The 254,883-nt window shown below is 43.0% G+C and overlaps 5 protein-coding genes and 1 non-coding gene across 19 annotated transcripts; 2 read left to right on the forward strand and 4 right to left on the reverse strand.

Moving 5' to 3' along the window:
• Positions 1 to 771: 771 nt before the first annotated feature.
• Positions 772 to 83,162, reverse strand: FBLN5 (fibulin 5). The gene is made up of 11 exons (XM_007660520.4): positions 82,708 to 83,162; positions 79,229 to 79,283; positions 75,371 to 75,422; positions 73,372 to 73,614; positions 33,655 to 33,777; positions 23,514 to 23,630; positions 20,073 to 20,192; positions 16,031 to 16,153; positions 14,415 to 14,541; positions 10,122 to 10,317; positions 772 to 6,108 (listed from the first exon to the last, which is right to left on the reverse strand). The coding sequence occupies exons 1-11, from the start codon at positions 82,722 to 82,724 to the stop codon at positions 5,947 to 5,949; spliced, it is 1,335 nt and encodes a 444-aa protein (XP_007658710.1). The 5' UTR covers positions 82,725 to 83,162; the 3' UTR covers positions 772 to 5,946.
• A 5,438-nt stretch (positions 83,163 to 88,600) lies between these two features.
• On the reverse strand, positions 88,601 to 159,249 carry TRIP11 (thyroid hormone receptor interactor 11). The gene is made up of 21 exons (XM_007660521.3): positions 158,933 to 159,249; positions 146,342 to 146,418; positions 142,929 to 143,039; positions 141,051 to 141,326; positions 136,709 to 136,777; positions 135,291 to 135,456; positions 134,512 to 134,874; positions 132,249 to 132,289; positions 131,411 to 131,488; positions 130,209 to 130,418; positions 123,468 to 126,491; positions 122,456 to 122,596; positions 121,652 to 121,845; positions 117,929 to 118,092; positions 117,652 to 117,755; positions 116,786 to 116,885; positions 101,160 to 101,241; positions 98,791 to 98,905; positions 98,086 to 98,208; positions 95,943 to 96,087; positions 88,601 to 92,678 (listed from the first exon to the last, which is right to left on the reverse strand). The coding sequence occupies exons 1-21, from the start codon at positions 159,069 to 159,071 to the stop codon at positions 92,458 to 92,460; spliced, it is 5,943 nt and encodes a 1,980-aa protein (XP_007658711.2). The 5' UTR covers positions 159,072 to 159,249; the 3' UTR covers positions 88,601 to 92,457.
• On the forward strand, positions 148,793 to 148,930 carry LOC114817414. Its single transcript, XR_003765272.1, has one exon. It is a non-coding gene; the product is annotated as a small nucleolar RNA SNORA7 (small nucleolar RNA).
• An 11,004-nt stretch (positions 159,250 to 170,253) lies between the features above and the next one.
• Positions 170,254 to 204,017, reverse strand: ATXN3 (ataxin 3). Of its 11 annotated transcripts, XR_485073.2 has the most exons (12): positions 200,253 to 200,317; positions 189,739 to 189,903; positions 189,429 to 189,473; positions 187,893 to 187,978; positions 187,399 to 187,465; positions 181,256 to 181,343; positions 180,743 to 180,875; positions 179,761 to 179,936; positions 178,630 to 178,738; positions 174,746 to 174,925; positions 172,925 to 173,013; positions 171,826 to 171,908 (listed from the first exon to the last, which is right to left on the reverse strand). XR_485073.2 is itself a non-coding variant. In XM_007660523.3 (11 exons), exons 1-11 carry the CDS (start codon positions 203,941 to 203,943, stop codon positions 171,814 to 171,816), a joined length of 1,074 nt encoding a protein of 357 aa, XP_007658713.1. In that variant the 5' UTR covers positions 203,944 to 204,017; the 3' UTR covers positions 170,254 to 171,813. The 11 variants fall into 11 exon arrangements, 10 of the variants coding, with proteins under 10 accessions (XP_007658713.1, XP_007658712.1, XP_007658714.1 ...); XM_007660523.3 differs by lacking the exons at positions 174,746 to 174,925; positions 200,253 to 200,317 and adding an exon at positions 203,923 to 204,017 and having other exon boundaries at positions 170,254 to 171,908; XM_007660522.2 differs by lacking the exon at positions 174,746 to 174,925 and having other exon boundaries at positions 170,254 to 171,908.
• A 22-nt stretch (positions 204,018 to 204,039) lies between these two features.
• NDUFB1 (NADH:ubiquinone oxidoreductase subunit B1) lies at positions 204,040 to 209,571 on the reverse strand. The gene is made up of 3 exons (XM_007660529.3): positions 209,463 to 209,571; positions 205,327 to 205,471; positions 204,040 to 204,129 (listed from the first exon to the last, which is right to left on the reverse strand). The coding sequence occupies exons 1-3, from the start codon at positions 209,542 to 209,544 to the stop codon at positions 204,096 to 204,098; spliced, it is 261 nt and encodes an 86-aa protein (XP_007658719.1). The 5' UTR covers positions 209,545 to 209,571; the 3' UTR covers positions 204,040 to 204,095.
• Positions 209,572 to 209,766: 195 nt separating this feature from the next.
• Positions 209,767 to 233,662, forward strand: CPSF2 (cleavage and polyadenylation specific factor 2). Of its 4 annotated transcripts, XM_007660531.4 has the most exons (17): positions 209,767 to 209,933; positions 216,139 to 216,200; positions 216,277 to 216,327; positions 216,421 to 216,599; positions 218,651 to 218,810; positions 218,898 to 219,003; positions 220,175 to 220,304; positions 220,879 to 220,994; positions 221,420 to 221,607; positions 222,362 to 222,652; positions 224,429 to 224,529; positions 225,107 to 225,307; positions 226,631 to 226,783; positions 229,075 to 229,300; positions 229,850 to 230,149; positions 232,712 to 232,846; positions 233,000 to 233,662. In XM_007660531.4, exons 4-17 carry the CDS (start codon positions 216,451 to 216,453, stop codon positions 233,090 to 233,092), a joined length of 2,349 nt encoding a protein of 782 aa, XP_007658721.1. In that variant the 5' UTR covers positions 209,767 to 209,933; positions 216,139 to 216,200; positions 216,277 to 216,327; positions 216,421 to 216,450; the 3' UTR covers positions 233,093 to 233,662. The 4 variants fall into 4 exon arrangements, with proteins under 4 accessions (XP_007658721.1, XP_007658722.1, XP_001507374.1 ...); XM_007660532.4 differs by lacking the exon at positions 216,277 to 216,327; XM_001507324.6 differs by lacking the exons at positions 216,139 to 216,200; positions 216,277 to 216,327.
• Positions 233,663 to 254,883: the final 21,221 nt, after the last annotated feature.

The raw sequence follows: 254,883 nt of genomic DNA on the forward strand, positions 1-254,883 counted from the left end.
ATCAAAATTTGTCTCTGGTATCAAAATACCTGGTTATTTCAGGCTAATAACCTATCATTCAACATGTCCAGGTAGCAGAAGTCCAGAAGCTCTGCTGTTGACCTGGCCCAACTATTTTATATTCATGAACCGTGTCTACCAACTCTGTTACATTGTACTTGCCCAAGCACTTCGTACAGTGCTCTGCACACGGTAAGTACTTAGTGAATACAGTTGATTGATTGATTTGAGTCCCAAGAGCATTGTGGGTGTTATAGGGATATTAACTAATTAACTAGCAATCCACCCTGGTCTGTAAGCATCTCTGAGTTTGTCACCCAGCTGGCTCCGATGGGGCTGATGTTTTTAGGTCACCCCTCTATGGAATGTAGGAAGGACTGTGGGATTGAAGTCAATAGCAGGGAGCTAATTTCCCTGAAAATGCAAGAAGTTTAAAGAGCCAGTCTAGATCAGAAAGGTAACGAATGCAACCAGTGTCTGCCTCTCCTTGCATATACAGACACTCCTTAGCTGAGCAGGTGGTTTTCTAAAAACAATCCTTTTACAGAAGGGAGGAGGCTGGGTTTAAACAAGACTTCAGTACATGAAGCGAAGTTTGTATTGTTCCATAATGCTCGAAAGATTTTTCATGTTGCTTCGGAGCATCATCTTAATGGGGTTTCTTAAAATGCATAGAAGAATACATCAATTAGTTTGAATGCAGTTAAAGGAACAGCAGATAACCCATCAATAACTTTCATTTTCACATTTGTAACAATGACCACAGCTTAATTTCATTGACTTATAGTTTTATTGGAAATGTACTTTAATTCTTTTACGTTTTAAAAACATAGTTCCAAAATGGCATGTTGAAGACAAACTCTTCAAGAACTGTTAAGCGATTAAAACTCCTTTTTAGATACAAATTAAGAAAGGATTTGTAGGTTAAGAGTCAGAAAATCTCAAGCCAGCCCCCTACTAATTGAAATTACAGTATCCTTCTGATTGAAACCATGACCACAAAATTTGATGCATGTTTAGTAGCAAATAAGGATTAGGGAAAGGACTGAGCTTAAAATCAGAGTCTGGGGACCATGGAATTTAGCTAACAAGTGACTTTCTGACCCTAAAGCTATTCTAGTAGCTTGCCAAACCTTTGGTATATTTCAATGCTTCTAGGCACTCCAATTGCATAGTTTGACCTCTCTTGGGTGGGAGTGAATGTACAAGGAAAGATTTCTCCACAGTCAGTAGAACCTTGGGGTTGCTGTTTTTATGTGACTCACCCGTGACTTTACTTTGTGTTACTACTTAAGGACACGCCCATCTGTTGCTATCTCTCACTGTTATCATGTTCTTCAATTACATGTGGATAGAGAATATTTCCATAGAAAGTAAGACTACTGTACCCACCCTCTACGATTTCCTAACACCACCATTACATGATGCACCAACTGGTCATTAGTGGCAGGAATGTGTGAATGCTCACCTCCAAGCCTCTCTTTCTAACAAAGAGTGACACTAGGCACCGCAGAGAGTCTGGTTGATTACGCTGAGAATACTTGGTGCTCTAAGGAGATTCACTTGAGGCACTATACCCAGCTGGTGAGAAAGGCAAAGGTCTTATGAAATATTTCCTTCCGAACAATTCTATGGTTAAATAGCTCTGAAGTCTCAGGACCAAGGCTCATCACTGTTCCAACTGGAGAGTCCATCAATTAAGTGGCAAGGGGCAATACAATAGAAATCTTGTCTTCAGATATGGACAAATGCATTCACATTTGATTTTCCAGTGAGCTCACACTCTAAGGATTTTAGATATTAACAGAAAAAAAAATGGTTCCTCTTGGTGCCATTCATCCCGCCACTTAAAATTACTGCCTTTTACACAGATAAGTCCTCGTCCTCATTAACACTGGTCAGCTCTCTATTATAATGCCAGTTCTCCCGTTGGCCACTCTTAGGGTATAGAATGGAATGGCATCTTCAAAGCCAAGCTGTTAGTTTTTGGACCATAAGAGTACATTTGTACCATTGATGTGAGGAAATCAAACCTTTCAATCAAACATTTCCCCCATCTACAGAAATAATTTCCTAAAGACCAAGAATTTTACCCAATGAAGTAACCAAGAGAACTATCCAAGTATGTAAGACATCAGGTATGTGACTTTCACGCTGATTTTAGTGTATTCAAACCATGAAACTCTGAAACTGTCCAATGGTGGAAACTGTGGCTGTCATCCCAAATGTAGATTTCATTTCTTCCCCTTTTTCTAAAGTCAGATTCCGTTAATAGGGTTCCTGGCTCATCAGCTCTGGCAGGACTTGACATCTGTCACTGATGAAACCTTGGATGGGGCTGGCAGCATAAGCATAGAGATCTATGATGGGTGTATGAATCCTGGGGCAGATGTCTGGCTAGGAATAGGGCCAGATAAGGCCAGACTACGAGCAAGAGGAGCATAGCATTTAACAAAAAGAGGTTCCTTGATTTTAGTCTCTTAGTTGGCTCTGAGCTAAATCTGGGTCCTCTAATTGACTCAGAATTTGGCATTTGGACAGGTGAGAGAGTAGCGACACAGTAGAAGCAGAACAACTTCCATGAGCTGCTTGGGCCAACATTCCCCACACCTGAAGCCCACCAAAAGCCCCTGGAAGGAAGGCTTCCAGAGTCATTGTTCCAATACAACAAGGTTAATCTGGTCCAGCTAGTGGCAGAGGCTCACAATGATGACCAGACAAAATGCAGGTGAGGGAAACCCTATCTAAGATTAGAAGGTATCGTGAGAGAGATGGGAAAAAGCCCAATCCTGGGAGTGGGTCTAAGTGGTCTCTGAAGTCTTGGCCCAATCTCTAAAGTCTTGGCCCAAAGACTGCTTTTGCCCCTTCCTTCTTGATGGCAGCATCATATTTGCATCGAGGACGTAGCTGAAGGAATATAAAGTGTACTCATGAATTCCCTGGAAATGCCTACCTAGCACCTTGGAGCATGGGACTGAAACTCAAACTAACCCCCAATGAGATGATGAAGTCAGAAATTAACAGAACAAAATCCACTAGAGAAAGGGCAGAGTAGTGTGCTTGGAGGAGGGAAAGCAAACCACACAGTTAACTAAAAAGGAATGGTTGTTTAGGAGCAAGTGTGGTAGAAAACCATCTAGGGGTCCATAATGGAGAAAAAGCATATCAGGAATCCGCAATGAGTGCTGTGAATTTAAAATGCGAGTACAATATTGAGATTTATTCATGGAAATACTACATTTATGTGTCAAAGATGTTATTAAAAAATCCGGGATTGGTCACCTGGCTCTACAACTTCAGAAATATATGGAGAAGTTGGGAGCTACATGTCTGGTTTAATGGAGGCCCACAAAACATCATTTAGGTTGGAAAATAATTTTGATGAGCTAAGGAATATTGAATCCAGAGAAGGGAAGTTTGAAAGGCGATTTAATAATGACCACCAAGTTATCAATTAGTGACCAGGGATCGGATGTTTCCCATATATACATTTTCTCTCTTGTACACCTGCACATAAACATGAATATGTATGTCCATATATAATCTAGGATAGATCTATAGGCACACTCTCTAAATATATCCACAGACATATCTGACTCGGGGAAATACGAACTCCAAAATTTTTCATTTTTTTCCTGAAATATAGAGAGAACACACTTGACCCGAGGCCCATTTGGCAATCATATACATTTGTTCATGAAAACACAAAAAAATTAAAAAAGGGAATACTCACAGTTACTGAAAAAGGAATTAGAAAAATAAAAATTTCTCCAGCTCCAGTTAGAATCTGTAATTAAGACAACCTGCCCGTTCGAGGGAGTGATACAACAGCTACCCCCCACACTCCCAACTGACTTTGTGCCTCTCAGGTTCTGACTATTTCCAAACTTGTGAAAATAATAACATCCTGCTTTTCCCCAGGGGTGGGAGAAGCAAGCAGCGCTTTGGATGCATTGAGCATATTGAGCTGTTTCCCAAATGTTTGGGGTTTGGCAATGCACATTTTGCCCCAAGTACTTTTTCCTTTAATTTTTAAACCCAAGTGTATTTTAAGGAAAATGTAATCCACATGTTTCTGATTCATTTACACTTAACTCATCACAGGGCTGTTTTGAAAGAACTATCCGATATCCAAGAAGGCTTCTGAGCTTGTTTTTATGAGTCTCTCTGAGCCTTTTTACTTAGAAGCAGGAAGTCACATTTTGCAATTAAGAAACAAAATGTGAACCCCAAAGGTTGGAGCTTGACCCAAAACTTGGGACCTCTGAAGCTGTAGGTCCCCAAATGGGCAAGACATCCTCTCCTCTTCCTCATTTCCATGTTTATAGGACTTTCTCCATGAACCTGTGCTTGACTATGTTGCAGATGCTAAAGGGATCATGACATAAGCCTGAATCTCCTGTTGTGTATAAAGTCATGTATATTTGGCTCAGAAGGGGTTGCGTGAGATGAAATAGTCATAAATCCATTCCATCTGTCACTCTGTGCCAGTTTATGACACCTCTGTCACACAACCCTAAGTGGCCAACCCTCATTGGGGGCAGGGAACGTGTCTGTTATATTGTTGTTTGTACTCTCCCAAGTGCTCAGTACAGAGCCCTGCATCCAGAAGCACTCAATAAATACGATTGATTGATTGATTGATTTACACAGTGAAGGAATCAAGCCCCATACTGTTGACTGGCTTGGGGCCTGAAGTACAGTACTAAATATCAGAATAGGCTATGGACGGATTTTTGATCTAACTACAGTTTAACATCAACAAACCACCGGGACTGTGACATTAAATGATGTGAAAAGAGAATCTGCACATTTTCACAGTTTGCAAAACCATGAGTTTATGAGCAGGATTTTACCACTCACATTTGAGGAGCACAAAGTGAAATTGAAATTATGTGGGCTAGGTGTGGGTGCCTATTTTTAGCCAAAAAAACAACAGCTTGCAAGGCTGCTTGTTGCCCAGGGGGAAGAAAAGTGGGAGGGAGGAGAGGAGATGAGGCCTCAGAAAATTTTTGTTGCTGCTAATTCTGAGGAGGCAGACAAAAGTGTCTGCTAAGTGTGAACCAAGAAGACAGAGAGAGCTTGCTTCTTCACTGTTTCTCTGCCGTCTGACAATCTAATTCAAATAGTTCTTCCACATCTAGAATGTCAAAATGAATGAAGTTCTGCATTTTTTGAATATTTAAATGTCTTCTCTCAATGTAGTGTGAAAATTCCAGAGACAGGACAAATAAGGGATCCTCAGAGGATCCCTATTAAAATGAAAAAGATCACTTTTGAAAGGCAGACCATATAATGTTTTTTGGAAAGAAATGTTAACCACTGCCCTTCCAAACCATCTGAGATGGTCAAGTCGGGATAAAACTATAAAGCAGTTTGAAAGACAACTGAAACTTCTTCTATAGCTGACAACCCCAAACAGGGTTTAGAAACAGAAAGTATAAAAATCTTGGATCCTGCTGCGTGTTTGTTTTGACTAGCCATCTTAGTAAAATGTAATAAGCAAACAAACTACACCCGGGGTTTTCCTTGGTTCATTGGTACCTTTGCAGAGTAACTCAGCAATTGCAGATCAAGAGTGGTTGTAGGGAGAGGGAGAGCAGGGAGTGGGGAAAGGGTAGTTCACAGGCTCCTGAGCCTCTAATCATACTTCAGCAAACAAAATTGGAGAAAAACCAAAGAAAACAACCAAAGGTTTGAAAGACCAGGTAATCACCTGTCAACTAGCATGGGAGTTGGCAAGACACTCTGAGGTCTGTGGCATTGGAAACACTGTAGAGAGACTTCACCTCATACCCCTGGCGGCGTGGCTGATGTGTCTGCCGAAATTCTGCTGTGGGAGCCGGTCCAGCTGGAGCTGACCCCTGAGGGAAGGGGGTACTGTCTTTTCGGGGGCTGGGGGTGTTGTTTTTTGCTTCTTGTTTGGGAGAGTGGATTTGAGTGGGCTCAGAACGGATGCTGTGACACGTATATCCTCAGCCGGATGACGGAACTGCCCCTGAAGTTGATGACAGTGTTAACCGTGATCATTTCTAAGTCCAGCTGGATGTCGCGAGGCCCTTTGATGGGGCGGGTCATCACCAGGGTGGCGCTGATGGGCCCCGTTTGCTGCAAATAAAACCAGAAGAATCGCCGGTCAGAGCGGGGAGGATGGCGTCCTAAATTTCTGCTCCACTGGGTGTGAAGGGGCCTGAGACACCCAACGTTCAAGGGATCATCTCACCACCAGAGACACCCAGAAAGGCATGGCTGCTAACCCTGAAACCCAGACTCTGCATCTAAACTCTCCAGAAGAACAAACCATCAGCTCAAAGTCTCCTTCGTGGGGGATGAGGGACCTCGGAGTGATTCTATTTATCTTGATGACATTGTCTTGTTTTTGTTTTGTTCTGTTTTGCTTTGTTGTCTGTCTCCCCCATTTAGACTGTGAGCCCGTCATTGGGCAGGGATTGTCTCTATCTGTTGCCAAACTGTACATTCCAAGCACCTAGTGCAGTGCTCTGCACATAGTAAGCGCTCAATAAAGACTATTGAATGAATGAATACGATGGGTGCAGTCGATAAACATGTCGTTCACAAATCCCTTTCACCAAAGTTTCTAACATGGAGAAATACTGTTTGATTTAAGTTTCACATCCTCCACCTGTGTCAAAATGGCCAAATTGCAGGCAGAAGCAGGAGTCCCACCCTGACAGTCCATAGATTGGATAACTAATACAAACAACTTTTCTGAGACCCGGCTGGGAAGGGGCCACTGGTCACCCAACACACGTGACTGGTGTTTAAGTGAAGCCACTGCCCAGTGTTTGCGCTGTCCTGGTAGCAGACAGATGGCCCAGATTGGGGCCAGAGAGGGGTGGGGGGGAATGAAGGACATGAGCAGGTCATCTGCTGGGCACACCGCTCACCATACATATTGCACGAAGGAGGATGCGCCCTCCGCTTTTATCAGCAGCCCTACAGGAAGATAAGTAGGTCGATTGCACTACTGCTTTCCGGTATCGGAGTCTCATTGAGGCCACCTCACTGGCTACGTGAACTTGTGTTAGCTCTATGCGGCCGTTCAAAAAAATCCACAAAATCTAATTTACTCTGGTGAGACACAAGGGCTCAAGTCTCTAAGGTCCCTGGTTGTGCCCTACATAGGCCCATTTTACCTCAAAATGCCTGCATTTGTGGGCCAACCATCTAGGCCAGATCATGGTGACAGTGAAACTACAGGGTTAAGGTCCCAGTAGCTGAATGAGCTTCTTGGAGGAGGTTCTCCTGGGGGTTTAGGAGGCTTTGTGAAGCTACCAAATAATTTTCAAGTTGTTCCTCTGAGTTTTCCTGCTAAATATCCCCGAACATGAAAACCTGTTGCTGATGTTCTTGGAGTATTTTTTGAAAGACATTTCCTTTGTCTAAAATTGTTCTACATAAGTACTGAGAAAATGGCCACATCCCAAATCCCCCATCTGGCTTTTAGTGCAAGGATAGAGACACTAATGAAATAAATGATGATGAGTAATCCCAGGGTTGCATTTAAGGTTGCCTGGATAAAGCATTGTTTTGGGGAGACCCAGGTTCCAGTTTTCAGGGACTGGGAAAAATCCAAGACTTCCGGCCTTTCGGTTTCTCTGCTTGTCAAGGGACTACACCAAATTCTTATTTTGACAAACATTTCATTTTCAAGAACATTTTTTATTTTGTGTGCGTATGCGTATGTCTCTGTGTGTGTCGTTGAGCCAGTTTAAGTAAAACAAACTTTCAGATGAACACATGCTTCACATTGAACAAGAAGTTTCTATCCTACTCAAAGCAGAAAAGCCAATCACAATAATAAAGCAGGAACCCCATGGATGGTCTTGGTGGATACAAGGACCAGGGCTGGATACCAAATGCAGGGAAGCAGCATGGCATAATGGATAGAGCATGGGCCTTGAAGTCAGAAGGTCATGGGTTCTAACTCTGACTCCACCACTTGTCTGCTATGTGGCCTTGGGCAAGTCACTTAATTTCTCTATGCCTCAGTTACCTCATCTGTTAAAATGGAGATTAAGACTCTGAGCCCCAGGCAGAACAAGGACGGTATCCAACCCGATTTACTTGTAGCCACCCCAGTACTTAGTACAGTGCCTGTACTGTAAGCACAGTAAGCACTTAAAAAACACCACAATTATTATTTTAAACCCTAGAACTGGATGGCAATTGGAGAGGTCATTTGGTTCAGTTTTTTACCTTCGACCGGGTGAATAGCTAAGCCACTCAGGACTGATAATCTATAGATAGATAGATGTTAATAGATCTCTAGATAGATACACATACATATGCTGAGAAGCAGTGTGGCTCGGTGGAAAGAGCCCGGGCTTGGGAGTCGGAGGTTGTGGGTTCTAATCCCGGCTCCTCCATTTGTCAGCTGTGTGACCTTGGGCAAGACACTGCACTTCTTTGTGCCTCAGTTCCCTCATCTGTAAAATGGGGCTGAAGATTGTGAGCCCCACTTGGGACAACCCGATTACCTTGTATCTACCTCAGCGCTTAGAACAGAGCTTGGCACATAGTAAGCGCTTAACAAACGCCAACATATATACATATATACACTCAATATATACACATACATTTATATACATAAATGGGCTTTCTCTATAAACATACATATGCTTACATAGATTCACTCTATTTACATATACATACATGCACACTCTCTACATGTACATATAATCATACCATACACAGACACATAAACGTACATATACATATATATTTAAAGGAACAACTAAAGCTGAAAATGTAAAAGAACAAAATACTAGTAATGGTATTTGTTAAGCGCTTACTATGTGTCAGGCACTGTACTAAGCACTGGGGTAGATACAACCAAATCAGGTTGGACACCATCCCTGTCCCATGTGGGGCTCATAGTCCTAATCCCCATTTTACAGATGAGGTAACTGAGGTCCAGAGAAGTGAAGTGACTTGCCCAAGGTCACACAGCAGACAAGTGGCAGAGCCGATATTAGAACCCATGGCCTTCTGACTCTCAGGCCCTGGCTCTAGCCACTACGCCATGCTGTTTCTACGAAACATATAAAAGAACAAAATAAATACAATTTGAGTTTGGAACCTATATTTCCTTCTTTGGATTGTGGGCCTGTCCCTGTTATGTAGGCTACTGGAAAACGCCAGTCACCCGTCAATGCCTGACATTTATTTTGTTTATGGCTCTTACATAGAGACCAGGTTTGCCCAAGCTCTCTTCAAAACAGAGTTTAGGGCTAAAAAGCCTTAGCTAAATGTGGGTGCCTTTAAGCCCTCCACAATAGTCAACACACACGGCCCTAACTGCTGTCTTCAGAGGGAGAATACCAATCAAAACACAAATATTAACTCCTTAAGTCCCTTAGGTACCTTCATGCCTAGATGAGCCATCAGTACATTAAAGACAGGCTGCCAGGATTCTGTTTTACCAGCTCTAACAAAATGGGTAGCTATTTCCCCTCTGCTCCCTGCACTGCCATCTTGGAGCGTAAACTCCCTTTTTCTACAATTAAGATGCACATCTAGCTAACTAAATCAGATGCCTTTGGCATGTTTCTGTCCTAAATGCTTTACCCGTGATATTTACCAGGCAAGCACCGAATGAAGTGACATGAACAGGTAACAGACTGGTCTGTTCAGACAAGAAAAAAATACCTGTGCCACAACTGGCAACAGTGTTGGACTGACGGAGGGCTGTGCTTAAAATACTGCTGTCTTTAGCATGGTTATGAAGTTACAGACTAAACTAAAATCGTTTGCCCTGGAGGTCTCATGAGTGTCTGGAGATACTTAAACAGGGCTGGAGCCCTGGCAATGGAACCTGCTTTTCATTTTGTTGACTTGGGAACTCTGAAAATCTGCTTCAAATGAAAAAGGAGCCTTGTGTCTCTCTCTTTCCCTAGGAGTTTTCGTGGACCTGAAGTGGCTTGTCAAAGTTTGGAAAAAAAAAAAATCTGTTTCACGATTCTCACCTCTGTTCCTCCCCAACTACCTCCCCATGCCCCCAGGCACATTGAAAACATCTGACTGTAAGAACGCAAAAATAACAATTCAAGATAGTTTGGAGCTTAATGATCAGAGAGCCTCTGTTCATCCACACTTACCCTCATGTAGAATTCTCGGCCCTCGTTCCCTGATTTAATCTGGAAGATGTAATAGGCACCGGGGTAGCGGGTGGTTGCTTGCATTTGGAAAATGTCAGTCGGAACAGATCGTCCGGACACAACATCCATATCTCTGTATAGAATGGTGAAGGGCTGGTCTCTGCAGCCAGGATTTTCTGCAGGACACATGCAACGGCTAACGAGGGCAAAAACAGCATTATTACTGATCGAATCCTTTCCAATTGGCCTGCGGAATTTTCTTCCTTTCTTACAATTCTCCAAGGCTAACCCTTTGATTAGTACATCCTGTTTAAAGAGCCTTTGTCCCAATCCCTGCTTTACACTTCAAAAATCCCCAATAGGTTACAATAAATTTTTTTAATGGTATTTGTTAAGGACTTACTATGTGCTAGGCACTGTACTAAGTGCTGGGGTAGATACAAGCTAATCACGTTGGACACAGTCCATGTCGCTACATGGGGCTCACTGTCTTAATCGCCATTTTGCAGAGGAGGTAACTGAGGTAACTAAGGCGGAGAGGAGTTAAATGACTTGCCCAAGGTCACACAGCAGTCAAGTCATGGCACTGGGATTAGAACCTAGGTCCTTCTGACTCCCCAGGCCCATGCTCTATCCACTAGACCATGCTGCTTCACCACGATTACTTCAGCGATGCTTCCAGTTAATGATAATTGATTTGCACATCGATTCAAGGCGCTCTGCGAAATTCCAGTTTACAGCTAGAGAAACTGCGATCCTGGAACATAAATCAATCAGTAGTTTCTTTTGAGTGCTTAATAAGGGAAGAGCACTATAGGAAGCATTAGGGAGAGTGCAATTGAATTAGTAGGCATGATCCCTGCCCTTCGAGATCATACAATTTATCTTACAAGCTAAATAACATGCAAGAAGTCAGTATTATTTTCTTAAAATGAGGTGATAAATCAATTCCAAATTTACTAGGACTTGATATTGTTAGGTTCTCCTCAGTGAGACTATTAGAGAGTTGGTTTTAGTGTATGTGTTACTTAAAGGTAGATTTCTAGTAGATAGGTATTTTGAAGCTTTTTTACCAATGGTAATCTTTAATGCAACTCTACTGTAAATTGTACATTTGGGTAAACTCAGTCTAGATCTAGGGTTATTTAAATAACTGAGATAAAAATGTATCAATAAGCTAAATTATATGATAATTGGCATGTGTAGATGCAGGCATGTTTTCCAGCACATTCCTTGCTATTAAAAAATTTCTATTAGAAAATAGGAAATTAATTTTGAAGTGCTTTAGGGCTAACTCCCTAAGGTTCCTAAAACAGCCTCACCTGCAGGAGTTTGCTTAACAAGAGACTGATGATGCAAGATTTGCAAAAAAGAGACAATTCTATTAAATTTTCAGGCACCATATATGTATCTGAAATCGCACATTCTCAGATGTGATAAAATGGATGAAGTAGGTGAAAGGTATTAAATGACCAATTTTTAGGGAAGCAGCCCCTTCTGAGATTCTCCTCAAGTCCAAATCCAGGCCCTTTTTTCTCCTGTAGGAATATACAGAAATAGTACTGGCTAATGGGGTACCTTAAGCACGTAAAAGCTACTCAGTTAATGGAGATCAGTAAGCAGGGGTCAAGGAAAAGCAGCATGGCCTAGCTCAGCCCCGAGAATCAGAAGGATCTGAATTCATATCCCAACACCACCACTTTTCTACTATGTGACCTTAGGAAAGTCACTTGATTGTGTGCTTTAGTTACCTTATCTGTATAATGAAGATTACGACTGTGAGCCCCACATCGGAGATGGACTGAGTCCAACCTGATTAGCTGCTGTGCTTAGTACAGTGCCGGGCACATAGTAAGCGCTTAACAAATACCATGAAAAAATTTAAGTGTTCTAGATAAAGGAAGGGTTTTAAGGGGGCAGAAAGCTAAGTTAAGAAAATAGAAGCGGAGGAGGTGGGAGATTTTTTTCCAGTCTTGACAGCCCCCAGCCACGCAACTGTTCCGAGACCCCCAGCTCTGGTGTGCAGGACCAATATTAACTTAACACCACTGCTTCTCCCTTTTTCTTGTTCCTCCCTTCTCTCTTGCTCCCCCATTGAGGCACGGAAAAGGAATTGACGATTCTGGGAGTGTTTTCTGTCCAAAAGAACTACTGACCACAAGCATGTGTAGGAAACAGTTAGGTCATTTGAGTATTTGCATATGAATACATGACAGCCAGAGGATTCTCAGGCCATTTCCAAGTTAAATTTGATGACTCCTCCCTTTCGGTTGTTCTTACTCGATTTCCCTTTCCTTTATATTCTCAATGGCCCAGTCTCATCAAGCCAGTTCCTCTTCCCAGGGCAGGCGCTGCCGAGATGGGGACACATGTGGATACCTGGCAAGGCTGAGGTGGGGGTAGTGCTGAGGGCGAATAACAACTGTCGTCAAGTCTCTAATAGCTCTCAGGCCCCAGCATAGAGAATGCAGTTTTAGGGCCAGGCTTCCAAAAGCTTTCTGATTAAAGAAATACCCGGGCCTTCTGTGAGATGGCCAGGCCTATCAGGAATTCTGAAAAACAGCAGGCTAACATGACTGGCAAAGACCACAGCGGTTCCCTAGGCGACGGCCCCTGGAATATAGCATGGCTCAGTGGAAAGAGCACGGGCTTTGGAGTCAGGGCTCATGAGTTCGAATCCCAGCTCTGCCGCTTGTCGGCTGTGTGACTGTGGGCAAGTCACTTAACTTCTCTGTGCCTCAGTTCCCTCATCTGTAAAATGGGGATTAAGACTGTGAGCCCCACGTGGGACAACCTGATTCCCCTATGTCTACCCCAGCGCTTAGAACAGTGCTCGGCACATAGTAAGCGCTTAACAAATACCAACATTATTAATATGGCACTACAGCACCACATCAGTAATATGCCTCAGTTATTTGACTGTAATGGGTCCTATGTCAATCAGTCAATCAGTATTATTTATTGAATGCTTATTCTATGCAGAACACTTTACTAAGTGCTTGGGAGAGTACAATACAACAGAGTTGTACTGTAAATAACGTGTAATAAGGATAATAAAAATAATGATGGTATTTGTTAAGTGCTTACTTTGTGCCAGACACTGTTCTAAGTGCTGGGGTGGATACCAGCAAACCTGGTTGGACACAGTTCCTGTCCCACATGGGGCTCACAGTCTCAAACCCTATTTTACAGATGAGGTAACTGAGGCACAGAGAAGTGAAGTGACTTGCCCAAGGTCACCCAAAAAAATCCTTGTAAAAAAAACCAACCTTGCAGCATTTTGCCAATTGCTGCAGCCCTGCCCTCTCAGTCCACTTGTTGCATTCAGTGTCCCACAGTGGGAGCTCAACTGGCTGGAAAAAAACAGCATTGATACTGCCCAAATAATCAGAATTGCAATCAATTCTTTCACACAGGTTCTCTGCCCTTTTGTCTCAGGACCAAGGCTTGATCATCAGTCTCGACCACAGTTCCATCACTCATCACTATTGCCATCAGTCAGACTGCTAACCCTGCCTCTCACCATCTATTAGTGAAGTCCAGAACTGATAATTATGAGCCTCAATCTTGGTGGCTCTAAGCTTAGGGCATTAAATGGTAGAATAGCAATTTATTGTGGGCAGGGAATGTGTCTGTTTTTTTGTTATATTGTACTCTCTCAAGCTCTTAGTACAGTGCACTGCACATGGTAAATGCTCAATGAATACAACTGAATGAATGAATGAATGAATTCCCTTAGACAATCCAGGTGAATAACCTTGAATCCAGGCCCTAGGGGAAATCAGGCAGCAAACTGGAAGAAAACTAAATGAACTCTGTTCATCCTCCAGTTGAGTGTTTGTGGAACACTGTAGAGGTCACTCAGAGGGTACCAGCAGGTGGAAACATATATTCTTTTGACCTCTTGATCCTGGGAACATTGGAAAAAGAGGGCTTGACCTGCTAGAGGAGGTTTTGCTGTTGGTAGTTATGGATGGGACTGGGATAGGTTCAGTGGGTGGGTGATTGAAAGCTCCTTGAGAGGAAGAAACATGTGTCTTACTTCTGTACCTCCCAAGGGCTTATTCTAGTGCTATGCACCCAGTAGGTGCTCAATAAATACCACTGACTGGATAGTTGATTGAGCTGGCTTAGCTGAACATTTTTGGAATCTAGTTATAACAGCACTATGAGCTATAAACCCATGCCTGGGTGTACACTTATTTATCATCTTTGTGTGATTAAAATCCTTTTATTTGTACCTCCCTGCTCATACAGTTTTCTTGTCATTGACCCTGGGCATCCATCACTTACTTGTCACTGAGGAGGATGTATGGCTCCTCACACCTGATTGGATTTATGCATTTGAAGCCCCCTTGCAAATTGAAGCAGGTTTGCTGCAGAACACAGGTGTGATTTCCATGCTCACATTCATTGATGTCTGAAACACAAAAATGGGTCAGACAATATGCAGTAGCTGGGAGCTGCCAAGACAGGGAGGACCAGTGAATAGAGGGGTTGGTCTGGTTTTGCAGATGGACAGGCTCGACCAGTTGTCTTGAGCACCTACTGTGTGCAGAGCATTGTACTTGAGGGAGTATGGTATAACAGAGCTGGTAGACATTCCTCCTGCCCACAGAGAGCTTACAGTTTAAAGGAGAAGAACCACAGGTCCTACCACAGGCCCATCTGGATCCCAGAGTGGAAATGAAGCCTCAGGAAGAAATATCTTTAGGGTAAATGCAGGGGTCTGCACACAGTAAGTGCTCAATAAATATGATTTATTAATTGATTAATTGGTTGGTTGGTTTGCCAGTGCAGAGTGAAGACCAGGAAACACGAAGACGGAGGCTGCTGACAGGTTGTTAGCTCCTGATTCTGCCATTGTTCTCTGTGGCATCAGGAGATGCAGATAGGGTCAGGGCCTGGATTTTGGAAGTTGAAGTCAGGAGTGGAGAATGCTCCCTTTGCAGGCCTGGTGGCTCTGGGGGCATAAGGTCTGTCCAGGTGCAAGACCTGGGCTTTCTTGAAACCTGAGAAGAAAGGGATCAAAGCCAACCTCTCACCCTAGGAGATGCTACTGAAACCAGTGGGAAGACCTTGGTATCCTTCCAACCAGAGAAAAAACAAATTGTCTGATCCCTCCAGGGTATCCTCCGGAAGGTGGAGATATTTGCCCTTTTCTGTTTACCTTACAAGCCACTTGAATCCCCCTCCAGAGGGACAGGAGACTCCCAGAGACCTGCAGTGAGAAGAAGAAGGATTCCCAGCAGCCAGGGACCATTTATGGAGTTCTAGGAACTATTTATGGAGCTCACTTATGTCAGGGATGACTACCGGAAAAAAAAAAGTCTCCAGAGTGTGGCTTCCCACCCCAACACTAAGGCAAACTCAATCTCATACAAGATAGTAAGCCTAGATTGGCCAATTTGCCAGCTCTTAATAAGCTAAATTCCAGGTCTAACCTATCCTCTCTGCCTGCAAGAAGGACACCTTTGGAAGCTGCCTGTTAGATCGGTAGACTACTATAAGTTGTAAGTTGCAGCCAGTGTGGTCAAGATTTAAACAACAGAATATGATCTAGACAAGAAAAAGGAGAAAGATGGTGGGGGGGTGTTATCAGCACCTCTATTCCCCACAACAAAACCCCACTCCCTCCTCTGAACGTTGGGTAAGTCCCGGCTCCAGCCCCGCATACGGGAATCGGTGGGAAGAGAGGGCGTGCAAAGTGGCCACATGCTCAGAGCAGGGTGTGAACTGTGAGGGTTCACAGGCCACTAAAGTCCACCTGGCAGTCCACACGAGGCCCATGACCTGCAATTTAATCAAGCTTCCCAGAAACTTGGCAGCTTCAAAAACAGCAGTTCAAGGTTTGACCCTGACGGGGGAGCCAGATGCCAAATTTTTCAGTGGGGCACAACTTTCCTTACCTTGACAACTCCTGTTATCATCCAACAGAATGTAGCCAGGAGGGCAGGAGCAGTAGTAAGTTCCAGGCTGATTCACACATTCGTGCTGGCACAGGAACTCAGAGAAACTGCATTCGTCCATATCTAGGGAGAGACAAGTCCAGATGCCACTTAATAGTGAAGCAGCGTGGGGTAGTGGCTACAGCATGGACCTGGGAGTCAGAAGGTCATGGTTTCTAATCCTGACTCCTCTACTTGTCTGCTGTGTGACCTTAGGCAAGTCACTTCACTTCTCTGGACCTCAGACCCCTCATCTATAAAATGGGGATTGAGATCGTGAGCTCCACGTGAGACAGGGACTGTGTCCACCCCAATCTGCTTGTATCCACCCCAGCACTCAGTACAGTGTCTGGCACTTAGTAAGCGGTTAACACATACCACAGTTATTGTTGTTATTATTAATATTAGTAAAACTGAAATTTCCTTTTCAGGGATCTGCAGGGCCAGGCAGCACTTTCTGCTCCATTCAGCCCCCTCCTGGGCATGTGAATAGAGAAGATCTAGGCTGCAGTTAAGTTCTAAATTGGACAAGTCCCCATAGTGAAGGCATACTGGTTCCATTCAGGCTTGGAGCTACTCTTGGTCTGGGGCTCCCTCTGAAGACCGGGGACTACATCCAGCCCTGTTTCTGTACTTCTTCTCTTTGTCCTCATCTTAACTAGATGGTGGTGCCGGGGCAGTGGGCGGAAGAAAATTCTTTGATCTAAAGGAAACAAAGAGGGAATTCTCCAGGGGGATACTGGTACTTATTTTAAAACTCCAACTAGTTTCACAAACTCCATGAGAGGGAAATGTTTGAAGGCCCTTTTATTTGGGATCTAAGTCTTCTTTGAGCTTGTCTTGTTTGGATCCTCCCCCTGAATTGGAATCAGCTGCCAAGGTGGTGGTTTGTGAATGATGCTTGGGTGGAGGCATTATCCAGGATTGGGACTCTGCAGTAAGTGTTCTTTGGACCTTTCTGTGGACGGGGAGGGTGGGGATGGAGAAGAGGAAAGCCATTGTACATGTTATTTTACAATTCCTCAATGTCAGCCCCGCCAGGGGATGCTTAAGTGTTCCAGATGAACTGAACTATTCATCACACAGAGTTTGGCAATGAAACTTTCTTCTGAGCAGCATTAAACATCCCCCCCAGAAAAACATGTTTTTATTTCATTTGTTTTCAGAAAGGTTGCTTTCACTAATTTCCCTTGTGACACATCCTCAGATCACTCCCAATTCACTGGCTGCTAGCAGCTAGCATTATTCTGGTAGGCCCTTTTGCAAGTGAGGGTTCTCTTTCCTGATCTGAAAATAGCAGGTGCCACAGACTTGAAGCCTCTTACCCCGAGATCAAAGAAGTAGACTTTCTACAATCACTTGGCACTTTTGTGGCGATGTGCAAATAAGTGCAGTTTTCTTCCCTCGAAAATTCCTAGCTTGAGATTCTGATTTCTAATTAATCAAATCTAGTCTCAAAAATCTGCTTCTCCATTCCTCCTAAAATAATGAGTGACATCAGTTCAAAATCATTAGGGGAGGGAGGCAGCAGGGAGGAGAGAGATTATAGATTGAAGCTATCAGAACAGGTTTGGACCCTCAGTAGAACCAGAGCTGAAGCTGAGAGGAGCAGAGCGAGGCTACCAGCAAAACCACCTTTCAGATTGCGGGCCTAGAAGGATCGCAGTGGTGGGGTGATGAGTCCATCCCAGTGTGGAGGAGAGGGAAGACTCCTGGGCTCACTGAATCTTGTTTTGCATGGTGGGGGCAGTCGGAGGAGGAGGTTCCTATTGCAGGTGTTGGGGAGATAAGTGTCATTTGGGTCTCCTCTGCCTCCACCTCCTTATAATCTGATGTCTTCTAAAGCATTGGTGCCTTGAGTAGATCCACTTGCTTACAACAGAAACAAAGCAATGTTCAAATGGTTTAAAATAAAAAAATAGCACTGGTAAGCTCCTACAAGTAGCTCATGTCCATCTACTCAATTGTATCCTCCCCAGTGCTTAGAATATTTCTCTGCTCATAATAAGCACTCCATAAATAACATTAATTGATTGAGGGAGTGATGGGGAGAAAAAAGGAGGGACAGAGAAACCAAGACATCATCTCGGCCTGAGATTTCAACCAATCCTAGACCCTGCTTGCTTTTCCCAGCCTGGAGCCAGAAGCAGTGTATCAAACCCAGCCCTACACTTCACTCTTTTAATGCTAACCTTCTCACTGTACCTCGATCTCAACTATCTCGCCATCGACCCCTTGCCCAAGTCCTCCCTCTCTCTGGCCTGGAACACCCTCCCTCCTCAAATCTGACAGAAATTACTCTCCTCCACCTTCAAAGGCTTATTGAAGGCACATCTCTCCCAAGAGGCTTTCCCTGACTAAGCTCCCCCTTTCTTCTTCTCCCACTCCCTTCTGTGTCACCCTGACATACTCCCTTTATTCATCCCCTCTCTGAGATTCACAGCAGTTATGTGCATATCTGTCACTGATTTATGTATATTAATGTCTGGCTCCCTCTCTATTTTGTAGCTTCTTGTGGGCAGGAAATATGTCTGTTTAATGTTATACTGTACTCTCCCAATGCTTAGTACAGTGCTCTGCACACAAGTGATCACTAAATACGTTTGGAAACATTGTTCCCTGCTCTTTCCCTTCCTGGAGCCCCAAAGGCTGTGGATTCTGGGGGAGGGGCAGAGGGAACCATCATCATCAATGGTATTTATTGGGTGCTTATTGTGTGCAGAGCAGGTACCTTTGAAGGAGAGAAAGACATTAATGTAGATTCATAATTTGTACCATAAATACATAATTTATAACCAGTGGTCTTTGCCTTAGAAAAGGGGCCCCGAGGGGCTTAAAATAGTTCTAGGAAGCCTCAGACCTTCAGGGACAGAAATAGTAATCGGCTGACTGACTGAACTATTCCCCACTCCTGATTCTCCACTGAGCAATTCCTATTGGAGGAGTCATGGCCCAGGCTTGTTGGCAAGCACCACATGAGAGAAGCAGCATGACCTAGTGGCAAGAGCACGGGCTTGGGAGTCAGAGGACGTGGATTCTAATCCCAGCTCCACCTCTTGTCTGCTGTGTGACCTTGGGAAAGTTACTGCAAATTGAGACTGTGAGCCCCACGTGGGACAGGGACTGTGTCTAACTCTAGTTGCCTGTATCCACCCCAGGGCTTAGGACAGTGCTCAGCACATAGTAAGCGTTTAACAAATACCATAATTAATATCTTTGTATCTACCTCACTGCTGAGTTTATAGAAAGCACTTAATAAATAGCACAAATATTATAAGTAGTAGTATATTGTCTGGGGCAACAGGGTAGATTGTAAAGAACTCCTTCAGTAGTCATATCAGGGATGTGAAGGAGGGCAACTATCACAGTGTTTTTCCAAGCACCTTTCAGTGCCTGCTGGAGACAGAAAAGTGGGCTGGATAGGTGGTTGGTCTGCCCTAAGACAACACTGCTTCTGTACTTACACTCTTAGGAGCTGAAAATGGAGAAAACTCAACATTAAGGGAAACATGTGGCAAGACAAGAAGTTCAAACAGTGTCTTCTCTGGATTGCTAGAACAGCTCTTTCAGGCTATGATGTGAAGCTTACCAAAGGACCTGAGCTCCCATACATAAATCTACTCTGATGAACAGAAAAATCCATCTCCTCTCCATACATTAGCTCTCTTTCGCTACATTAGTGGTTTTAGCCACAATCCACCTTAAAGAACGCAGGGTCCAGGGTAAGTACAAGTTCAGGCTGGGGACAGACACAGGGAGGACTCTCTGCTTAAACTTGATTTTTCTCCCCCGGTTACCAGTTTGCATCTGTTCTGTGTAAATGAGAAGAAACACTTTAGTTGGAAAGGCAGCCCGCCAGCTCTGAAGTAAGAAGGGTCTCAAAGAGGTGGGAGGGAACATCTGGGAAAAACAGGCACTTCCTGAGTGCCCCTTCTATCTCTGGCCGTCCAGTTCCCTCGGTCATTTAAACACAGTGAAAAAAAAAACCTCATTAGTCCATTACCACTGCAGTTAACGCCGTCATCTGCGAGTTCATATCCAGGGTCACAGCGGCAGAGGAAGGAGCCGTAGGTGTTGACACAGTTTTGCACACAGGGGTTTTCTGTCATACACTCGTTTACATCTGCGGGAAACCAATGCTCATCAATGACTTTTCTCAGTTCTAAATTGATCCCGTGGCACGCCATTCAGCAAACGTTCAGCACAAGAGCCAGACAATGAGGTTAATGCCCCCTTAGTAACTGCTTCAGTCTTATATCAATATGAGATATAGAGGTCTACACATTAGTCCTGGATTATTTAGACAGTTACTTCCTGGAGGCAGAGGAATAGAGCAGAAGGCCAGAAGGACTAGGGGAAGCAGCGTGGCCTAGTGGAAAAAGCACAGCCCCGAGAGTCAGAGGAACTGGGTTCTAATCCTGGCTTTGCCACTCTTTTTAATGGCATTTTTAAGCACTTAATATGTACCAGGCACTGTGCTAGCAGTGGAGTAGATACAAGCTGATCAGATTGGACACAGTCCTTGTACCATGTGGGGCTCATAGTTTTAATCCCCATTTTACAAAGAGGGAACTGAGACACAAAGAAGTTAAGTGACTTGCCTAAGGTCACATAGCAGACAAGTGGTAGAGCCAGGATTAGAACTGAGGTCCTCTGATTCCCAAGTCCATGCTTTTTCCATTAGGCCAGGCTGCTTCTCATGCCACTTGTCTGCTGTGTGACTGTGGACAAGTCACTTAATTTCTCTGTGCCTTAATTCCTTCATCTGCAAAATGGGGATTAAGACTGTGAGCACCACGTGGAACACAGACTTGTCCAACCTGATTAGCTTGTATCTACCCCAGTGCTTAGGACAGTGTCCAACACAAAGTAAGCACTTGACAAAAACCCATTTTTAAAAAAGATATTTTGAGCTCCCTTCCAGCTCCAGAGGATCTATGATTACCTTAACTTCCATCTACCCTAGGTGGAACTTTCCATAGAGATGCTTTGGTGGTCACAGAAACTATAAAATCTTCTTAGTGCTAAATAAATCTGTTCAGGGCAATTCATCAGAAAGCAAAGGATCATTCCTAGACCCCTCCTGGCCTCTGTTTCTGGGTGTGAATAGCTCTTTCTAGGCTACATTTTAGAAGGGAAAGAGTAAAAAGTCCCGGGCAAGGGAGGGAGATAAGCTTACCTCCTTCAGCTTCCGGCCTCTACAATTCTGTCATCACCCTGACCCTGCTGCTAACCACAGTGGACAGTCTGCTCTCTCCTTCCCTCCATCCTTCCCTCCCTCTCTCCCAAATCAAGATGCCAGTGCCATTTGACGCCAATTATGGGGTCGAACAGATCGTGGATATTGGGTTTGAGAGATGAGAATCAGACTTTTGGTCTGTGAGCTGTGAGGAGCCTAAAGTCCTGCTCTTCTAGACACAGGATCCTACCGCTTTTTCTTTTTCTTTCATGTAGTTCTCCTTGTCTTTTAGGTTGTTTTAGTATTTTATCATTGCATCTTCCCTTATGTGTCTGACACCCATCCCCTTGCCTCACTTTTATTCTCAAACCGTGAGTCCCTTGAGGGCCAGGGACTATGTCTACTTTCCACCTAGGGAGTCTTTCCCAGTGCCTAGTACAATGTTTGGCACAGAATAACTGCTTAATAAATACTTTCACTGTTACTACTACTAATATGATAATTTGTCCTTGCCTTACTTCTAATAATAATAAAAATAATAATAACAGTAATAATAATTGTGGTATTTGCTAAACTTTTACTATGTACTAGGCACTGTACTAAGTACTGGTGTAGATACAAGATAATCAGGTTGGGCCCAATCCCTGTCCCACAAGAGCTCATAGTCTTAATCGCCATTTTATAAATGAAGTAACTGTGGCTCAGAGAAGTGAAGTGACTTGCTCAAGGTCACACAGCTGACAGGTGGCAGAGCCGGGATTAGTATTCAGGTCCTCTGACTCCCAGGACCGTGTTCTTTCCACAAGGCCACACTGCTCACTAGCAGCAACCCCCATGGAGCAGGAAAATCTGGGCCGACCCACCCGTTTCAAGCCATGCAATGGAAACTGCCGATGACCTGCTGATCAGGAGATCCAGGGTCATTGAGTGGGCAGGTTTCCTAGGTTTCCTTCTTTGCATCGGCGGGATCCCATAGATCCCAGCCCTCTGTGCAGCAGGCCCACCATCCTGCTGCTTCCAGCAGAGGGGAGGCCACAGCACCTCGGCTCTCTGGATTCACTGGCTCCTAAACCACAAGCCCAGCCCCTGTCTTTTCATGGTATATCTCAGAAGACTAGAAAACAGCATGGCATAGTGGATAGAACATGGGCCTGGGAGTCAGAAGGCCATGGATTCTAAACCCGGCTTTACCACTTGTCTGCTGTGTAACCTTGAGCAAGTAATTTTACATCTCTGAGCCTCAGTTACCTCATCTGTAAAGTGGGGATTGAGACTGTGAGCCCCACGTGGTACATGGACAGTGTCCAACAGGACTGGCATGTATCTACCCCAGCACTTAATACAGTATCTGGCACATAGTAAGCGCTTAACCAATACCATAAAAAAACACAACTGAGACTTCTTGGAACGTTTTCTTGAACCACTTTGTAGTGGAGACGGGCAAGAACTCTGGCTCAGGCTACTAAGAACTGATGCCTTCCTGTTTACCTAGCTGTTTCGATAGGTTCCAAGTGATTTTGATAATCTCCACTGCATAGTGTGACCGGCCAAAAGCTGTAGGAGAAAATAAGTGACCCATGATGTCATTGAGGAAACTGTCCTTGTGAAAGCTGATGGGCTCCTGTGAAACAAAGACCTCATTTTGCATCTACGATACTGTAGCTGTCAGAGAGGAGGAGTCTGGTACTGTACTTGCCCTAATTCCTGGGATCTGAAGGCTACACGCGCTTCCTGAGTACAGAACTTTCAGCTGGGAACTCCGCTGTGCCAAGGCATTATTTGTTTTTCTTCCTTATCAGAGACTGAATTGATTTATAGGAAAATAAGAATATGTTTTTGTTTAGTTCTGTTTTTGTTGGGGGAGGGAAGGGGGTGAGGAGAGTGTGAGGAGAAGGGTGGAAAGGGCAATTATACACCAAAGTTCTCTTTGAATTCCAACCCAGCATCTCTCTAAGCCAGTGGAGGATTGTATACATATTTCTGAAGTTTGGAATTCTTTCTGAAGCAAGAAATAAGAGCGCTTTGGAATCTCGCTCCCAAACCATAGTCACACTTGAGCTGATGGAGCCCTTCGATGGCAATGGCAGATTTCCAAATGACCACGTTAGCCCTATCAGCCTACCAACCCAACGGGACTTATATGCATATTTATTCTATTTCAATTCCCCTACGTGGCTGGGACCCAGAATCCACTCTGTTAGAGCTTTCAGAAGAACTGTAGGGATCTGAAGCCCTCAGGATGAGCTCCCACCATTTTAGAGGTACCTTGGCATGATCGTCCATCCTCGTTCAAGGTAAAGCCGGGGTTGCACGTACAGGAATAGGAGCCAGGAACATTGGCGCACAGCTGTTGGCAGTAACCATAGCGACATTCATCTATGTCTGAAAATACAAAAACAGGGAAAAAAATGAATGGTTGCATCATTCTCCTTGCCTCAAGTGGGAATCGCTCTCTACTGAACACAGTCCACAGTAAGGCAAACCAGTGCAGAACTTCTATTCCTAAAAGGATGATAACTATGTGAATGCAATAAGAAAGCCCAAACTGACCTACTTATTAAGTATAAAACTCTGAGAGCCAATATTGGCCAGGGCACCAACTAATTAAAAGAGTACATACAGTACACCTCGAGTATTTGTGGGTTTGGTAATGCAGAAGGTGTGGCTGGCTCCCTGAGAAAAGGTTGGGGGTATAAAGGAAATAAAGAGAGAATCACTGCCTCACTTATCTTGGGATCTGTAACTGTGCTCCCCAAACTGAGCAGGATTAAAATTTCCTCAGGCGGCCAAAAGTTGTCCCTTTTTAAAATAATATTTGCTAAGTGCTTACTATGTGCCAGGCACTGCTGGGGTAAATACAAGCTAATCAAGTTGGACACAGTCCATGTCCCACATGGGGCTCATAGTCTCAATCCTCATTTTACAGATGAGGTAACTGAGGCACAGAGAAGTGAAGTGACTTGCCCAAGGTCACACAGCAGACAAGTGGCAGATCAGGATTTGCACCTAAGTCCTTCTAACTCCCAGGCCTGTGGTCTAGCCACCAGACCACTCTGTTTCTCTAATATGTAACACAATCCACCTGCTGACTCATCTGCACATAAACACACACAATCATGCACACACACTTAGGGAAGCAGCATGACCTAGTGACAAGAGCATGGGATTGGGAGTTAGAGGCCGTGGGTTCTAATCTTGGCTCCGTAACTTGTCTGCTGTGTGACCTTGGGTCAAGCACTTCACTTCCCTGTGCCTCAGTAAAATGGGGATTAAGTCTGTGAGCCCCATGTGGGGCAATCTGATTACCTTGTATCTACTCCAGCACTTAGAACAGTGCTTGGCACAGAGTGTCTAACAAATACAGTTGTTATTTTCATTATTATTATTAGTGCCATCACTTTCAGTCTTGACTCAGTAAATGAAGCAAATCCTTCTATGTCTGTTCTGCAAGAAAGTCATTGACAGGTTTGGCTGCATGAAGTGGAGCCAGAGAGCCAGTGAGAAGTAGCTCTTTAATGTAATATTAGTTCTTCAGCTCAGGCGTTCAGGAAATAATCAATTAATCATATTTACTGAGCACTTACTGTGAGCAGAGGACTGTACTAAGTACTTGGGACAGTTCAGTATAACAGAGATGGTAGAAATGTTCCATGCACACATGGAGCTTACAGTCTAGAAATACTTCTGCTAGATCTCTGACTGTTCCACCATCACATCACCATCCCTATATAATGATAAAGGGTTTGGAGGACAGAGAGGGCAGTAGAACATCATTGACTAAGCCCCCCTCTCTTTTTCTCCCACTCCCTTGTGTGACACCCTGACTTGTTCCCTTTATTCATCCCCCCTCTCAGCCCCACAGCACTTAAGCACATATTTATACATTAATGTCAGTCTCCCCCTCTAGACTGTAAGCTTGTTGTGGGCAGGGAATGTGTCTATTTGTTATATCATACTCTCCCAAGCGCTTAGTACAGTGCTTTGCACACAGTAAGTGCTCAATTATTATGATTGAATGAAAAAAATACGATCCACTAACTGACTGACTGACAATGAATGAATGAGTTTTCACCAAAGAGATTACAGGTTGTGGCCCTGTGAGTTGTGGGCATTTTAGAGGTTTCCTTTCCTCAATCATTGCTATTCGCTGGATAAATCTTTTTTTCTCCACTCTGCAAGGGCATGAGTTAGCCTAAATCATGAAAGGAATCCATAGCATAGCCGAAACAGTACTCGTCGTTGAAGTCATTAACAACCAATATATTCAGCTGTCAAAAACAAAAAGCAAATCTAGCCTCCAGAGAGCATAATGTAAGTTTACTATTTGAAGGCATGTGGTTTCAATAAACACCACGGAGGAAGTCAGAAACGGATTCAGTCCTTGCATCAGAGTCGAAATAAAACACTTGATAAAAATGTGCTTTTCTCCATGTGTTTAGGTCTCTTTCCTAAGGAAATATGACCATCCTCATCTATGGATTGTGATTTGTTTCTCTCACACTGTTCCATTACTCCAACCCAGACTTGGCCCCACTTGGCCTTCACTGAGTCCACGGCAGCAGCATCCCTGATTCAGACTAGAAATCCCTCTCCACTGCCATGTTAGTGAAACTCGCTCTCCCTATGGATTGAATTCCAGCATTTCAGATTAGACCTGGGAATGATGTCAATCCCGCCCCCAAGCCTCACCCCATCAGTCGTATACCAACCTGTCTGCTAGACCGTGAGGTCCTAGACTGCAGGATTGTGTCTGCTAATTCTATTGCACTCTCCCAAGTGCTCAGTACAATGCTCTCTATGGAGTAAGTGCTCAATAAATACAATTGATTGATAATCAACACATCCATCCCCCCATATAAGAATCCCTAGGATTTTCTACGAGCATTCTCTTTCCTCAGGATTCAAGAAATCTTCCTTCACACCAACTGTCTCATTTTACATAAACGTGCATGCACACAAGCACACAAAACCCCCTTCCTGGAGGAGAAATTTCTGCCAACATTTTCAAACAGGGCCTAGAAGGGTTCTTTGGTCTTTTGAAATGCATTTGGCTTTCCTTTGAGAACAGTGGGGAGACTTTGGTGGGGCAGGAGGTAAAATGCTCGACTAAAGCAGGCAGAGCCCAGGACCGGCCTAGCCTATGCTAGCGGGTCATGACAGTTTGGCTCCCACTGTCCCTCCTTCCAATCCCCTCTAGTCTATAAACTCGTTGTGGGCAGAGAACATGTGTACCAACTCTGATATACTGTACTCTCCAAAGCGCTTAGTGTGGTGCTCTGCACAGAGTTAAAACTCACTAAATACAATTGATTGCTTGAGCCCAGCCCTGGGCCCTTCCTGGGTCTGTTTTCATGCTCAGGTGGCATATGCAGTGCCAGAGGCTCTCCCTCTCTATCCCCTCATTTGTACTATTCCCTCAGGTCTGGAACTCCCCCTCTAGACTGTAAGCTCCTTGTGGGTGGGGGAATGTCTCTACCAAACTCTACTGGATTGTACTCTCCCAAGTTTAGTACAGTGATGACACACAGATCTACATTTCTGCCCCTGTCCTCTCCCCCTCCCTTCAGGCTCGCATCTCCTCCTGCCTCCAGGATGTCTCCACCTGGATGTCGGCCCGCCACCTAAAACTCAACGTGAGCAAGACTGAGCTCCTCATCTTCCCTCCCAAGCCCGGTCCTCTCCCAGACTTCCCTATCACCGTGGATGGCACCACCATCCTTCCCATCTCTCAGGCCCGCAATCTCGGTGTCATCTTTGACTCGTCTCTCTCATTCACCCCACACATCCTATCCGTTACCCAGAACTTCAGGTTTCACCTTTACAATATCGCCAAGATCCGCCCTTTCCTCTCCACCCAAATGGCTACCTTACTGCTACGGGCTCTTGTTATATCCCAGCTAGACTACTGTGTCAGCCTTCTCTCTGACCTCCCTTCCTCCTCTCTCGCCCTGCTCCAGTCTATTCTTCACTCCGCTGCCCGGCTCATCTTCCTGCAGAAACTATCTGGGCATGTCACTCCCCTTCTTAAACACCTCCAGTGGTTGCCTATCAACCTCCACTCCAAACAAAAACTCCTCACTCTAGGCTTCAAGGCTCTCCATCACCTTGCCCCTCCCTACCTCTCCTCCCTTCTCTCTTTCTACTGCCCACCCCGCACGCTCCGCTCCTCTGCCGCCCACCTCCTCACCGTCCCTCGGTCTCGCCTATCCTGCCGTCGACCCCTGGGCCACGTCCTCCTGCGGTCCTGGAATGCCCTCCCTCCTCACCTCCGCCAAACTCATTCACTTCCCCTCTTCAAAACCCTACTTAAAACTCACCTCCTCCAAGAGGCCTTCCCAGACCGAGCTCCCCTTCTCCCTCTACTCCCTCTACCACCCCCCCCTTCACCTCTCCGCAGCTTAACCCTCTTTTCCCCCCATTTCCCTCTGCTCCTCCCCCTCTCCCTTCCCATCCCCTCAACACTGTACTCATCCGCTCAACTGTATATATTTTCATTATCCTATTTATTTTGTTAATGAATTGTACATCGCCTTGATTCTATTTAGTTGCCATTGTTTTTACGAGATGTTCTTCCCCTTGACTCTATTTATTGCCATTTGTTCTTGTCTGTCTGTCTCTCTGGATTAGACTGTAAGCCCGTCAAACGGCAGGGACCGTCTCTATCTGTGGCCGACTTGTTCATTCCAAGCGCTTAGTACAGTGCTCTGCACATAATAAGTGCTCAATAAATACTATTGAATGAATGAATGTTCTGTTCATAGGGAGCACTCAATAAATACCATTAATTGATTGCCTCAAATCTGACAGACCACAGCCTCTCACTCCCATATCCAAATGCTTCCTGAAATTTCTGCTCCTCTAAGAAGCCTTCTTCTTCAAGTCATTTCCAGTAACCCAAGTCACATAAACCAACCAGCCATCTCTAGCATTTAGATGTTTTTCCAACCCATTTTCGCTTAGAAGAGTGCCTGCCTGGTACATAGTAAGCACTCAACAAAACATTATTATTATTAAACTTAGCATATTCTCTTAATTATGAGCCCTATGTGAAACAGGGACTGTGTCCAACCCTATTATCTCATATCTATACTAGTGTTTAGAACAGTGACTGGCACACGTAAGAACTTAACAAATACCACAGTTATTATTATTATTATTATTGTTAATCAACTGCATATTCAACACTTTATTTTGATTACTTTGTAAATACTTTTCTGTCTGCCTCCCTATTAGAGGGTAGTCTCCTGGTTTTTAGGGAATGGGTCACCTTATTTTGTACTTCCCAATCACTTAATACAATGATTTGCACCCAGAGCACCTCAAAAAATGCTACAACAACTGCTACAGATACTATAACCTCCCTCACCTGGAACGATTTTGTTACTCTGTTCTGATTTACAGTTACAGGTGAAGTGGGAACAGTTACTAACAGTATTCTTCCCAATTTGGGCTAGGCTTGAATTACATGGGACCAGTATGCTTTAAGCTCAAACAAATCACTCCTAAATTTTAGTTTAGGAATTTCAATCTACACATCACCATGTACATGAACTCAACTGCCCTTCAAAACATGGTGATTTCCAACCTCATTATTGGAATGCCAAATTATTTCATTTTTCACTTGAAGAAGTAGTTAGCAAGACGAGACCATGTTCTGCGATAACCTGTAGACAGTTTGTCATGCACTGAGGGATAGTGTAGGGGGATAGAAGATGGATGGAGTAGGCAGTGGGAAAGTGAAGAGGGGAGGGAAAATTAGGAGATAACTTTACAAAAACAGTGATGATGATGATGATAGTATTTGTTAAGTGCTTACTATGTGCCAGGCACTGTTCTAAGCCTTGGGGTAGATACAAAGTAATCAGGTTGTCCCACATGGGGCCCATAGTCTGAATTCTCATTTTACAGATGAGGGGCCTGAGGCTCAGGGAAGTAAAGCGGCTTGCCCAAGGTCACACAAAAGACAGTAATAATAATGTTGGTATTTGTTAAGCGCTTACTATGTGCCAAGCACTGTTCTAAGTGCTGGGGTAGATATAAGGTTATCAGGTTGTCCCATATGGGGCTCACAGTTGTAATTCCCCTTTTACAGATGAGGTAACTGAGGCAAAGAGAAGTTAAGTGAGTTGCCCAAGGTCACACAGCTGACAAGTGGCCGAGTCGGGATTAGAACCCCGGGCCTGGGCTCTACCCACTAGACCACACTGCTTGTGTGTGTGTGTGTGTTACCCCCACACACACATACTCTAAAATGGGAGACTGAGTCTCTGGAGTGCCAGGGGGACTTTTGGGTAAAAGGGCAGGGCTTGTGGTTACCTTGCACTATGATGTTATATGAGTCAAGTTAAGCTTTGAGCAGATACTGATAAAGGACACATGTCCGGTCTCCAGCACAACTGTGACATGGGAAGGGATATTGGGAAATGGAAGTGGAAACCTGCCAAGGATGAATGGGCAGGGAAATCCCGTTTTCTGTCCAGCCTTGGCAGTGTGCCAGGAAAGTGCGGCAATGGAGAAAGAGGGGCAAAGGGCCCATTCTCAAAAACAGAAAAAGTGCACATAAACAACTCTCTTCAAATAAAAAGCAAAAAGCCCCAAGTTTGAAAATTCATTGATTTCTTCACTGTTCTAGTTAGCAATGTTCTCTTCATTGTTAACTGAGACAATTCCTTGAGGCCGTAGATTGTTAGTTCATTGTGGTCAGGGAATATGTCTGCTAACTCTATTGTACTGTACTCGCCCAAACACTTAGTAAAGTGCTAAGTAAATATCATTGATTGAAGCAGCTAGGAAGTAGAAGTAGCTTTTGATGCCTAGGCTTTTGGAAGAAAATCTCCATACCCTGATATTTATCACATACCAGAACCGTTAAAGGCTACACTTATAAGGTGTTGTGCATCAGTATACATTGCAGAGGCCCTTCGAAAGAGAAAAACGAGAAATGATTTCTTGAAGGCAAAGTTTCTGATAGAGACAACAGATATGGCTGGTTTCCCAACCACAGACCCAGTTCTTTTGCTCCTTAGTATCACTGTCACCATTCCTGTTGCCGTTTCCCACAAAGTTTACTGATTTACTTTCCATGTTTCGGTGAAAACTATTCACAGTTGCATACTAGAATGAGAGGTGCCAGATCTCCAAGTTGGTGAACTGCACATGCGAATAATTGTAAGTGTGGATAGGTGTGCATACCCTCGAGAAGCAGCCCAAAGTAGGCCCCCACCATCAGACATTTCTGATACTTCTTTGCAACTATCTGAAGGGCCACAGTCCATGATTCTTCTGACAGCCAGGACTAAAGTATAGCTTTAACCACCAAGAGTCCCTTGAAAATAGAGTTCTTTCCCCCCATAAGTAGGTTTTGGATTTTAACCTCAGATCCTCTAAGATTTACTTTCTTCGGACTGAAGAAATAGAGTCTAAGAAAGCTCAAGCTGACAGAATTTTCCAGAAAAGTACACCACAGCAATCACCCCTGGAAGAGATTGAAGCAGCCTTTGGATAGTTCCGTGAATTCATTTTCTTGCCCAGAAGAGGAAGGAAAGAAAGAAAGAAAACCACAGCACTAACAAACAGAACTGCCATATTGTCCCTGCCAAGTTTTTCGCATGGTACAAAAGAGACCACCAGATCCTCAAAGACATTAGAAAGCTCATGCGCTACCCATGCGCTACCCCAGAGCATGTACATGTCTATATTTCCTGGGGCGAGGTTTACTGTCTACGGCAGTGAAATATTCATGAGATTTAAGTGATCCCCTGGGGCTCCCGATCTGCTTGTGTTTCCATGGCCCGGCCTCTTCATTGAATTACTGCAGGACCAGCCAAGCCACAACTCTTATGCCACGTGGGACTGCTGGAAGGTTTCTGTAGCTGGGTTGCCATGTCCCAGTCTGTGAGGAGTTACCGTCCACTCCAGCAGCCATTCAACGACATGGGGGATGCTTCTCTCCCTTCAATAAAGGGTACTTATTGAGTGCTTACTATGTACAGAGCACCACACTAAGTGCTTGGGAGAGTATGATAAAACAGAGTTAGCAGACACTTTCCCATTCCAAAATGCTGAGAAGCAGCGTGATCTAGTGGATAGAGCATGGGCCTGGGAGTCAGAAGGACCTGGGTTCTAATTCCGGCTCTGCCGCTTGTCCGCTATGGACCTCACTTCACTTCTCTGAGTCTCAGTTATCTCATCTGTAAAATGGGGGTGAAGACTGTGAGCCCCATGAGGAACAGGGACTGAAAGCCTTGTATCTACCCCACTGCTTAGTACAGTGCCTGGCACATAGTAAGCACTTAACAAATACCATTAAAGAAAAAAAAAAGAATAACGAGCCTAAGGTTTAGAGAGGGACTTCTACCTCAGACTCATAGCTAGGATCTCAGCCTCTTGGAGAAGCTCTGTGGTAGCTTCCGCCATTTCCAAACTGGCTCACCCACAGTAGCGACTACAGTCCTGCTGCCATATTTCCACAGTGGGGGCAGTGGATGATTTTTTCACACTCTAAGGTTTTGGGGTTCAGCTATGGGCCTGCCAGCTGCAGTTGATCCTTGGCTTTGTAGGGAAGCGGTGTGGCTCAGTGGAAAGAGGCCGGGCTTGGGAGTCAGAGGCCACAGGTTCGAATCCCGGCTCTGCCACTTATCAGCTTTGCGACTTTGGGCAAGTCACTTGACTTCTCGGTGCCTCAGTGACTTCATCTGGAAAATGGGGATGAAGACTGTGAGCCTCACGTGGGACAACCTGATCACCTTGTATCCCCCAGCGCTTAGATCAGTGTTCTGCACATAGTAAGCGCTTAACAAATACCAACATTATTATTTGCTCACTGTGGCCTACGATTCCTCTCTTGCAGCTTTCCCCAGATCCATCACCTGGCTCTGCGTTGCAGGCCTCAAGGCTGAAAATCCCCAGAGAGGCAGTTCTACAACCTCCAGAGGTGGCAAGATCTGAGATCTAGGATGGAACTGGGTTTCAGGGATGGGGTTGGCCACCAAAATGGAAAAACTCAAGCCAGGAAGGGAACTTGACCTTCTCACTCCAGAGGTAATCTAGATAGTTGGCCCCAACTCCAACTCCTGATGCTCAGTGGTACTTTGTGCTGAGTAAGTTCTCAATAAAAACAATCGAATGAATGAAGGAGTCAAGGGGGTCCAGAGGTTGGAATAGCCTAACCCAAGATGGGTGACTAAGCTGGGCTCTATACATTTTTCTGCCAAAGGGTGAGTCCGGGACTTTGAGCAAATCACTTCAGTTTCATTCATTCAGTCGTATTTATTGAGCGCTTACCAATAAATAAATCGTATTTATTGAGTGTGCAGAGTGCTTTACTAAGGTCTTGGGAGAGTATGATAAAACAGAGTTAGAAGACACTTTCCCTGCCCACAATGCTGAGAAGCAGCATGGTCTAGTGAATAGATCATGGGACTGGGAGTCAGAAGATCCTGGAAGTGGCTTAGTGGAAAAAGCACGGGCTTGGGAGTCAGAGGTCATAGGTTCTAATTCCTGCTCTCTCGCTTGTGAGCTGTGTGACCTTGGGCAAATCACTTAACTTCTCTATGCCTCAGTTACTTCATCTGTAAAATGGGGATGGAGACTGTGAGCGGCTATGTGGGACAACCTGATTCCCTTGTATCTACCCCAGTGCTTAGAACAGTGCTTGGCACACAGTAAGTGCTTAACAAATACCAACATTATTATTATTATTATTAATTCCGGCTCCTCCACTTGTCTGCTGTGTGACCTCAGTTTACTTCATCTGTAAAATGGGGATTAAGATTGTGAGCCCTATGTGGAACAGGGACTGTGCCTAACTTGATTCAGCTGTGTCTACGCCAGTGCTTAGAACAATGCTTGACACATAGTCAAGCGCTTCACAGATACCATCATTATTTTTAGGTCATAATAATACCGGCAGGAAAGGGAAAGAGGGCAAAGGTGGTGACTGCATCTCAGCGGCAGTAGCAGCTATCATTAAACTAGTTGAAGTGCAGGGTAGAAGTGAACTGGGAAAATAGAGCGGTTCACTGAATTTGGGGTGCAGAGTTGGGGGTGGGTGGCAGCAAAGCCTCTGGACACCGGGGCAGAGGTGAAGGCGGATTTACAATGCACAGTGTATTACAGTGTATCTGTTGTGCTCAGACAACTCACTGAAGCTGGTTTGGGAATGGAACCTATTGATTCCTTTCATTCAATCGTATTTACTGAGTGCTTACTGTGCTAAGAATTGTACTAAGTGCTTGGGAGAGTACGATATAACAACAAACAGACACATTCCTGCCCATGAATCTTACCAAGGCTGGCCCGCTTCAATGGCTAAAAAGAAAAGACAGAGAGGGAAAAAACAGTGAAAATAATCTCATTTTCATGTTGATTAATGGACAGCAGATGCCTCAGCGAGACAAAAACTTACCTAAGCACTGGCCTTCCAGAAGCCAGTACCCATCAGTGCAGGAACAGGTGTATCCTCCTTCAGTATTGATGCAGATCTGCGTGGGATTGCACTGATGGGAATCCGATGCGCACTCGTCAATATCTGCAACATAGACAGGTCCCAGTGAGCATGGCATAAATTGTGGATTTTGAAACCAGCGCAAGAGGCATTTTTATTGCATGGAATCGAAGCAACGTAGCCTAGGGGAAAGAGCATGGGCCTGGGAGTCAGAAGACCTGGGTTCTAATCCCATTCTGCCACGTGTCTTCTGTGTGAGGTTGGGCAAGTCACTTAACTTCTCTGTGCCTCAGTTTCCTCATTAGCAAAATAGGGATTCAATATTGTTCTTCCTCCTACTTAGACTGTGAGCCCCAGGTGGTACTGATTATCTTGTATCTACCCCAGCATGTAGTATAGTGCTTGGCACATAGTAACCACTTAACAAATGCCATAGTTATTATTATTATGTAACAAATGCCACAATTATTAATTATTATGTAATAAATGCCCATGCTTAGATGATAGTAACCACGGAAAATCCAGTGAGTTCAGAACACACACTGACATTGCAGATCTCCTTCTTAGGAACACCTAAGGGCTGATAGAACATGAATAGAAACTGAGTCCTTAGAAAATATTTCCTCTTTTCTTATTCAATATTCTAACAAAATAGTTACAAATTGAGGTATTTTGCTAAGGAAAGCCTCTAAACAATAACAGCAGCAGCCTCCTAAAGAACACCATCCACTTTACAGCTTTGAGAGTAGTCATCCTCTTCCCAGCCTTTTGATTTGGGGATGATGACTATTTCTAATTGTTTAATGCTTAGGTGGACATTTGTTCTTCTTGAGTTTATAGTAAAGTTCTATACTGGAGAAGAGATTGTAGACTAGACTGTCTAGACTTTCTGGACTGTAAGATCGTTATGGCAGGGAACATGTCTGCTAATTCTGTTGTAGTGTACTCTCCCAAGTGCTTAGTACAAAGCTCTGCACATAGTAAGTGCTCGATAAATAGCATTGAATGAATGATTGACTGGAGACAGGCACTCTATCCCCCCCTCCTTCTGCAATGGGGAAAGAAGCAGGAAAAAGCAGAAAAAAGCAGCACTGTCCACCCTAACCCCGGAGCGAAGCTCTCTCAAAGCTTCCCTGGCAAAACGATGGATGACAGCAAGGTACTTAAACTGCTGCTGAATGGTGACCTGAAAAAGGACAACTGAAAGCAAGTGGGCAGGGAAAGTGACTACTGACTGCTGTATTGTGCTCTCTCCAAGAGCTCAGTACAGTGCTCTGCACACAATAAGCACTCAATCATATTCACTAAGTGCTTTATTTGGGTGTGTGAAGAGCACTGTACTAAGTACTTGGGAGAGTCCAACATAAAAGAGAGGCTTTCCCAATAAATACCACTGACGATGATGATGATGAAGAGGGCCTGAGGAAATGGTTTAAAGGTGTAGTAAAGTTTAGCCTCAGTCAATGCTCCATCATAGCTAAGTCTGGGAGACAACTCTAGTGGACATTTTTTAGACTGTGAGCCCTGCGAAGGACAGAGACCACATCTAATTCCCACCGATGTATTCGCTCTTAGTGCTTAGCAGAGTGCTCTGCACAGGGTAAGCATTTAATAAGTACTACTGCTACTTCGACTACAACTACGGACAGGCAGACCAGAATAGAATCCCGGCAACGGGAAAGGTAAGAGTCTCCTCAAGCATAGCTTTGAGAAGACAGTAGACTCATAAGGCTAATATTGTCAGGGGCTGCAAACAACAAATACAGAAACAGAGCAAAGGACACACCGCATGGCGTGAATAGGGCCGTCATTCCTTCACCGGTCTCTTCGGCCACATTTTCTTTAATAGGGCTGAGTAGAATGGAAATTTGAAATGGTCCCTAACCAGAAGAGGACCCTCGGTTCTCTGTTAAAGATCTTTCCCTCTAGACAGTAAGCTCATCGTGGGCAGGGAACATATCTACCAACCCTGGTATACTGTACTCTCCCAAGCACTTAGTACAATGCTCTGCATACAATAAGCGCTCAATAAATACAATTGATTTGATTGATTGCTTTCCCCTTATTAATGAGCATAATCACAGAGGTCCAAGACCTTTCCAGAGAAAAAACGCCCTCTCTAGTCACCAGGTTGTAATCAGAGTCCTGCCCTGCTCAATAGGGTGCCCCCTTTGTGGCTTCAAAGGCATTTCCTTTGTACAGATTTGATTGTGAGAGCCCAGTTTGATTTTATTCTGCCTTACTCTCCCTTGCTCATACACCCCTCTGCCTTCCTTCCGTGGCTGGTTCTGCCCATGAAACATTAAGGAACTCAGGGGAAGAATATAAGAATGTTGGCAAGCGGCCTCATGGGCTCTATAGTTCAAATCGAATAATAAATAAAAGTGCTGTCTGCCAACACCTAGTTACATTATTCAGGCACCCAGAGTGATGGATGACAAATGTACCCTGGGAAAAATATCTTCCCAGGAATTTGCATTCATTTGCCTGCCCTTAAAGTAACAAGAAGCGAGGCAGGATGGTGGGGGGAGAGGGGAAATTGTGCAGCAGCTGCTCAAACCTTTTTCTAGCCGATTCCGTTTGCGTGAACGGTCCCCAGCGGCCTCCCGATGCCAGACATGGGCATGAGGACAGGGCAGAGCCTCCTCAGGCGGTGACGCCTCTTCCCCGGTACTAACTTGGCTTCTGCTTAGAGCCCAACTATACCCTTAGAGTGCTTCCCCAGGGCTGGTGGGGCCCATCTGAAGCTGAGGGTGGGGCAGGACTTACTGGGGATGAACACATCACCACTCCTTCCTGCTCCCGGTCCTCTGCAAAGGGCCCCTGCCCCCTCTAGAACAGGCCTGGAAAGGCTGGGTAAGAAGGCCCACAGGTAGCCAGGGGCAAGGACAAGCTCCAGGAAAGACAGGAAGATGGCATTCTGGGGTGCTCAATGCCCGGGACCCAACTGTGAGAGGGATAAGAGAGCCAAACCTGGGCCCGAGCCATTCATTCATTCATTCATTCAATCGGATTTATTGAGCAACAGAGCTCAATTCAGCAACAGAGACAATTCCTGCCCACAGTGGGCTCACAGTCTAGAAGGGGGAAGACAGACATCAAAACAAGTAAGCAGGCATCAGTAGCATCATTATAAATAAATAGAATTATAGATCTATACACATCATTAATAAAAAATAAATAGAATTCTAATTATAAATATATATATTTGTATATACACAAGTGCTGTGGGGCAGGGAGGGAGGTAGAGCAAAGGGAGAAGGTTGGGGTGATAGGAAGGGAAGGGTGAGCAGAGGAAAAGGGGGGCTTAGTCTGGGAAGGCCTCCTGGAGGAAGTGAGCTTTCAGTAGGGCTTTTGGGTGACTGGGATCCTGGCAAATCCCAGATGAGAAGCACTGTGACCTAGTGGATAGAGCAAAGGCCTGGGAGTCAGACCTGGGCTTTAACGCCGATTCTGCCATTCATTTACTTTCTGATCTGAAGCAAGTTACTTAAAACCTCTCTGTGTCTGTATTACCTCATCTGTAAAACAGGGATTAAGACTGTGAGATCCATGAGTCCAACCTGATTATTTTGTATCTAGCCCAGCATTTAAGACAGTGCATGGGACATAGTAAGTGCTTAACAAATACCACAATAAAAAAACCCCAAAATCCCGATAGCACTGTGCCTGCGTGGGAGGATCCGGCTGTGCTGGAAAGCCATGGGAGATGAGTTGCGGGGGATGGAGGTATCAGCAGCTGCATCCCTGAGAAATAGCCTGCCCTGATAGAAAGAGCACAGGACTGCGCAAAGTAAGAGCTCAATAAATACAACTGAATGAATGACTGGGAGTCAGGAGATCCGAGTTCCAATCCCAGCTCCACTGCTGGCTTGCTGTGTGCCCTCAGACAAGTCAGAATGTAGACTGTAAGCTCTTTGTTGGCAGAGAAGGTATCTGTTTACTATTTCATTGTACTCTCCCAAGCGCTTAGTACAGTGCTCTGGATGCAGTAAGTACTCAATAAATACAACTGAATGAATGAACTTAACTTCTCTGTTCCTCAGATTCCTCATCTATAAAATTGGGGTAAGATACCTGTTCTCACTCCCTCTCACTTAGACTATGAGTACCATGTGGGATAGGGCCTGTGTCTGATCTGGTTGACTTGGATCTACCTGAGTGCTTCGCACAAAGTAAGAGCCTTCGCACATAGTAAGAGCTCAACAAATAGCAATCAATCACTTGTATTCATTGAGCACTTACTGTGTGCAGAGCACTGTACTAAGCGCTTGGAAGAGTACAATGTAACAGAGTTGATAGACATATTCGCTGCCCACAACTACTCTTGTTATTCATCACTGTCCCAAGGAGTTGGGTACTAGCAGAAGCTCCTTAAACTCCTTTCCCTGCCCGCCCCCTACCCCGTTCCCCCAGCTCTCAAGGTTTCATGCCAAGATTTTCCAGCAAGTTTTTCAGAGTAATCTGGCTCTGCCTGGGCTTGCTGAATGGGTCAAACCCCAATTGTAACACATTCAACCCATGGATAGGTAACCTATAGTGAATACATTTGACTTAAATAACAGAAGGAAAATTACATCGACCCACTCCAAGGACATTCTTTGGCACTGTTGTCATAGTTGATTCAGTGGGAAAATATGAGTAAAGGCAACCTGACTTCAGCCATTATTGCTCTTGTGCAAATCACTTTGCCTTTTGGCTGCAGATCATCTGGGGATTGCTGCTCCCACCTGTAAGAACCAAGACCAACTGTGGACAATATCTTAGCCGTGGAGCAATGGGGATTATCCTGTAGCCCCTCACCCCCAATTCAGCAATCCGGAGGGTTACTTCAAGAGATAGAGTCCCTCGACTTGGCTCTGGACTGCCCTTTAAGTGTATAGGTTGGGCTGGGATTTCCCCCCTTTTTATGGTATTTGCTAATTGTGTGTCAGACATTGTCTAAACCCCAGGGTAGGTACAAGTTAATTAGGTTGGACACAGTCCCTGTCCCTCACTGGGCTCACAGTCTAAATAGAAGGGAGAACAGGTATTTGATTCCCATTTTACAGTTGAAGAATCTGCAGCACAGAGAAGTGAAGTGATTTGCCCAAGGTCACAGAGCAAGCAGTTGACAGAGCAGGGATTAGAACCCAGGTCCTCTGACTCCCAGGCCTTTGCTGGTTCCATTAGGCTGCTGGCCTGGAACGCTCTCACTCTTCATGTCTGACAGACAATGATTCTCCCTACCTTCAAAACCTTACTGAAGGCACATCTCCTCCAAGAGGCCTTCCCTGACCAAGCCCTCTTTTCTTTTTCTTCCACTGCCTTCTGTGTAGCCCTGACTTGCTTCCTTTAATAATAATAATAATAATAAAAATGGCATTTGTTAAGTGCTCACTATGTGCAAAGCACTGTTCTAAGCACTGGGGAGTATATAAAGTGATCAGCTTGTCTCATTTGGGGCTCACAGTCTTGATCCCCATTTTACAGATGAGGGAATTGAGGCACAGGAAAGTTAAGTGACTTGCCCAAAGTTACATAGCTGACAAGCGGTGGAGCCGGAATTCAAACCCATGACCTCTGACTCCCAAGCCCGGGCTTTTTATTCATCTCCTCTCCCAGCCCCACAGAACATATGTACATATCTGTAATTTTATTCATTTATATTAATGTCTATCTCCCCCTCTGGACTTTAAGCTCACTGTGGGTAGGGAATGTGTCTGTAACATTGTTATAGTGTACTCTCCCAAACGCTTAATACAGTGCTCTGCATACAGTAAGCACTCAATAAATACAATTGAGTGACTGACTGCAGAGCATTGTACTAAGCACTTGGGAGAGTGTGGTATAACAGAGTTGGTAGACACATTCCCTGCCCACAACAAGCTTAGACAGGGAGAAAGACATCAATATAGATAAATAAATTATGGTTATGTAAATAAGTGCTGTGGTGCTGAGGAAGGGTAAATAAAGGGAGCAAATCCAAGTGCAAGGGTGATTCAGAAGGGAGAAGGAGATGAGGAAATGAGGGCTTAGTCAGGGAAGGCCTCTTAGAGAAGATGTACCTGCAAATAAGGCTTTGAAGGTGGGGAGAGTAATAGTCTGGCAGATATGAAGAGGGAGAGCTTTTCAGGCCAGAGGTAGGACGTGGGTGAGAGGTCGGTGCCGAGATAGAGGAGATCCAGGTACAGTGAGTAGGTTGTCATTAGAAGAGTGAAGTGTGATTCCAAAATAAATGCCTCCATCTGTACGGCTCTCTCCACAAACAGCTTCAGAGGGAGCTTCAGGTCAAGCATGGCTATTTGCCTTGAATAGGCTGTTTCCCCAAATCCTGTCCAATGCAGATGTTGCCAGGCTACCTAGGTTAGGAGAAACTGTGTGGCTTAGTGGAAAGAGCATGGGCTTGGGAATCAGAGGATGTGGGTTCTAATCCTGCCTGAGCCACTTGTCAGATGTGTGACTTTGGGCAAGTCACTTAACTTCTCTGGGCCTCAGTTACCTCATCTGTAAAACTGGGATTAAGACTGTCCCACGTGGGACAACCTGATTATCCTATATCTACCCCTGCGTTTAGAACAGTGCTTGACACATAGTAAGTGGTTAACAAATACCACAATTGTTATTATTATTATTATCATTATTATTATTGTTATTATTATCTTAACCATCAGTGAGGAAAGGGGCAGGGCTGTAACCTCAAAAATGCACTGGTCAACCAACATATCCTGTACTCACCTCTGACTATCGGCAAATAATAGTAATAATAATATTGGTATTTTGTAAGTGGTTACTATGTGCGGAGCACTGTTCTAAGCGCTGGGGTAGATACAGGGTAATCAGGTTGTCCCACGTGAGTCTCATAGTCTTAATCCCCATTTTACAGACGAGGTAACTGAGGCACAGAGAAGTTAAGTAATGTTGGTATTTGTTAAGCGCTTACTATGTGCAGAGCACTGTTCTAAGCCCTGGGGTAGACACAGGGGAATCAGGTTGTCCCACGTGGGGCTCACAGTCTCAATCCCCTTTTCACAGATGAGGTAACTGAAGCACAGAGAAGTGAAGTGACTTGCCCACAGTCACACAGCTGACAAGTGGCAGAGCCGGGATACAAGTGGCAGAGCCGGGATGTGACTTGCCCACAGTCACACAGCTGACAAGTGGCAGAGCTGGGAAATATGTGGGGCAGCTTTCATTTCAACTTGTGATAATAGTAATGATAATAATAATGATGGTATTTCTTAAGTGCTTACTCTGTGTTTAGCACTGTACTACTGGGGTAGATAAGTGATAATGATGTTGGGCAGAGTCCCTGTCCCACATAGGGCTCACAATCTAACTAGGGGAGAGAACAGGAATTGACTCCCTATTTTACAGAAAAGGAAACCAAGTCACAGAGAAGTTAAATGACTTGCCCAAAGTCATGCAACTGGCAGCAGAGCTGGGATTAGAATCCAGGTCTTCCGACTCCCAGACCTAAGCTCTTTCCATTAGGCCATGCTGTTTCCAAGTAATAAAAGCCCTTTTTCACCTGCATATCTACTGAAATCAAGCAAGAAGAAACACTTATTTAGATATACATGCACCCTTGATTGTCTATCTTTGCTCCTTCATAAATCCATTTACCATCCAGGGGAAACATACTAGTTAGGTGATGTAGAGAGAAGCAGTGTAGCTCAGTGGAAAGAGCATGGTCTTGGGAGTCAGAGGACACGGGCTCTAATCCTGGCTCCACCATGTGTCAGCTGTGTGACTTTGGGCAAGTCATTTAACTTCTCTGGGCCTCAGTTACTTCCATCTCGTAAAATGGGGATTAAGACTGTGAGCACCACGTGGGACAATCTGATTACCTTGTATCCCCCAGTGCTTAGAACAGTGCTTGGCACATAGTAAGTGCTTAACAAATACAATCATTATTATTATTATTAGAGGTAGCATGTCCAAGGCTCTCTGGAAGGCAGCACTTTCTCAAATGCCTCCATCATTCCTTTTTCAGACACGGAGGAAATGGTTTCCTCAGTAGTAGATTTTTACTAAGTGAAATCACTTGTTTTCCCAGGAGGTTTTTTTTTCCCCTTCAAACTAATTGCACTTGATAAGAGAAGAGAAAATAACAATGGCACATTCCTAAAGCCCAAATCCAAGCCAACTTCAATGCTGCTGCTGTGCTGAGCTGATGTTATTTCTCAGAGATTCCAGCTGGCCAAGGTAGGAAAGCAAGCTGAGCTAACTGTCCAGTCACCTGTCTAGTCAGTAAGTCAGTCAGTTAATCATATTTATTGAGCGCTTACTTTGTACAGAACACTGTACTAAGCATTTGGGAGAGTACAATACAACATTAAACAGACACCTTCCCTGCCCAGATGTTCTTGCTTGCTAAGTTTCCAGGTTACCTGAACTCCATGCAAACTGTAGGTTACTGTCTAGGGGAAGTGCTTACCAAAGAACACTTTTATTATTTATTATTACTATTATTAGTACTAATAGTAATAATAGTAAGCCCGGCACTATACTAAGCATTGGGGTGGGTACAAGTAAATTGGGTTGGACACGGTCTCTGTTCCATATGGGGCTCACAGTCTCAATCCCCATTTTACAGATGATGTAATTGAGGCCCAGAGAAGTCAAATGACTTGCCCGAGGTCACACAGCAGACAAGTGGCAGACCTGAGAGTAGAACCCATGACCTTCTGCCTCCCAGGCACGTGCGCTATCCCCTATGCCATGCTGCTTCTCTAATAATTGTCGTCTTTGGTAAGAGCATACTATGTACCCGGCAAAATACTAAGCAGTGGGTTAGGTACAAGGTAATTGGATCGGACATAGCCTCTGCCCCACAAGAGGCTCACAGTGGAAGGGGAAGGAAGAATAGGTATTTTGTCCGTATTTTATAATTGAGAAAACTGAGGAACAGACAAGCTAAGTGATTTGCCCAAGGTCACACCAAAGGTGTGTGGTTGGGGCAGGATTACACAGCAACTAACAACTCTGTTATATTGTACTCTCCCAAGCACTTAGTACAGTGCTCTGCATTCAGTAAGCGCTCAATAAATATGATTGATTGACTGAGGTTTCCTGACTCCTGGTCCAGTCCATCAGGTCACAGAACAAATGATCATGTCCTTCCCTCACATTTGCCTCATCACCATATACAAGAGACTTGGAATTACATGCCTTTCATTGGTCACAAGAATATAGGTCAGCTATTTCTATTTTTTAATCTTCTATCAACAATAGATCAATCATATTTATTGAGCATATTTATTTGTGCAGAACACTGTACTAAGTGCTTGGGAGGGTATAATACAAGAGATTATATAGGCCCATTCCCTGCTCACAAGGAGCTTACAGTCTAGAGGGGAAGACAAACATTAAAATCAATTACAGAGGAGTACAGCTGTGGGGTTGAAGGTGGAGTGAATAAAGGGTACAAATCTACAAATCCAAGTGCAAGGACGATGCAGAAGGGAGAGGGAGTAGGGGAAATGAGGGCTTAGTTGGAGAATGCCTCTTGGAGGAGATTTGATTTTAATAAGGCTTTGAAGGTGGGGAGAGTAATGGTCTGTCAGATATGAAGCGGGAGGGAGTTCCAGGATAGAGATAATACGAGGGCAAGGGGTCGGCAATGAGATAGATGAGACTGAGGTACAGTGAGTAGGCTGTCATTAGAGGAACAGAGTAAGCTTGCTGGGTTGTAGTAGGAAATCTGTGAGGTAAGATAGTTGGGGCAAGGTGATTGAGTATTTTAAAGGTAATGGTAGGTGTTTCTGTTTGATGTGGAGGTGGATGGGCAACCATGGGAAGTTCTTGAGGAGTGGGGAGAACAGGGACTTAATCCTTTTATTAGAAAAATGATCCAGGCAACAGAGAGAAGTTTGGACCAGAGCGGGGAGAGACAGGAGGCAGGGAAGTCAGCAAGAAGGCTGATGCAGTAGTCAAGGCAGAATAAATAGGATTAATGCTTGGGTCAACATCATAGCAGTTCGGAGGATAATAATAGTAATAATAGTATTTATTAACCAATTACTATGTGTCAAGCAGTGTTCTATCTAAGCACTGGGTAGATAGCAGCTAATCAGGATGGACACAGCCCCATTCCCGCACGGGGCTCACAGTCTTAATCCCCATTTTACAGATGAGGGAACTGAGGCACAGAGTAGTTAATTGATTTGCCCAAGATCAGGCAGCAGACAAGTGGCGAGGCCAGAATTAGAACTCAGGTCTTTCTGACTCCCAGGCTCATGGTCTATCCACTAGGCCATGGTGGATTTTAGTGAGGTTATGAAGGTAGAGCTGACAGAATTTGGCGAGAGACTGAAACGTGCCTTTTCTCCTGCCTCTATGAAGAGGGGATTCTCGTCCAGCCATTTAAAGGGCTAAAATTCTTTTTTTCCTGGGACAAATGAAAATCAACAGGGTACATAATGAAAATTAGTTGTTTAACTCATGCAGTTATTTTCATTTTCAAAGTGCCTTATAAACATTGCCAATTCTGAGCTGTTCTTGAGCTCTCCGGTGAGTTAACTGAGCCCACTCAGCACTTATTGTTCCATAAATGGTAACTGGAAGAATCAACTCTTAGTTGCCCAGAGTAACCACAATAGTGAATATTTCTAAATGTCTGGAACAACCATTTGTCTATCAGAAGCCTGGAAAATGGCTTTCCATCTAATGCTATATGAACTAATGGCTTATTTGGAATGAGGAAGATGAAAAAATGCTGCCACAAATTTAACTTCCATTCTCTAAGAATCCTATTGTTGGTGAGCTTATATCCACCTTCAAGGAGAAAGAGATTGTCCACCTTTTTTAACTAGTCATAGTTCAAGCTTTCATTTCCTAGCAGTGTGGCTTAGTGAAAAGAGCACAGGCTTGGGAGTCAGAAGGACCTGGGTTCTAATCCCGGATCCACCACTTGTCAGCTGTGTGACTTTGGGCAAGTCACTAACTTCTCTGGGCCTCAGTTACCTCATCTGTAAAATGGGGATTAAGACTGTGAGGCCCACATGGGATAACCTGATTACCTTGTATCTACCACAGCACTTAGAACAGTGCTTGACACAGAGTAAGCACTTAACAAATACCATCATTATTATTATTATTATTATCTGAAGTTTAGCTAAGTCCCTAGAACTTTACTTACAAGTATAGTAACAGACTTATAGACCACAACCCATGCCACACTAGATAAGAACATCCAGTTCAGTATTTTGTCGCCAGCAGAGGCTTTTGTAGGACTAGTGTGATGGCTAGTTTCCTTGTCATCCACCTTCACGGTTATGGGGAGTGCCTTCTAGCATTCCTAGCCTTTCCTCTAGGCTGTATGCTCATTGTAATACTAATAATGTAACTATAACAATAATAATAATAATATTTGTTAAATGCCTCTTCTGTGACAAGCACTATATTAAGCACTGGGGTAGATGCAAGATAGTCAGGTCCCACACGGGACTCACAGTGTAAGTAGGAGAACAAGAACTGAATCCTCATCTTGCAGATGAGGTAACTGAGGCACAGAGAAGTTAAATGACTTGCCCAAGTTTACACGAAGTGGTGGAGAGATTAGAACCCAGGTCCTCTGACTCCCAGGCCTGTGCTCTTTCGACTAGACCACTCTGCAGACAGGGGACATGTCTTCTTACCCTGTTGTTCTCTCCTAAGCACTTAATACAGTTCCTTTCACACAGTAAGTGCTCAATATATACCACTGATTAATTTCCCTCTACTAACCCAAAAAAACTCTCTTCCCCATGAGTGAATCTAAAAGCTTTTTAAACCTTATATTTTCTGCCTTCACATCTTCCAGTAGTAACAAATCCCATTTGCTTACCATCTAGGAAAACAGAATTCCCTTACGTTGATCATACTTAAGAACTACAGGACCCTTTATTTGTTTCAGAAGGGTAACTCTTCGATGGGGTACGACAGCAGCTCACACTGCAATAGCACCACGTATGGAATTTTAACCTAATTGAATCTGGACAGAAGAAAGTTGTTCTAATTGGACTCTAATCATTAGAAAATTGGTTAATAAATGCACTGAGGCTATAGATACCATTTTTTATGGCATTTAAGTGAAATGTGTCAAACACTGTTCTAAACATTGGGGTAGGTACTACTTAATTAGGTCAGACACAGTCCCTGTCCCACACAGGCCTCACAGTCTAACTAGGAGGGAGAACAGATACCCACAATTTATAGTTAAGGAAATTGAGGCAAGGAGAGCCAAGGATACATAGCAAGCAATTGTTAGAGTTGGGATTAGAAACCAGGCCCATGATCCACTAGGCCACACTCCTTCTCTAACTAATGAATGTCAACCAATTTAAACATGTTTTGAGAGTGCTTGTCTGGGCCCTGGCTGCCATCTCTGCCGGGAGCCATACTAGAGAGTGCTTCGTTGTGTAGCAATGAAAATAAGAATGGGGCCTCTCTACCTTAACCTCCTGCTTTAGATGATTCAGAGTCAGGGTTCCGGAGACCAATTCCAGATTAACCAACCACTCACTTGCTTGGATCTATTCCTCGGCTCTGTGGGAAGAAAGCCATCAGGTGGGCTTCAGCTAATATCCTCTCTCTCTCTGGAACTACCCACGTCCAAGGATGTGGACCTTCTGGGTCACGGTGGAAAAAAGAAATCAGCTTTTCCCTTGGTATTCTGTCTGAATATGAAGAGACTGTTCAGTCTGGAACAATTTGGACTGGAATCAAAGCTCCAGGTCTGTGAGCTAAGCATTTAGAATTTGTAGGACTCACTAATATTTTCCATCTCCTTCAGAGTCCAGGGACCATCATTCTCCATAATGAGAGAATTTTTCTGAAAAGGGTGATGAGACAGTCAGTGATGGTTTCTGAGAATAAGAAGATTGTGAGGGTGATTTTGGTGATTGGAAAGAAAACATGTTTGCCCAAAAAGGGTAGAGAGGAAGACAAGATAGTGAGAGAGATTTCCCCATTCTTGCCTGAAAAAAAAATTCGCTGAGTATGTAGCATTTTATCCTTAAAAGTTGTCTATCTCCTGGCCAAAGTACTGGGATGAAGTATAAATTCTTCCTGGATCCCAACGTAAATTTAAAATCTTAACCAACCTACTCTGCAAGAATAAACATGAAAAAAAAATAAAAAATCTACGGTGTTCACAGAAGACATCTGTCTAAGGCTATAGCAATCAGTTTTGAAAATAACAATAGTCTAGTTCATACTTTATTATGTGTGGCTGTCAGTATTCACCTTGAGAACTTCAGAAAATAAATGATTATGCCAGTATTCCTTACTTTCCCCTCTCATCATTGCACCTGGAGAGTTTCCAGTATTCTGGCTGCTCATTTCAGTGCTGAGCACTCTGAACTTTAGCCTCCCTCTGACCTTGCAGGGTGTTGGACCCTGACTCCCCATCATCAGTGGGTTGCTTGGCCAAATGTCCCGACAGTCTAGGGACTTTCCATTCTGTCAATCAGTCAATCAGTCAGTGTATTTATTGAACACTTACTGTGTGCAGAGCACTGTACTAAGGGCTTGGGAGAATACATTATAACAATATAACAGACAGTCCCTGCCCACAAAGAGCTTACAGTCTAGAGTGGTAGAGAGAAGTTTATATAAATCAAATTACAAATATATACACATAAATTCTGTGGGATTGGGAGGGGGGATGAATATAGGGAGCAAGTCAGGGCAACGCAGAAGGGAGTGGGAGAAGAGGAAATGAAGGCTTACTCTGGGAAGGCCTCTTGGAGGAGAAGTGCCTTCAATAAGGTTTTGAAGGTGGGGAGAGTGATCATCTGTTGGATATGAAGAGGGAGGGCATTACGGGTCAGAGGCAGGATGTAGGTGAGAGGATTGGTGGCGAGATAGACAAGATTGAGGTACAGTGAGAACGTTGGCATTAGAGGAGCGAAGCGTGCAGGCTGGGTTGTAGTAGGAGAGTAGTAAGGTGAGGTAGGAGGGGGAAAGTGATTTAACCTGTCCCCTCCCACCCCATCCTGTCCCATCTCTGCCCTGTCAGGCTGTGCTTCCTCCTCTTTTTCATTGCCTCCAGACTCCACCCTCTTTGAATTGCTAAGAAAGTTTGGCTAAGGGGCTGCTAAATGATTCAGTCCAGGTATGCAACACAGCATTTTCTTGCAGTCATCAATCAGTGGTATTTACTGGGCACTTGTTGTGGGCAGAACACTATATTAAGTGCTTGGGAGAGTACAGTACAACCGAGTTGGTAGACATATTCACTGCCCACGTTAAGCTTTTGGTCATGCAGCCAGAGGGAATATGGTGGAGGAGGGAAGGGAGGCAGAGTGAGAAGAAGTGTAGGGATGGATGAGCTGTTAGCTGGTCAATAAAGAAACTTTAGCAAGCACAAGATTAGTCATGTGGGACTGAAACAATATCAAAGAAAGCGAAATACTTTGAAAACCAAAAGTGTATAACCACCACCACCACCAGGTTGCCCCCAAGGGCCAGAATACAGGTGCTGGGGACCAGACCAGGCTGGCTCGGGGGCCTCAGAGAGAGGAGGCTGGGCTCCGAGGTTGAGTAGAGGAGGTTCTTCGCCTTAGCCTTGCTCCCCTAGTTGACGCTGAGCCAAGGAGCCCCTCTTCCATTTGGTTCTGGTGGTTCATTAGCTTTGAGTCGAGCAGGGCGATGAAATAAAGGAACTCTGGGAGTTGCTCAACCTGGAACTCGGCCCTAGGGAGAGCACATCTAGGATCTCAAGCAACAGCCCTCCGGAGTCCCTCCAGGTTCTCCGGGAGACGCAAGTGTCCTGCTGCACCACGGTTAATCCAGCTCTGGACTCCATTGTAGATTGTGAGAGCTCCAATTGGAGGATCTGTGTTTGACTTCTGCCGTATATAGTCTCTAAGCAACTAGGACAGTGCTTTCAACTTAACGATAATATTTTGATAGCATTTGTTGAGTGCTATGTGCCAAGCACTGTTCTTAGTGCTGGGTTAAATATAAGCTACTCAGGTTGGACACAGTCACTGTCCCACAGGGGGCTCACAGTCTTGATCCACATTTTACAGATGAAGGAACTGAGGCACAGAGAAGTGAAGTGACTTGCCCAAGTTCACACAGCAGATAAGTGATGGAGCTGGGATTAGAACCCAGGTCCTTTTGACTCCCAGGTCCATGCTCTATCTACTAGGCTACGCTGCTTCTCAGTGAGTGGGCTAGTGATTGATTTTCATTCATTCAATTCAATCATATTTATTGAGTGCTTATTATGTGCAGAGCACTGTATTAAGCACTTGGAAAGTACAATACAGCAATAGAGACATCCCTGCCCATTAGTCATTTGTCCTAACTGCTCTATATATCTGGCTTCCCCTACTTAAGTTGGGAGCCTCATGTGGAACAGATACTGTCAGAACTGATTTACCCCAGCGTCTAGCATATATGTGCTTAATAAATACCCTTACTACTCCTATTTCTTTATACAACACATCACTGATTACAGAATATGACCTGTAAAGTCACTATGGACAGGGGACATGGCTAAATCTGCTGTACTGTACTCACCTAAATGCTTAGTACAGTGCTCTACACATATTAAGCACTCAATAAATATCACTGATTGATTGATTGAAATAACATTCCTCCATTGGCCCTTTCGAACCACTTTAAAGAGGTGTCTGATAGGCATTTTCAAAAACAAGTTTGCAAAGCACTTAAAATGATCCTAAAGTCATTTGTATCTCCTTCCCTTCCCATTCTCCTTCTATCCATCTTCAGTCTCCTCCTTATTCCACCTGAATGATTCAGTTATGGTAGATTTTAAAAAAAACCACAATGAAAAGCTATTTGTTCTACCTTCCAAGTCTTCATAACACTTTTAAGTTGTCATTTCATTAAAATTGCTCCACCACCTATGAATTTATTTGTACCCTCCTTAACCCTCACGTAAATATGCCGCGTCAATTTATTTATTTTGCACTCTCTCATATATATGTTTTATTTTTCTCTCCCCCATTAGAGAGAAACAGGGAAATAGCAGGGGCCTGGGAGTCAGAGCACCTGGGTTCTAATCCTGGCTCTGCCAATTGCTTGTCAATTGCTTCTGGTGTAAACTTGGGCAAATCACTTAACTTCTCTGTGCCTCAGTTTTCTCAATGGAAAAATGGGGATGCAATACCCGCTCTCCCTCCTACTTAAGAGTATGAGCCCCCATGAGGGGCAGGGACTCTGACCTAATTAACTTGTACCTACCCCAGCTCTTAACACAGTAAGTGACACAAAGTAAGTGTTAAACAAGTACCATAAAATAAACAGACCTTACTGTGTCCTTCCTAAGCACTTGGTACCACACCAAGTTGTTGCTAAATAAATGCTACTTCTACTAGGGCTATTCTGGCAGGTGTGTGCTTTTCCTTGTGGACAGATGTGAGTGAAAAGAACTATGTACTGTTGTAATTCAGGACTCTGATATTTAGTACTAAATGTCTAGACTATAAGCTCCTTGTGAGCAGGAAACATGTCTACCAATTCTCTTATATTTTACTCTCCAAAGCGCTTATTAGTACAGTGCTCTGCACACAGTAAGCACTCAATAAATACAGTTGATTGATTGAGTGATTGAAATGTCTCCCTGCAGATCTCTTCCCTCCCATTCCTTTGACTTTGCTGGCCCTCTCCACTCAATTATCCAATGAACATTCACATAAAGCTTTACCTAAAGATTTACAGGAGGAGCAGCGGGAACTAGGAGAAAGAGCATGGGCCTGGGAGTCAGAAGGCCTGGGTTCTAATCCCCTTCTGCCAGTTGCTTGCTGTTCAAATAGCTTGAACAGGCTATTTAATTTCTCTATGCCTCAGTTTCCTCATCTTTAAAATGAGTGTTCATTTTCTGTTCTCCCTCTTACTTGGATGTGTGCTCCATGTGGGACTCTACTGGGCTTGACCTGATTAACTCGTATCCTCCCCAGGGCTTAAAAAAGTGTTTGGCATATACTAAGCACTTAATATAATAACAATTATATTAAAAATAATAATAATTGCTAAAGGTGAGTAGAAAACCTGATATCCCTATTCTGTAGATGAGTATGGTGAGGTACAAAAGGGAGAATGACTTGTTTAAGTATTGTACTTTCCCAAATACTTGTATTCTCTCAAGTGCTTGTACAGTGCTCTGCACACAGTAAGTGCTCAGTATATACCCATGATTGATTGATTGAATGGGGAAGCTAGGCTATAATTCCTGAGTGCCACCCCTTGGCCCAGCATACCCTAGCTTTGTCCTTGTCTACTAGAACTATGGTGTCTTCCAGGAGTAAAAAAAATGCCCATTTCATTAACTTGCATGCTTGGTACTTCTTAGCAGGGAGAGTGGGCAGCAAAACATTTTTGAGAGGCTAGGAAATTATTTTCAAGGCTGCTTTCAGCCTTGTGGACACTAGTTTTCTGCTTGTCTGGTGGCCTTTTAGGAGTTGGGCTCATTGGCCACCTCTCCTGCTTGTGTCTGATGGTGTTCTAGCTGGGTTTTCTTTTTCATGGTTATTTTTATGTGCTTACTATGTGCCAGGCACTGTACTAAGTTCTGGGGTAGATACAAGATAATCAGGTTGGACACAGTCCATACCCCACATGGGTCACACTGTCTTAATCCCCACTTTACAGATGAGATAACTGAGGCACACAGAAATTAAGTGACTTGCCCAAGGTCACAGAGCAAACAGGTGGCAGAGCCGGGATTAGATCCCAGGTCTTTCTGATTCCCAAGGCCCATGCTCTATCTCCTAGGCCACACTGCTTCTAATTTTCCAGTGGTTGGCTTTGTAGCCCTTACATTTTCCCTGGACCTCGGCATGCCACCGGTGACTTATTGGGCTCTTATTCCAGGAATTCAATTTTTGGTTCAAAAGTTTAAATAGTTGTCCTGCTCTGTTTACGTCGCCTAAGGGACCTTTAAGAAAAGTTCTCTCATTAAGAATTCTTAGGGGTTTTGTAATAGCTCAGAAGAGCAGTTAACCAATCCACAGGATGGAAACTGGCTAATATGCTCCCAAGAAATGGCTTTGATTAAGAGGGAAAAGAGGTGGGTTCTTGCTACTCAAATGCCAGGAGATGTTAAGGGCATAGGACTGGATATGATCACAGGAGGAAGGGCTGTCTTCCAGAAGGAATGCTTTGAGGACAGACATGAAGAAATAAGTGAGGTTTTGGGAACCCAAATCCTCCTCCAGAGACAGAGGTTGGAGAATGAGCAGGGCTTGGCAAAGTCAACCACCAAATTGCCAAAATAGAAGCTTTCTAAAATTACAAACACCAAATATTTGGCTTCTTCATCTTGTCTGACAAATCATTATATAGAAGGATGTGGGGTACACATCGCAATGTGCCCACCTTCTTGTTCGCAGCAATCTGTGCCCCAGCAGGTACACAACTGGGAAGGGCAAGAGAGTGGGGATTGTGTAAGGCAGACCACAAGCTCCGGAATCAATTCCATCATGTTGGTTTTGAAGGATGAATTTCCTTTGTTCTCAGCTTCTATTGAGGACAAGATGGGAGGGGCTTTAACTGCACAAGAAGGATTTAGGCAAGTTCTTGGGAAAAACTTCCTGGCTGAAAGGTATGGGAGACTCTGGTGAGTGTTACCAAAGGATTTTTCTGGCAAGTTTTCAAAAAAAGAGGCAGACAGCCTTTTGGGGGTCTTGCTTGAAGGCAGAAGGATGGAATAAGTGACCCCCTCCCAATCCCTGTCAGCCTCAGGACCCTTTGATTATCACGCAGTGTCACCACAGTCAGAGGAGTCAGTCTCTTTAGGAGGATACCTGCTGGATTGGATCAACTTCTTCCTCATTTCAGGAATACGCTCATCCCCCATCCTGACTGTAAGCTCAGTGTGGGCAGGGAACACGTCTACCAACTCTGTTGTATTCTCCTGAGTGTTTAGTATCATGCTCTGCACACAGTAAGCGCTCAAAAAATACCACTCATGATGTCATCTCCTGCTAAATCACTGAATGGAAGCCATGCTTGGCATTTCATCCTATCAAAAACGATGCAGTCCAAACTCTCCTGGTAGCAAAAACAGGGGGTTTCTATCAATGTGGTGGCATGGGGAAACCACACAACAACTCATCCCTAACTGTTTCATGTAGCAAACTTGCTAGTGTGTGTGCTTTTGGAGGACTAGGAGATAGAGGCTTCTCCTGGCAGTTCCCTGAATTCCTCATCTTCCCACACACCATTCCATAGCAGTGTTCTTTAAAATTATTCTCATCATTTTAATATCTCTGCCAAAGAACAGCTGTTTCTGCAAAGTCAAGTTTATCAGGCGTGGGTCTCTGGATACATGTAGAGGACACCGGGTCTGGCGAGCCTAACCTCGGTTGTCTAGAGCAGAAAACAGAGCCCAGCCAATAAAGGAGACTGAGGAAGTTCACTTGGGGTGGGAGAACAGCTTGTCAGAAAGAACTCGAGTTATTTAAGAAATTAGTACAATGCCTCTGCAAGATGGGGCCAGAGTGCAATGGGCTTGGCAAAGCGAAACACTCGATTTCCAGATTCCACAGAGGACTTCTTCTGCTCAGTCGAGAATGACTGTGAGGGAGGACTTCCTTCTAAGTAGGGAGGTTAAGCATAACACAAACACAAATCTGCAAGCTCCCTGGAGGCTGGAAACTACTCCCTGGAGACTGTAAACTCCTTGGGGGCAGGGATCGTGTCTACTGACTCTGCTATATTGTACTTTCCTAAGTGATTAGCACAGTGCTCATCACACAGTGAGTATAAATACCACTGATGGACTGAGTGACCATTTCAGCCAGTTCATCCTTCCCACAAGCTCACTGACTTGCTGACCCTCTTCCTGCCCCAGAGATGGATTGGCCATTGACAAGCCCGCCCAAATTCCAGACAAGGATACATGTGGGTTGTCACATGCATCACAGTGAGAATATGGCCTAAAATGAAGACATCATGAGCACCATTTTGTGGAAGTATGTGGACTTCACACAATCCTAGAGTGTTTCTCCAGTGGGGATTCCTGGAGAAGCAGCGTGACCTAGTGGACAGGGCACTGGCCTGCAAGTCATAGGACCTGGGTTCTAGTCCTGGCTATACCAATTGGCTGCAATGTAACCTTGGAAAAGTCACTTCTCTTCTCTGTGCCTCAGTTGCCTCATATGTAAAGTGGGGATTAAGACAGTGAGCTTCATATGAGTCATGGACTCTGCCCAAAGTGATTAGCTCATATCTATCCCTGTGCCTAGTACAGTGCCTGGCACATAGTAAGCGCTCAACAAGTACCATTTAAAAAAAAAAACTACTTGCTCCACAACCTCTGTGTTCCCTACAACCTTCAGTGTAAGCCTTACCTATTGTCCAAACCCAGGACCTGGCAATAGAGATTCCAGAGGAGGGAGATTCGGGCTGAAACAAGGAAGAGGCAGGCAGAAAACCATCTGGCTCCACATCAGTACAGGTCAGGGGACCGGCCAGCTGAGAACCGGGCTGGCTGGTATAAAACTGGATGACTGGCCACGTTTCCCAGAGAGGATAGAGCCATGTTCCTGGATGCCCAGGCAATCAATGCCTGCCCTTTTTGGAGAGAATGGGAAAAGTGGAGAGGGCCAGGGCTGAGCCCCACATTAGAAATAGCCTCAGTGCCAGCAGAGACCAGGTTTTCTCTTTCCTTGGTAACTCCAGTAATGTGCTCTTGACACTACTCAATCACTACTGGGTGCTGTTGACTAATAATGATAATAATATTAATAATAATATTTATGGTATATGTTAAGTGCTTACTGTTTGCCAGGCACTGTACTAAGCTCTTGGGTGGATACAAACTAATCGGGTTGAATACAGTCCCTGTCCCACATGGGCTCACAGTCTTGATACCCACTTTACAGATGAGGTAACTGAGGTAAAGAGAAGTGAAATGACTTGCCCAAGGTCACACAGCAGACAAGTGGCAGAACCAGTGACCTTCTGACTCCCAGGCCCGTGCTCTGTCCACTAGGTCATGACTAAATGACTTCACTTTTGCCCCTCTCCAGCTTTAATGATGTCACACATGACACTTCAGTTCCTAGGAACTCTACCCCCAGAAGTCTCTTTCAGACATACTGCTTCCCAGAAGCAGCCCACAATGATCCTAGTATCGTAGGCCTGCCCACCACGAAAAGCCACCTCCAAGAGGTACCAATCACCTTGGACGGAGTCATACATTGAGCACACGGAGGCTGCTGGGAAATATTTATCGCCACCCACAAAATCTATATGAGCTGCTACGGCTGAGATAGCAAGTGGTTCTGCTCCAGCACAGCCAACCCATGGCACCCAAAGGGAAGAAATAATGGGAGGAATTTATACACCTCAGAATTATGAAGCAGTTCATTCAGGAACAGAAGGTTTCAGCGTACTTGTTGACTGGATTATATTAATGTCTCTGTGTGTATATGTGCTTGTTTCTGGAACGAGCCACTTCTCTGACTGTCAGTAAGTCAGGCTGGAATGTGGTCTTGGCACGTCGTCCATCTTTATGAGAATGACAAGCCAAGCTGCGCTATCTTCTCAGTCTTAACGACTTTCTATTTCATTAACCCATTAGTTACCCGCCTCATTTGCAAAACTCAGAAGTCATAACGGCCTCAAGCAGTAGCTTTGAATCCACACGGGTGACCAGTTGTATTTCTTTTTGGTGGTAGGGAGGCATTAGAGGCCTGTCTCCTGCCTGCGGTCTCCAGAGCAATAAAACTGCCAAGTGTAGCTCCCGCTTCTCCCTTCCGGAGACCCAAAATGGGCCCCCTCAGCCATGGGCTTGTTGCACCAGCAGAGTTCAGCCTCTGCTGTGTTTGCTCGGGGAGGGGAAGGAGCGTTGGGTGGGAGTGAGGAGGACTAGGTACCCCAAAACCATTTTTTTTCTGCCAGGAAATTGCTTTGCGGCCAACTACCCCTCTGAAGGAATTCCAGTTCTGGACCTCTGACTCGGATATTTAGTCCTATGTGCAACACACGCCACAGTTCCAGTAAAATCATACTCTATTTTATACCTACAACCGGAGTTTGGAATTTACCAACTCAGGCCCCCAAGCTCAGTTCTGGTAAACCAAAAACTTTCATTTTGGGTTATGACAGATGGTTGGGATTGGGCCCCATTTTATAAGTATCCGATTTATAGCCTCCATTGGACCCTGACTGCCCAGTCAGAAAGTTATGCCAGCTCCCTGGGCCTGTGAGTAGGGAGCGAGGATGAAGGGGGAGAAGAGTCTGCAATAGTAGGGAGAATAGATTGCGGGGAAGGGGGAGGGAGAGTTGGGGGCTCTGACCCTCCTCCTTCTCCCTCCCCTTCACTCCGAGGAGGGGTGATCTCCTGGCAACAAGGCTTTGCCGCAACAAAATGAAGTCCTATCCCACCGACACTGGACCCATGGTCCTCTCCACACAGCCAACTCTGGATTGTTCAGAGTGATGCCTCTCCCTTTTTGACCATAGGTCTCTAAAGGACAAGAGTCCAGATAAGGCAGACTATTATAGTTTCATGGGTATGCTGTGCAACTGTGTAACTGATTATCAGCATGACACTCACACACAAGGGTACAATCTCGCCAACAGCAGTGTCATCTCCAAACTGACAGACAACTCCACATCTAGTGAAGATTATCCAGGGGTCTTGATTCTCATCTTTTTGGTTGTCTAAATTTCATCCATTTCCCCCTCTCTGAAACCCAAATCACGTTATTCGACTCTTGTTGAAAATAAAAGGAGCAAAATGAATGATGGGTGTGGGACAGTTTGCATAATCCCAGGCACAAAGTAAGGGCTTAATAAACATCACCACCACCATCATCATCATCATCATCATGCCAGTGATCTGGGCTAATCAGTTTCCCTTTAGGTCCGATCATTGAGAGTCAAGGGTATCAACATACAGCACCGGGGGCTTATGAAAACGTTGCTGCTGTTATTTTTCCACAGAGTTCACGGGGTCCAGGTGGTCAGCCAAACCCTTGGGCTTTTGGAAACATCCATAAACCAGCTGGGATAGAGAAGAATTCTCCCCGCAAGGATGCTATTCCAGCTGATCTGAAGTCCATGCTGGAAGGCTATCTTGGGTGTGCCGGAATAGAAAACCACCAAGGGAGGCGTGGGAAGGTCTGGGGAAAATCCCCAGGTGACTGCTTTGGCTCTTCTCTTCCTAGGCTTATGAGATCAGCACACTGGGTCTCATGTGCTCCATGCAGGATGGGTTGCCAGGGGTTTGGTCACGTTTGCCCTTGTCCCACACTTCCAAGCCAACAATCCAGCCAGGGATGGGGCTGGAACCTCACTCTGGCTCAGGGTCAGAGCACTGAATTCTGACTGAAGACCACTCCCAGTCTCCCCAGCCTGGGGAAAGCACTCCCTGTCAGATGGTCCAAGCAAGTTGGAGGACGCAGGTTGGATGGAGCAGGTGGGGCTGGATGAACTACCTAGTACTAGAAGTGGTGCTTTCTGGGCATATCTCGCATCAGTCCTGTAGGGCTGGCATCCCCATCTCTCTCTGAAACTGTGACCTGCACAAAGAGGTCTGTGTAGGGCTCCAGCCTCAACACGTCCGGCCACCTGTGACAACAAGACAGGTGCCAACTCTCTCCCAGTGGGCCCTCTCTCTCTCACTGTTTGAAGGATGCTGAAAATACAAACTCACTTTGACCTGGATCCCACCCGCTCATGCTGGGACCACCCTCTGTCCAAGAGGACCACCTGAGCCACTCATCCCGACCTGCCAGAAAGGCACACAGGATCCACCAGTCAGTGAAGACTCTCATTCCCAGCTCTGGATCTGAGTCCCACACCAGGAAAGGGAGAGTTCGATCTATTTTGTTGGGGAGCCAGCATTTGGGTCAACTGCAAAAGGTCCCACAGAGGGGAGGGTGCTGCGGTCGTACTTGATGTGCTCGTTCGGCACCATGAATTCAACTCCTTACATGAAAAGAGTTACTGGACGTGCAGGCAGTTGTTTTTATTGACCTATTTGGCAGGCTGGACCTGAGATAGAGTCAACTGACTTTGTTCATCTGGATCCCATAAATGCCCCATCTGTAGCACTGAATTCAATCAGCTTAAAACAAATGGCTCCATTCCGGAACAACTGATTGTCCCACCAAGCCTTTTTTGTCAACACCCTGAATGTGACATTTCTGGTCTACCCCCTCCTTTGCTTCAGAACCACAAGGAGTCATCTTCAGATAATCCTCCTTTTCCTCCCCCTTCCTCCTTCACTCCCTCTTCCTCCTTCTCCTCCTCTTTGTCCTCCTCCTCCTCCCCACAAGTGGGAAGAGGACTCTTGTTTAAACCCCTAAAACGATGATGCGTCGTTTCCGGAGAGGTTTTGGAGAAGCCAATCTCACTATGATTCTGGATGCAAAGTATGTTGTCCCTGACCCTCCAAAAGCCGGGTGGAATTTTAAGGACCTGTGAAATATGTGGGGCCCGTTTATCAGCTCGCCACGTCTCCCACGGTTCCTCTGGGCTCTTTTTGGTTTAGAGGAGAGTCATTTGGCATTGACAGCCCCCAGAATGCACCCAGCCAAAAAGGAGAAAAGTGATATTTCTTTTCTGAAATGCTTCTTCCCCCGACCCTTGCCATTCCCGGAAGGTGAGTCAGCCCTGAAGCAGGGTTGGCACGTCGGCTGCCAGCTCAAGTGCCATCACAGCGTCTGGCCCATTCCCTGCCAACACTCTAGGCAGAAAAGTTTGTGTGTGGGAGTGGGAGGCTCTCCCTCCCATCTCCTCTCTCCCTCCCTTCCTTCCTTAACCCTCTCTCCCTCCCTTTGCTCCTTCCCCTCTCTCCCTCCCTTCTTCCTTCTCCTCCTCCCTCCTCCCTCTACCCCCTTTGGAGCTGCTCCAGTTTACCGGAACTGGCAGTGTTCACTGACACGCATTCTGTCCCCTTGGGTTTGAGGAGAGGAGGAATCTTATGAATGCCCATCCAGTTTCTGGAGTGAGAGAAGAGGGAAGCCCTCTGGGACAGAAGAATGGGCCATGTTCCATGAGGAAACCCAGCCCATCCAGAGGACCCAGGGATGGGAGGTAAGAGCTCTCCACCCTGTTTCCGAAAGAGAGGAGGGTTTCTGCTCTCGCGAGGCAGTCTGGAAAACCATGAGAAGCATTTTTTTTAAGGGAATAAACTGACATTTCCAGTGAAGAGGCTCCTGGCACATCTTTCCACCTGCTTCTCCATTTCCCAATCCCCTCTTCTCTGAGGTAGGATGTGTCTCTGCCCAACTCATTGTTGTGTAGTTTTTCATTTGAAGGAGAAGGTGACTGGGGTGGAGATGGGAATGAACAGTGACTGGGCTGGGCTGATTAATTCCCAGCACTCCAGGTCATATAAACTCACCAGCCATCTCTAGAATTTACAGACTTATTTATGCCCATCCTCAGCACTTGCATATATGTTAATTTGATTACATATTCAATTATTTCAATTACTCTGTAAATATTTTTTGATGTCTGTCACTTCTTGTAGTGTGTAAACTCTTTGAGGGCTGGCAATCTGTCACTTGCTGGTTTTGAAATTCCCAAGAGCTCAGTACAGTATTCTGTGCCCTGTGGGTGAAAAGTTCTTGATTGTTTCAGAGAAGCAGCATGGCCTAGTGGATAGAGCATGGGCCTGGGAGTCATGAGGATGTGAGATTTAATTCTGGCTCTGCCACTTGCCTGCTGAAGGCACTTCTCTGTGCCTCAATTACCTCATCTGTAAAATGGGGATTAAGACTGTGAGCCCCATATGGGACAAGGACTGTGTCCAATCCAATTTGCTTGTGTCCACCCCAGAGCGTAGCACAGTGCCTGGCACATAGTAAGTGCTTAAAAAATACCCCAATTATCATTATTATTTTTATTATCCCTCCTCTGAGCCCTGTCAGCCTACCTTGTAGGGTAACCATTTGTCCAGCTTTATCCCAGACAACCCAGTTTTCAGCTGGTTGGTCCCCCTGACTCTGGTATGAATTCAGCACCGGGCACCTTAGGCCTGATATTTTTATTTTCTGTGCCCAGCCTCCCTTTGCTTAAGCTCCTACCACTGACTTGCCCAAGCTCCTTGTGGGCAGGGATGATGTCTACCAATTTGCTTGTATGGTACTCTCCCAAGTGTATAGTACAGTGCTCTGCACGCAATAAGTGATCAATAAGTACTAGTGAGAGCAGGGCGGGTGGAGTCAGTCCTTAGTGGGATGGGAGCAGTCCTTTTCAATGCTATAAGAGGAAGAGAAAAAGAAAGGAAAGGGGAGAGACAGAGAGAATGAATGAAAGAAACCAAGAAGGAAAGACAGATAACGAGGAAGTGCTTAAAGCTTAGAGAATTAATTAATTATGGTACTTATTAAGTGCTTTCTATGGGTAAGAAATCTATTCCTTTCCCATATCCTTCCCCTAGCTTGGAACTCCCTACCCCTCTGAATATGACAAACCACCACTCTCCCCACCTTCAAAGCCTCATTAAGATCACATCTTCATCAAGAGGCCTACCCTGAAGAAGCCCTATTCCCCTCAACTCCCTCTCCCTCTGAGTCGACTCTACGCACTTGGCTCTGTGAACTTTGGCCATTTGATTTTAACCCCACCCTCGACCCCACAGTACCTCTGTACGTATTTATAAATTATATAGTATAAATTATTTGTTTACATTAATGTCTGTCTTCCCCTCTAGACTGTAAACTCATGTGGGCAGTGAACTACAAGCAAATTACAGATAGGCATGTAAGCGCTGAGGGAGGGGTATATAGAGGTTGCAAATCCAATGCAAGGGCGACATATCTACTGTTAAGTTAAAAGGGAGCTCAGTGATCATTCATCAGTCTTTTTAGTCATACATGCTTAGAGAGAATCCCACCTTCAAAAATTAAAGGAGAGTCGTCTCATGATTTCCTCTTGTGTCTGTCTGCATGGGTCTGTGTGTGTCTCTGCTTTAGAAATTCTCAGGATCTTTCAGGCTCTTTGTGTGCATAGGTATCAGTATATGCACACATATCTAGGTGCCTGTTACCTCATCTGTAAAATGTGGATTAACTGTGAGCCTCACATGGGACAACCTGATTACCCTATGTCTACCCCAGCGCTTAGAACAGTGCTCTGCACATAGTAAGCGCTTAACAAATACCAACATTATTATTATTACCATCTCTGTTGAACGGTACTCTTCCAAGTGCTTAGTAAGATGCTCTGCACACAGTAAGCTCTCAATAGATACCACTGATTGACTGATTACATTTCAAGCACTACTCTAAGCACTGAGGTTGATACAAGTTAATCAGATTGGGCTCAGTCCTTGCCCCACAAGGAGCTCACAACATAAGAAGGAGGGCAAACAGGGATTGAATCTCCATTTTACAGATGTGGAAGCTGAGGAACAGAGAAGTGAAGGGACTCGCCCATGATAACACATCACATAAGTGGTGGGGTCAGGATTAGAACCCAGATCCTCTGACTCTCAGGCCTGCACTCTTCCCACCAGGCCATGTTGTAGGGAGTGGGTGGGTGTAGCGGTCACTATACGTATGCTCACTGAAGAATAACTGAGCATTAGGAAGGAGCCTTGGGCAACTCCCCCAACCATCTAGACCATCTGGAAGAGATTCAGCTGATGTACTTTGTTCCAACAAGGTAGAAATGTCAAGAACAAACACCCTCATTGGTTATCGGCTTTCCTCTCAGTAGAGCTGGGGTCACACACTCTATAGATTCCCTGATCATAGTAAAGAAAAAACACATCTACCTCCCTTTCTGCCATTGGACCCATGACTCGGATTGGATGGACTGACTAGATAGAGAAGCAGTGTGCCTAATGGGTAGAGTATGGGCCTAGGAGTCAGAAGGAGCTGGGTTCTAATCCCATCCCTGCCAATGGTCTGCTGTGTGACCTCGGGCAGATCACTACACTTCTCTGGGCCTCAGTTACCTCATGTGTAAAAACAGGATTTGGGGACAGGGACTATGTCCAACCCAATTTGCTTGTATCCCCCCCAGCACTTAATACTTAGTAAGTGCTTAACAAATGCCACAGTTATTATCATGATTATACCTGGATGCCTAGCTATCTGCCTACACATCTGTCTGTCTTCGTACTCTTCCTCATTCTTAAGTATCCCAGTGACAGAGCGGGCCTGTGGCCAATGAAAGCTACAGGGTGAGTGCTGAAGTGTGCCCACAGCCTTGATGCTTTTGAATCTCCATGCAGCCGGGGCCCTCCTGCCCTCCTCCTCAAAGCCCGACTGGGTTATGATGGCTGCATACTCACTTTGGCCAAGATGGTCTGGCAAAGGAAAAGGCAAATGTGACCGATTCTGTTGTTACAAAAGGTCATATTTCATCCACATTTTGGCCCAAACTCTTGATCTTGGCCTAAAACAGACTCAGGTCAGTGAGACGCATAATGAAAAGAAAGGAGACTGAACCAAGAAACATAAGGTGGGAGCCAAAGAAAGCTTTTAGATCATTGAGAAAACTGCCATTCCTGGGCCCAGTGGACGCTGCCAGCATTCAGAGGCCTCAAAGGCCCAGTGCTGCCCACTTGCCCCTATGGTTTGTAGCAGAGATTGAGGGGAAGGCGAGTCAGGAGATGCGGCTGGATGCTCAGGTGGTTTCCACCGTGCATTACAGCAGGCCACAGAGGGAGGGGCAAGTCATTCATAAAACCACAAGGTTTGTAACCAGACAGAATCAGTGGGGCCTAGTAGTAAAAACACAGCACTGGAAATCTTTTCTTATGCTTAGCACATAGTAAGTTCTTTAACAAATACTAAAATTGCAATCATTGTTATTGCAAGTATTATTATTTTAAGTATTGGAAGAAAAGTAGTGTTGCCTAGTGGACAGATCGTGGACCTGGGAGTCAGAAGGAAGTGGGCTCTAATCCTGATCCCACCATATGTCTACTTTGTGACCTTGGGCAAGTCACTTAACTTCTCAGTGCCTCATTTATCTCATCTGTAAAATGGGGATTAAGACTGTGAATCCCATATGGGACATGGGCTGTGTCCAACCTGATTTGCTTGTATCTATCCCAGCCTGTAGTACAGTGTCTAGCACATAGGACGTGCTTAACAAATACCACTGAAAATTTATATTTAGAATTAGGATCAAAAACAGGAAATGCTAACTCACGATGAACAGACGGTACAAAGAAAGTTTAAGGAAATAAGGCTGGATTTGGAAAATCCACTGCTATTCCTACAGTTTCCTCTTCTTGGGTTTTTTAATAAAAGAGAAGGAAATTTCCCTTTCAGAAGCGGGCTAAATAAGTATGTCAGTGCTGCCAAGCCTGGGAGCAGGATGTCAACTAGATGATCTTTTGAGATGCCACCCTACCCCAATATTTTCTGATCAAACAATCCACCACTCCTTCCTGTGTTTATTGGGAAACAGTCCTCCTTAAAAGAAAGTCAAAGGGAAGGATGAGGTTTTGGTGAAAAAGGGAGATAATTTATTTCCAAATTGCACAGGAGGCTGACGCTCCGGCTGTTTGGCCTCGCAGACATAAGACTCCGGGATTGGGGAGAGTCAGGTTCTTGTCCCAGCTCTGCCACTGGCCTGAACTAGTGTCACTTAGTCTTTCTGGACCTTGGTTTCTCCATCTGTAAAACAGGGCTAAGATTTCTGCCCTACTTCTCTCTTAATCTGTGAGTTCTTTACCCACCCGAACACTTAGCACAGGGTTTAGCATTTAATAAAAGCCATGATTAATTTATCCAGAAATAAAATAAAATAAAAAGGTCCTGGAGTTAAGAGATTCTTAAGGAAAAAATGAGCTCTGATATGAGTCAGAAAAATGTATGGCAGAGGGGTAGATAATGGGAGAAGCTAGCTACTGATGTGACAAAATTGAAGAGAAGTGTCTCAGACTAGAGTACTCTGGTTTTTATCACAGACAGTCAAGCAATCCCATTTATTGAGTGCTTACTGTGTGCAGAGCACTGAACTAAGCACTCGGGAGAGTACAATATAACAGAGTTGCCCTCAACTCATAGTCTGGAGGAGGAGACACACTAATATAAACAAATTATGACTATGTACCTAAGGGATGTGGGGATGAGGGTTGAGTGCGTAAAGAGTGCAAATCCAAGTGCAAGGGTGACACAGAAGGGAGTGGAAAAAGAGGAAATGAGGGCTTAGTTGGGGAAGGTCTCTTGGAGGAGATACACTATTAATAAGGCTTTGAAGGTGGGAGAGGGATTAAGAGAGTTCCAGGCCAGAGAAATTACATGTTGCGAGAGATCAGTGATGAATAGATCAGATGGAGGTGCAGTAAATAGGTTGGCATTGGAGAAGCGAGTTTGCTGGATGGGTTGTAACAAGAAATCAGAGAAGTAAGGTAGGAGGGGGCAAGGTGATCGAGTGCTTTAAAGCCAATGGTAAGGAATTTCCAGTCTACATGGAGGTGGATGGGCAACCACTGAAAACATAAACACAGACTGAACATTTTTTGTAGAAAAATGATCTGGAAATCAGTGGGAAGTATGAATTAGAGTGGTAAGAGACAGGAGGCAGTGAGGTCAGCAAGGAGGCTGATGCAATATTCAAAGCGGGATAGGATAAATGTTTGGACCAACGTGATAGCTGTTTGGATCGTGAGAATTGGGCACAATTTATTGATGTTGTAAAGGTTGACCTGACAGGATTTGGTGACAAATTGAATATGTAGGTTGAATAAGAGAGATGAGTTGAGGATCATGCCAAGATTACAGGGTTGTGAGACAGGGAGTAGGGCGGAGCTGTCTACAAGAAAGTCAAGGGGAGACAGGGTCTGGGAGGGAAGCTAAGGAGTTCTGTTCTGGACATGTTAAGTTTGAGGTGCCAGTGGGACATCCTACTAGATGTCCCGAAGTCAGGAGGAAATATGAGACCAGAGAAGGAGAAAGATCTGGGCTGGAGATATAGATTTGGGAATCATCCGTGGAGAGATGGCAGTTGTAACCATGGGAGCTAATGAGTTCCCTAAGGGAGTGAATGTAAATGGTGACTATAAGGGGACCCAGAACCGAGCTCTGCGGGACTCCCACAGTTACGGGGTGGGCGGCAGAGGAGCCTGCGAAAGAGACTGAGAAGGTGAAACCAGAGAGATAGGAGGATTATTCACAATTTAGGCCAATCAGGGAATAACACATTAATAGCAAATCCCTCTACTGTTGGCTGGGTAGTCTTTTACCCAGGGTCACTTGCCTAGGCAGATTTCGTGCAGGTATTTAACTTTCTGTTATGTGTGTCCCAAGGAAATAGAACCACCATGTTTCTGCACAAAACTTCTCCCCAGAAGTGCAGAGCTATGCATAACAACATCCACATCAGCAAAGACTGCAAAAACGGAATTCAGAAAGCCGGCATATTCTACAGCAGGCAGAGCGACCTGCCGAAATGGCACACAACTCCAGTCCGAACCTATGGCTCGGAGAACCTCCTCGGTCTTCCTGAGTAGCTTTCACCATGATACCTATTAACCATTCTGCCTAGCCTACTAGCCCGAGCAGCGAGGTCAGCCTAGCACCATCAGACCATAGCCTAACCTGCCTCACTAGGAGGAAGAAGGAGGAGGAGAATGGAAGGCAGCAGAAACCCAGATAGACACACTGGATTGAGGTGGGGGGACATGTCTATCAACCCTGCTGTATTGTGCTCTCCCAAACATTTAGTACAGTGCTCTGCACCCAGTAAGCACTTGGTTAAATAGGATTGATTGATTAACTGATTGATGGTTAGTTGGAGAAGGAGGCAAGAAGGAAGGAGGGTAAAGGAAATGTTTTTGGGATTCATTGAAAAATAATCTCCAGTAGTGCAGCAGACTGAGGTCCAACTGCTGATGATGGGGACAAGAGTGACCAGCCTGTCTTGCAGCTTTAGAGCCGTGGAGTGGAGGGGGCATGTTTAGAGGAGAGTCTTCAGGCGGGTCATGACAGGAAGAGGCAGAATCAAAATCAGCATCATGTGCAGAAGGGGATCTCTATACTCGCAAGCTCAAAAGACACTGAAACATACTTCAGCCCTGAAACACACTTCCACTCCCAGACAAAACATTATCAACAGCCGTGTCATCTTTTGACAAACAATTCTTCTAAATATAAAACAACAAAATATGTATTTGTTTATCACCTAGTATGTGCCAAGCACTGTACTAAGCTCTGGAGTACATTTACAATAATCAGACTGGGAAAAGTCCCTGCCTTAGAAAAGTCTGAGGGGGAGGGAGAACAAATATTTAATCCCCATTTACAGATGAGGAAATGGAAACACAGAAAGGTTAAGCAACGTATCCAAGGTCACCCAGCAGACACGTGGAGGATCCAGGTTTAGAACTCAGGTCCTCTGGTTCTCAGGCCCATGTTCTTTCCTCCAGGCCATGATGATTTTCATACTTGCACTCTCAGCTATAGTTCACTTTATAACTTTATACCAATCCCAATATTTTATAACTCTTTAGTCACTTTTTCAAGATGGAGCATGGCTTGGAGGAAAGAGCACACGACTGGGAGTCAGGAAACCTGGGTTCTAATCCCAGCTCCATCACTTGCCTGCTATGTGACCTTGGGGAAGTCATTTAAGCTCTTTGTGCCTCAGTTTCTTCATATATAAAATCGGAAGAAAACACCCTCCACCTTAGGCTGTTGAGCCTCAGGTGGGAATGGGACCGTGTCCAGTCTGCAAAGCTCTGATGTAGATTATGGAGAATCACAGTACAGCACATAGAAAGGGTTTAAATACCACAATTACTGTTGTTTCATAATTTCAATCTGAGGCACATTTTGGACTCCCAAGAACATTCTTAATGAAACCTCAGGGTTAAATACTCTAAGCACCCAAACCGCAAGGCACAGGTCTCTGACTCGCACTCTGCTTTCAAGAGGCTCTAACGGTTTTAGGGAATCAGGTCTCAAACACATTTTCAAACTCAGTGGTAATCTTTCCATGCATCCTTGGCTGCCTCTTTTAGCACCTCCCTGAAATAGCTTGAGCGAAGGACCCAGGCCAGCCCAATCCATCTTTCTACAGCAGACATCTGTGACCTTCCATTCGGCTCAGGCAGCTCTGGTGGACCGAGATCCTTGCCAAAGAAAAATCAAATGCCTTGTACTTCCACAAACAACAGATTGAAAGTCCCCGGCCAACCGCCCATTTAACAGAGTGAATAAGCCATTTTTTCTTCCACTGCGTCAGAGCACTTCACCAACGCCCACACGGATGTGATTTCCATAAACCTTGGAAACTCACTTGTGGACCAAGACCTTTGGTCATTTTTGAGAACGGCTAGCTAAAAACCCAGGTGGAACTGGCTCAGACCCCACTGAGGGAGTTTGCCCTTTTGTGGGGCATGAGCTGTGCTGCCTTGAGATCACTGAACAAGATTGGCAGGCTCAGGTTAATGAACGGCTTGGTGAGAGCATCTCGACATTCGGCAGGATGCTGAACTGCAATATCATTTCATTCAATGGCATTTATTGAGCACTTCCTGTGTGCAGAGCACTGTACTAAGTGCCTGAAGAGAAGTTCTGCCCCTGGAGATGCAAATTCCCAATCCTATGAGGGCAGATCCTTTCATAGACTCAGAATCAATCAATCCATCATTGAGCGCTTACTGTATACAGAGCACTGTACTAAGTCGTTGGGAGGGTACAATATGACAGAGTTGGCAGAGGTGTTCCCTGCTCAGGAAGAGCTTAAAGTTTAGAATTACTTGGATCCCCTGGTTTGTTGAATTCAGAAGAGTTAGGACAACAGGGTTCTAGTCTTGGCTCTGCCACTTGCTTCCTGTGTAACCCTAGCGCAAGTCTATTAACTTCTCTGGGCCTCAATTTTCTCATCTGTTAAATGGGGATGAAATATCCTCCGTCTTAACTATGACCTTCATGAGAGAGAGGGATTGCATCCAACCTGACTACCTTGTCTCTATCCCAGCTTTTGGCACAGTGCTTGGAATATAGTAAGTGCTTAATAAACACTGGACTTGGAGTTGCTTTGGTTTCAGATGACCAAGGCTTAACCCACTTAGAAAAAGATTTTTAATACTGGGCTGATGGCTCCCTAAAAAGCCAACATACAGTTGTGGTATTTAATATTATTATCAATGTTATCAAGTGCTTACTATGTGCCAAGCACTATAAGAAGCACTGGGGCAGATGGAAGACCATCAGTTCAGGCAAAGTTTTTATCCCGCATGGGGTTTCACAGTCTAAGAAGGAGGGAGAACTGGTACTGAATCCCCATTTTACAGATGAGGAAACCGAGGCACAGATAAGTTAAGTGACTTGCCCAAGGTCACACAACAGGCTCTTTGATCTCCGGTTGCCCTCCCATCCCTCACCCCTTGATCTGCATAATGTCTTCTACCCCAGGAATGGTACCACTAATGACTTTTATACCAAAAGAAGACCAATTATGCAGAGGCATTAGATTTTTTATGAGAGTTGTTACTGGGATGCTACGGGTCTTTTAGAACCATATTCAGGATGACTCTGCTAGGGCCACTGACTGCCTAACAGCTGAAGAAGCTGCTGCTTTATAGCTGCTCTGAGCTTACTGGTTCAACGCAAGAACACTGTGAACAGTCTGTGAACAACACTGAGCTACTCAGTGAGCTACTGGCAGGAGAGCCAGGCTGGCAGTGGTATTGAAGCTGATCCAATAATATGGGAATGAAAAATTGACTAACGTGCCTGATTGAGGAATATCCCTCACCTGACCCCCTGAGACTGTCCACCCAACAGCATGGATGGGTCAAGTGGCAGCCGATTGGGGCATCTTAGAGTCAGGCCCAGACAAATCTTGGGAGACACAGGATGCCAGATTCTTTTAAACCTGGAGGGAGCCTCTTGCCTAGGACTGGCTCCCAGCCTTGCATTTGGGGGTTTCGTGGTGAGAGGTTTTGTGAGCAGCAAAGCTGTCAGGGGCACTGAAATGGAGTTTCCTGAAGTGGAGGATAGAGTCGGAAAGGGGAAGAAGTGGTTATTGCTCTCCAGTGAAGGCCAAACCTATACACAGGAAAGCACGTGACAAATGGCCAGATTGTGATGGGTAAATGTCATTATGCTTTTAAGCACTTACTAGGTGCCAAGCACTGATCTAAATGCTGGAGTAGACACATGATTATCAGACCAGATAGTGTCCCCGTGTCTGATACAGGATGCACAATCTAATGGGTTGGGAGAGCAGGTGTCATCACCATTTTGCTGATGGCACAACCGAGGCCTGAAGAGGTTAAATGCCTTTCCCAAGGTCACACAGCAGGCCAGTGGCACAGACCAGGGAGTAGGACAGGGGTCTTCTGACTCCCAGGCTCATGCTCCTTCCTCTAGGCTGCACTGTCTCCAGGTGCAACCACAGTGCCACAAATTCCTCACCAATTTGGACTGGTATTTGAACTAGAAGGACTCTTCTCTTGTCAAGCAGCATATGCCAGTAAGGCTGGTCACTGGGGCCTGGAGGCCCAGCGGAGGAGGCAACAGGATTGATTCCAGTCGGCTACAAAAGCCCACCATCTCCTGGGGAGTTACCCTGGTGGCCTTATGCCCAGGAACCAAGATGCCAAGACTCTCTTGGCTTCCACTTTATATTCCTTGGGTCCACATTCATCCTGTTGAGAAAGGAACACAAAGAATTTGGGTTTAAATTTAATGGCCGGCGGACTCGACATTGGCCCACGCCTGAGGAAGCAGGGTCCTCAAAGGTGGCATCTTTCCTTTGGAGCTGGGCAGAGGGAGGCTTTGCCAGAGGGGAAGCTTCACTGGGGGCGAAGGGAGGCTGGATGGGTTCTTTAGAAACTTTAATGAGACCCCCCAAAATAGAGCAAGTGAACCTTTCTGAAGGACAGGGAAGGAGTAAAGCAGTGGTAAAAAACGTTCAGAAGATCTGCCTCCTCGCTTATCTCTCTGCCTCCTATCTCTCCCTTCACCAGTCCGTACTTCACTCTGCTGCCGGGATCATTTTCCTACAAAAAGACATCTCCCCTCATCTCGATGACCTCTGGTGGTTGCCTAACCACCTCCGCATCAAATAGAAGCTCCTTACTATCAGCTTTAAAGCTCTGGTCTCTCCCTTCTCCTTCACCTTGCTAATTAACCAGCATACTTCACTCCTCTGACACCGACCTATTCCCTGTACCTCAATCCCATCTTTCTCGCCACCGGTCCCTTGCCCCCGTGTCCTGCCTGTGGCCTGGAACTCCCTGCCCCTCCATATTTAACAGACCACCACTCTCCCATCTATGAAGGTTTACTAAAATCACAGCTCCTCCTTCTCTGATTATGCTCTCATTTTCCCTATCCACCCTCCCTCCTATGTTGCCTATGGACTTGGGTCTGTGCCCTTTAAGCCTTTGCTATTACTTCCCCACCCAGTCCCACAGCACTTCTGTACCTATCCATCTGTAATTTATTTTAATATCTGTCTCCTTCTATAGACTGTAAGCTCCTCAAGGGCAGGGATCATATCTACCTATTCTGTTGTATTATATTCTCCCAAGCTCTGCAAGCAGGCACTTGACTGATTGAGCCAGTGATTCCCTCTCAGAATTACAGGCTTCCTGCTTCCTGTTTCACTCCAGAGACTTCATCCGGGACTGTCAGCAGAAGTCTGGCCTCTTTTTAGTAAATGCAACCCAACTGTCCACCCTCTATAAGCATCCAAGGGGTGAAGAGCAGTTTAGAGAGTAGAAAGGTGGGAGAAGGCACATTCCCTGTCTTCAAGGGCTCCCACCGGCCTGGATAGCTTTTCTGGTTTTCCGTGGGCCGGGGCAGCAGAAGTAACATGTCACCTGTGGGCAGGGGCCCCTGTAAGCCAAACGCTCCAGGGTGGGTCCCTGCCTCCCTCTTCCTGATGCTGAGGTCGGGGTGGGGAGGCATAAATTGGAGGAGGGATGGGGGTTCAGTCCCCGTTGCTGACAGCCTCTCCTCCCCTCCCCACACTGCGCAAGCGGCCCCCAGTTCCAGAGGTGCATGTCGGGGATGTAAAATGCTATTTGTTCAACTCATATTGTACTTTCCCAAGCGCTTCATACAGTGCTCTGCACACACTAAGACTTCATAAGCTCATTGTGGGCAGGGAATGTGTCTGCTTATTGTTACAGTGTACAAAGTATGGATAAATACAATTGATCGATTGCCCCCCTTCCCTGCTTGGAGCAAGGGCCAGTCAGGGCTAGACACAGAGCACTGAAAGATCTAAGCATGGCTATGCCAATAAATAGCTTTCAGTTTGTCCCAGCTTAGCCACCCTCTTTTCCTCCCTACTAAGTCCTCACCCTCTGCCCTCTTTCCTCTTCGGCACTTATGTATCTAAATAATCAATTGTTTCCCCTGTCTGTAATTGATTTTAATGTCTGTGTCCCCTGCTAGACTGTAAGATCTAACAGGGATTGTGTCCACTAACTCTTTTGTATCTCCCAAACACTCAGCACAGTGCACTACATAGAGTAAGCACTCAGTGAATACTGACTGGAACGTCTCTTGGGGACTGAAACAGCTGAATCAATCGTCAAAGGCTTCCTACAGTCACATGGTCCCAGACAGGAAATCCCTGGGAGATCCGGGAGGATTCTGCCCCCTTGCCTCCCAGATCAATAGGAAAACTGGGAACAAGTGTCTCCAAACTGCAGTGGGCTGTGGTTGGGAGGTGGGAGGGAAAGGTGGCTGGACATGGGAAGAGTACCATCAATGCTCTTCTTCTTCCCTAAGAGCTTTCTCTGTTCCTTCTTTATTTTATATTTCCCAAAGGGATTTCTCCTGAGGAACGACCTGCAAACTCTGCTACAGAAGGTGCTCCTGGGGCTGTTACTCTATGGTCTTGGTGAACAAGCCAGAAATAGAAACAATGACCTATCGTTCTAACTACACAGGGAAGGGACCTTTGTTTCAGCTGGTGTTTTCCCCTTTTCACTCACTCCATCTGCTGTTTCTCATCTGGCTGAGAGGCATCATGGCCTAGTGGAAAGAGCATGGGCCTGGGAGTCAGAAGATGTGGGTTCTAACCCCAGCTCTGCTCCTTGTGGGCAGGGAATGTTGTATGTTTATTGTTATAGTGTACTCTCCCAAGTGCTTAATACAGTGTTTGACACACAGTAAGTGCTCAATAAATAGGATTGAGTGAATGAATGAATGCATGCCTCATATCTGCTGTGTGACTTTGGGCAAATCACTTTATTTCTCTGGGCCTCAGTTACCGCATCTGTAAAATGGAGATTAAGACTGTGAGCCCCATGTGGGACAGGGACTGCGTCCAACCTGATTACCTTGTATCTATCCCCGTGCTGAGAACAGAGCTTGGCACATAGTAAGCACTTAACAGAACCACAATTATTATCATCATTAGTTTTCTACTTCCTCTTCTCTTGGCTTCCAGTCACTCCCTTCTTTTATCTCTCTTAAAGGGCTGGCCCCCTCCTCCCTGCACAGAACAAATTTCTGCCCTGGGAGGGACAAAACGGAAAAATGGCCACCCTTTTTGTCTTCTCCCGTGACGCTGCCTGCCGTGGGCCCAGAGACACTCTGTCGAAAGCCTGTTTGAAAAATTGCAGTAAATCAGGAAATGGCAGGGTGGGGTGATGGGAAATTGGAAGGAACAAGTGAATGTAGAATGCTGAACTTTTAGGAAACTCACGGGCCTGGTTCCAGACCTGCCCGAGGTTTCTCGGTTGTGTGCGTCCCACAAAAGGGTCATTATTATTTACAGTCCAGAGCTCTCCCGGGCGTCACGCTAATGGGACCGTAAATCACATGACTTTTCAAGGGCCAGGAGATGGAAAGGGGTTCCTACAGGGCTCGGGGGGCCTGTCTGGGGGTGCTTGCAAGGGAGCCCCAGGGCCCCAGAGCGTTTCCTGGCAGGGCTGCTCAGGAGGCAGCTGCTGCAGCAATCACACCATGGGCTCGCAGGCCACTCCCACAGATGTACAGTCCCTCGAAAGCCTGAGCACAAACTGCCCTTCTCTGCTCAAGGCTTTTGTCATCATCCTCCAAGTCACCTTCTAGATTCCAGCCGGGACCCTCACCTCGGGGCTTGACTCCATTTGCCCCATCCACCCACCGTCACCATCCTGGCCCTGGGACAGGGGTTTCTTTCAGACCGCTTTCAGGTAGTCATTTGAGGGAGGTCAATGATGGTACTTGCCGACTACTGAACCAGGAGAGCCCGTGACATCACAATGCATCGTGCCATGCCCAGGGCTGAAAGCCTCAACGTCGTACGTGTTATTTTGGGGAAAAAGCACCAGTTCCACCCGATCGTGGAATGTTTCTTTAAGAGGGGGTGGCAGCGGGAAGGGCTGGCTCCCTCTGCTTGCTCCAGAATATCTGCATTCCCTTCCCAGGTCCAGGAGAATTTGGCACTGCAGCTGAGCCTTGGAGGAGGGAGGCTGGGTGACTGAACATTTAAAACCAGACCTCCAAAATGGGCTCTCCAGCATAAAACTGGACAACTGGTCTCCTTATCACCCACATGACGAGGGTCTCATTTAGCCTCTAATGAGAAGGTAGAGGCTCGGATCCGAGGCTCGAGATTGTTTCTGGGCGATTTGTAGGCTCTGACTTGTGTCTTGTTTGAAAGTCAAGCCCAGTGATCGGGGCCCTGAAAGAGGAAGGAGTTGGGAGTGGTCTGGTAGTCATAAAGCCAACCTCTTAGGTTATTTCCCAAACCGAGGAAGTTCAGGAGACTTGGTGCAGCCTGGAAGGGAGGACCCAACCAACCAAAGCTCTCTCTCTCCTGCAAAACACATAAAGCGGCAGGCGCTGGTCTACTCACCGACACACTGGTTGCCTTCATCCATTTGGTAGCCAAAGCGGCAAATGAGGGGCCGCGACACAGTGGGGTAGTTAGGTGCGGGAAGAGGTGCAGCAGGAGGTGGGTAGGCGGCAGAATAAGGGTTCATGTAGGGCCCGCGATACACCGGGTTCGTCCGGGGGATGCATAAATATCCGCCGTTCTGGTTCACGCACATCATGTCACCCCGGCAGGCCTCGGCGATAGTCCGGCATTCGTCGATATCTGTGGGGTGGGAGGGGACACATGGACAGGGAGAGCGTGAGCACCTCCTCGTTCTTTTGGGGTCTCGAGAGAGTCGCAGGGAAGATCACGACACAATCCCCTCCCAACGCAACTGCCGCCCCCGGCTGAGGCACACCCTGAAATATCACTAGTTTCAGTAAGAGGAAAAGCAGAGGGAAGACAAGAACAAACGCAAGGTGGGGAAATTGGGAGGCAGCATGGATGAGTCGAAAAAGCGTCGGACGGGGTGGTGGTAGTTCTTGCTACCCAGGTTGTTGTTATTATTACTACCATTATTGTTACTGAATTTGTTCAGCACTTACTATGTGTCAAGCACTATTCTAAGAGCTGGGGTAGATACGAGTTAAGCTGGTTGGACACTGTCCCTGTCCCTCATAGGATTCAGGGTCCAAGAAGGAGGGAAACAGGTCTTGACTCCTCAATTTACAGCTGAGGAAACTGAGGCACAGAGAAGTGAAGTGGCATGCCCAAGATGACATAGCAGGCAAGTGGCAGAGCTGGGATTAGAATCCAAGTTGCTTGAATCCCAGGCCTATACACTTTCCACAAGGCTGTGGCTAGTACTAGAAGGAGGAGTACAAATAGCAGTGATAGCGTATATGGGTCTCGGTCATTGACCTGCTGCGTGACCTTAGGAAAGTCACTTAACCTCTCTGGGCCTTAATTTCTCAACTGGAAAGTGGGACTAAGATACCTGCTCCCCCTACCTCTTAGATACTAGCCACAAGCAGGATGGGTCTGATCTAATTACCTTGTGTCTCTCCCAGAATTTAGGGGAGTTCCTATCACATATTAAGCACTTAATAAATAGCATTATTATTATTATTATTCTAAAAGTGTGGAAGAGGCAGCATGGTTTAGTAGAAAGAGCAAGGGACTGGGAATCAGGAGAAATGGATTCTAGTCACCACTCTGCCACTGGTCTGATGTATGACCTTGGGCAAGTCACATAATCTCTCTTCCTCAGTTTCCTCATCGATAAAATGGAGCTATAATAAGTGGGAGCAATATAACCTGCCTCTCCCTACCTCCCAGAGATGTTGCGAGAATCAATTGAGGTAACTGCTGTAAAAGCACTCTGGTAAGTGCAAAAAGCCAAGCAAAAAATAACCTTCAAGCCCATGAGGAAATAAATGTCCCACAGAGCATGGTGGGCTGGCCTTGCTGAAAAATGAGATACCCGATTTCTTAGAAAAGCTTCTTGCCCCTGCTATGACGGGTTCTCATTATGGGCACAGCACGGGAAATCAGAGTAACTTTCCAACCTTATGGAAGAGTCAAGTCAGGCCCGGTCCTCCATCCCAAGGGAGCCAGGCTGCCCCCAGCTCTGGGCCCAAACACAGGATCCAGTGTGGGCATCCGACCCCACCCGAGGTCCCTTACACACACTCTCCCTTCATGCCAGCTTTCGGCTTGGCTAACCCAGGGTGGGGAATAGCCTTGAATCCTGAGAGGAGAGCACAATCCCCTGCTCTCCCCTTGCAGCCCTGCCATCCTTCATGCAGTGGAAATTCCAACCCTCACAATGCAAACGACCTAATCCGGAGCTCCGTGCCTGAAGCCGTTGGCCACCGGTAGTGCCAAATGAGAACGGAACCTCCGTGATCCCACCCGTCCGCCCCGCTCCCCACTCCTCCCTGCCTCTCCCCACAGCTTGGCAACCGGGTGCCAATACTAAAATAACTCTTTCTCGCAGCTCCCGGCACAGGCAAGAGGCGGTGGCGGGGTCACCTACCTAAGCACTGTCCGGATGGACGGTCCAGGTCGAAACCATTAGTGCACTGTTGCTGGAAAAGAGAAGATGAGATTGGTGGGCAGAGATGCAGGGAGGGATGCTGAGGCACAGTCAGGTTGGCGTCGTGGGTAAGAACAGGGAGCAGGATCAAGGATGGGCTGGCCTCTGGGGCCAGGCTGGGGCCTGTTTTGCAGGGGACTGATGCGGAAGGTGTGGGGGAGATGAGAAGGAGGAAGACTAGGGTTACAGAGACAGATCACCCGCTGTAGATGCCACCTCTAGCTCCCCCAGCGTGATTGTCAGTTCCCGGTATGCAGGCCCGACAGTCTGAAGGTTCCTGGGACCCCACATGCTAGGGCCCAAAAACTTCTTTCTCCTCCTCCTCTCAACTCCTAAGGTGCAGGGACTGGAGAATTTTGCTACCTGGAATTCCTGGAACTTCACTTAACAGGACAGGCCCTGGCTCTAGAATACTCACATCAATCAATCAATCAATCAATAATGCTTACTGAGTCCCTCTAGGGAACAACACTGCACTAATAATAATGATGATGATGATGAGGGTATTTGTTAAGCACTTATTATGTGCCAAGCACTGTTCTAAGCGCTGAGGTAGATACAGGGTAATCAGATTGTCCCACCTGGGGCTCACAGTCTAAATTCCCATTTTACACATGAGGTTACTGAAGCATAGAGAAGTTAAGTATCTTGCCCAAGGTGACACAGCAGACAAGTGGCAGAGCCGGGATTAGAACCCTTGTCCTCTGACTCCCCAGCCTGTGCTCTTTCCACTAAGCCATGCTGCTTCTCTTCTAAGTGCATGGGAGAGTATGATAGAATCAATAGGTACATTCGAGAAGCTATCAATCTAGTGGGGGAAGACAGTCACATAAAAAAAATTACTTCTGGGGGAGTGTTAGAGTACATAAGACATTTACAAGTTGGCTGTGTGGTCTGGGTTAAGTTAAGGGCTTAAGGGGCACAGAAGGGTAGAGGGAGCAGTGTGGCCTAATGGGTACAGCACGGGCTTGGGAGTCAGAAGTCCTTGGGTTCTAATCCCGGCTCTTCCACTTGTCTGCTGTGTGACCTCGGGAGTCTGTGCCTCAGTCACCTCACCTGTAAAATGGGGATTGAGACTGTGAGCCCCATGTGGGACATGGACTATGTCCAACCTGATTAACTTGTAACTCCAGTGCTCAGGACAGTACCACCCATGTAGTAAATGCTTAGTAAATACCATTAAAAAATAGTGGCAGTTTGGAGATGTAGGTTAGCAGTGAGGGAAGGCCACCTGGAGGAGGTGTGATCCAGAAGTTCTTTGAAGATGGGGACTGCGGTGGTCTGTTAGAGGTACAGAGGGAGGGTGTGAGGGGCGGGGGTGATTTCCAGCAGTGATGGAGGGCTGGCTCAGAGGTGGGGCAGGGAGGGGCTGGAATGGGCAAGATCCATGCAGCCTGCTGCCTCGGGGCTTTGGGAACACTGGGACCCTACGACAAGCCGCTGCCTGCCCTGGCAGCCAATAAAATGTAATAAAAAATCATGGACAAATGGGCTGGGGAGAACTCATACTTGAGACAAGAAATCTTTCGTGACTCCAGCTCCTTGGGGGAAGGGATCGTGTCTTTGAACATTTTTTTGTACTCTTCCAAAAGTTAAGACAGGGTTCTGCACAGAATAAGTGCTCAGCCAATACTACCAATGGATGTACAGGCCATCACTTGGCTAGAAGGAAACATGATCCAATCTGGAGGATGAATCCCTCAGAGACTGGTGGGTTTCACTTTTTCCCAGAGTTTCCTCTTTCTTAGGTAGCAGACACACTGGAGAGAGTGAAGCCTGAGCCAGAAGTCTCTCAAGATGGCTTATTAATAATATTATGATTATTATTATGATATTTGTTAAGTACTTACTCCCACTCCCTTCTCTGTCGCCCTTGCACTTTCAATCGTATTTATTGAGCACTTACTGTGTGCAGAGCACTGTACTAAGCACTTGAAATGAACTAAGTCCTTGGCTTTGCACCCTTTAATCACCCTCTCCCTCAGCCTCACCTCACTTATGTACATCTCCATAATTTATATATTTATATTAATGCCTGTCTCCTCCTTAGACAGTAAGCTCATTGAGGAAGGGAGTGTGTCTCCCAGTTCTGTCATATTGTATCTTCCAACTGCTTAGTACACAGCTCTGCACACAGAAAGCATTTGATACACTTGATTGATTACTATGTGCCAATCACTGTACTAAGCGTTGGGGTAGATACAAGATAATCAGGTGGGACACAGTATCCCACATGGAGCTCACAGTCTAAATAGGAGAGAGAAGAGATAATGAATCCCTATTTTACAGATGAGATAACTGAGACCCAAAGAAGTTAAGTGACTTAACTAAGGTCACAGAGCAGGCAAGTGGCAGAGGCAGGATTAAAACCCAGATCTTCTGACTCCCAAGCCACTGCTCTCTCCATAAGGCCAAACTGCTTCTCAAAACTTGTTTCCCCTAATGCTGCCCCAGGTCAGAACCACCATAGTCAGGCTCTTCTTACCCTGGATCCCTGCAGCAGAAGACAAATCCAACCGCTGATTTAATGTCCATGGGGTTCAGAGGCCTCTCAACTCTTCTGCTTCTGACCCACTGCTTACACTTATGGCTCCTTACCTGAAACACCCTCCTCCCTCAGCTTTATCAAACTATGTCTTTCCTCTTTCTAAGCCCTTCTAAAAAAAAAGAAAATAATCACCTTTTCCAGGAAGCATTCCCTGATTGATACCCCTACCTTCCCTGTCAGAGCATCACATCAGTTACCTTGTCATCCAAGTACTTATTAATTCTTTTATCTATACTTTGCTTTATTATAATAACCTTGTATTTACTGTATCTAATTTCTCATCTTTTTTGCTAGATCACAAATGCCTCTGGTAGAGTGAAAGATCCTTGAGGACAGAGAGTTGTGTGACCCTGGGCAATTTACTGAACTCTGTGTCTCTGTTTCTTCATCTGTAAAATGGAGACTAATTATCCATTCTTTCTGTCAATTAAAACTATGGGCCCCAAGCAGGGTAGGGACTGTCTGATCTGATTACCCTATATCTAACCCAGTGCTTAGTACATAGTAATTGCTTAACATATACCACAGTTATTATTATTGAACTCTCTCCAGTGCTTAGTAAAGTTCCCCATAAATACTGCTGATTGCTAATTATTTTACATTCAATTAATACCACCATCTCTATTTTTTGAGGACAGTGATAATGTCTTTTACATCTTCTAATTATGTCGAGGCTCTACGTGCTGTAGACAATCAGTATATCTAAAGGATAGTAGTACTGATTCTGTTGCACTACTGACACTCATGTTTTTTTCTGGTGTCTTTCTATGAATGACTAAACGATGTTCAAAGATGCCCAGTGAGGAGGGGAGAGCTGCGTTGTAAGTTCCCTGAGGGTAGGGATTGTGTCTACTAATTCTATTGAACACAGTACTGCTTAGTACAGTGTTCTCCACACAATAGGTGCTCAGTAAATATTACTAACTGACATTGTTCTTTGTAGCAGCCCAGGGTCCAAAGTTGAGGTTGGGGGGCGAAGTGGGGAGGCAGTGAGGAGGAGGATTTCTGTCAATTGTTTAACCAGGAATTTGAAGCTCTGATGTTTCATGTTTGCATCCTAAGCCTAAATGTCAAACACATTTCCTGCCACTCTGATATTCCTGAGTCTCTCATTAACTGGGTTCAAGATCCTACTGCCCTCCTCCCAGGTCTTTGTTCTTAGCCCCAGGCCACACTGCTTTCTCCTCATCCACTCCAAGTTGTAAAATACTTTGGGGAAAGGAATCAAGGCCCCAATTTCCCAGCCTCACCTGTGCATTTCCAGGGTGGGAAAGGCAAAGAGCCAGAATGGAAACAGTCAGTATCCTAGAAGGGGAAGGAAAGGCAAATTGTAAATGTCTGAGGCAGCTGGTCATCACATAACTGGATGGATCAATTACACATCTTTAACACCAATAATCCTACATCCTCCTACTCCCACCTCCTAGGGCAACACTGGACCTGGGAATTGACTTGTTGCAGCTGTGTGTTACTCCGTGACTTCGTGTGACACAGTGGTGACCAAGCCTGGCAAGTTTTCACTGTTAACATTTAGGGAGAGATTTGGGAGAGTAACACCTATGTCCAGAGATGCTGAGTGGCTGTGAGTAAGAATACATGAATAAAAGTGTTTAGCATAATGCCTGGCACATAGAAATCATTTAACAAATATGACTAAGACATATGAAGTGATCAATGGGATGTGTTTGAACTGCTCAGAAGATAGGTGCCTTATTAATTCCAGGTGATAAAACTCTTTTGATTTATCCACCAAGCAGGGATTGTGTATATAGAGTCTCACTGCAGCTGGGGCATACACCTGAATGGGCCTGACAATGCTCCACTCCAGTGGGTGCATGGCATAGTGGATGGAGCACAGGCCTGGGAGTCAGAAGGTCATGGGTTCTAATCCCCACTCTGCCACTTTGCTGTGTGACCTCGGGTAAGTCACTTCACTTCTCTGGGCCTCTGTTAACCCATCTGTAAATGGGGATTGTTGAGTGCTTACTGTGTGTAGAGTACTGTGCTGGGCGCTTGGGAGAGGACAATTTCACAGAGTTGGTTGATAAGTTCCCTGCCCACAACAAGCCCCTTTTTCTTTACAGTGTCATGTTCCATCTTCTCTAATACTCCTGATTTGAAATATATTTATTTGAAAAGGAGAAACTAGCTGAGAGATTTCCTTTAAGTGTATTTTCTCTCTATTCTCTAGACGTAAGCTCATCTCTAGATTGTAAACTCCTTGTACTCTCCCACGTGCTTAGTACAGTGATCTGCACAAAGCAAGCTCTCAATAAATATGATTGATTGAGACTGTGAGCCCCACGGGAGACAGAGATTGTGTCCAACCCCATTTGCTTGTATCCACCCCAGCACTTAGTACAGTGCCTACCATAAAGTGAATGCTTAACAAATACTATATTATTATTATTATTATCAATAAACTACCTGGTGGTGATGGTATCTTGAATCTGAACATATCCAACTTATTTTGATTTGGTCAACTGAGGCAGCATTAGGTGGCTGAGGAAAAAATGGCTTCAAGGACCCAAAGGATCCAGTTTGGTGATCCGTTAGCTTCTCTAGATAATGGCTGGGAGTTGGCACTCTTACATCCTAACCCAGCCTTGCCCTGGGGCTCAGCATCCTATCTTGAGCTTTCCCTTCCCAGTGCCTGAGTGGAGAGCCTCCCAGTAACTCCAGGCAATATGAGAAGCAGCAAGTTGTAATGAACGGAGCATGGGCCTGGGAGTCAGAAGGTCATGTGTTCTAATCCCGGCTCCTCCACTTGTCTGCTGTGTGACCTTGGGCAAGTCATTTCACTTCTCTGGGCCTCAGTTACCTCATCTGTAAAATGAGGATTGAGACTGGGAGCCCCATGTGGGACCAGGGACTGTGTCCAACCCAATCTGCTTGTATCCACCCCAGTGCTTAGTTCAGTGCCTGGCACTAGTAAATACTTAAATACCATAATTACTATTATTGACTGTAAAAGTTAATGGAGCCTATCCATGCGGCCACCTGAAAGGCAAAGTCCCAAGAAAAGATGATGACCAGGATCCAGAGCAAGGCTGGGATTGGGCTCAAGAGCACTAGCTCCCTCTGCCCAATCCCTAAACCAGCACCCTCTGCCCAATCCCTAAACCAGCACCTTCTTCCTATTAGGAAATACACAGAGAAGCCACCCATTGTTTCAGCACTTTAATGAACAAGTTGCCGTGAATCAGTCAGGATCCCTAACATCAGAAGCAGCTTTGGCCTTATAAATCACAGAGCCAAACCCGGTGTTTAGGGGATTCATGACAGCCAGATTCATATCTGGAAAGAGTGACCCAACGATGACCAATTTACTTTCCAGGTTATTATGAATTTCAATGGTTTCCTGTTTCCTCAAGTGCAGCTTGCTGAAAATAGGGTCTCATTATGAGACCCTATTATTCAGGAGGAGATATTCATTCATTCCGTTGTATTTATTAAGTGCTTTCTGTGTGCAAGGCACTGTACTAAGTGCTTTGGAGAGTACAATATAACACAGACAGACATATTCCTGCCCACAGTGAGCTCACAATCTAGAGAGAGCTCACAGTTTATAGGGAGCTCACAGACTAGAGGGATATGAAGAGAAGCCGGTGGTCAAGTCTCTCTAAATCCCACTTTTCCCCCAGACTACTCCCATCTCAGAACAGAGGCTGAGGGCTTGGCTATATAACCATGTTTCCCCCGGGGAGTCAGACCCTAGGAGGCCAGTAAACTTCTGCCAGAGTAACTGAGTTTACTGGCTAATGATGTAAGTGGCCCAGAGTGGAACTGTAAAACTTCTCACGCTCAACCCATCAGTGGCCCCGTTCCCGATGGCAACACAGTATACAGGATGTTGTGCAACCCAGACCCGAGGGAAAGAAACCCAGAAAGCCTGCAGGCTATTCCCCACACCCATTCAGATGGAGGACTTCTCTCCTTCGAAGGGACCCGGGGCATCTGCTCGAGGTGGAGAGGTATTTCTTTCCCTGCCCCAGGACTCGAGCCATTTGGAAGGACAGACAGACAGAACACCGTCCTTGCCGTCTATTGGATCATACTGAGACCACTTGGGCTCACAGCACAAAAACAGGATAACTGATTTCAAAAATCTCCGACATTTATAGGATTCACTACTTGAAAATCTGGTGCGTTATCCACCCAAAATCCTTACACATATAAAAAAAAATTCCTCTCGTTTGGCTTGGTTAGAGAATGACCAAACTGAGGCTTACACAGATTTTTGACTGCTCTCCCCACTTGTCATTGGCTCTATGCTTACAGGTCCCAACACACACACACACTCACTCACCAATCCAGCCCCAGTAAGTTAAGCAAGGCATGTTGACTTGTCCAGCCAACACACACACACACACACAATTAATTTCAGCAGGGACAGTTGATGAGCTTCAGCTTTGTTTCTCCAATTAATGGAGTCTGCAAAGATGCTGTGCCTTTTACAAAAGCCACACCTGGGCCTGAGCTCTGGGTTCCCCCACCCACGTTGGATGTGGTGGCTTCTACACTGTCTGATACTCAGAAAAGAACTTCAAGCTGGAAATGACTGGGCAGCAGCTTTTTATAATTAACAAGTTCCCTGCATCCCTAGTAAAGCCCTTTTCCCGTGAGCTGACCGAGACAGAATCCTAGCCCCAGACATTTTCCACACACAAGGGAGCTATACCGCGGATATCCAACTGGTAAAGAAAGACATTCCGTGAGGAGAACGTACCTCTTTAATCCTTGCATGTCCAAGACGTGTGAGGCGGGGAAAAAAAATAATAAAAAGCTGCGATTGCTGTATTATCCAAAGAAAGTTCCTGAACCTCAGCCTGCTGCTAGAGCTTCACGTCCCTCGATTATTTATATTCCAGATAATGAAATGGCCAGCGATAGAGAGGACAGTGAGAGTCTGATCCTCCTCAGGCACTGGAGAGAGTACAGAGAAAGCACCTGGTTTTGCTTAGTCCTCTTCAGTAATTCAGCATTAAACCAATTGGAGGAGGAATGTTAAAAATGAACACTTCATTTTCTAAGTATGTTAAACAATGCAAATCGGGGCCTCAGTCTGGAGACAGCTGGTTCAGATTACAGAACTCACCAACTGGCTAGACTCCTCACAACAATCTTGGGGAGCCTGCCAGGATGAACTGCTCTGGGGCTTCAAGGGAAAACCTCTGCCGCCGCCGCTGCACTCTGACAAGAAAATGCACTTCCCCGCAGACGGCATCCATGCCGGAGGTGATTGGCTACCAAGTGCACAGAGAGGGTGGGGTCGAGAGGGCCGCCTTGACCCTTTAGGTCCCTTCAGCGCTAGAAGGCACCAGAATCATTTGCCAGGCAGGGGCTGGGCTGGGGCGAAGGCAGGCCGAGAGACTGGAGTCCTGCGTTATTTCATGCTTTTGGCATACTGGTGAAAGTTATTAGCCTCTAGGAGATGAACGACTTGAATTCATGACAATTATAGTTCTGGACACTACAGAACAACTGATGTGTTGGAAACACAAACATGAATTAGTCAGAAGAGGAGGAGCAAGTGGATAGATCCAGGTTCTAACACTAGCCCCTGATCAGAGCAGTGTTGCCGGGGAGGAGGGGTTGGGAATTCATGGTGACCAACTCCTAACTAGAGCTTCTGCCTAGAAGTGGCAGAAACACCTGGCCTTCTCTCTTCTCCCCATCTCCTTCCCTTATACCATCCTGGCTTGGATTGTGGTGTTTTCTGGCAGTGTCACTGGTAATAGAGGGAGTTGCTATCGGTCAATCAAGTGCATACATCGAGCACTTACTGTGTGTAGAGCACTGTACTAAGCAGTTGGGAGAGTACACTCTAACAGAGTTAGTGGGTGTGTTCCCTTCCCACCACAAGCTCACAGTCTAGAGGGACTGGACTAGACTGGAAGCTCCTGGACGGCAGGATCGTGTCCACCAACTCCCTTGTACTGCCCTCTCCCAATCTCTCAGTACAGTGCTCTACACACAGTAAGTGCTCACTAAGTATTTTCGATTGATTCAATGAGGATGCTAATCAATCGATGGTATTTATAAAGTGCTTACTATGTGCAGACTACTGTACTAAGCACTTAGAGTACACTACCCCAGGATTAGCAGACATGTTCCCTTCCCATAACAAGTTTACAGTCTAGAGGCCAAGGTACGATGAGAAGAGAAAGGGCAGGAAACGTGGACATAGGAGAGTGGGGTGTTTAGTACGGAAATGGACAATGTGCAGTGCGGTCCCTGGGGAAGCCCTGCTTCCACAATCCCCTTCCATTGATTCAGGGCCTTTATTTGAAACACTCTAAGGGCTTCACGTATTTGTTGCTGAATTGTACTTTCCAAGCACTCAGTACAGTGGTCTGCACAGTAAGCACTCAATAAATGATTGAATGAATGAATGGGGGCCCCATCTCCTCCAGGTATGGCAGATGTTAATAGTAAATAATGATAATAATAATTGTGATATTTGTTAAGTACTTCCTATGTGCCAGGCACCATACTAACCGCTGGGGTGGATACGAGCAAATCAGGTTGGACATAGTCCCTGTTCCACATGGAGGTCACATCTTAATCTCCATTTTACCGATGAGGGAACTGAGGCACAGAGAAGAGAAGTAACTGACCCAAGGCCACACAGCAGACGAATGGCAGAATCGGGATTATTATTATTAATAATGGTAATAATAATAATAATGGTATTTGTTAAGCATTTACTATGTGCCACGCACTGTTCTAAGCGCTGGGGTAGATACAAGGTAAACAGGTTGTCCCATGTGGGGCTTACAGTCTTAATCCTCATTTTACAGATGAGGTAACTGAGACAAAAAGACGTTAAATGGCTTGTCCAAGGTCACACAGCAGACAAGTGGCAGAGCCGGGATTAGAACCCATGTCCTCTGACTCCTAAACCTGTGCTCTTTCCACTATGCCAGGCTGCTTCCCCAGATAAAGCATGAGTCACTGATTGTTCCAGGGCCCACAACTGGTCAAGAGCAGCACAAGGTTTGGATCCTACACATCAGCAGCACAACCCAACAGCACAGCCAAAAGAACTACTTTAGGCTGAGAGAAGGTTTTGTAAAAGCTACATTAAAAAAATTTCAATTTTTTTCACATTTAATGAACTGAGGATGTTCCTACAATAATAACAATAATTCTGGTATTTATGAAATGCTTATGTGCACCAGGCACTGTACTAAGCACTGGGGTGGATACAAGCCAACAGGTTGGACACAGTCTCTGTCCCATGTGCGGCTCACAGTTTCAATCCTCATTTTACAGATGAGGTAACAGGCCCACAGAAGTTAAGTGACTTGTCCAAGGCCACGCAGCAGACAAGTGGCAGAGCTGGGATTAGAACTCATGTGTTTCTATGTAAATACTTAGTGGGCAGAAACCAAGTCTTTGTGTGCCCCAGGGAATCTGTGTGGTTGATTAAAAATAAGGAACGTATCACAGATGAAAAGTAGTTATTTCTTCAATGGAAGAGAGAATGATGGCCTATCCAGGTCGAGCGATGGTTAAAAATCGTCTAGTCTTTTCTCCCTTCCTGAGCATTTTGCAATTGAAGACCCTTAAACAACAAAGCCACCCTCACGTTACATTTAGAACCATACACTAACGTGGAGACCAATGGTCTTAAAATGAGTGGAGGGTACACAGAATCTTTCTTCGTGACTTGTAGAGGGTTGCGAACTTTGTGGCTCTGAGTGATGTAGCCTCTGGAATATTCCTCAGGACTCTTCCCTGCAGACAGTAATTGAACTATTCATGGAACTGTTGTTTCTACTGATTCGTTGTTGCCTTGCTGAATTTGCCCCACAATTACTTTCCTGTATCTGTAGCCTTCCCCACACCCCCATGTTAAATAGACTGTGAGGCCCTCCTAAGCAAAAGGGGCTGGAGGAATCAATGTAATTCTTCCCCCAATTAATTCCATGCTTCACACATGACTACAACTACTAAAGGATTCAAAGAACTGTTTGTTATTTAAATTTCTCAAAAGCCTGAGGTCATAACTAACACTGTATGTGTCTTGGGAATGATTTGTACACACTCCATTAGTGTTTAGACAAGAAACATATTTTACCTTTGCTCTATATAAAATCCTGTAGAAATCTCTTCGCCAATGGGGATACTTCATGTTAACTGGTGATATATCAAATTTTTTTTAATAGAGCAACAACAAAAACCAAACCCCAAAAGGAATTCTTTTGCTTTTCTTTTTCATGCATCAGTTCAGCATACTGTCATAGAAAGATAGCATGTCTTTCCCTTTGGAAAATATTTTTAAATGTAACAGCATTTGCAAAAAGGTTAAAAAGAACTTGAAAATTCTCAGTGGTTATTCATGGAAGAGTGATGGTTAGAGAAGCAGTGTGGCTTAGTGGCTAGAGCCCGGGTTTAGAAGTAGGAGGTTGTGGGTTTTAATCCCGGGCACCACCACTTGTGACTTTGGGCAAGTCACTTCTCTGGGCCTCAGTTACCTCATCTGTAAAATGGGGATTAAGCCTGTGAGCCCCACGTGGGACAACCTGATAACTTGTATCCACCCCAGCGCTTAGAAAAGTGCTTGGCACATAGTAAGCGCTTAACAAACACCACAATTATTATTATTCCCTGTACATTCCAAATAAGTGCTTGGAATTTTATAGAAAAGACTGATAAATCTCCCATTTCTAACAAAAAGATCAAGTAGGATATCAAGGGGCTTAGAAACTGTCTTTAAAATATTTTTACTCCAAAACTTGCCAGGTAATAGCAGACATTTTTAAGACACTAAAAGACTATATTTTATGGTTAGAAACAATTCAATTCCTGATTTCAATCCAATTTGATTAATTTGTGTAAACAGCTCCAAAGTTTTCAAGTTGGGCAAGTCACTTGAATTCTCTGTGCTTCAGTACCGCATCTGTAAAATGGGGATTAAAACTGTGAGCCCCACATGGGACAACCCGATTACCCTGTATCTGCTCCACTGCTTAGAACAGTGCTTGGCACATAGTAAGCGCTTAACAAATCCCATTATAGAGAAGCAGCATGGCTCAGTGGAAAGAGCACGGGCTTGGGAGTCAGAGCTCATGGGTTCGAATCCCTGCTCTGCCATTTGTCAGCTGTGTGACTATGGGCAAGTCACTTCACTTCTCTGTGCCTCAGGTACCTCATCTGTCAAATGGGGATTAAGACTGTGAGCCTCATGTGGGACAACCTGATTACCCTGAATCTAACCCAGCGCTTAGAATAGTGCACTGCCCATAGTAAGCGCTTAATAAATACCATTATTATTATTACCATTGATTGATGGGGAGCAGGACTCCCAAGACTATTCCCTCCCAGCACTAATGTGCTGCTGCTTTTTTTCTTCCTGTTGCATTGAATTGTTTTCACTGTTTGCTCATTTCTTTCTTTCCCTGAATGCCTGTCCTCTCCCTATTCTTCAGGTGAAGGGTCCTTTGTGGATTAGAGATGGCGATTCAATATTCTTCTGCCTCCCCTCAGCCTTAACTCAGTGCGTCATATAAAGTGCTTAACAAATGTCAGAAATTATAAAAAGCACAACTTTTATGTTTGTTTCATTTCTGTCCTTCACAAAATAGGTTGAGAGCACAGCTCATCAGGGTAATTCCCAAACCTAGAGGAGGGGTGTGGAGAGAGAGTAAATGATTTGTCCAAGATCACTCAATAGCTCTGGAGCATAGCTGGGCTTATACCCCCAGGTCCTCTACCTCCCAGACACATGCACTTTCCACTACACCCTACAGGGCACTGTACTCCACAGGCACTCCAAAAACTCGCTCAGTTCTGCTACCGAATGCTTTCATTACGCAGTTTGGCTAGAAAGCAATGGTAGAATGAGGGAACATTCTTTCAACAACACGTGACTGTCTGGATACAGTGAAATACAATACTGAAATGTATATTTTTTTTTAACGATACTTGTTAAATTCTTACTGTGTGCCAGGGACTGAACTAAGAGCTGGGGTAGGTACAAGCTAAACAGGCTGGACAGTCCTTGTTCCACATGGGGCTCAAGGTCTTAATCACCATTTTACAGATGTGTTAACTGAGGCACAGAGAAGTTAAGTGACGTGTCCAAGGTCACCCAGCAGACAAGTGGTGGAGCAGGGATTAGAACCCACGTGCTCTGACTCCTAGGCCGGTACTCTTTCCACTAGGCTATGCTGCTTCCCCTAAGCGCTGTGGCTTACAACAGATCAGAGGTAATACAAACCCAAGTTTTCCTAAATGTCTGGCTCTGCAGGAATGCAACCCCCACATTATAGAACTGGGTGATGTATTTAAGAGCTTTTAAGGATTCTGTACTTCACTAGCATTAGGCAAATGTCGTAGAGCCACAGTTCCTAGAACCACCCTGTTCCCCATCACACTGAAAAAAAAACAAAAAACAAAAGCAGAAAACAGTCTCTTCCATTCATTCACTTGATCATATGTTGAACCAATACCAGAAAAATCCATGCTTATAAAATAATTCAACACAAGAAATTTGATGCTCAAATGTAAACTTGTGGGAGTTGGGTACAGTAGTCTCTCAATATTTTAATGTCTCTGTTCCTGTAAATAACATGTGCAAGTCATTTTCCCCCTTTAAAGAAAAAGCCAGCAGCTGTTCACTAATTTTTTATTGTGCATCAGGCACTGCCAAGTTACATGTATCACTTTATATGGAACGTTTTGGACTTGCAGTACTCCAGAGAAATTCTGAAATATTTAAGTTTGTGGCAATAACACAAAAAAATTATTTTATTTTGAGTTATTAATTTCCTGGTTCAGGATAAACACTTAATTCTCACAAAGCTAAAAAGAATTTTCCTGTATTAAAGCAAAACAATCATACCGTAAAGACTGACAGACGAGCTAAAATGCCGGAATATTAAAAGTATAGTTTATTTTCCCACAGGAATATATAGCTTAACTGCTAGCTTATTTGATATTTAAAAACTACCGCCCAAAGATTCAGCTGGGTGAAAGACCTCTTAAATACTAGTATAAGAAAGACCTCATTAACTACTCTTTGCTAAATACAATTCTTAAGTCTTAAGCTTGGCTCAAAAAAAGCATTTGCTAAATAATTCTAACAACTCCTCCCCACAATGCAGGCCTACTTCTTCAGCTGATTTGACAGTTATTTCTCCTCTTAGGCAAAATTCCCCTTTAAAAAGCTTTAAATTAGGAAATGTCAAATTATATTACGGCTTGTTACTGCTTAACCATTTCCCCACCTCACATATTAATAATGTGTCACAAGATGGAAATTAAAACTACAGTATATGATCCATGACTATATTTTTTAAAAATCTGGCCATGTGAAGAATCCTTTAGAACCCTGATAAATACAAACAAGTTGTGAAAAATTGTGAGAACGACAGAACTCAATCCCCAAATCCCAGTAAGTTTCCAAAATAGAGAAAGCAGATAAAACATCTAGGAGTTAAGCAGGATTAGGAATGGAGAACTGAATAATTACCCAATGATTTGCTCCGCAGAGACAGCACAAAGTAATTCAGGGACAAAGCAGAATTTTAAGACTGGAAGTATCAGCCTTCGGACTGGTCTTCCTGGAGCAAATCAACCATTCCTTCTTCCACCTGGGCTGTACAAGTCTCACCTTTGTCTACTAAGCCCACTTGTTGGAAGAATCCAACCTCTGACACCATTTTAAAACATCTGTACAACAATCTGTATCTGTGGTGTACCAAGATGGTGACGGCCAAACCGTTTGATACTAAGTGTATCAAACACTTACATGGAAGAAATAAACACTTAAATCCTGAGAGCTCCATTCTACCCCTGCTCTGAAAATGTTTCAATTTGATCCTGTAGGACAGCAGAGGGCAAAGATGAAACAAGCCTCAGATACTTCTAAGGTACATTTTCAAAAACAGTGTCCTTAGCCATCCCTATGAAACTGAACTTATATATCCTTTAAGATAAAGGAGAGTGGGGCCTGGAGACCAATTTGGACACACTGTAGCCCCTAGTGAGATGAGTAACGTGCATTGTCATGTAGTTAATTATGATCCTGTAAAACACACAATGAAGCAATGGGCTCAACACCAACTTACTGGGTATCTTCAGTTAAATAAAAATTAAAATAAACCCCTCAATTACTAAATGTGTTAGGTGCCTACCATGTGCTTTACCAAGTGTTAGAAGAGACACAAGATAACCAGGTTGGACACAGTCCCTGCCTTCCATGGGGGTCAAAACCTAAGCAGATGGGGAAAAACTTTCTGAAATGAAGGAATCTGTCAAAATGTTATCAGTCATTCTGCTCAAAAGACAACTCACACATACTCCTTTGTAATGGTAATGCACTTACAATGATTTATAGATTTAACAATGAAGTAACATTTTTGCATTTTCTCCATCTTCAAAATAAATGTGACATTTCGTTACTTGACACAAATGTCAACTACTTTTATTGCACAGATACCACAGAATGTAGTTTTAGGAAAAGCTATTTCAGCTGCTGCCCAGAAACGGCACTTCAATGAGTATATTAAACATTTTTAGCATTCTTAGCTATCTTCACCAGAAGCACTGAAAAGGACAAAGAAGAAGAAATGAAGAAACTGAGGAAATTAAAAATAAATTTTATAATGTTGCTTCTTTGGTATTTCATCAAAGATGTACAATGTACTTCTGAAAACCAAATTTCAAGACTGGAAGAACACATTCATTTTTACTCAAAACACAAGAGGCATTTTCATACCAGGAGAGAGACAACACTTAGTGACTGCAAAAAATACAACTAAACGAACACTAACTTCATTTTCAATTTCGCCGACCTATTTCGACCTCATAGAATCATAAATGCTCTGGTATGATAAAAACCCAAACTTTTCTCACAACAGATGAAGACATTTGTTCAAGAAATTTTGCCAGAAAAAAATTAAATCGAAGGATTCTGCCCTTTAATTTCAACAAATAAATAATCGAAACAGAGATTTGCTACATTTACTCTTTTGACAGGGTCCATAAACTCGTGCTTAGAGGATTCATTTTAAATAAATCCTGCAACTGTAAGACTTTTAAAGGGAAACACTAATGGACAAAAAGCTAGGAGGAAAGTTTGGCAGTTCTAATATAGAACTTGAATGACAACTTCCTTTAACACTGACTACTCTAGGAATGGGAATATAAACAAGTTAGATAACTAACATTTTAAGACGAAGCAGCATTGTCCCATATTAAGTCATTTTCCAGGAAGGCAACTTTTACTTATCAAATACTTCCAGCTGGCCTCATACATTATAAAGTGTTCAATTCACTTCGGCAAATTTACAAACAGTCAGCTTTGGCGCTGGGATTCGCCAGGTTTATTTACATATTTGGATTAAGTATTTTTCCTGTTTAATTTCTATACATATGCTTACTCTTTTGAACTATATTCAAATCTACAAAATTTTCCAAGAAAAGTCTTTTCAAATGTACATCTTAAACTACTTCACTACAAATATGAACATCCTGTTAATTATATTCCTGGTCACGATTATTTGACAATTTTATGAAGATTTTGTATAAAGTGAAAGAAACCTTGAAGCTTCATTTTCAAACTCCTTGGTGCTGGTAGTTTGATTATTTCACTGCCCAAAATGGCCATTACATTGGGAAAATTTAACTCAGATCACTGTGCCTCAAAATGGCCCTCTAAAGAGAAAGAGGCTGGAACCAAGTAACTTGAAACTAAAATATCCTCCCAATTCACTTTTACACAACTACTAAATTAGGTATTTGGAGTTGTTACCTTCAGGAATTGCAAAACAGACACCTAACTGCCTCAGTATTTTAAAAATGTGATCACAATGAGACAGCAAACACAATTCTAGATTTTTGATTGGAAAGGGCTTCCAAGAAGTCCCTGATTTGAAATGGTGGATCTGGACAGGCTCCAATGTCAATAATGGCTCTTGCCCTTGGGCAGGACAGCCCCTGCCATCTTGAAGTACAAATTTCTAGTTGTTCTGGAATCTGGAAAAGAAAAAAATCACTAACAGAGTTCTCTACTATAGGTGAATTCCCCCAAATGCTCCTGCAACCCGGTAGGGCTAATTTTTGTAAGAAGAAAGCATTTTCATCTTTGTTTGCCTTGCTTATATGAAGTCTTTAAAGCAAGTTAGAACATGCTTTGGATGGGTTTTTCTGAACTACCAAAGGGGAGACCAAAGATGGCCATTTAAGATTTCTGAACTCTGGCCTTGAGTACTTCTTTCAATGAAAGCAAGCCAAATCAAACTCCTCCAGGTTCGAAGAGCTTTCAAATTCATGGAGGGGCAAAGGACACATTTACGTGGAGTGTACCGACTCCTGTGATTTTTCAGAATTCAAATGACTGAAAACACGTGTACCGCTGACAATGAGTACATGACTTCTCTCAAAAGGCCTCTTTGTGGCAGGTAATATATAAATAGTGTTTATGTTTCCTTAAAGTGCTATATCTCGAATCTGGATCCAGCCTCATCTATTGCTTTAAGAGGTCTTTGAGCACAGCGCCAGCACTATTGTCAGGTAACACTGGCAGAGGTGTAAACGTTGGCAGAGCGTCCGAAATCGGTTTCATAAGCAGATGCCCAGATCCACCCGCTCCAAGCACAGCTGGAGTGATGAGAGGCACAGCTGCTGAACGGGGTGCCAAGAATGGATTCACATCTGGTCTTCTACTGGATCCGGGTCCTGTGGTGTCTGCGTTAGAGAATGTGGGTTTTATGATTAGAAAGAGTTAGATTTTTCTCAAAGTGTTTTACCACAAAATATCTTCTCTATCTCAATGCAACAAGACCGAACCATTAGACACATAATTTCAAATGCATTAAGATGACTCAATTTAATCTGCATAAATAAGGAGAAGGAGGAACTGGTCAGAAGACTGGAACGACCAAAACGTGCATTTACTCAGACATATTGTTTCAGCCTTTTAAAAAGGTGAGCAATTCAGATTTTCCCTTCAGGAAATATTGGGTTTGAGCTTTTAAGTTCAATGTTGCCAGCCTCAGCTTTAGCTGATGCAGAGCCAGGGGCCATTTTTGCTTTATGTTAACTGTTAAACTGTTGCTTTTTGTTAACAGAAGAGTGCTTGTTTCTTGACTTTCAAAGGAAAGCTGCACAGTTCCTTTAAACACTTAAAAAAAAAAAGCCTCACTTAAATCATGGCTAGACAGGGTTTAAACACACGATGGTGTAGGTCTACTGCATATTACAGTGTAGCCATGTACCCACAAGGCATGTGGGCCTCCTCACCACCACCCCTGCCCCCTTTTCTATGGTATTTGTTAAGCGTTTACTATGTTCCAGGAACTGTACTAATTAGGTACCAGCCAATCAGGTTGGACACAGTCCATGTCCCAGATAGGGTTTACGGTTTTAATCCCCATTTTATAGATGAGGTACCTGAAGCCCAGAGAAGTTAACTGACTTGCCCAAGGTCATACAGCAGATAAGTGGTGGAGCCAGGATTAAAACCCAGGTCCACATGACTCTCTGGCCTGTGCTCTATCCACTAGGCCACGCTGCTTCTCCGGAGGTTTAATACCCCCCTTTCAAGTCCCTTCAGTTCCCAATCCTGGCAGATTTTGGCAACCCTTTGAGTCCAGACCACTTTTAAACATGGCACCGCATGCTTGGGTGCTTGTAGGACTACACATTTTTGGAATCCAATTTTAAATGGGTTTGTGCACCTGCAGCAGGGAAGATACCCCAGAGTGTCTCCCTGCTGGCCAGAAATGATTTGGAAGTAGAAGGTCCACCCATCTCCAAGAAAAGAGTGGATCATTCCAAGAAAGTAAATATTCAACTAGTTGAGGCATGTGGAATGTTTTTTGCTTTACTTGGGGGGGCGGGGGGGAAGGAGGTGAGGGACGGCATTTAGACATCACTTTACATTGTGCACTGGCTCCACGCATCTTCACGCCTAGCTACTCCATTTCTCTCTGAGCTTTGAATTCTTTTTCTCCCCATATCTGGGATCAACAGTTACTGTGGGGCCACTTGACTTTCTGCCATCATCTTCTCTGTGCCCACTCATACCACATGGGTATTGTCTTCTGCCTGGTCATTTTTCTGGACTTGAAGGGAGAGGAAGCCGAATGCTTTTACTAGGGAGAAACTCAAAATGCATTCCTTACAAATATTAATCAGATTTTCCTTTGAAGAATATTTACTGTAGCTATGGACCGGGGGCTCTCAGTCCACATAACCACTAATCTAGCTAACTGTAACTAATACACAGTTTGGGGGTTAATATCTATTAGTTTACTGGGGTAACATTTTATTCATATTTTGCACTTTTATTTAAATGTAAATGACTTCTAGTGACGTAGAACTTCCATTAAAAATAATGAAGGGATTTAAAGGGAGCCACATTTACAAGTCCAATTTCTTCCTGAGAAGATAAAAAGCTTCAGAGCTGTGGAATTTCCAAATAAAAATTATAGGTTAATGCCAATTTAAACAGGAACCCTACCCAATTCCTTTGAAAAGCAATGAAACACCAATGAAAATCATTACCTTTAAGTTAAGAATTCTTTTATAATGGAATTCTACATTAAATTGAAATATGGAGTTAATTTTTGTACTACAAAAATCAATGGCTTTTTATACTTCTACTACCAAATACTTTACATTGAACATTACGACAGGCAACAACAACTGAGATGGTGAGCACTAATCAAGACCACCTAATTTACTATAAATACTAAATCACAGCCTTGAAGCAATAAGAACAAATGACTAAGTTCTGCTGGGAGCTTGCCCCTAAACCAAAATTTAAAATGTGGATTAAATTCCAAGGAAGCAGAGTGGGCTAATGGACAGAGAATGGGCATGGAAATCAGCAGACTTAGGTTCTAATCTCGGCTCCACCATTTGCCTGCTGTGTGACTTTGAGCAAGTCACTTTATTTTTCTGTGCTTTGATCATCCATAAAATGGAGATTAAATACTCCCCTCCATTTTTTGAATGGTATTTGTTAAGTGCGTATGTTCCAGGCACTGTACTAAATGCTGGAGCTCACACAAGTAAATCAGGTTGGACACACTCCATGTCCCACATGGTGCTCAAAGTCTTAATCCCCATTTTACAGATGAAGTACCCGAGGCACAGAGAAGTTAAGTGACTTGCCCAAGGTCACACAGCAGACAAATGGAGGAGCTGGGATAAAAACCCTGGTCCTTCTGAATCGCAGACCCATGCTCCATCCACTAAGCCATGCTGCTTCTCAGGCTGCTTGCTAAGTCTCGAGAGAAGGTGAAATACCTCTTCTTCTCCCTCTCTCATGACTTAGCCTCATGTGGGTCAGGGACTCTGATCTGGCTGAATTTAACTCCGCATTTAGCACGGTGCTTGGCATATGCTATACACTTAACAAATACCAAGATTATTATAAATAATAAGGAACTATCTCACAGACTACCTGGCTGGCTGGTTGGCCAAAGGCTCCAGGCAGGAGATAAATTTCATAAGTCTTCCTTTTTATAATAAGCACAGCCATTTTCACTTGCAGGCCAGTGAAGCCACCAAAATGCCATTTATTAAAAACCATGTGTGTAAATCCTTCTGCCTTTGTGCCAAGAATAAAGTACCTGCTATTCTTTGCCCTGAGCAACAGAAAACTACATCATTATACTGGGTCCTAACCTCTCAGTATGTATCTTTTCTGAGTCAAGAATAAGGTAAGACTGTCAGAAAAACAGAGTCCCTAAATTGCTGATTCCAATCTGGTGGAAGAGAATACCAATTGCTGCTGGTCCAGGAGAGTCTTATCCTTATCTTGTATTCAGGCAAATTTATACCTTTCTTTTATACAAGGCACTCAGAAACAAAGTGTTCTTCCTATAGCAGGCTGGCAAAAGGGTCATGACACAACAGACATACTTCCATTTCTTAAATGCTGAGAATCACTGTAAGAAGTCACAATGACAGATTCAAATGGCAGAAAGCCATCAGTTTCACCTGTAAAGTTACTGGATGTGGTGTTAGCTGTTTTTCCTCTTGCTGGGGAATCCAATGGTTTCATGTCATGAACGGAGAGCTTGGGTGGGGGAAGAGTGGGACGGGATTCAGTCTCTAGAAACTTCACAAAAAGTTCTGAAAAGGACTAAGAAAGAATATGCCTCGTTATAAAGTTTGAATGACATGTCAAATTTCACAGTAAGCTCATAGTGGGCAGGGAATGTGTCTGTTCATTGTTATACTGTACTGTCCTATGCGCTTAGTACAATGCTTTGCACACAGTAAGTGCTCAGTAAATACGATTGAATGAATGACAAAAGCAATGGTCGATTCCAAAAAGGTTAAGTCAGTGCATTACATCAAGACCAATTTACAGTCTAGTCCTCCTTTAACGCCAGTGTTATCTGATGTTCTCTCTAGACTGTAAGCTCCTTGTAGGCAGGAAACATGTCTACCAAGTTTGTTCAATCAATCAATCATATTTACTGAGCACTTACTATGTGTAGAGCACTGTACTAAGTGCTTGGGAAGGTACAAGTGAATTAGCAGACACATTCTCTACCCATTGTACTGTCCCAGATGCTTAGTACAGTGCTCTGCAACCCAGTAAGCCCTCAATAAATACTACTGACTGACGCTGTGACTACTCCAGCTCTTGGTACACGGCTTGGTGTGTGGGTAAGCACTTAAGCACCACCATTATTATTATTATTAATAATAATTACTGGGGTTGAGGGTTTGAAAAACCCTGCTTTAAGGAAAATTCTCACATGCAGGAGAATTTTCTGGCACACTGGATCACGGTCCCCTCATTCTATAACAGTGTTCTAGCGTGAATATGTACAGGAAATATGGGTGGGTTCTGGCAGCGCTGCCTACACTGTTTGTCCATTTGTCAGAATGTATGTTGGCGGAGGATAAGGGAGGGTAGACATGATTCACTGGGATTTCAGGAAGGCTATCAGGGAGATACAGAGACAAGAGCTTATGTTAAGCAATCACTAGCAAAAGCATCTAATCAATCGAGCGTAATTATTGAACACAATGAGTACAGAGCACTGTACCAAGCACTTGTGGGCGTACAAAGCAAGAGAGTAGGTAAACACATTCCTTGCCCACACAAGCTTACATACTAGAGGGGAAGCAGAATGTAAAATAAATTGCAGATGGTTATGTACAAAAGTGCAGTGAGGCTGTGGGGAGAGAAGAGTTTCAAAGGGCTTAAGGGGAACAGACGCAAGTGCATAAGCAACGCAGAAGGGATGGCTCAGACAGGGAAGTGAGGGCTGAGTCGGGGTAGGCGATGTAATTTAAATAGAGCTGTGACAATGGGGAGAGGTGGCCTCTCACTTAAGGGGAGGGATTTCTAAGGTGGTGGGCAAGAGGTTGGAGGTGGGGTAGACGAATGAGATTGAGGCCAGTACATATCTGTAATTTATATTAATGTCCGCCTCCGCCTTTATGCTGTAAATTCTTCATGGGCAGGGAATATATCTGTTTATTGCTATACTGTACCCTCCCAAGCAATTAGTCTTTCTTGGGGCTTTTTCTGACTCCTACTTCTGGCCCCTCAAGTACCCAGTTCAGGCTGGTTTATTATCCTCTTCTCGGCCATCCTCTCAGTTCTCCTCCCTCTGTCCTTCCCCTGCGGCATTCCCTGCTAGTACTTCCTCCTCCAGGGAAGATGCTACTTGCCACACCCTTTTCTGACGGATCACTCAATCGATGCTATTTACTCAGCAGCTTCCTATGTGCAGAGCATTATATTAAGTGGTTGGGAGAATACAACAGAGTTGGCAGACCCGATCCCTCCCCCAAGAAGTTGCTGAGCACTGTGTTTTATCCCGGTACAGGTGAAGTGTATCCTGAGAGAGCACTGGGTCTAATCATGATCTGGGTGGGTTTGGGAACTTTGGCGGATGCACTGCTTTTCAGGTAGGTCCTCTGGGCAAAGGGAAGGGCTCGGCTCATGGAGGGGAGAGGGGCTTGGCAGTCAAGGAGGGGCGGTGGGTAGGGGGTCACTCGGGGATGGGTGGCTTGGGGGGTCCAGATGTCACAAGAAGAAATTTGAGAACAATGGGAATACAGACAATTATCTAATTCCACCCTCGCTTCAGAGAAAGAATGGAAAACTGGTTCTCACATTATTGAAAACGGATTGCTGGGATGGTCTCATTGGTGTATTGGGGACACTTTTGGATCCAATTCCTCCACCAAACCAACCAGTCATCCATCTAGTGACACCACGCTGGTCTTCATTCAACAACTGAAAGTTGAAATAAAACACGATTAATCACTAAAAAGATATATGCATTGGATATGGATCAGGAAATACTCTTGATCAGTCTGATTTCTAATTGCTATAATGTATTCATTTTGATCTATCTCAGAACTTTGTTTCTTCAAAATTCAAGATAGGCATCTGAAGGTTAATCATGAATTAAACTAATTTCAAGTCAACACAACAAATCTTTTTCTTCATTGTACAAAAATCAGATCTAACTACATACTAAATCACATTAAGCAAACTGGCATCATTAAAAGATTAATAATGTCTGTCAGCGGGTTTGGTCCACACTCATTTACATGATAAAGGTACATTAATGTGAGTAATCGACAGAAACCACAACCCAACATTTTAGATGACATTTATAATGTCAATAATAACCATTTAATTGTCAATACAATGTTAAAAGCCACCATCACCCATTACAATATAAAAACTGATTGCATTTGTGGTTTAATTAGAGCAAATACTCATCAAAATACAAAACCTTCCACACACACATTAAGAAGAATATTTTAATTTTTATTTATACATTTAGTTCAACTTTCCTAAAGTAATTACCTGTTCCATTTCCTCTCGCTTGATCCCCAGGACACTTCCCATTAATCTCAAAACTTCGTGACGTTTATTTTTTGGTGTATGGAAATGGCCAATGAAAAGGTTTCTCATTAGAACCCTACAAGATGAAGGCAAATGAAATCAGGCTACCCAAATCAGTTATATTACATTGTAACAATCTTTATATTGCGCAACCATTTTCCAAATTAACCCAAAAAGAATGGTGATTGATTATCTGAAACTCCTGCACATGTGGCACTAATTTCTAAAGAATGAAAATCTGTGGTTCCAAGGGCTGTGGACAACTGGGGAGAGTCAGGGTCTCACTGAGGCTCCACCTGTGGGTGTGCCCTCCCTCCTTCCCTCCCTTCCCTCCACCCCCGTCATTTAGACTGTGATCTCCACGTGGGACAGGGACCACGTCTGACACGACTATCTTGAATCTACCCCAGCATTAAGTGCAGTGTTTAGCACATAGTAAAACACTGAACGGATACCACAAATATTATCTTCATCTGCTAGAGCAATTAGTATAGTACTCCCAGTGATGAGATGCAGGATGGACTAAGGAGAAAAGCATGGTACTGGGAGTCAGGAGGACCTGGGTTCTAATCCTGGCTCCACTACTTGTCTGCTGTGTGACCTTGGACAAGTCATTTCTCTGTGCCTCAGTTACTTCATCTGTAAAATGGGGATTAAGACTGAGTCCCAAGTGGGACATGGGCTGAGTCCAACCTGATTACCTTGCACCTTCCTCAACACTTAGTACAGTGCCTGGCACATAAGCGCTTAACAAATACCATTTTTTAAAAAAGGGTGGCTAGTTAGAGTGTGGGCAATTTGAAATGGTTGGTGATGAGCTAATGTGTAGCCATGGAAAACTGTGGTTACTCAAAATTGTAACCAGGGTAGCCAAAAAATATATACAGAATACAATATTCAACCCACAGTTAGAAAAACATGCAGTTTTTCTATAATGTGTGTTTTTATTATGCGTTTTGGATAGCACGGTGGTAGGGAGCTGAAGGATGTTCTTCTGACAGTGTGTGTCTGTCTGGACAGAACAAGATAAGATGGGGTTTGTAATGGAAAGCTATATAAATTTGGACTGGATGCAAAGAGATAAAAGAAACTTGGGAGCAATGTACTGAGAGCTGTACTGAGCCTTGGGTGAATTACAATAGAGTAAGCAGATGCAATCCCTGCCCTCAAAGAGCTTACAAACTAGCCAGGGACAAAGACACTGAAATAAATTACAAGAAGGGGAAATAGTGGAGTGGAAAGACATGCATCTAAGTGCTTGGAGGATAAAGATTCAGGTGCATAGGTGATACAGTAGAGAGGGAAATAGGGAAATGAAAAATTAGTCAGAGAAGGCCTGCTGGAGGAGATGTGCTTTTAGTAAGGCTTTGAATTCATTCAATGTATTTATTGAGCACTTACTTTGTGCAGAGCACTGTATTAAGCACTTGTTGTGGGGAGTAGCAGACTACTGGATATGAAGGGGAAGGAAGTTACAGGCAGGAAGGAGGATGTGAGCAAGAGGTCGTTGGCGAGAGATGACAGGGATGTAAAGTGAGACAGTGGTTGTTAAAGGAGCAAAGTGTGCAGGCTGGGTTGCACTGGGAGAGGAACAAGGATAAGTGGGTGAGAGAGAGAGCGTTTACTGCCTTCAAGTCAATGGTGAGTTGTCTCTCCTTGATGTGGAGAGAGAAGAGCAACCACTGGAGGTTTTTAAGGAGTTGGGGGGATGAACACAGAATGATATTTTAGAAAAATGATCTGGCAGCAGAGGGAAGTATGGACTAGAGAGGGGAGAGGATGGAGGCAGGGAAGTCAGCAAGGAGGCTGATGCAGATGTCCAGATGGGAAATGACAAGTGATTGGACCGGCACGGTGGTTGTCTAGATGGTAAAGAAGGGATGGATTCTGGAGATATCGTGAAGTTAGAACTAATAGGATTTGGTGACAGAATGAATATGCGGGTTGAAGGGGGAGCCAAGTCAAAGATAATACTAAGCTTGTGAGCATATTGTAAACAGCAATGGAAAAGTCAGGGCGAGGGAAGGGTTTGGAGGACAAGTAGAAGTTCAGTTTTGGATGTATAAATACCAAAAAAGGAGCAAAGACTGTACAATAAAAACATTTGAACAAATTATAAATCAACTTCAGGAGAAGCCTCTATATAATACATATGGTTTTTGGAGAAAACTCTAGCGCTACAGGAAACAAAGGCAGTATTTTTTAAAAACCCAGGTAATTACCACTGAAAGTGGCTATTACTGAATTAACAATAACAATAATAATATTGGCATACGTTTTATTCAGTAAGAAAACGATAATTACCAAAAAACTGAAAAACACAGACTTACTTGTCTACTTTTCCTTCTGTACTGTTTATTAAATTCAACAATCTGTTTTGTACATCATCTAGCATCTCTTGTCGGAGCTCACCTGTGGAAATGAAAATGTCAGTTACAAGCTGAAATAGCTAGGTTTATGACAGAGCAATCCTGATGGCTTTTTAAATCATTAATGAACAAATACAATGAAATTCACACTTTTTTCTAAGAACTTTCAGATCTGCTATTGACTGTGGTACTTAGAATGTAAAAAAGACATTCAGAGGTTACAATATAAATCCAACACATGATAAAAGAAGGATGAAAGGAACTGAAATAATTCAGTATACAACTGTGCAATAGAAAATTCTCAATTTAAGTTTTATTTTCCTCTGGAAAGTTCAGTTATTAAGGAGGGAGAGGTGGGGGGAGAAAGAGGGGAAGAAAAGGAGGGGAAAGAGCGGTAGAGAGGGAGGAGGGAGAAAGAGGGAGTGAGTGAGGGGGAGAAGAAGAGAAAAGGAGGGAGAGGAGTTGGGGGGCTGGGGGAGAGACTATTATGTCAGATTTGGAAGGTGCTGGGTATTTGCTTTCTTGCTTGACAAAGCCTGGTGAAACACTTGTGAGAGCCTGTTGGAAATATCAGTAGTATTTCGAGATCCATTCTGCAATGCTGGGAAATTGAAAGGTTTATTTATGTTTTCCTTCATCCCACTTTCCTGGCTGGAATTTGCTCCCAGTGCAGACTGGAAGCGTGTCTCTTGCGAATCTAAAAACACTGTCCAGGACGCAGCTAGTAAGGCAAAATGCTCCAGTCGAGAAGTGGCAAATTGAAGTTCAGGCTGTTTGGTTACAAGATATTATTTAGGTAACAACAGCTGGTAACTGGTAAAATAGACTTGGGGACTATGAATAAATCTGTAGCTTTTATGATGATATTCTGTTTTGGAATGAAGGGAAAGTGGTTCGATTTTAATACAATATTAGGAATGCCATGGTAAGAAAAGGCACTAAGCTTAGAACTATCCTTGCATAGGACATTTTTCATTAAAAAAATAAACCCAAATATGTTGCAATTGAATGTGGGGGTGAGAGAGGGAAGGGGATCTGGATACCATTCCCCAGGTGAAATCTGTTATAGCTGAAAATGTAGTTCCCAAAAGACAGAATCACTCAGTGGTATTTAACGGAGCACTTACTGTGTGCAGAACACTTTATTAGGCCCTTTGAAGAATATAATACGGTAGTATGATATGCCCTCAAGGAGGTTAAAGATGAATGGGGGAGATAAGCATTAAAACATAACACAGATAAGGGAAATGGGAGAATATAAGTATATGTACATAAGTGCTGTAGGCCTATGGGTGGGGTATAACAGTGCTTAATGGGTACAGGGAGGTGCACAGGAAACACAGAAGGAATTGGGAAATCACGGGGAAATAATAGAATATAACCTTTGTGGTTTTTATTAAGCACTTACTATGTGCTATTCAAATTGCTACTCTCCATCCAAACTGCTACTATGCTGATCTAAGCACTCATATTCCACCCTGACTACTGCATCAGTCTCCTTGTCGACCTCTCTTCCTCCTGTCTCTCCCTATTTCAGTCCATTCTTTACTCTGCTCCCCAGATCACTTTTCTAAATATTCAGTCCGTGTCTCCCCTCTCAAGAACCTCCTCCAACAGAAACCCCTTGTCATCGGTTTTAAAGCACTCAATTGGCTTCATCAATCGACTATATTTATTAAGTCCTTTCTGTGTACAAAGCCCTATACTAAGTGCTTAGGAGGGTACAGTATAACAGTTGGTAGAAAGGTTCTCTGCCCACAACAAGCTTAAAGTGTACAGGGGGAGACAGACATTAATGTGAATAAATTATGGATATGTACTTGAGTGTTGTGGCTGAGAAAGGGGTGAATAAAAGGTGCCAATCCAAGTGCAAGCTCACCCTCTACTATCTTACTTCACTGATTTCCTACTACAGCCCAGTCCACACACTTTGCTCCTCTAACGCCAATATTTTCACTTCACCTCGATCTCATCTAACTCCCCGCCAACCCACTGTCCTCCCTCTGACCTGGAACTCCCCCAATCTCCACAGATACGAGAGCCCATAACTCTTCCCACCTTAAAAGCCCTATTAAAATCACATTTCTTCCAAGAGGCCTTCCCTGACTAAGCTCTCATTTCCCCTACTCCCTCTCCCTTCTGTGCCACCTACACACTTGGTTCTTCACCCTTTAAGCACTTGATATTAACCCCACATTCAGCCCCCACAGCACTTACGTACATATCCGCAATTTATATAAATTAATGCCTGCCTCCCCCTCCGAACAGTACGCTCCTACTGTTGGACAGGGAATTTATATTCCAAAGGTGTAGTCTCCCAAGTGTTTAGTATAATGCTCTGCAGGCAGTAAGCACTTAATAAATTGCTCAGCACTGCACTAAGTGCTGCAACAGATGCAAGATAATCAGATCAGACACAATCCCTGTCCCATAAGGGTGCACAGTCTTAGTAGGAGGGATAACATTTATTCAATCCTCATTTTACAGATGAGGAAACAAAGGCACACAAGTTGGGAGACTTGCCCATGGTCACCCAGTAGGGAAGTGGCAGAGCCGAGAACAGAACCAAGGTCCTCTGATTCCCCGGTCTGTGGCCTTTCCCTGAGCCATGCTGCTTCTAAGGGAAGGCCTCTTAGAGCATAAATGATTATTGCAGGGCTCTGAAGATAGAGGAATTTTTTTTCGTAGTATTTTTAAGCACTTACTATGTGCCAGGCAAGGTACTAAGCACTGGGGTAGATACAACCTAGTCAAATTGGACACCGTTCCTGTTCTACATGGGGCTCACAGTCTTAGTGTCCATTTTAAAGAAGAGGTAAGAGGCACAGAGAAGTGAACTGACTTGCCCAAAGTCACAGCAGACAAGATGCAGGGCTGAGATTAGAACCCAAATCCTTCTGACACCCACCCAGGCCATACTCTATTCACTAGGCCATGCTGGATTTTAGTGATGTTGTGAGGGTAGAACAATCTCTTTGGTGAGAGAATGAAAGCTGCCTTTAGTTTTCTGGTGTGCAGCCAATTAAATAGCTGTAATTCTACTTTTTTTTCTGTGCTAATAACATAAAAAAACAAACCAACAAAACACAAGGGATACAAGTGGCGCTGTTAGAAAGAAATCACCAGATTGTATAGTTATAAAAGCAGCGATTACTTTCTATGAATAAAATTGCACACTTCAATCCAATGGATGTAGAATAATCAGGATGTTAAAAGTGATCATTGATTCTTATTTGGCCTGAGGTTTATTTGACTATTTAGTGGTGGGTGGGTTATCCAGTTGGAGCACAAACCAAGTTATTTGACTCTTCTCTCCTTTTTGGGCTGACTTTTGAACAGTAATCTTTGCTCATGAACATTTTAAGAAGAGGGAGACACACTAAAGATTTCCTCCTGTTTCAATAATCCAATGTTTTGACTTTCACAAAGTACTGTTTAATTTAGTTTATAAATCCAAATAGACACAGTGCAGCCTAATGAAAAGAGCACAAGCTTGAGAGTCAGGAGATCTGGGTTCTAATATGGCTTCACCATTTGCCTGCTGTGTGATCTGGGGAAAATCGCTTAACTTTAGGGCAGTTAGAGCACTGCCTAGCACATAGTAAGCACTTAACAAATACCATAAAAAAACCACAAAACCCTTTCTCTATGTCTCAGTCTCCTCATCTGTCAAATGGGAATAAAATACCTGTTCTCCCTTCCCCTTGTGAGGACTGTGAGCCCGATGAGAGACAGTGACTGTGCACAACCTGAGTGTCTTGTATCTACCCCAGTAATTGCTGCAGTATAGTGCTTAACAAATAACACAATTATTGTTATTGAAGCAGCCAAAACTGGTACCTAAATTGCATATTCTCTGAATTAACTGTGATTAATGCCCCAGTCTCCCCTTCATTAATCTTAATAATTGACCTTGGTTTTACCTAAACCAGCTCCACAGCGCTTATGTACATATCTATAATCTATTTATTTATTCATTTATATGAATGTCTGTCCCCAACCCCCCAGACTGTGATCTCATTGTGGGCAGGGAATGTATCTCTTTATTGTTATTCTGTGCTCTTTGTTATACTGTTATATGTTATATTGTTATATTTATTATTATATTGGGCCTAGCATAGTGCTTTGCACAAGATAAGTGCTCAATAAATACGACGGAATGAATGAACTTAAATATTTAATACCATCAAAATTAATGTCTCAAGGAAGTAAAAAAAAAATGCTTGAGAAATTTCTAGACTATTAAATTCCTGAGCCCCACTGATCAATCTGCAACACCCATGGTGGCCTTTAACTGTTTTTCACCTGGTCTGTGCCTGTCGGGCATCGATCGCCGTTGCGTCTGGTGTTTTTTCAGTGCCCAGCGTTCCTTCTTCGCCTTGGTTACTGCTGCTGAGTCCCGAAACTCAGAAGTGGCACCAATGCTCCCGGAAGGCTGGGAAGGGAACGATTACGGCTCTGGAGCAATGGACGGACTCAAGGGCTTCCCTCGTGACACGCTTAAGGTTCTGCAGATTTCCCCAGAGAAATCTGGGTCCCTGTCTTTGAGTCATCTTTCTATCACATAATACAGGCAATGTAACATACCTCTGTCACTTCTGGGGTGGGAAAGGGGCAGCTGGCATTCAACAATGCCGTCAGAGGCCACCCTTAGCAGGACTAGCATTCTGACTCCCCATTTAAGAAACAGGCAAACAGGCAGGGCTCAGTTCCATTTGTAGTCTGAGCAGATTTGGAGTACTTTGGTGTGAACAGTACTAGGCCTCTGGGGTGGCGGGAAGAAGACTGGAAAGGTTGAGGAGAGAGCTGGACATCCAAGCCTCCTACTCTCCCGTCCCGATTCCTTCCGAGTCCATCGGGGCCTACGAGTGGATTTTGGACAAACTGTCAGGACTCGTTCAAACCACAGCTTGGATGTGGAACCACACTCTCTGCAAATGTAGTTTACAAGCCAAACCCAACATCCCTGTGAAGCAACATGACATGCCAAAATGCTTCTTCTGAGGTAAAAAATTTCACCACTTGAAGTGCAGGATGAGATATTCCATAGCTAAGGCAAGACCTCTGAGAAGTGAACGCATTTAACAGGGCAGTGGCTTTGAATACATGGCACACTACTCTGAGATGTATAATACTTATTGAATTGCTTTCAAACACCTTTTGAAAATCCCACCACATATTTAATTTTTTTTAAATCCTAAAACCTCTTCCACATGCTCTGTGTCTGGTTCTTTGCTCCAGAGCCTTAACTAGGCTTAAAAAAGCATCCAAAAGTGAGGTGGCATCAAACCAACCCGTCAAGCAAGGTCTTCCACTTCATAAAAAAATAATTTTGCTATAGAAGGCCTCAAATTCTAAAGACATAAAATAGCCAAGGTTTCTAAATTCCTGGATATAGTGATCCCTTTCTCCTCCCCCAAACTTTTCAATCAGTTTTGATTTGCATCAAGGAGAGCCAGTCATTTGCAAACACAACTTAACAATACTTTAAGAAAAATCAGCTATAATACCCTTAAAATGAGTCTATTAACTATCACAAATCAATTCTCATGTAATATCAGACATGAACCTCCCAATGAGTCACCACCTCCTATTCATTGTTCTTGTGGCCCCACATCCACATTTTCCTGTTTCCCAGCCATCTCCCAAGGGGTCTTCCCCCTGCTTTTAAAATCTAATTTATTTTCCTGTGCCTTGGAACACAGTCTCTCCCACCCTTTAAAAATATTTGCTCCCACTCCCCTCTCTTTTACCATTATCTTCCATTTCTCACTTTCCTCTTTGGCTTCTTGTCCTCTGGCTTCAATAAAGCCCAATTTACCACAAAATGAAAAAGCCATTCCTTGACCCCACTGCACTCTCCTGGTATTGCCCCAGCTTCTAGCTATGGTTCTGATTCAAACGTTCTGAAGAGGTTTTACACCCATTACCTCTACTTCCTTTCCACCAACTGTCTACCTGACGTTCTGCTACCTGGATTTCACTCCCTTCACTGTAACGCAACTGTGTTCACCAGGTTCTCCAAAGGTCTCCTTCTGGCTACATCTACTGGCTGAAATCTTTCTCCATGTCTTGGCTGTGTCTCCCTCCAACTCTGGTTTACTGACAACAGGCTCCCTTTCCTATTTATCTGAGAATACCATTTTAGTGTCTTCTGCAGGCTCATCATCCTCCTCTCATCCTTTAACTTTCGGTGTTTGTCTATGAAATCTACATCTCCAGCCAAGTCCTCTCACCTACTTTACACTTTTCTATTTCCTCCTGCATTTGGGACATCATGAGCTGAATAATGATGATGATGATAACTGTGGTATTTGTTAAGCAATTACTATGCATCAACCACTGCACTAAGCAAGGGGTAGGTCTAAGCAAATATAAGCAAACTGGACAGAACCTATACCTTTAATTCTCTTACCCACTGAATGGTTTGAAGAATTTTCTCCATTTGTTTTTCCCATTAAATTATAAGTTCCTTGGGGGAAGGGACTGTGTCCTTAAGTTGGGATGTTTCTAATTAAGACAAATGACCCACTTCTAAATGTACACTTCAATATGTCAGTTTCAACATACAACACTCACCCCCTATATAGCTTTGGGAGTGTGAGTGTTGGGAGTAGGGGCAGGGGTGCATGGGAACTACAAGCAAATGTGGAAATATTTTTTTCAACCATGTGTGGAGGAAGAAAAAGAGGGAGGCATTTTCAAGAAGCTAGAGAAGCCCAGGGTGGTTGCTTAACTGTCAGGCTGACTCACTGGGGAGAGTCTTCACATTCATTTTACTTTTAATAAAATAAAACTCGGCTACATTTTTCTAAAACCTCTCTGACAATGTACGTTAATGAAACTGTTGCTCACCTATAAATGGGTCAAATAATTCTAGATATTTTGGTAAAAAAAAAAAAGGGTATCCAAGTTTGGTTCTGGAATGGGTTCTGACATGTTTCCACTAAAGTAGAAATTTTTCAGAAACCACTGGTGTCACATCTCTGAAAACTTCTAGTTCCGCTGTTTTATGTTCCCCAAAGCCTAATTCAGAACTTTGTACACGGTGGACATTCAACAAATGGAGTACTTTTAAAAGTTTTTTTCACTGTCACCCCTTTCAATACTACCTTCAAAATCTTATTTTTATGTATTTTCATTTTGGGGTTGATATATCTAGTACCTAATTTGACACTTTCAAGTGATTCCTTCGATCCATATCACATCCAGTACTTAAAGGTGCCCTTATTGTTGGATTTTAAAATGCACAGAGAATTCATAAATTTTCAATAATTCACCAAAAAGGAAGGTATTAATGGACTTTACTAAGCAAAACTCATCCAAAAAGTTCTAACACTGAAATCATAGGCCATGTGGTTTAGTATCAATCTTAAGTACAGCAACTTATTTCTTACTTTGGGTTTAAAATATAAAGTTCAGCATAATCAAAAGATACTGCGCTTTGACAATATGCTACGTAGCAGCATGGTGTAGTGGATAGAGCACAGGCCTGGGAGTCAGAAGGTCATGGGTTCTAATCCCGGCTCTGTCATTAGTCTTTGAGACCTAGGGTAAATCCCTTAACTCCATCTGTAAAATTGGGATTGAGACTATGAGCCCCATGTGGGACTGGGACTGTAACCAATCCGATGTGCTTTAATCCTCTACAGCACACATAGTACTTGGCACATTGTAAGTGCCTAACGAATACCATAATTATTATTATTATGCACCTGTACATGTTTAAGGCAAGTAAGGTCCCCACCCTCTATATTTTCAGGTAAAAACTGGGTCTTAAAATTTCTTAACAAAAGGAGTTATTTCCTCAGGATAAATATTATACTTCTGTTATATATAATGACTGAGTCTAAATTATGAAACCATCTGCAGCAATGTACATCAGAAATGTATTCTTTTCAATATTTTTTCTCTTCATTTACAATTGTTGAACAGACCAATTCAAATATGAATATACATGCATATGAATAATTATCAATTTCATGAAAAGTTCATGAAAAACGTTACAAGTTTTCAACAATGAAGGGAAATTTCATCATCTCCCCAACATCTTTCTATTCCAACAAATGCCCATTTTACTGAAATATAACTGTAAACTTGAAAAGGATTTAGTTATTTACTTTTGAATTATGAACATAGGGCAAAATAAAAAGACATGGCCGAATTTTGGCATGGGCAGCTTTAATCCAGACGCTTATAACAGTCTCCAACAATTTGTTAACCATCTATGGCAATTCAGAAAACTGCATCTGGTAAGTCATATTTTTCTGTTAATAACACCACTTCAGCCAAAACTATCCATAAAGAAATTCTTCAAAAGATTTGGCCAACAAAGCTGTGTCTGGGAATGTATTTGGACCTTTTTCAATAGGACATTATATGTTTTCTTGTGTAAATAATGTCTTGGAAAAAAAGTGCCTTTTATAAGGAGTGAAAAATCAACTAGCACCATGAAGGGATCTCCATGAATAACATTTTTTAAAGTTTTCTTTATGTATGTGGCTTTTATAAAGTATTCTCAGACTTCACATTACAGTGAAGGCCCGAGACCTACATTTAGGGCTACTTCTTAAACTTTAACCAAATGCTAAGAAGATTTTTCATTTGCCACTTTGCCAAGCACTGTTCTAAGCACTAGGGTAGACTCAAGTAATCAGGTTGGACACAGTCCCTGTCCCACATGGGGCTCACCATCTCAATCCCCATTTTACAGATGAGGTAACTGAAGCACAGGGAAGTGACTTGCCCAAGGTCACACAGTGGTCAAGTGGCGGGGCTGGGATTAGAATGGGTCCTTCTGACTCCCAGGCCCATGCTCTATCCACTAGACAATGCTGCTTCTTATTATCATTCAAAACTCGGCATTTTACCACCTCAGGACAGCACTGCCTTTAACTACAGTTTTAGCTATTTTCACATTCTGGATTTGGGTTGCTTCTACTTGCAATTTATTGTTGTTGAAAATTTATTCCTGTTGTTCTATGTGATTGTTTCACATAGGCTGTGACCCCCTTGTAGGACCACTGTATTTTCTGAAAAGCTCTCTTTCCCCCCTTTCCCATGAAAATCATACCTTTCAATCTTGCATCATTGGGATCTCTTTTGAAAGAAAGTTTTTTTTTTTTTTAACCTGCTCTAATTCCCCACATCACTTTGAGGTTGCATTTCAGAGTGACAAATATGATGACCTTGATATGAAAATATACTTTAGAAGCCTAGAAGTTACAATCAATACCATACAAAGAACTTAAAATTTTCAGGCACCTTCCTTCCAAATTTGCAGGGTAACTCCAAAGTCCAGATTACCTGCCTGGCTCTTCACAACGAATAATCACATTATCTCATAAAGTGTGAGGAGATACTTTACAGGACAGTGATACTTTACAGGAGAGATATGCCGGGAGTGGGTGTGGGGGAGAGAATGCAGGTCAGGAGGTTGTGATCAGAGAGTGGAATTTCAAAGTTGGTGGGTTGGAGACTTTACAGTGATTAGAGAACCAGATGGAACAATCTACTGTGGTGCCTATCTTTGGAGAATATGCTTAAGTTAATAAAGAAGTCATGCATTTTTACAGTTAATGCCTTTAAGGGGAATTTTTAGAGAGTAAAAATTTAAAGGCTAAGGAATAGAGTACAGAAGTCAGTTAACCTGAGTGTAATTTGTGAATTCATTTTCAGTGTTAAATGCATGCAAATGAGCCTCTAGAATAAAGGAATGAATACCTGAGTCTAAGTTTTTCATCATTATAATGGCAGCTAAATAATAGTCTCAATAAACTAAACAATATATTTTAGAGCAAAGAACCACTGAAGCATAAGCATTTCCAAACGGAAAGGTCAGCAATAATTGAACAAATAAAACATCCTTTACCTTTGGTTTTATGCCTTTCAAAACACCACATTTATCTGCACAATTGGGTCACTACTTTGCATAATTTTTGCAACTCCAAAACAGGAGAGTGGTATTATACAGGGTTTTATAAGAATTATGTCTAGCAATAAGGGGAGCAGGAAAATAATTTTATAAAAGGAGGGAAGGTGGGCAGACAGAAGAGAAAAATAAAGGAGCACTACCAATATATATCTTACGTCTATTACACTCTCCCAAGGACTGCAGACAGACCCTGGATGAAGAAACCCCCTCCTTCCTACCCCCAGGTTCCTACATCTCGGTGAAGAAATGCCATCCCAGGTTTAAGCCCATCATTGCTGTGTTTGGGTGTTCTCAGCCTTCTTTTTTTCCTAACCAGCTATGTGGGTGTGTGTTTCAAAGAAGAAACTCTGGTGTGAAACTGTATCTGTGGTGTTCATGTGCTCTAACCCTTCTCCCCCTCCTACCCGGGGAACCACAAGTTTCACAGGAGGATTCCCTGGTAAAAGCCTGCACGTGAAATGCACTGTCCATGGGCTTTAAACCTATCAGCTCATCCCCTCTTATCTTACCTTGCTGATTTCCTACTACAACCCAATCAACCTGTTTCGCTCCTCCAACAGCAACCTATTCATCATACCTTATTCTCATCTATCTCACCACTGAACCCTAGCTACAGCCTCTCTTTTGATTGGAAGTTCCTCCCCTGTCACACGTGACTGCCTACCACTCACCTCACCTCCAAAGCCTTAATAAAATCACATCTCCTCCCAAGAGGCCTTCGTTTATTCTATTTCCGCTGTCTTCTACAACAAGGCTTAAACTTGGATCTGTGCCTTTTAAGTCCTTGCTTGTTGAGGGCAGGGAATTTGTCCATCAGCTCTATTGCCTTTTCCTCTTCCAAGTGTTTAGTATAGTGCTCTGCAAACAGTAAGCATTCCATATACACACTGTTTGATTGTTACCCCACCCTCAACCCATGTGTATTCATTAAAATGTAATTATTGAGCACTTACTGTGTTCAGGGCACTGTACTAAGCACTTGGAAGACTACGACAATAAAGACAATGAGCTGACAGTCTATGGGCAGGGAGACAGATATTAATATAAATTACAGACATGTACGGAAGTGCTGTGGGACTGGGAGAGAGGATGAGCAAAGGGAGCAAGTCGGGGTGACGTAGAAGGGACTGGGTGAAGAGGAAAGGGGGGGGCTCAGTGAGGGAAGGCCTCTTGGAAGAGATGTACCCTCAGTAAGGCTTTGAAGGACTGGTGAGTAACTGCCTGTGAGATTTGAAGAGGGACGGTGTTCCATGCCAGAGGCAGGAAATGGGCGAGGGGTCGGCGGTGAGAAAGATGAGATCAAGGTACAGTGTGAAGGTTAGCATTAGAGGGTTGTAGTAGGACAGCAGCGAAGCAACAATGGCCTAGTGGATAGAGATTCGCCTGGGAGTCAGAGGACTTAGGTTCTAATCCTGACTCTGCCACTTGTCTGTGTGTGACTTTGGATAATAAATCAGGATTTCTCTGTGCCTCAGTTACCTCTTCTGTAAAATGGGGATTAAGACTGGAAGCCCCGATGTGGAACATGGACTGTGTCCAACCTGATTAGCTTGTATCTACCCCAGTGCTTAGTTCAGTGCCTGGCACATAACAGGCACTTAAAAAAACGCCATAACTGCCCTCGTCCCCCCACCGAAAAGAAAGCAAAAAACAAACAAAAAACCCCCCAAAACTTATTTTAATGTCTGCCTTCCCCTGTAGTGTGGCCTAGTGGATAGAGCACAGGTCTGGGAGCTGGGTTCTAATCCCAGCTATGGCACTTGCCTGCTTTGTGACCTTAGGCGAGTCACTTAACTTCTCTGTGCCCCAGTTACCTCATCTGTAAAATAGGGATTAAAAGTGTCAGCCCCATGTGGAGCAGGGACGGTATCCAACCTGATTAGCTTGTATCTACTCCAGCACTTAGTATAGTGACTGGCACATTGTAAGCGCTTAACAAACATCGCAACATCGCAATATGAGAAGCAGCGTGGCTCAGTGGAAAGAGCCCGGGCTTGGGAGTCAGAGTTCATGAGTTCGAATCCCAGCTCTGCTACTTGTCAGCTGTTTGACTGTGGGCAAGTCACTTAACTTCTCTGGGGCTCAGTTACCTCATCTGTAAAATGGGGATTAACTGTGAGCCTCCCGTGGGGCAACCTGATGACCCTGTATCTACCCCAGCGCTTAGAAAAGTGCTCTAGACATAGTAAGCACTTAACAAATACCAACATTATTATTATTATTAATATTTATTATAAACTCCTGGTGGACAGGGAACATGTCAACCAACTCTTGTAGAGTACTCTCCCAGGAGCATAGTACAGTGTTCTGCACCCAGTAAGAACTCAAATAACACTGAATGACTGACTGATTGATCTTTTTGGCCCCAGAGTACTCAAAATTTAACACAGCATTCCTCGGATAATCCCACAGTTGTGGCTAATTTCACCACAAGAATGAAATCGCTGAGACACTCTGAACACAGAATTGTAACCAAACGGGTACTTGTGCATAGTCTTCTTTTTTTTACTATTTCCCTATATTTACACAGGTGCAACGATGTGTAGTATAATCCATTCTAATAATATACGTTTTCATTATATTTTTGCATCAGACAGAAACTCCTTACCATCGGCTTTAAACCATTCAATCAGCTTGCTCCCTCCTACCTTAATTTACTGACCTATTACAGCCCAGATTGCACACTTCCCTCCTCTTGCGCCAACTTGCTCACTGTGGCCTGATCTTGTGTAGCTCGCTGCCAACCCTTTCCCCATGTCCTCCCTTTGGCCAGGAACTTCCCCCTTCTCGCCTCCATATATGCCAGACAACCATTTACCTCATTATCTTCAAAGCCATATTAAGGTCACATCTCCTAGAAGCCTTCCCCAAATAAGCCCTCTTTTCCTCTTTTCTTTAGCCCCATAATACTTATGTACCGATCCAAAAATTTATTCATATTAATGTCTGTTTCCCTCTAGGCCGTAACCTCTTTGTGGGCAGGAAACACCTCTACCAACTCTGGTGTACTGTAATCTTCTAAGCAAGTAGTACAGTGCTCCACATAGAGTAAGTGCTAAATAAATACAATTGAATATGTTTTCAGATAATACACTATTGGGAAAATAGGGAACGATCTTCCATTAACACCCACCTGGAGGGTGGGTGACAATGGAAGAAAAGATTGTGCACATGTTCCTCAAAGCATGTATATTACAAAGTATGCTTCCATAATGTTAAGAAAGCAACCCTCCACATTACTGGAGAACTGACTCAAACTAATTGGGTACTGCCTTATCAGCAACCAAGTTAGTTTTGAAAAGAATAATAATGTTGGTATTTGTTAAGCGCTTACTATGTGCCGAGCACTGTTCTAAGCGCTGGGGTAGACATAGGGGAATCAGGTTGTCCCACGTGGGGCTCACAGTCTTAATCCCCATTTTACAGATGAGGGAACTGAGGCACAGAGAAGTTAAGTGACTCGCCCACAGCCACACAGCCGACAAGTGGCAGAGCTGGGATTCGAACTCATGAGCCCTGACTCCAAAGCCCGTGCTCTTTCCACTGAGCCACGCTGCTTCTAAAGAGAAAAAGAGAAAAGAATGTGACTTCAGTTGTTTCCAAATTACTAAAAATGTATCTGGAGGAATGTGAAGTCAAAGAGCAGGCCAAGGACAATCATAGTTTCCCTTATGAGAGAGTTTCTTTTAGAACATGCCACTATTTGATATATGTACTCGTAAAAGACATACAACCTAGGAACACCTGAATTGAAGGCTAATTCAGTTTCAGGACTTGAACATGTTACAGTTAGCCTTTGCTAATGAGCCCTTCCTGTCCACAAGACTTCATTTTCCTCTATCCAATGAACACCGCAGTAGCGCCCCTTATAATTACCACCATATGAATTAGCCCACTGCATCTGCTCTAAAACAAGGGTTTTCTTGTACCTAACACTAGGGAAATAGGCTTATTGAGTCTGGTATATTATCATATCCAGACACTATATTTCACATGTAAATTTTGATAATCTTATCAAACTGAATTCAGAATGTGCAAACACTCTCGTAGATATGAGATGATTAAGAAATTTCAATAAAGCATTTTTGAAAAGCAGATTTCCTTACATTGTTAAGCATTAACTGCTGAAAATCCATGTCAACTTCTCATCAATCTACGGATGCTTGAAAGTAAAACAATCCACCTAACTTTTCCTTATACAATTCACTTCTCTGTATACTTTCTTACAGAAAAAACCATTAGTCCTTTTCAAACAAAATTGTTTCTTCTGGCAAATTTCTTTACTGTCTGGCCAAGTTTTGTGTTAAAAATAAAGTACAGTATTACAACATTCATCAACATTTAAAGTACTTAATGACTGAGGGAGGGGGAAAAAAACAAAACACAATGCTTCTATTGAAACAGCCCAATCTAGAACCTGGTTACATCAGAAATACTTTTTGAAGAACTAGTGTGCTTAAAAAAAGTATTCCAAATTTAAAAGTTAAAATTGTTAAACACCTCGCTCCCAATAAGTTAACTTAATTTTGATGAATGTAAGATGGATCCGAAAGTGAGTATGGCATTAAAAAACATTGAAGTCAACCATTCATTACACCCCTTTTTGTCTAACTAGTTTCTTTTCTGCCCTTTCATATACTATCACTGCAAAATGATCTTTCTTTATCTCTGGTCAACTGATGACATCAAAAAAAGATAAAAACACTCCCCAAAAGAGAACTGGCCTCAGGAAATTTGAATCCACTTCGCAAGCAGTGGGGTCTACTGGATAGCGCATGGGCCTGGGAGTGAGAAGGCCCTGGTTCTAATCCCAGATTTGCCACTTGTCTGTGTGACCTTGGTCAAGTCACCTCACTGCTCTGTGCCTCAGTTTCCTCACCTGTAAAATGGGGAATGAGTCTGTGAGCCCGCTGTGGGACAGGGATTGTTTCCAACTTCATTTGCTTGTATCTATCCCCGCGTTTAGTACAGGGCCTTGCACAAAGTGCATAACAAATATCACTGTTGTTATTCTTATTATGTGTCATTAAGGTGAATGCCAAGACAGTACTGAGGACTGGAATGGAGGTTATGTTCAGTCAGATATGCTATACGGATACAATGGAGGCTCCAGTTCAGCCTGGCCCTTAAATCCCTCAAAATGGACTGGAATTCAAAGGCCCTAAAAGCTTCCAACTCCCAAGGCGATTCTGATTGTGTACTTAACTATGGCTGGCACTGGGCTAAGTGCTAGGGTAGTGGCAAATAAATAGTGTAGATAGAGCCTTCCCTGGGGTCAGAGCTTCTGGAGCAGACACCCCCAATTTCTAAGGATCCTTGTTGAGGTGAATTTTGGACCTGGTCTTAGTGGCGTAACATAGGTCAAAGAAGTACTCCAGGCAAACCAATATCCTTAAGGTGCAATGATTATCTCAAGAATGTTTGCCAGGCCATCACGACGTCTAGAATCCAATGGTGAGAGACTCCCTGGGCGCTCCTACAAACACAGAATGGTCTTATCCTTGTCTATCTCCCTAACAGTAATGTAAACCAGAAAGGAAAGAATTGGCATTTTGACTTCGTAAGAAATAATTACTAATTAGTTTGATCATTTTTCTTGTAGTACAACCTCTGTTTCCTAAATAGTACTTAGAAAAAACAAGATTTTAAATACCTTCTTTTTTAAGTCCTTCAATCTGTTCTTCCTTGAGGTCCAATTGTTCTGTAAGCCTTGAAGCTGAGTCCAGAGCAGCATTTGCTTCGTCCAAACTTTCCTTTAATGGAAGAAATCTAATTAGAATTAATTATACTAATTCAGCATACTCATAACATGGCAACTTCAAAAGTCTGAGGCACATCTAACAATGAGTAGAATAAAAATAACTATCAGAGTTGCCTCCATTACTCTTCACTGCATCCAAAATCAGCTATGGCTTTTTAACTGAAAAATGCTTATTAAATGAAACACTTCCTTAAAAAATATACTGGACCAAAAGTAAGAGTCTAAGTCAGCTTTATCTTGAGTTGAATCCAACTTCTGAAAATATAACTTAGGAAAAATGACAAAAAGACAAGAGTCCACAGTCAAGGAAAGAGAATGGAGGTAAGCATATAGGTGAGTCAAGTGAAAGGAGTGTTTTGTTTTTTGTTTCTGGTCTGCCCTACATGGATATTGCCTCAATTCTCTTCTCGTTACTGTAACCGAAATCTAAGTATTAATGAATTTCATCTAATGACTTTCTAAACACCCAGTTACACATTATATACTTTTTTAGCAACTGGAATTCTAAGAGTTCAGTGTTCAAATGATCTACATAATTTTACATAATCAGTGGGAGAGTGTGACTTGAGGCTTCCTGAATTTGATTATGTAAAATGTTCATATACAAACATACTCAACAGCTCTCAAAAATCAAGATTAATGATATTCTACAGGTACTCTGTGAAGTAAATAGTAAAAGAAGTAGTATAAAAGAGGTAGTATTTTGTCCAGTTTTACAAGTGGCTGTTTTAGACACATAATCAAGCTCCTCAGCCTACCTGTAATGAAGATACTTGGCCCTCCAGATTCTCTGCTTTTCTTTTCCAATCTGAAATCTGCTTCTGATACTTTTCTAATTCAGCTGAATACATGGCCTTTTCCTCTGCAAAAAAACCCAGAAAAAGTTATACTTGAGATTAGGTCTAAATCATAGTTGAAATGCCAGACAGGCGGTGATCAGGAACTACATGAACACAACGTATCTAATTATCTAAAATGTGATTTAGAGTAATTTGCAAAGAAAACTTTTGAATTGAGGGAGTGGTCACATCTTACCCTGCTGAAATTGTTCCAGCACCATCTGGAGGTTGGCCAGTGACAATGCATACTGGTTCACTTGGTCCTGCGAGATGGAAAGCTGAAGTGCGCTTTCATCTCTCTGCCTAGAAGCCAGATTCAACTGCTCTTGCAAAGACTCCACCTGCAGACTGGCTTGATGGCTACAAATGAAATGCATTCAAAAGTCAAGCATCTTGCATCACAATGTTCTGTCTAATTTAAGAGGAATTTACTCTTCTCCCTCAGTGAATCTGAAAAATGACACATTACTCTTATTATGGGCAGGGAACGGGTCCGATTATTTCTCTTGCATTGTACTCTCCCAGGAGTTTAGAACGGTGCTCTGCACATAGTAAGTGCTCAATAAATACCACTGATTGATTGACCGAATCATATAGAACACTATTTTCAAACTAAGTTATCCTGAACTCAGTCTCTAGACTGTAAGTTAATTATGGGCAGGGAACGCATCTACTATTTCTGCTGTACTGTACTCTTCCATTCGCTTAGTACAGTGTTCTACATACAATAAGGGTTCACAATAAATACCACTGATTTAATCTCAGTTTATGCCTTTCTTGATATTAAACTCCTACAATTCTGGTGGTGCTTTGCCCCACACCTAATTGTCAAACCTAAAGACTGAAATTTCAGGTTGAGTACCATTAGAGGAAAAACATACAATTAAAATACTTTTTCTATGCTTTAGGGCTATCATTTCCCAGACATCATCTATTTGATTCTAGTATAGTTTTCAAATATGATCGGCCTCTGAAATTTGAGCAACAGGTATTGACTGACAACTTGATTAAAATGTGAATCTAAGAAGTGAGCTGGCTGCCTCTGACACCAATTCCCCACCCAGGTCTCCAGCATGCGCATCTTTCCTGGATTTTCCAGTCCCTTAGTGCCTACCAAACCCATATTTGTAACGGTGAGGTTACTAGCCAGATGACACATTCATTATTGTTCACTATCGTTTAAGCAGCTCCTTTAGCTTGTTTCACTAATACCACTGAGCAGCCATTGATTTCACTCCTCTGTGGTTACAATTAAACTTGAAAAAGTGAGAATAATCTTTCATCATTTAGGCTGCAGGCTTTATTTTGTTATGACAATGTAAAAAAAAATCAGAAATATACTAAAATAGTTGTAAGTCTTTTGAACTTAAAGATACCATGACTGTACCTCCAAAACAAGAGACAGAAAACCCTCTCCCTTTCATTACCTAAAGAAGTATATCGGTCATTTTTCAGGAGATCAACATGTCACACAATGACACATACAAACCTTTAATGAGCAACATAACATTGACTTTTGACTTAACGTGTATTAGTGGGTTCTGAAAGACCATGATCAACAGCCTATAGTAAATGATCAATTTTATGGATTTAAAAAAAAATTCTGAATGATGATCATGTAGAAGAATTCACAGAACGGCAAATATAGCATTAAACTTTCACTCTCACCCATTTCAAAAAAGATACAAAATTATCACCTCCATTTGAATTACAGTTTGAAAAGGTGACCCTCTTTTACAAATTTAAACTCAGTCATTTGGACAACTCCATTTCCATTCTTCCAATGGAGTAGGTGTCACCTTTCATTTTCTTGAGTTCACACAATGCTAATAAGATTCTATAGAAACTTCCAAGAAAATTACATTTTCTCATGGAAATAAAAAAGGATCAAGCCTGAGACTCTGGCAGTAATTGGTTATCACACCATAAGCATAATTAAGAATTTCCATGATTTCATCTACTATTCACTTGGAGGGTTTTGTTTCCTTATTTTCTAAGATTTCACTGAATATTACTTTCCTGTGAAAAGGAACAGCTTGTGCAATGTTTTGTCAGACTAAAAAGACTTTTTCTCAAGCGTAAAAGGGTTTTTTCCCCACATACAAAACTTTTTATTTGGTAATAGAAAGTAGAAAGTGAATCAGTTTTCACAGCAGAAAGCTGTTTACCCAAATATCTTTTTTTAACCAGCTATCTGCACTAAAGCTACTCCGCTAGTAAAATCAACATTGACTGTCGGGTGCTTAGCCAAAATAATCAAACCCCAGTTCCTGCAGCTAGCTGAATTCTGATTATCTCAACTACCCTAACCCTAATCTGAAGAAAGCAATTTGGGGGAACAAACTGAGTTCAAGTCAAAACCCTAAAATTCCATATTTACTAATGTTTTGTGCAACCAATAATATTTATGGAGCGCTTTTTGTGTGTAAAGCACTGTACCTAGGGAGAGCACAAAAGACTTGGTAGATGGATCCCTGCTCTAAAGGAGCTCACAGTGTATGGACAGGCAGTATTTCATTTCTTTGAAAAAAAAGCATCTTTTGCTTTGGAGCTGTCAGTGGTCATTCACCTGAAAAAAGGCAGGAGTACCACTTTTGCATAAGTATAATAATCAAAATGATCAACAATACTCAGAACCCCTTCAGGTGGAGGATTTCCACAAACTGAACTCTTCAAGCTTCACTAAAGTATTGAATTCATGTCACGAACAACAAAATGTAAGTCCTTAAACACTTCGCTATATGAAGAGATCTGCCAACCCATACTAAAAATAGATAGAAAGGAGTATTAAGTTGGCGAGGAAAAGAAAAATGAAGAGGGGATCTTAAATAGAGTGCCGTGAGGGCCAAAACACTCTTGAGAATTCACAATCCTGAATATGGGACAAACACAGAGGTAATGGTCTAAGAATGAGTCACTGGGCAGAGAAAGAGACAGCTGATAAAAGAGCAAAGGGATCTAAGTGAAAAGGAGGCTGATGGGGAAAACTGCTGGAAGGCTGCAGGGATAAGTGACAGAGGCAACTTCCAACATATCCAATCCACGTGAAACAAGAGTATTCACACTAGTACTAAAATAGAAGTGCATGCTAAATCACATTGCTCTCCATTTCTTTCCTCCTATAATGGGGAAGCAGCATGGCTTAGTGGAAAGAGCACAGGCTTGGGAGTCAGAGGTTATGAGTTCTAATCCCACCTCTGCTACTTGTCAGGTGTGTGACTTTGGGCAAGTCACTTAACTTCTCTGTGCCTCAGTTACCTCATCTGTAAAATGGGGACTGTGAGCCCCATGTGGGACAACCTGAGAACCCTCATCTACCCCAGTGCTTAGAACAGTGCTTGGCACATAGTAAGCACTTAACAAATACCATCATTATTATTACAATGCAGTTTCCCACCCTGCCATTGGTCCAAAGGAAAAAGCACTGCTCTGGGAATCTGGAGACCTGTGCTTTATGCCTGCTTCTGCTTGTAGCTAACTAACAAGGACAGAGACTGCAAATGTACCCTGCAATGGACTGGTACCTCTGCCCATCTACTCATTTTGATGCATCCCTTGCCCCAACAGGAAATAGAAAGTACAAGTGGCACAGTGCCAGTCACTAGCACTAAAAAACAATTCCTCTGCAGAGTTTCTCCGGACTAACTCGTTGCTCCTGACGGGCCGCTTCTTCTTATGTAAAGTTGTCGGTTTCACAGGAGCTAGCCATGCACATGTATATTATGCTGCAGGACACATAGTTTAACGGTCGGAGGCTTAAAATGCTCACATTAAACTACAAAAATTCTCATACAAATGATTATGAAAACTGAAGGTATCAACCTTAAAGTCTATCAAATTTTTGCCCAAGATCTAATTTTCAGTTAAAATGAATATATACTTAAAGATTGTCCGCTACTTTTGATCTCTCACACATTACCTTGCATTTTCCACTGCATTAGAAGAAGAAACTAACTTTTCCTCCAATAACGCGACTTTCTTTTTTAGCTTGTTTTCTCGATCTTCTGAGGCCAAAGCTTCACGAGTGTAGGAGTCCTCGGTCTCTAAAAGGTGGTTACGCAACCTCTCCAGCTCTTGGTTTAGACGTAATTCTTTATCATGTAAATGTTGAACCTGGAGAGGACATATTTTATATTTTACCAGCAGCAGGAACTTCTCATGAATGAGAATGAGTTTTCTACTTCTGACTTCACGACTATTACATCTTCTCTATGAGCACGACTAGAGAAACAGCGTGGCCTAGTGGAATGATGATTGTCTGAAAGAACATGGACCTGCAAGTCAGAGGAGCTGGGTTCTAATCCTAGCTCTGCCACTTACTTGCTGGGTGACCTTGGACAAGTCACTTAACTTCTCTGTGCCTCAGTTTTCCAATCTGTAAAACAGTGATGCAATACCTGTTTTCCCTTCTACTTAGACTGTGATTCCCCACATGGGACCTGATTATCTTCTATCTATCCCAATGGTTAGTACAGTGCTCTGGCACATAGCAAACTCTTAACAAATACCACAATTATTATTATTACTATGTGCATATGTCACAAACACACACACATACGTACATATAATTTTGATGCACAAAGAGTAAGAAATATGATCTGAAAGTAAACTACTGGTAAGCTTTACTTTTTTATGATATTTGTTATGGTATTTTCTTCTTGTAAATCTCTAGATAATTACTGCAATGAAGTTTTATCTTGTTCTTTATTCCCTAGAGGTATACCTCATTCTGTAGGGCACTGCTTTCCATTTGTTTCTGCTTCAGAGCCAACATGACTTGGTCTCTCTCCTGCTGAAACATAACTGCTTTCTCTTGCATGGATTTAACTTCATTTAAGAGTTGATTCAATTCGCCAGCTTTACCCTTGTAGAAAAAGAACAAGTTCACAATTCGGAAAAGAGGATAACCCAAAACAACTTCTTATAGGAACCATACATGCTTTAACTATTAGCTAACCATCTTTTGGGTACATTTGCTGAAAATGACTAAAAAGATTAGAAGCATTACATTTAATATTTCTAATCACTGTGAATAATAAGAAAACATATTTACTAAACAGAGCCCTTTGGACTAGTTAATGTAGTTTGGGAACTACTTTGATGATATTTTGCTAGGTAGCATTACACACCAACTCATAAAATGGTTCACAAATGCAACTTCATTACCAACTGCAGGAAAAAAGACTTCACGTTAACACCATGAGTCTCTCACATTTTAAGCTACAGTCAGAAATTTTGTATGACTCAGTGCTTGTTACTGACCTGGTATATACAAGATCAGAACTCAACAAATTATTAGTGGGGGTGTTTGGAAAGATCAAAGCCCCATCAGGAAGGAGATGCCATCACTAAAGCTCCTCTAGACCGTAAGCTCGTGGTGGGCAGAGAATGTGCCTACCAACTCTCCCAAGTGCTTATACAGTGCTCTGCACTCAGCAAGTGCTCAATAAATACCACTGATTGATTGATTGACTGAATTAGTTTCTTGGGGTAAATCAGCCCAATTCTTGCAGAAGCAAAGTGGCTGGGAAGAGCGGCAGCAGCTATGAGGCTAACTGTGTCGGCCGTCGAGGGCAGGAGAAGCATTGCCGGAGACCCCACCAGCAATATTCAGGGAAAGGCCGAAAGGGGAAAGGTCCATGGGAAAGGAGGAAAGCTGGGGGAGGGGTCAACAACATCCTGAGTTCTTCATCCTGCTACCGTCTCCCACCTCCCCCTCCACAAAGGAAGTATACCTGTTCTTTTTCCTTCAGTAGTTTTTCAAAAGCAAGCGCTTTTTCCTTCATTGAGTGAGACTCAAACTCCTTTTCTTTCAGCATCATTGAAAACTGCATATTGGTCTCCTGCAAGGCCCGAAATTCAGTTTCCTTTTCCCTGGAACCTGCTAATATTCTTTCATTTTCTTCTTTTAATTTTCGAATATCCATTTCTAAAATTAAAGTTCTCTCCTTAAGGTTTGTTACAGCCTGCTTTAAAAGCTCGTTCTCATTTGCTTTGTTGGTAAGGTTTTCACTGACAGAAAGCAGCTGATCACTTTTTGATTTGATTAAGAGGTCCTTTTCCTTAAGTGATTTTTGCAAAATGTCCCGCTTTTCCTTTATTTGCTTAATCTCGGAATCAGCCGTTTCTTGTCCCTTCCTTTCCAGCTCAGCTGTGGCGGCAATGGAATCTGACAGTCTGTGATTGTTTTCTTGGAGAGTTCTAATGGCAGCCTCTTTTTCCTGCAATGTCTTTTTCAGTTGCTCTAATTCTTGATGAAGTGGTTTCGACTTCTCGCCCTGTGTTTCAGAGGGACTCTCTGATGGCTGTGTGGCCAACAACGACCCAGGGGGCTGCTGAGGTGAAACCCTATCCAGTTTTCCTAGAAGAAGGTCCTTAGTGTTATGGAGTTGTCCTATGCTGTGTTGGACTTGGGCCAACTCTTGTCCAAAGCTCCTGAGTTTGGTTTCATTCTGTTCATAACTCTGGATCAAGCCACTATAATCCACCTGGAGCTTGGAATTGCTGTCACTGTCGACCAAAACCTGGGCCTGAAGTTTATGGAGCTCCTCCTGAAGCTGGGCAGACTCATGTTGCATATTCTGAACGGTGGTCATCACCTGCTGTTTCCACTCTTCCATCTTCTTTACTTGCTGCTTTAACTTATCCCGCTCCTGCAAAAGCTCCTCAAACTGATTACTATTAACACCTCCCGGCTCACTACCGTTGCCAGTGCCAGAGGTCTGTAAGACAGTCAAGAGGGTCTGACACTTCTGACTCAATGCATCTATTTCAATGTCTTTTTCACGGATGATACGGGATAAATTTTGAATGGTCTCTCTAAACATGTCCTGGCCGCTACTTTCAAATCTACTAGAGAGCTTCTGGTTTTCTTCTTGAAGCTTCGTCAGAGCGGCTTCCTTAGCAGCTACTATATCCACAATTCTGTGATACTCTGCTTTCAACTGACTGTTCTCTCTGGTTTTTTCACTCAGTACTGCCAAAACCTGTTCTCTTTCCATAGCATATGCTTGCAGTTGCTGTTGAAGGTAACCAACATCCTGTACATAGGATGCAGAAGAAACTCTTGCATGAAGAGCTTGGATTTCCAAATCTTTCTGCTGAATGATATGAGTGAGTTTACCAACTTCATCCTTGGACAACTGATCGATCTGTCTGGTTAAAGATACATTCTTTTCATTTAGAAGCTTTATCTCCATCTCTCTCTCTTTGATTCCTTTCACTAATCTTTCAACTTCAACTTTTGACAAGTCGTGTTTTTCATTTCCATTTTCCACATTAAGCGTCTGGACTTTGGTTTCCTGAAAATTATCTGAAGGATCTGTCTGAATCACCTGCCTTTCACTGTGTAACTGAACTTTGATCTGTTCAATTGTTTTATGCAAATTTTTTATTTCTTCCTCTTTCTCTAGAAATAGCTGCTTGTGGGTGACATTCATTTGCTCATGCTGGGACTTGAACTCATCTATTTCCTTTTTCTGCTCTTGAAGAGACTGTAAAAGCTGCACCGCATTCTGATTTTGGTCCTCGATTGTCTTTTGGTGAAGTTTTATTTCTTCTTCGAGGCCTTCCTTTATCAAATTCAACTGGTTCACCTCCGTTTCCAGTTCGGTAATGATATCTAGAGTTTTTGGCTCGGCCACGGGTACAGATCTACTCTGTTGATCCCTGAGTCGCTCAAGCTCTTCTTTCAGATGATTGTTTTCTTCTTTCATGGCAGCCAGACTTTTGTCCTTGTCTTCTATGTTTTGTTTTAAAACTTCATTTCTTTTGGAGGCCTGAATATGTTCACTGAGCTCCTGCTGTAACTCTGAACTTCTGTCTTTTAGTTGTTCGACAAAAATATCTTTCTCTTTTATTAGTTCTGTCAACTGCTTTTGACCTACTAGACTAGTTGTCAACATCTCCTTAGTTTCTAGATGGTCTGCATCCATCTGCTCAATATTTCTTTTGAGTCCTGCTATCTCAAAATCTTTCTCTTGATTGAGCTTAATTAAACGCTCATGTTCCAGTTGTAAAGCAGAAGTGTCCATATTGCGTGCGTTCGACAGGTCCTTGATCGTTCGCTCGTATTTCTGGGCTTGTTCTGACAGCCTCTTTTCAGATCGATTCAGTTCTGATTCCAACTGCTCCTTCTCCAATCTCAAGGCATCCAAAATGGTGTCTTTCTCCAGGCAGATCTGGCTCCTGCTGGCAATCGCCTCTTGCAACTGCTGTTTAACAGCTTCACAGTCTAAAACCAGCTTCTCATTTTCTATTTTGAGATCAAAAGCTGCTTTCTCCAGACCTTCATTTAGTTGTTTCTTTTCCAAAAGAGTTTCATTTAGTTTTCTAACTTCGGCTTCCCTTTCTTTAAGTAAAATATCTTGCAAATTACTATTTGATTCTTTATTAACTAACTTTGACAATTCATTCCGGGCTACAGAAAGTTCCTCCTCATTTTGCTTCATATGTCCCTTAAGTTCTGTATTCTCCTTTTTAAAGTTTGCATTAGACTCTTGTGATACATTCAGTTGATTTACCAAATCCATAATCTCACTCTGAAGCTGTTGCTTACTTGTATTCAACTCATTAAGAGCCAATTCATTCTGGATTAATTTTTCCTTCTGAGTTTCTAGTTCTTTAGTCATTTCCACCTTTTCAGCTTCAAGTTCAGAAACTCTCTTCTTTTCACTGCCAACATCTATTTTTAGTTGACTGATGGTACTATCAGCTTCATTATGCTGTTTTGATAGTTGGTCTTTCATTAAAATCATATGCTGAAATAAAAAAAATTAAAATAGGAGTGAACAAAACATTCTCTGTAATGATGACTCATAAAAAAATTTAAAGCTATGGGAAACTATTAACATGGGAAGCAGCATAGTGTAACGGATACAGTACGGACATGGGTGCCCGAAGGTCATGGGTTCCAATCCCTGTTCCACTGCATGTTTGCTGTGTGACCTTGGATAAGTCACTTCCCTTCCTCTGTGCCTCAGTTACTTCATCTGCCAAAAATGGGGATTTAGAGTGTGACCTCAATGTGGGACATGGACTGTGTGCAGCTTGATTAACTTGTATCTACCACAGTGCTTAGACCAGTGCTTGGCACATAGTAAGCATAATTATTATGTCAAATACTTCATGCAGAATATGCTGATACATTTTTAGAAAAGAGCCAAGAGAGAAAAATACTATCAAAAGCAGCATATTATTTAATAAGAATATCTCATCTGGTAGCAAATTAACGGCCCTGTTTTTAATATAAATTGCATTACACTGCTTGTACAAGTACCTCGCTGCAACGCATTCCATACTATAATTCAATTTGATGGCTCCCAAAATCAATTAAAATGCAGAAATGAATATAGTTACTGCTACCTGCAAGAAATGAACATCTGTACCCAATTCAATAATCATTCTCTTTAGTGTGCCATGGCCATGACGTGAGGGGGGAGGAAGAGTCCAGGGTTAGGGATCTGGGCCCATTCTGGGCTTCCAAAGGGAGCTGTGGCCATTACACTGCCACTTACTGCCGCTTCCAGGTTTGAGCTGTTGTGACTGCTGACATCCTGAGCTTCCCATGGTCCCTGAGCAGAAGTTGGGGTTCTTCAGACAGTCACAAGAGATTCCAGAATGACAGCAGTAGCATCGTGGAATCTGAAAGAGGTTGCTAGTGAAAACAGAAGGGGTGCTGAAGGCAGTGCCATAAATTGGCATAGGTGTCCACATGAGTGACCGCTCAGTGACCCCCTGGCACACTGACAGCAGTTGTCAATGCCCACGACCCAAGTCTCTTTCCAGCTGGATTAAAGTCTGACTGCCCTTCATGTCAGGCTTGGTTCAATATACACTATAACCTGGGGAAAATGTCTCTTTCAATTTCAAGAAATTCAATCTTCTTCAAATAATACAAAAAAGAATTTTAAGTTCAATTAGAGGAAAAGACATCCCGCCACTTCTGAGCGATAAGCCCTTGCCATTTGAGAACTCAATAGACGTCAATGGCAATTTATTAAAAATCCTATGTTCCAGAAACACCCTAATTTTTGAGGTTCATTCAACACAAATCTAAGACTCAACTGAAAAAGAATAAAATCCAAGAAAACAACTTTGTTAGATCTGTTTGTACAGATTCAGGTTTGCACCTCCCAAGAGGGCAGCCCACAGTCTTACTCACTTTATGCTTTTCCAATTCAAGTGCTGTGTTTTAACTAATACAAATGAAGGTAAATGGCTGCTTATATTTCAAAGCAGCTTGCTCTTGTTTATGTAATAGCATGACACTACAGTCATACCATTTGGAAAGTGTCAGCCTATGAGATTGGAAGAAACAAAGACATTTCCCAATTTACTTCTAATGAGAAATTATATGGTTGAGATAAACCAGTAGATGTTAAAATTAAAAACAGTTTTACTGAAAAGTATTTGTCCTTTTAATTCAATCTACAGTTAATAAAACAACAGTCATTTATCTGGCATACAACACACTGATCTAAAAAAGAAATGCCAGCACAAAAAGGAACGGGAAACCAACTTGCCACGCTATTAGGCAATGGAGTTAGTTATGGCCTCTTTACTGACAACATATATTTTTAAACTAAATTAATCAAGAACTAAAGTTAGGGTCATTGCATAAAACAAAATACTGGAGAGATTATTAGTAATTCATTTTAATTAAAACTGTCATGTTTCAAATATTATACTCTATTACTACTGAGGTTTTGCCAAAAAGATTCTTGCACTGGAAATAACGAACATTACATAAATCTTAAAAGAGTTAGAATGCAAGGATTACATTCAAAACCTAAATACAGAGGTACAAGGTCAAGTTTTAACAGATGCATGCGACCACAGACGGAGGACACTTAAATTTCTGTGCTGAATTGCAATTTCAAGTAAGGAAAAATATGTACTCAATATTAAAGAACAATTTTGCTCAGCAGGAAACAAATGTTTGACCAAAAATGCCAGTAAAGTGTGGCAACTGTGTAACCAAAGGCATTTCAAATATTATACTTTTCCAAGCACTGTGGAGACTATTACTCTTTCCAACTAAAGACAAAAATGAAATATTTCAAGTTGGTAAAAACTTCTGTTAAAGAGCCTGATTCTACCATTCATTTAGGAGATGGAGTTAAGTGCTGGTTTAAGGGGGGAAGGAAGAGAGGAAGGTAGTTTCCCTTAAGCTTTTGGGAATGGTGCAAAGATGACACGCAGCGTCCTTGTCCAGACACAGTAAAGGTGTCACAAAGCCCTGTTCAGACTTGTGCCTAGGCCCAAGGATGTGCATTCCATCAATCAACGGTATTAGCTCCCCCTTCTAGTATATTTTGGGGGTACTTATTAAGTGCTTGCTGTGTGTCAGGGACCGTACTAACTGCCTGGTTTAGTACAACAGAAAGGGTGGGGAGAAGTGGAATGGGTAGCAGTAACAGTCATTCCCCACTTGAAGCAGGTGGTGTACCTCTTCTTCTTCTGAAAGTAAAATTCAATGCTCTACTTGAAGAGGAAAACTGGGGAAGGGGAAGACAGAAGTTCTCTCCACTTCATATTTCACCAGAGCGCATTATCTTGCCCTAGGAGTCCTGGAATGGGTTGGGTTCTTGACAGGTTCAGTATATGTTATATTCTTTTCCTATCCCGACAGGGTCTTTAGTCAAACCATCCCGCTGAACTACTAGTTTTCTGTAAAATATTTTGCAAAATTATATCTAATATATTAAGTGGATGTCATTTATTTGTTTTTACATAAACCATCCCGCCAAACTACTAGTTTTCTGTAAAATATTTTGCAAAATTATATCTAATATATTAAGTGGATGTCATTTATTTGTTTTTACATACTAAACCGAACATTGGTGTCAGCAGATATAAACTTAAATGGCTTTGGTGGCATGATGGTTTTGTTCTCTTGAGGCAGCGTGAATTTCCACACAAGACTGCTGACATCCACCATGAACCATTTAGCAAATTGCTTTTTTGTGTTTAAGAATGAAAAATTTCTATGCATGTTGTATTTAATATCCTATATTAATCCTAAGTTAATACAAAGGAAAATTATTTCAAGTGCGAATTTAAAATGTCAGAAGGATCAAACATCAAGAATCCTCTAGTAGAATTAGCTGTTGAAGGGCAGAGGTGGAATTTGAAGTCACTGTGCCATTGGTGGCTTAAAACCCCAATCTCCTCAACTGCCACAAGTGAACTTTGGGGGTCCAGTTGTCTAGGCAGGCGTTCTTTCCCAAGCCTTCAACATACAACCAAAGGTTATCCTTAAGGACTGTGCAAGTCTCTCTATTTCAATGCTGTTATTATACAGTCTTTTCCTCAAAGAACTGCTTTTACACACATAACCTCCTTTAACTGGAAAAGACAGCTGAGAAAATCAAGATACAAAGTGCCTGTGGTGAGGCCAAGGCTCCTAATTCTTCTGTTCTGATTCAGTAGTCTAACCACTAGACTGCTGATTGATTTCATTCCTCTAACTTTACCTTTGTAGCTTCTTGATTCTGCTTGTCCAATTCTTCTAATTCCAACGTTAGGGTTTCTTTTTCAATAATACTTTCATTAAGTTCACGTTCTCTTGTTGCCAAATTCTCCCTTAATTTATTTAACTCCAACTCCAAATCTGCACTACTAGACACGGGTTTAACTGCTTCACTCTCAAGCCGCAAATATAAAAGTTCATTCTGGAGCTCATCCTTTAATTAAAAAAAAAATAGTGGAAAATGCTGTAAATATTTTATAAGGAAAAATGTAACAATGAACTGCTTAACATTAGAGGAAAAGCCAAACAGTATCTAAGATCTATAGACTTCTAGTTCAAATGCCAGGTTCAACACTTATTCCTATAAAACAGCTAACTTTCAACATACACAACCCAAATTTTCTTTAAAGTTTAAAAAAAAAATACAGCACAGGGACATGTTGAAAAATGACATCAGTTAAGTGAGAAAGGATGGAAGGAAGAATAATCTATATTGCTTTTCTAGCCCAAACTGGGCTGAAGCCCCCAAGGTAAATATGTGCCTTCATCTGCCCTGGATTAGCATTCTGATACATAAATAGATTGATAAAGCTGTAGAAAAAGACAGTGATCCACAAAGAGAGAACCAAGCATTCTAGGTTCTAGCACCTTTGTGGTAGCAGTAGAAAAATGAATGCTAAAGACTAAGGTTAGCTACCTAGATGGACACTTTCTGTTCTCATTAAAAGCAAAAAAGCAGCTATAAATTACTACCACGTCTAAGATTACAGCACATTAAAATCAGTCAATGGTATTTACTGAGCCCTTACTGTTTGCAGAGTGCTATACTAATTGCTCGGGAGAATACAATACAATGGAGTTGGTAGGCAAGATCCCTGCCCACAAGGAGCTTACAGTCTACTACCCAATTGACTTTTTTTTTTTACAATCCCATGAAAAACTTGAAAATTTTACATATTTGTTGCATAGTCTACATATCTTCATGCTTACCAAGAGTCTTCAGAGGGATGAAAGCCTACCAGTTAATCAATGGAATTTACCGAACATTTACTATGTGCAGAGCACTGTTCTAAGGTTGGGAGAGTACAAGAGAATCAGTGGGCATGTTCCCTGCCCACAGCGAGCTGACAGACTAGAGGGGGAAAGTAATGGAGCAAATGGTCTAGAGCACATGGTGAAAAGTACCAATCTTTCCAGAACACATACCTTTCCTCTGCTTAATTTAGAATTTTCTTCTTTCAGGGCTTGCATACTTCTTTCAAGTTCCTGAATGAGATCATTGTCCTAGAAAAATGTCAAAGGGATAAATTGAGATAAATAAATATTGATAAAAAAAGGCAAAACAGTAATAATCATTCACAGCAGCGTGGCTCAGTGGAAAGAGCACGGGCTTGGGAGTCAGAGGTCATGGGTTCGAATCCCGGCTCGGCCACTTGTCAGCTGTGTGACTTTGGGCAAGTCACTTAACTTCTCGGTGCCTCAGTTACCTCATCTGTAAAATGGGGATTAAGACTGTGAGCCCCACGTGGGACAACCTGATTCCCCTGTGTCTATCCCAGCGCTTAGAACAGTGCTCGGCACATAGTAAGCGCTTAACAAATACCAACATTAACATTAATTAAGAAACAAAATTAAAACCACAGAAACACTCATACATTTAGATTTGATCGACTGGAAAAGGGAAATTTACAGCTCAAAAAATTTTAAGTCCTAAAAGAATAACTGTCTAAATTTCATAATCATCCCCCCAAAATATCTGTACTGTCACGAAAGTTATATCTATTTCCATTTTCCATCTCATATGATACTCATATTTGCACATATTCCACTTTATGTCAAAGCTAGTCAGTGAGATACTGAAATCTGCCTTAATTGTGCTCATTTCTTATGCTACATTTAGAGTTTTACATAAAAATAGAGAATTATAATGAAAGCTTCCTAAGATAATTTCACATGAACATTCAAAAATGTAAATACAAGACGACAAATTCATTCTTATAATCTAATTTAAATCCTAGCAATTTACTACCCAAAAAGTGTTTACCTGATTGAAGTTACTCAATCTTGTTATTTCATTTTCTGCATCTGTAACACAATTTAATAATTTCATGTGAAATGCAGACAGTATTTAGTATTTAAAACCACAATTTAATGTTTAAGACTGCCACAGTATCTATAGTCTTAGACTCAAAAATCCAATAAAATTGCAATGAAATGCTTATGTAAGTACAACGCTATTATTGATACACTTTTTCAAAAGTTCATATATTTTGACCTTTATAATTGTCTCTGTAAACTCAAAGATCCTGTAATGATTTTAACTTTCGATATTTTCTGCTCTCATCCTCCAGACTGAAAGCTTGCAGTGGGCAGGGAATGTGTCTATCAACTCTGTCATAATGTACTCTCCCAAGGGCTTAGTACAATGCTCGGCACACAGTAAGTGCTCAATAAATATGACTGATTCACTTATTTCCCATTTTGCTTTTCTACAGGAACCTCAGGTGGTTATCCATTACGTTCCGCTTAGCAACCAAAAGTAAATCACTTGATAAGTCGAAAGTCATTTTAAAATTTCCCCACTGGGTCAAATACACTTCATGTTACATGCTTGTTCTATAATATTTGGCAAAATGGGGACCCTGCGATAACAATTCAAATCGGAGTGAGTAATAATGAATACCATCCAACTGCTCTTCAATTTGCTAGTTCAGGACTTACATATTTACATCTATTCTCAGCACCTACATGTAGATCACTATATAGATCATTGGTTTATACTCATCCTACACTATGCATTTATTCACTTTTTTATTAATCTATGTCATCCTACCACTGTCTTAACTACATCTTGGATTTCCCTCCTGCTTTCACTACTTACAAATAATTAGTATCTGCCTGTGTCACCCACTAGATTATAAACTCCTTGAAGGTGGGGACATGCTTTTTGCTTCTGCTGAACTGTATGCTTAGAACAGTGCTGTGCACAAGTAAGCACTCAATAAATACCATAGACTGATTCATTTTTAATTTTAATTGTAAGCCTACTAAAGTAACTCAATTTGGTAGATAAGGAAAGACTTTAGAGACAGAGGAAAAAGGTAAATTTAAAATTCAGTTACATAGCAATTCAAACTTAGTAGTATAATTTAGGAGCATTTATCAGATACAGCTGCTCCCAAGTGGTATTAGACTATGACGCAAAAAGAGCAAGAAATAATCTTCTACTTTGCTTAAATAACCATCAAATAATGCAGAATGATCTGGCATGTTCTGGCTATTCCACTTTAAAAAGGACATGGAAAAACTAGAGTGTATCCAAAGAAAAGCAAATCTTAAAAAAGTGCAAATGTAATGGTTATCTTCCATTATGAAAAGTTCAAAACTTTATAACAAAATAAAACCACTTGGGAAAAAGAAGTTAGGGAAGAGAGGGAATGCTGAAAAGTTGCTTTCCATACCCAGAGGATTGACCAAAAGGAAACAGGCTTAAAGAAGGAAATTTGCGTTGGACATGAGGAAGATTTGAGAGGTGATAAAATACAGAAATAAAGACCCAGGGAATGTCATGTAATCCTAGGTTTTGTAGCTTGTTAAGACAAGAACCTCTAACCATCTGCCCAAAATTGTTTAGTCCTTCATCTACCTGGGCAGAGACTATGGGCTGGATCTCTTTAAGGATCCTTCCATCCCTATTATCCTTTGACTAAATAAACAATTTGATTTAATATAAGAAAAGGTCCCAGTGACAAGCTGATGCAATAAAATGCAACAACTTATACTGTACTTACTAGTTTTGTCACTTGGTGGTGAAATGGGTTCAGTATATTGTACAATTGCCAGAACTCTGTAGAGTTGGAGGCATTTCTCCCCATAACAATAATAATAATAATGGTATTTGTTGAGTGCTTGCTATGTGCAAAGAACTGTTCCAAGCGCTACAGAGGATACAAGGTGATCAGGTTGTCCCACGTGGGGCTCACAGTCTTAATGCCCATTTTACAGATGAGGAAACTGAGGCACAGAAAGGTTAAGTGACTTGCCCAAAGTCATATAGCTGACAAGCAGGGGAGCCGGGATCTTCCTCTACAAACAGGAGGAGAATGTAGGGCTATTCATTGAGCCCTCTGGTTCAGAATTTCTACTCGGAGACTTGTGAAATTTAGAAGTAGACCAAAACTAAATTTAAAGTATACTTAACATAACAAATGATCATTTTTCCACTTTGGTGTTAAAAGGGGCATTATTCATTCATTTTCTTCTTTGACTGACACACACAAAAAGGCAAATTAATTGGCTTTCTATACCAGAGAGTGCTTGTTGTAAACGGTGCAGTTCTTCTTCCACAGATGCTGAAGATGGGAATTTTTTTTCTTTTCCCATTGGAGAAGCTCCTTGCTCACCAAGACTGTGAAATGTACTCAACTCCACTTTCAGTCTGTCATATTCTTGGATTAACTGGCTTTTCTCTATTTTTATCAGTTCTTGTTCTTTCAGCAGGATTGCCTTGTCATTTTCAGCAGAAATCAACTTTTGATTTATATCTTTTACTTTATCCTCTAGTTTTTTCACATTCTTTTTGGTCTCCTCTTTTTCAGTATGGAAAATCTGAATGTTCTTCTGCAGTTCATGTATTTTAGAACGATCAGTAAATGCAATCTCTGAGCCACCTGGAATGCAAAACAAACTTAAAATTACCAATGGTTAGTGCCACAAAAACTGTACTTGCAGAGTGTCCCTTAGAAAATGACTTTCAACTGCAAGCTGGACTCAAATAAGAATTGAGCAGCATCTAGCATTGAATTTATCACTGAAGATGTTTATCAACTTGCATATAAGGGAGGAAAAATAGCAAACTCAGAAAGAGTAGAAAATTCCAAATCATGTTTCCCTTGTTGGTGTGATTTCTCCTATTTAAACCATTTTATTTCCTGCATCCTCTTTGATACTGAATGCCAATTAAAGTCTGGCTTTATTTCAGTGACGGCCAGCCAAAACCAAAGAGGAAAAGAAACATATATAAAATAGAAGCATTGACATGGATTACTTTAAAAACCCCAGCAGAATATCATTTAGCAATAGAGACCTTTCTGTAACAGATCTTCGAGTTCTTCAATTCGCTCTTCATATTCTCCCAATTCTTCCCGGTGCCTACGACTTATCTCTCCCAATTTCTGGTGATGAGCATCTTGCAATACTGACAACTCATGCTGATGTTCATCAATTTCCTGACTTAAATTCTGCTTAAGTTCCTAAAAAAATATGAAAATACTGGTGACAATTCTTTATCTTCAGAAAATTAAAGTAGGTTACGAGAGGCAGTTAGGTGAAGCAGTTAAGGTTCTAAATTATTTAAAATTATGCTGTACATACTAGTAAAAATGATTCCTTGACAAATTATCTTTGCAATTTGAACCAAACTATAAACCAAGTTAGGGTTCTAGTTACATCTTATCCAACAATTGTTTTGTTTGGACCGGGAAAAAGTTCAATTTGCCAATTAAATATGTTGATGCTTTATCATTACTGCTATCTACAACATGTTCACTTCTTAAAATAATCTGATTTCCAAGATCACTTGCAATAACTGCAAGACCTAAATTTAAAAATATCAACCCCAAGACCTAAAATAGAGGTACGATAAAAATCTCACCTTAAATCAACCCTTGGGAAGGGAAGCTCTGCAAGTACAATCAAATCAATCAATCAATCACTCAATGGCATTTATTGAGCACTTAGTAAGTGCAGAGAACTGTATACGGGCTTGGGAGGGTACAAAAAGTACAAAAGTGTTATTGATGGCTATAATGTTCAAAGGTTTTCAAATACTGCAGTATTTTAATAAGAGCCCATCCTCTGAAAAGCAATAAACACTTCAACCTCCACGCCTAGGAGTCAATATCTGAAATTTCAGGGAAACCCCAAATTACTATGGTGTTTCTCATCTGGGTGTCTTACTTTCCCTAGAAAACTCTAAAATCCTTTGTCGTTGTTGAACTATCAACTTACACCTCCTAGTGGCCAGTCACAACACTATGGTACATTAATCCACATCAATTCTAAAAAGTCTAGGGAAAAAAGGTCTTCTCTTCAGTATTAGGCTACCCGTACACGAAACATCAATCCACATCTACTTTATCTCAAAACATTTTGATATGATTAGTCCAGGCTAAATGTATCAAAAATACATTTTTCACATTATTTCAATGCATCAAATGCATCAGAGGACAACAGGTAAAGTACTTCCTCAATTAAGATGTGAAGGATATCTTAGGATACCTAAGGTTACCCTGGAAAGTATCTAAGAGCTACTATATAAGGAAGAAGTCACCTTGGACAAATTTATCTTTTATTAACCTAAATACTGGGGCCAATCACAGCAAGATAAATTCAGAATTATAGCAATTCAATCATTAAAATGTTTTTATGGCAACCACTTTTCACTTTGGAAATCCAAAGATTTGAGCCTTTATAAGTAGTGTATTCTTTAACATTTTGTCTTACCTTGATGGTATTTTGCAGTTTGCAGATTTCACTCTGATCAGAATTATCAGATTTTTGTGTTTTAGAAACCTAAATTTTAAAAATGAGAATGTTAAAAGGTTTTCCTTTTTGCATATAGTGCATGCCCTCCTATTAAAACCTCAGTACTCTGAGCCATATTATCCTGTCAGCCAATACTAGCACTTACTAGTCTATTTACATCACCCCTGTGTTCAAGTTTGTCCGCTAGATTTATTTTGACCACTCCAAGTGTAAACATTTTTATGTTTGTCATCTCTGTCATTTTGAACTTCCAAAGCAACTAATACAATGCAATGCTTCAACACTGGCATCCTACTACTGCACTCAAACTTACTATCAATCGATGGGATTTATTAAGTGTGTACTGCGTACAGAGCACTGGACTAAGTGGTTGGGAGGGGCAACACGACAGAGTTGGTAGACATGTTTCAATCAGTCAATTGTTTTTATTGAGCGCTTCCTATGTACACAGCACTGTACTAAGCACTTAGGAGAGTGGGGACACATTGAACTGAATTTCTTTTAGAAAAATTATCTTGGGCATCAGACTGAAGGACTGGAATGGAGAGAGACAGGAGGCAGGGAAGTTAGTGAGGAAGCTGATGTAGTCAGAGCAGGATGTGATAAATGCTTGGATCAGTGTAGTAAGAGTTTGGATGGAGAAGAAAGGGCAGATTTTAATGAATTTGTGAAGGCAGAACTGACAGAATTTGGTGTCACTGAATATGTTGGTTTAATGAGAGAGGTGAGTCGAGGATAATGCCAAGGTTATGGGCTTGTGAGATAAGGAGGATAGTGGTATTGTTTACAGTGATGAGAAAGCAGGGCAAGGAGAGGATTTGGGTGGGAAGATAAGGAGTCCTGTTTTGTAGATTTCAAGTTTGCAGTGTTGGCCGGTCCTCCAAGTAGAGATGTACTGAAGGCAAGAGGAAATAAACGTGAGACTGCAGAGAAGGAGAAGTAAACGAAGCCGTGGATCGAATGAATTCTGCAAGGGAGTGAGCGACAACGGAGAACAGAAGTGTACCCAAAATTGACCCTTAAGGGACTCCCACAGTAAGAGGGTGGGAGGCAGAGGAGGAGCCTATGAAGGAGCGGTCAGAGAGATAGGAGGAGGAACAGAAGAGGACAGTGTCAGTAAAGTCAAAGTTGGATAATGTTTCCAGGAAAAGAGGGTGGTCCACAGTGAAGGCAGCTGAGAGGCTGAGGAGGATTTAGGATGCAGTGGCCTCTGGAACTGGGAAGAAGATAGGGCAGCTTCTATGGCAGGAAGGGGGCAAAAGCCAGATCAGAGGGGGTCAAGGAGCGAACTGGAGGAGAGGTAGTGGAGATAGCTGGAGTAGATATCACTCAAGGGGTTTGGAGAGGAATGGAAGGAAGGAGAAAGAACAATAATGGGGGGTGCCATGGGTTAAAAGAGGGTTTTTTGGAATAGGAGATACAAGAGCACTTTAGAAAGTAGTGGGCAAAAGCCATTGCAAGTGCTTACTATGTGTCAAGCACTGTTCTAAGCACTAGGGTAGACACAACTTAATCAGGTTGGACAAGGTCCCTGTTCCACATGAGGCTCACAGTCTAAGTTTGAGTGAGGATGATTTAATCCCCATGAAAATTTAAGTGACTTGTCCAAGGTCAAACAGCAAGCAACTGGCAAAGAGGAATTACAAACTAGGTCCCAGGTCCTCTGATTCCCAGGCCCATGTTCTATCCACTAGGCCATGCTGCTTCTCCAGGTTTTGAGAAGATGAAAAGGGATGGGATTGGAGGCTCAAGTGCAGGGGGCAGATTTTCAGAGGAAAGAGCTCCTCTTGAAATAACTGCTGGGAAATACGGGAGAGTTGAAGAAGGGGCAGGAGCGAGGGTCTGGTGAGGAGCAGAGGAGATTTTAGGGAGATCACATCTGATGGTTTCAATTTTATCTATAAAAGGAGCTCTCTGACACTCTGAGTTCGTGGTGGGCAGGGAGCATTGTCTACCAAACTGGTACACTATATGGTCCCAAGCACTTAGTACAATACTCTGCACACAGTAAGCACTCAATAAATACCACTGTTCAATCAGCAAAGTGTCTCGCCAGGTCATCAGGGGAAAAAGAGAAATACCTGGGTGCTGAGATGGCAAGCAGGATGGCATGATTGGAGAGATAAGGACATTTAACAGGTAATGCCTCCTAAAGGTGGCTTTTTAGGAAGGCTTTGATGGAGGGGAGGGAAGTTGTTTGGCAAATTTGAGAAGGGAGACTGTTCCAGACATTGAAAAAGACCTGGGCAATGGTTCACAGAAGAGTCAAGAGTGAGAGGCATTTAGTTTGCTTGGATGGTATGAAGAACATAATCTTAGGTATAACAGAAGAGTGCAGAGAGGTAAATCTTGAAATCAGTGGTCAAGAGTTTTTGCTTCATATAGTCGCAAAAAAATGGAGAGCTATTTAAGATTTGGGAGAGGTGAGTAATGTGCTCCAATGGACAATTTAAAAGACATGTGAGGCTGTAAGACAGAGTGAAAAGGGGAGAAACTAGGAACAAGGAGACCAGAAAGGAAGCTAATTACTATAATAGTCCCGTTGGGTGCTGATGAAATTGTGTATCGCAGTGGTGGCTTTAAGGATGGAAAAAAAAAAAGGGCAGATTTGTAGACTGTCACAGGGGAAGAGTATGCAAGGTAGCAAGGACATGTGTTAGTGTTCAAGGGACAAGAAAATCCTTGCTTTCACATTAGAGAGGATCCTCAGGCTAAAATAATAAACTGGTTCCTGTAAAGTGTGCCGGATCCAAATGCAAGTCAGAACAAATTTTCTCATAAGAACAATCTTGCAAATGTAGAATTCTTTCCTGAACTACACTGACAAATCCATTTTTACAAGAATTAGCCAGGATTCTACAACCACAGATATGTAATGTAGTTACATTTATATATTTATAGTGAGTCAGAGAGGTTTCACGAAATGGCACCCTGCTTTTATTGATAAGACTGGTAAAAAATAAGAGTAATCTGACTTTGGTTTAGGAACTGAGTGCCTCGTTTATAACACTGATTCTATGAAAAAAAATGAATCTGATTTAGGATGTTTCAAGTAGACACTCAGCTTTTCCAGAAATGAGGGACTCAACTCCAAGGACTGCCTACATTTAACTTTCAAAGAATTTAGCTGCCCATTCAGGCAAAAAGGCAAGTGTTCATAAGGAAGATCTGTCACCTATGCTAAGCAGAATTGTAATTACCTAATGTTAACCTGAATTGGATTTTAATCATTCTTCTCAAGAACTGAGAAGTTTAAGCCGGGGATACTTTGCAGTCCTTATCGTAAAGTGAGAAAGTATTGGAAAAATTACCAGAGATCAGGAAAGAGCACTCAAAATTGAGTATGGCAGTACTACTACTAATAATAATAATGACGACGATGGTATTTAAGTGCTTCCTATGTGCTGAGCACTGTTCTAAGCACTGGGGAAGATACAAGGCAATCAGGTTGTCCCACATGGGGCTTGCAGTCTTAATCCCCATTTTACAGATGAGGTAACTGAGGCACAGAGAGGTTAAGTGATTTGCTCAAAGTCACACTGCTGACAAGTGGTGGAGCTGGGATAAGTACTCACGACCTCTGACTCCCAAGCCCGGCCTCTTTCCACTAAGCCACGCTGCTTCTCAGTATGTACTATTCATACAGTCATGCATGAATGCACACACACACACACACACACACAAAGTATTTGCTATCCTTCATATTAGATGACACTGTTGATGAGATTTTATCTTTGCTGGTTTTAAAATTTAAACAGTGATACTCAATTCCAGATATGCTGCAGTTCCTCCTGAGATCCATGTTTTTCATACCATATGGTCCCTGGCACATTTGCTTCCTGAAGGGGCTTCTCCTCCATTTAACTCCATGATGATGAGGAAAAATTCCTTCTCATCAGCCTTCTATAACAGCCCTCTTGATCCTGGTTCCTAGGCTGACCATGAATTTGATATCGGCTGTCTCATGCAATGTTTTCCATGTGCCCTGAAAAACTGATTCTCCCCTGACAGCTTTTAAAAAGCAGACAGGCATACTAGAGTTCAAAAAACTGCAAATGAATATTCTGGCAGGTCCCTTCATTAAGATAACTTTACCTGGGAGGGAGCTAACCCTAAATCCATAAATTAAATCCGCCTCCCCACCTCTTGCAGATTATTTAATGCATCTGAGAAGATAGTGGCATAAAATATAGATTCTAAAGGAAGAACGTATCTGAAGTAGTTTTTACATAAGAGCGCTGTCCCTTGCACAACAAAGCTCTTAGGGAAAATTTGGCAAGGGGTGGGGGGAAGTACCTACCTGAGCAATCTGCCTCCAATGGCCAACTTCAGATTCAAGTCTTGAAACTTCATTTGATAGCCTGTTTATCTCTTGCTGTGACCAGATTACATCGCCAAAGTCCATGTCATCTCCATGGAAAGCTGAAACATGACTAAACCCGGGAACAAAGGAAGCTGACAGAGTAGCTGAAGGGGAGCTACCTGCTCCTATCTGTCCCGACTGCGCAGCTGTCTCTAACTTCTGCAGTTGCTCTTGTAGGGCATTCTGCCTTGCTTTTAGATGGCTGATTTCCACCTACAGGTTTAGAAGATGATTTTTATTGAATGTATTAAATACAACAATAGTATCATGCTTAAATGCATAAAAAGATCACCTAATTTTCCTCTAGCCTGACCTTATGACTGTTGATTACATTGATTAAATATTGACTTGCAGTAACTATTACACCAGTATTGCAAGAAGCCTAAAAACCACAACCCCTTTCTGTGTACAGAAAGCACTAAACAAATACAATAATAAAATATATACATATGAACAACAGTATTTGCAGTGAAATCTACTTCTTTATTCTAATTTTCTCAAAAGTATGTTTTCTTTAAAAGAAATTATACTGCAACAGTCCCAATACACAATGAGAGAATCACAAAAATACCTCTAATTGAGGGCATTTCCCTTTTGGACACCCCTATGCTAGTATGCATTATACTAACATTCCACAATATATAACTTTTGGAACATGAGAATAGGTTCTGAACAAAAATCGGGAATATGGAATGACCAGGAAGTATCCAGGAAGTATCTAGAGTACTCAGTTGTTATTTTTTTCACAACAGAAGACTCCAGAATCCTTTATACTCTGCTTCAGCATTGGGAAGATATTATCATCATTGGCATTTATTAAGTGCACACTTTATGCACAGCACTGTTCTAAGCCCTTTGGAGATTACAATATAACAGAGTTAATAGACATGTTCGCTGCCCACAACAACTTTTCTTTACCACAAAAACTATCAATTCATAGTGGATTTTACAGTTCTCCCACCCCTAAAAATTCTCAACACCAAGCAGAGACTTAATTTGTGATAAGGAACATTTACAGAGTTAAATTTACCAAACCACCTGCTTCTATCAGTAAGAAGTGGGGAAAATGTTGTGCTGAAATACAGTGCTTGTCCAACAAAGATATTTATCTTCCTGTGGTATTTCACCAAAATATTGGCATTAAATGAAAGATGCAAATCTTGAGTGGTTTTTTTGTTTTTCTTTTAAATAGTGAGTCTATCCATTGCCACACAGCAATTCGGACAAATAGTAAATGGTGAAACTATATGTGTATATATATATAGGTACTCATGGATTTGACATTAAAATGAGAAAAAGTACCATGACAATGAAAAGTCGAGAAAAAATTATACTCATTTGAAGGCAAAATTCTAAAAAACTAGGCTAACATGTAACCTCTTCAGTTGCCACTGGCTCACTTTAGGGGAAAAAAACCATACAGAAATACTTCCAAGGTAGTAGTTTAAGATCATGTTTTAACAGAAAAAGTGAACATTTTATAATGATTTGAATCATAAAAACTAATAAATTCTTAGCAACTGAGAAGCATATTTGAAGGACTAGTAACTCAGAATAATAGTGAATTTAAAATCTTTTAATGTTTAATCTAAAAGTTACTTGACTGTTCAAAATGGAAAAAAAAATCATATATTTGATTTATTGCAACTTTGACATAGTTCATGTTTGAAAAGGAATTCATTATACTAAAGACCGTAGAATATGAATACCACTTCATTCCTAAATTTTCCAATGAACCTGAGGCAAAGAAATTTTATAATTGGCACAAATGCATTTAAAAAAATAAATAAATTACAATGTTTACTGTCTTTTTACCTCTTTCTGTTGTAACTGGTTACGATAGTCTGTGGATTGCTGTTTTATTTGCAGTTCTGCTGCCTCGTGCTTTTCTTCAAGATCGTTACAAACCTTCTTCAATCTGTCATTCTACAAAGCAAGGAAATGACCTTAACTGATGTGTTCATTCAAAAACAATTCAAATAATGGTAACATATTCTCTTGTCAACTTCTCTTGTTGAGAAGCAGCATAGCCTGGCCTGGAAGTCAGAGGAGCTGGGTTCTTATCCCAGCTCTGTCACTTGTCTGTTGTGTGACTTTGGACAAGTCACAACTTATTTGTGCCTCAGTTATTTCATCTGTAAAATGGGGGGTTAAGATCGAGCTCCATTAGGGACACGGACTGTGTCCAACCTGATTATCTTGTATCTAACCCAGTACTAAGTACAGTGCTTGGGGCATAGTAAATGCTTAACAAACATCATTAAAAATGATAATTAAAAAAACCTATTTTATCTTCCCGACAAAAAACACTTTGCCCAAATCGACAAGCATAGCTGAGTTAGAACTGAAATAAAAACTTAAAAGCACTTCAAATGATAGCTACAGGGACAACGGATTAAAATATGCACCTACGGTAGTCTGATTTTGATGCAAATACAGCACCTATTCTTCTTAGAAAAGGACTCTTCTATGCTTCGGAACTCTATTAGCTCCCTATTTATCCACTTGCTTCTCCCACTACACCTATGCTCTGACTCCTTGCTCCTCTCAAGCTAACCTATTCACTTTGCCTTGTTCTTGTGACTCCAGCCCTTTCACATCTGACAAGCCACAGCTCTCCCCATCTTCAAAGCCTTCCTGTCTCCCTGGTTGGGCTGGAAGAGCTTTAAGGGCAGGGACCGTGTCTCCTTTTCTGGACTCTTCCTAAAAACAGGATGCTAATGTGAAATCATTATAGTCTAAAACACATCACTGGGTAAAATGATCGTAATAATTTTCAAAGAAAGATCATTGCCTGTTAAGGTAACTTTACTTTCAAATGAGTAGTTTTGCTCATTCAGGGTAACCTCTCTGACAGAAACCTAGTTTTGTAGCATGAGTGCACTTCAAAAACCATCTAAGGAAAGTGATTTGACCCTTATGTACAAACAAGAGTCAGGGTCCAAGTTTCCCTTCTTCTGACCTGAAAAGACTCTGCCCAGCTCACAGGGTGCTATGTCTTCGGGCCAAGTCATGGAAGTAGAAAACTAAACCTGGGTAAATCTGACCCTCTAGCAGCCCTGCAGTCCCTAGTTTTTGGCCAGGGGACAGCGAACAATCCATGGCTCAGGAGCTGAGCACCGCTGCATACAAGCGGTGGTTTCATACATGCACTGTTGTCCCCTTAGCTGCTGTAACAATTTCCAGAAATCCAAGACTCAGACAGGATTTTCTTTCAGCCTTGGTTGGACCTGTTCCTCCATTACTATAGCCTGGGGTGCTGGGATAGTATTCTAAACCCAGCAGCAATAAGGAGAAATTCTGGCCCAAAGCGGGGCCAAAATACACAACCATACAACACGGAAACCTAGCCCTAAGTATATAATAGAGTTGAAGTGCTTACTTTTTACGGCTGCTTACGCCATCAGTTTAACTCCTAAGGATTGGGGCAAGGGAAGGGGGTAAAGGGCAGAGAGGGAAATGTACTATAGCACCTCCCTGACCTCAGAGGGTTTGGGGATTGGGAGAGTGGTCTAAAATACTCTGTTCCCCTCCTCAACATTCTCAACCATTACACAGTAGAGGTGACAACCCCCACCCCTCTGCGGCCACAGGGTAAGTGATAAGAAACTTCCCCTTCAATCAGAGTAGAATGTTGGGTAAAACTGGAAATATTGGCACCTGGAAAGACAACTATTTTTTAGGGTCCCTTATTGGAGCTTGAAAAAACCCAGCTCACAAAAAATCATCTATGGGCATAGCTCTCCCCTCTCAACTTTTAAAATGTGAGCTCTTCGAAGGCAGGGACCAGGTCTGCTCATTTTCACGGCATTTTCTTTAGGAACAATGCGTGTAAGTAAAGAATTCTGAGGGTGGTAGCAACACCCAAAGTAAACAAGCCTTGGGGAGCATCTCTTTCTCTCTAGTGAGCAACTACTGGGCTAGTGCTTTCCTTGGGATCCCTTCTAAATGCCCCAACTTGGATCTGCTGGTAAGTGTGCTACTTCCTTCAAAAAAATACAGCCATCTAGAAAAGAGCGTGTGCAGTTACCATCCATAAGTCAACGGAACAGTACTGTTCAAAAATCATCCCAAATTAAAAGCTATGCTTTTTTTCAAAGACTTTCAGGAAAGCAGATCCCTGATTAAGATTAACGATTTTTCAGCGTTCAACTCTTCCACTGCTATAAGTCACTTAAATCTTGTACTTAAGTTTATATTCATTACTTCATTTCTGGCCTCAGTAGAGACTTATCACCACCCATAAAATCAGAACCCTTCAGGTATTTGAAGATTTATTAAGGATCCTGATCCTTCTCTACTTAAACTAAATAATGAGATCTCTTTTACCTTCTCCTTATGGGTCATTCATTCATTCAATAGTATTTATTGAGCGCTTACTATGTGCAGAGCACTGTACTAAGCGCTTGGGATAAACAAGTCGGCAACAGATAGAGACAGTCCCTGCCGTTTGACGGGCTTACAGTCTAATCGGGGGAGACGGACAGACAAGAACAACCCTTTAATTATCTTTGGGGTTGCCTCTAAATCCTCTTGAAGGCCCTCCTAATTTTTAGAAGACAAAACTGAGTTAACAGTGGGCCATGCTGAGTAAAAGAAGAATTTCTTTTCAGTTTTTATATTTTATATTCCCAGGTGTGTGAGTTCAATCATACTCTATGACTTTCATGCCTTAGTAAATGCTGCATGCACGTGCAAAACTGTTTCTTCTATTATCAAACTGCATTCTATCTGGATAGTTATGCAGTCAAAAGGACATTCCCTAATCCTATCTGAAAGGTATTGTACCCAAAAAGCATAATAAAAACATGCTTCATCAAAGAACTGGTTGTAGTAGACTTGCCTTTTTTACACAATCAACAGTGCTAAATTGTCCCTCTCGCTAATCCCAGCTACTTCCTTATTTTCAATGGAAAATGTGGAAGTGAAACCTGAATAAGTTGCAGGTCATTAGAACCTAAGGGTTTCTTTTTTGTATCTGCAACACTAGACTAACATTATTTTCCTTTACCCGTGTCTTAAGAGCTATAAATGGTGAGCAGCAAGTTTAACAGGATAACAAAGGAGAGAGGTAAGATTTGGAAATTACAAAGCAGGAAATTCACTTCTGAACGGCTTCCAGGGCACCTCAGAAAAGAACTTTATGTAACGTTAGAGAGGTTTCAAAGTGTCCTTAAAAACAGCCCTTTCTGATCATTATTTATTTGTTATTTATCAATTCCTTTTACCTCTGATCTCAATGTTGTATGAATCATTTCAATTTCCTTCATCCTAGAGTTGGAAACTTGAAGTTCCGCTACAGGATCTAAAAGAAATAAAAGTTACATCAACATTTAATAGAGGAAAAAAAAGAGGGTCTCATTGGGCTTCATGAATGGCGATATAAATTCAAATACAGGAGATAAAATTACAACTGAGGCTTCAGTCTGCATTATTATAAGGAACAACGAAATGTTATGCTAACATACTGTCCAACCCAATTTGCTTATACCCATGCCAGCTCTTAGTATAGTGCCTAGCACAAAGTAAGCGCTTAAATACCATTATTATTATTACTATATGTTGATATCCTTTTTGCTGCAATCAGTCAAGCAAAGGTATTTACTAAGTGTTTATTGTGTGCAGAGCTCTGGACTACCTGCTCGGGAGAGAACCATACAACAGAGAAGATAGACTCATTCCCTGTCCATTGAGAACTTACAGCCTAGACGGGGGACTGACATTAATATAAATTACAGACATGTACATAAGTTTGGTGGGATTGAAGAGGGGGTGGAATATCAAGTGCTTAAAGGGTACAGATCCAGATGCATTATTTGATAAACTTCAAACCTCTAAAACTGATAACTAAAGCTTTGCAGGCCTTTAAAAGGTTAAACCTATAGAGCTTAGTAGTGCTAAATATTAAAAGTATATGAGGATCAGTTTTGCTATCTAATATCAGTAACCTGAATAACAAAATAGCTCAGAATATTTTTACATATATTATAGTACTGTTAAGAAAGTGGTAATTTACAGTGACTGAAGAAGCAATAGTGCTGTTCACCTGTCCAAATATTAAGGAGCAGCTTGGCCTTGTGGAAACAGCACAGAGCAGGGAGTCAGAAGACCTGGGTGCTAAACCCAACCTGTCAGTTCCCTGCTTTATGTGATCTCAGCCAAGTCACTTAACTTCTCTGTGCCTCAGTTTCCTCATCTGTAAATGGGGATTCAGTACTTGTTTTCCCTCCTACTTAGCCCCATGTGGTCCAGGGACTGTGTTCAAGCTGATTAACATATCTACCGAAGAGCTAAGACTAGTGCTTGAGATGTAGTACGCCCTTTACAAATATAACAATAATAATAATAATCATAGCAAAGGATAGATCCATGTCATATGTTAAGCAACACCTCAGAGGATATCCCCATTACATTTCTTTCCAGTGTCTCAAAACCACCCATTATCTTCATAAAACACAAGCTTCTATGACACCTACTTTACACCTAGATGTTTTCACTGAATTGATAGGACACAGTCAAAATTTTATTTTAGATAGTTTAATTTATTAATCACACTCTTCCATAATTTTAAGCACTTTTGTTTCAGATCTCTACAGAGGACAAGATAAGGAGTAAGTGACTGAACTGTACATCAAGATTTTCAATACCAAGCAATTCTAACTTGCCTAATCACTAAGTTATGCATGACCTAGTAGCAATTTACTACACTGCCTCCATCCTTATTAACAGCAATCAATCAGTTGTTTTTGAGCATTTATTTTGTTCAGAATACTGTATGAAGCAATTGGGAGACTACAAAAGAGTTATTATCCATTACACTTGTCTTCAAGGAGCTTACAGTCTAACTGGGAAATTGGTTACTGAAGTAAATAAGAGGTAAAGGGAAGCCTGTAAGGATTCATCTGTGCTGGGCAGTAGCAGCATGGGAAAGAGTCAAAGGCAGATGATCAAATGATCAAAATGTTCATCGAAGACAAAGGCAGAGACTTAAGTTTTTACTGCACAGAAGAAGGCAACAATAAACCATTTCCACATTTTGTACCAAGAAAACTCTATGCCTAAACATACCAGAACAACTACAGATATGGCAGAAGTTGGTCATTCTGGAGAAAATACATCCACAGAGTTATTGTGGACCAGAAATAACTCGATGATATTTGATGATGAAGGGGAAGTCACAAAGTTTAAAGATGTGTTCCTAAGTTTTCTGGGGGAAGGAGGTGGGATGGAGGGCTCAAGTACACAAGTGATACAGAAAGAGAAGTAAATGAGAGATTAACTGGAGAGAGCTTCCTGGAGGAGATATGGTTTTAGCAGGGCTTTGTAAAGGGGGAACAAGTTTCTGGCAGAAGGGAGGATATGATCAACAGGTGGTAGCAAGAGAGGAAAGAGTGAAGAACAGAGAATAGGTTGGCAATGGAGGAGCTAAATGTGCGGGCTGGGTTGTTGTGGGAGATGAATGGGGATAAGCAGGGCAAGCGAGCTGATTATGTAGCATTACACAGTATAGGTTACACCAAAAGCTGACATTCAGTCAGAGGCATTCCTGCCCTTTTCAATATTTGGCAAATCACCTGCCCAAGCTTTTCTGCAACCCAACTGGCAGAACTGTCATTCCATCACCCATTTCATTCTTCTGGTTTCCATCATTCAAATTCAACTCCCTCTCATGAGATAAGACCCTCTCAGGGTTGCACCTGGAGAGTTTCCAGTACTCTACCAGTCTTGGCTAAGGGAGGGAGAGTCAAGCAGAGGCATATCCCTTCCATTCCTAGCTTGGGTAGTGGCTAACAAGTGGAAGGCAATCTGCTACAACTCAAAACTCACCCGAGCTGGGCAGAAGTGGCATGGGAGAGAGTCGAGGGCAGAGACTCATGTTTACTGCGCAGAAGGCTACGATGTTAAACTGCTTCCGTATTTTTACCAAGAAAACTCTATGGATATACTACCAGAACAATTGCTGATGGACAGCAGGGCGTTCTGGAAGAGATGTATCTGTGGTGTCCCTAGAGGTCGGAAACGCCTTGACAACATAAGACAAGACTTGAGATAAGGGTCTCAAACTCTCTGGGGTATAAAAGTTTGCATTTCTTTTCCCTGCAAGGGTGGAGGAGACGATATTTGAATTCACAGTTACTCATAAGGACCAGAAACAGAACATTTTCCCAAATATCAGTGTTCATATCCCAAAGCAAAATTAAAACCAAAAGAAAGGCCATACGAAAATTACAAAACCAATTTAGCCTTGCTTTAAATAAAATGTAATGCACCAGAAACACATCCAATAGCAAAATGTCCCAGCCAGAACAACAAAATAAAATGACTACACATTACTATGTCCAAAGTAATCTTAACTAAGATATTCAAGCAACGTTCCCCTGAATGAGTCTTTCTATCAGGCCAAGCAGTTTGGTGCTTTACAGTACTTATAAACTATGGCTTCCTGGAGAAGAATTGGAGAAGCAGCGTGGCTCAGTGGAAAGAGCACGGGCTTTGGAGTCAGGGCTCATGAGTTCGAATCCCAGCTCTGCCACTTGTCGGCTGTGTGACTGTGGGCAAGTCACTTAACTTCTCCGTGCCTCAGTTCCCTCATCTGTAAAATGGGGATTAAGAATGTGAGCCCCACATGGGACAACCTGATTCCCCTATGTCTACCCCAGCGCTTAGAACAGTGCTCAGCACATAGTAAGCGCTTAACAAATACCAACATTATTATTATTATAATGATATGCATCCAATTCTAATGAAAGAAAACATAACATAACATAAGGGTGGTAAAAAAACAAGAGAGTAACCGTAAATTCACCTTTCATAAATGAACTCCGTAATATTGAAAAAGAAACCAAGAACCATTGCCAGATTTCACATTCACTTTTTATTAGTCTCTTTAACTTGAAAAATAATTTTCTTTAGCTTTGGGACACTTTTAATAATTAAAAAAGTCTATGAAAGTTAGAAACTCCCTCATCCTTGTTTTACTGTCACTGACCTAAATGTTCAATCTCATTTTTATAATCATTCCTAAATAATTCTGTAGCACTTACTCCACCTTGTCCCAACTGTAGCATTAGTTCTAGGCTTACTCTTCAAGGTTAAACTCAAACTAAAAACTTTATGTTGTGATATTTGTTTTACTACTTTCTTGCAGGGAACAGTTATTTAGATGCAGCCAGTAAGCTGCTGGTCTAAACACAAGATTTACCAAGCCAACGTGCAAAGTCAACGTGCACATTGTGAAAAACTCAAATAAACATAAAAGAATGCTGCATTTAAAACAACCTGTTTTGCTATCAGAAAAAGTCAAAAAGTATATAGAAAATATGGTATGGGTCCAGGGTTAGTGAATGTTTAAGCTCTGAATTAATCTTTACATATTTCCCTGCCCTCAAAAGCAGTAGCATTCAAAAGGTAATAAATGAAAAAGTGTCATATCCGTATTTTTTAAACTCTTGGGGAAAGAATTTCCCACCCCCTCTGCTATCTGTAACTGCTGATTCTCCATTGGCTCCCACCCTTATGCTTTCAAACATGCCCACTGAATCTCCTTATCCTAAAAAGACCTCCCTCGACTGCCACTTCCCACCCCAGCTATCACCCATCTCCCTCCTATCATTCTTGACAAAAGTCCTTGAATGAGCTGTTCATTCCCACTGCTTCCACTTCCTCCCCCTCCAACTCTTTTCTAGAACCCCCCGCAATCTGGCTTCCACCTTAGCAACTCCATTGAAGTTGCTTTTTTCCCCACATTGCCAACGGCCTCCTCCTTGCCAAATCCAATGAACTCAATTCCATCCTAATTCTTGACTTCTCTGCCACCTCTGACAGTATGGACCACCCCCCTTACCTGGAAACACTACCAAACTTTGGTTTCACTGACACTGACAACTCCTGGTTCTCCTCCTCTCTAGCTGCTCCTTTTCAGTCTACTTCACTGGCTCCCCCTCTGCATCCCATCCTCTAACTGGGGGTTCCTCAAGGTCCTCCTGGGTCCCCTTCTATTTTCAATCTACACCCACTCCCATGGCTTCAACTGCCATCTTGACGTCAATGATTCCCAAATCTACTCTTGCAGCCACAACCTCTCCATAACCTCACATTTCCTTCTGTCCTTGGGACGTCTTTACTTAGATGTTCCACCTCTACTTCAAAATAACCAGATCCAGAAGAGAACTTCTAATATTTCTTCCCACACTCTCCCCTCCCCATAACTTTCCTACCATTCTGGCCACCAGTATCGTTCCTGTCTCACAAGCCTGCAACTGTGGCATTATTCTTGACTCATCTCTCTCCTTCGGTCAACTATATTTATTGAGTCCTTACTGTGTGCAGAACACTGTACTAAGCACTTGGGAGAGTACACTAAACAGACTTTTCCTGCCCACAAGTCAGTCACAAAGTCTTGTTAACTCTATCTCCCTAATATCCCCAGAATTTGCTCCTTCCTCTTCACATAAACGGATACCATCCTGGTTCACACACTTCAATCAATCCAGCATATTTATTGAGCACTTACTGTGTGCAGAGCACTGTACTAAGTGCTTGGGATAGTACAACAGAATTGGCCCACCAGAAGCTTCATATGCCATCTTAACAACTGCATCGGCCTCCTCATCGACCTCCCTGATTCCAGACTTCTCCATCTCTAGTCCGTACTTCACACTGTCACCTGGACCGATTTTCTAAAATATCATTCTGCTCACTTCTCCCAACTCAAGGGCTTCCAATGGTTGCCCTTCTCTCTGCATCTCACAGAAACGTCTCACTCTCAGATTCGATGCACTCAAACAACACTCTGCCCCTTATTTATCTTCACATCTCTCCCACCCAGTCGGCAAACTTCGCTCCAACATCAAACCTACTTGACTGTCTCTTGCTCTAGCCTCACGCAAAGCACTCCATCACCTTGCCCCCTCCTACCTCACCTTGCTTCTTTCCTTCAACATCCCAGCCCACACACTTCACTCCTCTAGTACCCATCTCGCCTGTCTCGCCTCCGACCCGTGGCTCATGTCCTGCCTCTGGCCTGGAACGCCTTTCCTCCTCAAACCCAACAGACAATTACCATTACTCTCTCCCTCTTTGAAGCCTTACTGAGGGCACATCTCCTCCAAGAGGACTTCTCAGACTAAGCCCCACTTTTCCTCATCTCCCACTCCTGTGTCGCACTGACTTGCTCCCATTGCTCCGCTCCCACTGCTCCCCCTGGCCCTACAGCATTTATGTTTATATCTGTAATTTTATTTGTATTGATGTCTGTCTTACCCCCCCTTTAGACTGTGAGCTGCTTGTGGGCAGGGAATGTCACTGTTTACTGTTGCATTGTACTTTCCCAAGTGCTTAATACAGTGCACTGCACATAATAAGCGCTTAATACGACTGAGTGAATGAATGACCTCTTTCTCACACCCTCCCCCTTGCCTGGAACTCTATTCGTCCGACAGAACAACGCTCTCTCCACTTTCAAAGCCCAAGTGAAATCATCTCTCCTCCTGGAAGCCTTCCCAGATTAAGCTCTCACCCCCATTTTCCCTCTCTGTCACTCCCAAGCAGTTAGTCCCTCCCCCTAAGCATTTTTTGGAAGCCCTCTCCTTCACCGTCAGAGCAATTCCGTACATGCCATCATACTCGGGTGCCTGCCTGCCCTGTAATTTATTTTAACGACTGCCTCCCAGGGGATAGACTGAGTTCCTTGGCGGCTGGGCTCCTGTCTACCAGCTGTATTGTACGCTCCCGAGCACTAAATACAGTGCTCTGCACTCTGTAAGTGCTCATTAAACGCAGAGAAGCAGCGTGGCTCAGTGGAAAGAGCCCGGGCTTGGGAGTCAGAGGTCACGGGTTCAAATTCAGGCTCTGCCACTTGTCAGCTGTGTGACTGTGGGCAAGTCACTTCACTTCTCTGGGCCTCAGTTCCCTCATCTGTAAAATGGGGATTAACTGTGAGCCTCACGTGGGACAACCCGATTACCCTGCATCTACCCCAGTGCTTAGAACAGTGCTCTGCACATAGTAAGCGCTTAACAAACACCAACATTATTATTATTAAACAAGGGAGGGGAGAGTGGCTGTCTGTGGGATTTGAGGAAGGAGGGCATTCCAGACCAGAGGCAGGACGTGGGCCAGGGATCGGTGGTTAGATAAGCGAGACTGAGGCACAGTGAGAAGGTTAGCACTAGAGGAGCTTAGTATGCAGGCTGGATTGTCGAAGGAGAGAAGCGAGGTGAGGTAGGAGGGAGCAAAGGGATGGAGCGCTTTGGGTGAAGCTAGAGCAAGGGATAGTTGAGTAGTTTTGATGTAGGTTTGAGAAGCAGCATGGCTAGTGGCAAGAGCACAGGTCTGGGAGTCAAAGGACAGGGGTTCTAAACCCGGTTCCGCACTTGTCTGCTGTGTGACCCTGGACAAGTCACTTCACTGTGCCTCAGTTATCTCATCTATAGAATGGGGAGTAAGAGGGTGAGCCCTATGTGGGGCAAACTGATCATCTTGTATCCATCCCTGTGCTGAGAACAGTGCTTGGCACAGAATAACAACAACAATAATAATAATGATTGTTAATAATAATAATTATGGTATTTGTTAAGTACTTACTCTGTGTCACAATAATAATGGCACTTGTTAATAATAATAATTATGGTATTTGTTAAGCAATTACTCTGTGTCAAGCACTTTTCTAACTGCTGGGGTAGCTACAAGGTCATTAGGTTGTCCCACAAGGGCTGCACAATCTTAATCCCCATTTTACAGATGAGGTAACAGAGGCCCAGAGAAGTTAAGTGGCTTTCCCAAAGTCACCCAGCAGACAAGTGGCAGAGCCGGGATTAGAAACCACATCCTCTGACGTCCAAGTCCGTGCCCTTATTAAGTGCCAAGCAACTGTTCTGAGCACTGGGGTAGATACAAGTTAATTGGTCCCGGTCCCACATGGGGCTCACAGTCTCAACCCCCCATTTTACAGAGGAGGTAACTGAGGCACAGAGATCCTAATTATTATCTTGTTAGGAGAGCGAAAGAGGGGAGATCTGTTCCTACTTTAAAAGAGAAAAAGGTGTTTGTTACATGCTTCAAGTCTTTTAACTTACTCCAGGGCATCACTGGCCTTGGGCATTATGTGGAGAGGGGGCAATGATGTCTTGGAGGCCTTGCAGGGAGGAGGAACAACAACAATGTCCCGTCATTCATTCATTCGATCGTATTTACTGAGCGCTTACTATGTACACAGCACCGTGCTAAGCACTTGTAATATACAATTCGGCAAAAGACAGAAACCATCCCTGACCAACAACGGGCACAGTCTAAACGGGGGAGACAGACAACAAGACAAAGCAAGTAGTCTGGCATCAATAACATCAAGATAAATAGAATCATAGATATATTAGATATATTAGAGAAGCAGGATGGCTCAGTGCAAAGAGCCCGGGCTTAGGAGTCAGAGGTCATGGGTGCTAATCCAGGCTCCGCCACTTGTCAGCTGGGTGACTCGGGGCAAGTTACTTCACTTCTCAGTGCCCCAGTGACCTCATCTGTAAAATGGGGGTGAGGACTGTGAGTCTCACTTGGGGCAACCTGACGACCCCGTATCTACCCCAGCGCTTAGAACAGTGCTTAGCACATAGTAAGCGCTAACAAATACCAACATTATTATTATGATTATTAAAATGGGGATAAAAACAGTGAGCCTCATGTGGAACAACCTGAGGACCCCATATCTCCCTCAGCGCTTAGAAGAGTGCTCGGCACATAGTAGGCGCTTAACAAATAGCAACATTATATTATGATTATTAAAATGGGGATAAAGACTGTGAGCTTCATGTGGGACAACTTGAGGACCCCGTATTTACCCCAGTGCTTAGAAAAGTGCTTGGCACATAGTAAGCGCTTAACGAATACCAATATTATTAGTATTATTAATGATGTGTAGATATCATAATAATAACATTGAGAAGCAGCATGGCTCATTGGAAAAAGCACGGGCTTGTGAGTCAGAGGCCATGGTTCTAATCCCAGCTCTGCCACTTGTCAGCTGTGTGACCTTGGGCAAGCCACTTAACTTCTCTGTGCCTCAGTGACCTCATCTGTCAAATGGGGATGAAGACTGTGAGCCCTACGTGGGACAACCTAATGACCTTTTATCTCTCCCAGCACTTAGAACAGTGCTCGGCACATAGTAAGCCCTTAACAAATACCAACATTATTATGATGATATCTACACATCATTAAGAAACTAAATAGAGAAATAAGTAATATATAGGCATAGCATGTGCACAGGCAGGGGTCTGGGGCCTTCCTCTGCTTAACAAATACCATCATTATTAGGATGATATCTACATACCATTAAGAAACTAAATAGAGGAATAAATTATACCCATAGCATGTGCGGAGGTGGGGGTCCAGAGCCTTCCTCTGCATGTCGGGGGGCGGCTGAGGACCATCCCCCGCCGCGTGAGATTATGAACTATGACCTTGTATTTTCCCCAGAGCTTAGAACAGTGCTTGATACAGCAGCATGGCTTACTGGAAAGACCACGGGCTTGGGAATCAGAGGAGGTGAATTCTAATCCTGGCTCCATCACTTGTCTGCCATGTGACCTTGGGCAAACCATTTCACTTCTCCGGACCTCAGTGACCTCATCTATCAAATGGGGAAGAAGACTGTGAGCCCCAACTGGGACAAGCTGATGACCTTGTATCTCCCGTAGTGCTTAGAACAGTGCTTGGCACATAGTAAGTGCTTAACAAATACTATAGTTATTAAGATGATATCTACACACCATTAAGAAACAAAATAGAGGAATAAGTAATATATAGGCATAGCATGTACACAGGCGGGGGCTCGGGGGCCTTCCTCTGCTTAACGAATACCAACATTATGATGATGATATCTATATACCATTAAGAAACTAAATAGGGGAATAAGTAATATATAGGCATAGCATGTGCAGAGGCGAGGAATAATATATAGCCATAGCATGTGCAGAGGAGGGGGTCTGGGGCCGCCTTCCTCTGCTTAATGAATACCAATGTTATTATGATATCTTCACATCATTAAGAAACTAAATAGGGGAATAAGTAGCATATAGGCATAGCATATGTGGAGGCGGGGGACAGGGCCTTTCTCTGCTTAACAAATACTAATGTTATTATGATGATATCTACACACCATTAAGAAATAGGGAAATAAGTAGTATATAGGCATAGCATGTGCAGAGGCAGGGGTCTGGGGCCTTCCTCTGCTTAACAAATACCAACGTTATTATGACAATATCTACACAACATTAAGAAACTAAATAGGGGAATAAGAAATCTATAGGCATAGCATGTGCAGGAAACTAAATAGGGGAATATATTATACCCATAGCATGTGCAGAGGCGGGGGTCCGGGGCCTTCCTCTTCTTAACGAATACCAACGTTATTATGATATCTACACACCATTACGAAACTAAATAGGGGAATAAGTAGTATATAGGCATACCATGTATAGAGGCAGGGGTTCAGGGCCTTCCTCTGCTTAACGAATACCAACCTTATGATGATGATATCTACACACCATTAAGATATTGGGTAATAAGTAATATGTAGGCACAGCATGTGTAAAGGCGGGGGTCCGGGGACGCCTTCCTCTGCTTAGCAAATACCAACGTTATGATGATAATATCTACACACCATTAAGAAACTAAATAGGGGAATAAGTAATATATAGGCATAGCATGTGTAGAAGCAGGGGTCCGGGGCCTTCCTCTGCTTAACGAATACCAACGTTATTATGATGATATCTACACAGCATTAAGAAACTAAATAGGGCAATAAGTAATATATAGGCATAGCATGTGCAGGAAACTAAATAGGGGAATAAGTAGTATATAGGCATAGTATGTGTAGAGGCAGGGGGCCTGGGCCTTCCCCTGCTTAACAAATACCAACCTTATGATGATGATATCTATACACCATTAAGAAATAGGGGAATAAGTAGTATATAGGCATAGCCTGTGCAGAGGCAGGGGTGCAGGACCTTCCTTTGCTTAACAAATACCAACGTTATGATAATGATATCTACACACCATTAAGAAACTAAATAGGGGAATAGGTAGTATATAGGCATAGCATGTGCAGGAAACTAAATAGGGGAATAAGTAGTACACAGGCATAGCCTGAGCAGAAGCGGGGGTGTGGAGACTTCAAATACCCACCTTATGAGGATGATATCTACACACCATTAAGAAACTAAGTAGGGGAATAGGTAGTATATAGGCATAGCATGTGCAGGAAACTGAACAGGGGAATAAGTAGTATATAGGCACAGCATGAGCAGAGGTGGGACTGCGGGGCCTTTCTCTGCTTAAAGAATACCAACCTTATGAGGATGATATCTACACACCATTAAGAAACTAAATAGGGGAATAGGTAGTATATAGGCATAGCATGTGAAGGAAAGTAAATAGGGGAATAAGTGGCATATAGGCATAGCATGTGTAGAGGCAGGGGTCTGGGGGCCTTCTTCTGCTTAACGAATACCAATGTTATGATGATGATATCCACACACCATTAGGAAACTAAATAGGGGAACAGATAGTATATAGGCATAGCATGTGCAGGAAAATAAATAGGGGAATAAGTAGTATACAGGCATAGCATGTGCAGGGAACTAAAGAGGGAAATAAGTAGCATATAGGCATAGCATGTGCAGGAAAATAAACAGGGGAATAAGTAGTATATAGGCATAGCATGTGCAGGAAAATAAACAGGGGAATAAGTAGTATACAGGCATAGCATGTGCAGGGAACTAAAGAGGGGAATAAGTAGTATATAGGCATAGCATGTGAAGGAAACTAAACAGGGGAATAAGTAGCATATAGGCATAGCATGTGCAGGAAAATAAATAGGGGAATAAGTAGTATATAGGCATAGCATGTGCAGGGAACTAAAGAGGGGACTAAGTAGTATATAGGCACAGCTTGAGCATAGGCGGGGGCTCGGGGGCCTTCCTCTGCTTAACGAATACCACTGTTATGATGATGATATCTACACACCTTAGGAAACTAAATAGGGGAATAGGTAGTATATAGGCATAGCATGTGCAGGAAACTAAGTAGGGGAATAAGTAGTATATCGGCATAGCATGTGCAGGGAACTAAAGAGGGGAATAAGTAGCATATAGGCACAGCTTGAGCATAGGCGGGGGCTCGGGGGCCTTCCTCTGCTTAACGAATACCAATGTTATGATGATGATATCTAAGCACCATTAGGAAACTAAATAGGGGAATAGGTGGTATATAGACATAGCATGTGCAGGTAACTAAGTAGGGGAATAAGTAGTATATCGGCATAGCATGTGCAGGGAACTAAAGAGGGGAACAAGTAGTATATAGGCACAGCTTGAGCATAGGCGGGGGCTCGGGGGCCTTCCTCTGCTTAACGAATACCAGTGTTATGATGATGATATCTACACACCTTAGGAAACTAAATAGGGGAATAGGTAGTATATAGACATAGCATATGCAGGAAACTAAGTAGGGGAATAGGTAGTATGTAGGCATAGCATGTGCAGGGAACTAAAGAGGGGACTAAGTAGTATATAGGCACAGCTTGAGCATAGGCGGGGGCTCGGGGGCCTTCCTCTGCTTAAATAGGGGAATAGGTAGTATATAGACATAGCATGTGCAGGAAACTAAGTAGGGGAATAAGTAGTATATTGGCATAGCATGTGCAGGGAACTAAAGAGGGGACTAAGTAGCATATAGGCACAGGCCGAGCAGAGGCGGGGTGCGGGGCCTCCCCGTGTCTGGCCGAGGCCCGTCCCCGTCCCCCTCCCCGCCGGCTCCCTTACCCTCCACCTCCACGGCGCCCTCCAGGAGCATGTCCTTGGTGAAGTTGGAGATCTGGCCGGTGAGGGAGGACAGGCTGCCGCCCACCTGGCCCAGGGACTGGCCCAGCCCCGAGCCCAGGCCGCCGAACCACGACGACATGGCCTCTTCCCCCCGTCCCTCTACACAGGCGGCCGGCTCATGGCTCCGTAGGGACGACGAGATGATGATGCCGAGATGTTGATGCCGAGATGATGACGCCGAGACGCCGAAGGGTCGGCCCCGCGGCTCTAAGGCCCGGCCCGGCCGCCCTCGGCCGGTCCTGCCAACTGGGCGCCGGCCGCCATGACACCCGCCCCGATGGCCGGCCGCCCGCCCGCCCGCCACAGAGAGGAGGCCGCCAGGGGGCAGAGCGGCGCGCTGGGCCTGAGGGGAGGGGGCCGATGGGATCGAGGAGGACTGCGCCCCGCCGCCCGGCCCCGCCCAGGGGAAGGGTCACCGCCACGTCGGCCCCCTCTGAGGGAGCGGCCTGCCCTGCCTGGCGCCACGTGGCCTGCCCTCCGAGGGGAAAATCGCCGGGTTAAGCGTGATCATGGGATAATAACCATGATAAGCAGAATATATGGGAAAAGAGCCCTTAAAAAAATTAATAAATGCTGCGAGCCCTGATAAGCCTACTAGGGAAAATAGCCATGAGAAGCATAATATATGGGAAAACAGCCATGATAAGCATAGTAATGGGAAAATAGCCATGATGATCATAATAATGGGAAAATAGCCATGACATCATAATAATGGGAAAATAGCCATGATGATCATAATAATGGGAAAATAGCTATAAAATAAATGAATGAATGGTGGTTGCCATGATAAGCCTACTAGGGAAAATAGCCATGATAAGCATAATAATGGAAAAATAGCCATGATAAGCATAATAATGGGAAAATAGCCATGATATCATAATAATGGGAAAATAGCTATGATGATCATAATAATGGGAAGATAGCCATGATATCATAATCATGGGAAGATAGCCATGATGATCATAATCATGGGAAGATAGCCATGATGATCATAATCATGGGAAGATAGCCATGATGATCATAATCATGGGAAGATAGCCATGATGATCATAATAATGGGAAGATAGCCATGATATCATAATAATGGGAAGATAGCCATGATGATCATAATCATGGGAAAATAGCCATGATATCATAATAATGGGAAGATAGCCATGATGATCATAATCATGGGAAGATAGCCATGATGATCATAATAATGGGAAAATAGCCATGATAAGCATAATCATGGGAAAATAGCCATGATAATCATAATAATGGGAAAATAGCCATGATAAGCACACTAGGGAAAATAGCCATGATAAGCATAATCATGGGAAAATAGCCGTGATAATCCTAATAATGGGAAAATAGCCATGATAAGCATAATCATGGGAAAATAGCCATGATAATCATAATAATGGGAAAATAGCCATGATAAGCACACTAGGGAAAATAGCCATGATAAGCATAATAATGGAAAAATAGCTGTGATAATCCTAATAATGGGAAAATAGCCATGATTATCATAATAATGGGAAAATAGCCATGATAATCATAATAATGGGAAAATGGCCATGATAAGCATAATAGGAAAAATAGCTATGATAAGCATAATAATGGGAAAATAGCCATGATAAGCATAATAGGAAAATTAGCCATGATAAGTATAATAATGGGAAAATAGCCATGATAAGCATAATAGGGAAAATAGCCATGATGTCCGCTCAACTGTATATATCTTCATCACCCTATTTATTTTATTTAATGAGATGTACATCACCCTGATTCTATTTATTTGCTATTGTTTTAATGAGCTGTTCTTCCCCTTGACTCTATTGCCATTGTTCTTGTCTGTCCGTCTCCCCCAATTAGACTGTAAGCTCGTCAAAGGGCAGGGACTGTCTCTGTTACTGATTTGTACATTCCAAACGCTTAGTACAGTGCTCTGCACGTAGTAAGCGCTCAAGAATTACTATTGAATGAATAATGGGAAAATAGCCATGATAAGCATAATAGGGAAAATAGCCATGATAAGCATAATAACGGGAAAATAGCCATGATAAGCATAATAGCTTATGCTATGAGAAGCAGCGTGGCGCAGTGGAAAGAGGCCGGGGTTGGGAGTCAGAGGTCATGGGTTCGAATCCCAGCTCTGCCACTTGTCAGCTGTGTGACTGTGGGCAAGTCACTTAACTTCTCTGGGCCTCAGTTACCCCATCTGTAAAATGGGGATTAAGACTATGAGCCCCATGTGGGACAACCTTATTCCCCCATGTCTCCCCCAGCGCTTAGAACAGTACTCTGCACATAGTAAGCGCTTAACAAATACCAACATTATTATTCAGTCACTTTACTTCTCTGGGCCTCAGTTCCCTCCTCTGTAAAATGGGGATGAAGAATGTGAGCTCCATGTGGGACAAACTGTTGACCCTGTATCTCCCCTAGTGCTTAGAACAGTGCCCTGCACATAGTTAGCACTTAACAAATACCAATATTATCATTCCCCTCTATCTCCCCCAGCACTTAGAACAGTGCCCTGCACATAGTAAGCGCTTAACAAATACCAACATTATTATAATAATGGGAAAATAGCCATGATAAGCATAATAATAGCCATGACGGGATAGGCTAAACCCTTCCCTACTTGCCAAGCAGCATGGCTCAGTGGCAAGAGCCTGGGCTTGGGAGTCAGAGGTCATCTCCTCCAAGAGGCCTTCCCAGACTGAGCTTCCCCTTTTCCCTCTGCTCCCTCTCTGCCCCCCCTTCATCTCCCCTCAGCTAAGCCCCTTTTTCCCCCCTTTAATAATAATAATAATAACATTGGTATTTTTTAAGCGCTTACTAGGTGCAGAGCACTGTTCTAAGTGCTGGGGTAGATACAGGGTAATCAGGTTGTCCCACGTGAGGCTCACAGTTAACCCCCATTTTACAGATGAGGTCACTGAGGCACAGAGAAGTTAAGTGACTTGACCACAGTCACACAGCTGACAAGTGGCAGAACGGGGACTTGAACTCATGACCTCTGACTCCCAAGCCCGGGCTCTTTCCACTGAGCCACTCTCTGCTCTTCTCCCTCTCCCTTCCCCTCCCCTCAGCACTGTGCTCATCTGCTCATATGTATATATTTTTATTACCCTATTTATTTTGTTAATGAGATGTACATTCCCTTGATTCTATTTATTGCTATTGTTTTAATGAGATGTACATCCCCTTGATTCTATTTATTGCTATTGTTTTTGTCTGTCTGTCTCCCCACATTAGACCATAAGCCCATCAATGGGCAGGGATTGTCTCTATCTGTTGCCGAATGGTACATTCGAAGCACTTAGTACAGTGCTCTGCACATAGTAAGTGCTCAATAAATACGATTCAATGAATGAATGGGTTCGAATCCCTGCTCTGCCACTTGTCAGTTGTGTGACTGTGGGCAAGTCACTTCACTTCTCTGGGCCTCAGTTCCCTCATCTGGAAATTGGGGATTAAGACTGTGAGCCTCACATGGAGCAACCTGATTACCCAATATCTCCCCCAGCGCTTAGAACAGTGCTCTGCACATAGTAAGCACTTTACAAATACCAACATTATTATTCTAAGCACTGGGGAGGGAGGGATACAAGGGCATCAGGTTGTCCCACAAGGGGTAATTAGACTGTCAGCCCGTGATTAGACTGTGAGCCTGTCATTGGGCAGGGATTGTCTCTCTCTGTTGCCGAATTGTACAGGTAGTACAGTGCTCTGCACATAGTCACCATTCAGTAAATACTATTGAATGAATGAATGAACCAATGCCATCATTATTATTCATCCCCATTTGACTCTTGAGGTAACTGAGGCACAGAGAATAGTAATGATGGTATTGGTTAAACACTTACTATGTGCCAAACACTGTTCTAAGCACTGGGGGGGAATACAAGGTCATCAAGTTGTCCCACATGGGGCTCACAGTGTACATAGTAAGTGCTTAACCAATGCCATCATTATTATTCATCCCCATTTGACTCTTGAGGTAACTGAGGCCCAGAGAATAATAATGTTGGTATTTGTTAAGCGCTTACTATGTGCAGAGCACTGTTCTAAGCGCTGGGGTACACACAAGGGAATCAGATTGTCCCACATGGGGCTCACAGTCTTCATCCCCCTTTTCCAGATGAGGTAACTGAGGCACAGAGAAGTGAAGTGACTTGCCCACAGTCACACAGCTGACAAGTGGCAGATCTGGGATTCGAACCCATGACCTCTGACTCCAAAGCCCATGCTCTTTCCAATGATGGTATTTGTTTAAGCACTTACTACCTTCCAAGCACTGTTTTAAGTGCTGGGGTGGATACAAGGTCATCAGGTTGTCCCACATGGGGCTCACAGTCTTCGTCCCCATTTGGCTGATGTGATAACTGAGGCACAGAGAATAATAATGATGGTATTTGCCAAGCACTTTCTAGGTGCCAAGAACTGTTCTAAGCACTGGGGAAGATAAAGGTCATCAGGTTGACCCATGTGGGGCTCACAGTCTTCATCCCCATTTGACTGATGAGGTAACTAAGGCACAAAGAAGTGAAGTGATTTGCCCAAGGTCACACAGCAGACAATTGGCAGAGTCAAGATTACAGCCCACGTCCTCTGACTCCCACGCCCGTGCTCTTGCCACTAGGCCATGCTGCTTTGATGTGGGTAGCGTTGCCAAACACCCCAGATTTGTAATAGTTTAAATTTGCAGTTTATTTCAACCTTAATGCCTCCTGATAATGGCTGTGTTTCAGCAAACTTCATGGGCCAGATTAGAACATCTGCCAGGATTGGGATGATCAAATGAACTCCTGGGGAGTGAATTCACTCCCCAGGAAATGAATTCACTGGGGAGTGAATGGGTGAGTCCCTTTTCAGAGAGATTGGACTTTGTTCAAATTTAAACCACTCCTTGACCCAAAGGCTGCTCTTGTTTCTCAAGCCTCTTATGTGTCACCACTGGGACAGCCAGCCAGTCATCCCTCTAGACTGTGAGCTCATCGTGGGTAGGGAGTGTGTCTCTTTATTGTTGTATCGTATTCTCTCAAGCGCTTAGCACAGTGCTCTGTACTAGGGTTGCATGAATCTGGCTCAGGCGGGACCCTCGGGACCCAATGCCCTGCACTTCTCAACACTGGATGTCAATTCTCTGCAGGGTCACATTTACTTCTAAGCTTGTCCCTATTGCCCCAAATGAGTTCTTTTGAAGTGTGGCCTAGTGGATAGAGCAAAGGCCTGGGAGTCAGAAGGGCCAGGGTTCTAATCCTGGCTCCACCACTTGTCTGCTGTGTGACCTTGGGGAAATCATTTATCTTCTTTGGGCCTCAGTTACTTCATCTGTAAAATGGGGATGAAGAACGTGAACCCAGTGTGGAACAAGGACTGTGTCCAGCCCAATTACTTTATATCTACCCCAGCACTTAGTATAGTTATTATAAATCTTTGGACAGAAGGAACAGTGACCCTGGGTCTTCCACCCATCTTCCTCCACAGCATTAGAGGGCACCAACTAGAGCTCTCCAGTGGCCTACCACAGCCCTTTTCTTATCCACATCAAGTTAAAAATATCCCTTGTATCAAGGGCCGGGGTGAGAAGCAGCGTGGCTCACTGGAAAGAGCACGGGCTTTGGAGTCAGAGGTCATGGGTTCAAACCCCGGCTCTGCCACTTGCCAGCTGTGTGACTTTGGGCAAGTCACTTAACTTCTCGGTGCCTCAGTTCCCTCATCTGTAAAATGGGGATTAAGACTGTGAGCCCCACGTGGGACAACCTGATTCCCCTGTGTCTACCCCAGCGCTTAGAACAGTGCTCGGCACATAGTAAGCGCTTAACAAATACCAACATTATTATTATTATCTGCTTTTCACCCTCTTGGACCTCCACAGCCTTCATTTGGTTGTGTCCTCCTCTCTTATTGGTTCAGAATGTACATGGTGCCAAGAAAAGGCTTCCATGGGTAAGTTTTCCTTTTTTCAAAAAATGTTTAAGTGCATACTATGGGCTAGTACACTGTATTCAATTGTATTTATTGAGTGCTTACTGTGTACAGAGCACTGTGATAATAATAACAGTGATGGTATTTGTTCAGGGCTATGTGCCAAGCACTGTTTTAAGCGCTGGTGTAGATACAAGGTCATCAGGTTGTCCCATGTGGGGCTCCCAGTCTTAATCCCCATTTTGCAGATAAGGTAACTGAGGCCCAGAGAAGTGAAGTGACTTGCCCCAAGTCACACAGCTGACAAGTGGCAGAACTGGGATTAGAACCCACGACCTCTGACTCCCAAGTCTGGGCTCTTTCCACTACACCACGCTGCTTCTCTGTACTGTGCAAGGGGGTAGATACAAGCAAATCAGCTTGGACACTGGGCTCACAGGCTTCCGCATTTTACAAATGAGGTAACTGAGGGCCAGATAAGTTGAATGGTTTGACCAAGGTCGCACAGCAGACAAGCTCATTGTGGGCAGAGAATGTTTATTGTTATATTGTACTCTCCCAAGCGCTTAGAGCAGTGTTTTGCACACAGTAAGTGCTCAAAAAATATGAATGAATGAATGAATGAATGAAATGGCAGAGGTGGTATTAGAACTTGAGTGTTTCTGACTCCCAGGCCCATGCTCTATCCACTAGGCCACGATGAGAAAATAGAAATGCCAGAAATCATTGAATTGGGATGAAACAAGTCCTGGATACTTTGGAGTCAGTTGCTGTCTCCTGCCCCATTTCCAGCTATCTTCTGAGTCCCTGCATTACAATGAGTCTAAACCAATTCCAACAGGAATTGGGATCTGTAGAGTCATCTTTTTTTCTTGATGCCACACCATGTCCCACCACTCTTCTCCTTTCTAGCCCTCCATTTTATTAAATCTCAAATTGAAGCTGTTTGCCCTTGGCCTGGAAAGCTTTTTAATCAGTAAAGACATATCCACATTTTCTTTCCGCAGTGGTAAATTACATGCTTTCTTTTATTCCCTTCTTCCTCTTCCTTGTCTTTCCTTTGGCTCAAAATGCCCTTCCCATATGCCAAACCCATCCCTAAATCATATATAAGACTTCCCAAGCCAAACTATGTGTATCCTGGGGGAAAAAAAACAAAACAAAACAAAAAGTACTGATGGGAGCAGACTGTATTGGTATAACATCCTTATTTGAAAAGCAAAAGGAAGGTTGAGCTTAACCAGGGAGTTAAAATTTAGATTAGTAACCAGGGAATAGATTGTAAAATTATGGTCAATCAACATGATTCAACTGAAATGGTCAAAAATGAGTATTTCCCCGAATCAGTTACAAGACGCTTTCCTTTGTCCGATTCCCAAGCCAGGAATAGAATGGAATGGACAGGTTCTTCTTGACTCTCCCTCCCGTAGTTGAGCCTGGTAGAGTATTGGCAAGTACTAGGTGCTAAACTCTGGAGTAGATACAAGATAAGCAAATTGCTCTACATGTCTTCCTAGTTCAAGAGGGAAAGAAGCACATTCAATTCCTCACTTGGACCGTATTTATTGAGGTATCATCCCCATTTTTGCAGATGAGGAAACTCAGGCACAGAGAAGTGACTTGTCCAAAGTCATGTAGCAGGCGAATGGCAGAGTTGGGATTAGAACCCCGATCCCCTAACTCCCAGGCCTATCCTCTTTTCACTATGTTGAGGTACGTATTCTTGTTTGGTTCTTAAAAGGGAAGTTTCAGGCCAACTTTGATTAATATTGCCTTATCTCATGTAGGCAGATATCCTTCAGTTCAGTATATATAACAGAGTAAGCAAGCTACGAATTGGAAGGATTGGGGTTGTAAGGGATCAACTAGCAAATTTTTTCAAGTTTTTTGAGAGGGGCCTAAGCCCCAACTGGATCAAAGGTGGCATTGCAGCCCCGCCCAAGCAGCTAGGTCTCCGCTCTCTAACGTTCTCTTCAAATTAGGTGTCCTCTAAAGTGTTCAGAAAAAGTGATCAAATAGAAAACGAAATCCTGCCTGTTCTTCTGAATCTGTCCTTTCCATAACCTTCTAAGCAGCATGATTTTGCCATTACACGAATGCTACATCTTTCAGCTCTCTCTAGAATTTAAAACCCATTGTATTTGTGAATAACTATGTGAATAAAACCCAATTTAAGGGGACATGAACAAAGTTAAGTGGCAGAAATGAGATTCCACACCAAAATTATTTTCACTGAAGGCCCAGAAAGTATTCATTGAAATTATGAAATATATTTCTCATTGTTAAAGACTGCTTCGTAAATTCAGGCTTATGTGATGAGGGAAAGACGAAACTAAACACAGATTAAAGAATTGAAAAAGCAAAGAGTAATCTTTATTTTTAATAACTTTTGATATTCAAAATTCAACTTAGTTATCCATCTACAAAAAAACAATATAATCTTCAACATTCATCAGTGCTTTGGAAGTCTGAATTTTCTGAAGACCATACACTAAAGGCTTTGGGTGTTTGCAATTCCGAAAAACAAAAAGTCCCCCGAAGTCACACACATCAAAGGACTATAGAGTTGGGTCGGGATCCTCACCAAAAAACACTGGTGTAGTGCATTTCTACTATGGCCAAATATAGTTTATTTTTTTCATCCAGAGGTTCTTTGTGTTAAAAATTTCAAACAGTTTATACAGTGTTAGATATTTTAAAAGTTATCTAGTAATCAATCCAGTGATGTAGAAATTAGACAGTCATGCTTCAAGTTTTTATACTTTTCCTCTTTCATAAAATAAGACATCTCTATAGCTTTCATAAAAAAATTCTTAGAAATACCCATCTTTGACCTATGCAAGAGTCAAAGGGTACACACTCTAGGGCAAAGGCTTCACCAAACCGTGTCTGTGATAACTGAATAATACAACCTACAACTTACTTCTCCCCCTGCCTCCAATGCCTAAAAACCCCCTTGTACCCATGATCTCAATATGCCTTTAACTCTTCTCATCCACAGTATCAGTTGCCATGAAGAATTTCAGGAACTGATGTTACTGGCAAACTATTTTGGTAGAACCAGGTAAACAATTACACAGTCTTTCCATTATTAGGTTTTAAAAGGCAGATCAAAATTTAGATTGGCCAGAATTGGCCATACCTTTTTAGATCCTGACAGTGAAGTAAAGCAATATCTGTATGTTTGTAAGCTAAAACTGTATCTTCCTATGTATTAAAAAACAAAACATTTCATGTCTTCAAAGCTAGATGCAAGAGCCAAGGCTTAAGTTGGCTACGGGCAAAAAGGTAAACAGGAATGCAAGGAATCTTTCATTTGGAAGGTACAGAAACTGAATGATTATAGTGAATTAGTTAACATGCCAGCTATGTACTATTAGCTAAAGCCTTGGTAAGTAAAAATTATAACACTAGTAGTATTTATTGAGTGCCCACTTGAAGCAGTACAGTGGACTAGGTGCTTGGGAAGTACAGAATAAAAAAAATGACAAGTTCCCTGCCTATAAGGACCTTACACTCTAGTCAATTATATATATATTTTACCTTCCATTGGCAATTCAGCACAAAAATTAACTGGCAATTATTTCAAAACTGTTTAGGAAAAAAAGCCCTCTAAAAGGTTTACCTAACCCAAGTCAAACTTGGCTTGTCTATTTTCTTTTAATCAGATTTTGATTTTAACGTTTTAAACTCACCAACATTGTTGTTTCTTAAGTCCATGCCATATTTGGAAATGGAAACGGTACAGTTTGGATATACCAAGTTTTAAGTAAGCACACATTTTTGTATTAAAAAAGTAAAATAAGATTTACCATTACAACTGTGATTTAATGGAATAATCCTAATGTTTGGTGGCTCACAAAAAAATTAGCATTTCCATAAATAAAATTTAATATTTTAGAAAAAAAAGATTTGGTTGAGATTTTGAAGTTGAACTACAATATTTACCTGCAACAAACTTTGAAAAACACACAACATTTCCAAACACACTCATAACACTCCCTTTAAAAATGCATACCAGCATATAGAAATTTTTAGATGACAGTTGTTTTCACTACACTGCAATTTTAAAGCTTAAAGAAGTTCTTGTAACAACTGGGAAGTTTATTTGAAAATATTCCAGTGATACTTCCAAGTTTATGTTACCATTGGGCTGAAGACTATAACCAATACAATGGAGATGCAGCCGAGTAGTCTTAGGATATTTTTAATACCATTTTATAGGAGTTTGACACTAGAAGAACGGCTAAGTATTTAACAACTAAACATTTAGGTTCTCCCATTTGTTAAACTAAAATGGAAATCACCTTACAATCCTTTACAATCACTCCTATATTAGTGCCACAAATGAAGATAATTTGCAGGATATTAAGATCTAACAAGTAAGCTGTAGTTTAAGCTTTATTTACCCAAGTTCATTTCGCAGTTTAGATTTGAGATTAAATGAATGTCACATAAAGAAAATGAGGCTGTGTTTTTGCCAAATTGCCTCTAAGTAGCTGCACAGGTATGGTGCTCTAGGTCTGTATATTTGAGAAGATGTGTGGCCATCGGTACATATTCAGAGAAATCCCTTTTTAAATTTTAATCAGGCAAGGGATGCATAGCCTTGACACGAAAGCTTGTTCTCTCTTAGGCACCACTTAAACATGAGAGGAGCAATATAAACTAAATAAATTCAATTCAGTTAAATATTCAAAATCAAGATGTATCCGATAAAACTATTTATTAAAATACCACCCTCTTCTTGCATATATATACATATATATATATATACACACATCTCACGTAGAGAAGCAGTGTGCCCTAGTGCATTGAGCATGGGCCTGGAAGTCTGCTGTATGACCCTGGGCAAATCACTTCTCTCGCCTCAGTTACCTCATCTGTAAAATGGGAATTAAGACTATGAGCCCCCTGTGGGACATGGACTGTGTCCAACCTGATTAGCTGTATCTATCCTAGCGCTTAGAACAGTGCCTGGCACATAGTAAGCGCTTAACAAATACCATAAAAAAAGTACAGTGTCAAACTCCTTATGATCTAACATACAGTTAGCTTAGAAAATAAAGTTCCAATTTTTATAATTCTCTTGTATTTTTCATTATGAAGATCATTAATCTAGTGGCTTGATTTATTTTTTTTTAGAGAATATAACCACAAAAATATTAAATTAAGCTATGATTTGTATATTGCACAGAAGAAATATTGAACTCTGGAAATTTATGTCCTATAAAACATTTTCAAAGTGGATATTTTTGATTTTTGATTAAAATATCTTAAACTTGTTAATTCCCCAGTGAGTCTTTAAATGGTCCAAATCAAAGATGTTACAAAAAAACCTGTTAGTTTTGATCCAAATGAATCAAACTCTGTTTTTAATCTTATTTACAGTTACAGTTAATAATAAATCTTAGACTAAAGTTTCTCCATGACAGAAACTTCTATAGCCAGCCACATGTGTGCTATTTTTAAAAAAAATTTCTAAAATTCCCATTTAAAATTTTTAGGCCATTAATCATTTAACATTAAAAAGTATGATAATGAAAAAAAGCAGATATGGGAGTCTGTTTTAGAAAGAAAGGCATTGTAATTCTAACCCAACATTAGTATTACTCCAAACCAACAATAAATAGTAAAATCCCCTATAGATTTTTACTCAAAACTAAGTGCTCAATTACTTCACAATTCCAATCTGTATTGAAATGACTGGCCCAATTATTCTACTTATAGCTATTTTTACTACATCTGTCAAATCACAGAATGTTTTAAAATACATTTTAGTACATAATTTCATGTCCTCCAAGTTTAAAGTCTGTGGCAAGCAACTGTTAAGTGGAATACAGGCTAAATAAGCAGTGTATCTACATTTCCATATGATTCATCTTTAAATAGAATGGAAAACACCATTTCACATCACAGTAAAGGAAGCAAATTATACTGTGGCAAGGATGCAAATTGGGGAACCAAATTTAGATATTCCATTACACACTTACTTCGAGTACAAAACCTTAAATCTTACAACTAATATAAACTAGCTTGCATACTTTGTTTCTCCTACTTTCCTCAGCAAGAGAAGAAACATCTTGATACCAAGGTGCGTGAGTGAAGGCTACTCAGGAAAAAGCTGTAAAATTTTGATATGATAGACATTCATAAGATACCTAGAAATCACATACATGCACACAAAAGACAGTTATTTGTGCAGTGTTCATTTTGAGAGCCAGGAATGTTCTGGGATATTGAGCCTATTCTGGAATATGTACTCTCTCATTTGAGATTAGTTCAAGTATAGAAAAACTCTGAAAACTGAAAAGAAAAGCAGGTAAGAGAAAGTGGGCCAAAAATAACAGGAAGAAAAACAATCAGCCTAAAAAAGACTCACCACAGGGTGAGAATAGCTTACCCTACTAGAAACCATATTGGTTGGTAGTCACAGACAAAAGGTACTCATTCCAGCAGAGTCAATCTAAATGCTAAGAAATAAACTCTGAAGGAGAGAAAAAAAAAATCAAGTTCTCAGGCAAAAATGGAGAAAAAACCTGTGGCAAACAAGACCTTTAGCACTGGTCTTCAAACAAGTTTAGGAAAATTCCTATTTTAAGAACAACTGAATTGTAAAACAAAATGAATGAAGGAATTTAGTGAACAGTTTATTGTAAATTTCTTTTCAATTGCAGACTGTTCCTTCCACCATTAGTGGGAGCACGCTAAAGCACTCTCAAGTGGTTGCATTCCCATCATTATTTGTAAACTAACTTCAAATTTGGTCTGCTTGTGTTTTTTGCTGAATATTGTGCTACTTCAATACAGCTTGGAACTGAACCCTACATGTGAGACATCCACCCAGTGTTTGAATGCTGGGGGGTTAAAAGTGTTGTGACAATAGGAAAAATGGTATTTTGTTATTTTTTTTCTTCTGACTTCAAGTTGTTACTAACAGTTTCCAAAGACATATTCATAGCAGCCTGAAGCATATCCTCTTCCGTCATGCCTTCGCCTGTCAAAAGCCAAAAAAAACCCACTAGTTATTTTTGAAACTCTCCCAGAATGTGTATTTTCACTATGCATTTTAAATAGAAGTGTTGAGGAATCTGAGAACATATTCTGGATATGTGGATAAAATGCACTGGAGTTACATTAAAATCCAATCCTAGTTTCTTTCCTCCCCTCTCTCTCTCCACGCTCCCATGTACCTGAAATGGCTGTAGGCAAGTCCAGGAGTGGAACTTTGCTGAAGGATCTATAATGGCTGCCCCATCTTGGGGACTACTTGTAATGCTAAGGGGCCTAAATCCCCTCTCCCTTTCCTCAGAATATTTCTAGTTTCATCAAGAACAAACACAAGGCTTGCAAGTATGGACTTGTACAATGCACATTGGTGTGATTCCCAATACACATATTACTGGCCTTGTCTGAAACTACATTTCAACAGGATTTTGACCTTTAAACCCTGCACTTCCCTGACACGGACATTTTGGTGGTTTGATGCTAAAGAGGGGAGGAAGTCCTGACCCAAAAAACCCATGCCAGTTCTGCTACTAGGACATCTCTGAATCTCAGTACAACGAAAATAATGTTTCTTCCCTAACTTGTCTCCCAGAAATGTTATGGCAATTAAATCAACTTCTGAAAATATAAAGTGTCATAACAGTGGTACATTTAAATATGTCACAACATAAAAATGGTATATTCAGTTTCAAACACCTAAAAATATACTCAGACTAACAATTATCTTTCGATGATGTAAATATTTATGACGGTTTAATTTCTTATATCCTGGCCCTTTCTTGAATACTGGAGATGCCATGGAGATATGACTGGCTCTTGAAAGCAGGGGAATGAGTCTCTAAATTGATGTCAATCAAGAAGATAAGGATTTCCATTCAAACTTCAGGGAGAAAATGAAAGAATTAAAAAAAAAAAACTTAAAGCAATATCCCAAAGTAAAAAAAGTCATGTGTGAAGAGACTGGGATTACTGAAAAATATCCACTGCCTTAAGAAAAAGACAGACCTGGGTCAATTCTGAGTGCATCAGAACTGGAACTTGGCTTGTCGTGTACATGTGTAATCTGTTCTTGTTGATGTAACTGCTGCTGCTGCCTGAAAGAGATAGAATTGAACGGATATTGGTTGACCAAGGGCAAAACAAACAAGAAAACAATAATCTTCATGGATACAAAATGAGGACAGGCACAATATCTTCCTCTCCATTTTCCGATTACCCTCCCAACTGCTCCCTCCCCACTATGCATGTAGCATCAAATGACCTGTCCTACACTACTCTGAATAGGACTGACCACATAACCCTGTTTCATTTTGATGTGGCAGAGAAAGGGGCAGACAGGCCCCCAGCTCCTATTCATACCATAAGAGAACTTTTGGGGACTTTAATGAACTTCTCACAACCAAATTTGCTTAGAAGAAAGGTCTGTTATATAAATACAGTTTCTGGCCTTGGTGGGCTCCCAGCCCTTTCCCTGTAGTGGCCTTGATGCAAAAGTCATGTTTATCCCTGCCAGAACTGGGAATCAAGATGTCTTTAATACATTCAGCCTTGCACAGTGCTATCGTTGCCTTCTTAGAAGACAATGTTCTATGTAGAATCAGGTAAAACGAGTTATTGAAGTAGTGAAAATTACACGATTAACTTCTCAAGGGTTTGGATTTCTTACAATTAAATATAGTTAATACTTGAGATTAGGCTATACGTTCCCTTGAAAAAAATTTTTTTAAATCTTCCTGCTTATGTGTGGTCCTTTTCAGTTCATCACCTTGCAGCTACTTAGGTATTCTGCTGTCAATCATTCTCCTCACAGATTCTGTGTTGGCAATCTGCAATAATCTCAATACTGGTGATCAGATAAGGTTGGCTGACTTTGGGATGCAATTCACAACACCTGCAGGCTTTTTTTTTTCAAGTCCCTCTAGAGTAACCAGCATAGAGCAGTTCCTGGATGAATTCTGCAGACTTTCAATGATGCCGGTAGTCTGTTGTGCAATTCTGACAGCTTTCTCACCTTCCTACTCCTCCCCACACCCGATCCTCAGGGACTTCAGTATCCATGAGATTGTTTCCACTGACCCTCTGGCAATCTGCTTCCTCTCACTTCTTAACTCCGTGATCCACCTCACTCATATACAATCTTGGACATACTCTGCACCTCATCATCGTTGGTCACTGTACAAATTCTAACCTCACCTACTTTGACACAAACCTTCTAACCTGACTTCTCGTTCATAACTCCCTCCCAACAAAACATCTCTTCTCCAAAAGAGGCCACTAACTTCTAGACCATTTTTACTTTGCCATTGTGCCCAAATCTTGAACTCCCTTCCCAAACTATTTTCTTCTATCAGGAACTTCCACTATTATTATTATTAATAATAATAAAAGGTATTTTGTTAAGTGCTTACTATGTGCCAGGGACTGTACTATGAGCTGAGGTAGATTCAAGATAACTGAGTCGGACACAATCACTGTCCCACATGGGGCTCACAGTTAATCCCCATTTTACAGATGAAAAACTGAAGCACAGAGAATTTAACTGATTTGCCCAAGGTCACACGACATGGGATGTAGCCAGGATTAGAACCCATGGCCTCTGTCTCCTGGGCCTGTGTTCTTTCCACTAGGCCACGGTGCTTGATACTTATTTAAATGTCTGTCTCCCAACTAGACTGCAAGGTCCTTGAGGGAAGAGCTCATGTCTACCAACTATATTATATTCCCCTAAGTGCTTAGTATAAGCACTCTGCACAAAGTAAGCACTCAATCAATACCACTAGTTGATTAATATGACAAAATATCTTCAACTCAATCAATTGTTCATACCTTTATGGAGTCACCTTGAGATACCATGGTAATAAAATTTGCTTAGTAGTTGCTAACACCCAGATCTGCTGATGGTGCCGAATGCTTTTCTGAGACTTAAGAATGCATTATAGGTATACTTCCTGCACTTCTTCTCTTGAAGCAAAGATCATGTCGGATGCATTTTAATTTGAAGCCACACTGAGATTCAGAGAGTGAATGTTTAATGATATTCATCTACAGGCTGTCTACACTTAATATTTATACTGTGACAACAAGTTTTCACACCAGTGCTCAACATTTATTTCAATGTTGGCAAAAGTCCTCTGGAATTGATAGAAATTATATAGAAAAAACAACTTCATATCTGTCTCCTATGCATGCATTTTTCCATGAAATTATTTCATTAGATTGATGTACACTGAGAAAAGAAAAATGGATTACTTTCATAGAGAAGCAGCGCGGCTCACTGGAAAGAGCACAGGCTTTGGAGTCAGAGGTCATGGGTTCAAACCCTGGCTCTGCCACTTGCCAGCTGTGTAACTTTGGGCAAGTCACTTAACTTCTCGGTGCCTCAGTTCCCTCATCTGTAAAATGGGGATTAAGACTGTGAGCCCCACGTGGGACAACTTGATTCCCCTGTGTCTACCCCAGCGCTTAGAACAGTGCTCGGCACATAGTAAGCGCTTAACAAATACCAACATTATTATTATTATCTGCTTTGTATAGCCAATATACTACACACACACACACAAAATAAAAACCACCCACGTTTTATAAGGTTCTATTTAACTCTGATTCACAGTGGGAGTTGGCAAAAATACAGTTGGTGGGCTAAAGTCAGTTCAATTGACTTACTCCATTCAGGAGGTTGGATTCAGGTTGGCTTTACCCTGCTAGCCAATTCTGCCAGTGGCAGCTCCTGTCTCACTGCATTCTGGCCAAGAATGCAGGTTATAACTTCCTGACATGTTCTGAGCCCAAGACCAGTGGTGAGAGGGCAATTACTAAATATATAGCTGGTTAAGGGTTAAGAAGCTGTGAATTTCTCTAGTTTAAACCTCTTCCACGTTTCCTCCCTCTTCCACTCCTAATCGCTGCTGCTCTTCTCTAAAGGATAGTCTCGGTCTGAGCATTTCATATTTTTCTGAATTTTATGAACTTTTTAAAAGCCAAAGGAAAATATATACATACACACAAATGTACATTTTCCTTAAAGTACTAAGCAAGACACACACGTGTGTGTGTGTGTATATATATATATATATGTATATTACAAATATACATGTATATATAACAGATGTATATTTTAGGTTTTGTTTAACTCTAATATATATTTTCCTTAAAGTATTAAGCAAGACACACACATATGTATACATATATATGTATATTACAAATATACATATATATATAGCAAATGCACATTTTAGGTTTTAACTCTTTAATTTAAATTTGTGTCCCCCATTAAGAGTGTAAGCTCCTTTGTAGGCAAAAAAGATATAAATTCATTCTTCTGCACTTCCAAAACTCCTGATATAGTGTATTACACATCAAGTACGTGCTTGTTATGGGCCTCTACTAAATTTGAACTGTTGATTGGAAATTCAGAAATATGAATAGCTTGAAAATGTGTTCAATTATTTTCCATTACTCTGATGTCAACCACAAAGTTAAAGTTGCAGTGCAGTAGCTGGTGATGATAAATGACAGGGCAGGTTCAGTCCAGACATGAAGATTAGAGACAATGGACCTGTGCCAAGGAATTGTCGGTAGCGTTAGTGGTTGCAGCCACTCCTGCAGGGTAGAAGGCCAGTAGGTGGGCAGGAGTTCATCACATTTTGCAGTACATGCAAGAACTTTACATAAAAACCCCACTTATGGCCAAAGTGACCATGGCATAGAATGTGAATTACACATTACGCTGTACTCTCCCACGTACTTAGTACAGTGCTTTACACACAATAAGCACTCAATACACATGACAATAAATTAGTGAAGATCTGGCTGACTGTGATGAATCTGATGCTCCAAGCCATAAAGTCTAATTTTGTAGTGTATTAAATTTGAAGACTAATGCATTATTTTTCTTACAACCAGGGATTTCAAAATAAATGCATATAACGATGGCCTCGGTTGGAATGAGGAACTTCCTAACAGCTTTAGGTCAAAATGAAATCTTAATGCTCTCAGAAGATTTCTGGTTGGGCACACTTTACCTGCCCAATCATTTCATCCAGTGGCAAAAAGAAACTCCTAGATATTCCCCACAATTAAAGACATCTTGGCCAACAAATGCACTCCACCCTACCTCATATGTGGAGAAATTCATTCTTATACGTCACTAAGAAGTTTAGCTGGCCTTAGTCATTGTTTCCGTGTAAAAAAATGGAGGACAACTAAGTACCGCCAATTTTCAGAGAGACAACTGAGGCTCAGAGAAACTAAGCGATTTACCGAGGGTTGCATAAAATAAAGAATATGGAATCAACTAATCTACATGTGTTAAAATAATGTAAGCAATCACTAAACTGTTTTGCAGCCCTGGTTCTGTAAAGTACATTTTCAGCAAATAGAAAGTTAGTCATTAGGTAACACACTGGTTTAAACTGACTTTCAAATGTCAAAAAACACGTGGTCCCATACTGTAACTTTGGGAAAACATTTTACCTTACAATTTTCGAGTCTAGATATAGGATGAAATTGCATAGTACCATAAAGTGTGCAAGATACTTTCCAGCTCTGTAGATTTACAATCAGCCTTAGTAAAGAACACTATGCTAAGCACTTGATAACTGAGTTTATGCTTAGCAAAAGAAAAAAAAGGAATCAGTCAAAAACAGAATGCATAATTAGGCTACACTTAAAACAGTAAGTTTTCCCTTTTGAGGGAAAACTAATCCGGTGCCAACACTGCCAACCTTTAAAAAGTGGGTTTTTTCAGGGTTGGAAAATGTCACTCACTTTATGAGCCCCTTGTTAGACATCATGCTGCAGGCCTGGCAGAAGGACAAGCTCTCCTCAACCTTGCAGAATCATATGAAACCTTCTGGGAGGAGGCGAGCTCCTGTGTTAATACTAGGAAAACCACCTCAGTCGGAGAGAAGCAGAGTTCTTCCGAAGACAAGGGGGAAGGGAATTCAAGCAGTTGGAGCTGTTTATAAGCTGTGTTGTGTGCTCTGCCCGCTTCCCGGAGACCCACCAGAAGAAAAGCTTCCTGCACTAACATATTTCTCTCGGGTTAATCTATGCTTGAAATCTAAGGAGAGTTAATTTGGAGGGTTACATTACATTGAACCCTGTTTCCAGCCATGTCCCCAAGGAAGTTCCCAGCCTGGCACTGGGCCAGAATAAGGGGGTCTCATTTCTGGTAGCCACTTGGCTATGGGGAGTCTTGACCTTCAGTGGCTGTAAATATTGCTTTGTAAACTTTGAGTTTAGTTTTTTTTTTCCCCAATTGTCTCAAATTTGTGCTAGTGAATGGATTTCAACTTTGATCTTATATTCTTAGGGTATCTGATTTTACCCATGGTCACTTAGATAGGCCTTTATAGAACACTCATAGGGGGCGAAGGGGAATTTTTTAACCCATATCTTCCTTTAATGGACCTAAATATAGGTTAACTGAGAGCAGTCCTGGTTTGGGGTTCTATAGCTAAATGGCCCTAACTTCACTTTTCCAAAGAAAAGCCTCATTGGAATCTAATATATTTTGAAAAAATAAATGTATATGTCATTTGTTCAGTGAATAAACATTTACAAGGGATTATAAATAATAGCGTAGCTACTTTGTGACATCAATCTTTTCCCTGGAGGCTGAAGCAATTTTTAAAAGATGAACAGTAACATTGAAAAAGCCAAAATAAGATTTTTTAAATGGAGTTTTAATTCTTAACCAACTACTTTACTTTTCAAAGTAGGCTTCTCTTCTCTTTCGCAGTTCTTCTGAAGTAAGGGATGAGGATGGTTTTGAACTTGATGTCTGTGGTCTATCTTGGGATGCATTTCTGTGACTTCCTAAAATTAACAATTGAATTTTCCTCTATTATTCAAGGCTAAAAATGAGATGAGCCAGCTAACACATCTAACCCATCTAATGACAATCAGGTGAGTCCCCATTTACCTTTTAAGACTACTATCTAGATAATTATTTGCTCCTTTATGTCAGTTTTAGGAGTAGCTTTAATAAGGATTTAATGTCCCAGAAGCAGCAGACCGAGGTTACAGTATTTCACTAGGTCCCAATCCAAACTGAGTTTGTGTGAATGGGAAAATGTGTTTCCCATTTAACTGGTGAGCAGTACTTGGTGTAAATGAAGCAGCGTGGCTTAATGGATAGAACACGGGCCTGGGAGTTAGAAGGACCTGGGTTCTAATTCCGCCTTCGCCACATGTCTGCTGTGTGACCTTGGGTAAGTCACTTGACTTCTCTGGGCCTCACTTACCTCATTTGTAAAATGGGGATTAAGAGTGTGAGCCCCATATGGGACAGGGCCAGTGTCCAACTTGACTAACCTGCATCTGTTGCAGCACTTAGAAGAGTGCTTGGTACATAGTAAGCACTTAAGTACCATAGTTATCATCGTGCCCCCCCGCAGCCCCACAGCACTGATGCCCATATTTGTAGTTTATTTATATTACTGTCTGTCTCCCCCTCTAAACTAAGCTCAATGGGGGCTTGGAATGTGTCTGTTTATTGTTATGTTGTACTCTCCGAAGTGCTTACTAAAGTGCTCTGCACACAGTAAGCCTCAACAAATACGACTGAATGAAAAGAAAACAATTAGACTAATCAAGACCCTAATACCATAACACCCTTGAATAAAACTGAATGAGTACATCAAGCATGAACTATACATGTATCCTAAAGGGAGAAACAAGGAATTTTACCGTACAAATTGGATCACCATTACAGAGCCAACAACTGCCAACAGAACTATATCTGCAAAGAATTTCTTCCTTCTGGAAGTACTTCTAAGAGACATTACTTTGAAATGAGTCTCCAAATCCTGAGGGTTCCTTTTTTTTTTCTTTTTTACCTTGCATACTAAGTTGAATAGCTCTACGGAGATCTGCTTCTTCATCTTCCATATCAATTTCCTGTCTGCTTAGTGCAAGTGCCTTTTGTAGATTCTCCTCATCTTCATCTACCATGCCTGTTCCATCATATGGTTGACTTACTTCTAAAGCTTGTTCCAGGTCAGTTTTCTGGATGCTAGAAAGTACAGAATTTAAATTGTGAAAATACATCATGCCTGTTTGGGATCTGATTTGGATCTTAGTTGGTAAAAACTTCAGTCGATTAAATGAAGCTTCCTAGACAGCAATTCCCACTGGAGAATGACGGTTGAGCCTTGGTTCGGTCACAAGGACTTTGGGACTGAAAACCTGCATGAAGGAATTGACGGTAGTGCTAGTGGCTAGTGCCAGCCTATTCACATTCTCTTGTCCGCTGCATTGGTGTTCGAGCAGGTGGGCAAAGGAGCAGCACTTGCAAATCATCTCTTAGAAAAATCTATTTAAGTCAGACTTACTTAAAAAAAGGCAACCTCTAAAATTGTTATTTTTGATATAAATAATTTCACCAAAATAAACAACTTTGAATACTGGGAGAGAATAGAGAATGACTTCTTACAATACAATTCATACTCCTGTAGGAGAACAGCATGACCTAGCATTGGCCTGGGAGTCAGAAGGACTTGGTTCTAATCCCGGCTCCACAATGTTTCTGCTGTGTGACCTTGGGCAAGTCCCTTAACTTCTCTGTGTCTCAGTTCCCTCATCTGTAAAATGAGGATTAAGACCGTGAGTCTCGTGTGGGACATGGATTGGGTCCAACCTGATTATCTTGCATTTACCCTACTGCTCAGTACAGTGCCTGGCACATAGTAAGTGTTTACCACATACCATTTAAAAAAAAATGCAAAATTAAAATAAAGAGAAAATGTAAACACAGAGTCAGTAACAACACCCTTTGGGGAGAAAATTGTTCTCACTTTAAGAAAATGGTTCTCATTTTACCTCTGATCTTTTGATTGTGCCAATTCTTCTCCTATGAGCTTTGGTCGCTGGATTTGTTGTACCCGAATCATCTGCAGTAGCTGGTCAGCTTCACAATCTGGGAGGTCACCCTTAACAACAAATATAGAATAACCTAAAAAGGATAAAATAATTAACCCACGAAGTGCACTGTGGATTAGAAATGGATTAATACGTTCATCCAAGAAATGAATCCAATATCCCCCTCTAGTCTGTAAACGCTAGTAGAAACATTTCTATTAACTCTGTTGAACTGCATTCTCCCAAGCACTTTCTACAATGTTCTCCATATAATAAGCACTCAATAAATGCAACTGAAGGGATTGTTATGCTGCCCCCCGCCAAACCTCAAGAATAGCTGATCTAATGAGCAATACGAGAGTTCCATACACTGTAGTGCAACCACTTCTCTTCACATAAATTATATGGACTACATATCTAGTACTATTCACACTTTCAGAGAACATATTTCAACATGTACTAATTTTTATTTACCTTCCTGTTGTAACTGTGCCAAGAAAAGTGCAAGATATGTATCTGATATCAGTTCTGGACCCGTCAAGAGAGAATTCAAATTAAACCACTGGGAAACAAATTCAAAAGAAAATATTAAAATGAGCATGCAATAAAGATTGGGAAAAAAGTTTTCATCTGTTGAGACTAGGAATGACAAGCAATGTAACGCTATAAAACCATTTCGAACATTGACAAACATGTCACATTTATCAAGCATTGGGGTAAAACAGAAGACAGGTGTGTGGTTGTCAATTATAATTCTTGTAAAAATATTTTTTACAGGGCAATTTCTATTCAAACGTTCTGTCTACTCTAATTTTCAGAGGCTTGTTTTGCAAAGTCACTATAAACTGGGATTTGATTTTGACTTGAGAAAAGTGATGGAGGTATTTCAAAGTCTTAAATCTTCTTTACTGCAGAGTGCACATACAGCAAATTATGAAATATACAGCAGAACAGAGGGCTGGATAAGGCATCCGAAAGTTCCAACTGCTGATGATGAATGCATTGGGCCAAGAGTGATCTCCAAGCATTTTGCCAAGAATGTCAATTTTGACAGGAACACATAGCCAATAGGAATACAACTGAAACTATCAACTCATTCAAGACTGGTCATTACACAATCATAAGATGGTAATGACTGAGTCACCAGTGTGGACTATTGTTAAACAGGTGATGAAATACTGTAGCCATTATCCAACATTTATTATAACATAATTATAACATTTATTACATTCTTACAAAGTGGTATGTGCTGGGATAAATACAACATATCAGATTGGGCCCAGACTGCCCCCATCCCACAAAGGGGCTCACAATCTATTTTATCCCTACTTTACAAATGAGGACGCAGGCTCAGAGAGGTGAAGTAACTTGCCCAAGGCCATGCGAACAGGGCAGTAGTACAGCTGTGGTTACAACCCAGGTCTTACTCCCAGTTCTCCTACTGCTAGGTCCCACTGCCTTCTTGGATTATGTTACTACAAAGATTTTTAAAATCAGTGAATATTTAATGTCTCTCTCCCTCTAGACTGTAAGCTCGTTAGGGGCAGGGAATGTGTCTGCTCATTCTGTTGTATTGTACTCTCCCAAGCCCTTAGGACAGTGCTCTGCACATAGTAAGCGCTCAATAAATACAATTGATGATTAAAAGCTGAAAAAAAAGGAGAACTAAATCTGGTTCAAGGACATACATCTCACATCAGACTTAACATTTGTCAATAACCCATTTGACCCACGACCCAAACTAACTTTATTCCACATTTAATACAATGTGTATAACCAGCACCTAATGTTCCAGCATCTTTTGGAACAGATCATTAGTAAAGACCAATAATAAGCCAAGAAACAAATACCCTAAAATATTAAAGTGTAAGTGGCAAAATGGGATGTAGTAACTGGAATCATGTTGATTCTACATCTTGTTGATGCTACAAGATGAAAGTTTTAAAGACAATAGGAAATGCAGGGGCTAGTAATTTTGAAGCAATCTCTGAAATTAAAACTTCTGAGAAGCCAAAGCCTTCGTAGAAGGAAGGAATATCAAAATATTTCATATGTCTCCCCTCTGATCATTCAGATATCAACACACTTCTCATACAGTATTGAAGGCAACTACTATTCACTCATTTTCAACATAAGTTTAAATAAATTTCCTGACTCTATTTTACTGTACTCTCCCAAGCACTTAGTATAGTGCTCGGCACAAAATAACTATAAATACCACTTACTGATGCAGTCAGAAATGTTTCTATTCATCTCTTAATGGAAATAGAAATCTTTACTTCCAATAACTAGGCAATAACTAGGTCATTTTCACTAATAAAAATGAATAACATTTTTACTAAAAATTTAGTTTCCAGTTTCAAGTCCAGTTTTTTCTGAGCAGCAGAGGTACAAGTCTTCTGATACAGAAATAATTGACTTTCCATTAACTCCTATCTCAATCTGTACTGCAAACTTTAGGAAGACCAAAGCCTGGCTCCTTTTTGCTTTGTCAAAAGGCAGGCAGCATAGCCTAAAAGAGCATGGGACTGTTCCTCATTTGTAAAATGGGAATAAAATTCCCACTCTCCCAAACTCCTAGACTGTGAGCCTCCTGTTGGTCAAACACTGCATCTAAGGTCAATCCCAGCACTTACATTAGAATAATTATTGCATTACAGGCTTACTATTACTTTTTAGAAGAGTTCTCTTTTCATGGCTTCTGCCAAATCCAGATGCACATAAGCGAGGGAACTGCTTGCGGAAATCTAGACATTAGGCCGACCTCACCACCTCAAACTTATTCTCACCAGCTTTAAACTGTGACCTTTCCTCTGCCCAGCAACAATACCTCTACACCCGTACTGATTCCCGTACCCACAGTCGGCACCAGCTGTTTGAAACATTAATCTATCTCCATAAGCCCCTTGTCACCCCAATCCCCACCTCTTGATCCTAATGAGCATGCCATCTATTTTGTGGATAAGATTGAAACCACCAGGCACTAACTTCTTAAATTTCTCCCCAGACTATGTCAGTCCCAGCCTTCTCTTGCCCCCTCACTGACTTTCCCATTCTTCCTAGCAATATCTCGAGAAGAAAGCTCCCACCTCTCCTCAAAATCTTTTCCCTCCATCTGCAGCACTGACCCCATCCTTCTGCACCTTACTAAAATACTTGCCCCATCCTTTCCTCCCTTCCTCCTTGATCACTACATTCAAACAGTCACCCTCCTATGGGTTCCAACTTCATGACATCTCCAGAACCCACTTCTTCCTCTCCATCCAAACTATTACCACGCTGATCCAATCACTTGTCATACTCAGCCTTAACTACTGCATCAGCCTCCTTGCTGACCTTACTGCCTGCAGTCTCTCGCCCCTCCGCTCCAGAATTCACTCTGTAGCCTGGATCATTTTTTCTAAAAAACTTTTTCTCTGAACATTAGCAGTGGTTGTCAATCCAACTTCCTATCAAACAGAAACTCCTTCCCATTGGCTTTTAAGTCACTTAATTCTCTCTCTCACTATAACCCAGCCCTCACACTTCTCCTAAACAACCTACTCACTGTACCTTGACCTCATCTCTCACCATCAATCCCGTGCTCACATTCTTCCTCCTGCCTGAAACTTTCTCCCACTTCCCATCCAACATACCACCAGTCTCCCCATCTTCAAAGCCCTGCTAAAATCATACTTCTTCCAAAAAGCCTTCCCTGACTAAAACTCTTAATTTCCCACCCTATTCTCCTTCCCTTCTATGTCACCTATGCATTTGGGTCTCTACCCTCTAAGCACTTTGATATTGACCTTACCCCCACAGCACTATATGCTGTTGATTCCCCTGTCATTTTATTTTAATGTCTGCTTCTGTATTGTGTTCTCCCAAGCATTTAGTACACTGCCCCACACTAAGTGTTCAAAATTACCAGATTGACTGATTGGAGAGCTGGAGGTTCAGCCTTTTGTCCTTCAGTTTTTAGCCAGATTACTTCAAGAAAACTCCTACGATCCTAATTTGAATTTCTGAAATATGAATACACATTCACTTTTGTCCTGAAATGTAACTCACCTTTTACTATGTACAAATGGATCTATTTTTCTCAGAATAAATCCCAGCGTAAAGCAAAGATTCTTTTAAAAAAAAATTAAATGAGATGCTCTGTATGCGATGGAGAAAAATATTATTCAACAGGGATTATTGAAAGTAAAAATAATAAAAGACTTTCATTAAAAAAAGATTTCTAAAAACTTCTAATTGGTTTTGGAAAAATTTGCTTTATGTGCCTGTAACTTTGGAATTGTCCTCAACTCATTTCAAACAACCCAACTATTCAATTCGTCACCAAATCCTGTCCATTATACTTTCATAACATTGCTAAAATCCACCCTTTCCTTGCCATCCAAACTGCTACTAAGATGATCCAAGCACTTATTTTTCCTTGCCTCGACTACTGCATCAGCCTCCTTGCTGACCTCCCTGCCTCCTGTCTCTCCTGACTCCAGTCCATATATCACTCTGCTGCCCGGATCATTTTTCTTAAAAATTGTTCGGCCCACATCTCCCCAATCCCCGAGAACCTCCAATGGTTGCCCATCCACTTCCATATTAAACAAAAACTTCTTAGTGTTGGCTGTAAAGCATTCGATCAGCTTCTGCCCTACCTTACCTCACTGATTGATCAGCTTCTGGCCTACCTTACCTCACTGATTGATCAGCTTCTGCCCTCCTACCTTACCTCACTGATCTACTAAACCCAGCCCACACACTGCTCTCTTCTAGTGCCTGCTTGGTCACTGTGGCCCAATCTTGCCTATCTCACTGCCGATCACTTTCCCACATCCTCCCTTTGATCTGGAGCTCCTCCCTCCTCTGCATATGTCAAACTACTACTCTTCCCACCTTTTAAGACTTACTAAGTTCACTGCTCCTCCAAGAGGCCTTCCTGAATTAAATCTACTTTTCCCCAACTCCCGCTTCCTCTGTGTCACCTATGCACATGGATCTGTACCCTTTGGGCTTCTGATACTCACCCCACCCTTAGCCCCCAGCACTCATGTACACATCCACATTTAATTTCTGTCTCCCTCTCTACATTGTAAACTCATTGTGGGCAGGGAACGTGTCTACCAACTCTGTTATACTGTACTCTCCCAAGTGCTTGTTCAGTGCTCTTCACACAGTCAGCACTCAATAAATACCACTGACTGACTGATGTGCCATTCGAGAGAGCTTGTGTGAATGTACATTGGGGTCTGGCAACTTGCTAAACAGCTCTTCCTATTTGGTAGTTATGTTTAAGTATATGTAACATTCAGTTTTAACAAAAGATGCTGAACTGGATGCATATCCAGAGGGTTTCTACCTCAGGAACCACAAGTTTTCAATGACTTGCTGTTGGCCTTGCCACATAAAGAGTGAGGCAGCTGATGTGCCAGGAATGATAAAGAAGGAGGAATAAGAGAATGGAAAGCAGAGGTGGAGAAATCCAACCAAACATGCTGATATATTGATCTACCTAGTTCTATGAACCATATATTACCTAATGGGAGCAAGAGGAAGTTGTGGTCATGGAACTACCAGCTACCTCCATGGTCATCAATGTCCCCCAAGAAGAGAGGGCATGCTGCTTCCCAACATACACACACACCCCTCCTCTTCTACCCCACACTGACCCCCTCCCCCAGGTATAACTACTAGGAGCAAAAGTGAGCGGTTCTCTCATTATCACTACACTGCTGCTCTCCCAGATCTATCCATCTCCCATACCCATCACCCTAATAAGAGTATCCTCTTTTCTTGCTCCTCCCTCACAACTCCTCCAACTGGACAAACCTCAGGATGCTAAGAATGCCCACAAACACAGGGCCCTCTGGAGGGTCGGCCAGTTTTCACTGTCCTAGCAGAAGTGCCGGTTTTTCATTTGGAGAATGGGAACAAAGGAGGAAATGCATTTTAGGGGGAAATGAGAATTGGGAGGGCCCAGGCTTCGAGGAACTCGTGAAAATTAAGAGCAACCATCGGGGGTCTTTTCAGCCCCCAGTGGACACTTTCAGGTCTTATTACAGACCCAGGATGAGTAAGTCTAGAGTCCAACTCAGAAAATCGTGGGGATGATCACCACTGTGCAGTGGGCTTCTTCGTCTCCCATCACACATAATCTGATCTCCTGCAAAGTGATTTTATAAAATATGTAAAACATAGATGGACTTTGAACTTAAAAGGGGTTTTCCAAATTTTTCTGGAAAAAACTGGGAGTGAATATGGAAAAGAATATGTACATTTAAAAAGAGATCAAAAGCAATACTCTTAATCACTATATTCATGCTCATGAAAGGAGCTCATTCATTGGTTAAGATAAGCAGTTTGCACAGGCATTATGGAAGCTTTGATCTGCCAAGTTAAACTACCCCTTATCTCCACTATTTAGGTTGATTCCACCAAAAAAAAAAAAAAAAACAATCTCAGTCAAATTAGGTGGGTCTTTTTGGAAGAAGAAAAGTACTGAACCAAACCTCAAGTATCAAGACTGAACCCATACTACCAGGGGTGAAAGATATGCATATTCCCCTATGGAGCTATTTCTGGAATAGGGCAGTGAGGATAAGGAGGAGGGGAGGGGAAAAAAAAAAAGTCACCTGTTTTCCTAACTTTCGAACCGTAAACCAGTGTTCCTTATAATTACATATAAATGATCTTTCGTTTCTAGAAAGAGAAAACAAAATACACATAAAATTAAATTCCCAAGAGTTAGAGTTCATATTAATTTCAGCCGGTGACTCGATAATTTACTATGACTGATAACTTGGCATCACACTCTCCAATTACTGCCACCATTTTTCAATGTTTTTTTTTTTTAATAAAAAAGACTGGTGTCTTTGCAGAAGAATTAGCGATGCCATATTTAAACTAGATTCAGCACTGTGCTGCCACAGATACTGAGATGTCATGAAGGCCCAGAGGGCAGACTTTCATGTAAATCCCCTCAAGATGAAAGAGGACAGGCTAAAGGAACCAACAGGAAATAGTTTAAGCATTTTCCTTTTTCTTAACCAAGAAACACTGAGAAATAACTAATTTTAGCATCGACTTTTGTGAAAATGAAAGCAGGGTGCTAAAAAGAAAATCTTACATAGGTTCGATCCCGTGCCTCTGATACTCTGGGCTGTTGAAGAGGATTAGTTCTAAACCCCAAACTTTCAAGGCATTGCTTATAACCTGTTAAAAAATAGTAACTTTTCATGAGATGAGCCATTCAACTCCAAATTTAAGCAATGCAGCCATTTAGCTTCTATGAACAAGAATATATTTTCCCCCACAAAACTGATTGGAAAACGAAGTGTTATTACTCGGAAATCTTGGGCTCACAACATCAAAACCCATCCTTCGCATATCTACTTTTAGCACAGGAACACGGTGCATAAAGATGGAAATTTCCAAGTAATTTTCTGTCTGACAAGTTCCCCTTCTACCATATATAACTCCTAAGTGAAATTTCAGCCTCAAATATTCAGATGCATATGCTATCACAGTCTTATTCTGTTCTTAAAACTAGTCTGTTTTGTAAAATCTCATTTTAAATGTTTAAAATGTGGCTGCTGTTGGGGCTGATTTTAAAAAGCTATTCACGTCAGGTAGACTACCACAAAGTTAGCGATAAAATGTAATAAACACCCAACAGAAAGCCAAGAGGCTCCGTCTAGCGATGGAAGTGATACGGTGGATTTCAAACGTATATGATCATGGGTTTAAGATCTAAAGAACCAAACCTCTTGACACTGAGCAACTGTTTGGAAGAAGAGGGAGTTAGCTGAAAATTCACCTTCCACCCCATCCAAGCTAGCCAACCAAATAGCAAATAAGCCAAGCAGTGGCAGAGGATGAAAATGGACACAATGTAGCAGGCAAACTTGAATTAGCATCAAGAGCATTGCAGCACAATTAGGAACAGAGGAATTGCCATACCGGATCAGACCATTGATCCATCTAGTCCAGTATCCTGCCTCCAGCAGTAGCCATTACCTATAACAGTAGCACAATTAAGCAGTGGTAGGAAATGCAGTTGAATGATGAGGCCGGGAAGTTACACAAAAAGAGGAAAGATGACGAAAGATCCAGGCAGAAATAGATGCCAGAAAATGGGTAAGAAAAAGAGACAGAGAGACCGAGAGAGAGACAGAGAGAAAGACTAGGGGGTGGGGAGGGGTGAGGACGGGACTTGTGTACACAACAAACCCAAGATCCTGTGAAAAACAGAGGGAAGGACTCATCCAAGATAGGTGGACACATCTCCCAAACACACGTGTAAACATACACATGGAACCTGAAAAGAGCCATAAGAAAGCAAAAGCCACAGAGCCTTGCTAAAGGTTCCAATACTGGCAGAGCTACTTAAGCCAAGAGGTAATCAGTTTGAAACACTTTAACTTCTTAGTTTGTGGAGTTAATTTTATTAAAAGTTACTGAAAGTGAAAAAAAGTTCCCCTAAAATAAAAGTTTTAATAATTGCCACTTCTGAGGTCATTTGTCACCAGAAAAATCTAAAGCTTCCTCTATTAGTTCTCTACCCCTCAAATCCAATACGGCTTAGGCATTTTTAAGGAACTCTCATATAATAATGATTTAAAAGGAATGCTGGGAAAATCTTCATAATATCAATTAGGCTTACTTGAATAGAGAAGAAGCCACTGTCATCCATATTTCCTGAAGGTTGCTATTCAATTGAGGAAGAAAATGTGAAGAAAAAGAGGGAGGAAAAAATGTCATTAGTACCGTGTTTCAGATTAAAACATGATTTACAAAATCTGCAGGAGGGAAATAAGACCCAAGTCAAAATCCTTAAAAAAAAATTATTCTTCCCAAAGCATCGTAGTAAAGAAATCGAAGTCATTAAGTATATCTTCTTTGAAAGTTTTTTTTGGGTGTCGATGTTTCATGGGGAAAAAATCTAAATGGAGACACGAGTTAAGAATTTTTACCTGTAAAAATGTTCTGTAATCTTCACTTGTCAATCCTCCCTCTGCCATTCGCATCCTCTCTTCCTCATCCAGCTGGTGTGCAATTGAGGATAGTTCCACAGGACTAAAATATTCCCCTTGCAGTAGATTATTCAGACAATGTTGAGCACAAAGTGAACCTTCTTGCTAAATCCCCCCATAAAAGAAAAAATGAAATTAAATGGTTACCTACTAACACTTGTAAACTCTGCTTAGGACTCTCTCTCTGTAAAGGAAGTACAGGCTTTCTATCTTGTCTTCTCCAGTTTCCACCCAATCTTCCTGACTTGGCAAAATAAGAGTGGGTTTATATACTTTTTTTTGTAATGTGATATTTTGCTTTCTATTTTTCAGGCTACCAAAGCAGCCAATGCAAAGAAGTTAAAAGTACTTCCCTAAAGGTATTACATATGGGAGTGTTCTTTCCTATTACAAAAGATCTTATTTTACTGAAACAATAGTATTTATTGAACACTTATTATGTGCAGGTCACAGTACTAAATGCTTGGGAGTGTACAACAGAATGAGTAGACACATTCTGCTCACAACAAATTTACAGTCTAGAGGGAGAGGCAGGCCTTAACATGAATAAGTAATTTATACTATATAAAGATATGGACCCAAGTGCTGTGGGTGAGGCAAATATCAAGTGCCCAAAGGTCACAGATCGAAGTGCAAACAGCACAACTAAACAGTTTTTCTTTCCACTTCTAGTTCATAGGAAAGAATGAACTCCATCCTGTAAATTGTAAATCCAAATCTCAAATCATCATCATCCCCACTCAAGAACCTACAGTGGTTGCCCATCCACCCCTGCATCAAACATTTAACATTGGCTTTAAAGTACTCAATCACCATGCCCCCTCCTACCTCACCTCACTACTTTCCTACTACATCCCAGTCTGCACACTTTGCTCCTCTAATGCCAACTTACTCACTGTACCTTCATCTCGTACATCTCACCGCCGATCTCTCACCCACGCAATGCCTCTGGCCTGAAACGCCCTCCCTTTTCATATCCGACAGACAACTACTCTCCCCACCTTCAGAGTCTTATTGAAGGCACATCTCCTCTAAGAAGCCTCCCCTGACCAAGACTTCATTCCCTCTTTTCTCACTCCCTTCTGCGTCGTCCAGTCCCACAGTCCTTATATACATATCCATAATGTATTTATTTATATTAATGTCTGCCTCTCCCTCTAGGCTGTAAGCTCTCTGTGAGCAGGGAATGTTGTACTCTCCCAATCGCTCACAGTGCCCTGTAAATGCTCAATAAATACTGATTGATTAGAATTTTCTGAGCATCTCCTGTATGGTCTAACATGGGATACAAGGCACAAACTGTAAACGTACAAACAGGAATACGAAAAATATAGGTAAGTGTGATAAACACAAAGCAGGCGATTAAATAAAATGCAAGTTGTACTTAAGTGTCTCATACGGTCTAATTAAAGGATCATGGCCTGAAGGATCTAGTCCCAACTCTGCCCCTATCCTGTTGTGTGTGACTCTGTGTCCCAGTTTCTTCATCTGTAAGATGGGGATAATAATACCTGCCTCTCCTTACCTTACAGAAACATGTGAGGATGCAATCAGACAACGTGTAAGTGTTGGAAAAATAAATGCTGTGCACACTGAAAATGTTATTAAAATTAACAGCAATAATAATACTACCACCTCTAATGGGTGATATGATCGGGGTTGGGCAAAGATTACTCACAGAATGCCTTCTGGAGGAGGGTTTTGTTTGAAGTTTGGAAGGCAGAGAGAGAGAGTTAGTACAGCAAATTTAAGGTGGAAAGTGGAACGATGGAAGGGTGGATTGGAGAGTCAACCCACAGCCCTGGATCACCTCCACAGTCTGCTTCATTCGTTCCTGTGCACGAGGCATACAGCGCTGCCGGAGGATATCTGGGTATCAGTCTGACCTCGGCCACCTCAAACTCATCATCTGCTTTAACTCTGCTCTCTCTTCTGCCCGGCAACATTACTGACCCATCTTTACTGACTCCCGTGCCCCCAAACCCTCACCAGCTGTTTCAGATGATTAACTCCCTCCTCAAACTCCTGTCCCCTACTGCACATCTCTTGCCCGCAACGACCTGGCCACATGCTTTCATGATAAATTGAAATCAGCCAGGGTGATCTCCCTAAAATCTCCGCTGCTCCTCTCCAGTCCCTCCCTCTTCCTCCTTCAACTCTCACATCTTTCCCCACAGTATCTGTAGAGCTCTCCCACCTCCTCTCAAAATCTACCCCCTCCACCTTTGCCTCCAACCCCATCCCTTTGCACCTTATCAAAGCGCTTGCCACCTCCTTTCTCTCCCGGGACTGCTGCCTCAACTGTTCACTCTCCAATGTCTTCTTCTCTACTGTTTTTCAAACATGCTCATGTTTCCCCATACTATAAAAATCCTCCCTTGACCCCACAACCCCCTCCAGTTATTGCTCCAAATGCCTACCATTCCTCTCAAAAAATCCTGGAAGGAGTTGTCTACATCCACTGCCTCCACTTCTCTCCTTGACTCCCTCCAATCTGGTGCCCGCTCCCTTCACTCCATTGAAACTGCTCTCTCAAAGGCCACCAATGATCTCCTTGTCAAATTCAACAACCTCTGCTCCATCCTAATTCTCAACCTCTCAGCTGCCTTGGACACTGTGGACCACACCTTTCTGGAAACATTACCCAAACTTGGTTTTGCTGATACTGCCCTCTCCTGGTCCTCCTCCTATCTCTCTGGCCACTCGTCCTCCGTCGCTTTTGTACCCAAACCCAGTCCTCTCTGGGACTTCCCCATCACTATAGACATTACCACCATCCTGTCTCACAAGCCTGTAACTTTGGCATTATTCTGGACTCATCTCTCTCATTCAATCACATATTCAGTATCACCAAAACCTGTTGGTTCTACCTTCACAACATTGCTAAAATCCACTCTTTCTCCATCCAAACTAATACCATGCTGACCCAAGCACTTATCCTATCCCCCTTGACTACTGCACCTGCCTCCTCACTGACCTCCCTGCCTCCTGTCTCTCCCCACTCCAATCCAAACTTCCCTCTGCTGCCCAGATCATTTTTCTAAAAAAAGTTCAGTTCATGTCTCCCCTCTCTTCAAGAACCTCCAATGGTTGCCCATCCACCACCACAAACAGAAACTCCTTACCAACAGCTCTAAAGCACTCAATCAGCTGGCTCCATCCTACCTCACCTTACTCATCTCCTACTCCTACTACATCTAGTATCTCCTACTACAGCCCTACCCGCACACTCCACTTCTTACTCCATGGCTTACTCAGTGTCCCAAACTCATCTGTCTCACCATCGGCCACTTTCCCACATTCTCCCCCTAACCTGGAACTCCCTTCTCCTCCATATATGTCAGACCACAACTCTTCCCACATTGAAAGCTTTATTAAGGCCACATCTCCAAGAGGCCTTCCCCAATTAAGCTCTCTTTTCCTAGACTCTCTCTCTCTTCTGTGTGGTCCATGTACTTGGATTTGTACCCTCTGGGCATTCAGTATTCACCCCACACTCAGTCCCACATACCTGTAAATTATATACATACATATATACACACTTAAGTACATATCTGTAAATTGTTAAATATATTACTATATTATACTACTATTATGTATATTACTGTCTCCCCCCTAGACTATATGCTCACTGTGGTCAGAAACATGCCTACCATCTCTGTTGTACTGTACTCTCCCAAATGTTTAGTAGAGTGCTCTGCATACAGTAAGCACTCAATAAGTACCATTGATTGAGTGATATACATGATGGCAAAAAGTTGAGAGAGTCCTGAAACAACTGGGAAACAGGTGGACACAAGAAATCCCAGAGGTTCTGCTCCAACAGCAACATTCTGTCGCTTTGGCTCCAGCTGGTCCCGCACTGCCCATTTTCCTCCACCTGTTCTCCTCCCTGCCCAGTTTCCCTATGAAGAATTATAGGGAATTCTTCGAAGAATTATCATTGCGGGCAGCACCAAGGAAGCCAGGGTGCTGAGAGAAGAGCAGATGGAGGAGAACATGGGACACAACATGGTCAGGGTGCTGTGCCAGGAAATCCACAGGGGAAGACAAGACTGCAAAGTTAGTAGTAATAACAGTGTTAAGTGCTTTCTCTGGGTAGAATATTAAGTACTAAGCTCTTGGGAGGGCAGAATTAGAAGGCATGATCCCTACCCTCAAGGAGTTTACAATCGATCTTGCAAGGCTTTGGGGAATTGTGGATTAAGGCTATCAGAAGGAACATTTACTGGGCACCCACTGTGTGCAATACAATGTACTTCCCAAATGGTTAGTATAGAACAAGCTAGTGACAAATCCCTTGCCCAGAAGGAGTTTACACTCTTTTAGGGGAGATGAGAATAGAAGATTTTATATTCAGAGAAATCCAGTAACTGAATATGCATTTGGATAAACTTAGAAACGATGCTGAGAATTAATAAAAATAAGGGTCCACAGAAGGAAGGCTGAAGCAACAGAGACCGCCGGGTTATTCCAAACACAGATTCCTGGGAAAGTCAAACCAAAGGGAAGTGGAAAGGCAGAGTATACTGAATTTATTTTAAGATCTTCTGCTGTCACCCTTAGAGTTGATTTTCATGAAAATCAAGCTAAAAGAAGCCCACTCCATATGAATTTAACTTGTACTTGCTGAATGTCCTTCATTAGTCCCACAGACTGATGGGGAGAAAGGGCACAGAGGGACCGGAATCCTCCATCCTTGCCCAGATAATATTAACTCTGCCCGGCAAAATGATTTCTCCATCTTTATTTATACCTCTGCCCCTTCCCCTCACCAATTATTCCAGCCTTTTAACTCCCTCCTCAAACCCCCTGTTCCCCTGCCTCCCCCAATCCTTGCCCCAATGACTCGGCTATCTACTTTATTGAAAAAATTGAAACTACCAGGTGTGATCTCCCTTTCTCCTCTCCAGTCCCTCGTCCTGCCTTCTTCAACTCTCCCATCCTTCCCAGCAGTATCTCTAGAAGATATCTCCTGCCTCCTCTCAAAAGCCACCCCCTCTACTTGAGCATCCAACTCCACCCCTTCGCAGCATACCAAAACCCCTGCCCTCTTCCTTCTTCCCTCCCTGACAGCCCTCTTCAACTGTTCGCTCTCCAAAGGCTTCTTCCCCACTGCTTTCAAACATGCTCATGTCTCCCCTATCCTAAAAAAACACCTTCCTTTGACCTCACAGTTCCCTCAAGCTATTGCCCTATCTCCTTCCTACCAGTCTTCTCCAAACTACTTGAGGGAGTTATTTAAACCCATTGTTTCAAGTTCCTCTCCTCAATCCCCTCGAATTTGGCTTCTATCCCCTTCATTCCATAGAAACCGCTCTTTCAGAGGTCACTAATGATTTCCTTCTTGTCAAATCAAATAGCCTCTACTCGGTCCTAATCTGCCTCTACCTCTCGGATGCGCTGCTGACCACCCCCTTTTCGTGGAAGCATTATCCAACCTCGGTTTTACTGACACTGTCCTCTCCTGGTTCTCCTATCTCTCTGGCTGCTCACTCTCAGTCTCTTTTGCGGGCTGAATCAGTCGCATTTATTGAGCATTTACCATGTGCACAGCCCTGTACCAAGCACTTGGAAGAGTACAACTCCTCTGCCTCCCACCCTTAACTGTGTGTCCCCCTCAGGGTTCAGTTCTGGGTCCCCTTCTAGTCTCCAACTACACACACTGCCTTGGAGAACTCATTCACTCCCTTGGCTTCAACCACCACCTCTATGTGGATGATTCCTAAATCTACATTTCCAGCCTGATCTCCCTCTCTGTAGTCTCGCATTTCCTCCTGCCTTCGAGACATCTCTACTTGGATGTCCCGCTGCCACCTCAAACTTAACACGTCCAAAACCGAACTCCTTATCTTCCCACCCAAACCTTGTCCTACCCGTGACTTTCCCATCCTCCCTATCTCACCAGCCTGTAACCCTGGCACTATCCTTGACTCCTCTCTCTCATTCAATCACTAAATCCTGTCAGCTCAACCTTCACATCTATAAAACCCACCCTACCACATTAATCCAACCAATTATTCTATCCTGCTTTGATTACTGTATCAGTCTCCTTGCTGATCTCCCTGCCTCCTGTCTCTCCCTCTCCGATCCATACTTCACTCTGTTGCCTGGATCATTTTTTTTACAAAAATGTTCAGGGCATGTTTCCCCACTCCTCAAGAATCTCCAGTGGTTGTCCATCCACCGGCTTAACCCGAAACACCTTGGCTTTAAAGCACTCAATCAGCTTGCCCCCTCCACCTCACCTCGCTACTCTCCTACTACACGCCAGCCCACACACTTCACTCTTCTAATGCCTTCTCAGCATACTTCGATCTCATCTATCTCAATACTTCGATCTCATCTATCTCGCCGACCTCTCACCCAGGTCCTGCCTCTGGCCTGGAACGCCCTCCCTTTTCACAGCCGACAATTACTCCCCCACCCTCCAAAAGCTAAATGAAGGCACATCTCTTCCAAGAGGCCTTCCCTAACTAAGCCCTCTGTTCCTTCTCTTCTACTCCCTTCTGCACTGCCTTGACTTGTTCCCTTCATTCACCACCCCTGCCCTCAGCCCTTATGAACATATCCCATAACTGTAATTTATTTATATTAATGTCTGTCTCCTCCTCTAGACTGTATGCTCGTTGCAGGCAGGGAATGTGTCTCTTACTGGGTTGAACTCTCCCAAGTGCTTAGTACAGTGCCCTGAACACAGCAGGCACTCAAATTTGATTGATTGATTGACTACAGTACTATTAAATATCACCCCTCAATGGTTCTAACTCCATTTTGTGTACCTAGCCTCTTGGTTCTGCACATACGTTTCTCTCCAAGGCACCTATTTAAGGTAGCACTAGTACTGTTGAGACTCAACCAAGGCCCACAGCACTTCTGTAAATAGTTTCATCCCCTACTGTTTCCCCTAACCCACTGTAATTTCTGTCTCCCGCTGTAGACTGATAGACACTTCTAAAATGCAGAAAGGGCCCATCAGCTCTTCTCCTCCTTCCTCACCTCCTGCTTCAACCCAGCCCACACACTTGGCTCCTTCGAGGCTAGCCCACTCTCTGTACCTTGATCTTGTCTCTCTCACTGATCCTTTAGCCCTTGTCCTCCCTCTGGCCTTCCTCCCCATTCTCTCAGACTACTACTCTCCCCACCTTCAAAGCCCTACTAAAGTCACCTCTCAAAAAGCCCGACTAAGCCCCCATTTCCCCTATCAATCAATGGTACTTATTGAGCACTTATTGGGTGCAAAGCCCCATACTAAGTGCTTGAGAGAGTATACTGCAACATATTCCCTGCTGACAAGGAGCTGACAGAGCCACCAATGCAGTTGGATCAGTAACCCTAATCACCCCACCCTTAGCCCCACAGCTATGTACATATCCTTATACTGGCTCATTTCCCCTATCGGTAATTTCTGGTTATTAATAATAATAATGGTATTTGTTAAGTGCTTACTATGTGCCAGGCAGTGTATTAAGCACTGGGGTGGAAACAAGTGGATCAGGTTGGACCCAGTCTCTGTCCCACGTGAGGCTCACAGTCTCAATCCCCATTTTCCAGATGAGGTAAATAAGGCACAGAGAAGTGAAGTGACTTGCCCAAGGTTACCCAGCAGACAAGTGGTGGGGCCAGAATTAGAACCCATGACCTTCTGACTTCCAGGCCCCTGTTCTATCCACTATGCCATGCTGCTTCTCTAATGTCTGTCACCCCCTAGAATGTAAGCCCTTTGTGAGCAGGCATCATGCCTTCCAACTCTATCGTACTCTCCTCTCCCAAGAGTTTGGTACAGTGCTCTACGCACAATTAAGTGTTCAATGAATACCAATGAACGAATGAGTGATGACAGAGTGAGTCTCTGAAAAGAGGGAGGGCAGGGCGTGTACTCATTAACGCCAAATGAGCCTCCTCCTCCCCGAAACCTGTGGGCCTGAAGCCCAGTCACCCCCACGTTCATCCCCACGTTGGAATTTACTCAGAGTAAATGAGGTCTTATTTCCTAAACATCTGTAACCTGTACACAGTAGTTGAAACCCTCCGTTTCTCCCCTCACTCCCAAAATGAGTGTTGTTGACTCCTTCCTGGCATCTCTTGCCAAAGAGACAACTGCCCAGGTGAATATTTCACCCACACCCAAATGATCTACAGCTGCCAAGCACAGCAGACAAGTTTCTCCACCTGACCCAAGAAATGCCACTCATTCCCAGAGCCAATGGAAGATACAAAACAGGTGAGGAAAAAAAACACCCAACAAGCTTAGGAGTGTGCACCTGAAAGGCAGACTGTCCTGGCGTGGCACTTGCCTGACAAGAAATGGGTCAGGGGTGACTCCCCTAAAGAGAGGGGAGTATGAAGCAGCATTGTGAAGCGGACAGAACACAGGCTCTAATCCCGGCTCTGCCACTTATCCTCTGTGTGACCCTGGGCAAGTCTCTTTACTTCTCTGGGCCTAAATTGCCTCATCTAGCACTTAGTACAGACCTCTGCGCAAAGTAAGCACTCAGTAAATATGACTGAATGAATAAAATGGGGATTGAGACTGTAAGCCCCAGGAGAGACAGGGATTGGGTCCAAGCCAGTTTGCTTGGATCTACTCCAGCGCTTAGTACAGTGCCTGGCACATAGTAAGTGCTTAACAAATACCATAATTACTATAATGAAGACATGCCCCATCCTGGCAACCAGCCAGGGGATTCTGGAACTCATGCTTGGCCAGGGGCGTAGACTGTGAGCCCATTGTTGGGCAGGGATGGTCTCTCTCTGTTGCCAAATTGTACATTCCAAGCGCTTAGTACAGTGCCTGGCACACAGTAAGTGCTTACCAAATACCATCATTATTATTATGAAGACACGCCCCTTCCTGGCAACCAGCTGGAGGCTTCTGGAACTCATCCTTGTCCAGGGGCATAGCCTGTGAGCCCACTGTTGGGCAGGGATGGTCTCTCTCTGTTGTCAAATTGTACATTCCAAGCGTTTAGCACAGTGCCTGGTACAAAGTAAATGCTTAACAAATACCATCATTATTATTATGAAGATAAATCCCATCCTGGCAACCAGTGGGGGCTTCTGCAACTCATCTTTGGCCAGAGACATTGACTGTGAGCCCGTTGTTGGGCAGAGATGGTCTCTCTGTTGCCGAACTGTCCATTCCAAGCGCTTGGTCCAGTGCTCTGCACACAGTAAGCGCTCAATAAATACACCTGATGAAGGAATGGCTTTCTCCAATCCCCCCGGGGGAAGGCAAAGCCCCTTCCCCCCGTCTCGCTCAGTGGCATGGCCTAGCTCACAGACCCTGGGCCTGGGGGCCGGAACGTCCTCCCTCCTCCTCCCCTGGCCTGTTGTGAAACCCTGGGCCAGTCATTTCCCTGGGCCTCAGCTCCCCCATCTGCAAAATGGGGGGTTGAGACTGGGAGCTCCTTCAGGCCCAGTTTGCAGGCAACATCGCGACGCTTAGTACGGCCCCTAGTAAGCGCTTAGCAAATAACCATCATTATTAGCATTACTCTTCCCTTGCCCCAAGTCCTCATAGGAACGTGGGGGGGAGTGGGTGCAAAGGGGAGCTCCTTGCATCCCCCCATCCCTGAGCAATAGGGGTGACCCCTCTGAGTCTAATACTAATGATGGTATTTAAGCACTTACTAGGTGCAAGGCATTCATTCAATAGTATTTATTGAGCGCTTACTACATGCAGAGCACTGTACTAAGCCCTTGGAATGTACAAATCGGTAACAGAGACAATCCCTACCCTTTGACGGGCTTACAGTCTAACACACTGTCCTAAACGCTGCCATAATTGCAAAGCACCGTCCTAAGCGCTGCCATGATTGCAAAGCACCGTCCTAAACGCTGCCATGATTGCAAAGCACCGTCCTAAACGCTGCCATGATTGCAAAACACCGTCCTAAACGCTGCCATGATTGCAAAGCACCGTCCTAAACGCTGCCATGATTGCAAAGCACCGTCCTAAACGCTGCCATGATTGCACAGCACCGTCCTAAACGCTGCCATGATTGCACAGCACCGTCCTAAACGCTGCCATGATTGCACAGCACCGTCCTAAACGCTGCCATGATTGCACAGCACCGTCCTAAACGCTGCCCTAGTTGCACAGCACCGTCCTAAACGCTGCCCTATTTGCACAGCACCGTCCTAAACGCTGCCCTAGTTGCACAGCACCGTCCTAAACGCTGCCCTAGTTGCACAGCACCGTCCTAAACGCTGCCACAATTGCACAGCACCGTCCTAAGCGCTGCCACAATTGCACAGCACCGTCCTTAGCGCTGCAATAAGGATAATAATTCTGGGAAGGTCAAAGGTCAGGGAGAGTGGCAATGGGCAACCCACCCAGCCCATGGAGGAAGCCCTTCTCGGGCCTGCCTCCCCTGCCCTAAGGAGCCTGGAGGAGAAAAAGAAGCGACCGGTCCCGTCCAGCCCGACCCCTTGGCACCGCAGACACTCACTTTCTCGTGGAAGATGGCCTCCATGTTTATTTGTCTGCTGCCAACAAGGGCCCGCCCCTCCTTCTCCCCTCCTCCTCCCCCCTCCCGCCCCTCCCTGCTCACGTGATCCGTCCCAGCCAATCGGCTCCGAGAGGGCGGAGCCCCCAGCACGTGACGCGGCCCGAGGGCCACGTGACCCCCCGGGCCGTGGCGGCCTCCGCCTTCCCCGCGAGGCAGCGCCCCCTGCTGCCCGGAGGGCGCTCCCCCAGCAGGACTGGCCGCCGGCCCCCCCGCCTTGGAGAGCCGGGGATGGGAGGGGCGTCACTTTGACTCCCTCCATTCAGTCGTATTTACTGAACGCCTACGGGAGAAGGAGCATGGCTCGGTGGAAAGAGCCCGGGCTGGGGAGTCAGAGGGCGTGGGTTCGAATCCCGACTCTGTCGCTTGTCTGCTGTGTGACTGTGGGCAAGTCACTTCACTGGGCCTCAGTGACCTCATCTGGAAAATGGGGATTAACTGTGAGCCTCATGTGGGACAACCTGATGACCCTGGCTCTCCCCCAACGCTTAGAACAGTGCTCTGCACATAGTAAGTGTACTCGAAAAGGGAAATGGAACTAAAAGAGAAGCAGCGTGGCTCAGTGGAAAGAGCCCAGGCTTTGGAGTCAGAGGTCATGAGTTCAAATCCTGGCTCTGCCACTTGCCAGCTGTGTGACTGTGGGCAAGTCGCTTTATTTCTCTGTGCCTCAGTTCCCTCATCTGTAAAATGGGGATGAAGACTGTGAGCCCCACGTGGGACAACCTGATTCCCGTGTCTACCCCAGCGCTTAGAACAGTGCTCTGCACATAGTAAGCGCTTAACAAATACCATCATTATTATTATTATTATTATTAAAAGGCAGTGAGGATTCGAACCCAAGGGGGTGATGCAAGCAAGGAAAAGCAACACTGAGAGACAGTGTTGGATAGATCAGAAAAGGGAGGAAGGTGACCGAGTGCCCGTTCACCTCCGGAGAGGTACGAGTGACACAACGGCCCCCTCTTTTGTTTGGCTGTGCCTTATTTGCAACATATAGGAGAAGTAGCCAATCACAGAAGAACTCAGACAAGTGTGTTTTCTTCAGTGACAAAAGAGACTCTTCAAGCAGGCCTTTTCTGTTTTGGGTAAGAAGCAATCTCCTGTCCAAGCAGGCCTTATCTGTTTCAGGTAAGAAGCAATCTCCTGTCCCCCGGAATTTGGAATTTGAAGATGTGATATACATCCCACCTGAAATGGGGGACTTCCTGAGACAAAAACAGAGTCATTTAGATCAAGAGCTGCTATGCTCAGAATGCTGTTTTTAACAGTAAGTGCTTAATAAATACCAACATTATTATTATTACTTAATTTCTCTGTGCCTCTGTTTCCTCATCTGTAAAATGGGGATTAACTGAGCCTCACGTGGGACAACCTGATTACCCTGTATCTATCCCAGCGCTCAGAACAGTGCTCTGCACATACTAAGCGCTTAACAAGCACATTATTATTATTACTAAGTGTGACTGTGGGCAAGTCACTTAACTTCTCTGGGCCTCAGTTACCTCATCTGTAAAAAGGGGATTAGCCTGATTACCCTGGATCTACCCCAGTGTTTAGAACAGTGCTCTCCTGGACCCCCTCCAATCTGGCTTCCGTCCCCTCCACTCTACTGAGACTGCTCTCTCTAAGGTCACCCGTGACCTCCTTCTTGCCAAATCCAATGGCTCCTACTCCATTCTAACCCTCCTCGACCTCTCAGCTGCCTTTGACACTGTTGACCATCCCCTTCTCCTCCACACCTTATCTCACCTTGGCTTCACGGACTCTGTCCTCTCCTGGTTCTCCTCTTCTCTCTCTGGCCGGTCATTCTCCGTCTCCTTCGCGGGCTCCTCCTCCCCCTCCCATCCTCTAACTGTTGGGGTTCCTCAAGGGTCAGTTCTTGGCCCTCTTCTGTTCTCCATATTCACTCCATCGGTGAACTCATTCGCTCTCACGGCTTCAACTATCATCTCTATGCAGATGACACACAGATCTACATCTCTGCCCCGTCCTCTCCCCCTCCCTTCAGGCTCGTATCTCCTCCTGCCTCCAAGACGTCTCTACCCAGATGTCTGCCCACCACCTAAAACTCAACATGAGCAAAACTGAGCTCATCTTCCCTCCTAAGCCCTGTCCTCTCCCTGACTTCCCTATCACCGTGGATGGTACGACCATCCTTCCCGTCTCTCAGGCCCGCAACCTCAGTGTCATCTTTGACTCGGCTCTCCCGTTCACCCCACACATCCGATCTGTCACCAAAACCTGCCGGTCTCACCTTTATAATATCACCAAGATCCGCCCTTTCCTCTCCACCCAAACGGCTATCTTACTGTTACAGGTTCTTGTAATATCCCGGCTGGATTACTGTGTCAGCCTGCTCTGCATGTCACTCCCCTTCTTAAACACCTCCAGTGGTTGCCTATCGACTTCTGCTCCAAACAAAAACTCCTCACTCTAGGCTTCAAGGTTCTCCATCACCTTGCCCCCTCCTACCTCTCCTCCCTTCTCTCTTTCCACTGCCCCCACCACACGCTCCGCTCCTCTGCCGCCCACCTCCTCACCGTCCCCCGTTCTCTCCTATCCCGCCGTCGGCCTCTGGGCCACGTCCTCCTATGGTCCTGGAATGCCCTCCCTCCTCACCTCCGCCAAACTAATTCTCTTCCCCTCTTCAAAACCCTACTGAGAGCTCACCTCCTCCAAGAGGCCTTCCCAGACTGAGCTCCCCTTTTCCCTCTGCTCCCTCTACTCCCCCTCTACCCCCCCCCCTCACCTCTTCTCAACTAAGCCCTCTTCCCCCCCCCCCTTCTCTCTGCTCCTCCCCCTCTCCCTTCCCCTCAGCACTGTACTTGTCCACTCAACTGTATATATTTTCATTACCCTATTTATTTTGTTAATGAGATGTACATCACCTTGATTCTATTTATTTGCTTTTGTTTTAATGAGATGTTCATCCCCTTGATTCTATTTACTGCTATTGTTCTTGTCTGTCTCCCCTGATTAGACTGTAAGCCCATCAAAGGCCAGGGACTGTCTCTATCTGTTACCGATTTGTACATTCCAAATGCTTAGTACAGTGCTCTGCACATAGTAAGTGCTCAATAAATACTATTGAATGAATGCTCTGCACATAGTAAGCGCTTAACAAATACCAACATGATTATTCAATGCACTCCATGCCTCCTGAGGGACTGGCAGGGAAGAGAAAGGGCAAGAGGTGTGGCAAAAACCATCTTCATTATCATAAATTCCTTTGCACAGATTCTCAGGCTTGGAGTTTTAGGACCCTGGTTTACCCATCATCCAGAGGACTCCATTATCATTACAAAAGGGATATTGCCAAATGGGCCTTTCCCTCTTTTTCTACTTCTGATAGGTTAGTCTTCCAGCTCTAAAATATATATTTTTCAAAGTGTTTAAAGCAATATTTAAGCAAAAGAACATTCTTCAAAACAAAGTAAACCAGAGAACTACAAGGCTAAGGTTTATATGAATGACCAGGTGTTTTTTTGTAAATTATACACTAAGAAATTTACACTTTGGGTTCCCATTCAAAAGAACTTATTAGCAGGAAATTGGTCACTTGATATAAGCATAGCCTAAAATAACGGGAAACTGGAAGTTTAACACCACTTACATAAATTGAAGTCCTGTGCATTTTTCACAGGCTTGCCACTCTTTTAGTAACAGGAACACCTTCGTAAATATCACGACACACTCCCAATTCTCTATTTGTAAATAAACCTATTTTCCATTTGTCATTCAATACGTTTTATTAAAGATACACATTCCTGCTTTCAGCAAAATTCTTCATTTCCGGGTATCTTCATCGGATTTCAATTCCCTGGGTGGAGGGGAAAGAGAAAAAGACAGAAGGAAGAAATTAAAGTCAACCTGAATAACTTTTAAGTAAGTGAAAGGAACATTAACCTACACACTTCCTATTTCAATCAACTTTATTTATTGAGCACTTACTGGGTCCAGAGCAGTGTACTAAGCGCATGGAGGAATACAATATAACAGAGTTAGAAGACATTCCCGGTCCATAACAACATGACCAAGTCATGGTCATTTTTCCTTGTTTACCAACTGCTCGAAAATGAATGAACCACCATCTTTACTGCTAAAGTCACTGAACGCCTTTTGGGCAGTGGAGAGGGGATATCATGTCTACCACATCTTGATTAATGAGAACAATGAAGGGAGGAAAGAGGGTTTACTCTTCTTCCTTAATTCATTCACTGTGGTCCTTATCATCATTAAGTTCTTTCCACTTTTTCTTCTACGATCTCTCGGAAGCTCACTTCTGATTACTATCGTACTATTTTACTCTCCAAAGCGCTTAGTACAGTGCTTGGCACACAGTATGTGTGTAATTAAAATGATCGACTATTATTCCAATTATGAAGGTACCATTATTTCAAAATCTTTCTCCTAGATGCTCCTTAAAGAGGTGAGAATTTCAAAGTCAAACAATTTCTAACTCAAGCGCTATTTTTAAAAACTCTTAAAAAAATGGAAATATCCATCCATTATGTAATTTTACTGATGCTCCCTTAGAGAGTATCCTTTCTGCATATCTTCATAGCACCTAGCATATTGTGAGTCCACACAATAAAATTAAGCATTTATTGGTCCTTAATAATAATAATGTTGGTATTTGTTAAGCGCTTACTATGTGCCGAGCACTGTTCTAAGCGCTGGGGTAGACATAGGGGAATCAGGTTGTCCCACGTGGGGCTCACAGTCTTAATCCCCATTTTACAGATGAGGGAACTGAGGCACAGAGAAGTTAAGTGACTTGCCCAAAGTCACACAGCTGACAAGTGGCAGAGCTGGGATTTGAACTCATGAGCCCTGACTCCAAAGCCCGTGCCCTTTCCACTGAGCCACGCTGCTTCTCATTTAACGAACTCCTGTGTGCAGAACACTTTTATTAAGTACTGCGGAAGAGCACAGAGCAGTCTCTGTCCCACACAAAAACTCACAATCTGAGAACAGCGCAGAACTAAAGTGCACATTAAAAAACATTTAAGCTCACCTTCCGAACAGCTTGCTTTTATTGGCGAAGGCAGTTAACTTTTCATCACTCCTTTTGTCCAGGTACCATCCAATTACAAAACCCATGGGGACAAGGACATGAACCCAGTGGTCACAAACAATCTGAACAAAATTCACCATGATTTCTAAAAGAGATGGGGGTCACAAAAATGAGATTATAATCCAACCTGCTTCTGAAAAATCTCTCACAAATTCAGCCAAACCAGAAAGGCACTAAGATGTAGTTCTGTAGACTGCAACAGTGTCATACAGTGTCATGTCTGGCCAGTTACGGACAGGCACCAGACAGTCATCGGGTAATCGATTCTCTTTCACTTTTGCTCTAACCCGATGGCTGATTCTGTTTTTAATGGTATTTCTTAAGCATTTACTACGTGCCAGGCACTGTACTAAGCCCTGGGGTAGATAGAAGCTAATGAGATCGGACACAGTCCCTGTCCCACACGGGCGGCTCCGTCTTCATCCTCGTTTTCCAGATGAGGTTACTAAGGCCCAGAGTAGTGAAGTGACTTGCCCAAGGTCACACAGCAGACAAGTGGAGGAGCCGGGATTAGAACCCAGGTCCTTCTGACTTCCAGACGTGTGCTTGACCCACCAGGCGTGTTGCCTCTCGACGTGATATACACGCGTCGTTAATAAAATAAATAGAATAATAGATGCGAACATATATATGTATATATATAATATATGCCATATATAAATATAAATAAATATATACAGATATATACCCAAGTGTGTATATATGTATATACACATATGTATACATATACATATGTACACATATATATATACCCAAGTGTATATATATATATATATATATATATATATATATATGAGAGAAGCAGCGTGGCTCAGTGGAAAGAGCCCGGGCTTGGGTAGTTCAAGGTCTTGGGTTCGAAACCCACTCCGCCGCTTCTCAGCTGGGTGACCTTGGGCAAGCCACTTCCCTCCTCTGTCAAATAGGGATGGAGCCTGTGAGCCCCACATGGGACCCCCGGGTGACCCTGTCTCTACCCCAGCGCTTAGAGCGGCGCCTGGCATATAGTAATTGCTTAACAAATACTACACTTAGATTCACATATATATATATAGATAATAATAATAATAATGGCATTTGTTGAGTGCTTACTATATGCCAAGCACTGTTCTAAGCGCTGGGGTGATACACGGTAATCAGGTTGTCCCACACGGGGCTCACAGTCTTAATCCTCATTTTCCAGAGGAGGGAACTGAGGCCTAGAGAGGTGAAGTGACTTGCCCAAAGTCACCCAGCTGACAAGCGGCGGAGCCGGGATTAGAACCCATGGCCTCTGACTCCCAAGCCCGGGCTCTTTCCACTGAGCCACACTGCTTCTCTATCTCTATATATCTCTAGAGATATATCCCTATATATAGATATACATAGATCTATATATATATAAGCCATTTGTCAGCTGTGTGACTGTGGGCACGTCACTTCACTTCTCTGGGCCTCAGTTCCCTCATCTGTAAAATGGAGATGAAGATTTGAGCCTCATAGGAGACAACCTGATGACTCTGTCTGTCCCCCAGCACTTAGAACAGCACTCTGCCATAATAAGCGCTTAACAAATACCAACATTATTATTATTATTACATGGGACCACCTGATGACCTTGTATCTCCCCCAGTGCTTAGAATAGTGCTCTGCACCTAGCAAGCGCTTAACAAATACCAACATTATTATTGCATGGGACCACCTGATGTCCCTGCCTCTACCCCAGCGCTCAGAACAGCGCTCTGCACCTAGTAAGCGCTTAACAAATACCAATATTATTCGTATTATTGCATGGGACCACCTGATGACCCTGTATCCCCCCCAGCGCTTAGAATAGAGTTCTACACCTAGTAAGCACTTAACAAATACCCACATTATTATTACATGGGAGAACATGATGACGATGATTCTCCCCCAGCGTTGTGAACAGTGCTCTGCACATAGTAAGCGCTTAACAAATTCCAACATGATTATTACATGGGACCACCTGATGACCTTGTATCTCCCCCAGCGCTTAGAACAGCGCTCTGCACCTAGCAAGCGCTTAACAAATACCAACATGATTATTACATGGGACCACCTGATGACCCTGTCTCTCCTCCAGCGCTTACAACAGCGCTCTGCACCTAATAAGCGCTTAACGAATACCAACATTATTATTGCATGGGACCATCTGATGACCTTGTATCTCCCCCAGCGCTTAGAACAGCGCTCTGCACCAAGCAAGTGCTTAACAAAACACCAAAATTATTATTAATACATGGGACCACCTGATGACCTTTCTTCTCCCCCAGCGCTTAGAACAGCGCTCGGCACCTAGCAAGCGCTTAACAAATACCAATATTATTATTAATACATGGGACCACCTGATGACCTTGTCTCTCCCCCAGCGCTTAGAACAGCGCTCTTCACCTAGCAAGCGCTTAACAAATACCAACATTATTATTACATGGGACCACCTGATGACCCTGATTCTCCCCCAGCGCTTAGAACAGCGCTCGGCACCTAGCAAGCGCTTAACAAATACCAATATTATTATTAATACTTGGGACCGCCTGATGACCTTGTCTCTCCCCCAGTGCTTAGAACAGCGCTCTGCACCTAGCAAGCACTTAACAATACCAACATTATTATTACATGGGACCACCTGATGACCTTGTCTCTCCCCCAGTGCTTAGAACAGCGCTCTGCACCTAGCAAGCACTTAACAATACCAACATTATTATTACATGGGACCACCTGATGACCCTGTCTCTCCCCCAGCGCTTACAACAGCGCTCTGCACCTAATAAGCACTTAACGAATACCAACATTATTATTGCATGGGACCATCTGATGACCTTGTATCTCCCCCAGCGCTTAGAACAGCGCTCTGCACCTAGCAAGCGCTTAACAAACACCAAAATTAATATTAATACATGGGACCACCTGATGACCTTTCTTCTCCCCCAGCTCTTAGAACAGCGCTCTGCACCTAGCAAGCACTTAACAAATACCAACATTATTATTACATGGGACCACCTGATGACCTCGTATCTCCCCCAGCGCTCTGCACCTAGCAAGCGTTTAACGAATACCAACATTATTATTACATGGGACCACCTGATGACCTTTCTTCTCCCCCAGCTCTTAGAACAGCGCTCTGCACCTAGTAAGCGCTTAACAAATACCAACATTATTATTACATGGGACCACCTGATGACCTCGTATCTCCCCCAGCGCTCTGCACCTAGCAAGCGCTTAACGAATACCAACATTATTATTACATGGGACCACCTGATGACCCTGTCTCTCCCCCAGCGCTTACAACAGCGCTCTGCACCTAATAAGCGCTTAACGAATACCAACATTATTATTGCATGGGACCATCTGACGACCTTGTATCTCCCCCAGCGCTTAGAACAGCGCTCTGCACCTAGCAAGCGCTTAACAAATACCAATATTATTATTAATACATGGGACCGCCTGATGACCTTGTCTCTCCCCCAGTGCTTAGAACAGAGCTCTGCACCTAGCAAGCACTTAACAAATACCAACATTATTATTACATGGGACCACCTGATGACCCTGTCTCTCCCCCAACCCTTGGAACAGCGCTCTGCACCTAACAACCCCTTAACGAATATCAACATTATTATTGCATGGGACCACCTGATGACCTCGTATCTCCCCCAGCGCTCTGCACCTAGCAAGCGCTTAACGAATACCAACATTATTATTGCACGGGACCTCCTAATGACCTTGTCTCTCCCCCAGCGCTTAGACCAGCGCTCTGCACCTAGCAAGCGCTTAACAAAGACCAACATTATTATTGCATGGGACCACCTGATGACCCTGATTCTCCCCCAGCGCTTAGGACAGCGCTCTGCACCTAGCAAGTGTTTAACAGCGGGATTATTACAGGCCCAAGTGCAGTGGGGCTGGGGGAGCAGAGGGAGTGGGGGTGATGGGGAGGGATTAAAGGGGGGAGGGAATAGAAACGACCCCTCCACCCCTGCAAAGCCGCCCACCCCCTCGTAGCCCCTCCACCCCTGCAAAGTCGCCCACCCCCTCGTATCGTGGGGCCTGTCGCCGACAGGAGGGCCGAGCCGGGGCCTGACCTGCGGCCTGTCCCTCGCCGTCCCTGCCGCCTCCAAAGCTCAGCGTGGGGGGAGGAGGCCGCGGCCTGCCGGATCGCACCATCACCTCCCAGAGGGGGGAATCTCCGCAGCACCCCCCTGGCCCCCCATTTGTTCCCTTCCTCTCCTTAGAAAACCCAAAGAGCTTTCTTTTTAATCCTCCAAGAAGATGGAAGCCGGTGGGAAAACGATGTGTAGGCCCCGCAAGGCGGGAGGTTAACGCCCCGTTCTTCTGTTTCCCCCCCCGCCGAGGGCGATGGTAGCGCCCGCTGGGGCTCGCCTCCCCGGGTCGGGGGAAGATGGCGGCCGTCGCCGCGCTGGGCCCAGGACCGGCCGACCGTTGAGTGGGGCCGAGGGCGTCGTTCTTCCCCTCCTCTCGGGGCCGGGGTTGGACGGAGGGGTCGGAAGGGAGCGAGAGAGAAGAACGGGGAGCGGTGAGGGCCGCCCGACACGGTGGGTGAGGGCGGCGAGAGGCTTCGGCCTTCTGAGCCCGCGGGACACGCCGCACTTTCCTGCCATTTTTCCCGCCCCCCGACGGCGGCCTTTTCTTCCTTTCTCCCTTCGGCTCCAACCCCCGGACTCGATGAGGAGCACTCCAACAAGCGCTGGGGCAGATAATAATAATAATAGTCGTGTTTCTTAAGCGCTTAACTGTGCGCCAGGCCCTGTGTGAAGCGCTGGGGTACATAATAATGGTATTGGTTAAGCGCTTAACTGTGCACCAGGCACTGTATGAAGCGCTGGAGTGGATAATAATGTTAATAATGGTATTTGTTAAGCGCCAAACTGTGCGCCAGGCACTGTGTGAAGCGCTGGAGTGGATAATAATGTTAATATGGTATTTGTTAAGCGCCAAACTGTGCGCCAGGCACTGTGTGAAGCGCTGGGATACATAATAAGGGTATTTGTTAAGCGCTTAACTGTGCACCAGGCACTGTATGAAGCGCTGGAGTGGATAATAATGTTATTAATGGTATTTGTTAAGCGCCTAACTGTGCGCCAGGCACTGTATGAAGCACTGGGGTGAATAATAATATTAATAATGGTATTTGTTAAGCGCCAAACTGTGCGCCAGGCACTGTGTGAAGCGCTGGGGTAGATAGTAATACTAATAATGGTATTTGTTAAGCACTTAACTGTGCGCCAGCCACTGTGAAGCACTTGGGTGGATAATAATATTAATAATGGTATTTGTTAAACGCCTAACTGTGCGCCAGGCACTGTGTGAAGCGCTGGGGTAGATAATAATACTAATAATGGAATTTGTTAAGCGCTTAACTGTGCGCCAGGCACTGTATGAAGCGCTGGAGTGGATAATAATGTTAATAGTGGTATTTGTTAAGTGCCAAACTGTGCGCCAGGCACTGTATGAAGCGCTGGAGTGGATAATAATGTTAATAGTGGTATTTGTTAAGTGCCAAACTGTGCGCCAGGCACTGTATGAAGCGCTGGGGTAGATAATAATACTAATAATGGCATTTGTTAAGCGCCTAACTGTGCGCCAGGCACTGTATGAAGCACTGGGGTGGATAATATTAATAATGGTGTTTGTTAAGCGCCAAACTGTGCGCCAGGCACTGTGTGAAGCGCTGGGGTAGATAGTAATACTAATAATGGTATTTGTTAAGCGCTTAACTGTGCGCCGGCCACTGTATGAAGCGCTGGGGTGGATAATAATATTAATAATGGTATTTGTTAAGCGCCTAACTGTGCGCCAGCCACTGTGTGAAGCGCTGGGGTACATAATAATGGTATTTGTTAAGCACTTAACTGTGCGCCAGGCACTGTATTAAGCGCTGGGGTGGATAATATTAATAATGGTATTTGTTAAGCACCAAACTGTGCGCCAGGCACTGTATGAAGCGCTAGGGTAGATAATAATACTAATGCATTTGTTAAGCGCCTAACTGCGCCAGGCACTGTATGAAGCGCTGGGGTGGATAATAATATTAATAATGGTATTTGTTAAGCGCCTAACTGTGCCCCAGGCACCGTGTGAAGCGCTGGGGTAGATAATAATACTGATAATGGTATTTGTTAAGCGCTTAACTGTGCGCCAGGCACTGTATTAAGCGCTGGGATACATAATAATGGTATTTGTTAAGCACTTAACTGTGTGCCAAGCACTGTATGAAGCGCTGGGGTAGATAATTATAATGGTATTTGTTAAGCACTTACTATGTGCAAAGCTGGTGGGATACAAGGCAATCAGGTTGTCCCATATGGGGCTCACAGTCTTAGGAAAGAATATGGGCTTGGGAGTCAGAGGTCATGGGTTCTAATCATGCCTCCACCACTTGTCTGCTGGGTGACCTTGGGCACGTCGCTTAACTTCTTTGTGCCTCAGTTACCACATCTGTGAGATGGGGATTAAAAGTGTGAGCTCCACATGGGACAACCTGATTACCTTTATAATAATGTTGGTTGTTGTTAAGCGCTTACTATGTGCAGAGCACTGTTCTAAGCGCTGGGGAAGATAAAGGGTAATCAGGTTGTCCCATGTGAGGCTCACAGTTAATCCCCATTTTACAGATGAGGGAACTGAGGCACAGAGAAGTGAAGTGACTTGCCCACAGTCACACAGCAGACAAGTGGCAGAGCGGGGATTTGAACCCATGACCCCTGGCTCCCAAGCCCGGGCTCTTTCCACCGAGCCACGCTGCTTCTCTTTCCCAGCACTTAGAAGAGTGCTTGGCACATAGTAAGCACTTAACAAATACTGTTATTATTGATCCCCATTTTCCAGATGAGGTCACTGAGGCCCAGAGAGCTGAAGTGACCTGCCCACAGCTGACAAGTGGCGGAGCCAGGATTGGAACCCACGATCTCTGACTCCCAAACCCGGGCTCATTCTACTGAGCCACGCTGCTAATCAGGTTGGACACAGTCCCTGTCCCACGTGGGGCTCGCAGTCTCATCCCCCATTTTACAGATGAAGTAACCGTGGCCCAGAGAAGTGAAGTGACTTGCCCAAGGTCACACAGCAGAGAAGTGGCGGAGCCGGAATTGGAACCCATGACCTAACTTTCATTCATTCAATCACATTTATTGAGCGCTTTACTGTGTGCAGAGCACTGTACTAAGCACGTGGGAAGTACTTGGACTCCAAGGGGTTACCTACCCCTCCTTCCCAAGGAGTCTCCCTGGCCTCCCGACTGGCCTCTCGATTTGTTCCTCTTTGTTACCGTCGTCAAAATTCTTAATGTTTCTTAACATTCTTAACATCATGTTCTTAAGCCATTTGCGACGCACCGCTCTTTCTCGGGTACACAGCAGTATGGCTCACGAGGCCTTTACATTCATTCAATAGTATTTATTGAGCGCTTACTATGTGCAGAGCACTGTACTAAGCACTTGGAATGTACAATCAGAAACTATTGTGTGAAGCGGTGGGGTAGATAATAATATTAACAATGGTATTTCTTCAGCGCTTAACTGTGTGCTAGGCACTGTATTGAGCGCTGGGGTAGATAATAATACCATTATTCTCATTATCTACCCCACTGCTCTCCATTGCCTGCTTTTCTACAGTTTCGTGATGGGGCTGCCATGTCCACCTGAGCGTGTTCTTTCTCTGGCTCTCTCTCTCTCAAGCACTGACTATGTGCCAGGCACTTTTCTAAGCGCAGGGGTAGATACAAACTAGTCAGGTTGGACACAGGCCATGACCCACATGGGGCTCACAGTCTTCATCCCCGTTTTACGGATGAGGTTAACGGGCACAGAGAAGTTAAGTGACTTGTCCAAGATCACACGACAGACAAGTGGCGGAGTCAGGGTCAGAACTCAGAAGCAGTGTGGCTTAGTGGAAAGAGCACAGGCTTGGGAGTCAGAGGTTGTGGATTCTAATCCCGGCTCAGCTACCTGTCTGCTGTGTGACCTTGGACAAGCCACTTAACTTCTCTGTGCCTCAGTTACCTCATCTGGAAAATGGGGATAAAGACTGTGAGCCCCATGTGGGACAATTTGATTATCTTACATTATTACATTATTATTACCTTGTATCTACCCCAGTGCTAAGAACAGTGCTTGGCACATAGTAAGTGCTTAACAAATACCATAATTAAAGGAAAAACCTAAGGTCCTTCCGACTCCCAGCCCCATGCTCTATTCACTAGGTTACAAAGCCTGTGTGATCATGATCTCTCTGTCTCTCCGTCTCCCCCCTCCTCCTTCCCCCATCCCCTTGCTCGTTCTGCATCTCTTCTACTTTGCAGTCCCTAATTGTTGCCGTTAACTAAAATTTTTAAGACTTGTTTTTTGTTTAGATAGCTGGAAAGCTTTTCATTAGTGAGATCAAGGCAGATCATTTACCCAAGTGAAGGGCTTCTTTAGGTACGGGAGATTCAGTTGAAGACTCATCCATTGCCCTATGGCTGGTGGCACTTGTAATAGTATTTCTTCTTTTTAACTCCTTTTTATCTGATGATCCCCAAGTCATTTACAAGCAATACCCATTTCTCATCAGTGTCCTTTGAAGAAGGTGCCTAGTACAGTGCTTTGCGCTCAATAAATGTGATTGAAGGTGCCTTGTTAGGAACATCACCAAGCCATTTACAAGCATATCTCACCAGTGTTCTTTGAAAGAGGTGCCTTTTTAGTAACGTTGTGCTTATTTTGAGCACGGGCAGACTCGAGGAAGAGCTTCAGTAGTTTGTGGTGTCAAGGTGGGCAGAAGACCCCTTTGCCCATCAGGCAAAGAGAGAAGCCCTTGTCCTGACCCTGTGGCCCCAAATGAATACGGAAGGACAAGTAGAACTCAGTGGATACAGAGAGGACGTGAGCTCACTGGGTGTGAGAGATGCCCCCCATCGCCACCAGAATCTCAGCCAAATTCTGGAACTGGGCTGTAAACTCGTGGGCAGGGAACCTGTCCACCAATTCTGTGCTTAGTAAGTGCTCTCTGCACACAATAAGCGCTCAGTAAATATAATTGATTAATTGGAGGGAAAAAAGTACTAAGTTTTTCCCCAGAGCCTTCGGGCTGAACCATAACAATAATAATAATAATGGTATTCGGTAAGCACTTACTCCATGCCAGGCACTATTCTAAGCCCTGGGGTAGATACAAGGTAATCAGGTTGCACACAATCCTTGTCCCACATGGGACTCATTCATTCATTCATTCATTCATTCAATAGTATTTATTGAGCACTTACTATGTGCAGAGCACTGTACTAAGCGCTTGGAATGAACAAGTCGGCAACAGATAGAGACAGTCCCTGCCGTTTGATTGGCTTACAGTCTAATCGGGGGAGACGGAGAGACAAGAACAATGGCAATAAACAGAGTCAAGGGGAAGAACATCTCGTAAAAACAATGGCAACTAAATAGAATCAAGGCGATGTACATTTCATTAACAAAATAAATAGGGTAATGAAGACTCACAGTCTTCATCCCCATTTTACAGATGAGGTTAACTGAGACCCAGAGAAGTGAAGTGACTTGCCCAAGGTCACACAGCAGACAAATGGTGGAGCTGGGATTAGAACCCAGGACCTTCTGGCTCTCAGGCCTGTACTCTACCTTCTGCCTCTACTAGCCAGGGCCCCAGTCCATGTTTGACCTGCTGAGTGAGTGCTGCTGCTGCTGCTGCTCTCATTCATTCAGTTGTATTTATTGAGCACTTACTGTGTGCAAAGCACTGTACAAAGCACTTGGGAGAGTACAATACAACAATAAACAGACAATCCCTGCCCAAGATGAGCTTACAGTCTAGAGCTGCGGGAGACGGACATTAATATAAATAAATTAATTACAGATATCTACGTAAGTGCTGTGGGGTTGGGAGGAGGGAAAAACAAAGGGAGCAAGTCAGGGTGATGCAGAAGGGAGTGGGAGAAAAGGAAAAGGGGTGTAGTCAGGGAAGGCTTTTTGGAGGAGATGAGCCTTCAGTAGGGCTCTGAAGGGGGGGAGAGTAATTGTCAGATTTGAGGCAAGAGGGCATTCCAGGCCAGAGGCAGGATGTGGGCGAGGTATCAGCACCGTAATGCTGTCATAATGATAGCGGAGGATGACTGCCCCTGTTCTGGCCACACTGGCCAATCAGTCAGTTGTATTTATTGAGCACTTACTGTGTGCAGTGCACTTACTAAGCACTTGGGAGACAGACACATTATAACAATATAACAGACACATTTCCCCACCCACAGCGAGCTTACAGTCTAGAGGACGCAAGCTGGTCTCTTATGAGCAAGAGACTGTCTACAGTCTGCACACCTGGCCAAGCAAGTTCTGCAAAACTACAGGAGTGAGTTCTAGAGAGTGCTCCCTAGGTAGGCTGGAGGTGAAACAAGTCTCAGGCCTTGACCCTGGGGCCCCCTAGGAATGATGAACTCTATACTTGCTTCTGGGGCCAGGACAAGGGGACCACTAGCCCCACTTCTGGTCCCTGTCCAGCACCCACTGGTCGGAGTGAACTAGCCACAGGTGCCCGCACTACCCAAAAAACTTTTGGGGCCATGCAAATGGATAATTTTATAGAAGTAATTTTCCCCTTGGCCTTCCCCAGGGAATTGAATCTCTAGGGCCATTACTCTCCTACTGCAGATAGATGTGGCAAGAAATCCCCAGTTAGGTTTTTTGGTAAGCTATATCCCGGACACTATTAACATCGTCTGGGGGAGTTTATCAAATTTGTTTTAATTTTCCTTTTTAGATTGGGCTGCTATCAGAGTGGTTCTTCAAGTGCCTCTTTCAAGGGCTGAAATCAGCAAAGAGGTGTGTGTTCCTTTGAATTCATTTAGGAGTAGTTGAAATGAATGGGTAATAACTGTGTAAAAATGAATAATTTCAGGAAGCCTCAGGAAAGTTCCATTGGAATTATTACAACGTAAAAGGTGGTAGGGTACGTTAACTTGGATGTGTTTACTACCTTTATGAGTATCTTGTGTGTTTGTGATTTTACTTTTATTCATAGTAATATTTTCATTTCTGTTAGTTATTCTGATTGCTGACTCCGGGCAGAAAAATGACGTCTATCATCAAGCTAACAACGCTTTCCGGAGTGCAGGAGGAGTCTGCTCTGTGCTACCTGCTACAAGTAGATGAGTTTCGATTTTTACTGGACTGTGGCTGGGATGAGCACTTTTCCATGGATATTATAGATTCCCTTAAAAAGTAAGTGCTCAATGACCCCTTTTGTGTGTTCATGATAAATATTTGCACTTTTGCTGTATTGTGATTACTTTTATAAAACATAAAATCTCCACTATCACAAGGAAGAGATATTGAAGATCTATAAGAATTAATTTCATAGTACATATAGTTGAGGAGCTTCGTTTTCATCCAGTGTGCCCATTGAAGTAAATTCTATGTGTATAGACAATGGAACTCGGAGTAGACAGGCACCTCTCGGCTCACTGGAAAGAGCACGGGCTTTGGAGTGAGAGGTCATGGGTTCGAACCCGGCTCTGCCACTTGCCAGCTGTGTGACTTTGGGCAAGTCACTTAACTTCTCGGTGCCTCAGTTCCCTCATCTGTAAAATGGGGATTAAGACTGTGAGCCCCATGTGGGACAACCTGATTCCCCTGTGTCTACCCCAGCGCTTAGAACAGTGCTCGGCACATAGCGCTTAACAAATACCAACATTATCTCTCAAAACAAGTGAGGCCAGATCCACTGAAAACATAGAAAAACTAGAAGATGTGGGCTTAATCACACTGTGGGGTGGAGTAATTCAGAATCGAGGGCCTCCCTTCCCTCTCAGAAGCATCCTGCCCTGTTCTTCAAATTGTTTCTCTGCCACGTGTCAGCTGTGTGACTGTGGGCAAGTCACTTAACTTCTCAGTGCCTCAGTTACCTCATCTGTAAAATGGGGATTAAGACTGTGAGCCTCACGTGGGACAACCTGATTACCCTTTATCTTCCCCAGCGCTTAGAACAGTGCTCTGCATGTAGTAAGCGCTTAACAAATACCAACATTATTATTATATATGTCAAGCACTGTGTAGTATGCCAGTTTTAGACCTCTAGCCACCAACTCTTAAATTTTCCTTAGTACTAGGTGGAGGAGGAGGCTGTGGATAGTATGAGTAAGTCACATCCCTAGATGATATCCTAGAAAGGTGTTAGCCACACCTCTCAACATTCTTTCCCTCAAAATCTATACTAGAATTATTTAACAAGGAGCAAAAATTTGGTCTCTTTTCTCTGATCCTGCCAATTTTTTTTTTTTTTTTTTGAATATTAGTGTCTCAAAATGGAACAGCCAAGGAGAGCAAAGAAGAAAGATGGGGATAAACTAGATCATGAGACTTGAGTAGTGCAGGGTCGGTCCCACCTCAGAATCTTATATTTAGCCTAGCACATAGTAGACACTTAATAAATGCCATAATTAATCAAGAAAGTCAAAAATTGCTTCAGTTGTAGCTTTTGTTTTTCAGCATAGCCCTCCTGATGATATTCTTCCAATTGGACAGTCCTAGACAACTGTGTAAAAGAGTCTTATCGACCATTTGCCCCCAAAACATACATGAGCTACTGAAAGCTGGGTTGGAGAGCAGGCCCACAAAAATCCCAGTTTGATTAACTCTGCCATTGCTTATAGATAAAAGAAGCAGCGTGGTTCAGTGGAAAGAGCACGGGCTTGGGAGTCAGAGGTCATGAGTTCGAATCCCTCTCTGCCACTTGTCAGCTCTGTGACTGTGGGCGAGTCACTTAACTTCTCTGTGCCTCAGTTCCTCATCTGTAAAATGGGGATTAAGACTGTGAGCCTCACGTGGGATAACCTGATGACCCTGTATCTACCCCAGAGCTTAGAACAGTGCTCTGCACATAATAAGCGCTTAGCAAATACCAACATTATTATTATTATTATTATTATGATGATGGGCTCAGTGGAAAAGCAGAGCTGGCCTTTTCTTCCATTCTGGTCTATTCTTCTTCTGCTGCTTGCTTTGGGGGCATTTCACCCTGCCTTCAAGTTCTGATTAAGGAGGCTGCATAGGGAACTTCAATCTCAAGGGAAATTTTCATGTTCTATCAAGGAGCCTTCCTGCCATCAATCAAAAGGCAGTGCTATTTGGAGGGAAGGGGAAATTGATTCTTCTTTTCCTGCTCTACTGTCTAGGTTCTTGTTCCCACTAATGAAGAAATTGAAATAAAGTATAATACAGAATTTGTAGCTCTTAAAAAGTATCTCTGTTTTAATTTTGAATGTTTTTCCCAGGCATGTTCATCAGGTCGATGCAGTGCTACTCTCTCACCCAGATCCTCTCCATCTTGGGGCCCTCCCATATGCAGTTGGAAAGTTGGGTCTGAACTGCGCAATATACGCAACCATTCCGGTCTATAAAATGGGGCAGATGTTCATGTATGATCTTTATCAGGTAACCAAGTGATATTTTCTATTTCTTTAAATCATTGTGATCCTTCGTATGTGTAAGAACATTTTGTATATGCTTGTCTCTCTTTAGTCTCGACACAATACAGAAGATTTCACACTCTTTACACTGGATGATGTGGACGCAGCTTTTGATAAAATTCAGCAGCTGAAATTCTCGCAGATTGTGAATTTAAAAGGTAAAAACACACCACCCAAAACTGCCAGAGGCCTGATTGGATTTGGAATTTTTTGCACCATCAGGATTACTTGAAAGTAATTTAGGAGAGTTCATCAGGGAACTAACCGTCACATTATGAGAATTGCGAAGTTGATGCACTCTTTGGTTGATGGTCAACTTTGAGTTTTTCCCTAAATGTTTGAAGGCAGAAATATTTCCAGATGAGTATTGGTAAAATCAGTACTGTACCCAGTCCACTATCGACAACCAAATATTGGTTTCACAGTGCTGCACCGGAATCCTGGTGCTAGGAAATTCAGGCGGCCTCTGCAGAAAAATAAGTCAATCGAATATCTACGCACCTTTCATTCATTCATTCATTCGATTGTATTTATGGAGCGCTTACTATTTGCAGAGCACTGTATTAAGAGCTTGAAATGTACAATTCGGCAACAGATAGAGACAATCCCTGCCCGATAACGGGCTCACAGTGTAAACGGGGGAGACAGCAAAACAGAACAAAACAAGTAGTTTGGCGAGCACCTTCAGAGATGGTTAGTTCTTAGTGCTTAGAGCTAGTCCAGTTCTAGTTTTCGGCTGTCATCCTTGTCTCTTGCCGCTGTCCTGGTTTTATCGCCATCTTGCCTGAATCATGCGCTCAAGTTGTTGAAGCCGGGGCGAACAGCTCACCCATCCTGGGGTGAGGTAGCTCAAGCAAAGAGGTTTTGCCTCTGATGTGTTTTGGAAAATTTCAACACTGATATCTCAGGATCATCAGGGTTTACAGTGCTCGATTTATAGTGGGGCTGATAAATTCATTCATTCATTCAATAGTATTTATTGAGCGCTTACTATGTGCAGAGCACTGTACTAAGCGCTTGGGATGAACAAGTCGGCAACAGATAGAGACAGTCCCTGCCGTTTGACGGGCTTACAGTCTAATAGGGGGAGACAGACAGACAAGAACAATGGCACTGAACAGCGTCAAGGGGAAGAACATCTCGTAAAAACAATGGCAACTAAATAGAATCAAGGCGATGTACAATTGATTGTCAGTTGCAGATTTGTCTATTCATTACAGCTGGCCGAATGAACGGGCGGAACTTTGAAAAATTTTGTTCTGTCTCCTCAAAATCCTGATTTATATTGGTACACTATCTGAAAGTCAATGTCTTGTTATTTACATATAGGCAAAGGACATGGTTTGTCAATCACACCTCTGCCTGCTGGTCACATGATCGGTGGGACCATATGGAAAATTGTCAAAGATGGCGAAGAAGAAATCGTTTATGCTGTTGACTTTAACCACAAGAGGGAGATGTACGTATAGCAAAGGGTGTGTTTCAAAAGAGCCAAGTTTGTGATGGTGGAGTTGAAAGGAAGTTATATGAACAGGGGTACTCCAGTTCTTTCCTCAGATTTCTGAGTCCTGATTCATGCTAAAACATTAAATGTCTATTGTCTCCGCATAAAGGAAACTTAATTATTTTATGATGATGGGTTTAGTGGGTCTGAAAACCTGTTTCCTCCCTATAAGGACACGACGAAGTTAAGGCTTAAAAAAGAGGAAGTTCTGGTTCAGAAAATGAAAGTTTAACCAGCTAATCTTTTCAGCACTGAGGACTTGTGGCACTTAAGTCATTCGACGGCATTCTTGCAATATTCATTTCAGCATTCCTAGAGATTTTTTTAACACATTTCTGAGCATATGCTGTTTTGGGATACTGTTTTCTGGCACAAGTTCATATCTCCTGGGTAGTTCTAAAAAAGTTGTTTCAATTAATGAGAAATTACATTAGCTGGGATTGCAGTGTCAGTTTTTTGTTTTATTAGTTTTATCCTGTGGTGTCCCCTCTTCAGTCAAACTTCTAAATAAATGTTTTTTAAATTGCAGTCACTTAAATGGATGTTCCCTGGAAATGCTAAGCAGACCTTCACTGCTTATCACAGATTCCTTTAATGCTACTTATGTGCAGCCTAGAAGAAAGCAAAGAGATGAACAGCTTCTGAGTATGTGTTTTATCATGTCCTATTTAAAGAAATAGCAGAAAAGGATGGTGCTGTAAAGTGTTTGTCCTCGTATACTGTTTTCACTTAACACTCACTCTTGGAGATTGACTGACAAAGAAAAAAATTGATTTATGTACTTTTCTTCACTAGTTTTAAAGTCAGCTTTCTAAAAGAAAAACCGGTTCACATGCACACTTTCTAGTATACACGTAAGACACCAAAAACCAAGAGATGTGGTGTGTTATTACCTCAGTTTAGATTTGCTATCCCAGCCAAATCTTTTCTTTTGAAATGACCCCATAGTTTCTGATTTGGCCCAGTAGCTATGAATACAGTTCACTGGGGTAGGGGATTGAATTCTCTCTCTCACTATGAATCCAAGTGCTCACGCCCACTCTCTAAACATTTTTTATTGTGTTTTTTAGCAAATGTCTTGGAAACCCTGCGAGGTGATGGGAATGTGTTAATAGCAGTGGACACAGCAGGCAGAGTTTTGGAACTGGCCCAACTTCTTGATCAGATTTGGAGAACTAAAGATGCAGGATTAGGCGTTTACTCATTAGCACTCCTGAATAACGTCAGTTACAATGTAGTGGAGTTCTCTAAATCCCAGGTTTGTTTTAAGGGTGCCTATGAACCAGAGGGAATTGACAGCAATCACTTTTGTGTTTCTTTTCTTACCACTCATTAGACTTAGATTAGCCTGCCAGAAAATGTCTTTCATCTTGTTCTGAGCAGTACCAAACTATACCATGTTTGGAATTTCATTTCAGTTTGATGGTGCCGGGAGTGGGTCTACCAACTCTGTTTTGTACTCTTCCGGGCACTTAGTAGAGTGCTCTGCACACAGTAAGCTCTCAGTAAATGCCATTGATTGATGCTCTTATTAGCTTGGTTCACCCTCACTTTTTAGGTCACTCCTAATCTAATTTTTTTCCCTCGGTTTGAATATGAAAAATGAGTTTCGATTCCTTCTTTCTTGAAGGAGGCAGACCATTTAGAATAGCAAATGGTGACAGTGCAGTTATTTGAAACGTAATACCAAAACTGGGTGCGTTCAGCTGTGAAAGCTTTAATCGGGGTTGGGGTTAGAACTTGGGTGACCCAGGGCGATCCTTCAGGGGGTGAACCCGCCAAGGTGCTGCCGTTCCCAGAGGGAGAAGGGAGACCGGAAAGGGCAGGTCTTTAAAACCGGCTGCCTTGACCCACTGCCTAGCCTACTGCTTCCAAATTCAGCTTGGTCGATAATGTGGCAAGACAGAGACTTTAAGCAATAGGTTTCCCGAAAAGTATGCTACTTCCTTTCCCCGCAGCTCCTTAAATCATATACTTTCTGACCTACTTTTTTTAAATTTTTTTTCTGCTAGGTGGAATGGATGAGTGACAAACTGATGAGGTGTTTCGAAGACAAAAGAAATAATCCATTTCAATTCCGCCACCTCTCTTTATGTCATGGTCTTTCTGATTTGGCTCGAGTGCCCAGCCCCAAAGTTGTTCTCGCTAGTCAGCCCGACTTGGAATGTGGGTTTTCAAGAGATCTCTTTATTCAGTGGTGCCAGGACCCTAAAAACTCCATCATCTTGACTTATAGAACCACCCCTGGGACGTTAGCGCGTTTCCTGATCGATAACCCTTCCGAAAAAATTACAGAAATAGAGGTAACATTTTAACAAGTATTTTAAACACATTTTAAAACATTTAAAAACATTTTAACAAGCGTTTTAAAACACATATTTTAGACGCTAGCAGTTGTGCCAAAAGAAGACCTGAAAAACCCATTTTTGTTTTGATGGGGATTGGCAGGATTTGCAGCTTGCAACGAAAATGCATAATGGGATTTTAAATAATTTGAGTGAACGCTTCTGAGTAAGATAAAATTCATTTTCTTGACGGTTAGTCCTAAGAAACCCCCCAACACCTCAAATTTAACATGCCTATAGCAGAAATCCTTACCTTCCCATCCAAATCCTGTCCCCCCTGTGACTTTCCCATCACTACAGATGATACTCCACGCTCCTGATCTCACAAGCCCCGTAACCTTGGCGGTTATCCTCGACTCATCTCTCTCATTCAACCGCATATTCAATCTATCACCAGATCCTGTTGGTTCAACCTTTAAAACACTTCTAGACAGTGAGCTTGTTGTAGGCAGTACAGTACTAAGCTTTTAGTACACTGTTCTACACTCATAGTAAGTGCTCAATAAATACGATTGAATATTTTACTCTCCCAAGCGCTCAATACAGTGCTTTGCACACAGTAAGCACTCATTGATTGAATGAATGAATCACTAAAGTCTGCCCTTTCCATCCAAACTGCTACCACGTTAATCCAAGCAGTAGTCCTATCCCGCCTTGATTACTGTATCAGCGTCCTTACTGACCTCCCAGCCTCCTTTGTCTCCCCAATCCAGTCCACGTTTCACTCTACTGCCCGGGTCATTTTTCTATAAAAACCTTCAGTCTGTGCTTCCCCACTCATCAATAATAATGTTGGTATTTGCTAAGCGCTTACTATGTGCTGAGCACTGTTCTAAGCGCTGGGGTAGATACAAGGTCAGCAGGTTGTCCCACGTGAGGCTCACAGTCTTCATCCCCATTTTAAAGATGAGGGAACTGAGGCACCGAGAAGTTAAGTGACTTACCCAAAGTCACACAGTTGACCAGTGGCGGAGCCGGGATTAGAACCCAAGACCTCTGACTCCTAAGCCTGTGCTCTTTCCACTGAGCCACTCTGCTCCTCAAGCACCTCCAATGGTTGCCCTTCCACCTCCACATCCAAAAGATGCTCCTTACCGTCGGCTTTAAACCAGTCAAACACCTTGCCCTCTCATCCCATACATGGCTGCTCTCCTACTACAACCCAGCTTGCACACTTCACTCCTCTAATGCCAACCTACTCACTGTACCTCTACCTTGTCTATCTCATCTCTGACCTCTCAACTACACACTGCCTCTGGCCAGGAATATCTTTGCTCTTTACATCTGACATGATCACCCTCCCCACCTTCAAAACCTTATAAAAAGCCCATTTCCTCTAAGAGGCCTTCCCTGACTATGCCCTCATTTCCTCTCCTCCCACTGCCTTCTACATCCCCCTTGCACTTGGATCTATACCCTTTTTTCACCCCTCCCTCGATCCCACGGCACTTATGAGCATATCCATAATGTATATATAGTAACTTCTGTCACCCTCTCTAGACCTTAAACTAGTTGTGGGCAGGGAATGTGTCTACCCACTCTGTTTTACTGTATTCTCCCAAGTGCTTAGTACAGTACTCTGCAAACAATAAGCACTCAAATAATACGATTGATTGATAATGCAAGTTTTCTTGTAAGTTCTTTATAGGAACAGGGCATTATAGGAGAATTAACTAGTTCGTGTTCTTTAAAAATGGAAATTTAAAATTTCTTTTTCTCTGTTTTCTCTCCTAGCTGCGAAAACGTGTGAAACTTGAAGGAAAAGAACTTGAAGAATATTTAGAAAAGGAAAAACTGAAGAAGGAAGCTGCCAAAAAGTTAGAACAGTCAAAAGAGTAAGTGTCTTAAAGGTGTAACGGATACTTCTTTAAGAGATCATGTAGGGAGTCTGGAAAAAGAATCTTCTTTCAGGGGGTTAAAATCAGTTATGCAGCGGACTTTGCTTCTTGTCTGAATTGATGATTCTTAAAGTATGGTGCATTCTTCTGTGCCCCTCTAGACTGTAAGGGTGTTGTGGGCAGAGAATGTGTCTGTTAATTGTTGTACTCTCTCAAGTGTTCAGTACAGTGCTCTGTACCTAGTAAGTGCTCAATAAATATGATTAAATGAATGAAAGAAATGAATGTTTTCATTATAAAATTTTTATAGAATGTTATTGAGGAATTTAGGTAATGCTTTTCCCCATTTCATCATATCCTACCTTGACTACTCCATCAGCCTCCTTGTTGGCCTCCAGCCTCTCCGGTCTATATTTCACTGTGCCTCCCTGATCATTTTTCTAAAAAATCATTCTACGCACATCAATTTCATAAGTAAGCAATAGCATAATACTGTAATTGGAATTTAAAAATCAAAATTATGAGTCTAATTAGGGCATTAAAATCTCACATGTATTTTGCTTTGACATCTTAGAGCAGATATAGATTCAAGTGATGAGAGTGATGTTGAAGAGGATATAGACCAGCCATCTGCACATAAAACTAAGCATGACCTGATGATGAAAGGCGAAGGTAGCCGGAAAGGCAGTTTCTTTAAACAGGCTAAGAAGTCTTACCCTATGTTTCCAGCCCCAGAAGAAAGAATTAAGTGGGATGAATATGGAGAGATCATTAAGTATGTGAGCCAAGTCAAGCTTTTTTTTATTAATGTGTATATTTAAAGAATTGAGAAAAATCATAATTGTTCGGTGAACTTCCTTTTTACATTTATGTAATACTTTACGTGTTTCTGAATTCTACAACTTGTAAAGAAAGATTTGGAAAGTGTTCTTAGAAAATCCATCAAGGTGATCAGAATATTGAGGTTGAAGAAAAGGCTAAAGGAATTTGGTGAAGTAGACAGAAGGCAGGGCAGTATCCAGTAGTTTCCTAGTACAGTGCTCTGCACACAGGAAGTGCTCAATGAATACCACTGATGATGATGATGATGATGATGATAGGTGAAGCTGTGTAAATCTTTACAAACAGAATAAATCCCTGTTTGTCTTTAGACTAGTTTTGCTAATAGCTGACTGATGATGATGATGATGATGATGATGATGAGAAGTAAAGCTCTGTAAATCTTTACAAATAGAATAAATCCCTGTTTGTCTTTAGACTGGTTTTGCTAATAGCCCATCTAAGGGAATCTCTTGAAAGTCCTTCTCTCCCTGTAGTGATGGTCCTCAGTGACCATATCCGAAAAGCGTCGGCATATATTTTGAAATGACTTGAAATGAAAAGAAAAATTCTAGGTGTTGCCCAAATGTTCACGAGGTAAACCTTAACATAAACTGAGACGGAGCTGGGCAGGAAGGATTAACATTTTCCAAAACCAAATACCACTAGACCTACCTTCTAGCTCACCACTTTATTCCCTGATATCGATATCCCGCCTAATTGACAGGTAGCATTTTGGACTTTTCCAGTCTCAGCCCTGTCTGCTGCCTCTCTTTGAGAACCTCAGGGAAACCTCAGAGTTCACACTGTCTAACTACAGAGGAAAAGGCAAATCACAGTTATCATACCATTGGTCCATGGTTGCCAGCAAGATCAATACCCCAGCTAATCAGGAGGCCCATACAAGGACCATTTTATAGCAAATACTACACTGATTGTTCCAACAGGCTGAATTGTGACAAAAAGGAGTTGTATCAAAAACTATTAGTGGCAAATTCACTGAATGTTAAGCTATCTTGAAATATTGGGTCATTAACTCATTTTTGTCCACCTGTTAAATCTGACCTGTGGCTCTGCCTTTGGTAGACTCTCTCAGAAAGCATGAAAATTTTAAGTGAGACTCTTAATATTATATCAGCAGTCATATCACATTTATTTATAAGAAGCTTAAAGCTGGTTGAATTTTAAGAGAAAGCAGATAGTTGCCAGTGTTGCCACAAGGTAGTAATTTAATATGTAATGGTTATTAATAATAGTAACAACTGACTTCATTGCCTAGGCCTGAGGATTTCCTGGTTCCTGAACTTCAAGCAGCAGAAGAAGAAAAGAGCAAACTGGAATCTGGCCTGACAAATGGAGATGAACCTATGGATCAAGATTTATCTGATGTTCCTACTAAATGTATTTCTACAACAGAGTCCTTAGAAATAAAGTAAGTGCTTAGGCTGCATTTTGACCAAGGTGTGTGAGGGTAAAACTAAGCATTTGAGGTATGTAATCTGCATGGAGTGATGTTAATTCAGTAAAAGTGAAACTTTTCAGGTTGCTGAAAATTTTAAGTTCTTTAGTATTACTGAAGAATTATTTCTCATATTTCACTTCATTCTATAGATGCATTCTGAAGGCCAAAGAAACTGTATTGGGAATGATTAAAATCCTGGCTGTCAATGCCTAGTCAGAGGTGTGAGAAAGATCCTTATATATAATGAATCGTATTAACAGTAGTGTTTGTTAGGCCCTACACTAAGCAGTACAGTAAATTCAAATTCCCTTTTGCCCTTCAAGCAGGCATTTCCATGTAAGTATTAACCCAAAAGGAGTGTGATGCCCTTTCAAAAAGTAATTTATTTTGATCAGAACATTGCATATGTGCCCGCGCCAAGAAAGTCATTGGCAAGATGAAAGAAATGAAGATTCCACCTGCTTTAAAATGCTAATATAACCTGACTCAAGCAAGCTAGCAAAAGGGGTTTTGGGAACAGTGGCAATTTAATCCAGTAGTCCTGTTGAAGCCGGTTTGACTCAGGCAGTTAAGGCAGAAAGTACATGGGTCTGCTTCCCAATTTTCCTGGAAGACTGCACAATTGCGGGTGCTTTATATCCAGTGGTTTTAAAGCACTGTCACCTTTCCCCCTCCTACCTCACCTTGCTACTCTCCTGCTATAACCATTCCGCATTCGTCACTCTTGTAATGCTAGCCTTTTTACTCTACCTCGATCTCACCTATCCCCTCGCCCACATCTTGCCTCTGGCCTAGAACACCTTCCCTCCTCATATCTGACAGACAATTACTCTCCCAACCTTCAAAGCCTTATTGAAGGCACATCTCCAAAAGGCCTTCCTTGACTAAGCCTTCTTTTCCTTTTCTTCAACTCGCCCTGACTTGCTCCCTTTATTTATCCCCCCTCCCAGCCCCTTACTTATGTACACATCTGTAATTTATGCTGATTTGTGTTTCCCCCTGTAGACTGTAAGCCCGTTGTGAGTATGGAATGTGTCTGTTATATTGTACTCTCCCAAGCTCTTACTACAATGCTCTGAAAACAGTAAGCACCAAATAAGGACGGTTGACTGACTGACTGACAGTACCCCTACCATCCCTGGTATGGCTGAACTCTGGAAGCTGCCTTGGAGCTACTAGAGTCATCAGTGGGGTAGGAGGATAGAAAAGCGGTGGGAAAGACAGGTATAGTGCTTGTCAGTCAATCAGTGATTATTTGAACACTTCCTGTCTGCAGAGCACAGTACTAAGCACATGGGAAAGTATAGTGCAACAGAATTGGTAGACATGATCCTGCCCATAAAGCTTACGGTCTACAGTCATTCAGGGAGTTCTGACAGGTTCAAAAGTGGGACTGTTGTATGATTCCACAGACTCATTTGTTTCCATCGCTTGGTGTGCTAACAGTACGTGCTTAAATGAGGCATTCGCTGAGTTAAATTGCTCACCTTTTGAAAGAGGTTTGATCCTTTGTACTACCTATGGTCCAACTTAGTAAAATAATGTAGTAATGCTGTTGAGTACGTAATGCAGCTAAGACCTGTGAAATAATAATGGTGGTATTAGTTAAGCACTTACTATGTATCATTCACTGTTAAGCTCTGGGGAAGGTACAGGTAATCAGGTCAGACGCAGCCCCTGTCCCACACAGCGTTCACAATCTAAATAGAAAGAAGAAAAAGTATTGAATCCTCATGTAAAAGATGAGGTAACTAAAGCACAGAGAGGTTAAGTGACTTGCTAAAGGTCACACAGCAGGCACATAGCAAAGCCGAGATTAGACCCAGGTCCTCTGATTCCCAAGCCTGTGCTCTTTCCACTAGGCCATGCTGCTCCTACATACATATGCAAAATGCATATTCTGTTATTATTTTTACCCTTTTTTACATCTTGGATCCTATAAATATCTTCATGAGAGTAAAAATCCTGAATCATAACTTTGAAATTTAAAAAATTTAACAACTTTTGCCAGTTATGGGGATTGCTCAAATATGTTCTTTTGTGTTTGTGTGCTTTACTGAACTTATAGTGTATATAGAACTCAAATTTGAGCCTTGATTTTTTTTTTTTGCCACTTTCCATAAACAAAATCACTGCTGTGTTCAATTATGAATGTTTTGCTTACGTATCTGTAATTCTTAGGAACATACTTAAACGTAATCCAAGTCAAGGAAAAATTGATATTAGGTGGAAGTAAACATCACTAATATGTGTATTAACAGGGCCAGGGTTACCTACATAGACTATGAAGGACGTTCTGATGGCGACTCCATTAAAAAAATCATTAATCAGATGAAGCCACGACAGTTGATCATTGTTCATGGGCCTCCAGAGGCTAGTCAAGACCTTGCAGAGTGTTGCCGGGCTTTTGGAGGGAAGGATATAAAAGTGTATATGCCAAAACTGCACGAGACAGTAGATGCCACAAGTGAAACTCACATCTACCAGGTAAATTGAAATTTACCTATTGTCTGAGTGATGTAGAAGGGCTGGTGGGGGGCATATAAGGTCAGACAGAGTTCTGAAGCCATTTGCCTTGGTTTTTATTGAGGAGGAGAATGAGGTTAGTTGGGTAGTTTTTTGAAATCTTTTACTTTAGGTTTGGTATGAGTGAGTGCCTGTGTATGTGGATTTTTGGGGAAGGGGCCAGGGAAGCAGAGTACAAAGAGAGCTAACTAAAATCCTTTTGCAGCGTGTCCTAGTGCTGCTGTGACACAATTCCCAGTGATATTTCTTGGCAAGGAAATGGCATCGTGGGTGTGGGTGTTAGCTCAACTGAAAAGGATGGAAAAATGTTAGCGTTCACCATTGCTTATCAAAATAAACTGCCGAACAGCCTTAAAAGAACCCTGTCGCAAATTTCAAACTGTTTATAAACTCTGAATTTTATGCAATACAATTCACGTTTGGCTTGTTTTGCTACATCGTCGTGCTTGGCTTGCCTTGCCTTTATTTCCTGTCTCATTTTTCACTCCAATGTATTGTGGACATTTTTAGGTCAGGCTAAAAGATTCATTGGTCAGCTCCCTTCAGTTCTGTAAAGCAAAAGACGCTGAATTGGCCTGGATAGATGGTGTCTTAGACATGCGGGTGTCTAAAGTGGACACAGGAGTTATTTTAGAAGAAGGAGAACTGAAGGATGATGGAGAAGAGTCAGAAATGCAAGTGGACCCTCCTTCAGACTCCAGCACCTTAGCCCAACAGAAGGCAATGAAGAGCCTGTTTGGTGATGACGATAAAGAAACGGGTGAAGAGAGTGAGATCATTCCCACTTTGGAGCCATTGCCCCCACATGAGGTAGAAAGCTTCTACTTTTATTTCCTTTTCTTCCTTTTTCCCCCATTTATCAGCTCTTTTTTACTGTTAATAGGAGTGGTTGCATAAAACGTAGTAATAGTAACAGTGCTTGAGAAAGTATAACAGAATCACGAGACATCCTCTGCTTACTCTCTAATAGGGAGCTTACTCTCTAATAGGGGAGGCAGACTTTAATTTATTTACAGATAGGGTAAGAAGAGTAAATAGTTGATGGTACAGTTGATTAGGCATATAAACACAGATGCTAATGAAGTGGTTGAGAGTTCATCTGGGAAGACTTGGTGAGATTTTAGGAGGGCTTTGAATGTGAGGAAAACTGCGTCTACCACATTAGGTGTAAGGGAGCGGTTCTGGCCGGGGAACAGCCTGAGTGAGGGGGTGCTGGTGGGAGAGTCATTCATTCAATCGTATTTATCAAGCGCTTACTGTGTGCCGCGCACTGTGCTAAGGGTTTGGGAGAAAACAATGAGTCGAGGTCCAGTTAGAAGCTTTACTTGGGGGGAGTGAAGAGAGTGAGCTGAAGGGAGTGTGACTGAAGGGAGCTAATATGAAGTATTAGCCTAGTGGAATAGGCCTAGTCCAGTGGAGCAAGAGAACTGGATTCTCATCCCAGCTCTGACTGTAGCCTGCTGCGTGACCATGAGGGAATCACTTCTCTGCACCTCTGTTTCTTCATCTGTAAAATGGAGATAAAATACCTGTTCTCCCTCCCTCTTAAACCATATGTCTTGCATGGCACAGGGACTGGGTCCAATCTGATAGCTTCAGAGTGCTTAACACAGTGCTTGAATAAATGCCATCATCCTCCTCGTTATTATGTGGGATGGGAAGGGTTGTTGTAGTAGAGAGTATTATTAGTTATTAAACGTTAATTTGGGCAGAGCACTCTAGTAAGTGCTGGGAAAGACCACACAGGTGAGAATTAAATGCAATCCCTGTCCTTCATGGGACTCACAGTATAGAAGTTTGAGGGGAGCGAGGGGAGCAAGGATTGGAGACAGACACATCAGGAGTGACGAAACATTAAAACGCAATAAAAGCAAACAGGCAAAATAGGCTCAAAGTTTCAGCAGCGATGGAGGAGTTGATTTCAAATTCCTGAGGAGTTTTTGCATGTTGCACTAGATGTGGGAAGCCAGACAGAGGGATTGGAGGAAAGGGGAGACGTGTGATGAGGGACCCTTCAAGAAAATGATATGTGCAGCAGTGTAAAGTCCGGATGGGAGCCGGGCAGAGGCTGGAGTGAGGGAGTCCATTGAGAGACTGACCGAATAGTCTAGCTGCGGTATGACCAGGGCTTGGACCAGGCTGGGTCAAGAAAGGAGTGAGAACTAACAGGAAAGAGTCACATAGGCCGGGGTTACAAATGGCCGGTTTAGGAAAAGGGACCACACCCCAAGATTGTGAGTTCACTGCAAAGCCTCTTGGAGGTTTCAGCTAGTTCTGATATTTGTGCTAAAGCTATAGGCTTAAACGTGGAAAGGTTGTCAAGGTACTCTTAACATTTCCACGTGAACTCTTTGTTCCCGAAATCCATTACAACATATTGACCACCCTTTTCGTTTCATTACCATTCTGTCTGGCCTAAGATATTTATTTAACTGGGGGGGAGAAAATGCACATTACGAATGGCTCATTGGTTCAAGCATAAAGTTTCAGCTATGCTGAACTGCTTACTAATGCTCCACTGGACTCACTAGTCCAACCACTTGGTGAGAATGGAACCTGGAAGGCATGAGACATTTCTAGTCGATGGTGGCATTTTGAGCAGGAAAGTGCCCTCTGCCTCTCGTTCCCTGACCAAACTGCTGATGATACTCTTTGGCGAGTAAGAGACGGCATCATCAATGGTATTTATTGAGCGCTTACCGTGTACAGGGCACTATATTAAGTACTGGACTACTTATACTATGACAGTAGAATGGCAGATATGTTCTCTGTCCACGAGCTTATATTCTTGCTCACGTATTAGAATCTAAACTTGTTACAATCAGGGACCGTGTCTGCTAATCCTGTTGGATTGTGCTATGCCAAGCACTTAGTAATGCTCAGTACGTAGTAACTGCCCAGTATTTAAAAGCTCATCAATGTATTGATTCTGGAGTTGAGGCACTGACGCTGCACATCTCCTGGCAGATTTAAGCGGTTAGTACAGTGCCTTGCACACAGTAAGCATTCAGTAAATGCGATTGAATGAATGAATGAATGAATGAATGAAGGCGTGACTAATAAAATTGATTGGAAGCACTTGGAGAATACTAGTATATTGGTGACTGGGGGAAACTGGAGAGGCAGTTGGGGTGAGGGCTGGATTCAGGAGGAAGGGGACAGAAAAGACACTAGGAGTAGAGAGGTAGCCTAGTGGGATTTATAGCATATTTTTTACTTACCTATAGGGCTAAGCTGTTTTGTCAGAAGTGGTTCTGAAATGGAACCCAGCCAGTTCAGTAAAAGTATCCCAAGAGAAACCATTCAGGACACTGCTACTTTGTGGGGTAAACCTCTATCGTCTCTTATTTTTTTTATTTTTACCTTCGTAAGGTTCCTGGGCATCAGTCGGTATTTATGAATGAGCCAAGACTGTCTGATTTTAAACAAGTTCTTTTACGAGAAGGAATTCAAGCTGAATTTGTAGGAGGTGTGCTTGTTTGCAACAATCTAGTAGCCGTTCGGAGGGTGAGTGTGGTCTTCGTACATTTAAAAGCTTATGGTATTTGGGGTTTTTGCAAAATGTGTGTGTGTGATTTTATCCACATACATTTCTTTCCTCTTGAACAGGTAATGAAACTTTTTTTTCCCTTTTTGTCTTCTTCTCTCCCCTCTGTGTAGACTGAAACTGGACGAATTGGATTGGAAGGCTGTCTCTGTCAAGACTTTTATAGAATAAGAGACCTTTTATATGAACAATATGCCATTGTGTAAAGGATGTATCATGTGTGGTCAAGCGAAGCACTTTGACCTCTTGAGGACTCAGACCAGATTTTAAATGCATTTGCTTTTTGTATCTTTACAACTTGTACAGCGAGAAATCCCCAGGAAAATTGCATGTATCCAATCCAACGGACTATTTAAAAACCAATAAATAACGGAGACCAGTTTATTTAAATCTTCTGGAACATTCCTCTCCTTTTGGCTTTCAAACTGTGAGTATGAGATCTAGGCCTAGCATTTGAGGCAGTTGGTTTACTTTATAAACCTCTCTGTATAAAAATGCAACTTCTTAAGCCAGTTATCGAGCTAGGAAAGGCACATTTGAGTGCATAAAAACTATTTTTTCTAAGAGTATGAAAAAATCAATTACTAATGTTTGAGAAATGATATTAATACTTCTGACTTTTGGGATGGTTAGGAATTATTCTAAAACTCCAGAAGTAACTTTGTTTTGGAAAAAAAAAGGACTGTTATGGGTTATTGAAGATTAAAAACTTGCTACTGTGTATGCACTGTAACTTTTCCTCAGAACTCTTAAAATACATTCATGTTCACATCCCATCTCTGCTGTTCTTTTGATTCAGAGTGATTCAGCATACAATATGAGGTATTAGGTTTTGCTTTTTTTCACTTCCTCTTTCTGTCTAAACTCTTGATAATGCTACCATCAGATTGTAGTTTTGCTGTGATTGTGAATAGTTTCAAAGAGCTGGTTATATGGGTTCAATATCTTAAAAATTGGCCCTGCCCACATTTTGAGCATTATGATGGATTAATCATCACTTCATTTCAGGAGCTCCAATTTTAGGGTTTTGGTGTTCCATAAAAACAAAAGTTGTCAAGCAGAGTTTAATTTTAAGTAATGCAATTTTGTTAATGAAACTGTTTTCATTTAGGGGTCCCTTTGGGGCTTCTTGCTTCTGGAAGTGTGTAGCAATGTCCCTTCATTTTATTGATGCACAGTAGTAAATTGGAGGAGCATGTCTTTTTCCAGATACCTTGGTTTGTGTGGGCTAGGTACAGAGAACCCAAAAATAAGAGGACTTCCATAATTCACATTAAACTACATTGCACGGGGGCAGTTTCGTGGCACAGGTGCGTAGTCGCATAATGATCTTAGAAGGCCCTGAACAAGAGCATCACTGGAATGTACACCCACTCTTGCAGCCTAGAGGGAAAATTGCTCAGGACCCACCTTAACCTCCCGAACCGCTCCTGCGCTTCCGAGACTCTGAGCATGGCAGCAGCCCTGGTTTACACCCCCTTCCAGTCTATAATTTTGCTCTCTAACCACCTATCAGCCAACTCCTTAGTGTGAAAGCAGCATTGGAAAAGAGGATACCTTGAAGCTGCACAAGCTAGTCCCCAGGTGCTAAAATGGTAAAACAGGAGCAGGAACATCGAAGACCTGACACATCCAGGTAATTTCCTCAAGGCAGGCAGTCAAGACAGATCATTCAGGTGTCAAAAAAAGCCACTTGGATTCATTGGGTGCCTTGACACCTCTTTCTGTGCTGGGCATACACACAATCTGTTCGAGTTCTTAGCCTCCTGACATGTGCCTTTTTGGTTTCCCAAAACCACCCCAGAAAAAGCCCTCAAATGAACTCACGTTCGTTCTAGTTCCCCTTCCCAGTCACAGAGGTGGAAGCAGGCTTGGGCCGTGCAGATCAGTGGTATTGGTTTGTGATTCTTCTACTTCCTCAGGAATCCCTAGGTCCCCAAAGTGTGTGGGCCTAGAACATCCATCGTGCCCTTTCACCTTTTCACGTTGAGCCATTTACATGTTGAACTATTGAGACTCAGTGACTTTGCCCCCACCTATTTTACCTTTCTGATCCCCTCCTGCAACCCAACTCTTTCCACCTTCAAAACCCTATTGAAAGTACATCTCCCTTAAGAGGCCTTACCTGACTAAGCCCTCATTTCCTCTTCTCGCACTCCCTTCTGCGTCGACCTTGGGCTTGGATTTGCACCCTTTATTCACCCCTCCCTCAGCCCCACAGCGCTATGTTCATATCTGTAATTTACTTACATGAATGTCTGTCCCCACCTCTGGACTCTTAAATTCATCGTGGGCAGGGAACATATCAAACTAACTCTGTATTGTTACACTGTACTCTCCTAAGAGCTAAGTACAAGGCTCTGCACACAATAATTGCTCAATAAATGTTACTGATATTTAAACTTTGAAACATCTACTAAACGATTTCTAATAATAGACCTGGTTTTCAAACTAATTTTCAAGTGCGTAGTTTGTATAGGTTTACAGAATCACACAAACTTTTCTGGTAATTTAAAGGTTTGAATAGTATAGTAATAGTAATAAACTTCTGATATTTGGACCTGAATATAGAGAAACTTAATGCTATGATAAAAGATTGGTGCACTGATAATTATACTTCATGGAGTCCCCACTCAATACTGTTTATATTTTTCCTGCCATGCTATTACAGATTATAAAATTTTCAGATCCCTTTTGACATTCTAAAAAATGCTGTTTCTGTAATTTTGGTGCTTTGATTTCAGCCATCTTACTCATTAATTTCATTCCACTGTAATTTTGAAATTTAAAACTATAGTACGTTGTTGTCTAACGGACCTGACGAACTTCCAGAATTGATAAAACTAATGGTGAAATTTGTTAAATGCTTACTGTGTCCCAAACCCTGAACTAAACCCTGGGATAGATACAAGCTAATCAGATTGGTCACAGTCCCTGTCCCACAAGGGATTCACAGTCTTAATCCCCATTTTACAGATGAAGTAACTGAGGCATAGAGATGTTAAGTGACTTGCTGTGTTAAGGTCACACAGCAAACAAGTGGCGGAGCTGGGATTAGAACCCAGGCCCTTCTGACTCCCAGGCCTGCTCACGCTAAGTATTCATTGAGTACTTGCTGTGTTCAGAGCCCTTGGGGAGGAGTATAATAGAATAAGTAGACCCAATCCATTTCCCCAAGGAGCTTAAATCTAGCAAAATTAAAACTTTATGGTGCTGAAAGTTACTCTGATTGTAAAAGTGAATTTTCCCATGTCTAGAAAGTTAATGAAATTTCTAAAATGAAATCGTGTGCATTTCATTAGGGCTTTATTCTTGTCCATTAACCCATATTTATTTTCTCAAGTCTTATGCTCCTCTTCCATTTCCCAAACTGAAAAAAGAGTCCTAAAAGCTAGGAAGAAGGTGCTCATAAGCCTAAAAAACCTTTTGGGCTACAAGTGTCTTTTCGTCCCCCACCCCTTTATATTAAATAGGTGGTGTCAGAAAAGTCATACACCCTAATGCCTAGGCTTGCCTGATTATCCCAGGTAGTATCTATGTTAAATTTTCTTTAATTTTGTTAATTGAAGAAAATGATTTTCTTTGTTTAAAATTAAATTTGCATACCAAGGATTTAAAACTGATCACCATCCATAATTTATGGCATAGCTTTTATTCATGCTTGGGTTCTGGTTGTAGTTTTTGATTGGTATGTATTCCCAAAATCTCTCCAGATCTAGTTCCTTACCATTTAGTTCTTTCCAAAGTGCTGGACTTTTACTAAGGATATCTTCCCTGAATTTTCTTTCAAAGAAGGAAATAGCATCGAAAATCTTGTTAGAATTCTTATTATTCATGATCTCTCTAAGGCATTGACATGTGCTTATTGAAAGCTTAGGCAACATCTTTCCAAAGTTTCCAACTCTGTAATTCTTGCAGTGATTTAATATCTCAGCCAAGTGTAATTCCTCAGTGTCAGTAATAATAATAATAGTAATTATTATTATGGTATTTGTTAGTAATAATAATGATGGTATTTGTTTAGCACTTACTATGTGCCAGGTACTGTGCTAAGCGCTGGGGTGACTATAAGCAAATGGTGTCTACCCACGTAGGGCTCACAGTTAACATGAATTTTTATTTCGGTTGTTTCTAACAAAAAACATGAATTCATGAGAATTTTAATAAAATATCTAGGAAATTTTAATCCTTACTTTTCTGACTCTTACCCTCTGAATTCTCAGGGTGCTGAGAAGCAGCTGCACCTCAATCTGAAATAATCTCTAAGTGCAAACGTTAACAGTAACTGACCCTATTCATTCATTCGTTCATTCATTCATTTAAATCGTATGTATTGAGTGCGTACTGTGCGAAAGCCCTATAGTAAGCGCTTGGGAAAGTACAGCAACAAACAGACACATTCACTACCCACAACAATCTCACAGTCTATTCATTGTGGACAGGGAATGTGCGTATTTGTGCTGTATATTGTTATATTGTACTCGCCCAAGTGCTTAATACAGTGCTTTGCGCACAAGTCCTCAGTAAATGTGAATGAATGAATGAAGGAACTGTTAAATTCAGCAGAGAGGAGTCTAACATCCCTGACCTTTTCTTGTAGTTTTATTGTTGTCCTTGTCACATATTTTTGTTTTCATCATAATAATAATGGTATTTGTTAAGCACTTACTATGTGCCAAGCACCTTTCTAAGCACTGGGGTAGATAGAAGTTAGGTTGGACACAGTCCCTGTCCCATATGGAGCTCACACTCTTAATGCCCATTTTACAGATGCGGTAACTGAGGCATAGAGAAGTTAAGTGACTTGCCCAAGGTCATACAGCAGACAAATGGCAGTCAGGATTAAAACCCTGGTCCTTTTGACGCCCAGGCCCATGCTCTATCCATTAAGCCTTATGTATCTTTCAGCATCCTGCTTCCTGCCACTTTTAGATTGTCAGCCTCTTGGGGATCAGAGACTACAGCTATATCTCATCATTGTACTTTTCCCCCATTGGTTAATTTTCAGGGCTTTGAACATAGCAAGTGCTTAATAAATACTAGTACTAGTCTGGCTGCTGGCAAAGTGGTTCATCTTGAATTGTGTTCATGTAATTTTACATCTGCCATTGCAAAATAGAGAAGCAGTGTGGTCTCGTGGATAGAGCATGGGCCCAGGAGTCAGAAGGACCTGAGTTCTAATCCCTGCTCCGCCACTTACCTGCTATGTGACCTTGGGCAAATCACTTCACTTGTCTGTGTCTCGGTAACCTCATCCTTCAAATAGGGATTAGACCAGGAGCCCCATGTCAGATAAGGACTGAGTCTAACCTGATTAACTTGTATCTACCCCAGCTCTGAGTACCTTGCCTGGTACGTAGGAAACATTTAACTAATACCATTAAAAAGACTTTATATTTGCTGTTAAATTAATCAATTTTAAAAGGGTCATTTATTAGCAATTTCCTCAGTCTTAGTAGAGGACCTAAATTCTGTCTAGATGTCTTGATGATGATGATGATGTTGGTATTTGTTAAGCGCTTACTATGTGCCGAGCACTGTTCTAAGCACTGGGGTAGACACAGGGGAATCAGGTTGTCCCACGTGGGGCTCACAGTCTTAATCCCATTTTACAGATGAGGGAACTGAGGCACCGAGAAGTTAAGTGACTTGCCCGAAGTCACACAGCTGACAAGTGGCCGAGCTGGGATTCGAACCCATGACCTCTGACTCCAAAGCCCGTGCTCTTTCCACTGAGCCACACTGCTTCTGCTTCTTGCATCCAGTCAAGTAAATGAGTATCACTAAACTGAGTTGTGTGCTTTTTTTCATTCTTTAAAAATTAGTCTTAACAAGACGAGAAAAAATTGCTAGAAAGGATTTGGCTATAGCTAACCTCAGGGTAGAACTCAATTATTTAGCAAGAAATGACATTTGGATGCTGTAGACATTAGAACTAACCCTCTACATGAATTCTTATTCCAGGATTTGATATTGATATGTAGATTATTTCATTTTTAAAGCTCTTTTATGAATATATACAAAATAAGGATTGGTCATGGCACTTTAATATTTGATCAGCCTATCTGTCGAGAGAAGAAATGTTCTACATCTTTCAAACTTCCTTAAAGTTCTGGCAACTCTTGCAGAAAATATCCTAATGGGATTCAGAAACATTTATTCTTGAAAGCAATTACATTTCAGCAAGCCGACTGGTTGTGATCAGGTAATAATAATTATGGTATTTGTTAAGCGCTTACTATGTGCCAAGTACTGTTCTAAGCACTGAAGATGTTACATTTCTTTGCCCCTTATTGTCCAGATAAAACGCTTGTTTTTGCATATCAGTGCTTCTGAAATACTGCTGATCTCCACCAGTCTGGTATGATGTCAAGCTTCCCACAACCTAAAATTAGAAAAGCCACAGCCTGCACTCCAATCCTTGAGCATTTATACCCGAATGAGCCTTCTAAGCTTCTGGGTTGTGCTTGGCCCCAACAAATCATATTTCACTGGCCCAGTAAGGAAATCTGCAAGTTCGAACCCTGTCATTTTACCCACCCACTCTGCAATTCTGAGAGCCAGCCTGGCTTCTTGTGGGAAGGTGACCCCAGAAGGACCCTGGGACCTGGCAGCTCCTGGAAAATGGCCCCAGGGAATATCTCCAGGATGCCTTCTTGTGGCCTCTGCTCCAGCTTCTCCGCTTGTTGAGGCCTTGATTAATTGATATTGTTTATTGAGCTCCTCCTGTGTGCAGACCAGTGAGCTGAGCACTCAGTAGAGTGCAGTATTCATTCAATATTCATTCAGTAGTACTGAGCGCTTACTATGTGCAGAGCATTATGCTAAGCACTTGGAATGTACAATTTGGCAACAGATAGAGACAATCCCTGCCCAATGACGGGCTCACAGTCTAATCGGGGGAGACAGGAAAACAGAAAACAAAACTAAACAAAAACAAGACATCACAATCAAATAGAATCAAGGGGATGTACCCCTCATTAACAAAATAAATAGGGTAATAAAAAATATATACAAATGAGCACAGTGCTAAGGGGGAGGGGGAGGAGCAGAGGGAAAGGGGGTTTAGCTGAGGGGAGGGGAAGGGGGAGGAGCGGAGGGGGAGCAGAGGGAAAAGGGGGTAACTCAGTCTGGGAAGGCCTCTTGGAGGAGGTGAGCTCAGTAGGGCTTTGAAGAGGGGAAGACAGTTTGGCGAAAGTGAGGAGGGAGGGCATTCCAGGACAGCGATAGGACCGTGGGCCCGGTGTTGACGGCGGAATAGGTGTGAACGGGGAACAGTGAGGAGGTGAGCGGCAGAGGAGCAGAGTGTACAGGGTGGGCAGTAGAGAGAAGGGAGGAGAGGTAGGAGGGGGCAAGGTGATGGAGAGCCTTGAAGCCAAGAGTGAGGAGTTTTTGTTTCGTGCAGAGGTTGGTGGGCAACCACTGGAGGTTTTTAAGTAGGGGAGTGACATGCCCAGAGCGTTTCTGTAGGAAAATGATGTGGGCAGCGGATGAAGAATAGACTGGAGCGGGGAGAGACAGGAGGAAGGGAGGTCAGAGAGAGAAGGCTGACACCATTCATTCATTCATTCAATAGTATTTATTGAGTGCTTACTATGTGCAGAGCACTGTACTAAGCGCTTGGGATGAACAAGTCGGCAACAGATAGAGACAGTCCCTGCTGTTTGATGGGCTTACAGTCTAATCGGGGGAGACGGACAGACGAGAACAATGGCAATAAACAGCGTCAAGGCGAAGAACATCTTGTAAAAACAATGGCAACTAAATAGAATCAAGGCGATGTACAATTCATTAACAAAATAAATAGGGTAACGAAAATATATACAGTTGAGCGGACGAGTACAGTGCTGTGGGGATGGGAAGGGAGAGGTGGAGGAGCAGAGGGAAAAGGGGAAAATGAGGCTTTAGCTGCGGAGAGGTAAAGGGGGGATGGCAGAGGGAGTAGAGGGGGAAGAGGAGCTCAGTCTGGGAACGCCTCTTGGAGGAGGTGATTTTTAAGTAGGGTTTTGAAGAGGGAAAGAGAATCAGTTTGGCGGAGGTGAGGAGGGAGGGCGTTCCAGGACCGCGGGAGGACGTGACCCAGGGGTCGACGGCGGGATAGGCGAGACCGAGGGACGGCGAGGAGGTGGGCGGCAGAGGAGCGGAGCGTGCGGGGTGGGCGGTAGAAAGAGAGAAGGGAGGAGAGGTAGGAAGGGGCAAGGTGATGGAGAGCCTCGAAGCCTAGAGTGAGGAGTTTTTGTTTGGAGCGGAGGTCGATAGGCAACCACTGGAGTTGTTTAAGAAGGGGAGTGACATGCCCAGATCGTTTCTGCAGGAAGATGAGCCGGGCAGCGGAGTGAAGAATAGACCGGAGCGGGGCGAGAGAGGAGGAAGGGAGGTCAGAGAGAAGGCTGACACAGTAGTCTAGCCGGGATATAACGAGAGCCCGTAACAGTAAGGTAGCCGTTTGGGTGGAGAGGAAAGGGCGGATCTTGGCGATATTGTAGAGGTGAAACCGGCAGGTCTTGGTAACGGATAGGATGTGTGGGGTGAACGAGAGGGACGAGTCAAGGATGACACCGAGATTGCGGGCCTGAGAGACGGGAAGGATGGTCGTGCCATCCACGGTGATAGAGAAGTCTGGGAGAGGACCGGGTTTGGGAGGGAAGATGAGGAGCTCAGTCTTGCTCACGTTGAGTTTTAGGTGGCGGGCCGACATCCAGGTGGAGACGTCCCGGAGGCGGGAGGAGATGCGAGCCTGAAGGGAGGGGGAGAGGACAGGGGCGGAGATGTAGATCTGCGTGTCATCTGCGTAGAGATGGTAGTCAAAGCCGTGAGAGCGGATGAGTTCACCGAGGGAGTGAGTGTAAATGGAGAACAGAAGAGGGCCAAGAACTGACCCTTGAGGAACTCCAACAGTTAAAGGATGGGAGGGGGAGGAGGCTCCAGCGAAGGAGACCGAGAATGATCGGCCAGAGAGGTAAGAGGAGAACCAGGAGAGGACAGAGTCCGTGAAGCCAAGGTGAGATAAGGTATGGAGGAGGAGGGGATGGTCGACAGTGTCAAAGGCAGCAGAGAGGTCAAGGAGGATCAGAATGGAGTAGGATCCAGCCAGGATATTATGAGACCTTGTACCAGCACAATAGCCATTTGGACGGAGAGGAAAGGGCAGATCTTGGCGATATTACAAAGGTGAGACCGGCAGGCCTTGGTGACGGATTGGATGTGTCGGGTGAATGAGAGCTGAGTCAAGGTTGACACCAAGGTTGTGGGCTTGAGAGACGGGAAGAACGGTCGTGCCGTCCACAGTGCCAGGGAAGTCGGGGAGTGGACAGGGCTTGGGAAGGAAGATGAGCTCAGTTTTGGACATGTTGAGTTTTAGGTGGCAGGCAGACATCCAGGTGGAGACATCCTGGAGGCAGGAGGAGATAAGAACCTGAAGGGAGGGGGAGAGAACGGGGAGGAGATGTAGATTTGGGTGTCATCTGCATAGAGATGATAGTTGAAGCCCTGGGAGTGAATGAGTTCACCAATGGAGTGAGTATAGATGGAGAACAGAAGAGGGCCAAGAACTGGCCCTTGAGGAACTCCTACAGTTAGTGGATGGGAGGGGGAGGAGGAGCCTACAAAGGAGTCTGAGAATGAACGGCCAGAAAGATAAGAGGAGAACAGGGAGAGGACGGAGTCCGTGGAGCCAAGGTGAGATAAGGTGTGGAGGAGAAGGGGATGGTCAACAGTGTCCAAGGCAGCTGAGAGGCCGAGGAGGATTAGGATAGAGTAGAAGCCATTGGATTTGGCAAGAAGGAGGTCATGGGTGACCTTAGAGAGAGCAGTCTCGGTAGAGTGGAGGGGACGGAAGTCAGATAGGAGGGGTTCCAGGAGAGAGTTGGAGTTGAGCAATTCAAGGCAGCAAGGGTAGACGACTCATTCTAGGAGCTTGGAAAGGAAGGGTAGTAGGGAGATGGGGCGATAACTGGAAGGGGAAGTGGGGTTGAGAGAGAGTTTTTTTAGGATGGGGAGACATGGGCATGTTTGAAGGCAGAGGGGAAGGAGCCATTGGAGAGTGAGCGGTTAAAAGTAGAAGTTAAGGAGGGGAGGAGGGAAGGGGCGATGGTTTTTATAAGGTGAGTGGGAATGGGGTCCGAAACACAGGTGGAGGGGGTGGCGCTTGCGAGGAGGGAGGAGATCTCCTCAGAGGATACTGCAGGGAAGGTTGGGAAAATAGTGAGAGGGTTGGGGGCGGGGAGGCAGAATGGGGAGGGGTGACTTTGGGGAGCTCAGACCTAAAAAAAAAAAAAAAAAAGCACTTATTATGTGCCAAGCACTGTTCTAACACCAGGGAGGATACAGGGTAATCAGGTTGTCCCACGTGGGGCTCACAGTCTTCATCCCCATTTTACAGATGAGGAAACTGAGGCACAGAGAAGTTAAGTGACTTACCCAAAGTCACACAGCTGCTAAGAGGAGGAGCTGGGATTAGAACCCATGACCTCTGACTCCCAAGCCTGTGCTCTTTCCACTGAGCCCCACTGCTTCTCTAATATAATGTATAATAATAGAATAATATATTAACATTAATAATAGTTGTGGTATTTAACTGTGTACTATGTGACAGGCACTGTACTAAGCACTGGGGTGGATACAAGCAAATAAGGTCACAGTCTTGATCCCTGTTTTATAGTAGTGTTAGATGGAGCTACAGTCTAGTCGGGGAGGCAGACAATCGGTGATATTCAGGGAGCACTTATCATAAGTGTTTGTGCTTGGGAAAATACACTACAACTGAATATATTATTATTATTATTATCAATAATAGTTGTGGTATTTAACTGTGTACTATGTGTCAGGCACTGTACTAAGCACTGGGGTGGATACAAGCAAATAAGCTCACAGTCTCGATCCCCGTTTTACAGATGAGGTAACTGAGACAAAGAGAATAATAACAATAATTGTTGTATTTCTTAAGCCTTTACCCTGTGTAGTGTATAGGCGCTGTACTAAGCACTGGGGTGCTTACAAACAAATCAATTAGGTTGGACACAGTCCTCACCCCACGTGGGGCTCACAGTCTCAATCCCCATTTCACAGATGTAACTGAGGCACAGAGAAGTGAAGTGACTTGCCCAAGGTTACCCAGCAGACAAGTGGTGGGGCTAAGCAGCGTGGCTCAGTGGAAAGAGCTCGGGCTTTGGAGTCAGAGGTCATGAGTTCAAATCCCGGCACTGCCACTTGCCAGCTGTGTGACTGTGGGCAAGTCGCTTCACTTCTCTATGCCTCAGTTACCTCATCTGTAAAATGGGGATGAAGTCTGTGAGCCCCATGTGGGACAACCTGATTCCCCTGTGTCTACCCCAGCGCTTAGAACAGTGCTCTGCACATAGTAAGCGCTTAACAAATGCCATCATTATTATTATTAACCCATGACCTTCTGACTCCCAGACCCATGCTCTATCCACTGCAATCCCTGCCCTCTAAGATCTTAGAGTCTTCAGAAGGAGACAGACGTTAAAGTAGATTAGGGATAGGGGAAATAGTGGAGCATAAATATTTGCATAGGTATTGTGGGGCTGGGCTGAGTAGCAATGCACCTGAGGAGTACACAGCCAAGTTCTTAGTAGATGCAGCGGGGAAGGCTGATAGAGGAAATAAAGGACTTAATATGGGAAGTCCTCTAGGAGAACAATTTACACAGCATAGAAATTGACAAACATCAACAGTCATTATGACTAGTGTACACCACTTTAGGCTAACCCAAACAAAAACAACAGAATGCAGTATTGATATTGATAAATATCAGCAGTCATTATGACTAGTGTGTGCAACTTCACACTAACCCAAACAAAATGCAGCATTGCTTTTGGCAAATATCAGCTGACTTTACACTAACCCAAACAAAAACACCACCACAAAAACCCACAGATGTTCTCTATGCCTGGATTGCAGATCTAGCCTAAAAGCTAATGCACGAAAGTGGTTGTTAATTTGAGTTGTCTATCACAGCACACCAGAGATTACAGTGGAACTTGGGAAGCAAAGTGACTTAGCTTATGAGTAGTAGATAATGGATTTATTCATATTATATTTTAATGAGACCACAACATTATCCACTGGGCCTCAATTTGATTCAAGCAGTGTAATATATGGCCTGCCCCTCAAAAGAAGTACAGTTTACTTTAGATATGGCTGTGTGTTAGGAAGGTCAATTGGTTTCCAAGCATATTTCCCCTCTGGTGTGAAAACATCCTTGGGTTGCTATTACTACTAATAATAGTTATGGTACTTGTTAATAGCTAATTACTTACAAAGCACTCATTCTATATAGAGCTGGGGTAGATACAGGGTAACTCAGTTGGACACAGTGCCTTGCCTTCAAAAGGGCTCACAGTCTAAGTAGAAGAGAGTAGGATTTAAATTCATTCATTCAATCGTATTTATTGAGCGCTTACTGTGTGCCGATCACTGTACTAAGCATTTGGAAAGTACGATTCGGCAACAGAGGCAATCCCTACCCAACAACAGGCTCACAGTCTAGAAGCGGGGAGATAATTATAGGATTTAAGTACTTACTATGTGTGAGGCACTTTACTAACTGCTGGGGAGGATACAAGCAAATTTGGTTGGACACAGCCCCTGTCCCATGTGAGGCTCACAATCTCAATCCCCATTTTACAGATGAGGTTACTGAGGACCAGAGAAGTGACTTGCCCAAGGTCACACAGCAGACAAGTGGCAGAGCTGGGATTAGAACCCATGACCCTCTGACTCCCAGGCCCCTGCTCTATCCACTATGCCACGCTGTTTCTGTAAAAGGTCCACTATGCCATCTGTAAAAAGTCCATTTTACAGATGAGGATAATAATAATAATAATAGTGATGGTATTTGTTAAGTGCTTACTATGTGCCAAGCACTGTTCTAAGCGCTGGGGTAGATACAAGGTAATCAGTTTGTCCCATTTGGGGCTCAGAGACTTAATCCCCATTTTACAGATGAGGTAACTGAGGCACAGAGAAGTTAAGTAACTTGTGAAAAGTCACACAGCTGATAAGTGGCAGAGCCGGGATTAGAACCCACGACCTCTGACTCCCAAACCTGTGCTCTTTCCACTAAGCCACGCTGCTTCTGAGGCCCAGAAGTTAAGTGACTTGTCCGAAATCCCACAATGGGGCTGGAATTAGAACCCACATCCTGTGACTTCCAGGTCCGTGCTCTTTCCACTAGGGCACGTTACTTAATCAACTAAAGGAAATAGAAAATTTGAGCGCCAATTCCATACAAAAGGGACTCAACCTAAGTGGAGCAAGAGCATCAGCTACTGCGGCAGCTCCCTAGAGCATTTAACTGCAGAATTAACTTTAGTTGTTGGCCACATTTGAACATCTTTCGGCCACAATCCCCAGCAACTTCAACAGACCGGAACAAATGCAATACCACAGACAAACAAAGCAACGCGACTGATCCCAACCTGTAGAGAAGGGGGGCGGGGGTTGACTTTTCTTGGCTTTGAATGGACTTTTCATTGCCACAAGTGCCATCGGCAAAAAGAAAAACACATTATAGAAATGAATACATATATTTAACAACCTTTGCCATCATAAACTCATGTCTGCCAGTTCTGTTGTACTCTCTCAAGCACTTGGTACAGTACTCTGCACCTAGTAAATGCTCAGTAAATACCATTAGAGGATTGGGGAATTGGGGAAGACTGAATCAGAGTTGCATTGAGGACAGATTCCTTTTGGATGGTAGATTCTAAAGAATCGGTAGCCAAACTCAGGTCTTAGAAGATGAAATCTGATGTGATAGCTCTTTACCACTATGCCAACCATTTTCCAGAGTCCAAGCTGACTTTGGTAAAAAGAACACTTTGACACTGCATAGCAAACCTTTCCTACTTGATAACAGTTATGGGAAGCTTTAATGCGGATAGACTTCAAAGTTACTTTCAAAAAGCGAAGATAAATCAGTAATTAATAATGACTTTGCGATTTGTATGGGTTAGTTCAGTGACCAGGCTACGAAGGACAAGTCAATGTTTCACTTGTCAAGACTAAAGTTTTTTCAGGATACTTGTTCGTTTTGTAAATCCTTGCCATGGGAGGGCATATCCCTGCCTGTAAATATTGCTTGGAAAAAAGTCAGTACTTCAGAAACTCTGCCTCTGCCAAATAGAAAGCTTTTCTAGCAGGAGAGGTATTGTGGACAAGTATGGCTATATTCTTCTATCTTCTTATTTTTCTGGTTTCGTGATGTAATGCTTCATGATATAATATACCTCAACTTTCTCTTTTGTAAGGTTATAATTATTTATTTATATCAATGTCTGTCTCCCCCTCTAGTCTGTAATCTCACTGTGGGAAGGGAATGCACTCTGCACATAGGACCTGCTCAGTAAATACCAATGAATGAATGGATGAATGCTAATTCTGTTGAATTGTACTCTCCCAAGGACTTAGTACAGTGCTCTGCACATAGTAAGCACTCAATAAATATGACTGATTGATCACCTCTGCAAAGCAATTATGAATAATAATAATAATCATAGGATTTGTTAAGCACTTACTATGTAGCAGGCCCTGTACTAAACGCTGGGGGGAATGCAAGCAAATTGCATTGGACACAGTCCCTGTCCCACATTGGGCTCACAGTCATAATCCCTGTTTTACAGATGAAGTAACTGACACACAGAGAAGTGAAGTGACATGCCTAAGGTCGCACAGCAGACAAATGGTGGAGCTTGGATTAGAACCCATGGCCTTCTGACTCTCAGGCCCATGCTTTATCTACGAGGCTATAAAGAGTCTGAAAGTGCAAAACTGGATTTTGCAATCAAATTTTTATTGGAAAAATGTCAAATCCATTTCTAAATTTAGCTTTTGTGATGTTAGTGGTTTTCAGGCAGCCTATTTAAAAGGATAATTCAGAAACCACACTGGGATCTTTGTAGGTAATGCATATGTTAAATGTATTTATTCTTTTAGAAAAGTTTTATTAACAGTGGCCTCAATTTGCTTGAGTCTTATGGATTTTCTCCACTTCTGTCAGAGAGTAAGTTGGAATAACTCTGCCTTGGCTGGGTTATTGCTTTCTTTCTTTTTTTTTTCTTTTTTGGAAGTCTGCATGAAAGTTTGCATTCTTCAGCTTGGTCCAACAGAAAAAGCATGACACTGAGAGTCAGGAGACCCGAGTTCTAGCCTCAGCAATATACTAGCCTGCTGTGAAAGCTTGGGCAGATCACTCATTATCTGTGGGCTTCATTTTCCTTATCTGTAAAATGGGGATTAGGGTAGGTTGTGAGTGACAGTGCCTGATCTGATAGCCATGAATCTTTTCCAGCTCTTATGTATTATAGTAAATAGTATAATTATAGAAAAAAATATAAATATTGCATTCAAATGATATATAGGGACTCCACTCAGAAACTCAAAAACATATATCGCTAAATCCTTTCTGGTAATGGGTAATGGCTTTGGAGTTAGAACAGTACAGTTGATAATGAGCAAGCAGCAATACTATAATAGTAATAGTAATAACAGTAGCAATAATATTTTCAAGTGCTTACTCTGTAATAATAATACTTATTATGGTATTTATTAAGCACTTACTATGTGCCAAGCACTCTTCTAAGTGCTGGGGTAGATACAAGATAATCAGTTTGTCCCAAATGGGGCTCACAGTCTTAATCCCCATTTTACAGATGAGGTAACTGAGGCACAGAGAAGTTAAGTGGCTTGCCCAAGGTCACACAGCAGACAAGTGGCGGAGCCAGGATTAGAACTCACATCCTCTTACTCCCAAGCCCGTGCTCTTTCCACTAAGCCACGCTGCTTTTATCAAGCACTGTTCTAAACTCTGGGTACAATACAAGATAATCAGGTCAAAGTTCATAGTCTCATATGGAGCTCACAGTCAGAGGGGAAGGAACAACAATTTCCTCCTCCAGACAAATGAGGAAATTGATCCCCAGAGAAATTAAATGACTTGCCCAAGGTCACACAGCAGGCAGGTGGCAGATCCAGGATGTAAACCCAGGACCCCTGACTCTCCGGCCGATGCTCTTTCCACCAGACCATGCTGCTTAGAAAATACTATTACCATTACTGCTAGTACTACCAGTCTCTGAAGAACAATTGCTTTAGTCACACTAAACTTGTCCTAAGAGTCACTGCCAAATATTTCTGACTGCTGAGTATATTTCAAATTCAGGCTGTATTTAAGCATTTCTTTTTCAGTGCTATTAAATGAAATGCTGGCCCAGGTTGAATTGAGAGGTAGACCTGTTCAGCAATCTGGGAGAGAGATACAGCTATCACCATCTTTCTATTCTAAGTTAACGGATCTTTTCTGAAAAGTCATGCTTGTTGGAGAAGCAGATCATACTCATGGAACAACTGCAGAAAGAGATGTTGACTTAACTGATTATGCTTCATGCCATTGTTCTCTGAAAAAACATCATAATCTGAAAAAGACTGTTCCTCATTGTCTTTTTGCTGGGTAGATAAACATAGTGCTAGGAAGAATTTGGTGGAAGAAGATTTCAACTGCGAATTTCTAGATTTAATTATCCATGTCAAGACCGGTCAATTGATTTTACACCCTTCTCCCATGCCTCAAGTCTTACTTATCCTCATCAGTTATATTAAAATCCCCAGAAGGAGTTGAAGTGGGAGGTTGAGTGTGTAGAGGTGTGTGATAAGGTAAGGAGAAATCAATGGCAGGACCTCTGCTCAGCTAGGGTATGGTCCAGGGTATGTGAAGAGTCTAAAATAAAATTATGTCTGGCTTCTGTCGTAAGTAGAAGCATGGCCCTTACTGACTCTTAAAATAGAGGGGAAGGAAATTTTCTAGGGGGTTGCTTCGTGGTTGGTATGATAAAAAGCAAAGAGATCTCGTTCCCTCCCAAGCCCGCCTACCTTAATTCTAAATTCCTCTAAGATTCAACAGCTTTGTATTCAGCATCTAGTTTAGAAGAAAACAGATAATAGAAGTCAGCAAAACACAATTATGCTTTTAGAGAGGTAGTGTGGCCTAGTGGAAAAAGCACAGCCCAAGAATCAGGAGATCTGGGTTCTAACCACTGCCTGGTGTTTGGTCTTGAGTCACTGCCTCAATTTCCTCATTTGTAAAATGGGGATAAAATATACCTACCTGTTCTCCCTCCCTTTTAGACTCTGAGCCCCATGTAGGACAGGGACTGTCTGCCCTGATAGCCCTGTAAAAAAACCCAGTTCTTGCCACATAGTAAGCACTTAATAAATGCCACTGGAAAGTCTAAAAGCAAGTTACAGGAAGCAGAGGTAGAGGAAGCAGGTAACTGAGACCCAGAGAAGTTAAGTGTCTTGTCTAAGGTCACACAGCAGACAAGTGGTAGAGCAGGGACTAGAACCCAGGGCCTTCTGACTCCCAGGCCCGTGCTCTATCCACAAGGTCACAGTGTTCTCTTTTACTATTGTAATATTATGTTATAATCTCATTTTCCACTGGAGGAAAAATGAGGCCCTGAGAGGTAAAGGGACTTGTTCCTTATCACACTTACAGCACAGGAGTGCCCCCTCTGGGAGTGTGTGCAAGGCCTGAATAATTAACCCAGTGTAGAGGGGAAAGGAAGGAGGGGTGGAGTGGAAGGGAGTGTTAAATATCTTTCTTTCTCTCCTCCTTTCCCCCCTCCACCCCCCACATCCTTTCCTGCGAGTGACTCCAGGCAGTCCAGTAGCCTGCTCTGGGAGAGCAGGATCCAGGAGAGCTGTTGCTGCTTAAGGTAATGGGAGGAGCAGGGGTTATTGGCCAGGCTACCAGTGATTTGTCCAAGTGGCCACTCTGTACTTCTGGCTTTTGTTCTTCATAGGGGCAGTCTGCTGGCTGGAATGGATGGGAGGCCCTTGCAGAGTTAGAAATATCACTCATTGATTCAATATGCAGCAACTTATGTTGGGAGTCCACAAATTAGCCAAGCATTTCTCTTCAGTATTGTGTTCTTGGGCATCCTATGTGGAGCTTTCTCCAAGAATCACTGAGTTTGAGGTGCATCAATTAAGAATTCTGGTTTTGATTCTGACTTTTCCCTTGATTTACTACTGTATGATGGTCACTTAACTGCTGTAAGCCTCAGTTTTTCCCCCTTTGGGCCCTTGTATGTTCATTCATTTTTTAATAGTACGTCAATCAATCGATCATATTTATTGAGTGCTTACTGTGTGCAGAGCACCGCACTAGGCGCTTGGAAGAGTACAATATAACAGAGTTGGTAGACACGTTCCCTGCCCACAATGAGCTTGTTGTCAATCCTTATTCTTGACAATCAGTGAAGTGACATTGGTATACTTCACTGAGGTATTTTGTAGGAATTTCTGGTTTGACCACAAGTTGAGATTTTTATATAAATTTATCCACAGATGGTTAGGCTGTCTTTTTCAGTTTCTTTGCAGTGCTCATTATGAGTTTTTTGGTACTGCTTGGCAATTTTAACTAGGATGGCCTCTGACAGCCCTTGTAAACTCCAGTCAAGGAGAACTGGGTTCTAATCCTGGCTCCATTACTTGCCTACTGTGCAACCTTGGTGTAAGTCACTTTTTTTTGTATTTGTTAAGCACTTACTGTGTGTCAAGCTCTGTTCTAAGTGCTGAGTTAGATACAAATTCATCAGGTCAGACCCAATCCCAGTCCCACAGGAAGCTCATAGTCTAAGTCTGAAGGAGAGCAGATTTTGAACTCAACTTCTCTGGGCCTCATTTTCCTCATCTGTAAAATCACATGGCCTTTTTGCAGAAATACTCTAATTGCATATGATCCTAGAGCATTTCCACTGGTCGGGGGAGAGAAGAGAGGCTCTGATCCCCACAGTGGCTTCAGAGCTGGTGCATTCCTTTCCTAGGTAAACGGGAACCTGGAAGCTGTTCATATCTGTAAAATTCACCATCAGGAACCAAGACAGAGAGAGGCTGAGCCCCCAAAACATCCAGGATACATATGCTTCCAAAACCATATCGGAACCAGGCAGCTTTGGTCCCCTTGGTGAAATTCTAGAAAACTGACTCCATGGACTGTCCACAGTCTAGCTTGTAAAATATCAAGTGGCTTCAGAAGGCAATCCCAGGTCACCTGGCCTACAGAGAGTCACTAAACCTCTTAGGAATCAAAGGTTATAATAGCAAACCCCTAGAGGACTGAGTGAATTTATTAATTATTGTTGTAATTCTCCTTGAGATTTATGAAACGTACTACAAGAGGCAAATGAGTAAAATCAGTGAAAAATATCCCCCGTGTGTCTCCTGCCCCAACCATCTTTCCAGCTCAAGTCAATTAGTGAATCAGTGGTATTTACTGAGCTCTTACTATGTGCAGAGTGTGTACTAAGTGCTTGGGAGAGTACAGGACAGCAGAATTAGGAGACGTTCCCTGCCTGACAGGAGTTTATAGTCTGGTCTCCTTCGGAGAGAATGTCAGTTGGTCCATTGAAATGCATATTAGCCACTGCCAACAGCACTGATTGATCCCCATAACCACTCCCCCATCACTTACATACATATTCTTACACTCAGTTACTTCCCCTACCTGTAATTTATTTTAATAAAATTAATTCATTTTAGACTGTCATCTTCTTGAGAGCAGGGTTAGTATTTTACTTTCCCAAGCACTTAGGACAGTGTTGTGCACCCAGTAAGCACTCAGAAAGTACCACTGATTGATTAAATGATTGCTCTGGCCCAGGACAAGTCAACAGTCTTTTGCCAGACAGACAAGGTAAGGTATTATTAAGGTACTATTAAGGTAAGGTATTATTACGGTAAAGTACTACTAAGGTACTATTAGTACATAGATCAGAATTAGTAATTAAGTTGTATTTTTTATCATAAGATAAGTGGCTTGGTGGAGGTGGGAAGAGGGGAAAAACACTTACACTCCCCAGAATACAAGTCGTTTTCAGTCTAGATAATTCTTGTAAGACAAATGCGGACCAGGGCAGACTGCAGGCTGCAAAATAGTGCATATTGTTGTCATTCTCCTCATTCTGGTGACAATTGTGTCAGAAAGAAGAGAGGAACTAAAGGGCTCCATTACAGGAAGTTGAAAGGTAGAATATTAAAAAGACAAGCAAATGTCCCCAATGAACCTTGGTCTTTCAGGAAACAAAAAAAAGTCTATTACAATGTTCGCTGAATTGTAACTCAGGCCTTCATTTTATTTCCAATACCAATTCCTAAAAATGTGTGCTTTCTTCTCCTTCTTTCAAAATATCAGAAGCAATCTTCTTGGTTAGAGCTGGCATTTAATACCAAAATTGCATGACATTTCTCTCCTTGCTAAATTTCTTGGCAGTGTGTAAGCAATATTCACATACACCACCACTGCATCTTTCTCATGCTGATAGCATAGCTGTTTCCAGGGAGCGTATATCAAAACCCCTTAAATTCCTTCTGAAAAAAGGCAGGGGAGATATCGCATTAAATATAAGGCTAAGTAATATACCAGTCCCTCTGCTCTGCAGGTGTTCATTCTTAGCCTCTGAATTTATTTTAATGTGCTCCCTGCCTAATTTCAGAAGGAACTTGAAGGGTTTTGATATATGCTCCCTGGGATTAGCTATGCACCTGCTATACACCTGCTGCATGAGCTGCTATCCACGGCTCCCTAATAGTTCTTTTTTTAAAATTACTGTATATGGTATAAGCCAAACACTGAATTAAGTGCTGGAGTAGATACAAGATAATCGAGTCCCTGTCCCACATGGGCTCACAGTCTTAATCCCCATTTACAGATGAGGTAACTGAGTCCCAGAGAAGTTAAGTGACTTGTTGAGGCCACACAGCAGACAAGAGGCAGAGCTGGGATTAGAACCTACGTCCTTTGACTCCCAGGCCTGTGCTCTTTCTACTAGACCACATTGCTTCTTCTGTACTTGATGGGCAGACATTATAGTAATTAATAGTACAGGCAGGACTCTTTGCATCCTCCTGTGGGTCTGGAACTGAGGACCTTCTCCTTCAATTAGCACTGACTAATTGACGGGACTTAGAGTGTTCCTCCTTGGGCATTCTTAGTCTGCAATTGCTGCCCCTCTTCCTGAGTCAGCTTCCTCACTGCCAAGGGTTTTGGGAGCTGGGGATGGATAGGAGAGGATGAGAGGGGGGTGATCCACTGCTCTCTCACAGCTAAGAGTTTGGGGTGCTGGGGAAGGGCAGGAAAGGGGGTGATCCACTGCCCTTGATGCTCTCCTGGCCGACCTGGAGGGTCTCTCCCTTTCCCAACTGACCGAAGCTGAGTCAGAGTCTTCTGAACTGGGTTGATTGAGGCCACAGCTCTCCTGCAATTCCTGCCTATTAATGACTGCAACTCCTGTGTATCTGGGTCTTGTGGCTTCTTCACATGTCCTGAAAACTGTCCCTGGCAACAGGCCAGAGCTGCAGGGAGGAGAGGAGGGAGAGGAGCTTCCACTCCTGAAAGGGAAGTTATTGGTGAAAGCTGGCTCCATCTAGCTCCACTTGTCCATAGCTTTTATCTGGGGCAGGTCTTTTTTTAAAAAATATTTGCTCAGCACTTACTATATGTCAACCACTGAACTAAGCACTGGGATAAATAATAATAATTGTATTTATTAAGCACTTACTATGTTCCAAATACTGTTCTAAGCACTATGGGTGGGGTGGAACCAAAGGAAATCAGGTTTTCCCACGTGGGGCTCACAGTCTTAATCCCCATTTTACAGATGAGGTAACTGAGGCATAGAGAAGTTAAGTGACTTGCCCAAAGCCACACAGCTGACAAGTGGCGGAGCCGGGATTAGAACCCATGACTTCTAACTCTTAAGCCTGTGCTCTTTCCACTCAGCCACACTGCTTCACAAGCTAATCTAGATACAAGCTAATCTAGTTGGTCACAGTCCGTGTCGCACATGGGGCTCACAGTCTCAATCCCCATTTGACAGATGAAGTAACTGAGGCCCAGAGAAGTGAAGTGGCTTGCCCAAAGACATGCAGCAAACAAGTGGTGGAGCCAAGATTAGAACCCACAACTTCTGACTCC

The sequence above is a fragment of the Ornithorhynchus anatinus genome, chromosome 1 (genome assembly GCF_004115215.2).
Source record: "Ornithorhynchus anatinus isolate Pmale09 chromosome 1, mOrnAna1.pri.v4, whole genome shotgun sequence".
Lineage (NCBI taxonomy): Eukaryota > Metazoa > Chordata > Mammalia > Monotremata > Ornithorhynchidae > Ornithorhynchus > Ornithorhynchus anatinus.

Coding starts and splice junctions, on each gene's coding strand:
- FBLN5 (XM_007660520.4), bottom strand. Junction 10,318..14,414: donor TACATCCTCCTCAGTGACAA/GTAAGTGATGGA, acceptor TGCCCTCGTTAG/CCGTTGCATGTGTCCTGCAG. Junction 6,109..10,121: donor GCCGAGAATTCTACATGAGG/GTAAGTGTGGAT, acceptor TTTTATTTGCAG/CAAACGGGGCCCATCAGCGC.
- TRIP11 (XM_007660521.3), bottom strand. CDS start 159,071: ATGTCGTCGTGGTTCGGCGGCCTGGGCTCGGGGCTGGGCCAGTCCCTG. Junction 118,093..121,651: donor AATGCAGTGGAAAATGCAAG/GTAATGTGTGAG, acceptor TTTCATTTGTAG/CCATCAAGCCAGTCTGCAGG. Junction 116,886..117,651: donor GCCAAGTATCTTCATTACAG/GTAGGCTGAGGA, acceptor CTTCCATTAAAG/GAAAGTTTGGACGAAGCAAA.
- ATXN3 (XM_007660522.2), bottom strand. CDS start 200,276: ATGGAGGCCATCTTCCACGAGAAA. Junction 189,474..189,738: donor ATTACAGAACATTTTTACAG/GTAAAAATTCTT, acceptor TCAATTGAATAG/CAACCTTCAGGAAATATGGA. Junction 173,014..178,629: donor AGAGAAGCCTACTTTGAAAA/GTAAAGTAGTTG, acceptor TATCTCTTTCAG/GCAGCAGCAGCAGTTACATC.
- NDUFB1 (XM_007660529.3), bottom strand. CDS start 209,544: ATGGTGCGATCCGGCAGGCCGCGGCCTCCTCCCCCCACGCTGAGCTTT. Junction 205,472..209,462: donor CGGCGAGGGACAGGCCGCAG/GTCAGGCCCCGG, acceptor CATCTCTTTTAG/AAATCATGGTGAATTTTGTT. Junction 204,130..205,326: donor AAAAGCAAGCTGTTCGGAAG/GTGAGCTTAAAT, acceptor CCCTCCACCCAG/GGAATTGAAATCCGATGAAG.
- CPSF2 (XM_007660531.4), top strand. CDS start 216,451: ATGACGTCTATCATCAAGCTAACAACGCTTTCCGGAGTGCAGGAGGAG. Junction 220,995..221,419: donor AAGAGATGAACAGCTTCTGA/GTATGTGTTTTA, acceptor TGTGTTTTTTAG/CAAATGTCTTGGAAACCCTG. Junction 222,653..224,428: donor AAAAAATTACAGAAATAGAG/GTAACATTTTAA, acceptor TTTCTCTCCTAG/CTGCGAAAACGTGTGAAACT.